Source organism: Tenrec ecaudatus, chromosome 1, assembly GCF_050624435.1.
Source record: "Tenrec ecaudatus isolate mTenEca1 chromosome 1, mTenEca1.hap1, whole genome shotgun sequence".
NCBI classification, from domain to species: domain Eukaryota; kingdom Metazoa; phylum Chordata; class Mammalia; order Afrosoricida; family Tenrecidae; genus Tenrec; species Tenrec ecaudatus.
The window spans coordinates 92,077,754-92,366,111 of record NC_134530.1 but is presented as its reverse complement, the minus strand read 5'-3'; the positions used below and the strand labels follow the sequence as shown (position 1 = coordinate 92,366,111).

Below are 288,358 nucleotides of genomic sequence, written 5' to 3'. Positions count from 1 at the left end.
GCAGAGGGAGGCCAGCGTGTAGGGCAGGATCTGCAGGGCTGAGAAGGTGAAGCCAGTGAGGGCAGCCAAGGCAGTCACCAGGACCACGCTTCGGGACAGGCATGTGGCACCGGCCGCCACCAGGAAAGCCACCACGCTGACCAGGTACACTGCCCGGGTGCCAAATCGCTGCACCAGCCGGTCCATGATGAGCGAGAAGACAAGGGAGATGGCACACTGCAGGAACAGCCCCAGGCTGCCCATCCGAATCCCTTCATCACAGTGACCTTCCGGCCTCGGTGCCTCGCTCTGCCCTGGGCACGCCCTGGTACAGCCCCTCGCCCCCAAAGTCTGTAGAACTGCGTGAAGGTCATGAAGGCCGTCCAACTACATAGCTCGATCACGAAGAGGTGGCGCAGGGTGCGAGGCACGCGCAGCCAGAGGAACAGGGCGCCCAGGTTGCGGACGGCCAGCCGGGTGCGGCACGGGCAGCAGTGGCAGGGGCCCTCGGCTGGCCCAGCGCAGTCTCCTCGGCCACAGACAGCGTGCCCACCGTGCAGGTGTGGAAGATACTGTGAGCGGTCAGAAGAGGCGCTCCTCCTGGGTGCCCAGGTAGGGGGCCAGCACACTGGCGTCCCAGTCAATGGCGGGCAGGAGGTAGCCCAGGCAGCCCCCGAGAATGACCACGAAGGCGTAGACTGAGCAAGCCTGGAGGCAGTGGTCTGGGTCCTGGAAGAGCAGGGCCTCCAGCAGGGCAAAGCAGATCTGGCCGCAGAAGTCCAGCACCCCCCACCCCACCCCCACTCCCACCCCTGAATCAGCAGTGCCAGGCATCCGGGGACAGCAGACCTGCCAGCTACCCCGCACTCGGGATGAGGAAGAGACTCGCAGGACACCCAACGACAGCGCCCAGATGAAGGGCTTCCGGCGGCCATAGCGCCCGCACCAGTGGTCACTGGCTGAACCCAGGAGCAGGACAGAGACCAGGCCCAGCACAGGACCAATGCCCAGCATCATGGTCATGAACTTCTCCTCTGCCCCCACTTCCAGCATGGGGGAGGGCGGGGGCACGTAGGTGATGCCTGTGACCAGGCACACCTCCAGGGCAAAGTCAGCAGGTTGACCAGCAGGAGCTGGGCTTGCCCATGCAGAAGCAGGTGCATCACCCACAGACTGCACCATGGTGGGCCTGGCAGGAGGGTCCGGCTCACACACTCTGGTCCTGCTTCCACCCAGCCCTCCTTCACAAGCTGCCAGGGACTCACCCGCTTGCTGCCACCAGATGCCTAGGGTCCTGCCAGGAGCCCATTGCAGCTGGCTCTAGGATCAGGTCCAGCTTCTCAGACTGTACAGAAGGGCAGGTGTTGTGGGGCGCCTCGATGGGGCCACAACTCATCCTCCGGCTCCTGGCCAGGGCGTGCGGCTGTCACCCGGGGCCAGTGCGTGCAGGCTCCCCACAGCTCCCCACCGCGGGGCCAGCTGCTTTTAAATCTCCAGGTTACTCCCTGGGGGCGGTATCCAATTTCTATAGCCCCACTTTCATCAACCCAGTGCTCTGAGGAGACAATCATATTCTTTGTTGTGAATAATCTTCATTTCAGTTGGAACCTTGTGAAGTCCGCATCCATAAGCAAAGTCAAATCAGGACAGGCCAGCCATAAAGTAGGCAGCAATATGCACCAGTTCACAGGCTCCAAAACCTCCTCTTCATCTGGTCGGGTTCTGGTCAACTCAATGTGGGCTGCCTCACTCAGCCTCACCAGGGTGTCCATAGGCTGCCTCACCTTTAGACCATAGTCCCTTCACAAATTCTCAACAACCCTAGTCCCCTTGGACTAGATCATGAACTTCAGACCAGTCAGCCTGCTCTCATCTTCTCCTATAGTTCTGTAAACCATGTCCGCAGGTGTCAGTGGGCAGACTCAACCTGCCTCTTTATTGCTGCATCTCTCCCACTTGCACTCAACAAGTGGATCCAGCAAGCATTTCAGGCTAAACACCCCTTCACTCTAAGTCTCAAATTGACAACAGATAATGTATCACTAACACAGTTAGCATCAGAACGGGGTAAAGAAGAGTGGAGGGTGAAGGCGTATCTGATCTCTGTCTCATGGGAACCATCCTTGAGTAGATGTGAAATAGGATTATCTTTCCCCTTTATGTAGCCAGAGGAGGGCAGACATGGCCTCGACACTACTACCCCCAGACATCATTTGGTAAAGTAAAGGGTCAGGAAAAAGGAGGCAAGAGCCCCAACAAGACAGACTGGGACGGTGGCTTCAACAATGAGCGGAAACCGGAATCCTTGTGAGGAAGCTGCAGGAGCAGCGGTGTCGTGGTCTGTTGTACCTGCGTCACTAGGAGTTGGAACTGACTTGACGGCGTCCAACAGCGACAACTCTTTGCTGTCTGATTGTGCTTCGATTCTTTTACAAGTGCTTTCTATCTCACTAGCCTTCTCAGGGGACTGTTTTCTATTCAGTTGGGTGACTCCTCATGCAGAGACCCCTAAATGAGTGACGGCTGAGGCTTCACAGGATCCTTTGCACTTTCCATGGGTGTCTGCAACTAGGACATTCACTGAACGGTCGGTCATCTTTGTCTGTTCAGCCAGGGACTGGTAATACTATGTGACTTTCTGGGGCCCATTGTGGTTCTTACTGGCACCAAAGACTTCCTTGAATCTCTGCCACATCCTCCACTGTACTCTTCTCCGTTTCTGCTGGGGAGTCACCTTATCTTCCCCCATGACAGTCTCACCGACTCTCAGATGAGCCACATTCTGTGTCCGCCACAGGCATCCAGGAACACTTGAGTCCTGTCCATACGACACAGCTGATGGAGGTCTTCTCTGTGTCTGATCTCTGTGCTTCCTGAGTCTGCCTATTGTGCTGCTAGCTCACTCTGAGCCGAGATGTCCTTCTGTCATCCTATGTGGAATTTGACATTTCACCTCAACCAATCCAAAACACCTCCTTTTTTTTAATTTGGTTTTTTTTTTGGGGGGGGGGCGGTGTCAAGAAATGTTTTCATTGCCTGGCTTTTCTAACTCCTGCTTTCTTCTCCCTACAGCCCACTAGAAAAGGGTCACACATTTCACTTCCTCAGCATCAGATCATGGTTACATCTTTGGACAACAGGATTGGAAGAAGGCACTAAATGTATAAAGTTATCTGCCTGTACTAGAAAAACACTCTATGACCAGTGGACCAGGTGTAGGCTTTGGGAGATCAATGGGAGTAAAAGGAATATGGAAAATCTTATCTCTTGCATGCTTTTTTCTAGTTTTCTAAATAATAGCTGAGGAAGTTGGTTTATTGTGCCAGCCTGGCCGATAAACACATGTGGGATTAAATGAAGGACAGAGAGATAAATGGCTCGGCGAGCCTCGCCTTTCTTGTCTCTTGCTCTTTGATCATCGGACCAGTGTGCAGCTGCCTTGCTTGTTCTGTGCCTCAATTTGCAAGCTCCACTACCTGTGGGACACCTAACCTGTGGACTGTGTCACTGTAATTTGAGGTTCCTTCAAGACCTGCTTCGCCACACAATTGGAATTTACATATCTTGAGCTGGGGACTGACTGCTGGTGACCAGCTTTGCTGTTTGCTGCCTGTGCTTAGATAGCCGGAAATCTCTCGACAGAGGACTACCTGGCAGCTCTCGAGACTTGAAAGACTGCCAGTGTCTCACAACTCTCGCACTGAGCCATTTGTACTGCTTTATAATTTAATTGTTCATTTCTTGTATTATATATATCTGTATATAATTTAAATGTTCTTTTCTTGTGTTATATATCTATCTGTATAAATACATATATAAAATTATTAGCAATCTGGTTTTGTCCCTCTAGAGAACCCTGTCTAACACAATAGCCTTGATCAAAAATCCTATTTTCAATGTCAGAAGCTTATTTTCAATTCTTTCTTTTCTAATTCCTGCTTTAATAGTCCTAATCCTGCCCTACGTATACCACCCTTGGGCAAATTAATATTTTAGGAATTAAGGGAAAAATTATAAATGTATATATATATATATATGAAAATACAAAAGAGTAAAGCACAGCTACATGTTCAGTTACATATAAAGCACATCTAAAATTCAAGTTACATATATACACATAAGTATACATTTTTTAATGAAAATAATTTATATTAGTTATCTATTAATATGTAATAAACTATGGCTTAAAACAAGGAATGTAACATTATTTTTGCAATTTCTATGGGTCATGAATTTGGAAGTGACTTATTTAACCAGGTGACTGTTTCAGTCTTTCATGAGATTACAGTCCAGAAGACCCCTGGGCTATGATCATTTATAAACTTGACCAAGGACAGCCTTCTTGGCTGTTGTCTAAAGAATTCAGTTTCTTACCATGAGCTTGTGCTCATGACACTTGCTTCCCTCAGAGAGAGTGAGAAGAGAGAGCTAGCAAAAAAGGAAGCCGTGGTGCCTTTGGTGTTCTAGTGTCACTCTGCTGTACTCCTCCAGTCTTATTCATTAGAATGACATCCCTAAGGTCAGCCCACACTCCGAGAGGAGTGTCAAAGCATGTGGGGACATGCACAGCCACCCCAGCATTCAAAATCATTCACTGGCCCTGTTCTGTGTGCCAGAAGGCTGAGCTGGGGTATAGCAATAACAGCAAAAGGCAGGGCTTGCTTGCATGATGGAGTTCCATGTCTGGCGGGCAATTACAAGTCACTAAAGTACAGGTCCTAATTTCCTCCATGTGGCTCGGAGGGCGATAAGTGCGTCGGGCTATACAAGCCAATGCGTGTCTCTGTTTAACCGATAGTTCAGCAAACACGTTAAGCATCTGAGAGCGGGGACTCAATATCCAGAATGGCTATATTCAAACCCAGGTCTTCTCCTTACTGACTGTGCGACCACAGAGCAGTAACTCAGCCTGTCTGTCCCGCAATTTCTTCATCTGTAAGATGGGGAGACAGCCGTATCTCCTTCCAGATCAGGCCCTGGAAGATGAAATGAACTAGCGTATGTGAAAGCCTTTCAAAGAGGCTGCAACCCAGCTCATGTGGGTTTTTATCAACTATAACTTGCAAACTGCTTCAAAACTGGAGGGTATTATTCTTATTTTTGAGATTTGATACAGATCTTTTTGAACATTAAATGAACTTCCTCTGTAATTTAATTGTAATGGCATAGTTGTACTTTCTTTTCTTTTAAGCATATAAGCGGTAGTAAAATGTGAACGTCACTTCTCACCTCCACCCCCACCAACTCATCAATCCCACTTCCTTCCCCAGTGAAAACCGCGTTAGCACTTTCATGGGTACTCTTTCAGAATGTTTAAAAAACCTATTTATAAGTTACACTGTTTAAAAATATTTATCAATGTAATCATACTATAATTATAGTTTTGCTATTTAACTTGCCTTTTTTACTCAATAATTGAACAGACCTTTCCATGCTAGTCAATCAGCTTGGCATCACTCCTTTTCATGAGGACCCACAAGGACGCCGAGCAGACACGCAGCACAGCTGCTCAGAGTAGATCGGCCATAGTTTTCAAGGGCGTTTTACATGTTGTCCACGTTTGTAGGATTCAGTCACTACTCTGCTATCTGTGTTTATTTCATGGAAAATATGGGTTTGAGCTCTCCTTTCCTGACAGCTTTCTACCTTACACAGGGATTAGCTTTCAGAGGTTCTTTTGTACTATAGATTCTATAACCATTCCTCTATTGATGGATATTTAGGTTGTTTTCAATGCTTATTATTATAAGCAATTGTGAAATAAACTTTCTTATAAATACAGAGTTTAAGCGCTTTCTAGCTTCCAAAGATTGCATGAATATATATATTCAACTTTGACCCATTTATTTATAATCAGCAATATAATCTCGTATCTCCTCAGGAAAAAAACAACATAGCACTATTGAGTGACTATGTCATCCGTGGAGAATCTCCATCTTTGATGACAGCATTAGGAACTCTTGGTCTCAGTTCCACTAAATATTTTTGATTCAAGTCTGTTGTCCTCTGCAGTCTGAATTTGCTAGGGTTGCTACCAAGTCCACAGCCGCCCATGTGACAGAGTAGAACGGAACCTTAGGCATTTCTTGATGGTGATGTTTATACAGCGTTTCCTCGGCTGTCATCTTTAGATAAGGTGTGGGTTTGTTTGTGTCGGTTTTCCTGTCGTCTCTATGGGTGCAGATGTTCTTTTGAGCCCCGGGGTGAATAAGAACCGCCCAACCTTGCAGTTCGCAGTTAGCAGTTGAAAATACAACTGCTGTGCCATCAGGACTCCTTAATTTAAATTAAAAAGACAAGAAAACTTATTTATTTATTTTATTTTGGACAAGAATATTCAGACCATTTAATTTGACGTCCAGGAATTTCTCCAAATGTGGCCTCCACCCATTTCTCCAACTCTATCTCTTAGTATTTTTATACAATTTTGCACAAGTTGTTCTACCCAGTGTCACAAGAGCACATCTTCGACATTCCTACTTTTAAGTATTTGCATAGGCCTTTTCCTTCCTGGGGAAGGCTTTCCTGCTCCTCTGTTTTCGCAGGCACGGTAGGAGAATTTCACGGTCTGTCCATCCAAGAGGTGGCGTCCTAGTTTCCTACCATGATCACAAGTATTTGGAATAGGAGTTGGCACCAGACCCAAGTTATTGCCAATCACAGTTTTCCCTGAGAATTCAGAATTGGGATTATGCGAAGGTCAGACTCCCTGAAGGTGGCTAAACGTGTCTGCATGGGAGCTATGAGGTGAATATTTGCTTCATAGGCCAGGGGTGCAGCAAAAGCTGGCTGACAGAGACAGCAATATGAAACAGACTAACACAGAGGAGACAAGTGTCCGGGTCTGGATATTTTCCTAGTGTAGAGCCACTGGGTCTTTTTCCTTCATGGGACCTTGTTAAACTTCTGCCTTGGATTTCATCAGATACTTGGTCTACTTAAATTGGCTTTACTATTTGCATTATAAAAATTGTGAAAAAAAATTTTTAAGGAAAAATAAATGTGTTCCCGTGTATCATCAAAGGCTGGGCCCCAGGAACACCCCGTCCAAAAGGTTTTCATGACCACCTCAGCATCGAGCCAGAACTTGCTTGATTTAACTGTGAAATCTACTCTCTTAGAAATGAAACCACTCACCTGGTTACATTGTTTCAAAAATCATGATGGTCTAGGATTATTGAGCAAAGAGAAGTTCTAGATGAAGAAATTAAAAATCAGCTTTAAAATGATTACTGGGGAGGAGGAGGGAGGGCAAAAAATGAGTAGCTGATACCAAAGGTTCAAGTAGAAAGAAAATGTATTGAAAATGATGATGGCAACATATGTACAAAGGTGCTTGACACAATGGGTGGATGTATGGATTGTGGATAAAAGTTGTACGAGTCCCCAATAAAATGATTTTTAAAATTGTTTACTGTTAATCATATTGGATTAAACTTTCTACAGCTGATGGTAAGAATCCCTACTTTATTCAACTAAGTGCATTGTTATTTGATCATTTCTTGATGATTCAAGGTAAACATTATTCATAACATCAGTATTTTCAATATTTTCCCATGTATCAAAAGTTTCCTTATCGGCTCAGTTGTGAGGACTTTTGTTCTCTTTATGTCGAGGTTTCAAACATACTGCAGCCTCTGCTCCTTCATGTCAGCAGTTCCCAGGTCCTCTTCTCTCCCCGTGGGCCAGGCGGACTCTCCAATAGGGCAGGTGTTGACCGGCCTTCCTCTATCAACCAGAGACACTGTCGAAATCGACTGGGATTGTGTGTTAGTCTGGGTTGACTAGAGAAACAAATCCAGAGACACTCGTGTGTAAGAGAGAGCTTAATATCAAAGAGTAATTGTATATTAAGAAAGCATCCCAACCCAGTCCAGATCAAGTCCATAAGTCTGATTTTAGCCCACAAGTCCAATGCTAGTCCATAAATCCTTCTTCAGACTCATGCAGTCATATGCAATGATGCCAAATGCAGGAAGATCACAGGCCGTTGGGTGAAAAGTCTTGTGGATCCAGTGGTGGTGGAAGCATCTCAGTGCTGGTGCGGGTCTCCAAGAGGCTCCTCCAGTTCTCTGAGTGTGGTTTCTCAACAGGAAGATGAAGCAGAGAGAGTGCGGCCCACCTCCAGGGAGCAAGAGAGGAAGTTCTCAGCATCTCATGGGAAGACCATGCCCATAAGCATCACCAGGCTGTGACCTGATTGACAGACCAGACTCCACCCCTACACTTATTTATCCAGTTGACATGAAATCATGTAATGACCACAGATTGCAATTGAATGTTTAACATTAGAAAGTCAACTCATGTAATCATACATCCAAAGTTCCTTTCAGCCATGTAAGGCCACGTATTCATATGCTCTAAGGATTAGGATTTGGACAGCTGCTGAGGGACCATCAGCCTACCTATCACAATAGTATTGTTTTATACCCTGCAATTTTACTAAACTCTATTTTGAATGTTCATTTATCTGTAAGCTCTCTTGGCTTTTCTACGTCGACAATGACATCATGTGCAGTTTGTTTTGTCCTTGCCCAGCGAGCACATGTGTGTGCTCTCACACATTACTGCGCTGGCCAAAGCCTTTAGCATCATATTGAGTAGAAACAGTCATATTAACAACCCTATCTTATTTTTATCTCAAGTAGAATAGTTCCAGGATCTCACTATTAAACATACAATTGCTTTAATTTTTCTCCAGAAATTACTTAGATCTTCCGATTCTTTTCTTTTCGTGTTTATATGGTTTAGGTAGTTAGTTTATTGTGGCAACCTGTCCGATAAACACATGTGGGGTTAATTGAAGGGCATAGGGATAAATGGCTCAGTGAGCCTTGCCTTTTTAGTTCTTGGGTCTCTTGATTTCTGATGGTCGGACCAGGGTGCAGCTGTCTGAGCCAGTTCCTTGCTTCAGCTGTCAAGGCTCACTTCCTGCAAGACATCCCTGAGGAGAAGACACATGGGAAGCCACATGGACCTACCCCAATGCAGCCCTGGGTGCTGGAGCAGCCATGTGGAGACCCCTGCCAGTGCTGAGATACTTACACATTCACTGACTCGGCTTCACTCCTGCAGTCGGCATCACTGTGTGTGTTTTGTGAGATGGAGGAGGACTTCGTGGATTGGTGTTGGAAATATGGGTTAATGTTGGACTTGTGGGTTTGGGCACCACTGGATCGGGATGTTTTCTTGATGCGCTCTTAACCTTTGTCTAAAACTCTCTCTTATACATGAGTTTCTGTGGATTTGTTTCTCTAAAGTACCCAGACTGACACAATGATTGATTGCAATAATTAACTTTCTAATATTACACAGTTTCATTCTTGAAACAAACCAAATTTGTGCTCAGGTGGAATGTTGTCCTGTTCTTTCCCTCCTCCTACTTACGATTCTTACCAGGTTATATCTAGATTAAGTGACCTCATAAAATAAGTTCCAGGAGATATCCACTTTTTCTATCTCCTCAAATAGTTTTTGTCATGTTGGAATTATTTTTCCCTACATTGCTTTCAATTAAATTGGTTCCGACTGTTTTCTAAACCTAATACATCATGAAGCTTTGTGCATTCTTCAACATTTATGTTTCAATGTTTTAATATATTTAATTTCATTTAATATATTTAATTATTTAAGACAGGGAAACTGGTGGCATAAACTACTTTTCTTCTGATAGAGAAACTGAAGCCAAAATAGGTTATGTAACTGCCTAAAGATTACGTAGCTACTAAGTGACATGCCAGAATTTGAATTAAGATTCCCTGACTTGGAATCTATTGCATAACAACACAGTTTCAAGCATTTTTATAAAAAAATATTGATATCTTGGCTGTAATGCTTTTAAATTCTCCCAACTTTTTTGGGGGGGGAGGGAGGCAGAACCATCCAGGTTTATTCTCCAGACAGGCAGCATCAGCAGGTACAACTATAGGCTTCGCTGCAGCACATACATTCTCCCAACTTTTTCTTATGGTGTCTATCTCCTCCTCTGATGTTACTTCTTGCTACTGTCACATTTCTCCCTTCATTCTGTTACCTTGCTTTTACTTCATTTCTAATAAATTATGTGACCAGTAACAATAATAGGTTAGTATTTTGCAACCTAATAGTAAATAGGACCTGAGTATTTGAAAGACATTCTTAGAAGTAAAGACCCTCCTAGCATCTATTTCAGATTCTTGGGAGTATCACTCTTTGTGTTTCTCTGTCCCAAAGATCTGGTGGTGTAGTGGGCTGTTAACCACAAAGGTGCCAGTCAGACCCACTAGTCTACTCCCATACAGAGTTATAGTCTCAGAAACGTGTAAGGAACAGTAGCATTCTGTACTACAGGTTCCCTATGAGGAGAAGTCCATTCAATGGCAAGGGGTAGGTGATGTTGGCAGTCTATTAATTGCCTCCTCGTACACGTGCTCTGCATTCTGCTACTCAAAGTCTACGCCATGGACTAGCACAATTCCCTTCTCACGGGAGCCTGTTAGCAGCAAAACAAAATTTCAGACCCTATCTTAGAAATCACAGTATGAACCTGCAGTTTAGATCCAAGATAAGTCATACGGACATTAAAGTTTAAGACTCACTAGCCCATATTAATTAGTTTAAAGTTAGTTTTTAAAATGTTTGAGGCCGCCTATGCCTTTCCATATCCCCTGTTGGAAGCATAATGTGCGCCGTAAAAAGAAAGCACTTGTGAACTGAAGGCCATTAGGATGGTTTGTAAACCTACGGCTCTCCAGGGCTGCCGGGCTGGTTTTGGTTCCGCCAGAAAATCCATCTAGTGGTTAATGTCTCATTTTAGGAAGGTCCTCACAAGGTGGACTGACCGTGGCTACACCAGCGAGCGCCAACATAGTGCGGGTGTGGGGGTGACCCAGGGCTGGTTCTGCTGCACCCAAGGGTACGATGAGTGGAACTGATGCAGTGATAATTGCCAAGAGCAATTCCTCATTTCCAAAATGAAAGACTGTACCTGAAAACTTTCCTCTAATCGCCCAACCAATTCCAAAGTACCCTGACATTGATGAAACTCAACGTATGGTTCAAATATTTGTGCTAAAAATGAATTATGGTAACAAGTTAGATTGTCTTGAGACATTTTCTTTGCAAAAAAGTTTCAATGTCGATTATACAAAGGTGTCAAATGAAATATGCACTATATTTTAAAGTATCATTTGCATTCAAATAGATTGTTATTCTTAAAATCTGGGAAAAAGTGTTTGTTTGGTTTTCAAAACTGATTTATATTTTCTCCAGGCAGTGATGCAGATCAATAACAACAGTAAACAATTTGTGTTTCTAGAGTTCAGAGTTCATGATTGTGTTAGTCTGGGTAGACTAAATAAATAAATCCATAGAAACTCAAATATGTACAAGAGAGAGTTTTATATAAAGAGTAATTGTACATTAAGAAAGCATCCCAACTCAGTCCAATCCAAGCCCATTAATCCAATATTAGCCCATATGTATGATACCAATCTATAAAGTCCTCTTCAGACTCATGAAACACATGTAATGACGTCAAATGCAGGACAATCACAGGCCAGTGAGTAAAAAGTCTTTGGATCCACTGGCGTAGTAAGTATCTCAGTGCTGCAGGGGTCCCCACGTGGCTCCTCCAGCTCCCAGAGCATGGGGTCTACCAGCATGATGCCATGTATCCCGTTCAGGAGAGCATCTCCAGGGAGTGAGCCCAGAGCGAGAAGTGTCTCCCACCACCAAGGATGAACTACAGGAGTTTCTAGAATTCTCAGGAGAAAGCCATGCCCACACAGAGGACTCATTAGTTACAGCTTGATTGACAGGCCAGACTCTGCCCCTTCACTCATAATCCTCTCAGATTGACACCAGATTATGTAACTACCACAATGGTTAATGGCCTAGAAATCACATCATGGGAAGATTTAGGAGATGATGTTTTGATTTCAGGATCATTAGATTGGATAATCAAATGAATATATTCTATCAAGTTGCCTAGTTTTCCAAATTATCTAGCCATTTATATTCATTCCCACCTTTAAAATTCCAAACAGAGTTAGAAAACTGCCCAAATTGCCCCATTTCTGAATATAGGCTATAGAGAAATAGCCCCGAGTCCATTTTGCCTCACACTGCCTGGTGCTGTGCCAGTCTCACCGTTGTTATGTTGGAGCTCGGGGTGCAGCAAGGTGCCACTCTAGCTCCTCAAAGTTCTTCCTGTTTGGCTCACATCCTTGACTTTACTGAGACTAAGGCCCTTTCCAGAGTCTGGACCTCCTGGTAACATGTCCAAAGGACATGAGAGGAAGTCTCCAGTCTGACGTTCTAGGGGCGCTCAGGCTTGACTTCTTCTAAGCCAGATCTGTTCGTTCTTCTGGCGATCAGTGGTATAATCGATACTCTTTGCCAATACCACCCTGCAAAGGCATCGGATCTTCTTCAGTTTTCCTTATTCATTGTCCAGCCTTCTCTGCATTTGAGACCACTGAAAATACCTTGGCTTGGATCAGGCACAGCTGAGTCCTTAAAGTGCATCTAACTGGCCTAAAATGAGACATTTCATAATTTTCTCTGTTCTTCACTGGAAAACCCAACATCTTCTTGGTTAAGAATTGAACATAGATAAGAACTTGAACTTAATGATTAATAAAATTATGGCTACAACATCATGGAAGCCTTTATTAAACAAAAAATATCAAAATGTGAAGCTACTGTTTCTTGACATATCTTCAGAAGGTAGTAGTCTCAGCTATTTAATCATTCCCCCAAAGAATTCTGCACTTTTTCAGTTAACATCATGGCAAACCAGTGGTTTTGGCATCTTTGAAGGGACTGAAATCACATGAGTTTGAAATGTTCTTTGAGTTTGGAGAACAAGAAGAAGTTGGGCTGGGGTCAAGTTCAGGACTGTAGGGAGGGTAGGGTAAGGATTCCCAACAAAAATCATGTAGGACAGCCCTTCCTGTCCTAGAAGAATAAGGAGGTGCATTGTCATAATGGGAAAATAAAAGCCTGTCCTCAGCTGTCCTGGCCTTTTTTCTTCACCACTGCAGTTTTCCATTTTCTTAAATTTTTTTCCAGAATGCATCCCCATAATTGTCCGGTGTCCTTCAAGAAAATATATCAAAATTATCCCTTTAGAATTGAATTTACAAAACTTCTTTTAATTAAAAAGTGTTGCTCAAAGAATTAAAAAAAATTGAACTTAGGGTATTAAAACTGCATCATAACACTGTTGACAACCCACAAACGAAACCACTGTTGACAACCCACAAACGAGTCAGGTTTTATTCTTGATGACCACGGTTTTCTTTTGATCTTCCCATCTGCATGTTTGGCAATCCTGGTCCCTCGATCACCTTGAAACTTCAAAAACAGCAAGTTGTCCAGCCATCTGAAACAGTGTCATCAATATCCCTTGTGTTCTGACAGACTGTAAGCTTGTCTATTCTGAAAGATGAGTGCCAAATCTATTACGAGTCCGAGTGAAACAACTGATCGTTGTTAGAAGACCCCCCCCCTCCACAGTCCATCATGAGCCTGGGAGGACTTTGGCAGAGCACCAAACTCCGGATGTGAAGTGCTCAGGTTAATGGCAACCTGGTACCTTCCACAGTGTCTTGAAAGGCACTATTTTACCTGTTTATTTTCATGTGTGCGCACACGTGTTGTGTGGTTAACAAGTGCTATTTATTTATGAGAATAATTCATAAAATGCCTTGCTAATATATCTTACATTAGCTTTCCCAAATTTCATCTTTGCATACTACCTAAGTGTTGATGTTGCCAGGTTTTGTTCTTGATGTTTGATTTGCTTTTTGTTTTGTGTAGACAGATAGGAAGCAAGACTGAAGTAAGATTTGGCAAGAATTATGCAAAAGACATTTTCTTTTCTTTTTTTAAAAAAGTTTTATTAGGGCCTCATACAACTCATCACAATCCATACGTACATCAATTGTGTAAAGCACATGTGTACATTCATTGCCCTCATCATTCTCAAAACATTTGCTCTCCACTTAAGCCCCAGGCATCAGCTCCTCATTTTACCCCTCCTTCCCCGCTTCCCGTTCCCTCATGAACCCTTGATAATTTATATATTATCATTATTATATTGTCATATCTTTCCCTGTCCGACATCTCCCTTCACCTCTTTTCTGTTGTCCATCCCCCAGGGAGGAGGTCACATGTAGATCCTTGTAATCGGTTCCCCCTTTCCAACCCACCCTCCCTCCACCCTCCCAGTATCACCACTCTCACCACTGGTCCTGAAGGAATCATCCGCCCTGGACTCCCTGTGCCTCCAGCTCCTATCTGTACCAGTGTTCATCCTCTGGTCTAGCCAGACTTGCAAGGGAGAATTCGGATCATGATAGTGTGTGTGTGTGTGTGTGTGTGTGTGTGTCTCGGGGGTGGGGGATGGGGGGGCGTGAGGGGGAAGCATTTAGGAACTAGAAGAAAGTTGTATTTTTCATCATTGCTACATCGCACCCGACTGGCTCGTCTCCTCCCCGAGGACATTTTATTTTCATAAACAGGAAGAATGCGCTCATCTCCAAATCACACAATGTGGGGAGTTGACAGGAGACACATTCTACTCCTGTCTTCTCCGTGAATTAGTTCAGTGACCTTGGGCAAGTTACAGTTTAATTTCTAGGTTTAACATCTGCAAAATGAGAACCCTGGTCAAGCGAAACAAAAACCAGATAGCGGGGCTCCGGCTGGCCGGGGGCGAGGGGTCTCTCTCTGGGCGGAGAAGAGCCGGCGTGTGTGCCCAGTGCAAGGGGCCCTCGGCTCTCCGCGCGGCCCGCGGTGGCGCAGCCGAAGGTGGCCCGCCACCTCCTCCGCGCCCCGAACCGGGCTCCCGGGGCTTGGGCACAGGCACAGGCTTCCAGCCCGGGTCGCCGCCGCGGGCCCCGCCGAGGTCTGCGCGACGGCCCGGAACCCCGGCTCCCCGGGCGGCCTCCCCGCGGGCGGTCTGGGGCCCGCGTGCGCCCAGGCCCGGCGAGCACCGCACTCCGCGCCCGGGAGGGGCGCGCTGGGCTCAACGCCCAGAATCCACGTGGCCGCGCCTGGGCCCCGTGGGGGTGGTCACCGTTTGGCCTTTCTGATGACTCACGGTGTCCTTTCCCTTGTGACGAACGCGCCGTTTTCAGTCCCGCGGGGAGGGGAAGCGCTGTGCGGGGAAAGGAGTCTAAGGGCATCTGCAAACCAAATCCAACTGTGTCTGCATCGCTCCATTACCTCTCCCTGGGGCAGCCCCCTCAGACTTGCAGTCCAGGCAGCAGGTAAAACAGGAGGGCCAGCTAAGCCATGCTCTGGGATCTTCCTCATTTGCCTAAGTGAGCTACTATACCCACGGACATCTGGACTGACACTCAACCGTCTGACCACTGGACAGGGAAGCTGCACAAGCGTTCTAGCCCAGCCCCCTCTCTGACAGATAGACATAGATTAGGGGATACCCCCCCAAAAGCCAGATTTTTTTCAAAGCTATTTATTAAAAAAAAACTTTAAGAACCAACCTTACCATTCTCCAATTACTATTACATGTAATACATTGGTCAAATCTGTGATTCCATTCTTGGAAAACATTTTGCAAACTCACCTGATTGGATGGCTGACAGCACCTCCCTCGTTTTTTTATTCACCTCTTCTATGTCATCAAATCACTGTCTTTTCAGGTCCCTCTTCATTCGAAAAAAAAAAAAAACCCAAAAAGAAGTCATATGGAGTGAGTCAGGTGTGTCAGGTAAGAGAGACATGCTGTATTTTGCCCAAAACTGGCTCACTGAGATGGCAGCCTGAGCAGGTGCATTGTCGTGGTGGCAAAACCAGTCCCTCTTCTGCCACAAATCAGGCCTTTTTTGTCACACACTGTTACACAACCTTTTCAGAACCTCTAAATAAAAAGCTTGATTAACAGTCTGACTTGGTGGAACTAACTCCAAATATACTTTCCTCTGCACATCTGCAGAGGGTTTTTTTTTTCCTGTTGCTTTTAATTTCTTTCTGTACCTCCTTGTAGGCTATTTAATAGATACATATGTAGCTCCCATCACCATCTAGTTAGCAACAGGCACGATATCTAGTGGGAACATACAACGGTTCTTGCCACCTCACCCTTACTTTCCAACAAACATATGAGAAAATGGTCCCGATCTTTAGCCATAAGAGAGATGCAAATTAAAACAACAATGAGGTACCACCTGACACCCTCAAAGATAGCCCAATTCAAAAAATCAGAAAGCAACAAGTGTTGGAGGGGCTGTGGTGAGATAGGAACTCTCATCCACTGCTGATGGACCTGTTGGTATTTACAGCCACTATGGAAATCTATTTGGCGATTTCTCAAACAGATGGAAATTGAGCTACCATACGACCCAGCAATCCCCCTACTGGGCATATACCCAGAAGAGCCAAGAAACAAACCATGGCCAGACATGAAGGCTGAGCATGATAGTGGGACAAGAGGAAAGTAAGAGGAAAGAACTATGAGGCAAAGGGCCTTCATAGAGGTCTAAATATAGGCATGTATATGTAAATATATTGATATAGGATGGTGGAGAAATAGATCTACATGCATATATTTATAGGATATATATATAACAAGAGAGAGGATTGTTTGTGTCTCCACAGGGAAAGAGGGACCAGACTTAAATCCAGTGTTCCGGGATGAGAATGCAGCCTGCTGGTATGGAGAGGGGAGCCAGTGGAAGGACCTGAGGGCTCAGCACCAATCCCAGCTATGTGGACAACTGCCCCTCCCTCCAGAAGAATTTACTTCAGAGGACAACACTGAAGCTGCAGCTCAGGAAGAGGGCCATGTCTGATCAGAGCACACAGGAGCAAATGAAGGGGGAGGAAGAGAGAGTGGAGCACAACCTGGCCCACCAGACCTGGAGGATGACATCTCTGCTCCCAACAGCCAATGCACAGAGCGGACCACGTGGCTCATCCCACTATGAGACACGACATCCCTCGCTGACCCATGACACTAGGGCACACAACACTGGAGACTCAGTGTCCCGATTGGCCCTGTCTGACCCTGCGACACCAAGGCAAAACACTAAAGGCGTGTGGCAGAGCAATGGGGGTAGCAAAGCAGGGAGCCCCCGAGAGAGTGCAAAGGATAGACTTTGGGGCCAGAGTGTGGCACCTCATCGGACTTGACTGGAGGACACACCAAGTGGTCAAAAATCAGACCTTGGTCTATTTACAGGTTTTTCCTTTGTTTTTAAAATTTAAATTAATTTATTCTTTTCTTAGTCATTAGTTTTCTTTCTGTTGTCATCTTTGTGTTCTCTTTTGTTGCTTTGTCTTGCTATGCCTTGTTTTTTGGTGCATATTATTATCTCTGCAGATCTATCTAGATAAGATAGGCTGGATGACCAGTCTGGAAGAGAAAACATTGGGACTGGTGGTTCTAGGGGGACATGGGAGGTGGGGGAAAGGAGGTGGTGTTGACCAACCCATGGACAAGGGAGCAACAAGTAATCTAAAATTAGTGGCAAGGAGGGTGTGAGAGACCTGGTAGGGCTTCAGCAAGGGCAATGTAACCGAGAGAAATTACTGAAACCCAAATGAAGGCTGAGCATGATAGTGGGACAAGAGGAAAGTAAAAGGAAATAGAGGAAAGAACTAGGAGGCAAAGGACATTCATAGAGGTCTAAATATAGGCATGTATATATGTAAATATATTGATATAGGATGGTGGGGAAATAGATCTACATGCATATATTTATAGGTTTAGTATTAAGGCAGCAGATAGACATTGGACCTCCACTCAAGTACTTACTCAATGCAAGAACACTCTGTTCTATTAAATTGGCATTCCATGATGCACACCTTCCCAACATGATCACTGAAGACAAATGTGTGTATAAGCAAATGTGGTGAAGAAAGCTGATGGTGCCCAGCTATCAAAAGATAGCTGGTGTCTTAAAGGCTTACAGGTAAACAAGCAGCCATCTAGCTCAGAAGCAACAAAGTCCACATGGAAGAAGCACACCAGCCTGTGTGACCATGAGGTGTAGAAGGGACCAGGTATCAGGCATCAAAGAGCAAAATAGCATATCAGTGGGTGCCCACCTGCCCGATATGATCACTGAAGACAAACATTTGCATAAACAAAAGTGGTGAAGAAAGCTGATTGTGCCTGGCTATCAAAAGATATAGCATCTGGGGTCTTAAAGGTTTGCAGGTAAACAAACAGCCATCTAACTCAGAAGCAACAAAAGTCCACATGGAAGAAGCATATCAGCCTGTGTGACCACGAGGTGTTGGAGAGATCAGGTATCAGGCCTCAAAGAACAAAAAAATCATATCATTGTAAATGATAGTGAGTGCAGAGTGGAGACCCAAAGCCTATCTTTAGGTGACTGGACACCCCCTTACATAAGGGTCACAGGGAGGAGACGAGCCAGTCAGGGTGCAGGGTAGCAACGATGAAACATACAACTTTCCTGTAGTTCTTGAATGCTTCCTCCCCACCCACTATCATGATCCCAATTCTATCTTACAAATCTGGCTAGACCAGAGGATGTACACTGGTACAGATAGGAACTGGAAACACAGGGACTCCAGGACAGGACCACAGGACAGGACAGGACCACCTTCAGGACCAGTGGTGAAAGTGGCGATACCAGGAGGGTGGTGAGATGGTGGGGGTAGAAAAGGGGAACCGATTACAAGGATCTACATATAACCTCCTCCCTGGGGGATGGACAACAGAAAAGTGGGTGAAGGGAGATGTCTGGCAGTGTAAGATATGACAAAACAATAATTTATAAATTATCAAGGGTTCATGAGGGAGGATGGAGTGGAGAGGAAGGAGGGAAAATGAGGAGCTGATATCAAGGGCTCAAGTAGAAAGAAAATGTTTTGAGAATGATGATGGCAACAAATGTACAAATGTGCTTGACACAATGGATGGATGTATGGATTGTGATAAGAGTTGTACGAGCCCCCAATAAAATGATTTAATTAAAACAAAAGTGAAATAGTCTGAGGGAAATTTTCTAGCATCATAAAATCTTGGGAATTATCCACTCCAAATGTAAAGGTTTTAACAGTCCCAGCTCACAGAAGGAGCCCTTTTTCTTTTCTAAGGCTCCGTGAAATGGGGCTAAAATGCTTTTATGATGCTTTCCCTCCAGCATCCTGGAATCTTCGTATGATAAATGGTTTTTTATTAAGGGTGGAGTTCCCAAAGGAAACAGGAGCATGAAATAACAAGGCTCTCTCCCTTGAAAACAAAAAACTTTAAAAAATATTCACTATTCATTATAAAAACAAGGTAGTTTTGTTTGTTTTTGAGGAAGGAAAAATATTATGAAATTCCTCTCTGTATATGTATCAATGTCTTGTAACCTTTTCTCTCATCTAAAACATCATGACATGTCACTAAATATTTACCATACAGGTTTTTTAATTGCTGTTTAGAATTCCAGTACATATTTATTTAACCGATGACCTATTGAAAGACTGAAATGTGTGTCTGGAATTTTGCTCTTTATATATTGTGTTAAGCGGAGTTGACTAGAGAAACAAATCCGTAAGAGAGAGCCTTATACCAGCGATTAATTATATATCAAGCAAGCACATCAAGTCCATAAGCCTGGTACTTGTTCAAACGTCCCTCGTCAGACTCACGCAACCACATGCAATGATGCAGAATGCAGAAAGATCACAGGCCGCTGGGTACAAAGTCACCTGGATCCAATGGCAGTGGCTGCATTACAGGGCTCCAAGCAACCAGGGTCAGCCAGCAGGACAGTAAAGGCACAGGGAGAGGGGGAGGCTCCCAGAAGCCCTCCTTATGAGAAGGCCACGCCCACAAGGAGTCACCATCAGGCTGTGACATGACTGACAGGCTAAACTCCACCGCTACACATTTGTGTATCTTGCTAAATCTTTGAACAACCTTCTAGATTATTTACATAGGAAAAGTGCACTTGAATTGACTGATATTGCTGGGTTTAAGGATGAGGATTCTTCTAGGTTGACCTTTTCAGCCTTCTCTCCCTGCCCCCACCCCCAGGATATCTTCCCCAGACTTTCTCTAACATGTATTCACCAAGAATTTAATGAAAACTCATGACATGTCAGACATCCTATTTTGGGGTCCAGGAATTAATGCATCATAACGCAAGGTACTATGTAGAATTGTCAGAGGAAACTTTGGAAAGCCAAGTGCAGTTTGAAGGGGGTCCTGAAAGGCCAGTACTCCTTACTGAGGGAAACATTTTCGGGGAGGGAACCTTAGCAGAGGAAGAGTTGGAGATGATTGACAGGGAAAGGGGAAAGTCGAAGAGAAAATCCCAATGCTGATGCCTGATGGCCTGTAAGTTTGTCGTGTGTTCATATATTTGCAGACCTGATGGGTAGTCTTATGTGCCCGCACTGAGAACTGGGGAGGAGAGCAGTGACAGAAGACAGAGAAATAACCTAATGTGCCATGTTCAGAACTTCTGGGCTTCATCCACATAGCAAACGTAGAAACTAAATTGTGGAACCACCGAGACTGTGATCAAATGAGATCACGAGACCTTGCTTTGGCTCAGTGAAATACTGCGTTTGCTAGATCTGAAAAGTCCTCCCGTAGGAGATCAGACACAAAGGAGAGGAAAACTAGCAAAGGAAATATCCTGAAGGTGTATTTGATGTGAAAACGGAAAAGGCTTAATCGAAATCACCAGTCACCATTACCATGTCCATCACATTTATGAGAGTGTGGTATGATCATTAGTGAGGTTGGTCATGAAAAACTTTTTTTATTTCTTGTGGTAGTTATATAATTTCATGTCGGTGTGATTAATAAGTATAGGGGTGGAGTCTAGCCTGTCAATCAGGCCACAGCCTGATGATGCCTTATTGTGGGTGTGGCCTTCTCATGAGGATTCTGGGAGCTTCCTCTCTTTCTCCCTGGAGGTAGACCACACTCTCTCTGATTCATCTTCCTGTTGACAAGCCACATGAAGCTACACTGGTACCCGAGAGATCCCTGAAGATGTTTCCATCACCACTGGATCCTCAAGATTTTTCACCCCGGGCCTGTGATCTTCCTGCATTGTGCATCATTGAATGTGATGCTTGATTCTGAAGAGAGATTTATGGACTGATATCAGACTTATGGACTTGATCTAGACTGGGCTGGGATGTTTTCTTAATATATAATTACTCTGATATAAAGCTCTTTCTTTTTTTTGTTGTTGTTTAACTTTTTTCATTATTGTGATAGGTAGGTTTATTGTGCCAACCTGACCAATAAGAGCATGTGGGATGAATAAGGTCGCAGTTTGATTGGAGGGCAAAGAGATAAATGGCTCCGTGAGTCCCACTTCTCTCTATCTTGCTCTCTGATGATTAGACCAATGTGCGGCTGCCTTAGCTAGTTCTCTGCCTCAACTTGTGAGCTACACTCCCTGTGGGACCCCCAACCCGTGGACCCTGTCGCTAGAGCTTGAGGTTCCTTCGAGACATGCTTCACCACACTGCTGGTATTTAAATCGCTTCCAATTAATAAACATTAATATATGTAAGCAGTTTGTAAACTGTCAAGTAATAGTCAATAAAAAATACTATGGACAGTGGTTTCATTAAAAAGCACACACACACACTTTTGCTTACAGACAAGTGGCCAGAAACTTAAATGCTTCCTGTAAACAGGTGGTTCATGACTTTGAACAACTCTACAAAGGTCTTAGCTAATATCTCTGTGAACATTTCCTCTCCTTTATTTTCTTTATCTCCTTTGGGAATGCTGAGCATGTACATATTCAGCCTTATCATTTTTTTAACAATTTATTGGGGCTCATACAATTCTTTTCACAGTTCATACATATACATACATCAATTGTATAAAGCACATCCGTACAGTCTTTGCCCTAATCATTTTTTTCTCTTTTCTTCTTTTACATTTTATTAGGGACTCATACAACTCTTACCACAATCCATACATATACATACATCAATTGTATAAAGCACATCCATACATTCCCTGCCCCAATAGCCTTATCATTTTATCACCTAAATCTCATAATCTCGATATCATATCTTATATGTCTTACTCAAACCCCCAACCAAAACAATCTGATTGATTCTGACTCACAGTGGCCCCATAGGACAAGGTAAAACTGCCCCATTGGTTTCCAAGACTGTGACTTCTTATGGAAGTAGAAAACCTGGTCTTTCTCCTCCAGAGTGGCCAGTGTTTGAAATGAAGTGGGCTGAAAAATAATGTGCATAGGGACATTGTTGTAGGTATAAATTATCAAAAGATTGATACATCTTCTTACTTCCAAGTGCCAGGGTCTTGTTGGCCATGTTTCTTTAAATCATTTTATTGGGGGATCTTCTAGAGGTCTTCACAATCCATGCATCCATCCACTGTGTCAAGCACAGTTGTCCATGTGTTGCCATCATCATTTTAAAACATTTTCTTTCTACTTGAGGGCTATGTTTCTTTATTCTCCTTCTTTGAACCAGGTCTCTTTCCCACTTTGGGCTTCCAGCCTTATTCTATTTCCTCACCTTGAGTGGACAGTAGGCTGGACAATGGATAAGGAAGACCAAAGAACTGATCCTTTGGATTGTGGTGATGGCAAGGAATACTCAAAGTGCCATCCAAAGAACACACCTCACTCTGTCTTTCAGGAAGTGCACCCAGACTGCTCCTTAGAAGCAAAGATACATACTTTCAACACATTACCAAGAGGAACATTTTCAGTGGCATTCTGTCAATCCTGAAGCCTTGGTTTTCCCTAATACCTTAAGGGCAGCTTAGGATTCTTCCTTTAACACCTTTATTTTGTGGTCTATGCTACTTCTATAAATGGTTGAATGTCAACCAATTCTTCTTACAGTGACTGTATTCTTCCCATATTTTTTATGCTTCCCACATCATGTACTATTTTGCCCATAGAAAGCTTCAATATTTCAATTAAAGGATTGGGTTTTTTCTTCAGTCTTTCAGCTTGAGGTTAGATGCGTTCTTCCTCTCTGGGTTTCTGCTTTCAGGGCTACATGTTTCATTATAATACTTGTCTTCTTGATCTGCCCTTTGAACTCTTTGGTTAGCCTCTCTTACTTCCTCATTTTCCCATGTGCCTTAGCTCGTCTGCGTTCAAGAACAAGTTTCAGTCTCTTCTGACAGCTACTTTGTTTTTGTTTTCCCCTTCCTTTCCTGCCTTTTCAATGACACTTTCAAAAGGTTTTTCATGTATGATAGTCTTAATATCCCAGAATTCTTCTGTCAGCTGACACAGTGTTCAGTGCATGAAATCTGCTCTTGGAAGGACTTCTAAATTCAGGCGGGTACACTGAAGGTCAGCTTTAGGCTCCCATAGGCTTAATTTTCTTCCGCTTCAACCTGAATATGCATGTGAGTAATGGATAGTCTGCTCCACAGTTGGCCCCGGCCTTGTTTTGGCTGATGACACTGAGAGCCTCATGTGTCTAGCCACAGATGTGCTCCCTTTGGTTCCTGTGTATCCATTTGGAGAGGTCGAGGCATGCAATCTCCATTACTCCTGATGATAACCAGGTTTTTGCACTGAAGCTGTTGGTCTTGAAAAATCCTATCACACGATCTTGAGCTTTGTTTCTGTCGCCATGGCCACACTCCCCAACTGTTGATCTTTCCCCCCAACTTTCATATTCTAGTCACTAGCAATTATCAACACATCTTGACTGTATGTTTGATCCATTTCAGACTATATAATTTGATAGAATTCTTCAATTTCTCCATCATGGTCATTAGTGATTGATATGTGCATTTGAATACTAGTTGGATTAACTAGTCTTTTTTGTAGGTGTGCAGGTATTATCTTAGCATAGATGGCATTCTACCTCAAGATAGATCTGGAGATGTCCTTTTTAATGATGAATGCAAATCTTGAATTTGTCATCGGAAGCATAGTCAACCATATGATTGATTCAAAATGGCCAGTACCAGGCCCTTTCAGCTTACTAATGCATAGGATAGTGATCTGAATGCATATTGGTTCATCTTTGCTGACTCCCTAGTTTCATATTGCATATATTACACATTCTGATTATTTGTGGATATTTGTAGCTGTTTCTTCTGATTTTGATTCATGCTCCATAAGCAAATGAAGGTCCCAAAAGCTTTACTCCATCTACATCATAAAGGTCAGTTCTACTTTGAGAAGGCAGCTCTTGACCAATGCTCATGTTAGAATTCCAGGTTTTAACAATCATCATTCACTATCACTCACAATTAAATAATATAATCCAATCAGCATCCTCTCGTGCCCTCTCTTAACGCAGACTCATCAGGAAAAAGTTATTTGGTGGAAGTTACAAAGACTATAGCATTGCAGTCCCATATAGCAGTGGTTCTTAACCAGTGGGTCGGGACCCCTTTGGGGGTCGAATGACCCATTCACAGGGGTCGCCCAATTCATAACAGTAGCAAAATTACAGTTGTGAAGTAGCAACGAAATTAATTTTATGGTTAAAGAACTGTATTCAAGGGTCATGGCATTAGGAAGGTTGAGAACCACTGGCATAGGGGGGACTGCATTGCAAGTACTCTATAAAGGATTTTCATTGGCTGTTTTTTTTGAAAAAGATCACATTTTTCTTCCTAGTTTGTGTTAATCTGGAAGGTCCACTGGAACTGGTTCCGTCATAGCAATACACAAGCCTCCACTGACAGGTAACAGTGTGTAGTGGTAGAAGTCTCGGTTTCCAGACACAGGTCTGCTTGAAGTGAGACTTAATTAGGATGGGCATGATAGACTGGGAGGAAAGAGACCGATATTAAATTAAAATGAAAAGTGATAGATTAGTAACAATGAATAGAAATTGGAGATCATTTCTATTGCATGCTTCTGTCCTTGAGAATATTCACACGTTATGTTTGCTGAATGCTCAGTGAGTGTGTTCGGTGCTATTTTGAAGGAAGGGGAAAAGCCCAGCGTCACTTTGCAGCTGCTTGTTTGTTTCTTGTAAACCAAAGGCAATGCGACAGGGCTGAGCAGTTGTCAAGGACTTAAGGGATGTAATCAATTTTTATTTCTATAACGGGAAGAAAAGGGCAACAGTCCAAGTATTTATTAGGGGGAATATGTTGGCTGACCTGTTCAGAAACATTTTCCTCTTCTCATACTTTCACATCGCTAGAAATGACTTTCCTCCTTTAATAATAAAAAATACAGTTTCAAAGTATTGCTCCTATGGTTCCCATTCATACACGTATGGACTTATGCCAAACACACCCCGGTTAAGCCTACCTCTGTGATCGTGGATGGCTGTTCTCTCCGTATTACAAGTTCGAATCTCAGGATGCCTTACATGGATAAGGTTGACTCTCGTCTAAGGGGATCTACTGGGCCAATTAAATTCTAGACAGAAAGATTAGCTCAAAAAGTTCTGACTGTTTTTCAGAATCCCTAAAGGTAAGATAGGTAGATTTTTTCTTGAAGGACAAAGAGCAATCACTGGAGCTCATTAGGGAAAAGGCTTTTTGTCTTTCCTCCCCAACAGTTTTATGGGCATCGACTTCACATTCCGTACAATTCAATAGTGCTGGTTCATGAAGAAGAATTGTATCATCATCACCACAAGCAGTTTTAGAACATTTTCTTCATTCTTGTACTCACAGTTATTAGCTCCCCCCCCCCCCCCAATCATGGGAATGGCATTGGCGAGAAATAGCCGAAGAAGGTTGAGCTCAGGAATTTTTCTCTATCATTTCAGTGCACCCGCTCATTATTTGACTGGAGCAAGAGATGCTCTATGAGAATTTCTTTGGGAAACTTTACACACACACGTGCACACACACACGTGCACACACACGTATACACACACACACACACTCAAACCAGCTCTGGCTTTTTGGTTTCCAACACTCAAGGAACAAGGAACATAGTTTGAAGCACTTGAGGTTGCCAAAACTATTATTTCGATGTGTCCTAAATCTAAGAGCACAGCATCCTTTGGGAGAAGGCTAGAGTGAGAAACATTGCCTTCAGAAGTGTATAAGGTCTCAAAAATATTCCAGGGGGATGAACAACAGAAACATGGGTGCAGGGAGACAGTGGTCAGTGTAGGATATGATAATAATAATAATTTATAATAGGTCAAGGGATTATGAGGGGGAGGGAGAGGGAGCGGTAAAAGGAGGGGCTGATATCAAGGGCTCAAATAGAAAGTGCATGCCTAGAAAATGATGATGGCAACATATGTACAAATATGCTTACTACAATTGATGTATGGGATGTTATTAGAGCTGTAAGAACCCACAATAAAATGTTTGTTTGTTTTTTAATCCCTAACTCATGCTTATTGAGTCAATTCTGATTCACAGAAACCCTATGTACTAGAACTACCCCTGTGTGTTTCTGCGGCTGTAGGTCTTTTTAGGAGCAGGAACCCTTATTTTTCTCCTGTGAAGTCACTGGTGGTTTTGAACTCCTACTCTTGCAATAGCAGCCCAAGTAGTAACCCACTACACCCCCAGGGCTACGTGGAGGAAATGTTGAAGCACAATAACTTCCCATTTTGATACGTAGTAAACTTTTCTCTGATTGTGTAGTGACAGCTACTTTCTTTACAACTCTTGCACGTGTGCATATCACCCTTGTACAGGCATATAAAGATTTTCAAGCATCTCCAGGTGGTTTTGCATGTTGGAAAGCACTGAAGGAGACTGTCAATATTCTCCAAACTCAATGCTATTAGCTCCACTTACGGCATTTCACTGGCGTCTGCTTGTTTGAAGGGGCCACAGGGAAGGGGATGACATTAAGTAAGATAGATTCAATGCGCATCTCTCTGGGGATCTCACAGACAGAGCTCCCATTATTGCTAATGGGATGTTTGAGCATAAGTCTTTGTGTGTTTAGACTTCACCACCAAGGATCATCAATCTCCCTACCCTTACTGTAGATTGTAAATAGGCTTTAACTTTCGGTGTAATTGGTTAATTAGTTGGGACAACAGTATGATGATGAATGTTTAGTGCCCAACAAAAGCAGCCTAGAATAAAAATTAACACTATAGGAGAAGTAGGTTGTTTTTGTAGACTCAGGACAGTACAATAATTCACATAGGACTGTTTGCTTGACACTTTAGGAATTACTGGGGAATGCTTGTTCGTGTTGTGGTTACACAGTGGGCTGCTATCCTCAAGGTCAGCAGTTCAAAGCTACCAGATACTTCTCTGTAAAAAGATGAGGCTTTGGATTCCTGAAAAGAGTTACAGTCTCAGAAACTCACAGGGGGCAGTTCTATCCTGTTCTATGGGGTCGCTATGAGTCAGCAAAACTCAATGGGAGTGAGTTTGATTTTAAAACTCTATGCCATCATGAGGTGTCGATAGGATCAAGTATCAGACATCAAAGAACAAAAAATCATATCACTGGGAATGAGAGGAAGAGCAGAGTGGAGACCCAAAGCCCATCTGTAGGCAACTTGACATCCCCTTACAGAAGGGTCACGGGGAGGAGATGAGCCAGTCAGGGTGCAGTATAGCAATGATGAAACATACAGCTTTCCTCTAGTTCTTTAATGCTTCTTCATCCCCCACTATCACGATCTCAATTCTATCTTACAAATCCAGCTAGACCAGAGCATGTACACTGGTACAGATAACAGCTGGAAACACAGGGAATCCAGGACAGATGAACCCCTCAGGACCAATAATGAGAGTAGCAAGGCCAGGAGGGGAATGGGAAGGTGGGGGAGAAAGGGAGAACCGATCACAATGATCTACCTATAACCCCCTCCCTGAGGAATGGACAACAGAAAAGTAGGTGAAGGGAGACATTGGACAGTATAAGACATGACAAAATAATAATAATAATCAAGGGTGTGGGAGAGAGGGGGGTTGGTGGGTGAGGGAAGGAGGGAGGGAGGGAGGGAGGGAGGGAGGGAGAGAGGGAGGGGAAAAATGAGGTGCTGATACCAAGGGCTCAAGTAGAAAGTAAATGTTTTGAAAAAGATGATGGCAACAAATGTACAAATGTGCTTGACATGATGGATGTATGGATTATGATAAGAGTTGTATGAATCCCCAATAAAATGGTTATAAAAATCCCCCCCAAAACTGTATGCCAGCAGATCATCTGATCTTTCTCCTGAGGAGGAGCTGGTGGGTTTCAGCTACTGACATTGCACTTAGCCAACAGACCCACCCCAGGTGGGGCCCAAATGACGATCAAACTCCAAGCCACACACTGCTGTGGAGCAGATAACCAACTCATAGTGACCCCACAGGACAGCGCGGAACTGCCCCTGGGGTGTTCAAGATGGTGCAAAGCAGTACAGGAGCAGAAAGTCGTGTCTTGCTCCCATGGACCAGCAGTGGTTTTGAACTGCTGACCTTGTGATTAGCAGTCCAATGCATAACCCATAACACCGTCAGGACGCCCCCAAATGACTGTGGCATGAGTTATGTTTGCATCAAGTATGTTAAGGATACAGAGAACAGAGCAATTAACAAGCACCTCATTGGGAAAAACCAGGGAAGGGGCCTGTGATAACTGTTGGATACTCTCTCTCTAATAAGTGTCTTTACTCACTTAAACCTCACTGGTTTCCTTCGACATTGGCATTTTCATCTACTTGACAGATGAAGTAGTTGAAGCTCAGGCGTGGGCAGCGCTTGTCCAGAACAGATGGCTAAGGTTTGAACTCAGCAAGAGCAGCGCTGTTAATCATTACTGTACATAATGTTGGCTTCACTAGAATTTTTAATTAAGATATTTGTGTTTGCTGTGGAATTCTACATAGCAAATTAAGTTACCATTTGACAATCTCAACAGCCTCTGTTCAGTGACATGGGTTACATTTTTCACAGTGTGTCAATGCTCTCATTCTTACTGGTCCACTTGTTTCATTTCCAGTAAACCGGCTTCCCTGCCCCCCCTTTCCTTCTCAGCTTTCCTTCTGAGTAAACGTTGACCGCTTGGTCTCATATAGATACTGTGATAAGGAACTGTGGCATGCACAGACCATTTGTTTATTTGGGAAGTTGGTCCGTTATTGAACTAAAAGATATCTCATGGAATTATGTTGATTCCAGGTATAAAGAGTATCTCAGGAAATTCTGCAGTCTCAAGGGGCCTGGGAAGGCTGGATTTTTTATTGCTTTCTCGTTCTATCAGGGCTTATCTATTATACTTCTGATCCGAATGGTCAGTAGTGGTGGCCAGTCACTGTCTAGTTCTGATTTCAGGGTAGATGAGGTCCTGGTTCATGTAGACCATTAGTCCTGCTGAGTAGCTTCTTCTGAGTCTTTGATTTCACCCCCTTCTCTTTTGCCCGGGGTGCATAGACATCAACAGTTGTACCTTAGATAGCCACTCGTAAACTTCTAGCTGTCCAGACACTCACGGCGTCACAAGGGTGTAGGACATCAACGCTATGTACTACGCTATGTCAATGGACTGAGTTGTCCCACAGGACTATGCTTTTCAGACTTCACATCTGTAAACTGACCCCATGCAGTGTTTGCTCGAATCTCATTCATTTCTATGTCCGTGTCCCCTATGTGTTTTATAGGGTTGCCTAGAGTCAGAATCGATGGAGAGGTGTTCCATTATATGAATGAATGGATGCAGCTCTATCTGCCCACACATATACACTAATAAATATAGAACTATGCATTGGTATGCACACCGGCACACATAGCCTCATTCCTACTTTTGGTTGTTCTTGTACCGTTGTCCATGTCATGGCATTGACAAAACTGTGCCTTCCCCTCGCACTCTTCTGAGTGACATACAGGTAAACCTTGACCCCTGACTTGAAACGACCAGCCCCTGACGGAACAGAACAGTCGGAGGGAGCTCTCGTGCCCGTGACACGAGGGCAGGCCTGTGGGCCCGCGGGAGAGGAAACCTAGTGGGCCCCACCCTCTCATTCTGCAGAAGGTCTTAACCCCACTTCCCCAAATGCCTTGGAGCTTTAAGGTAATTATAAAAAGACTAAAAAGTTCATCAAATACGTCACCAAACTTGTGAAAATGAAATTTGAAGATATAAATACCGAGAATTAAGGAATAAGCAGGCAAGGGTCCCTATAAATGTTTAAAGAAACTAGTCTTTGTGGTCGAATACTCCGCAGGGGGACAGTTTGTTTCAGAAGGTTGAGATGTCATAGCTTTGTTTTCCAAAACATTGAAAATGCCGATATAAGAGGCAGGTCTGCCCCCCCCCCACCAGCTTTCTAAACCATCAGATCTGAATGGTTCTGCTTTCTGGAATTTTATTCAGTGTAATTTTTTTGCACCTAGTTTTGTGCACATTTTGCATTTTTAATGTCTTTTCCCTGATGTCCCATTTCTATGCCAACAGGGTTTTTGTCATCACCACGTCTTTGGTAGGCCAGTACACGGGCTGGTGAGTGCCCCTTCGCCACGGAGGCTGTGGAGCAGGCAGTGTTGCCCAGGAGACTGCAGCAGAAAGGAGCTACTAGGAGAGAGAGGAGAAACATGAAGCCACTGGACTCAAACTAGAAAGATGCTGGAAAATTAGGTGAAGGGTGGACAAGCATGAACAAGTAATTAGTAGTTGGACAACCATTAAAACTAGAAGACAGAGAGACCATTTTTCTGATAAGTACAATTAAAAAAATAAGTGTTAGAAAGCTTTACATGATTACGCACATAAACTTGGAGGCAGATGGTCTGCCTTTTATTTTATTTATTTCAAGACTCTTGAGGCCACTGCAATGAATTTTAACAGTTTTTTCAAAGGTCATTTTATCTATCTATCTATTTATTTATTTTACATTTTATTAGGGGCTCATACAACTCTTATCACAATCCATACATATACATACATCAATTGTATAAAGCACATCCGTACATTCTTTGCCTTAATCATTTTCAAAGCATTTGCTCTCCACTTAAGCCCTTTGCATCAGGTTCTCTTTTTTCCCTCCCTCCCCGCTTCCCCCTCCCTCATGAGCCCTTGATAATTTATAGATTGTTATTTTGTCATATCTTGCCCTATCCGGTATCTCCCTTCACCCCCTTCTCTGCCGTCCGTCTCCCAGGGAGGAGGTCACATTTTATTTATTTTTAATCATTTTATTAGGGGTTCATACAACTCTTATCACAATCCATACATACATCAATTGTGTAAAGCACATTTGTACATTCATTATTCTCAAAACATTTGTTCTCCACTTAAGCCCCTGACATCAGCTCTTCATTTCCCCCTTCCTTCCCTGCTCCTCCCTCCCTCATGAACCCTTGATAATTTATTTTATTATTTTGTCATATCTTGCACTGTCCGACGTCTCCCTTCATCCACTTTTCTGTTGTCTGTCCCCCAGGGAGGAGGTTATATGTAGATCCTTGTAATCAGTTCCCCCTTTCTAACCCCCCTTCTCAGTACTACCACTCTCACCACTGGTCCTGAAGGGATCATCCGCCCTGGATTCCCTGTGTTTCCAGTTCCTATCTGTACCAGTGTACATCCTCTGGTCTAGCCAGACTTGCAAGGTAGAATTGGGATTGTGATAGTGGGTGAGAAGGAAAAAAAATCATTTTATTGCGGACTCGTTTAACTCTTATCACAATCCATCCATTGTGTCAAGCACATTTGTAAATTTGTTGCCCTCATCATTCTCAAAACATTTTCTTTCTGCTTGAACCCTTGGTATCAGCTTTTCCTTTTCCCCCCTCTCTCCTCCATCCCCCCTAAAAGTTCTTTTTAAAATACATTTTCCCCCAAACCATTTTGTTAGGAGCTAATCCAGATACCATACCATTCTATAGTTCAGTTATATCAAGCAGTGTTTGTTGTAAATTGCTTACCACAATCAAAACATATTGTTCTTTTTTGATCTCCTTGATATCAGCTCCCCCTACCCTTCCTCCCCTCCACCCACATGGTGTCCCTAAGAACACGTATTTATTCTAGTTATTGGCTCTATCCTGGTTTCATATCCTGAAAAACAGAAAAACATAACAGGGAGTCAAAAGACGGCCAACAGAATACAACAGAAACAAACCCCAATATGGAAAAAAACAGAAAATATTAAAAATTGGATTAAGTATTAAAAATGAGACCCCGTGACGAGGTTTTAACCATTCACATAACTTTTTTCTACTGTAGTCATCTCAGCATTACTCTCTGACTGGTACCCAGGTGAGTCCCATCCCTCAGCTATGGTTGGAGGGAAATCACCAGAGGCTTACGGTTATTTCCTGCGTGGATCCTACACATGTATTTTGGGCTTCCCTGTTATCCACAGTCTCCCGCACACAGACTCTCACAATTGAAGATCTCATACCATTCCCTCCTTTACATTTGGATTATATAAATCACAATCCTTGGCTCTTGGATGCTGGTGTGCTTTCTTCCACGTGGGCTTAGTTGACATCTTACTTAAATGGCTGCTTGGTTGGAAACAAGCCTTTATGACTCAGATGCTATTCTTTTTACCAGTCCGGCACCATCCAATTTCTTTAACACTCTTTGCTATATCACCTATATCTTCTGGGCTTCCTCCATGAGGGGGAGTGTCGAGCAGGCCATGTCATAAGAACTAATTGTTCTTAGATTGGAGCTAGGATGAAGTGCAAGCTCAATAGCCATTCCTGAGTCTATGGAGTTTGTTTATCTGCCTCTGACTCACTTTAGAGACATCCTTGTGAATTTATGGTAGAGAATCTTATCAGTCATCTGACTGATCATCTTATCGAACATAAGGGCCTTCTGTTTATAGTGTCATTGATTAGCCAATGGTACTAATTTTTTTTCAACGCTATTGTGAAAGGGAGAATGAACAAGCGTAGGCTAACTACATATCTCAATACGGGGATCATTCACTTGTACAGAATAAATCCGTATGTGACCGGGTGCTGTTTGCACACACAATAGGAGCTGGCGGTCAGGTAAACCTTACAGTACGTTCACTGACAATGTCAGACACGGGTCTGCCAGGATAATGCACGTCTTAATACGGCAGGTATTGAAGTAGTAAGTAAATGTCAGTCCCCCTACCAACAGTTCAGTACTTTTAGTATAGCTGTCTTCTGCTTCTTCACACACCATGTCGTGTTAGTCTTAAGTCCACAGGTTACAGGTGTAAAACACTTTCTTTTTTAGAGCAATTTTAGTTTTACAAAAAAATACCGAGAGGTCTCCTATACATTACCCCTCTCCTCCACTGCACACTGGTTGTGTGTCGATCATTGTTTGGTTCCCCCTCCCACGCTTACCCCCTACTCCTTCTCTCTAACCTTCTGGTATTGCCATCCCCATTCCTGCTCATGGATTGCATGTGTCATGAGCTCTAATCTCTAATCTATACCTGTGTACATGCTCCAGCCTAGTCTGAAGTGAGAGGCAGCATTGGGTCATGATAGAGGTGGGTGAGGAAGCGTCAAGGAACCAGAGGAATATTGTGTAATTCATCGGTGCTTTACTGAGCCCTGGTTGACTCATCCCTTCCCTGTGACCCCTTTGTGGGTGGATATTTCATTGGATGCCCTGAATTTTAATCCCACCTTTCCCACCAAAAATTTGTAACAAATATCTCGTTACTTAAGCTATTTAAACTTCAGTGTCCCATCTGCAAAGTAGGGGTGATAAGGAGACTTATTAGGATCATTGATTGTAAAGACAGTATTGGGCAGAATGTTGAACAATCAGCTTGCAGGGAGGGTAGATGAGAGAAACCTGGTAATAAAGTGTCGGTTTGCATAGTGTGAGGATTTCCGCCACGGCTTCTGTTAAGACAGCAATGTGAGTTCACTTAGCTGTGCATTGAGAAGACATGCACACAATCTACTCCCGGGAGCTGGGTGGAGCCTATGGCTTTCCAAAAAAAAAAAAAAGCAATGTATATAAATGATCAATAAATACTGCATCTCCAGTTGACTTTCACCAATAAAATACATGACAATGGGATGATTCCTAAAAAGTCTAATGGGAAGGCTTCCCTTTATATTGTCCTACATTATAAGAAAATTATATTCTAGGTGTTTTGACACTCTTTGCTCAGAGAGCCTGCTCTCAGTGAGAATCCCATTTCATGTTTCCTTTCTGTTCCAGCTCTCTTCTCGGTTCATTGTGTACAGTGAGCACAATCATGGGGAGAATGGTCCTTGCCCATAAGTTTCTCTGCTCTGTTGGCAACTGACCATGCCTGGAAGGACCTGCTGTTCCTGATTGCTTAGCCGATTAGCCTTGCAGGCTGCAGATCCTTTAAGTTCCTAAGTTGCTCTGCCTACTATTGTCCTTGCTAGAAAGCACTAGCCAGCCATAGTTCCCCTGAAGGTATGACATAGATTACCCAGCTACCTTTGTCAGGCAAGTGATTCTTCAAATGTCATGTCATTTACATTTCTGTTTAGACTCAGCCTTAGGTAAATGTGTGAAGCAAACAAAAAAGAAAGATTGTTTTACCCAGTCCCCATTCAGTCCTATTCCTTTTACAAAGTCACAGTGCTGTCCCAGATTTTCCAACCAGGCAGCCATCTATCCAGGACTTACCAAGTGCTTTGGCAAGAATGTAAAGATTGTTCAAGGTCTCTAAGGAACCTTGGTGGTGGCATGGTTGAGAATGCAGCTGGAACCGAAAGCCTGTCATTGAAACCCACCCAGCATCTCTCTGGGAAAAACAACCTGACCACCTAGATCTGGACACCTCTGCTCTGTGACATTGGGTCACTCTCTGCAGAGCTGGTGGCCTGGTGAGTAAGGCCATGGGCTGATAAACTGTGAAGTCCTTCATCTTAAACCACCAAAGGCTCAGCGGGAGAAAGAGGAGAATCACAGATGGTATTTACAGCTTTGGGAAACGACAGGGGAAATGCTGTCTGTCCTATAGGTCACTACGAATGTTCATCTATCAGTGGTGCCAGCTAAGAACAATCAGGTCTCTGTTGTCCGTAACTCACAGCCTGGAATGGAGTAGAGCGGAGATGTTGTTGTGTTTAGATGCTATCAAGTCAGTTCCAATTCATAGTGGCCCAGTGCCCAGCAGAAGGAAAGCATGGTCCAGGCCAGCATCCTCCTTACTTGTTATGTGTGAGCCCATTGTTGCTGGGTCAGTCCATCTTGGCAAGGGCCTTCCTCTTTTCCACTACCCCCCAACTTTACCAAACATGATGTCCGCCTCCAGGGACTCACCCTTCCTGAAAACATGTCCAAAGTGCATGAGATGAAGTCTCACTAGCCTTATTTCAATATTCTTCACCAGCACCGTCATTCAAATGTATCAATTCTTCTTTGGTCTTCTTTAGTCAATGTCCAACTTCCATATGCATGAGACTATTGAAAATATCATGGATTGGGCCAGGCACATCTTATGGCTCAAAGTAACACCTTGCTTTTCAACACATTAAAGAGGTCTTGTGCGGTAGATTCATCCAATATAATGCATCATTTGCTCTCTTGACTGCTGCTGTTTCCATGAGTCTTGATTGTGGATCCAGGCAAGACAAAAATCCTGTACAAGTTCAATCTTCTATCCGTTTCTCTTGATGCTACGTATTGTTCCAGCCGTTAGGACTTTTCTTTACATTGAATTGTTATCTATCCTGCAATCCTTGATCTTCACGAGCAAGTGCTTCCAGTCCCTGACTTTCCAATCCTGATGTCATATTTTCCTTCATATAGTCCAGGTTCTCTTATTATTTGTTCAACTTCCAGTTGAATGAGAGGATGCAATCCTGAGGCACACCCTTCCAGATTTTGTTCTGGGATTCCCATTCTTCTCAAGACTGTCCATAGTTTGTTTTGATCCACACTGCCAAGTGCCTTTGTACAGACACCTTTCTGGTAGTCTCTGCTGTGAGCCAAGATTCATCTGGTGTCAGCATTTATATCCCTTATTCCACATCTTCTTCTGACCTGGGTGTCTGGCCACACCCTTTCAATGTACTGCTGCAATGGTTGTTGGATGATCTTCAGCAAAGTTTGCTTGCATGTTATATTTATAATATGGTTTGATACTTTGCGCACTCTGTTGGGTCACCTTTTATGGAATGGGCATAATATGGATCCCTTGCAGTCAGATGGACAAGTAGCTGTCTGCCAAATCTTCTGACACTGATAGTGAGTGCTTCTGTGCTTCACCAGCTTATTGAGACATTTCAACGAATATTCCCGAAGCCTTGCTTTGAGCTAATGCTTCCATGCTGCTTGACTTCTTTCAGGACCATTGGTTCTTAATCATATGCCACCTCTTGAAGTAGTTAAATGTCAACTAGTTACTTTTGGTCCAGTGACTCTGTGTATTCTTTCCATCTTCTTTTGTTGCTTCCTGCATCTTTTCATATTGTGCCCATAGAATTTTTCAATATTGAAACTCGAAAGTTTACTTTTCTTCCTTGAGTTCTTTCAGCTTAAGACATGCTGAGCTTGCGCTTCCTTTTTGGTTCCTTATAATAATTGCCTTTTGACACTTTCTGTTCAGCTTTTTGACTTCCGTCTTCTCTCCTTCCCATTAGCCTTACCTACTCTGATTAAGAGCAAGTTTCAGACTCTCTTCTGACATCCACTTTGATTGTTCTTTCTTTCCTGTCTCTTTAATGACCTTCTCCTCTCTTCATGTGCAAATAAATACAGTGTGATAAGGGAAAGGATAGCTGTGTATACAAAGTATACAAAGTAATCTGGATGAATTATGCTTGCCATGGGGAGTTCAGAGCTTGTGCTGGTAACCATAGGGAAAGGGAAAGGTTGGAGCCAGATTATGATAGATCAGGATAGTGCCAGGAGGAGTCCTGTTGGCATCGTGGTCCCTCATTGGTGCGCCAACTGCAAGACCAGCAGTTTGAAGCTACCCTTTCCACAGGAGAAAGACTGGGCTAGAGTGACAGTCTTTAAAATCCACCAGGGCTTTCTGCACTGTCCTTTAGGGTCACTATGAGTGGGCACTGACGCCATGGCAATGAGTTGTTTGGGTTTGGTGTGCTCATTGGATTTGATTCTCCAACTACAAAAAGTCTTCTCCATCCCTCTTCTACTGCCCTGCCTCTTTGACGTGGAAGGCCCCAGTCCCTGTTAATAGTAAATTAAGAACCACATTTTCAAGGCTCATAACGTGATAGGCTCTGTACTAAGTGTCTTATATTGGTTCCTTAACTTTCATCTCGACAATAACCTTGTTGGTGGTGTTATATGCCTTTGAGCCGGTTCCAACTCATAGCAATCCCATTTACATCACAGCAAAACACCGCCCTGGATAACCACAATTGTTTTCTGTTATCTTTGAGTCTGCTGTCCATCCATCTCGCTAAAGATTTTCCTCTTTTTCACTGAGAATCTACTGCATTTTGCATGATGCCCTTTTCCAGACTGGTTCTGAGGAGCATTTTGGCTGTACTTCTTTCACAACAGATTTATTTTCTCTGGCGGCCCATGGTAATTTCAGTATTCTTTACCAACACCATAATTTGAATGTCTCAGTTCTTCTTCTTCCTTATCCACTGTCCAGGTTTCTGTGCATATGTGGTGACTGTAAACGCCGTGACTAAAAAAAGTCCTTTTTTGGTGTTGTTATTTTTTAAGTTAAAAAAAAATCTTTTTTAAGAAAACACCATGACTTGGGTTAGGAGCACTTTAGTCCTTAAAGTGACGACTTTTCTCTTTAAAGCTTTAAAGAGGTCTTGTGAGTCAGATTTGACCAAAGCATGTAGTGTTTGATTTCTTGCGTGCTGCCTTCATGAACACTGATTGTGGATCCAAACAAGAAGACATCCTTCAACTTCAATCATTTCTCAGTTTATTAGGATGTTATCTGTTGACCCAGTTGTGAGAATTTTGGTTTTCTTCATGTTGAGGTATAATCCATCCTGAAGGCTCTGATCAATTATCGGTAATTGCTGTGATTCCTTGTCACTCTCAGCAAGTAAGGTTATGTAATCTGCATATTGCAGGATGTTAATAAATTTTGCTCTGATTCTTATACTGCATTCTTCCTATAGTCCAGCTTCTTGGATTATTTCCTCAGCATCCAGATTGAATATACATGGTAACAATGTAGGACTCTGATACATACCTTTCCTGATTTACAACTATGCAATACTCCCTCGGTTGGACTCATAGACTGCCTCTTGGTCTATGTACAAATTCTTCATAAACACAGAAATCTGGTCAACTGACTGGAAGGTCTACATTTGGGCCCATTACAAAGAAAGATGACCCAGCAGAATGCAGAAACGATCAAACAATATCATTAATATCACACACAAGTCAAATGCTGCTGAAGATAATTGCAGCAATACATTGACAAGGGGCCAAATATTCAAGCCAGTTTCAGAGCACGTGGAATAAGAAATATCATTGCTGATGTCAGATAGATCTTAGCTAAAAGTAGAGACTACCAGAAAGGTGTTTTCCTTGGGTTGTTTTTTTTCCCTTGGGTTTTAATGAGCAAGCAAAAGTATGCCACTGTGGATCAGAACAAACTATGGACAACACTTGTTCAGAATGGGATTTCAAGACCAGGTCATCGTATGTAGGCAGAACCTGTTCCTACACCAAAAGGCAGTCCTAAGAGCAAAACAAGGAAATACTAAATGGTTTAAAATTAGGAAAGATACAGCAGCTTCAGCTTAAGAAGTGCTGATTGTGTTCTTCCCTTTGGGGTTTCCAACTCCATCAAGTTCTTGGTATATTTCTTATAGTGGTTTGTTTTGCCTTCTGGAGCTGCCCTTTGAAATTTTCCATTCAGTTTGACTTCATCATTTCTTCCAATTGCATTGGCTTTTCTATGTTCATGAGCAAGTGTCAGAGTCTCACCTGACATCCATTTTAATCTTTTTTCCCTTGCCCATCTTTTTAATGACCTTTTTGCTTCATGTGTGATGTCTTTGATACCATCTTACAACTACTCTGGTCTTTGGTCATTTGTATTCAATGCATCAAGTCTGCTCTTGAGATAGTTTCTAGGTTCAGAGAGGAAACAGTCAACTTTGTGTTTTGGCTTTCATGTACTTGTTTTATTTTCTCTAACTTCAACCTGAACTTGCATCTGATTAAATGATGGTTTATTCACAGTCAGCCTCTGATCATGTTGATGATATTGAGCTATTCCCTAGTCTCTTCTGATGTTGTTAGGTACTGCTGTGTCGGTTCTAAGTTATAGCAAGCCTATGTACAACAGAAAGAAACACTGCCTATCCACTGCCATCCTCAAAATTGTTACTCTGCTTGAGCCTATTGTTGCAGCCGCTGGGTCAATCCATCTTATTCCCTGTCTCTCATCCTCTTTGTCACTGCCTCTCTACTTTACCTGCTCCAGGGACTCATCTCTCCTGAAAGCATGTCTAAAATACTTGAGATGAAGTCTTACCATCCTTGCCTCTAAGGAGCACCTGGCCATTCTTCTTCCAAGACAGATTTTTTTTTCTGTTCTATTGGCAGTCCATGGTACTTTCAGATTTCTTTGTCAGCACCATGACTTGATTGAATTAATTCTTCTTTGCTCTTCCTTACTCAGGGTCCAACTGTCACATGCATATGAGGCCATTGAAAATACCATGGCTTGGGTCAGGCACACCTGAGATCTCAAAGTGACATTCCTGCTTTTTCAAGACCTTAAAGAGGTCTCAAGCAGTACATTATCAAGTGCAATTCACCCTTTGATCTTTGGACTATGACTTGCACGAGTACTGATTGTGGATCTAGGCAAGGTGAAGTCCTTTCTCCATTCATCCTGATGTTGTCTATGGGTCCAGCTGTAGAGCTTGTGGTTTTCTTTAACTTGAGCTGCACTGAAGACTGCGATCCTTGATCCTCATCAGCAAGTGCTTCAAGTTCTCCTGAATCTCAGCAAGGACGGTGTGTCATATGCATATTACAGGTTATTCATATACACCTTCCTCCAGTCCTGATACTGCATTCTCTTTTACACAGTGCGGTTTCCCTGATTATTTTCTCAGTATATGGATGGAATATGTACGGTGAAAGGACACAGCCCTCAAGCACACCTTCATTTTAAACCACGCAGCATTCCCCTGTTCTGTTCACACACTGCTTCTTGATCCACCAAACAGGTGCTGTGTGAACACAATTAGATGTTCTGCAATTCCCATTCTTCTCAAGGCGGTCCATAGTTTGTCATGATCCACACAGTTGAATGCCTTCGCATAATCAAGACAATCAAGTAAACACTTTTCTGGTATTCTCTACTTTGAGCCTGGATCCACGTGATGTCAGCACCGAGGTCCCTGCTGCTCTTCTGATGGTGCGGCTGTCTTCTGGACACCGGAGGTCCACTGCACAGAGGTCTTGAGTCCAGAGGACACACTCCACTCCCAGCTCTTGCTGGTAGCAAGACCTCTTCTCCTGCTCCTCAGAGGGCTTATTTTATAAACAGCAGAATGGCACTGCAGGGAATTCTGGTCACAATTACTCACAGGTGAATCCTATCCATATCTCCCCCACCTTCTTACCAGATCCATGCAGGGGAAAGTGTGGGTGGCAGCTGGACCTTGTGGCTGGAAGAACCACATTAGATAACTCACTGGCCTTGCAGCCACAGCAGCAAATGAACGCCCCCCAAAGTTTTGCTTTAACCTCACTATTAAAGTTGACTCTACTTTGGAGGCCAGCTCTTTCACAGTCTTATTCAAAGTGCCTTCCACTGGAGGTACTCCTCTTCTGGCACTATAACAGACAGTGGCCTGCTACTTTTCCTAAGGCTTGCTGAAAATTTTCAGAAATAGTCTACCCTCTCCTTCCGAATCTACCTTAGTTTGGAAGCACCAGTGAAACCTGTCCACCACGGAAGGACGTTGGGCCTCTACTCAAGCACTCCCTCAATGCATGAATACTTTCTTTTATTAAATTGGAACTCTATGATGCTCACTCTCCCAACACAACTGCTGAAGCCAAAGAGGGTGAACAAGTAAATGTGGTGAAGAAAGCTGATGGTGCCCGGCTATCAAAAGAGATAGTGACTGGAGTCTTAAAGGCTTGAAGATAAACAAGTGGCCATCTAGCTCAGAAGCAACAAAGCCCACATGGAAGAACACACCAACCTGTGTGATCACGTGGTCCCAAAGGGATCAGCTATCAGGCATCAAATAACAAAAAATCATATCATTGGCTGCACACCTCCATGATAGGATTGTTGAAGACAAATGGGTGCATAAGCAAATGTGGTGAAGAAAGCTGATGGTGCCCGGCTATCAAAAGAGATAGTGTCTGGGGTCTTAAAGGCTTGAAGGTGAACAAGCGGCCATCTGGCTCAGAAGCAAAAAAGCCCACATGGAAGAAGCACTCCAGCCAGTGCGATCACGAGGTGCCAAAGGGACCAGGTATAAGGCATCATGCAAAAAAAAAAAAAAGATATATGTATATATATATATATATATGTGTGTGTATATATATATATATATCATATATATATATATCATATTGAATGAAGGTGGAAGAGCAGAGTGGAGACCCAAGGCTCAAGTGTCAGCCACTGGAGATCCCCGCATAAAGGGGTTTAGGAGAGGAGATGGGTCAGTCAGGGTGCGAGGTAGTACCGATGAAGAACACAGCTTTCCCCCAGATCCTGGATGCTTCCTCCGCCCAACTACCATGATCCAAATTCTACCTTGCAGGACTGGATAGGGCAGAGGTTGTACACTGGTGCATATGGGGGCTGGAGGCACAGGGAATCCAGGGTGGATGATATCTTCAGGACCAAGGGTGTGAGGGACGATGCTGGGAGAGTGGAGGGTGAGTGGGTTAGAAATGGGGAACTGATTACAAGGATCCACATGTGACCTCGTCCCTGGGAGATGGACGGCAGAGAAGGGGGGGGAAGGGAGACTCCGGATAGGGCAAGATATGACAAAATAACAATGTATAAATTACCAAGGGCACATTAGGGAGGGGGGAGCGGGGAGAGAAGGGAAGAAAAAGAGGACCTGATGCAAAGGGCTTAAGTGGAGAGCAAATGCTTTGAGAATGATTGGGGCAGGGAATGTATGGATGTGCTTTATACAATTGATGTATGTATATGTATGGATTGTGATAAGAGTTGTATGAGCCCCTAATAAAATGTAAAAAAAGAAAAGGAAAAAAAAGAAAATGATTAGGGCAAAGAATGTACAGATGTGCTTTATACAATTGATGTATGTATATGTATGGATTGTGATAAGAGTTGTATGAGCCCCTAATAAAATGTTTTAAAAAAAAAAGAAAAGAAAAAAAAGAGGATTTGTGCAGTAGACTTAGCTAATGCCATACATCTTTTGATCTCTTGACTGCTGCCTCTATGAGCATTGATTATGAATCCAAGTAAGACAAAATCCTTGACAACTTCAATCTTTTCTCCATTTATTATGATGTTACCTATCGGTCCAGTTGTGAGGATTTTGGTCTTCCTTACATTGAGTTGTAATCCATAATAAAGGCTGAAATCTTTGATTTTCATTAAAAAAAAAAAAAGAAGAAACCTGTCCACCATGGTGACCCCGCTGTTATTTGAAACACCAATGGCAAACCTTCCAACATCCCACCAACCCATGATCCAGTACAGGCTGATGAACTCAGACAGGTGTTGGGCAGCCACTTTAGAATCAAATGTTATCTCCCCCCTTTTACTGATAAGAAAACAGGTTTGAAGGGCTCATGAACTAGAAATGGCAGAGTTAAACCCCAGCTCGGATTTACTATGAAGCCTATGCCATTGGAAACACCTGCCAGCAGGACTTGGTGCCATTGAGGCACTGGGAGAAAGGTGCCCACCCTCATCTCACTCCCTCACCGTCATGGAGTGGTTTCTCATAGCGACTCTATAGGGCTGGGCGGGCCTGCTCCTGTGCGTTTCTGCTACTGGAAATCTTTATGGGAATAGAAAGCCTCATCTTTCTTCCATGGGGGAGCTGGTGGTTTTGAACTTCTGACCTTGCCAATAGCAGCCTAAGAATAACCCGTAAAACACCAGGGCTCCTTCCCTCATCTACCCACCAATAATTAAACCAAAACTTGCCCAGGTTTCCTAATAGTCACGTTGACTTCCTCGTATTCAGGACTGATAAAAACCATTGAAAAGCACTCTGTGCAGGGAGCAACAGTGATGATCCTGAAAGGGGGCTCTGAAGGATGTTGAGCACAGTGCCAGTTTCCCTCCCAGGACTGTGCCTGCTTGATGGTTAATCAGCTCATGTGTGAGTCAGCTAATGCGCCTCCCAAATATTTGTAAACCCAACTCAAAAACGTCTGCCAAATGATCTGAATGCCAGACCTGGGTGTCAACTCTCATTTTACTCTCCATAAAAAGGAAGAGGAGGAAGATTAGCATTTAGCATTCAAAATCCAACAGACCTTTGTAGGCAAAATGCACCCTCGTGGTGGAGTGGCTGGCTACTCACTGGTCCTAACAAAAGGTGTGCACGTCGACTTCTGCAGAGATGCACAGCCTTGAAAACCCTGAGGGCAGTTCTCCCTTCTAGAAGGCTGCTCTGCATAGAAATCTGAGCCAGCGGTGGAGAGTTTATTTATGTATTTATTTTAATGGCCAACACTACTCCACAGGTATTGTGTTTAAATATTTAATAGAAAATGGAATTAAAAGAGAATAGATCCCCCCCCAAGAACTATTTTAAGCCCTTACGTGTTATTTAATTTAGTGTTGATGTTGACCCTGTAAAGTTTCACAGATGCAAATGGTGTTCTTGTTGTTGTTGGTAGGTGCCATCGAGTCGGTGCTGGCACGTAGCAACCTCATGCACAACAGAAGGAAACACTGCCCAGTCCTGCACCAGCCTCACAGATGTTCCTTGGCACACCCACTGTGCCAGTCCATCCACTGAGGGTCTTCCTCTCTGTCACTGCCCCTCGACCGAGAATGAGGTATATCTCCAGAGACTGGTCTTTCCTGACAACATGTCCAACGTCTGAGAGACAAGGGCCCCTCTAAGGAGCACTGTAGCTGTACTTCTGCCAAGACGGATGTTTGTCCTTTTAGCAGTTCGTGGAGCTTGCAGTCTTCTCCATCAGCCACAGCTCCAATGCATCCTTTCTTCGTCTTCCTTATTCAGTGTCCAACTCCCCCATGCATCCGAAGCAATGGCTACTGCCACGGCTTGGGTGAGTACTTGAGTAGTGAGTACTCAAAGCCACATCCTTGCTTTGCTTTTCAGCATGCTAAAGGGGTCTTGTGCAGCACATTGACCCAGTGCAATGCAAGTAAGGAACCCAAATCTCAGAAGGTACTGGTTTGAATTCACATTCAGTTGTCTTTCTACCACACCAGGATGCTATGGGGGTGATCTTAGTGATCTGTATTATAGCAAAGCTTTTTTAAAAATTAATAATGAGAATCAAAGTGGACATTGTAATTTTAGGAGGTGTGATATGATGAAAAACAAACAAACAAAGCATAAACATTCAACTGAAGTTGATCCTTGGTTAAAATTTCAGATCCCGGAAAAAAAAAATTCCAGATCCTGTTTTGTAGTTTTGCCTGTCCTGCCAGTGGTCCAATGCTAACATGATTTCTTGGCCAATACTTTACACGTGGCTATTGTGAGGTTCAAAATTACAAGTGCACAGAAGCTTGATGCCGTGAGGCATTGGATGTTAAGGTAGCCCAATTCAAGGAGGAATCTGCGCTCCGACTGGGTCGAAGCTCTCTCCTGGTTATTCAGTCTGTTGTAGAGCTCAGCTGACTACCTGAGTCTCTTGCTTTCTGATCAGTGGTCTTTCTAAGGCAGCAAGCTTGGTTGTCAAAATAGCATTTCCTCACAAAGTGTTTTCATTATTAATGCAATATACTTAGTCCCAGGTGTAGAATAAGACTTGTTATAGCTAATAAGTCAGTCAAAAGCAATCCGCAATTCCTGTAAAACTGAATACATTTTGAAGCAAAGCATCTTTGGACTCAGGTCTATCGCAGGGGGTCATGTCTCATTGCCTTATAAAATTGTAAATGAGCCCTTTTATAAGGACACATTATATCTTAGCTATATTACTGTTAATTACGGGAACCACAAAAACCTTCAATTACAGTAAAGCCATAATAAATGAGATTAGTAATGCTCATTCTTCTCTGTATGTTAAGAGCCTGTAAAATAAATTGATGTTTGACTTTGCAGAAATGATTACATTGACTATCTTAAAAAATAATATCAATTTTTGATTTATTACTTTAGACAAAAATGTGTGCTTTCTAAGAGCAATGTTAATGATCTGATGAATTATTATAACTCTATAGAGTAGACATTATGACTATTCTCACTTGCAAGTGTGGAAATGAAGACTGATAGAAATTTGCTATCTTACTCGAGATTCCACAATGGGGGAAGCCAAGACTCAAGGAGATAATATGTATGTAAGTATTTAGCACAGTGCTGGGAAGATAGAGTATTGAACAAATACAAGCGAGCCATTGATTTCAAATCCAAATAAATGAAAGAAGATGGAGCTATTGTGAGTATCCCACATAAGTATCTACGTTCTTTTCTATTTAATGGATGTATTGCTAAAATCAAACTGAGGTTCCTAATAAATCAAACAGAAATATACAGTAAGAAGCAAATGTACGCATGAAAAAAATAGCTGCTTCTGGAGCTGAGAATTAAGGGTCCTTTTCAGGATACAGAAATGAACTCTCTAGCAAGAACCCTGCAGGAGGTAGCAAACATCTAATGGTTAAGTGGCTCTAGAAGGCATGGAAAAGTCATGGTCAAAACTAAAGTGGAGAAGACTGATTTGACCTGTAGGTGGTAGTGGTGGTGGTCCTTAGGTGCCTTCGTGTCCATTCTGACCCATAGCGACTGTATGCACAATAGAACGAAATCCTGCCCAGTCCTGTGCCATTTCTCACAATTGTTCCTGTGATTATGCCCATTTCTGCAGCCAGTGTCAATCCATCTCTTTGAGGGTTTTCTTCTCCTTTGCTGCCCCTTTACTTTGTAGTTGGTAGAATGACTAATAGGTTGAGGAATGAATGAGGCATGCCACAATGGAAATATCATGTAAGAGCAGGAGGTCCACCAGAAGGCTACTACCACTGAAGCCCAAGGACAAAGCATTCACCTAGGACATCATGAATGTGCCAGTGAGAGGCGGGCTGGCATTGTCAAGAAGTTAGCGGCATCCTTCTATGTAGACTCCTACTAGGTCACCGGTTCACAAACATATCTGGCCCAACCTCCTCTTTTCAGAAGGAAAATTACTCAGCAACCCACTTGTGGAAGTTACATAAGCTGTTGTCAATTTGAGACTTATGAATTGGTAGAGGTTAGCCTGTCAATCAGGTCGCAGCTTGATGACCTCATTTGGAGGCACTAAGGAGATAAATAGCTTGCTGGAGGAGTAAACATGCTCACTCCCTGCGAGACATTACTGACGATGAGCCTGATGGAGCTACACTGATTGGAGCCAGAGCCCTAAAGTTGGAGGAGCCATGTGGAGACCCACACCAGCACAGACATGACTCTACTACCACTGGATCCACAAGACTTTCTACCCACTGGTCTGTGATCTTCCTGCATTCGGCATCATTGCATGTGTGGCATGAGACTGAAGAGGAATTTATAGATTGGTATAAGACATATGGGCTAATATTAGGCTTATGGACTTGATCTAGACTAGGTTGGGATGTTTTCTTAATATACAATTACTCTTTAATATAAAACTCTCTCTTATACACATATGAGTGTCTTTGGATCTGTTTCTCTAGTCAACCCAGACTAACACACCACCCCTGGCAATTAAAGATTTTTGTACTGTAGCCCATAATGCAGGGTAAAGTGTAGGTATCTGTTTTTTCAGCACCCTTGGATTGCTCCAGCAACCACAGGGGTCAGTATTGCCCACTTTGGGGAATGCTGTACCAGGTGATGGTCCCAGAGTTCCTTAATATTCATAGGAATGATGTGGCTCCTTTTAATTAAAGAGGTCAAATGGGAGTGCTTCACTCCAGAAGCCAGGCAGCTATAATTATCATAATAATGAGCAAGATTAGCTAATGGAGCAACCATGGGAGTGTTGGTTCATAGGTTATAACGTCCTCATGGGCAGACGTGCATCCAAGATACTACATAAAGTCTACAAGGGAAAAAAAAGAAGAAGACAAGCAAGAAAGGAGGAGAATGAGACAGGGTGGTCACCTGAAAATGTCACCATTTTTGCCCAGATCCTAGATCTGAGCCACTTTGGGTCTGGAACCTTTTGAAGAGGTGGCTATGTTCCTGAGGATGGAGAGCCACATGGCACCATGGCAAAAATTACAGTTATTATTGCCTCAGTTATTACCGAAAATGACCAATGGACATTTATCTGGATAATTGTAGGACAGTGTTGAAAAAGGCATACCCTAAATGGCGAGGCCCAGTGGATACCCAGTCTGAGTCGATGTTGCCACAGGCTACTCAAAGCATCATGATGGTTTCCACGTTATAGTGACTTATGGCAATCTGGCCCAAGTCTGTTTCAGATGAGTTCACTGGGTCTATGGATAGTCCTTCCCCAACTCCCAGGTTCTCCAGGACAGTATTGGGTTGAATACAGCTGGAAATTGGGATAACCCTCATATTGGGGCCTTGGTTTTAGAGTAAGAACTATCATAGTAAAAGCTCTAACATTTCCTCACTCCTAATGCAGCCACAGAATAAATAAAAACAGAAAAATGACAGAGATGAGTGCCTTCATGCAGATCTGAAAAACAGAGGGATGGATGTAGTTGTTGGGTGTTTTAAAATCGATTCCAACTCACAGAGACCCGATGCACGAGAGATGCTTGATCCTCCAGCATCCTCACCGTTGTTATTTTTGAACCCTTTGGTGTAGCCACAGTGTAATCGATCTCCTTGATCTTTTTCTTCTTTTTCACTTACCCTCTATTTTAGCAAACATCATGTCCTTTTCCAAGGACAGGCCTCTTCCAAGAGCATGCTCAAAGTTTATGAGATGACGTCTCCCTATCCTGGCTTCTACGGAGCATCCTGGCTGTGCTTCCACCCAAATAGACTTGTTTGTTCTTCTGGTACATTCAACAGTCTTTGCCCACACCGTAATTCAAATGGTAGTAATTCTTCCGTGCTCTTCCTTACTCCTTGTCCAACTTTCCCATGCATAGCCAGTGACTGAATAGCCCGTGGTTTGGATCAGGTGCACTTTAGATCATCCTTACTCAACACTTCAAAGGAGTCTTATTACAGCAGACGGCGGTCCTCAGTATGTCATCATTTCATTTGTTAGTCTGGTCTCTGTAGAAACTGGATGGATGTTGGAAAAGCTCAACAAAATAATAGCACAATCTCCCGCAGCTGTTGTGCCAAATGTGATACGGTTTTGAAAGAAATGAAGACCTCAGATGCATAGCCTGCATTCATTGTCTTGACAAATTCATATTTTTCCATTCTGCTTAGAGCAGCACAGTTTTCATCCACATGAGACCACAATACATTTCATGGATAGTTTTTGTCCCAGGGTTATGTTAACTCTCCTACCCACCATCATCATATCATCGGAGCCTCCAGACGTGTCCGAGCACACCAGCGTTCCAAAGACATCATGCTGAGCAGTCGGGATGAGCTGTGCTGGAGGCTGTGCCTGAGGGTCAGGTAACTGCCACTTCAGTGAAGTTTTAGGGGTCTAGGGTTCAAGGACAGGCAGGAATATATCTTTTGAAGTAAAGGAGAAATTGATAAATCCCGAATCCTCCACTACCAAGAAGAAAGTGCAGCATCTTGAAGACCTCTGACATTACTAGAGGCAACACAGTCCACACTGCTCCAACCCATACACTACGTGACAGGGAAGGTTGACGGCGTTGAGCGCTGTCCAGCCTCAGGGGCTCATCTTTCAGACAACATTCTACTGTCTATATCAGACAATATTCTATTGGAATCCAAAAGAGTTTAATTAGATAATTTTGGGAAGTAAATTCCCAAGCCTTTCTTTGTAATAGGTCTTAGTCTCTGTGTTAGGCCATGTTGTCTATAGAAACAAAACCAGTAACACTCATCTATGTATAAGAAAGAGCTTTATATCCAGAAGTAATTATCAAGAAGTCATCCCAGCCCAGTCAAACTCAAGTCTACAAGTCCAATGCTAGTTCTTAAGTCCCTCTTCAGACTCACATAGCCACATGCCAATGATGCAGAATGATGAATCAGAAAGCAGGACGATCTCAAGCCAGGTATATATAGTGTCATGTGCATCTTAAGTCGGTGGCAACATGATATGATGCCAGCAACTCTCAGGGTCAGTGGGCAGAGTCCCAGCAGACAGGAAGGCAAAGGGGCAGAGAGAGAGAGAGAGAGAGAGAGAGAGAGAGAGAGAGATTATAAAAGACTTCCGACACTAAGGAGGTGTTGTTAGACTGCGACTTGATTGACAGATTTGACTCCACACCTTGTCAGGAGTGACACATTCTCTAACTACCATAGCCTTGTAAGCTCTGCCAAAACCTGGCCACCACAAATGACCCTGCAGGTCATTTTTGCTGGTGTTTTACGTATTGCTGGCCTAGTTTACAGCATCATACTAACACACACAAACTACCATAGTTTAACGCACCGACAGAAAAGTGGTTGCCTGTGTAGATAATCTGGTTTTATTTGCTTCCTGGTGGATTTGAACTAATGCATGCTCCCAGCTTATTGCTAGCTAGCTAAATACAAACTCGTGAAGGCTGGGCTTTCTAGAGAAACAAAACCAGTGACGCTTATATGTGTAAGAAAGAAACATATCAAAAAAGTGGGCCAAACCGCTACAGAGTGGGAAAACCTAGTCTGACAAGTCTGTGGGTCAGATGCTAAACTGAGGCCCTTGCTCCTGCAGCTGCTGGCTGAAGAGCCAGGAAGCGGGAGGATGAAGCAGGAGGCAGATAGCATGGCAGGCTGCAGACAGCTTCCAGGTTTAGCAGGCCATATGGTGGCGCATTGGTCCAAATCCCACAAAACCGGATGCAGGATCCAGACCAGCAAGAATAAGAAGAAAGAGGTGAGTTCCCCATGCCATCTATTTATAGATATGCAGTAGGTCACACTGCCAAGGAAATGTCATTGGCTTTTGACCTTGGTGAAGAGTTACCCGTGGGGAAGGCCTCACTGCCAGACTGGCCTCACTGCCAGTCAAGCTGACACAAAACTTACCTTTCATAACACCCATGTTCCACAATCCAGTAGTAATTGTGAGGTTTTTAAAAAATGCCTTTAAATCTGATTTTCACGGTTAATTATTGAGGAAAAGGGGGTGGGTAGTATGATTCCAACTTCCATTAAGGAAACAGGATAAACTAAGAACTGGTCAGGTGTGTGCAGCTTCTAACTGCCAGAACTGGAATTCCAACTGAGGAATTACTCCAAAGGCATCTTCACCACCTAGTGACACCGCCCGGGGACGGTCTGAAGGCATATTGATATCTTGTCAGGGTTGAAGTATCTAAGAAGGAAGCACCCTCATCTTTGTTAGAAGTGGGCTGAGGAAGTTCCCAAAGTTAGGATGTAGGTTTTTCTCAAACAATATTTTTAGAGCAATACCAATCAATAGTGTGGTACCAAATTTCTACTCTGGGAAGTATTCCCTCAATAATTGGAAAGAGTTTAAGTTCGCATATGATTTATTTGTTCTTGTATTTTTTCTTTCCCTGAATTATACCTTTAGCAAATATCTATTGAGATTTTACTATATTATAAATCTTGCACAATGCCTTCAAGATGAAGTTTTATATATATTCATTTTGCTTTCCAGAACTATGTAATCAGACTCTCCTTCCTTACTTTCAATTTGCCATTATTGATAAATATTTTGGATTATCCACTGTGTGCCAATGCACTGCATTCACAGTTGTCCTCTGTCCTTAGGTGGAGGCTTGCGCATTTTGCTGAACAGGTTAGAGCAGAGCTTTCAGACTAAAATCAACTAGGAAGAAAGGCATGGTAATCCATTACAAAAAAACTCAGCCAAAAAAACCTCTGAAAACCAACCCCAAGGGTCCCATTTGTAATGGATCATGGGGATGGTACAGGGCTGGGAAGCATTTGTTCCATTGTTTATGGGTCACCATGAGCCATAGCTGACTTGATGGCAGACAACAATTGATTGCATAATACTAAGCAAATGGAACGCCTCTTGTCTTTGTGTGCACAGTTATTACCCACCTAAAATGGAAGCTCAATTGATTGATTAGTGAACATCTAGCAAAGCCCTTGTACAGTCACTAAGCATACTTCAGAGGTAAACAAAATTAACATTGCACTTCACTTTTTAGAGAGTAGAATGAAGAAAAGGGATTGTTACATAAAAGGTAAGAATTTATTGAACACTATATTTTTAACATAAATGGCGACCTTACTTAAAAAATGACAAGTTAAAACCTAAGACATTTTATCAAAATGTTAAATATTGTAACCATTAAGTCGCAGAAAACCCAGAGTAATAGAGAATTAACATTGTGCCATTTGCCCTCACTCTTCCTCTCTTAAGTCCTTCCTCCTTTGCCATATTTTTTGTTGCTGTTAGGTGCTGTGTTTGTCTGGCTTGACAATAGAAACAAATTCATAGACACTCAAATGTGTATAAGAAAGAGCTTTATATAAACGTGTAATTGTATATTCAGAAAACATCCCAGCCCAGTCCAGATTCCTTATGTCCAATACCAGTCTGTAAATTCCTCTTCAGACTCACAACACATGCAATGACACCAAATGCAGGAAGATCATAGGCCAGTGGTGGAAAGTCTTGTGGATCCAGTAGCAGTGGGAGCATATGAATGCTGGCATCGGTCTCCACATGGTTCCTCCAGCTCGAAGATTCTGGCAGCCATCAGCATAGCTCCATAGGGCTTGCCAACAGGAATAAGCAGCAAAGAAATGAAGCACAGAGAGACTGTGTTTCTGGCCTCCAGTGAGCTATTTATCCCCATCGTGCCTCCAAAATGAGATTATCAAGCTGCAACCTGACTGACAAGCTAAACTCCACCCCTTCACTCTTAATAGACTCAACTTGACACCAGATTATGTACCTACCACAAATGCCATTGAGTTGGTTCCGACTCATAGCAACCCTATGCACAATAGAACAAAACCCTGCCTTGTCCTGCACCAGCCTCACAATTGTTACTTTGCCTGCGCCCATTGCTGCCGTCATGGTGTCAGTCCATCTCCAAATGGGCTCTCCTCTTTTCACTGCCTCTACTCTACCAAAGATGATGCTCTCCAAGGACGGGGCTCTCCGGGAAATAAGTCCAAAGCACAGCAGGTGAACTCTCACCATCCTTGTTTCTAAGGTACTTCTTTCAAGACCGATGGGTTTGTGCTATTTTCAGTCCATGGCATTTCCCACATTCTCCTCCAGCACCACAATTCAAATGCATCGATTCTTCTTCAGTCTTCTTTATTCAATGGCCCACTTTCACATGCATCTTGGACAACTGAAAATACCATGGCTTGGGCCAGGTGTGCTTCAGTCCTCAAAGTAACATCCTTGCTTTTCAGTATTTTAAAACACGTCTTGTGCAGCAAATTTACCTAATGCAACTTGTCTTCTGATCTCTTGACTCCTGCTTCCGTGAGCACTGATTGTGGATCCAAGTAAGATGAAATCCTTGACAACATCAACCTTTCCCCATTCATCACAATGTTACCTACTGGTCCAGTTGTGAGGGCTTTGGTCTTCTTTACGTTGAGTTGTAATCCCTACTGAAAGCTGTACTCCTTGACCTCCATCAGCAGGAGGTTCAAGTCCTCCTTACTTGCAGCAAGAAAGGTTGTGTCATTTGTGTATTGCAGATGGTTAATAAGCTTTCCTCCAAACCTGATGTCACATTCTTCTTCATATAATCAGCTTCTCTGGTGATTTTCTTAGCATACAGACAGAAGAAGCATGAATAATGTCTCATACCATTCATGATTTTAAACCATGCCGTATTCCCTTGTTGGGTTTACGTAACTGCCTCCTGATCCAGGCACAAGTTCCACATGAGGACAATGACGTGTTCTGGAATCCCTACCCTTCTGAAGGCTATCCATAGTTTTTTTTTTAATTTTAACAATTTATTGGGGCTCATACAATTCTTTTCACAGTTCATATATATACATACATCAATTGTATAAAGCACATCTGTACAGTCTTTGCCATAATCATTTTTTTCTCTTTTCTTCTTTTACATTTTATTAGGGACTCATACAACTCTTACCACAATCCATACATATACATACATCAATTGTATAAAGCACATCCATACATTCCCTGCCCCAATCATTCTCAAGGCATTTGCTCTCCACTTAAGCCCCTTGCATCAGGTCCTCTTTTTTTTCCCCTCCTCCCTCCCTATCCATAGTTTGTTATGATCCACACAGGTTGGTTATGGCCACACTGTCGAATGCTTTGGCATGGTCAATGAAACACAAATAAACATTTTTCTTTAGCATTTTTATCACTATCTTTCTAATTATTTCTCATTCCACTACTATAGTAACAATAAGGAATAGTGACTCGCATATTGTTGATAACAACAAATCTATGCCATTTATATTTCTCTAACGTATGGAGAGAGGTTGACTTTCTAGAAAAGCACTGACAAAATAACAATGCAACTAAATGCAACACTTTTCTTCTTTGGAAGAAAATGGAAAGCTTTGAAAATACGATGGTAAATAAAAATATTGACTCTAGAGTTCTACTTCATAAAACATAAAAATATGCTTTATTCCAAAGAAAGCATATTTAAACATGCCTCTGTTATCAGTAGATAACACAGAATTGTTAGGGAACTTTAAATGGATATCCAATCAAAATGGTGGCTTCTATATACATTGGAAAGAAGATTATTGCAGTTGCAGTCAGGTTAAAACTTAGAATCTTGCTATCTGATTTCCTTTTTAAAGATTTAAACTTTTTCTAGTTTTTAATATTTCTGCCTTATTTTCAATCAAATTTTTATCTGTTTTGCTTATTGTTGTTAATTTTTAAAAATATTTTTATATATGAAATCCATGAAAGGCAAATCTGTAGAGACAGTAACTGGATTCATTGTCCCCTGGGGGTTTGGCAGGAGATGTTAGGGGGAAATGGGAAGCTTCTGCACTGTTAACCTGAATCGGTTATGGCCACTATTCTTTGGGATTCATGAGAGAAATCTTGATAGATTTTTTTCTAAGGACACAGGATGATCATGAGATTTATTATGAAGAAATTTTTAGAAAACTGAAAACTGTATTCCTCATGTAAATGGCAGGAAAATTGTGCCAAGGATTCCGCCCCGTCTCCCCGCGCCCCCCCCCCCTATCATAACAATGCACCTGCTTATTCTTCAAGAGCAGCAAACACTGCCTGATCAGAATTTCCCTGGTAAGCATCACCCATCCACCCTCTAGGCCTTATCTTGCCCCTTCACACTTCATTTGTTCTCTAAACTCAGAGAATATTTAAAACAAACACAAGTGGAGTCCCTCAAGCATGTCAAAATTGCCTATCTGACAAGGTGTGAGTTGAAGAGCACAGCTGGTAGAAAGAGGGAAACACCACGCTCAGAAATCTATAGAGATCAATGGAGGATATGCCAAGAAATAGTAGCTTCACATTTTGATACTTTTGTTTAATAAAAGATTTTATGACTCTGTAGCAATACTTTCTGATGCATCCCACTGTAATGTTTAGGAGAAATAATGTGCAAGAAAAATGCATATCAAATGATGACATTTAAAACATTACTATTTTAATTCTTTTAAAAATCATTTTATTAGGGGCTAATACAACTCTTATCATAATCCATACATACATCAATTGTGTAAATCACATCTGTACATTCACTGCCCTCATCATTCTCAAAATGTTTGCTCTCCACCCAAGCCCCTGGCATCAGGTCCTCATTTTTTTCCCCTCTTTCCCCACTCCGCCCTCCCTCATGAGCACTTGATAATTTATAAATTATTATTTTGTCATATCTTGCCCTGTCCGGTGTCTCCATTCACCCACTTTTCTGTTGTCTGTCCCCCAGGGAGGAGGTCACACGTAGATCCTTGAAATCATTCCATCTTTCCAACCCACTCTCCCTCTACCCTCCTAGTATCGCCACTCACACCACTGGTCCTGAAGGGACCATCCACCCTGGATTCCCTGTGTTTCCAGTTCCTATCTGTACCAGTGTACATCCTCCAGTCTAGCCAAACTTACAAGGTAGAATTCAGATCATAATCGTGGGGCGGGGGGAAGCATTTAGGAACTAGAGGAAAATTGTATTTTTCATCATTGCTACATCACACCTTGACTGGTTCGTCTCCTCCCCTAGACCCCTCTGCAAGGGGATGTCCAGTGGCCTACAAATGGGCTTTGGGTCTTCACTCCGCACTCCCCCACTCATTCACTATGATGAGATTTTTTGTTCTGATAATGCCTGATACCTGATCCCTTCGACACCTCGTGATTGCACAGGCTGGTGTGTTTCTTCCATGTGGGCTTTGTTGCTTCTGAGCTAGATGGCTGCTTGTTTACCTTCAAGCCTTTAAGACTCCAGATGCTATATCTCTTGATAGCCGGGCACCACCAGCTTTCTTCGCCACATTTGCTTATGCACCAATTTGTCTGCAGAGATCGTATCAGGGAGGTGTGCACCCAATGATCTGATTTTTTTGTTCTTCGATGCCTGATATTTGAACCCTTTGGCATCTTGTGATCACACACGCTGGTGTGTTCTTCCATGTGGGCTTTGTTGCTTCTGAGCTAGATGGCCACTTGTTTACCCTCAAGCTTTTAAGACCCCCAGATGCTATATCTTTTGATAGCCGGGCACCATCAGCTTTCTTCACCACATTTGCTTTTTCACCTGCTTTGTCTTCATAGGTTGTGTCTGGAAGGTGAGTATCATAGAATGCCAATTTAATAAAAGAAAGTGTTCCTGCATTGAGGGAGTACCTGAGTGGAGGCCCAATGTCCTTCTGCTACCTTAATACTAAACCTATAAATATAGGCACATAGATCTATTTCCCCTCCTCATATATATATTTGCATGTACATGTCTTTATCTAGACCTCTATAAATGCTCTTTGCCTCCCGTTTCTTTCTTTTATTTCCTTTGACTTTCCTCCTGTCCCACTCTCATGCTCAGTCCCCACCTGGGTTTCAGCAATTCCTCTTGGTTACATTACCCTTGATAACATTACTATTTTTAAGGATTAAATTGTGTCTACCAAAATATATCAACTTGACTACCCCATGATTCCAGGTATTAGGTGATTCGATGTAATCATCCTCTATTATGTAATGTGTTGTCAATCTTAACCACCATATGTTAATGAGGCAAGATCAATGTAGGGTACATCTGTGTCACGGCCTTATGAGAAGGTCTGACTTAAGTCATACTCTTAATTAAGTCAGGCCCTTGCTTAACTCACACCTCTTATCTTCTGAAAATGGAATCCTAAATCTAAAAGGGTGAGGATACAATGTGAAGGGTTGGAGTTACCATTAGGAGAATGGAGCTGTCCAAAGTCAAGGGAGCAGAGTTGCCATCCTAGTGAGTGTGGAAGGTATCACGGGCTGAAAGTCAGGGCTAAGAGGCTCCCAACCCAGAATCCAGAGAGTATGTCCAACACCCAGAGTCTGGTAGACAAGTCCAATGCCTATATGTTCAGAGAACACACGATTATTTGACATCTTGAGAGCAAATGCAAATTATTCTGCTAGTTTTGAACTTTCTTGGTGCCATTTATTACTTCTTTCACTCCATTCTCTACCATTTGTAATAGAAGTGTAATCTCGATCAGGAGGAATTTTGTCCTAGGAAGCAATACAGAGAAGCTACAGAAGTTCATGGGAAAAGTTCATTATCTTCTAATTCCATTTGTCTATGAAAAATTTAAGGCCACCACACACCTCTAAATTCTCAGCCATATTTGACTTAGATGACCAGAAGATGAATTTTGGACTTCATGTCAGTTTAAGATTTTCAAGTTGAGGTGATGTGATGAGTATGTTTTACAAATGGCAAAAACATGAATTTGGGAAGCCAAAGAATGAAATGTCAGGAATTGAATTGTGTCCCCTAAAATGCACGTCAACTTGACTAGACCACAATTGTCAGTGTTCTCTGATTGTCTTTCATTTTTGTGATCTGATGTAGTTATCCTCCATTATATGATGTGCTGTGCCAATCCAACCTCTCTATGCTAATGAGGCAGGATTGTGTGGGGTATGTCTTGAGTAACAGTCTTATAAGGGGTGTGACTTAAGTACCACGCTTACTCAAGTCACCCCTCTACTCAAGTCACACCCTTGCTTGAGTCACATCTTTTACCTTGGAAGAGAGAAAAGGAGAGAGAGAAGGCCCTCATGGCTTCAGGAAAGGAAAGTCAGGGTGGAGTGTGACCTTCAGATCGTGGGACCCTTCGCTGATGACTCTTGAGGCCCAGGGGAAGCATGGTGCCAGGACAGAGAGCTCAACCTTCCCCTAGAGCTGGAGCCGTAGATTTGGGCTGTCAGCCACCTACAAAGTGAGAGAATACTTCCAGTTTGTTAAGCCATGCACTGATGGTATTTGTTTTAAAACACCACTGATAGTTAAGACAGCTATTTTTACTTAAAATATCATAATTTCAAATGAATGAAAGGTGTATGATCCCATTAATAGTGGACAAGGAACAAAATGAGAATTTTCTCTCCCTCTCCCGCTCTCACACACATTGATAAAGGAAAAGTAGAAACAGAAATTAGTGTGAAAGCATAGCCACTATGATTAGTATCTTTAATAATTATGGAAATTCAAAAGTAGAGCAAAAAGTGACACTTTAAATGCATTACAGATACAAATTATTAAAAAAATTAGTGTCCCCTACTATAACACTAATTGATATTCTATGCATCTTTCTCTCACAGAGTTGATGGTGGTTTGTTTGTTTTTTTAATGGTTTTATTAGGGGGTCATACAACTCTTATCACAATCCATACATACATCAATTGTGTAAAGCAAATCTGTACATTCACTGCCCTCATCATTCTCAAAACATTTGCTCTCCCCTGGCATCAGGTCCTCATTTTTTCCCATCCCTCCCCTCTCTCCAGTCCCTCATGAACCCTTGATAATTTATAAATTATTATTTTGTCATATCTTGCCCTGTCTGACGTCTCCCTTCACCCACTTTTCTGTTGTCCATACCCCAGGGCGGAGGTCACATGTAGATCCTTGTAATCGGGTCCCCCTTTCCAACCCACCCTCCCAGTATCGCTCCTCAGACCCCTGGTCCTGAAGGGATCATCCACCCTGGATTCCCTGTGTTCGTAGTTCCTATCTGCACCAGTGTACATCCTTTGGTCTAGCCAGTCTTGCAATACAAGGTAGAATTTGGATCATGATAGTGGGAGTTGGGAGGGGGAGAGGAAGCATTTAGGAACTGGAGGAAAGCTGTATTCTTCATAGGTGCTACATCGCACCCTGACTGACTCATCTCCTCCCCTAGACCCCTCTGCAAGGGGATGTCCAGTGGCCGACAAATGGGCTTTGCATCTCCACTCTGCACTCCCCCTCATTCACTATGGTGAGACTTTTGTGTTCTGATGATGGTTTTTAATCTATGCATTTCTCATGGCAATGCAAATTTGTAGAAACGTTTTGGAAAATAGCTAGGAAATATGAATATATACATTAAAATACAAAAATATTCTGCCCATTTGACAAAATAATCCCATTTTTGTGAATCTCTTCTAAGGTCAATTTTGAAATCTTAAATATTTAGTTATGATCTGAAAGTTATTTTCATGAGGAATTTCAAGACCTCGTTATTTATAAAAACAAAGAACACAAAGTAATCAAGTGTAAGGACCTGGAAAGCAAATTACGCTCCTCCATGGGACGTCATGTGGCCGCTAAGATGACGGCTATTAAGACCCATGCAGGAATACGGGGACATGTTTGCAAACTGATGAAGTGCGAAGACTAAATTGGAAAGTTACAGGTGCACTGTGATTACATATCTATTAAAAAGATGGCAAGGGCAGGAACAATCAGAAGAAAATATAAACTAGGTTAACTAGCTATCTATGTTAGGGTTGGAAGACTACTAAGACCATTTGTCACTCATTTCTACTTCTTAGCTTTTTATAGTTGAATTGTGTGATTTTTAGCTTAATTTTGTTTCATGTAATCTTTTGAAGGCAAACTTCATTCATTGTTTGAATCTAATGTTTTGCTATTGTAATCCAGGCATAAAGATCAATATACTAGAAATTCGTGAACTCAAATGGATTAGTATTAACTGTTTTGAATCAGACAATGGTATGGTCTATTATGCTGAGAATGATAAATTGAAGAAGAATAGCATTACATTCATAGCAAAAAAAAGAGTCAAGATCTGTCCTGAATATAATGCTGTCAAATACCCTGTATGCCTACAAGACTAATTAACCAAAACCCACCTAGACAGTTGCAATCCATTGTCTAGTAGTGGGTGGTTGGTTTTTGTTCGTCTGTTTGTTCTACTCTATTGTCTCAGTCTTTGCCCATCTCCCCTCTAGTCCTCCCCAGTGCGGCTTTAGCTACGGCTCTCATACCTTGTGTCTTGCAGTTCTCCCAGTTGCCGTGGAATCATTTCTGACTCATGCCCACGCCATTGACTGCCATTCACTCTACAGGGTTTTCAATGGTTTATTTTTTGGGAGGACATGGCTAGGGCTTTCCTCAATTGCCCATGGTAATTGCACAACCCAGGGATGCCCGATGACCTATAATGTTAAGCAATTGATCTCCTTGCCCTCCATATTATCCTTAGACACATGGTTCTTACGGAAACTTTGCCTCTTGGAGGCATTCAGTTGTCAGAATTGTGGGAGGGCAGAGAGGGCAAAAGGCATCTCTGGGGAGAGTCCCCAGATGCCATGTACACTTTAGAGATGCTGCTAAACATCGTAAATGGCACAGGACAACCCTGCACAACTCATTTTCCCACCAAAAAAGTTAATAATTATGTCCCCTCCTAAGATAACAATGTGCTTCAATCCCTCAAAAGCAACCTATTACTTTTAGGCAATTTTTTTAAACTTTGTTTTGCATGCGATGCATCTGTCATTTCCTGGCCACACAACCTATACTTACTACTGACTGGCATGCCACCTGCTCTCTGGTTTCTGGGACTTGCCTGTCAGTTGCTCTGACGTCTTCCGGCTGGGTTGGCTGATCCTCCTGTGATCAACTTTTGAAGGCATGGATCACTCTGTATTGCCATTTGTCCATCTCCTCGGATTCCATAGCAAATGTCTACAAAGTTAGAAACCGGGCATTTTTTTTTTTCTCTGAATCCTCAGGGCCTAGTGCAATTTTCTTTGAATTCAGGGAACCCGATCTAAACTCCACCATGACCTCTCTCCTGATTTGCTTTCTTTACTACCATTGCTTCGCTTGAAATTAGTTCCTTTCTCTCTCCATTCATGCCCTCCTATATGTTCTTTCAGGCCCAGCTCAGTAATAATCACTATGATTGATCCACCAAATCCAGGCCATGTGCCTGCCCATGCACTATACTCACATTAGTCCACCATCAGCAAAGCCCCTCTGAAGGCATCAGCCCCACCTCACAGGTGAGGAAAATGATGCAGACAGCCCTAAGTTGCTCATAGTACCTGGCAGGGGAGCCACGCCTTGCACACAAATACCTGTGACACAGACAACATCCTGCCTCAAGTGATTGTCCTATCTTCTCCATTCTTCTACTTCCTTTCAGAGTGCACTGGGAAGATCTAGTCTGTTCTTCAGTTTTAATAAGTAAACTGCACTTTGCTCAGGGTAATACAAGTGGTTAATGGTGGCAGCCAAGCCTACAATCTGGGAGTCTTGCCTTGTAAGCATGTGAAAGTTGGACATTGAATAAAGAAGACCGAAGAAAAATCGATGCATTTGAATTGTGGTGCTGGAGAAGAATGCTGAAAGGACCAAGGACTGCTAAAAGGACAAGCCAATGTCTTGAAAGAAGTCCGGTCAGAGTGCTCCTCAGAGGCCGGAATGGCAAGGTTTCATCTTACGTACTTTGGCTATCTCAGGAGAGACCAGCCCCTGGAGAAGGACATCATGTTTAGGACAGTGGAAGAGCAGTAAAAGGGGGCCCTCAAGGAGATGGACGGACACTATGGCTGCAACAACGGGCCAGAGTCGGACAAGTGAGGATGACGCAGGACAAGGTAGTGTTTGTTCTGTTGTGCATAAGTTGCTCTGGGTCCCAACCAACAAGAGGGTACCTAACGACAACTATGCACCACACCCTAAGGAACCCTGGTGGCATAGTGGTTACGCACACACTGGGCTGCTAACCGCAAGATCAGCAGTTTGAAATCACCAGCCTCTCTTCAGGAGGAAGGCTTTCTCCTCCCATAAAGAGCTACAGTCTTGGAATCCCACAGTAGTTCTGCCCTGTCCTGTATTGTCACTGTGAGTTAGAAGCAACCGGATGTCAGTGAGTTTGGCTTTTTCCTTTTTTTAACACACCACACCCAACACTGCTTGTGCTCCATGAGGCAAAACAGTCGTCCCTCAAAGTCAGCAAAGTCTGTCCAGCAGGGTTAGTGCAGTAAGGTGACAGCGGGCTAGCTGGAGAAAGCTGATCCTACATGTTCCAGGAGTACCTTTCTCAAGGATTTCAGGGGAAAGACGCTGAGCCTCTTTAAGCACAGGAGTAGAACAGATTTGAATGGTTCAAAGCACATCATGGAGAATGAGTAGGGTCTGCAAAGCAGCTGAGGCAATGAAAAAAGTTCAAAGGCCTCACCCCTTCAGGGGAGAGAGCGCTGCAGGCTGGACCTTGCAGTTACGCTTGAGCCCATTGTTGCAGCCACTGTGTCAATCCGTCCCCTCCACAGTCTGCCCGTTTTTTGCTCGCCCTCCATTTTACCAAGCATGATGTCCTTTTCTGGGGACTGGTCTCTCCTGACAACATGCCCAAAGAACTTGAGATGAAATCTCACCATCCTTGCCTCCAAGGACTCTTCTGGATGCACATCTTTCAAAACAGATTAGTTTGTTCTTCCAGCAGAACACGGTACTTGGGATTTTCTTTGCCAACCTCATAATTCAAATGCGCCAATACTTCCCCAGTTTTCCTGATTCATTGTCCCGCTGTCACATGCATCTGAGGTGACAGAAAATACCAGGGCTTGGCTACTGGCTAGAATCCAAGCTGCAGTATGGCCTTGGTTAAGATACTTAAGCCTCCATTAGTTTCTCCAGGGATAAAACCTGCTTGAAGGATTGTTAGCAGAGAATGAAAGTACACGCATTAGATATCAGTGAATGTTAGTTCTTCATAATCTCACAGCTTAAGGTTTGAAGCTACTTTTATTTTAACGCAATAGGCTGAATCTGAAATAACATCAAAATAGGGGGATCCGCTCCCCGAACTCCCCTTTCACTTGGCGGAGGGAAGGTGCAAGGTTGTCGGGTGCAGAGGTAGCTAAAGGCACCCCAGCGTGGAAAGGTGCACGGAAGGGGGCTGCCTACACACTCGGGAGACGTCACCCAGTAGCCAAATCCTGACACTTTGCGCCTGGACTGGCTGACCGCTCCTTCGAAGGTGACAACAGCTCGCGGTCCCGGGGGTCAGCGAAGTCGCACGGCGGGGAGCGGGAAGGGGGGCAACGGGGGCACCAGGTTCGAGCGTAGGCGGCCGCCCCCGCGGTCCCCGCCCCTCCTTTCCGGGGCTACCGCTCGTGACGTGGGGGGCGGGGCCTCCCGCGGGCGCTGGGCGGGGCCACCGGCGGGGCGGGAGGCGGGCTTGTGGCGAGCGCAGGCCGCGGCGGCCTCCGAGTAGCCGGGAGCCGAAGGCAGCGCTGGCCTGAGCCGGAGCCTCGGTCGCCCTCTGCGCCCCTTCCTCAGCCCCGGGCGCGCGCACGCCTGGGCCCCCCGGGGCTGGCCGCCCAGCGAGTCGCCCGACCGGCCCCTGCTAGCCGAGCGGCCGCCGCCGCCGCCCGGCCCGGGGACACACGGAAGTGGTGAGTGTCGCGGAGCGAGCTGGGGGGCGAAGCCCGGGGACGAGGGCGCGCGGGAGAGGGGCGCGCAGCCCGCGCCCGCGGGTGGCACGGCCGCCCCTGGCTCCCCGCGCCGCGCTCCACGGCCGCCCCGCGGGCGGCGCTCGGGACTCGGCGCGCCGGGGCCCGGTGGGGACGCGCGGGCGCGGGCGGCGGGGGATTTCCAAGCCAGCGGGCCCGCGAGCGCAGCCGGCCGCCGAGGTCGGAGGCGGGGGCTCCGGCCAGGAGGGAGGGGAGGGCTCGGCCCCGCGCCCCCTCCCCGAGAGCGCTCGCCGAATTCTCATAAACAAGCCGGGGCCGCGCTGCCCGACATCCTGTTTACACCACCCCGAGATGCAGCCGCGGGCTGAGGTTTGACGTCCCCCGCCTGCTGCGCCCAGCACTTGACCGCCCGCTCCGGGGGGCCGGGGGGAGAGGGTGGGGAGAGAACGAGGAGGTCGTTTTAGATTTCCCAAGCCTGCAGGTGGGTGCGGAGGGGCTTAGCGGGCTTTCTCCCTTGCCATGTCAGCAAGGGAAACTTTGTGGGACTTGGGAGTCTTGCTGACCCGAGACGTCCGTGGACTTCGGAAACGCCCCCTCCCCTATTAGGTCCCTTTTAGACCATGACCCCTGATTACCAGCGAGAAGAGCCAAAGACTCACCCAGAGCAGGAGGAGCCGGTAACAGTGAGGGAGAGTCACAATTCTACAGGTAAAGGGACAGAACGCCCCAAACTAGGGCCGCTCGCCGACTCCGGGTCCAACACTTTCGGATCCGGACTCCGACTTCGAGTTTCAGGGAAAGGTGTCCTTTAAGTAGGACGACTAAACACCCCTCCAAAGTCACTCCCAGGGATCCCGGGACGAGGGTCTCTTTGTATGTTGTGTTTACCCAGGATCTTCTCCAGGGAGACTAGATAAGAAGTTTGATTATTGCCAGGTGTTTGGGAACACATTATCTTTGAGGGTATATTCTGGTGGTTTCTGGTGCGTCCCTGGAGAAGGGGACTTCGTGCTCTCATGCATTGTTCCTCGGCTCTGAATACATGCCTGTGGCCCGTCTTCTGTCTCTGGTTAGATGCATCATTATGCATTCTGGCAACTCCACCCTGCGCCCCTCTCTCCCCAGTGTTTCTATCTCTTTGGCAGAAGTTGACTGTGATAAGAAGTGATCATCACTGCGCTGGGAATGGAAAGCATTTAAAGCCTTCTTTACCCCAAACCCACAGGCGACCAGTTAATACCGACTCCTATCGACCCTGTAGATGGGTATAATGCAGAAATAATGAGAATGGATCATAGGGTCTTGATGGCTATTTTTTGAGAAGGATTTAAGTCATGGGTGGGCAGAGACTACACAGAATTATTTCCTTTAAGGTGAGCATTTTGTGTTGCTTAAACCTTGGTTGCTTGCTTTCACAAGACTCATCCTTTACCCTCACCCCCCTTTCCCCCAGGCCTCATCTTGTGTTGTGTGTTCAAGCCTTTGCTTTTGGGGACCCCACTGTTTCCTAAGAGTGGGGAGTCACTTTTGTTGAAGGATCAATGTGTTCTTTTGTGGTGAAGGTTAATGGAAACCGTGAAGGCACCAGACACTTCTGGTAGAATATGCTTCGTAATACAGAGAAAATGTCTCCGTGTAGTGCATAGATTCGGATCACATTTAATGGCATAAACATGTCATACCTAAGTGCCTGTGGACATTATGATTAGAAACCATCACCGCCTCTGAATATATCACATTAATTACACACTGCCATTGTGGCTTATCTCAGTTTCTCTAAATGACTGCCCCCCTCCCATACTAGGAGTGCATTGTGATTTTCCACCTTGAATAAAATCTGTCTAAATTGTACTCCCATTTCTACAATCTACTGTTTACTTAACACCATAGGGAAACAGGGATAGAATGGGTACATCCTGCTTAGAAGAAATAGTTCAGACATGTCTCAAAATGCTATGTTCCAGTTTTACTGTCTTTTTGGCTATCTTAATGCCAGTGTTGCTGATACAATACTTGTAATCATCTCTCTGGCTATTTGGTATCCACTCTTGATAGATTTAAGGTAGGAAATGGATTAGGATACCTGTCTCATTAAGGTTGGTCTAAGCTGCTCAGGGGAATTAGGTTGCAACATGTTTTTTCAATTCAGGCATATGCTTTTAAAAAATTGGTGAAAATAAGAATTTTCAGGGTGGGGTTTTTGCAGGAAAGAGACTTAGATTAAATGGCAACAAGAAACCTGAACTGGGTGCTTCTAAATAGACTCCATGTTCCAACTGCAGACAGCCAGCTACTTACTGTTTTTATTGTTTCACAGTTATCACACCATTTCTTCTGCAACGCTTGAGGCAACACGTTTAATTGACCAGAAACCCAACTGAAGTGAGTAGTGAGAACCTCTGTTGGTTTATGTATACTTTTATAGAGGAAGTAAGGAAGTGTAGTCGGTAAGCACTTGCCTGCTAAGGGAATCAGCTGTGTGAACTCACCATTGGCGCCAAGGGGGCAAAGACCCAGTGATCTGCTCCCTTAAAGACTGCAGCCTAAAGGGGAATTGATCACAAGGATCAACCTAGAGTCCCCGCCTGGGGGGCGAGCAATGGAAAAGTGGGTGAGGGGCAACGGAGGATGATGTAAGATATGAAAATACAAATTGATAAGTTATCAAGGGTTCATGAGGGGAGGGAGGGGGAAGAAATGGGGAGCTGATATCAAGGGCTCAAGTAGTAAGAAAATGCTTTGAAAATGATGATGGCAGCATATGTGCAAATGTGCTTGTGAATGAATGAATGGATTTTGATAAGAGATGTAAGAGCCCCCAATAAAAGTATTTAATAGTAAAAAACCCTGCAGCCTAGGAAAGCCTCTGGGGCAATTCTGCTCTGTCCTTCTAAGTTAAAATTTATTCGATGGCACAGAGCAACGTAGAGGGGACCCTTAAAAATGTGTGGCTGCATCAATAAGGTTTATTAGCAAACACCAAGGCTTTATTTTCTGACCTCTCATTTTTCTGATGAGTGCCCCCCCACATATATATTTCGTAATATCTTCCTATGTTCTAATGAGATAATCTGATTTTTTGTCTGATATGTAATATGCATGCATTTTTACTTCCTGTTCATGTGCACATTTAAAATAACTCCTTTAAGTAGGGTACGGGAACTTGCGTAATGTCAACAGACTCTTGCTGCCCCAGCAGCACCTGATACTAGTACTGTGATGTCTGGTGGATCAGCAGGGTTTCTGGAGACGTATCAGAGGAAATGGGGCCTAGAAAGAACCACGTAGATTCTTTATGGCCAGTAGTTCTCAGGGCACCCCACCCCAAACATTAGCAGTGTCTGGAGCCTGTTTTGATTGTTGTGCTTTGTGAGTGAGGTGGCATTGCTGGCTTCTGATGCTGCTGACTGGCTGCAGTGCATGGGCCAGCCTTCCAGGACCCAGTTGGGGGGTGGGGTGGGGCTCACAGGGTCAGGAATGTTGAGGGCAGACCTGGTGGGTAACAAGACCCCGGCTCCTGTGGTGGCAGACTGAGTTCCTGCAGGCACTTACTGGTATTTACCTCATTGTACAGTGGAGAGAAAACTGCTCACCTGGGTCATCAGGTCAGTGACGCATGTGGAGTGCACAGGTACTGCGAATGACTGCCCAAGTTAGAACGGATATGAAGATAACTTTTTTTACAAATGAGTTGTTAGAAACAGTGGTAGTTAAGGAGATGGGACAAAGGCAATAGGTAGGTTGCATACAAGACAGGTCGGATGGATTGGTATAATTGAATTATTTGACTTTTTCCTTCTTGGTAGAGGCTTTCTTTGGTGTCACTTCCTTGCTGATGGAGCCTTAGTGCTTTAGCTCTGTCGTTTCTCTCAGCATCACGGACATGTTCTCGTGATGCCGGAGGGAACACTCACCCAGAATGTAGGCAGCCGAGGGAAAGGAGTCATCTGGGGCCTGTGCCCTTTCCTGTTTAAGGAAAATCACATTCTTAGCAATTTAATTTCTTTTTTAAAAATAAGAGCCTTAACATGAGAAATGGGGACGAGTTGATGACAACGGAAGGTGCTGCGTATGTCTTTGCTGTCCAATTTTCTTTTTGAAGCGTTATAGTGTCAAGGTAAATTACACCATAGGGGAAGGGAGAGAAATTGGGGCGCACTTGGCTGGTTGCTTTTACGATTTGCATACTCGTCTCCCAGCCTTGTTCTTAACCCACGGCCTGTTGTTTCTTCCTGGCTTTGAGCTCTCCCGTTCTGAGATGAGTGAGGTGTACCACTATTGCTTCCTGTCTTGAGAACCCTCCGGTCATATGAGGGCTCAGGGACAGGAAGCTCCTTGCTGTGAGTACGTTCCGACCTGAAGTGCACCGGCTACAAGAGCGCACAAAGCATTACACTCATCCCTCGGCCACACAGTTCGGCCTTCAAGATGTGATTATCTTGACTCTTCAGTTGGCAGCGTGCACACATTCCTGGTTCTCGGTGAATAAGCAAGACTTGTTTGAGAAGCAAAAGGCAAATTTCTTTTAAGTTCCCCTGAGGGGAAGACAGGTCAGCCTTCGTTGAATTTATTTTTGTTGTTGGAGTCAAGCGCTGTCAAGTGGGTTCCCGTTTGTAGCAATCGCAGATAACAACAGAGCAGGACCCTCCCCTTGCCATCCTCACAGTTGTTGCTGTGGGTAAGCATATTGCTGCAGGCGCCGCGTCAGTCCATTTCACTGAGCGCCTGCCTCTTGTGCTCATCTTTGCTCTACCCGCAGAAGGACAACATGCACGGCAAAGTGGAAGGCCAGCGCAGGAGAGGAAGGCCCTCGATGATTTGGAACCGCCTCGGTGGCAAACCTACAACAAAAATAACCACCACCACTTTATCAAGCATGATGCCCTTTCCTTGCTGGGAACCTGGCCAAAGGACATGAGACAGAGTTTTGCCATCTTGGCTTTTGCCTTCTAAGGAGCAGTCTGGTTGTACTTCTGTAAAGGTAGACTTGTTTGTTCTTCTGGCAGCCCTTGGTATAGGCTAGTCTTCACCAACATCTTTCAAATGCATCGATTCTTTGGTCTTAATTACTGGCCATCTTTTGCATGCGTATGAGACAGTTGGTAATACCATGACTTGAGTCAGGTGCACCTTAGTCCTCAAAATGTCACCTTTGCTTTTTAACACTTTAATGAGGTCTTTTTGCAGCAGATTTGCTCAAAGCACATGGTTTCTTGATTGCCGCTTCCAGGTTTGTAGATTGTAGATCCAAGTTAAAAATGAAGTCCTTGATAACTTCAGTATTTTTTTCCCTGTGTGTCATGATCATGTTCATTGGTTCAGTTGTCAGGATTTTGTTTTCTTTATATTGATGTGAAGAGCCCCGCTGGTGGAGTGGTTACTCATTGGGCTCAATCCTCATGGTTGGCAGTTTGAAATCACCTTGGGAGAAAGACTGGGCTTTCTACTCCCTTAAACAGTTACAGTCTTGGAAGCCCACAATAGGTTGCTATGAGTCAGCATTGACTCACTCGATGGCAGATAAAGAGTATATTGAAGTGTAATCCGTACTGAAGGCTCTAAGCTTGGTCTTCATTAATAAGTGCTTCAAGTTCTCTTTGCTTTCAACAAGCAAGATTGGGTCATCAGTATATAGCCAGTTGTTAATGAGTCATCTTCCATGCCTGATGGTTCATTCTTGTAGCCAAGCTTCTTGGCCTGTATTTGTTCAGCATACAGACTGATTAAGTATGGTGAAAGGATACAACCCTGATACACACCTTTCCTGATTTTAAGTGATGCAGTATTCCCTTGTTCTATGTGATTGTCTTCTATGTATAGGTTCACCACGAACACAGTTAATTATTATGGAATTCCCATTCTTCATAACTTTCATACTTTGTTAAGATCCACCCAATTGAATGCTTTTGCATAGTCAATAAAACACAGGAGACATCTTTCTGGTGTTCTCTGGCAACTGCAAAACCTACAGAGAAGCTCTCTGCAAAGGCCTGGACTGTAGGTACCAGCAAGGAAGACAGTGGCGGCTTGGGTCCAGCTGGAGGAGACTCTTCTCATCTGATGCAGTGGAGCGGATTCTGACTCATGGCCACCCTGTCACTGCTGAGCCTAATTGCTCCACAGGGTTTTCAAAGCTGTGCCATTTTGGAAGCTAATGACTAGCCTTGTCTGCTGAGGTGCCTCTCATAGGCAAAATCGCCAGTTTGGGGCTAGTGGTCCAGTGCTCAGCCACATCATCCCAGGAACCTGGGGAGAATGAATTAGGTCAACTTCCCGCCCATCTTGGTACAAAGCACTGATTGATTGCATTTCAAAATGCGTTGGTTTGCCTTGATTTTGAGAGTTTGTTTTTGGGAGGCTCTGGGGCCAGATCTGGTTTGATCGCAGCTGTGAGAACCTAGAGAAGAACCCGGGTCACGCACTCATCAGGTGCTGGTCTGCTAACGGAAAGCTCTGGGGGTTCCACCCTGCTTGCTTCGTGGGAGACAGCTGAGGCGCTGTGCTTCTGTAAAGACTTACACCTGGGGAAACCCCATGGGACACTTCTCTGTCCTGCAGACTTGCTGGGAGTGCAGATTGCCTTGACTGCTGTGGACTTGGGGGAAAACTTCCCTGAGCTCTGCTTCTGTGTTCTTAACTCTTCAAGTAGGCCTACCTCTGGTATTACTGAAGAATTGAATGCCTAGAGTTTGAAATGGTGCAAAGTGCACAGTATGAGCTTAACATTTATTAGCCATTATGATGATGATGATGATGATTGGTCAAGATGCTTTGTGCTAAAAGCACAATTTTTTTCAATTATTTCAATTATTTTCAGTATGTTTGAAGATGAGGAAAGTGGTGCTTAGTAGATGCTCAACAAAGGTAGCTGATAGTTTATTAGAAAGGCATCAAGTAGAAATGGGTAAGTCAAAAAGGTTTTAGCCCCCAATAAATAAGTTACCATCTATAAGCCATTTTTGTGCTGAAAAACTGGGATTCGGCTTATACACAGGTCAGTGGCATGAATGGATGTCATCTGGTCAAGCCCAACTAACAAAAGGAGGAAATCTCATGAAGCCTGACATAGAGTTAATAGCAAAGTGGGTTCGAGATGCATGGGAAGACATTGCAGAAGACATGGTGTGACGGGCCTTCCAGAAATGTAGTCTTAGTAATGCTGTGGATGGCAGTGAAGACTGCGCTTTGTATGAAATGACAGCAGTGATGGTGATGATGGCGATCTCAGTGAGGACAGCGTCTATGATGACCTCACACCAGCTGAAGCTCTGCATTGGGATACGGATGATGATGAGGAATCCAGTTTTGAAGGATTTTAACTCTTTCGATTTTAGCGTGGTTGCTGATTGAGCTCAGGGAATAGTACTCTTAAGGTATCATTGTTGATACCTTATTGTTTTTGTTGAACCTATTTTCCACTTACTGTGCTGGTTTACTAATGTTAAATGACTTGTTGCCCTCTTATTTATGTTTTTATTTAAAATAAATATTTAAATACATTACCCCACTGATGTCTCAATTTTTAGTAATTTTATTTTCATTTGTTTTGATTATTGAAACTCACCAATAGCTTCTGCATTTTTCCACCCTAGGCTTATACTCTAGCCAATCAGTTTTTCTGGTTTCCCAGGTAATAATTAGGTACCTCAGCTTATACTCGGGTCGGCTTATATTTGAGAATATATGGTAGGTTTTACTTGTTTTTTCAGGAAAAAATGAACTCTTATTTCAGCTTTGAATACCATTAACCATTTCAAACCAAACTCACTGCCATCAAGCCAGTTCTGACTGAGAGCCCTATGGCAAAGTTCTCTTGTAAGACTGCAGGCGGTGACTCTGGAAGCTGACTGCCACATCCTTCTTGGGTGGGGGCTAGTTAGCAGCCAAGCACTTAACTAGGGTGCCCCATGGCTCCGTTTAAGTGCCTTTAACCCCACTACTGCTGCTGAGTTCGTTCCTGCTGCCAGCAACCTGTTAGGACAGAGGAGGTTTCTCCACTGGGTTTCTAAGGCTGGAAATCTTCACAGAAGCCGATCGCTGCATTTCCCCCAATGGAGTAGCTGAAGAGTTGGAAATGCAGACCTGTGAGCTAGCAGCTAGGTACTTTAACCTACGTGCTACTAAAGTCCTTTAAAGGCCTTTCCAAACTCACTGCCATCCCGTAATTTAACCTTCCTTAGGTGGAATGTTTTAGACATGCTGGGAAGTCATATACTGTGTTGCTTTGGCTGACTCATTTAGTTGTCTGCTGTTGACAGCGACTTAGTGTTTGTAAAATGGTAGCTTCAAAGTTGTGTGGAAAGAAAAGAAGCTTATAAATCAGCTACCGTTCCAGGGGGTTTTGTTGTTTAAGGAATTATGAACACTTACGGAAATTAAAAAACATATTTAGTTCCCCCTGAATGCCATTTTATCTTTATCTATTTCCGTATATTGTGTCTCCCTAAAGCAGGATTTACCCAAATATAAATTTGTACAAAGAGTCAGCACTTCCTCCTAATCATGTTCTAAAATATCCTTATTTCCTTCTCAGTTATAGTTCTGTTGAACAGGTTTTTTTGTGGTCACATTCGTATTCTCACAGTCAGTTGCCACATGCTTGGAAAAGAGCTCTCGTCATCCGAATGCTTTGCTTGGGCAGCAAAAGAGCTAGCCTTGTGTTCCCTCGTGGTGCCATTTGGGAACGAAGAAGATGGCAAAACTCGTGTCTTGTGTGGCTGTGTGGAGGGGTGATCTATAGGGAAGTACACAACACACAGTGAAAAGATGGGCCTGTGGGGATTTGAAATGTAAATTCAGTTCTGTTATTTTGAAGTGCATCTGACCATTCATATCAGTCTAATTATATAAAGTAGGACAAGATAAGACCAATTTGTAATTGATGTAACACGCACTTGTTTTTATGATGGTTTAAAGGGCTTACGGCTATGTTAATAGTGGCAGCTTAATTCAATTAAACACAATTATATCTGCAGGGTAGTTTGCACAGTTCATTTGCTCAGATGGTAGCAAAGCTGTAATGTAGTTTTTTTTTCAATTAGTAGAGTTTGAAAGAATCTTCTATGTAGGGTAAAAGACAAAAGAAAATGAAATCAAGTAAAATGCAGTCTTCCAAATGTGTATGTTACCAGTGAAACATCTCGTTAAACTTGTTCCGTGTCTCACACACGGGGAGCTGCCAGTGTGATTCATTTTATAAAGGGCAGCACTGGCATTTGCCGAGTACACACCTGCCAAACCCCTTTTGGGTTTAATTCGCAGACTACAGACTTTAAAAAGTAAGATGCACAATGTCTAGATTTAATACTCTTATTGCTTTTGTTCAATTAAAGTAGTTCTGTAAGATTTTAGGTGCATCCACGCCGCATGTCTTTTAGCTTATTGAGAAGATCATATGATATAGTGGTAACCCCAAAACATAATTTTATAAAACTTATTTAGAATGACCAACCACTCCGTCAGGTAGCCGGAATGGTCGGACATTAAACGTAAGCTGTGATGTTTTGAACTGCATGTGCCCCTAAAGTATGTGTCCATCTGTCTGGCCCATGATGCCCAGGTATATGTGACCAGTGAAGCATATTGTGTGTGTGGTGTTTCTCCATTTTGTGTTCTAATGTAATAATCTTTCATTACACATTGGACTGCTCACCACAGTTTGAAACTACCAGCTGCTCCTTGGGAGAAAGAGGAGGCTTTCTTCTCTGGGAAAGAGTTACAGTCTTAGAAATCCCTGTCCTGTGGGGTTGCCTTGACCCAGTGGCAGTGAATTTGATGGTTCTTTTGGCAGCGCTGTTGGATAAGGTGTGAAGTCCGTGGTTAAAGCTCACCTGGTGCTCTGAGGGAGAAAGTTGAGGCTGTCCGCTTTGGTAAAGATCCACAGCCTCAAAAACTTTATAAAGTAGGTGGTGGAGGGGTTTGGGGGTTGGGCTGCTGACCACAAGATCAGCTATCCACCAGCTACCCCTCTGGAGAAGGAGAAGGCTTTTTGTTCCCATAAAAATGTATCGCCTCAAACCCAAAGGGGTGGGTCTACTGTGTCGGACAGGGTCCTTTATGAGTCAGATATGACTTCCTAGCATTGAGTTTTTTATGAGTCTCAATCTCATGTCCGGAGTTTTTTGATTGGTGGGTGAGCAGTGAAGGTGTAGATTATGTTAATGAAGCTTAGGTTATGTTTGTGATGGTAATGAGGGATGTAGTTCCCTTCCATTGGTCATAGTACCGATCCAATGGGTGTTAACTGATCACCTTTCATGTTACACGGGATAAAAGGAGAGGCCCAAGCAAAGGAGGAGCAACCTGACAGCTACCAAGGCAGAGAACCTGGGAGTGGAACATATTCTTGGGACCTGCGGCCATACCTAGACCCAGCTTGAGATGGATGACTCAACACTAGAGGGTCGCTCAGTCTCACAGCACTTGAAAGGAGACAAGGCCTAACAGACAGAACTTCCGCTAGATCTGACACCTGGAATTTGGATTTGTAGCTTGATGAATTGTGAAAGGATAAATTTGGTTTGTTAAGGAATCCACCTGTGGTATTTCTGTTGGCGATAGCTAAGCCATCAACCCGCTTCATGTAGGAAGCAGCCCGCTGTGCGGTGTGAGCTGGCTGAGATGGAGTGCTCTCAGGTTTTCATGTCTGTATCATTTTTACTCAGCAGGTAGGCAGAGAGCATGCCTTGTGTGACAGGATTGGCTCCTGCCTTTGGAAACCTTCCTGGCCAGTGGGAAAGCAATTCAAAAATTGTACAGCTGTTTGTTATAACTGCTAACCAAGAAAGGAGCCTGGTTCATTTGCCATATAGAGGGGAGGCAATACAAAATAAGAGGTCTGTCTTTCTGATAAATCTTTTTTTTAAGACATTAAACTCTGAAGGACGAAAGAGGTAGGCTAAGTGGATGAAGAGGTTTTTAGAAATAGAAAACCGTACACGAAGGCCCTGAGGTAGCTCTAATAACACCCTGTAGCAGGAGCAAAGAGGACAAAAATGTAAGCTGTGACGTAGGCAGGGGCCTGTGAAGCAGGGCCTATGGGTGCTACTGAAAACTGACCATTATCACAACTTAATTAAACAAGGCAGTGATAGGATGTGCTGTCACTGTATGGGGACAAAACAAGAATGAAGATACCCCCCCCCCAACCAAAAACACACCAAAAAAAACCCCAAACCCCCAAAGAGCTGGACATTCCTCTTACTCTCCTGACTTGGTTGCCAAAAGCCTGGAAAACCTTCACTTCCTCCCACCCACACATTCTTAACCCTTTTGGTTTGACTGCTGCCTCCACACCCAAGACTGCTTTCTTGAGATCACCAGGGACCTTCTTGCTGTGCTATTTTGACAACTCTTTTTAAAAAAAGCTTGGCTGTTGTTATCTAAATGATTTGATGTCTTCCTGGAATGTGACCCCTAAACCCAGCGCTTGTCTGGCCCCTCTGAGAGAGTCAGCCCTCGCTTGCTCCCTCCCTCTCTGTGTCTGGGCTCTCCTTGCAAGGGTTTCGCCCTTTCACTGCCTGAGAAGGTGCTGAGAACGGCGGATTGTACTTGTTCCCACAACTGTGCAGACTCCCCCCTTTGTCCTGAGCTTCAGTTGACCGTTTCACAATTCTTTCTTCTCAGCTCCCTCCCACCCAACTCTTGGTAGAGTTTCAGTACCCTTCAGGGCAGGGCAGCTGCTGCAGGAGAACTAAAGAGATCAGGCCCTGGCCTCAAGCACCACTGCAAAATGATAAACATGTCAATAGATAAGATAATTTCTGATGGAGACAAGGCAGTAAAGGATATTTGCATGGTGGTGGGAGAGGGACTGCCTCTTTGGGGAAATGACATTGAGTCCAGACCTGCAAGATGAGTAACGTGGTTGCCAAGGTCTGGAGGAAGAGTGGACTAGGCAGAAAGAGCATTGAGTGCACAGACCCTAATGTGAGAGGATCTTTCCGTCGAAGGCTGGCCGCCTTTCCCTGGATGTCTTGTTGACGCTTCCCATTTACGAATTCCAAAATTGACACTTTGCCTCTTTCCGACATCGATGGATGGTTTCTCTGTGTCTGTTAGTTCAGTACTTTCTATCTTCACACCCTTAAAACCCTGAATCAGGGGCCAGCAAGCTTTATCTCTAAAGATAATCTGTATTTCCATTTTTTGTGAGCCATGTCAAGGAGCACTGATGGCGCCATGGTTAGCTCTCAGCACTTGCTAGGTAGGGTGGGTGGTTTGAACCCATCCACCACTCTGGGAGAAGATGGGGCAGGCTGCTGTTTCCTGAACGACCCACTGCTTTCATAACCCCGTGCGGCAGTTCCCATATGTCTAGCAGGGTTTGTTCTGGGCTGGGTTCAACTCTACGACAGTGGATTTTGATGTACTGTCTCTGTCATATAATGTCACAGCAGATAGCTAATTAATAAATCAATAAATGTGACTGTGCTTCAATAAGACTTCATGTGTGGACACCGAAATGTGAATTTACGTTCCTCACGACTCTCACCTCACTCCCACCCCCGTTTAAAAATGTGACATTTGTACAGCTTGCAGTCCCTACAAAAAAGGCAGAGGGCCCCATTTGTTGATTCCAGCGTTAGACTCATCCTTGATTTCTCCCTTTCCTTTTCCCCTCCCCACATCCAACAATTTGCCAGGCTCACTAAGTGCTCCCTCCACAGTGTTTTGTTTTTGGATTTGCACCATTCCTGTTACAGCACTTGAGCTTGACCTTTTCCCGGGCAATTGCAGGACTTCAATTTAATCTCTCCCCTTCCAGCCTTTCCCTTCCAATCTGTTCTTCACACCAGATCAAAAACCAAACTCACCACCATTGAGTTTTTCCAACTCCTGGTGCCCCTACAGGGCAGGGTAGAATTGCCCCTGTTGGTTTCCTGGACTATAACTCTGTATCAGAGTAGAAAGCCTTGCCTTTCTTCCGAGGAGCTGCTGGTGGCTTTGAACTGCTGACCTTGCAGCTAGCAGCCCAACTCATAACCCACTAGGCCACCATAGCCCCATTTACCTGATGCTTGACTCACATTTTACCAGTTATTATATCCTGGGTTAGAGGCCTATGGAGGAATCCATGATTTGGGCAAACAGTTAAGCATTTGATGACTAGCAAAGAAGTTGACTGATCAAACCCACCCAGAAGTTCCTTGGAGGACAAGCTTGGTGAGGGTTCCTGAAAGGTTGTAGCCCCCTAACCCTAAAGGAGCAGATCTCTGCACATGTGGTCCCCAGGAGTTGGAATCCAGTTGATGACAACATACATACAACATGAACATTGCCTTTTGAGACCAGTCCAAACTCTTCATGTTATAACGAAGGCTCTTTGTGATGAGACGCCAGCTTACCCTTTCATCCGATTGTCCTCTTGTTTCTCGCCCAGTCTGTGCCAAATGGGTATTGTTGACCGTTTGCCGCAAAACCTCGGACATTTCCCACGCTCTTTGAGCTCATGTTGTAGTTTCCTTGCGTGCTCCTCATGACTCATGCTCTCCATTTCTCAAAATACTGTAACGCTCAAAGCCTGTTCAGATGCCCTTGACCTCTCCCCACTCCCAGTAGTAGATGTTCACACACAATCCGTTGGTGTGTGATCTTCCTTTCCAGCACATCCTGGCTCAGTTCTTTTTTTTTTATGTGTAAGAAAGAGCTTTATATCAAGAAGTAATTCTATATCAAGAAAACGTCCCAGCCCAGTCCAACTCGAGTGCACACGTCTGGTGCTAGTTCATAAGTCCCTCTGCAGCAGACTCATACCACCACCTGCAATGATGCAGAATGCAGGAAGATCAAAGACAGGTGGGTGTAGAGTCCTGCGGATCCAGTAATGGTGGTAGGGCTCTGACCCTAATCAGGGTCAGCCAGCAGGAAGGTGAAGACAGAGAGAGAAGGGGAGGTGACCAGGGCCCTCCTTGACAAGGTCACACCCACCAGGAGCTGCCATCAGTCTGTGACCTGATTGACAGGCTACTCTCCCCCTACACTTTTGTAGATCTTCAAGTTGACCTGAAATTAAGTAACTACCACATAGCTGTTAAATAGTGCTGTTGGTGTTAGTGGTGCCGAGAAGTCAGTTCTGATTCATAGTGACCCTGTGCACAACAGAACAAAACCACTGCTCAGCCCTGCGCCTTCCTCATGCTTGTTCTTATGCTTGATCCATTGTTGCAGCCACTGTGTTGAGTCACCTCTTTTTCACCGACTTTGTACTTTACTAGCATGATATTCTTTCCCAGGGACTGACCTCTCCTGATAACATGTTTAAAGTACATGAAACAAAGGCTTACAAATCCTTGCCTCTCCAGACATGATCACTAAGACAAAATGGTTGCATAAACAAATGTGAAAAAAGCTGATGGTGCCCAGCCATCAAAAGATATAGCATCCGGGGTGTCAAAGGCTTGAATACAAACAAGCGGCCCATCCAGCTGAGAAGCAACAAAGCCCACATGTAAGAAGCACATCAGTCTGTGCGATCACGAGGCGTCCATGGGATCAGGTACCAGGCATCTAAGACCCAGAATAAAACCATACCCAATGTGAAAGGGGGGGCAGACATGGCATGGCTCAGTTCTTTTGTTGACTTATCTGTACTATGCAAGTCATAAGGTCTTTGACAGGAACGATTTCATTCATTGCTATATCCCCTTTCACAAGAGGCATGCAGATGTTTCTTGAATACCTGTTAAATCCTGCGTAGGCTTGTATAATTTGTAGTCCTTCAACGTGGAAACATTTTACTGAAAAGAGTTCAGTCCAGTGGAATCCTTGATTACTACATAAAGTGGTATCCTAAAAATCCATTGCCATCAATTCGATTGTGACTCACTGTGACAGGGTAAACTGCCCCATAGGGCGTCCACACGGCTGTCATCTTCATGTAAGTAGACACTCATATCTTTCTTTCGAGGAGCAACTGCTGGGTGCAAACCATTGACCTTTTGCTGAGAAGCAGAGTGTTTAACTATTGCACCATTAGGGCTCCTTGTAAAGGAGTGTGGTTTTATAGGAAAGATGACCAAATATTGTGGAAGACTTGGGTTGAATTCTTGCCGATAATTCAGACACAACAAATGTGGGCAAGTTATAGATGATCCTCTTCAGGAATCAGCATGTATCTTTTTAATTTAAAAACACAAAGGAAGAAGAGACTGTTCTGTAACTCATCATAGTTTCTTGCCACAAAGCTCAGGCTTAAATTCTGTGCTTGTTTTAGATTGCTACTCATTTTGCTTACAGTAACCTCCCTGCCTCAGTCTTCCTACCAGATTACTAATCATGTGATATCAAACTCTTCTAATAATAGTCCTGACAGGGTATCTTTTCATTTTTATTTAGGCAACCTAAAATCATTATGTATGTATAGTGAGAATGCCTTGGTTTTGGTCTCTCCAACTAGAGGTGACACCAAATACTGAAAAAGATAAATATCCCAGAAGAAATGGGTAAGAAGGCATTGGGACCAAAAGGAAATCATGACTTGGGTGTGGTGGGAAATGAGGAAAAGGCCTTTTTGGTAAGTGTCGCATTAGCCTTCGGGTTAGTTGATTTGTGCTTGAGACTGATTGTGTCCCACAGGTGTGTGGGGTGTGTTGTGCCTTCCCAAAGGGGCAGGAGTAAGAACAAGGAGCATTAGACTCTTACTGTAGTCGAGCTCTGGGTTCTGTGCTTTGCATTCGATCTTTAATTTAATCTTTATAATAGCCGGAGAGTTAGATTTTAATAACATCGTATTTCAGATGAGCAAACAAAACTACTAGATGACAGAGCAGGAATTCAAGATGAGCTGTTCTGGCTTAAAAATCCCTTCCTGATTTTTCCTACCGTCCACCCATTGCCCCTTGTGGTCCCTTCCCCTTTATTTGTTGTGGCCGCATTTAAAAAGAGAACATATGTAATTGGTTCCTCTGGTTTTCTAACCTGATGTTTCTGGAGCAGTTTTAGGCCTTGTACCTTTATTTCATCTGGTGGTACAATGAATGGTCACCAGTTTCAACCCACTAGTTGCTCTCAGGGAGAAAAGACCTGACAATGTGCTTCTATCACAGCCTCGGAAGTCTTAGGGGCAGTTTCACTCTGCCCTGTACGGTCACTGTGAGTGAATCTGCCTTTTAAGTGACACATAACAGCGTTGTAAGATACTGCTGTCGTAAAGAGAAACTTTTTTTGTGGGTGGGTATAGATACTTGGAATTATTAAACTGTCCAGAAGAGGGTTTGGTATTTTCTTTAGAAATATTTTACTTAATAGTTATATAGTTGCTTTTAAAGACATTTTAAATCAAACTTGTTTTACTGTCACTTGATTATGGGTGTTGTGTGCTGTTGAATCTATTCTGGCTCAGTGACCGCATATGACAGAGTAGAACTCTCCCCTAGTATTTCCTGGGGTGTAATCTTTATAGGAGCAAATCACCACCTCTCTTTTGCCTTGGACTTGCTGGTAGGTTTGAACTCTCACCCTTCCAGTTAGCAGCTGAATTCCTAACCATTGTGTCCCCATGGCTTTTTCAGGACTATATTACCACAGGCAAGTGTTGGGCTGCTAACTGCAAGGCAGTTCAGACCTAGCAGTCACTTTGCAGGCGAGAGATGAGGCTCCTGGCTCTTGTAAAGATTGACAGTCTAGCAAGCCCTCCACAAGGTCACGATGAGTCAGAATTGGTTTAATGGCAGTGGTTATTCTCTAACATGTCTGTGTTCACGTGCTGGGGTCTGCATCTCCACTATTCCAGATGTGGTTTCAGGAAGCACACTGAATTTGGCAGAAGGGAAAGTTGGGTCTGAGGCTGGCCTCTGCCATTTTCTAGGGCTAAGATTGTTGGCTGATAATTGAGCCTCAATTTGTTTCCGTTGTAAAATGGACTTAATAACACCTACTATTACAAAGGGAGTCGGTAAAGGTTAAATACGGTACAGCTTGTGAAATTGTTTCAGACAGCGCCTAAGGTCCAGCAGCGTTCAATCCCCTAAGTTGCCTACCCCACCCCCAAATACTAAGCGGTGCCAGGGCCTGTCAATGATTTCACAACGTATCCAAAGCACTGCCATTCCAAGTTATGCCAGCTTAGAGTGACCCTATGGGACAGCATGGAACTGCCCCTGTGGGGTTCTGAGACTATAACCCTTTACAGGAAGAGAAAGCCCTGCCTTTCTCCAGAGAATCCGCTGGCAGTTGCAGACAGAGGCAGTTAGCAGTAGCAGCCCACGGCATAACCAGAGGTAGCTGCTAGTCAGCTTCCGCTTCTGAACGTCTGATCCAGGGAACATTGTCAGGTTCCCACTCTCAGGGAAGCATCAGTAAGTCAGGCGTGGCTCAGAGTCTGCAGGCTTGAATCCTGGCTTGGAAATTTAGTAGCTGAATGATCCCAGGCAAATTATTCTACTTTGCTGTACTTTGGTTTCCTCATCTGAATGAGAAGGATAATAGTGAATACTTTGGGAGGATTAAAGAAATGCCCGCGTGTGTGTGCGCTCACTAGCATTCTGTATGGGTTTGCCACTGTTACTAATTTGCTATCCCAGCTCTCCTCCCTTTTGAGACAGTCCATAAATCACCTGGAAATTCTTTGGCATTCCCTGTGTCCTTTCTTTAGGAAATTCCTCTGGATATATGTGCCTGCCTTCTTCTATTCCAGTCCCTTCCTAGTTGTTTCATTTTAACTCAGGCTATCCTTTCCTCATGGGTAATACGTTCTTGTCAGCCTCTTACTTTTTACATTTGTTGCCTAGACACTTTAAAACACTTACTTTTGATTGCCATAGAAAGTGAACATTCTCTAAAATGACTGATAAACCTGGCAGGGGTTAAGGACACCCGATGATACCAAGGAGACAGAAAGCCATCTACTCGCAAGTGAATAAAACAAATGCACAAAACAAAATCTTTATTGCTGCCTGAATGCTTATTCTGTGCAGGCATTCAGGTGGTGCTGTGCTGAAGCCTGCCCTTGTTGCTAGTGCCTTTGAGTCGGCCTTACGTCCCAGTGGACACTGCAGGGTCCTGCCCCACGCTCACAGGCATTGCTGTTTGAATCAAGTTTGCAGCCTCTGTGCCAGCCAAAGCTTAGAATAACGTGTTCAGAGGCCCCAGCTTTTAAGTGAAGAAACCTCGTTTGATCAAAGCCAGGCCTACCTGGCCCTTGGTTTCAAAGTCCCCGAGCCACCGTGTCGTTGTAAAGCTTCCAGGCACCTCCTCAAGACTCCCTCTACACCTTCATTAACCTCCACTCTGCTTCCCCTCAAGTTCCTGCATTCAGAATCGCAGTCATGTTCTCTTTGGCCTCGATAATGCGTTTCTCTTTTGGCAGGGCACATGGAGAACGCTGCAGATACTTCATGTGCTAAATTGGCATTTCGTGGGTTGGCTTAAAAACCTGACCACATTTATAGCAGTTTGTGTTGGAAAATGGACTCCAGGTTTCAAACAACCAACTTGGAATATATTTTTATTATTATTATTAATCATTTTATTGGGGGCTCATACAGCTCTTTTTAAAATCCATCCATCCATTGTGTCAAGCACATTTGTACATTTGTTGCCATCATGATTTTCAAATCTTTTCTTTCTACTTGAGCCCTTGGTATCAGCTCCTCTTTTTTCCCCTCTCGTCCTACCTCACGAACTCTTGATGATTTATAAATTATTATTAATTTTTCATGTCTTACAGTGATTGATGTCTCCCTTCACCCACTTTTCTATTGTCCATCCCTCAGGGAGCGGGACTATATGTAGATCATTGTGACCAGTTTCCCCTTTCTCCTCCCACCTTCCTGGTATCACTCTCTCATTATTCGTTCTGAGGGGTTTATCTGTCCTGGTTTCCCTGTGTTTCTAGCTCTTATCTGTGTCCATGTACATGCTTTGGTCTAGCCAGATTTGTAAGGTAGAATTGGGATCATGATAGTGGGGGTGGGGGGTAGGGGAAGAAGCATTAAAGAACTAGAGGAAAGTTGTATGTTTCTTCGGTGCTATACTGCGCCCTGACTGGCTCATCTCTTCCGGGAATGCATTTTTTAAAAGGCAGAACTGTTCTTATAAACTAGATAGAGACAACCTGTGTTTGGGTTTGAGTGTATTATCTTCAATGATAGGGTTTTTAAAATTGGCATGCGAGTCACATGTCTTACAGTTCAGTAGTTCAGTCACATTAAGAAGAGTTGTGCTATCACCACCACAATCAATTTTAGAACCTTGTCTTCTTTCTTGTAGCTATTATTGCTAGCTCTCCACTCACCCAACCTCCCCTGCCAGTTCCATAGGTAATTTTGAACTCAATTACCATTCTTTTAATTAAAAAATTTTTAGTTATTTTAAATCATTTTATTGGGGCTTATACAACTCTTATCACAATCCATACATACATCAATTGAGTAAAGCACCCTTATACATTCATTGCCCTCATTTTTCTCAAAATTTGCCTTCCACTTGGGTTCCTGGAATCAGCTCATTTTCCTTTTTATCCCCCCCGCCCCCCTTAATAAGTTATAAATTATTACTCTATCCTATCTTACACTGTCCGGCGTCTCCCCTCACCCACTTTCCTGTTGCCCATCCCCCAGAGAGGAGGTTACATGTAGATCCCTGAGATCAGTTCCCCCTTTCTACACCCCCTTCCCTCCTGGTGTTGCCACTCTCACCGCTGGTCCTGAGGGGTTCATCTGTCCTAAATTCCCTGTGTTTCCAGATCCCTACTGCACCGCTGTGCATCCTCTGGTCTAACAAGGTCCGCAAAGTAGAATTAGGATCATGATAATTGGGAGGAGGAAGTGTTCAAGAACTAGAGGAAGGTTTTGAGTTTCATTGTTGCTACACTGAACCCTGAGTGACTCATCTCCTCCCCACTACCCCTCTGCAAGGGATGTCCAGCTGTCTACAGATGGGCATTGGGTCCCCATCACGCACTCCCCTCATTCACAATGATATGATTTTTTTATTGCCCTACCTTTGTTGTTTGAAACCTGGTCCCCTTGGCCCTTCATGATCACACATGTTGGTGTGCTGCTTCCATGTGGGCTTTGTTGCTTCTGGGCTAGATGGCCGCTTATTTACTTTCAAGCCTTTAAGTCCCCAGATGCTATATCTCTCAATAGCCGGGGGCCATCAGCCTTCTTCACCATACTTACTTATGCACACATTCATCTTCAGCGTTTATGTGAGGAAGGTGATCATACAATGACGGTTTTTGTTCCTTGGTGTCTGCTACCTGATCCCTTCAATACCTCGTGTTCACTTAGGCTTGTGTGCTTCTTCTCTGTGGGCTTTGTTGCTTCAGAGGTAGATGGCTGCTTGTTTGCCTTCAAGCATTTAAGACCCCAGACGCTATATCTTTTTGATAGCTGGGCACCATCAGCTTTCTTCACGTTTGCTTATGCAGACGTCTGTCTTCAGCGATCATGTTGGGAGCGTGGGTATCATGGAATGACCGTTTAGCTGAGCAAGGTGCTATTGTATTGAGGGAGTGTGCGCGAGGAGGTCCAATGTCCACCTGCTACCCTACTACTAAACCAATAAATATATGCACATAGATCTATTTCCCCCATAATCATAAATATATTTACATATGTACATGCTGTATTTAGGCTTCTATGTATGCCCTTTGCCTCCTACTCTTTTCCTCTATTTCCTTACGCTTTCCTCCTGTCCCACTACCATGTTCAGCCTTCATACTGGTTTCAGTAATTCCTCTCAGTTACCTTGCCCTTGGTCACTAGATTTACCTGTCCTGGATTTCATATACAGAAAACAAAACCACTCACAAAACACAAACAAAAAAGCCCCCAACAGCATTGAAAAAATCATGTTTTAAAAATATGTCTTCCAGGCTTGTGTGTTACATCGGAAGCAGGTACATTCTGTCATGTGTACCCATTACTGTCCTCATTTGCCCCAGCCTGATCTCATCTGGGCTTGACCTTTGTCCCCCTACCTCTTTACATGGTGCTTGGCAAATAGTAGGGGCCCTATCAAGAAATTTGTTTAATCCTCTTTTACAATTCAATAGCATTTTAAACTTTTAGTGTGTTTGATATGTGTCTTAAGGAAAAACAAAACAAAGCAAAAAAAAAATCAATGGAGAATGGATCAGGCAACATTGAACAAAGAACTCAGCCACACTGTTGTCAGACAGCTGAAAATACTGCTAATGCTAGGTCAAACTGGGCCATTTAAAGGTACCTGGGAGCCAGCCACTTATAAGCATATTGCTCTGATTATTGAGAGACAAGGAAAGCAGTATAACAGGTTTCTTCTTGGCTTGGAGTCCTGTTTGTTCTTCTCAGGTTAGAACTGATAGCTCTAATGGTTTAAAGCGATCAGGAGACAGGTCTACCCTGAGCCTGGGCATATTTGATCCCAAGTGTGGAGACCTGGACTAATAAATGCTGTTGAGGATTTATGAGCACACAAGGGTCATAGTACATTTGAAGCCTAAAAGTTGGAAGAAATCAAATCCACCTGGGGACGCTCCCTTCACTTTACAGCCGGGGGTGGGGTGGGGGGTTGGGGGTTACAGACTCGGAGTGCTTATGTGTCTTCCTGAGGGTGGCAGCCATTGCAGTGTTTCTCATACCACATCATGTGAGGCTTATCATTGAGTGATAACACCATACGGAAGGCACTCACATGGAGATTTTAGGAAAGGCAAGGCCCACTGGCTCACAAAGGAAAAGTTATGTTAAGAGTGGCAACAAGCAAGGGTTGAGAACCCATTACACATTAAAAGGTACTCTTGTAGTGTTTGAGATTTCAGGAGGTAGAGGTTCAGAGAGGTGAGCCATTCCTGTCTTGTAGCACCTAGCACCACACATCCTCTTCCATGGTGCTGTGTGTCTGCCTTGCTCTGGTTCCAGGGGGAAGCACAGCCTGGAGGAATCGTTAGTTGGCATCTCTGACTCTCCCTCCCATTGCAGTTTTTCAAATCTAGATGCCCACTGCCCCTCTGTTGCCCCTGGTGATTCTGATCACTGTCAAGACTCCGACCAATTGCCTGAGTAAGAATTTACACAGCTTTGCCTTGTTTTTGCTGGACTCAGGCAGCATGAGGCAGAATCCAGTCAGGGATATGAATGGCTGACACAGGGCGCTTCCAAGCAGACCGTCTGCTAACCTTGACTCAAGTTCTAGAGGAGAAAGGTTTTGTTTCGCTCTCCTTTTGACCTTTTTCTTCATATTAAAAAAAAAAAAGAAGAAGCTATAGGCAGTAGAGTCAAAATATCAGCGAACTTGGCAGGGGAGGTTGGGGGAAACGAGAAACTAATAACGATAATACAATGGTGAAGAAACTGTTCTAAAACCAATCGAGGTGATGATTGTACAACTCTGCTGGATGCAGTTGAACTATTGAATTGTGTGATATGTGAATAATCTGCCAAACTGTTGCAAAGCAACAACAACCGCAACAATAACAAAATTCCAGGGACTTCTGAAACTGGTGGCACAACATAATTAAAATATAATGGAAAATTTCTACCAACTTTTGGAAGCCTTGTAATTGTTGTTATTTTGAATTTATATAAGAAGCATATGCACTTTATGGAATCTTCACTGAACTGTTCTCTACTGAATGAAGCATTTGCATGGACTGTTTTTCTAAAATGTTATTTTTGAATAAATTTTAGATAACTTATTCAGTACCTGCTCAACAAGCAGCTACAATTTTATATAGAACATTATGCTGTTAAAAACAAGCAAATAAATAAATAAGGGAGGGGCGGGGGAAACCATTATGTTAGCTATTCTTACAATTTCAGAGAAGTAAGAATGTAAGCTTAAAGTAGCCCTTCTGACTCAATCATTTGATATTTATTATAGCCAATATACCTTTCATTTAAATTTTTATTTAGCTTTTTAAGGAAATTGTACAAATAATATATTTGTGTCTTAGAAAAAAATTTAGAAATAAGTAATTCTAAGACCTGCCCCTCACAGATAAACATTTTTTGTGAATATTTTGGTATTTGTCCTTTCAGACTTTGTTTCTTTCTTACATTGTTGTTAGTTAGGTGCAGTGCCCTGATGTAGAAGAGAACAAAGCATTGCCTTGCACCGTCTTCAGAATCATTGCTAGGCTTCAGCCCACTGATGTAGCCGCTGTGCTAAACCTATCAATGAGCCTGATTTTCCCACCAAACCACTCCTGATATCCCTCCACCAACGGGAGCTCTGGTAGTATAGTGGTTGTGCATTGCATTGGCCCGTTAATCTGAAGGTCAGCTGTTCTAAACCACCAACCGCTTGGTGGGTGAAAAGGGAGGCTTTCTATTCCCATGAAGCGTTACAGTGTTGGAAACCCACAGGGGAAGTTCTACCCAGACCTATAGGGTTGTTACCAGTCAGAATCTACTCAATGGCAGTGAGTTTGTTTTTTTGAGTTTTCTCTGCCTCTGCTTCCTCCCATGACAATACTTTTGGTTGTTTGGTGTCATAACTTTCATTGGTACGTAAACCCATGAAAACCTGGAGCAGATTATCAAGTCCTTTGTCCACTGCCGCTGAGTGGATTCTCACGCACCACCAGGGCTCCTTTTTAATGCACATACTGTGTGTGTGTGTGTGTGTGTGTGTGTGTGTGTGTGTGTCTGAGAGAGAGAGAGAGAGAGAGAGAGAGAGTGTTCCCCCGCCAGTCCAGCTCACCGTAAGTTTGAATGGCCTCACTGGCAGTGGTTTTGGTTTGGGGTTAACTTTCTACTGTTGAATATACACATCCATTGGGTACATCTGTGTGTTCTCTACTGTAAATAATTCTGTTACAAACATCTTTGCGCATCTGTTTTTGTGCAGGTTTCCAATACTATAAATGACATATTTGTCTGAAGGATTTTATTATTGTAATATTTTGAATACTTACCTATGGCATAATTTAAAAAACGGCACAACACTGTGTATTAAGGGCAACATGAATCTACCCAGTTGGTTGTGTAAGATAGTGCATTGCGTAGGGGTTGTGGGCTGCTAGGGCAATGTCGTCTAGAGGTTAGATACCCCCTTGAGCACCATGATCACTTGGGGCTGCTAGGTTTCAAGATTTGTGCTGGCAGTGTGAGCTGAACGCCACCTCTAATGGCTGGAAGGCAAGCTGTGGAACAGAGACACGGTCATTTTGTGTTTCCCCAATCTGTTACAGTAAGGGTCTTCTTCTTTTGCTTGCTGGTTCTTATGATTACAATGCTGATTGTGAATTTTTCATGGTAGAGAGCCCAAGAGCAGTTTCAGAAGATGGATGTTGTACCGATGAGTGGTCAGAAAGATTTCATACAGAGAGTATCCCCAGTGTTCTGAAGTTATTTTGTTGGTCAGATCTGCCTCGGTGAAAGCACCGAGGACAGTTTGTCTCTGCAGAGACTTGTGACAACATGCTCCTCGTAGCTACACTCCCAGGAGCGCGGCCCGCTTTCAGACTTTCCTGCAGGCGGCTCTGCAGCTTTACGCTGTAAGCCTTTCCGATTCTAGATAAGAAACGGGTTTGAATTAATTCCTAGCACAGGGGATTTTTCGATCACTTTTGCATTAAGCCAGTTGAGGTCTGCAGAGCGTGACACTGGGTCAGCATGTAGTGAGCACGCACTCCCTTCTCTTCTGCTCCTCTTCTCTCTGTGCTGCCTGGCGCACGTGTCGGGAGACCCAGATGGTCAGAACACAAGTATGGATTAAATTGTCATTGAATATAACTTAACCCTTTTTAATAATTCCTGGAAAAACCAAACCCAAGGGAACCTAATAGTGAACACATTACATGGAAGAGCTGAGAAAGGGGGAGGTTCTTTAAGTACGGTAAAGGGCCGGAGCTGTGCATTGTCCTGCTGCTCTTTGACTTAGATGGACTATTTCACTGCAGGCCTCCATTTCAGGGTTATTGTTAGCCTCTGTTTTCTAGGCTTTACTTCAGGTAATGGTGTTGTTGTGTGCTTGGCATTGGACATGTATGTTATAACGAGGGACCAGCCCCTGGAGGAGGGCATCCTGCTTGGTAAGGTGGAGGGGTGAGAAAAAGAAGCCCCTTAAGATGGATGGACACAGTGGCAGTGGCAATGGGCTCACACCTAAGAAGCACTGTGGGGTTGGCGCAGGACCGAGGGGTGCTTTGTTCTGTTGTGTAGGGTCGCTGTCAGTTGGAATCAATTTGACGGCACCTGACATCCCCAGCAACACATGGGATTGGTTCTGGTGCGCAGCACCCCCTACAGGACATGAAGGGCTCCATGCCTTCCCAGGCTGGGATCTTTATGGGAGCAGATTGCTCCGGCTGTTCTCCCAGGGGAGACGCTGGGTGGGTTTGAGTCACCTGCTTTTCAACTTGCAGCTTAAAACTTAATTAATGATCCCTCAGTGCGCTTTTCAGCTAACTGGGAATCCTGTATTTCTGTCAGTGACTTATTTCAGTAGGAGCCTTTTACTCATTATGTGTCTCTCACACAATATATCAGGTGGCTTTAAGCTACTCGTAATTTTTTTCTTTAGAAATGTACTCATAGTATTTTGTCCTCACAGAGCAATGTATTTACCAACTAGAAAGGGTATGTATGTTATTTTTCAAATAGTACTTGTTGAATTATGGGATTAAGTATCATTGACCTAACAAAAATGGCCTGCTGGCTCATTGATTAAAGTGCTCAAATCCACCAGCCCTTCCCCTGGAGAAGAATAAGACCGCCTTCTTAGGAAACCCAATGTCCTGTCCTGTGGGGTCTCGGTGAGTCGGACTTGACATAGGTTTGAATTGGTTTGTCCTTGGAAAAGGATATGTATGATACTGTGGAAAGTTACCAAAGGGTCTACATAGAGAACATTCATGTTCAATGCCTTCTTGTGACATCGTGTTTCTAGTGAATGTCCACTTGGTTCAGTTTCTGTGGTTAAAGCAAAGAAGGAGGTGGGGGGAAGCGTTACAGGATTTATTGGCCCATGGGGTCTTCATGGGTAGAGGGAGGTAAAAGTTGCAGGTGCAACTTAGTTCATGATGTCAGACTTTCTTCCTCATTAGGACTGCTTGTTTCTTGTTCTCTTTCTTTGGTTTTATTTTCTGCCACAGTTAAAAGTTTTCCCAGATGCTTTCAAAAGAACAACTGGCTACTCCAAAGCTGATGTTCATTTGGCTTCCATTGATCAGAGTTCATGAAAGAATTCTTTCTTGGGTCACCCCTGGGAACGCATAGGTGGATGATGGTCTGACCTGTGGATGCGTAGTCCTAAGGAAATGACAGAGAATCAGAACTCTCTAGACAGACAAAAACAGCACAGTGAACTGACCAGTTTTTGGACAACTCCAACAGAGCCAACTCTAAGTTCTCCTTTTTTTCTTTAAAATAGCCTTTCCTTTTTTGTATCTGGCCACTAGCCAGTTTCTTGGGATTTGTTTGGACTCATTTCATGTTGTGTTACTGGTTTGTTAACTCCCAAATATCTGGGCAATCCAGTTTTTCCCTGAGTACATTTGTGCTCGATAGACTTTCATGGACAGATAAGTTTGGAAAATGCTGTGATACTGTTTTGCTTATCCCCATCTTAGAGAACCGAATTGTATGCTGACATGCTAACATCTGCCATGCGTCACTGAATGTTGCTCAGGCAACACTTTTCCAAATATCTGTGATCTTGGAACCATTCCTTCATGTCATACTTAATAATGAGTTTGGGCTTGAGAAGCACAGCTCTAGGCTGCCCTTGACTCCCCCCCCCCCCACACTCCTACTGCTTTCCCATAGATTCTATCTTTTGCCTGAGCAAAACTTCTGAAATCAGGTGTTTCCGGTCTTTTTTGTTTCATCACTGTCTTTGACACCGTGAGGAAGAAGACTCAATTAAGCGCATGGGATTCCACCGTATTCTTAGAGTGGCTAAAGAGCTGTCCTAGTTCATCCTTCATCTCTGCACTCTGGAAATGCTGTATGGGGAGGAAGAGTGGGCAGTGGAGTTAGAACCACTTGTGTGGCCAGTTGGTTAACTTCTCTGTGTCAGTTCACTCACCTGTGAAATGTGAATAGTGATAGTGCCTGCCTCAGATGGTTGGTTGTTAACAGAGCCATTAAGTGCGTCCTTAAAACTAAGTGACAGCACAGTGGCTGTGATATGCGAGTGCTGGGTAATAGAACTGGCCATGCCTTCTCTCCCAGGCTCTCCTTGGCAGCATCATTCTTATTGTCTTATTGCAAAGGGCCATTGGCAGTTCGTGTCAAGTTCATTATTTGGAATTTTGCATGCATCTTCATAGTTAATGCTCAAAGAAGGAGGGTGCTCTGCTTAATCCCTACTACTGACTTTTTTGGGCACCCATAAATGGAAAGCACCGCTCATCTTTTTGTTAGGGCAGAACTTAGAAACTTAGAAAATAGAGGGCATTAGAGGAAACAGAGTTGAAGGAAGTGTGGTTAGAGGTGAACAGCTGATTTAGAGGGTTTTTATTCATACTGAGATGAGAACATGTCCCTTTGTGATGAGAATTTCAGCAAAGGAGAGCATGGGTTCTAATCATAGCCCTGTTACCAGCTGCCATTTACTTCTGTGTAGAGACAGGGCTGGTCATGACCAACTCCCAAAGTAAATGTGTGTATCTTATGAGATAACACAGTTGGTCCCTGGCTTGTGGGAGGCACTCGTAATTGCGGTGTGATCTAATGCTCCTCCTGCCACTGGGGTCAATTCTTTCTCTTAGAGGTCTCTTGGCAAGCATTTTTAAACGTGACATACTATTACCATGCTTGGCATGGGTAATGTGTTCATAGGGTTCAGAGAACAAACCAACATACCCACCTTACCCTGCCCTCAACAGCAACCAAACCCAAACAGACCATTACCCGAGCGTTGATTTCAACTCATAGTGAGGCCATAGGACCGACTAGGTTTCCCCTGTATAACCTCTCCAGACACAGACGCTCGTCTTTCTTCCGTGTAGCGGCTGGTGGGTTCAAACCGGGCACCTCCCCGTTAGCAGCCAGGTGCATTAACCTCTGTGCCACCACGGTTCCTCATATACATGCATTTGTGGCAGAGGTGCAGTGGGTGCTGGCCCCACCTAGGTGTCGTCAGCAGCAGGTGGTTTCCTGGAAAACACAGGTACCATCAGGAGAGGAGTGGCCGTGGGAGTTGTTTGGTCACCGTGGCTTGGGCCACTTGAGCTTTTGAGCTTCCTGTAGGTACTTGGGGTTTTGCAAATTGTCCTGGTAGCCTGGGAGCTACAATTGTCAGAATAACAGGTGGTTACTGGGAGCCAGCATGGCAGCTGCTCAGCTCTCCAAATAGCCAAGATTGCTCAACCTTCATAGAGTTCTGCAGACCAAACTGGGGGTGGGGAAATCCGCCTAGCACCGATATTTGATCCTATTTCAAAAGACAGTAGTTTGGAGGATTATCTGTCAGATCTTTACAGGCATTTAAGGTGATTTAAAATGCACTTCTTTGCATTTTTTCATGCCCATTTGATTTAACCATATGAAGTTGCCATTTTTCGTTAGTTAAAAAAACAAGATCAAACAATGACAATTACATGTGGTTCAACTTAATGGTCTTCTGCCCCATTGGACATTCTTATGAACATGGAATAAATAGCATGTTTTCAAGGAAACACTGGCTTTCTACTTGACCTGTGGGGGGAAGTACAGAACTTACTGTGTGAGAAGTAAATGAACATAGTCCTCTTTAGCAGTCCTCTGGGGTAGGGCATAGAATTCTCTTTTTGAGGTCACATGAGTGAGTGGTGGAGCTGGTGCATACCTAGGGCATCTAGTCTCGCAGTTCTGCTTGTCTGCATTGCTGATGGCCCCACTTCAAGTCATCCTTGTGAAAGTTGGCGTGTCTAGTAGGTGTCAGGCAGATGATATACAGTACCTGTCTGAGGTCATGGGACAAATAATTTTCCTCTAAATTAAATGAATTCTTCCCCAATAAAACTGCCTGAGGCATTTAAAAGAGGTCTAAGGTTTCAGGTAATCTTCCACTTAGTACTTTACTACCATGCGATGTAAAATTTTATTCGCATCTTAAATATTAAACATTCTTGCTGCCTTTGGGCCTCTAGATTTGAGGGTAAAGCTAGAGACTTGGCCTAGTGATGAGAGTGAGTGTTACTGCTTTAGAAGAGGAGAGTGATTACTTGTTTATAGAACCCACTCCAACCTCAGAATCCTGTTGTATTTGAATAAACCCTGTCTCTCTTGGGAGTTGCTTAACCTCTTTGATTTATCATGGAAGTAAAGGAAGCCACTCAGCCCCTGAGGGAGTTTTATTATGAAATTGCTCATCGGCCTCTTGCTTGCTGACTCCCGTGTATACTGACATTAGTGACGTTGGGCTGGGAGCCCGGAGACCGGGTCCCGACAGGAGTGCTGTGAGGTGGGGAGGGCCAGAGGTGGTTCCTTGGCTCCTGTGTTTCCAGAGCAGCTGCCCTAGGAGTGGGGACATACACCAGTCGGCTCTAGGGTAATCCTGGATCATGTCAGCCTGTGCCCCAGCCTTTCCCAATCAATACGTTAATCAATGAACAACTCTGACACATACCAGACCGAGTTGTAAAGGCAAACACAGTGGTTTTCCAGGGACTTTCCCTCTCCTCCTTAGCATCAGAAATAAGCAGTTCTGCCGTCAGCATTGTGGGCATTCAGTCTCGCAGGCCAGGCCAGAGGAACAACCACTAGCCACCGGAGACCCCGATGCCTTCCCCAGCAGACTGAGTGGGAGGGAAGGACAGGTGGTTAGAGGATTGGCCTGAAGGGCGATACTCATCAGCCTTCTGGGCAGTGGGAGGAGAAAGCCTGAAACCAACACCTCAGAGCCTAGTGCGTGTATGTTTTGGTCACGATGGGTGTGGGATTGGAAGGAGTTCATCTGAGGATTCCGATCGCCCCAGTGCTAAATCATTTGTGTAATCTGTGGGTGCCCGGAACAAGAGCATCCACAGTGCTTTACCTGTAATGCCTGCTTTTTGCAAAAAAGGCAGGGGAAGGGTTAGAATGCTTTGTGAGCTTGAGGATGAGAGAGTTTTAAGCAGAGCGCTGCCACTGAGTACTTCAGAAAGGACTGCAACGTCCTGTGGAGTTGATTGAGTTGTGTTATGTTAGTGGGTTTCAGAAAGTTCGTGGAAAAATTGAACTAAATGATAACATAATTTTCCAATAACTTTTTGAAGCCCCCTTGTATATTTTGTACCTTATAGTTATGCAAATATTTGATTTATTGTGAGAATCCATTTTGATGTGTTTTTCATTTTCGGTAAGTAATCCATGAGACATGTAGTTGATTTAATTTGTATTCGTTGTAAGGCATCATATAAATAATTCAAGCATTCTTAAAATGTGTATATTTATTTCTCAATTGATGTTTCTTGACTTGGCGTTTGGATATACAGTTGATTAGGATGGGGTGAAACCCAGGTGGCCGTTGACTTTCAATGAATACAACTAATAGGTCACCTGTTTTTTTTTTTTGTTTGTTTCTTTTTTTTTTTTAATTTTAACAATTTATTGGGGCTCAAACAATTCTTTTCACAGTTCATATATATACATACATCAATTGTATAAAGCACATCTGTACAGTCTTTGCCCTAATCATTTTTTTCTCTTTTCTTCTTTTACATTTTATTAGGGACTCATACAACTCTTACCACAATCCATACATATACATACATCAATTGTATAAAGCACATCCATACATTCCTTGCCCCAATCATTCTCAAGGCATTTGCTCTCCACTTAAGCCCCTTGCATCAGGTCCTTTTTTTTTCTCCTCCTCCCTCCCCCTTCCCCCCTCCCTCATATGCCCTTGGTAATTTATACATCGTTGTTTTGTCATATCTTGCCCTATCCGGAGTCTCCCTTCCCCCCTTCTCTGCTGTCCCTCTCCCAGGGAAGAGGTCACATGTGGATCCTTGTAATCAGTTCCCCCTTTCCAACCCACTCACCCTCCACTCTCCCAGCATCGTCCCTCACACCCTTGGTCCTGAAGGTATCATCCACCCTGGATTCCCTGTACCTCCAACCCTCATATGCACCAGTGTACAGCCTCTGTCCTATCCAGCCCTGCAAGGTAGAATTCGGATCATGGTAGTTGGAGGGAGGAAGCATCCAGGATCCGGGGGAAAGCTGTGTTCTTCATCGATACTACCTCACACCCTAATTAACCCATCTCCTCTCCTAAACCCCTCTATGAGGGGATCTCCATTGGTCGACACTTGGGCCTTGGGTCTCCACTCTGCACTTCCCCCTTCATTTAATATGATATATATATACATATATATACATACATATATACATATACACATACATACACACACTTACATCTTTTTTTTTTTTTTGCATGATGCCTTATACCTGGTCCCTTGGGCACCTCGTGATCGCACTGGCCGGTGTGCTTCTTCCATGTGGGCTTATTTGCTTCTGAGCTAGATGGCCGCTTGTTCACCTTCAAGCCTTTAAGACCCCAGACACTATCTCTTTTGATAGCCGGGCACCATCAGCTTTCTTCACCACATTTGCTTATGCACCCATTTGTCTTCAGCGATCCTATCATGGAGGTGTGCAGTCAATGATATGATTTTTGTTCTTTGATGCCTGGTAACTGATCCCTTTGGGACCACTCGCTCACTCAGGCTGGTGTGTTCTTCCATGTGGACTTTGTTGCTTCTGAGCTAGATGGCCGCTTGTTTATCTTCAAGCCTTTAAGACCCCAGTCACTATCTCTTTTGATAGCCGGGCACCATCAGCTTTCTTCACCACATTTACTTGTTCACACACTTTGGCTCCAGCCGTTGTGTCGGGAGAGTGAGCATCATAGAGTTCCAATTTAATAAAAGAAGGTATTCGTGCATTGAGGGAGTGTTTGAGTAGAGGCCCAAGGTCCTTCCGCCACCTTAATACTTGACCTATAAATATCGACACAAAGATCTATTTCCCCAGCCTCCTATATATATTTGCATGTACATGTCTTTGTCTAGACCTCCATGAATGCCCTTTGACTCCTAGCTCTTTCCTCCATCTCCCTTGACTTTCCTCCTGCCCTACTACCATGCTTCATCGCCACCTGGGCTAGAGTATACCTCTTCTCTAAGCAACCTTACCCTTGATCATTTCCCACCAGGCCTGCCACTCCCACTTCTCTACCATTTGGGGTCCCATGTTTTTCCCTTGTCCCTGGGTTTGTTAACACCACTTCCTTACCCCCCCTACCCCCCCACCCCAAGTCCCCCCAAAACTGTCGGTCCCGTTGTTTTTCCTCCAGATAGTTCATCCAGCCTGTCCTATTCAGACAGACCTGTGAAGTCACTAACATGCACGAAAACTAGACAGAGGAAAACAAAGCAACAGTATACAACCAGACAACAAAACAACAAAAACAAACCACTGACAAAGAACAGAATAAAACAGTTCACAAGAGAAAAGCTTATAGTTAGTTCAGGGATCGTTTGGTGGCCCTTAGGAGCGTTTTCCAGTCCAGTCTGTTGGGGCATCACGCCCTGGCCCTGAAGTCCACTTTCAGCATTCCCTGGGGACCTTGCCACTCCATTCCCTTGCTGTTCCGCTGCACTCCCCCAGTGATTTGCCTCGGTGTGGTGGGATCAGGTCAGGTGCAATTCCCACACTGTGTCTCCGGTGCTGTCCCCTGTATCGCCCTTAGTCACTGAGGGGCATCATGTCTCATAGTGGGGCCAGCCATGTTGTTCTCTCTGTGGACTGGCTGCTCTACTCAGGAACATCATCATCACGGCCTGGTGGGCCAGGCTGTGCTCCACTCTCTCCTCCTGCCCCTTCATCTGCTCCCGTGTGCTCTGATCAAATATGTCCATCTCCCAGAGCTGCAGAGTCAATGTCGTCCTTTGGAAAAAATTCTTTTCGGGGGAGGGGCAGGAATCCACTTAATTTATGGTGCTGGGTAGGTCACCTGTTTTGAGGACTGATTGTATTAGGCATTTGGCTTCCTGCTTTTCCTTGTATCATTGCAAGACAACTTCACAAGGGCCCAGGTGAATTGAAGTTCTCCCGTGAGGAGGGACGAGGACCGCACAAGTGTTTTGTTCTGTTGTATGGGAGCTTTCAGTGGGTTGGAGCTGACTCAGTGCCCCTAACACAGCACAGTAGAGGGAAGGAACCGTGGCAGCACAGCGAGTAAGCACTAACGATGGAGAGGTCGGCAGTTGGAATGCCCCGGTTAGTCTGCAGGACATAGATGAAGCAGGCAGAGACTCATAGCTTTTCCCCAGCAGGGTTCCAGTGGATCAAGATTGACCCTATGCCAGTGGGTTTAGTCTAGAGGGGCAGCTGTGGGAGCTCATTGAGGTGAGGTGGCTTGGCTAAGGTCACACACCTGTGAGAGTACTGGGACCCCAGTCTGAGCATGGAAGCATTGTATCAGTCTGCCTCTCTGAGGTGAACTCATAAGGATCGCGCCAACGAGAGAGCCAGATGATTCTGACTGTTGAAGAAAGCCTGCTGATGCAATGGAAAGAGCCAGGGTATTGAGGCCGCAAGCCAGTCCTTGGTTTGGAGTGTGTGCTGTCTTGGGTGAGTCATGGGCCCTCTCTGAAGAATAGGTATTTCACCAACACAGAGCGGACGTCTCCGTTTCCAGTCTCAGCTCAGATGGCACCTCTTACAAGAGGCTTTCCTTAGCCATGCGTCTCTGAGAGGTATTGTCATCATCCTTTAACCCAGCTCACCGAGGCAAGTCCGAATCATAGGGGTTCTGTCGTCCCAGGGTAGACCTCGAGAGGGTTTCCGAGATGGTCAGTCTCTGTGGAGCAGAAAACGCCGGCTCTGTTCTGTGGAACAGCGGGTACGTTTGAGCCACAGACCTGTGGTTCACTGCCCAGTGCCCCACCAGAGCTCTCTCCTGGGTACCCTTCCAATGCCCTCCTTCTGCACGTTGCGTTTAAAGTCTCCTCAGTTCCACTCAGCAACCAGAATGCTAATGAAAGCATCTATCTTTTGTTTCTTGTTCTGCACTCTGTCCACATAGAGGCTCAGTAACTAATTGTCCAGTGTACACATGAATGGCAACCTATCCTATCATAGTCATGGAACTGACTCAACCTTGGCTTTTAACAAGTGTATGAAATTTTGTTTGAAAACAGCCATTTCGATGCTAACGAGGGGAGTCGGAATGGAGAGCAAAAGCCCATCTGTAGACAGTTAGATGTCCCCTCAGGGTAGGGACAGGCCAGCCAGGGTGCCGTATAGCACCGACAAAACACACAGCGTTCTTCTAGTTCTGTGATGCTCCCCTGCCCCTCCCCCCCCCACGCCATCACGACCCCAGTTTTACCTTCCAGATCTGGTTTGACCAGAGCATGCACACTGGTCCTGATAAGAGCTCTCAACTCACAGAATCCAGGACAGATGAACCCCTCAGGACCAATAACGAGAGTCGCAGTACCATGAAGGTAGGGGGAAGGTGGGGCGAGAAAGGGGGAGCCGAGCACAATGATGGACATACAACCCGTGCCCCCACTTCCCTCTCAGGGAGGAACAACAGAAATGTGGGTGAAAGGAGACAGCAGATGGTATAAAATAATGAAAATAAAAATAATTCATAGATTATCAAGTGTTCACGAGTAGGGAGGGCGTGGAGGGAGGAGAAAGAAGAGGAGCTGAAACCAAGGCCTCAAGCAGAAAGAAAATGTTTTGGAAATACTTAAAAATTTTAAATAGTTTTATTGACATTCAATTCACATACCATGCATTTCCATAGTTCAGTCATATTGAAAAGAGATGTATAATTATCACTATAAGCAGTTCTAGAATATTTTCTTCTTTCTTATACTTATTGTTATTAGGTCCCCATTTTCCCTCCAACTTCCACTCCCAGATTCCCAATAAGGCATTAATCCAGTTACTGTCTTTATAGCTTTACCTATCCTAGATTTCATATACTGGAAAATATCACCACCACCACTACTACCACCAACAACAAATGAAAACGACAATAAAATAAAATAAGATAGGACTAGCAGCAATAACAAAAAACCAAAGCAAAATCCTCAATCTAGAAAAAAAGAAGGAAATACTAAAAACTAGAACAAATTTGAAATGAGTCAAAAGGGAGATCAAATGATCAGCTATTACATTTAAACTTGTTTGAGATTTGGTCTTCTTCAACGATGGATGCAGATGGAATGCAACCCTGAATTCGTCACCAGGAATCAAGTGTAAGGGCTCATCAAGTGTTAATTCCCTCACTTCAAGGGGGAATTACAGGGAAAGCCCCTTCAGTCTTCAGTTTTAGAGGACGTGGGGAGGAGAGTGGGCTGGGGTTGGAGGAGTCCTCAAGTACTTGGTTTTCTTAGTTGGTCATGAGTCTCCCTGCATACTGCTGTAACCTTGGGAACTAGGTGTCCCGAGGTGGTTATCATTAGGCTCCCACCTCCAGTGTAGTCTGGTAGGCGATAGCAAACTAAAATTGTAATCCCAGTGTGTAACAAGAGATTGGAGCGCATGGAGCAGAGAGTGACTGGGTTTGCCTGGGAAGTCAGGAGGCCTTCAGAGGGGAGGGGAGGCATTCACGCTGGATGAGCCAGAATTCTTGAGGTCCGATAGACCCCAAAACCAAACTCACTGCCAATGAATTGATTCGAATTCAGCGGCCCTATAGATGGAAGCCCTATAGTTTTCAGGAAACTTCCCAAGGGCAGAGCTTTGGGAGCAGTCAGGATTGAGGGACACTCCTGGGGCCTTCCCTGTCCCATGTTGTAACTGAAATGCCCAACCCACCCCTTGCTCTTGCTGTACGACTATATCTTTGTTACTCTGGGTTCATGGCGCCGCACCCACGATGGTCAGTGATGGCTGGTGTCGCGAGTGCAAAAAGGACCAGGGCCTCACTGTCTTGTCACCTCAGGCTTTGGCTGCCTCCCACGCCATGCTTTCTCTTCTGGACATTCTTAGAACCTTCGGGGGCAATTTGATCTCCTTTGCCTTTGTGTGTCATGCGCTGTGCCGCTGTTGAGCCTGATCCTCAGGAGCAGAACTGACACACATGTGAGCAATGTCCTCTGGAGTCCCACTTAGCACTCTTGTGCCCTGGCCGCAGTTGGTCACCCAGGGCGGGGCTGCTTTGGGTCCTTTCCCATCCTTCCCTAAGAGCTTCCCTCTGGAGTTTGGTCAGCGTTGCCTTTCCTCTTGTTGAGGACGCTTCATGGTGTTTGAGGTGCTTTCTGCCCGCTCCCGGTTCCAGAGGGGACTTGAGTTAGTCTGTTGTCTACATTACTGGAGGCTATACAAGTTTACATAGTAATTGCAACAGTTTAATGATAATGTTTTAAACTGTCATCAAGTTGGTCCCTGATTCGTGCCCTCCTGTGCACAGTGGAATGAAACGGTGCTGGGCCCTGCGCTTTCCCTACGACTGGTTGCAAATCAGACCATTATAATCCATAGGTTGTCTGTTGGCCGATTTTCAGAAGATCACCAGGCATTTCTTCCTCGATTATCTTAGTCTAGAATCTCCTTTGAAACCTGCTCAGCATCAGACCAGTATGTGAGCCACCGCTCATGACAGGGGTCAGGTGGTGACTGTGCATGGGGTGCACTGACCAGAGATAGAGGCTGGGGATCGAATCTCTAGGCCCCTCTGGAAGGTGAGAATTCTTCTAGTGACCCACCAGTGCACCCTGCACACTCCGGAGTGCCTGGGAATCCTAAAGGAACCATTGAATGTTTCAAAGTTAGCCAGTTCAGTGTGAGTCAAAGTAATTCTAAAGGCAACACAACGCTTCTTTGAGAGTAGAACTTTCTCTGGAGCAGCATGCTTGACCCGGCAAGTAGATGGTGTTTTGTGGTGCCAGAAAGATCCTAGTGCCCTTCTCTGCCCTCCATCCTGTTGTGTTGTCAGACACATGACCCCCGCTGGAAGTGACATCCAGCAGCACAGTGCTGTGGAGATTGGCGGTGATAGAAGGCAAGTCGCTTTCTGCTGAAGAGGGAGCCTCAGCAGGTTGCACACATCACACAGCAGGAAGGATGCAGGGCAGAGGCGAGTGGTTGCCCCAGTCATTGTGCAAGATTTTCAGAATACTGCTTCTAGGCAGTCTTGTGCAAGTCCCTCAGAAATTTCTTCATTTCCCCAGAAAATGTGTGTTAGAGGCCCACGTCACGCATGCAAAGATTACTCAGCCTGAAAAAGGCTTCATTCACTTTTCCTCCTGCTGAGCAGGGAATTAGTCAGATCTGATGCTGGGCTGGAGGCCATTGGTATAAATAGTAACTTTCTGAATCTGGGAATCAAGGGATGTCACAGTTCAAAGCCGTGGTGGTGGTGGGAGTGGTATGTGCATGTGTGACTTTGCTGTAGGACTTGGGCAGGTGCCTTAGCTTTTTTGCCAGCTGGGTTTCTCATGGCTGTGGAGTTGATTCCCATATAAAAAGACCCTTTGGGCAAGTGCCCCCGTCCCAGCACACACCCCCATCCTGGGTTTCCAAGACTATATAAGGCTTTATGGGAGGAGAGAGCCTCATCGTCCTCCCCTGGGGCAGCTGTGGTTTCAAACTACTGACCTTGCAGTTAGCAGCCCATCTCCTAACTCACTGTGCTACCAGAGTAAGTTGAGTGTTACTGTGGTATACCTGTTTTATGGAATTATTGAGGGTGAAATGAGTTAATTTTGATAGAATGCTTGGCGTGATGCATGGTACATAAAACTAACACTGGCATTTAGTGTTTTGTCCTCACCATTAGGGTAATTTCCCATTTCAGATTTCTGCGAGGTTCTGCACTCATTGCAAAGCTGAACTCTTCCTCTGGCTTTAGGCTCCCTGGACAGTGGCTTCAGAATCCTGACTGATAAGGGGGATCTTGGGCTTTCAGTGATTTCCTTAATTCCTCTCTCTTGCCCTTTGGGCGGTCCACTGGGGAGGGCAGTTCAGAGTCAGAAATCAGTGGGCAACAGAAGTGCCATCCAGAGCTAGTTAGTTACTGCCTGGCACATAGTTGGGCCCTCAGTATTATTGGTAAAGGGATCAGTGATTATTTGATTTTGTCAATTTAGAAACGTGCTATAGTGTGAGTATAGCTGAGCAAACTTAGAGCGGATTGCTAGTAGGAGGGACTGTTCGAGTTACCATGTGCTGCTAGAACAAGCATCTTTGAGTGGATGGCTTTAAAACCAAATGTATTCTTTTTCAGTGTCAGGGAGGCTGGAAGTCAGAATTCAGGGCACCAACTTTGGGGGAAGATGTTTTCTCCTGGTTGGCTCTGGAGGAAGGTCTTTATCTTTTTTCTGGTTTCAATCTTCCTGTGAGTATAGGAGGTTCTTAGCACAGGACCCCTTCTTTGTTGTTGGGAGTCCTCCCGGGCCTTTTCCTTTGCTTGTTTCTCTCGCTTTGTTATCTCTTGCTCGGTGAAAGGTGGTGTAGGCCATCCCCCAGGGAAGCTCTCTTTACATGGGATCAGGGCTGTGACCTGAGAGAGAGGTGGTGATACGTGCTGTCATGTCACTTCCAACTCACAGGGACTGTGCGCACCACCGAATGAAACACTACCCGGTTCTATGCCTTACTCACAATTTTCCTATGCGTGAGCCTATCATTGCAGTCACTGTGTCAATCCATCTGGTTGAGGGCCTTCCTCTTTCTCAGGGTCCTATAGTAGATGCTTAATTACTGCTTGTTGGATACAAGACTGAGTAAGTTGTTTGCACCTAATGCAGGTCTGTCTACATTTCCCTGCCTGGGTCTGGTACAAAGGTGATGTGTGTGGGTGGGGGTGGGGGGAAGGATACACACTGAGAGGATTCACCTTTGAGTGAATTGTGAACATGATTCCCTGGAATGCCATCCTGCTGTGTTTAAAATGAGCCTTCTGAGAAGCAGGAGGAGAGAGCTCATTACCAGCAAGAGCCAGCAGTGAACCTCCTGGATCCAGAAGACAGCTGTGACACCAGTGGAGTAGCAGCTGCAGAATCAGTAGTCAGAACATGAAGCACGGTGGTGGATTTCTAGCTCACAGAGCAAGTAAAACCAATGCTTTGGTGCTTTGGGGTGGAGCCTGGTTCCTGGCGTGAGGCACAGTGGGGCATTTAATGGGGGAAGCTGGGCTTGCTGACCCACTGAAGTGAAACTGAATGCCTTTGGACTGATGCTTACTAGAGTGGCGTGTCTCTGGGCACTTACTTTAGGGAGCTGGGCTTGCTGACCCACAAAACTTGAGCTGAATGCCTTCGGGTTGAGGCTTAGAGCGGAGTGGTATGCTCCTTTGGTAACAGACCCGTTAGCAGACCTGAAACAACTTAGTCACCAGTCCTAATGAACAACTATATCCTGAGCATTTCTCACTGGTATTGCAACCTGTTAACTTCCTTAATAAACCCTTCAATCGTGAATATTGTCTGTGAGTTTTGTGTAGCTATTGCAATGGATATTAGAACTTAGGTGAAATAGGGAATACTAATTAAGATAACTCACTTGATTTTGACCAATTTTTTAAAAATTATGAGCCTTGGTTTTATTATTTAAAGGACAATATTATCTAACTCCTAGGGTTAGCCTGCATATTGTAAGTGCTCCAAAGTATAACTACTACTGTCATCACTAACAATAACTATGGTGTTTTGTTGCTTGGATGAAGGGAGCCTGGTGGTGGTGTGGATTTCATGTTGGGCTGCTAATCACAAGGTCAGCTGTTTGAACTCACCAGCCACTTCTAGGGAGAAAGTTGAAGCTTTCTGCTTTCATGAAGATTTTTTAGCCTTGAAAAGCCCCCACTGGGGCTTTTGTACTCTGTCCTAGGGTCGCCGTGAGTTAGAAGTAACTTGATGGCAGTGAGTTTTTGGTTGCTTCGATATCTGTGTAGTCAGCACCCATGTTTTGCTTTGCTCTGTTTTACATTTATGTTGATTTGAATTTGTTTGCTATTATGAACAACACTGCATTTAGCCTTGTTGCTATACCTTTGTGTATGTACTTTGTTATCTTAAAATAAGTTTCTGGGCATCAGAGGTGGTTCTGTGTTTTAGGCCATTTTGTTCTGCTGCCAGATTCCCACTAGAGAGTCTGGAACAATATCCCACTCCCCACCGTGTAGAGAACAAACTGACAGGCAGAGATGGTGGCGTAGTTGTAGCCCCACACATACGAGATGCTTTCTTCACTCTAAAGCTGAAAGTGACAGTTCTGCTCAATGCTGACCGGAGCAGTTCCTAGGCCGTGTCCTCCAGACCCTGTGACTGCCGAGCCAGTCTTCTGCCAATATGTGGGTGTGATGGAGTGTGGCAGGAGGGAAGGCGGAACAGTACAAGGCTGGAACTCAAGTTGCACACTTGTCTCAAGAGCACAGAATGTAACCACTGACAGGTAGTGTTAGTTGCTGTCAAGGAGAGTTCCACTCATGGCGACCCCATGCGTGCAGTGTTCTTCAGAAGCAGATCGTCGACCCTGTTGACCAAGGTGCCTCTGGGTGGATTCGGACTCAGTTCCTTGTTGACCACTAACTGTACGTCACGGAAAAAGGGTCTTTTAGCCTAGGCTCTCTCCCTGTGGACAGGTGGTCTGCTTGCATGAGTGGGGTAAGCAGGCAAAGTGTTAATTAGAAGTTGCTTTCTCTTATGTAAGCTAGAATTGGTCCTGGACTCCCCTAATCGTTTAAAAGCTGGCCATTTGAGCCCACCAAGCAGCACCACTGAAGAAAGAAGTGGCATTCTGCTACTCCAAAGAAAACCATTCGGAGCAACGCCACTCTAACCCACGGAGTCCACGTGAGATGGAATCCACGTGAGGGTAATAGGCTTAGCATGACTATTCGCGTTTGAAAAAGACTTCGTGGCAATCTAGTCTCGCACAGTGTGTTCAAATGCTTGGGAAGCCAAGGGACCCAGATTCAAAGAATATCCCACATGGAGCTTCAGGGCATTAAAGAGATTCTTTTACATTTCTTTCTTTTTTTAATCCTTTTTTGGGGGGCTCATTCAATTCTTATCACAATGTACACATGCATCAATTGTATAAAGCACATTTGTACATTCGTTACCCCCATTCTCACAACATTTGCTCTCCACGTCATTTATATTTCTTTGAAAAGTTTAAAAAGCTGCTTAATATCTTGTTAGGGTAGTTAAGAAAACAAGGAAGCTGTTTTCATGAGCAACACATTTTGAATTGAGTCCTGAGTGGCACACCTAGTTGCCTGCCAATTGGGTTACCTGACTTTTGAAATTTGGTTGCAGTGTGAGGGGGAAATATTGATATACATGCAGATAAGAATCATTCCTTAACCTTGCAGTTTCAGGACACACTTCAATTGATGTAGGATCTTGAAAGAAGACCATGGAGGGAGCTTTTGTCTCCTGGCCGAGCCCACCCTCTTCAACAGTTGCTTGCGGTCTCTATCACAAAGTGCATGGCAGATGAGAATGTATGCGCTATGATGAACCTGTTGTGCATTTATTTGTTATTGTTTAACAAACGATTCCCTTGTGGTAAGAACCCAGCAGATATGCCTCAGATCTGCCCGGGACTTAATTGCTTGCTTGGAGAATAAGCCTCTGATGAACTCCTTCTATCCACAGTTGAGGGGTGGGAGAAAAGTGGTTACTAAACAGAGTACATTGGAGAGATGAGTTAGAAGATCAAAGGCATACATCTGACTTGTACAGTTATCACTTTGTCACTTGATACCCCCTCTGATGGATGCTGGACCTGATCTGATTTTCAACATTTTCTGTATCTTTGTTTATATTAGGGTGTATCTTAGCGGTGTTAGGTCATTGGAGCTTAGCCCCATGAAGTTGTGTTCGATGTTTTCCTGTGTTTGGGTTTATGAAACCCAGTGTTGATGAACCTATAGGGACAGCAAGTAGAATAAGGACTTTCGGGGGTGGGGGAGGGTAAGGGGGTGGTGGGGGAGGTGGGGTAAAAGGGAGACGATGTCAAGGAGTCCAGGAAGCCAAAGTATGTATGCAAACTGATTGTGGTAGCAATTGTACAATACTACTCAACTTGATTGAACTGTGGAATAATATGTATGTGTTAACTCCCAATTAATAATACATTTTTAAATAGGATTTTAAAACTTTTTTTTAATTGCAGAATTTTATAGCATTCAGAACCTATTGCTTCCTTGGCACGCAGCTTGAAAATCCCCTGAGTGCTCTGCTCCATGTGATGACCTCACACATTTCACAGACGGTGCAATGCGGGTGTCGGGCAGTGTCTGGGGTAGCTGTAAAGGAAGGCTTGAGGCTCTTAGGACTGTTTCACTATTGGACAATTAGAATTTCCTCAGGGGACAGGAGCACGGGGGATTTAGTGGCAGCTCCTTCCTGTCCCCTGCTTTGTGTGTGCCATTAGGCAGCTTTTGTTCCTGAGTGCCCACTGGACCCTGTAACAGCTGCCTGCAAGTAAAGGGAAGCTTGAAACCCCTGCTTGAGCCCCCCTTTCCTGACGAAACCCCTGTTCTGAACTTCCCTTCCTTTTTCACAGCCTTTGATTGGCATGGAAACTTCACTTTTTAGGCCCCAACTTTCAGGCTTCTCTTCTTTCCATAAGTAGTAGCTAATCTGAATGGAAAGGGCGGAGTGAACTGGTGGGTGCCTCCCTGTCTTAGTATTTTAGTATTACTGGTACGGTAGAGTGCCTACACCCCAAGAGGCTGTGTAGGGACATTGAGAGGTTAGAAGGGTGTGTGTGTGTGTTCTTAATAACCAGAATATTTATGCCCTTAAGTATCCACGATACATGGAGCCAATGTTAGGAAATAAGACGGATTCTTCTCAGGATACTACTGACCTACTGGTTGCCTTTGTGAGAATTAGGAAACTGCCTGTTTAGGTGGGGTTGCCCTATGATAGGGAGCATGGAGATGTAGGCAGGCTAAATTACAGCCATCCTATCATATCGCTGGGCGCACTTGTACAGACCACAATCTGCCCCACCAGACATTGGCCCTTACTGACCCTGCCAGCGGACTCCAGCTGCATATGGTGACATGTTATTGCCTTGTGTTCTGTGGAGAACAGACTGATTTGCATGTTGTGGGTGCTAGGTAGATATTTAGATTGGCTGATAATTTCGCAATGACCAAATAGAAAAATGATACGTTGCAGGGTGAAAATTCTCCTCATAGCAGGAGTGGCATGTGTTACTTTAAGAATTGCATAATTCATTCGTTATATTAACTCAGGATATACTTCTTGAACGCCTGTTAGATACAAGGAGGCAGGGGACCAGACTAAAAAGAGCCTCATCTTTGGAGTCAAACCCAAGTTTATTATTATGACACTTTGCAATTCATTGATCTCCCTGTGAAGCAGAAACCTCTCAGATTGTCATTTTTCATTTATTTACCAATTTGTCCAACAAAGAATTATTCAGCCCTGAATATGCGAAGTCCATGGGTAGATGGAGACACAGTGAAGAAGACGAGAGACATGGTCCTCTTGGGCCTTATCTCTCCTGAAGGACACGGGCACAAACCACAAGCGCAGATCACTCAGTGAGTAGCAGGATTCTGCATCATGATAAGGGCTCTGAGTAAAATGCACAAGGACATGGTAAAGAGTAAAGGGAACAGAGCCAAGGGGGACCTGCAGGGGCCACTGGAGACTGGTCCTGGCTCCACAAGGACTGTACTTACTAGGCTTCTCAGAGGAGGTTTCTTTGAGCAAAGAACATAATTAGACCCAAAAGATGCCAAGGAGCTGAATGCAGAGAGAAGTCCAGGCAGAGGTGTCAGCTTTAGCAGATTGGCAAGTAATGTGGTTATTTGAAGACTGAAGCATATGGGTTTGAAATATCCTGGGGGACAAGGTTGGAGACAGTAATGATGATGACAGTAGCATCGGCATCAAGCAGCATTTAGCTAGCTTGTACAGTGGGCCAGGCATCCCTGGCCATCACAAATGGTGAACCTAGAGTCTGGTGGCTTTGAACTTACCCAGCAGAACTTAGGAAGAAGGGCCACAAAGAAAACTCTTTGGAACCGTTCTTTTTCTATAACACTTAGGCCACTGTGTTAGTCTGGGTAGACTAGAGAAACAAAATCATAGAGACACTCATATGTGTATAAGAAAGAGCTTTCTATCAAAGAGTAATAAGAAAACATCCCCACCCAGTCCAGATCAAGCCCATACGTTCCATAGTACCCCATGTGGTATTTACATAATCTGGTGTCATTTTGGGACTTGAGAGATTTAAGAGTGAAAGGGTCAAGTCTAGTCTGTCAATCGTGTCATAGGCAATGAGGCCTTTAGTGTGGCCATGGCCTTGTCCTGAGAATTCGGGAGCTCTGGTATTTCCTCCTAGGAGGCGGAAGAAATCTAGTCTCTCTGCTCACTCCCTTGGAGACGCTCTACTGAGAAAGACACATGGCACTACGCTGTTAGGCCCCTGTGCCCTGGGAATTGGGGAAGCCACGTGGGGACCCTTGCCAGCGCTGAGATTCTTTACAGTGCCACTGGCTCCAAAGACTTTCTACCCAGTGGCCTGTGATCGTCCTGCATTTGTAGTCATTGCTTGTGTTTGAAGAGGATTTTATAGACTCGTATCAGACATATGGACTAATACTGGACTTAAGGCTTTGGACTGGTCTGGGTTGGGATGCTTTTTTACTGTCTAATTACCCTTTATATAAAACTCTCATGCACATATAAATTTCTATGGATTTTATTTTTTCTAATCCACCCAGACATTGTATATGTCTATACTAGTCCATAAATTCCTCTTTAGACTCACACAGCCATGCAATGATGTTGAATGCAGGAAGATCACAGGCCAGTGGGTGGAAAGTCTTGTGGATCCAGTGGTGGTGGAAGCTTCTCTGTGCTGGCGTGGGTCTCCATGCGACTCCTTCAGTTCCAGGGCTCTGGCTGCATCAGCATAGCTCCATGTGGCTTGTCAACAGGAATGTCTTGCAGAGGGTGAGCCTGTATCTGGCCTCCAGTGAGCTATTTATCCCTGTTTGCACCTTCCAAATTAGGTCAGCAGGCTGCAACATGATTGACAGGCTGACCTCCACCCCTTCACAAGTTGACAGGAGATTATGTAACTGCCACAGCCACCATGATTTAGAATCGACTCAGTGACAGCTGGAAAAAATTGTGCCAAGAACTATGCTGGGTGCCTTCACACATATTAGCTCTTTTAATGCTGATAACAATCTCATGAGCTGTGTATTATTACAGTTTTGCAGATGATGAATATTGAGGCGCAGAAACACTAAGTCGCCTCACCCTAGATTGCATTGCGGGTAAATGGCAGAGCTCTGAGTCAAACAAGGCAATCTGGCTCCTGCTGTTGCCCATTGTGCCACAGCACCGGGAGGGTGAGATGGTGCTGGGCCTCAGTTTCTTTGTCAGTGGATTGCAGCTCATTGTGTGGGTTAAGCGAGAGAATGTGGAGTTGCTGACATGTTAGTCTAAGGTCCTCCTTTACCTACTAGCTAGCTGGAGGCAGGAATCCTGACTGTGACACCACTTTTGACCTTGTGCCTTGTGTTTGGCCTACTGGGTTCACCGAACTCAAAGCAGCCCCAAACATGCCGAGTTGAACTGCTCCATGGGTTTTCAAGGCTCCAACAGATGGACAGGTTTGTTCTCTGAGATGCCTCTGACCCGATTCAAACTGCCTCTGTGTACTAAATCCCCACATGATGGTAGATAGGACTTACTATTTGATTGCACAGCTCAGAAGGTTCTAAAGACCTGTCAGTGGTCCCTGAATACCCATCAGTAGTCTGAGCCTACTAATAGCCTTTCCCTATCTTTTTGAAGGTAGGAAGCCTAACAGCTGGCAGGACTCCTTGGAGCCACGTTGAGATGGATTTAAAGCCATTTCCCGGCTCAGTGGGACCTCATGCTATAATGTGTACTTACAGTCCTGGTCTTGGGTCGTCCTTATGGGATCAGAGTCAAGCATACTTATAAAGTGTGTCTGTTTGTGAGTGAAATGTCAGCAATTCTATATTTCATTCCAGTAGAAGCCTTCTTGTATTGACTGAAAATATTGACTCTGCTTTTTTGCTACCTCAGAGTGAACAGAGGAGAAATTTCAGAAGAACTGCCACCCAATTCCTCAGACACTTACCGAGCATCTGCCTTGGAGCCAAGCATAGTTCTAAGGTCAGTGCATTAAACACAAAGTAAGACTCCGTTCCAGCTCACAGCTGCACACAGCTGGTGCAGTACTGCTTTATGGTAGGGCTTTGTGGGTTGTCCCTTCAGGGGTGGGGTGGGTACTTTGGACATGTAGCAGGCTTGGTTAGACATACTGTCTTGTAATGTGTGGGCCAGTCCTGCTCAAGGAAGAGTTTTTCCAGTAGACTACATCTATTTCAAAGGTTCTTCTGTATATTCCTGTATATGATTTTGAGCCTCATTCTGTTTTCATTGTTTTGATGTACTCTGAATTTTCCAAGAATGCAATTGATATAAGTTGATATACTTGTGCCATTATACTTTATTTTGTCAGGAACCTTATTAAGAGCTGTTTACCATTTTTGGAAATGATGTTACTGAGTTTGAAGTGGCTTAAGTTTGTGTTGCCAAGAACCATGTGCCAGGGCCTGGCTCGTCCGCGTATCAGTACAAGTGCTGGGCATTCGGTGTGCTTGTGCCAGAGCCGCTAGATTGTTAAGCACAGATTCTTAGACGGTCTTTGTGGGACTAGAAAGCCTCACCTTTCTCCTGTGGAGCGGCTGGTGGCTTGGCACTGCTGATCCGGCCGTTGGCAGCCCAACACATGTGCTCTCCTGGACTACCAGGGCTCCTTAAAAATGTCTCTGCTCGCTCCGTCATTTTTAGTTGGGACACAATAGCGACTATTTTGAAACGGCAAAGATGCAGCCTATTATTGAAAATTTTTCATTTTAGGATCCTAAACAGAGGGAGCGTGTCAAAAATATATGCGTGAAAGGGATCTGACCTGGATAAGCGTCAGAGGAGGCAGTCGGGAGTGCATAAATGACATTTTGTTTGCAGATATGCTCTGTATGGCCCTGACTCTCGGCATTGTTGTATAGCTGACGGTTTTCAAGGACCTGACCGTGGGCGTGTTTGAGTGAATGTGAAGTGCTTATGGGGTTTGGTCCCCAGCATCCTGGGCCTGAGAGCCTTAGCTAGAGGGGCTCCGGGCTGCGTCACGTTCACCACAGCCAGCCTGTGGGAGTGCCTCTTTGTGATCTGAACCCAGGTGGTTTGAGAGTGTTTGTATGCCCATTTAATAAATTAAAATTATCTGTCACCAGTGAAGAGTGACTTGGGTACTTTCAATTCTAATTAAATGGCACTGCAGAATCACTTGTGTCGGTATAGTTCATGTACAACAGGACTAATTAAAGGAGCTGTGAAACCGGAAGTTATAGAAACAGAATTTGGGCAAAGCTATGCTGTGAAAGCCTTTGCTGGAGCTGGAAGCAGATCGGTGTTAGAATCAGCACACAGTGGTTAGACAAAATCAAAGAAATGTTTCACAAAAGTGCACTGGCCTCAAGTCAAATCATTGTAAGCTGGAGTTGGTAGAGATTAGTGTGGGGGTGGGAGGAAGGAGTTTGGGTCGAGCTGAACCTTTCGTAATGGTTAGTTTTCTTTTTTCTTTTCCTCCCCACCTTGAATTTGCCTGCTGTTGTTATTCCCCACACACTCAGACCAGCTTATCGTCCAAATCTCCATTTCCTTTCGTAGTAGCTGTCCTGGGGTGCCATGGAGTTGATTCCAATTCACGCTGCCCTTGTGTGTGCAGAGGAGGGGAGCTCCACAGTGTTCCCCAGGCTGTGAGCTTCAGAAGCGGATCCCAGGCTTGTCTTCTGAAGCACCCCTTGTGGCGAGCCATCAAGCTCTTAACCGTTTGTGCCACGTAACGATTCCATGGCAGTTCATGCTATCTCTTGTGTAGTCCCTCTGTGGGGTGTTTTGCTGTAGTTAAAACCGAATCTTGAGGCTCGCAGACCTCAACATGAAGGGCTGTACCACTTGCATGTGACAGGACTGAGATTTAAACTTGGCAGTGAAGATACCCAACCCCCTAAACCATCCTTCAAGCCTTCCCTCTGTAAGTGTGGATCCTGATTAGCCGTCTCCCCATCCCCTTTTATCTAGCTCAACGGTTCTTAACCTGTGGATCGGAACCCTTTTGGGTGTTGAGCAACCATTTTACGGGAGTCATCTGATTCATAACAGTAGCAAAATTACAGTTAAGAAGTAGCAACAAAAATGATTTTATGGTTGGGGGTGGTCACCACAACATGAGGAACTGTATTAAAGGGTTGCAGCATTAGGAAGGTTGAGAACCACTGATCTAGATTATAAAACAGATTTTGTTTGGCTCAGGAGTTGGAGCTTGGTTTTAAATTTTCGCCTGTGGCCTATAATTGTATTTAAATAAGGTATGCTTAGAATGCTTCAATCCTGTTAGTAATTTAGTAACTGAAACATTTCAGATGCTTGGTTAACCAAAAACCTAAATCATGCCAAATGTTTGAAGTGGTAAAGGGTAAGGGAGATTGTCCTATTGTTACTAACCCACTGGTGTTGAGTTGATTCCAACTCCTAGGACCCTGCAGGACAGCATAGAACTGCCCCAAAGGGTTCCTGTGGCAGAAAGTTTTTATCAAACTGCCCTGCCACATCGTTCTCCTTGGAGCAGCTAGTGGGTTTGAACCGCCAACTTCTCTCTTAGCAGCCTACACTTAACCACTGCATCCTGTGTGCCACTAGTCAGCTTTTAAAAAAAGTGTTTGGAAAGGGGGAACCGATCACAATGATTGACATATAACCATACACCCCTCTACAGGGGGAAGAACAACAGAAAACATGGGGGAAGGGAGATATGAAAATAATAACTATGTACAATCTGTTGGGGTTATGAGGGTGGAGGGGAGGGGGAAGAGCTGATACCAAGGGCTCAATACTGTGGGACAAGAGGGAAGTCAAAGGAAATCGAGAAAAGAGCTAGGAGGCAAAGGGACTTTATAGAGGTCTAAATAAAGGCCTGTACATATGCAAATATATTTATAAGGATGGGGAAATAGATCTATGTTTATGTATTTATAGGTTTAGTATTAAGGTAGCAGAAGGACATTGGGCCTCCACTCAAGTACTCTCTCAATGCAAGAATACTTTCTTCTATTAAATTGGGCATTCTATGATGCTCACCTTCCCGAAACAACCTCTGAAGACAAAGCGGGTGAATAAGCAAATGTGGTGAAGAAAGCTGATGGTGCCCAGCTATCAAAAGATATAGCGTCTGGGGTCTTAAAGACTTGAAGGTAAACAAGCGGCCATCTAGCTCAGAAGCAACAAAGCCCACATGGAAGAAGCACACCAGCCTGTGTGATCACAAAGTGTCGAAGGGATCAGGTATCAGGCATCATCAGAACAAAAAATTATAGTGAATGAGAGGGGGAGTGTGGAGTGGAGACCCAAAGCCCATTTGTAGGCCACTGGACATCCCCTGACAGAAGGGTCTCGGGGAGGAGACGAGCCAGTCAGGGTGCAGTGTAGCAACGATGAAACATACAACTTTCCTGTAGTTCCTAAATGCTTCCTCCTCTCCCACTATCATGATCCCAATTCGACCTTATAAATATGGCTAGGACCACAGGATGCACACTGGTGCAGATAGGAACTGGACATGCAGGGAATCCAGGGTGGATGATCCTTTCAGGACCCCTGGTGTGAGTGGCGATACTGTGAGGGTGGAGGGAGAGTGGGGTAGGAAGGGGGAACAGATTACAAGGATCTATATGTGACCTCTTCCCTGGGGGACTGACAACAGAGAAGTGGGTGAAGGGATACAGGGCAAGATGAAATAATAATTTATAAATTATCAAGGGTTCATGAGTGAGGGGGCAGCAGGGAGGGAGGGGAAAAATGAGGAGCTGATACCAGGGGCTTAGGTAGGGAGAGCAAATGTTTTGAGAATGATGAGGGTAGCAAATGTACAAATGTGCTTTACATAATAGATGGATGGATGGATTGTGGTAAGAGCTATATGAACCCCTAATAAAACGATTTTAAAAAATGTCTAGAAAAGAGTGAAGGCAACGTATGTACAAACATGCCTTATACAATTGATGTATGGTTTGTGATGAGTTGTAAAAAAAAAGTTGTATGAGCCCACAATAAAATCATTTAAATATGAAAAAAAAGTGTAAACTGAGATGTTTAAATGATTGACATTTATACTACTGGTGCTTGACTGCCTTTGGAAATCCCCCTCCATTGTAACTTCTTGTCAACTACTCTGAATCAACTGTCTGGGGGATTCCATCTCCTGTATGATTAAAGGTGAGGCCCTAGAGTGAGTTTCCACACCGGGCTGTTTGAAATTCATTGTAGCTGCCAATGAAATCCTCAAGTGACAAGCTTCTTGATTTTAATAGTGAGAGTCTGCCTACCTGGTCTCAAGTCACTAACTGGGGCGAACATTTAATTGACCCCCCGCCCCCCATCAGGTGAGGAACTTAATACCACCGTTGGCCATTTGGGGCACTTTAAGCACACATCCTCCTGGAGAGGGTTGAAGAGTCTGTGCTGCTCCGATTCTTTCTGGCCGTGCTTCGAGGCCTAGCAGCAACTAGCATGGAAGACTGGTCTGGGAATCACTTAGTTTCTTCATCCCCAGACCACAAAGCAATTTGGCGAGAAAGGGCCCAGACTTTGCTTTAGATGGTTTGGGTGTAGGGGGTAGGGTGGTAAGCAAGTCCCAGCTCTGCTACTTGCTCACTTCATAACCTTGGACAAATAATTTTTTCTCAGCTATCTATTGCTTCATCTGTAAAATGGGTACAGTAATGTCTGCCCTGTGCATTCTAGTAAATAGCGGGTCATTGGGGACCACTTAAATTAGTATAAGTTAATAGGATGTGAAAGTTCTTATAAACTTCAAATAGCCCTATAGGTCTCAGGGTAATGGTTGTTAACTTTCAGGCAGGTATTAAAGGGCAAGGTGGCTGGGCATGCAGGGTGAAGGGAGGATGGGTGAAGGAGGGGATCAGAATTTTGGCAACCGGCTGGGGACCTTGTCCTGTATTTTGAAGCCCCCAAGTCCTCGCTTAGGTTTTTTCCCCATGCAGCAATTGGATGATGTTGTTTGTACTGTGGCCAGAAACACATGCTCCTCCTATGAAAGGGCCTTGGCACCATAATGTGGGGTTACTGGCACTCAAAGATGAAATGATAAAGGGATGTCTCATTCTATGCAGATGTGTGAGTCATGCACATTTATGAGTTACTTTTAAAAAATGGAGTCATAATAGAAATGGGCACGAGTTCAACTTTTCTTGGCTTTAGCCATTTTTAGGTTAAAAGTCATTGGTTACATTTAACAGCCTTGAAGCATAACATTGATAAAAGGCTTTTAGGATTTCAGCTCTGCAGAAGCACGTGAATTTGAGACTGTGTCCCTTAATTTCCTTGCCAGTAAGATACTGGCAAGGGGACAGTGCATTGGGAACCAGGAACAGAGGGACTTCTTCAGTTTCATGGCTTCCAGGCTCCCTTGAGGCCTCCACCCCCCTCTTGCAGGTGGAGAACTGAGACCACCCAGAGGGAGTGACATTGTTCTCCTCCCTTACTCCCTGCACATATTCATGGATCTAATTTTAAAAACCAGAAACGCCTCCTGTATTCAGCGCAGTTTAGGGAGGAATGGAATCTGCCATGTGAACAAGGAATCCTGGTGAATCATTCACTTGTGATAATCCTACAGTGTGTGCTTGCTGGGTGCTGTCTAGACATTTCCAACTCCCCGCGACCGTATGCGCAGCAGAAGGCACAGCTGCCTGGCTCTCTGCACCAGCTACACAGTCATCTTGCCAACCTTAGTACTAGCAATAACCCCCTACGTACCACCACTGTAATTCAAGAGCATCAATTATACTTTTGTTTTTCTTACTTATTGATCAACTTTCGAATGCATGACAGGTTATTGGAAAACACCCTGACTTTTGTCAGTACACCTTCGTCTTCAAATGACATCTTTTGCTCCTGAACATTTTAAAGCGGTCTTGGGTAGCATCTTTGCCCTGAATTGGTCACTTGGTTTCTGGACTGTTGCTCCTCTGCACATTGGTTAGGGTTCCAAGTAGAATGAAATCATTGGCTATTGTGATATTTTCATGTCCTTAAATAATTCTCTTTCCTTCATAAGTTTCCAGCTCACTTAAATACTTCATCATGATATTGTTTATTGGGTCTCCGTTCAATAAGGATTGTTGAAAATGATCCTTGTTCAAAAACTTCAATATCTTCCTTGTTTATTATGATGTCTGTTGGTCCAGTTGTGAGGATTTTCATTTTCTTTGCATTAAGTTGCAATGCCTACTGCAGGCTACAGTCTTTGATTTTCCTCACATTCAGCAAGGAAGATCGTGTCAGTGAGACTTCCTCCAATTCTGATGCTGCGGTCTTCTTCGGATAGTCTGAGTTCATGGATTATTTGCCCTTCTTCTCAGCTAGATGGCTGCTTGTTTATCTTCAAACCTTTAAGACCCCAGACGCTATATCTTTTGATAGCTGGGCACCATCAGCTTTCTTCACCACATTGGCTTATGTGCCCATTTGTCTTCAGGGATAGTGTCAGGAAACTTAGCATCATGAAATGCCAGTTTAATAGAACAGAGTGTTCTTGCATTGAGGGAGTACTTGAGTGGAGGCCCAATGTCCTTTTGCTACCTTAATACTAAACCTATAAATATATGCACATAGATCTATTTCCCCATCATCATATATAAATATATTTACATATGTATGTTCAGATACTTTGAGAACAATTAAATGTTTTTGAAATACTATTCTTTGTACTGTTTAACATAATTGAGTATGCTCTACCCAGTTGAGTACTTTTGCATCATTAATAAAATACAGGTAAACACTTTTCTAGTATTTTCTACTTCCAGCCTAGATCCATCTAACACCATAAATGATATATCCCTTGTTCCCTAATTTTTAAATTAGTAAAACTTTACTTGTGTATCATTTTCATGATATTTAACAATTTCTGCATTGTTTGAATCACTGGAATAGGCCAGATGAACCTCTCGCAGTTGGTTGGTCAGGTAGCTGTCCTCCAAACTTCTTGCATTGATAAGTGAGTGTTTCCAGTGTTGCATCTGTTTGTTGAACCATCTCAACATAGTCTGCCAATTTCTGGAGCCTTGATTTTGTTCAGTGTGTTCAGTGCAGCTTGGGCATTTTTGCATAAACACCATCAGCTCTTGATCATGTTACCTCTTAAAATGGTTCTACGTTGACCCATTCTTTTTCCATTCCCTTTTGATGCTTTCTGCACCATTCAATGTCTTGCCCATAGAATCCTTCATTATCGCAACTCAGAGCTTGGACTTTTTCTTTAGCTCCTTTCAGCTTGAGAAATGCCAAGCATGTTCTTCACTTTGGGATTTTCTGACCCCATATTCCTGCCACCTTTCACTATAATATTTTGTCTTCTCGATCTGTGCCTCGAAATCTTCTGTTTAGATTTTGTACTTTACCGTTTCTTCCTTTCATTTTAGCGACTCTTGTGTTCAACAGCAAGTTTCAGTCTTTTCTGACATCCATTTTGGTGTTTTCTTTTTGTCCCGTCTTTTAAATGATCTTTTGCCTTCATCATGTATGATGTCCTTGATATATATATTATCTAACAGCTGGTCTGCTCTTTAGTATTCACTGTGTCAAATCTGTTTTTGAGATGATCCCTGAATTCAGGAAGTAGGTACTCAAGGGTGCACTTAAATGCTAGGGGCCTTGTTTTTAACTTCGTTTTTGCTCTTTTGAAAGGTTTTCACTAGCCAGTTTTTTAAGAAGTAGATGCCAGGTTCTTCTCATCTCATCTGGAAGCTCCACTGAAACCTTTTTGTTACGGGTGACCCTGCTGGTATTTGAAGTATCATTGACATGATTTTGAGTGTCAGAGCAACTTCCAAGCTACCACATTGCAACAAACTGACAAATGAGAGGTAGTGACAATATGTTAAGTGTACTTATTTTCATTCTAATTAAGAGAGGTATGAAAAGTAATTGGCTCAAGACCATGAAGCCAGTAAGTGGGATTTGAACTTGGGCCAGGCTTAAACATCTGACATTGCTTCTATTGATTTGTCCTGAGCAGTGATGTCAGTAGTGTTGGTGTTATCCTCCCTGGTGAACCTCCTCACATACCAGACCATACAGGTCCTTGGTAATGTGCTTTGTACTGATGCTACTTGCACATCACAATTCCTGTATATTACTGAATGCAGCAACAGCAGTGACATAAACAGCTGGCAAAATTAAAATCATACCTCTGAATTACAATTTCACACAAATAGCTATATAAATGTGTGAACTTAGATAATTTCATATAAAAATGGAAACTGTGGTGCTTGCATATGAAGGTATATGCTTTGAAGTGCCCTTGTGTCAGGGTAATAATGATTAGAGCACAGTAGAAAGCTCAAACAGTAAATTAGCACAGAGGCTTAGCCTTACAGGTATATAGATGATAGATGTAAGCAGGGACTGTGAAAAACGTTTTTGTTGTTCCAAGTAGTTATAGGGATTTTTCCATTAGAAAAACAGTAGATTCCTTCTCAGGCTGCACAAAAGACAGTACCAGGTTCTGTAACTGTCACCCAATGGGCCCCACTCCTACACTTCATTAGTGATGCCACTGGGTTGAGGTCTCATTTTACACTCAGAGAGGACCTCCCTGTACTTGACCCCCCTCCTGCCTGCCCTTCCCAGGTTCCAATATTTTAATTATAGGTGGGTTTTAAATATATTAACCTAGATATTTCTCAGATGTCTGTAAAACTAATTAATGGAAGAAGTCATTCTTGAATATTTTTCCCATAGGTTTTTATCCCCAGCTGGCTGTTACCACATTGTCCTGAGACTTCAAAATTTCTATTAAGTAGTTTTTAAAGTGTTTGGAGTACAAATATTTTGTTTTTTAATTTAATTCTTTTATTGAAACTCTTTATGTTCATCTTTTGTACTAAAATTGTCCCCATATCTGTCTCTTCAGTTAGCTTTCACTTACCATAAGACAGTGAGTGGGTAATTTTTGTCCTTGAATTCCCGTGCTTCGTTTCTTCTTGGAGGGAGACCGTTCATAAATGGTTGCCACTCCCTGATTCAACATCATTTATTATTTGGACCAGCGCATATGCTTACTAACTGCTAATGTCTCTGCCCACGATCACTTGCTCAAACCAAAATGGCCTTCATGAGTTAGTCTTTCTCAAATGCGATACTTCATTGTCATCCACTCACCTTCACAGTAAGTCCTAATTCCATAGCATGGTGTAAGAGCCATGACCTGTGCTTCCTCATCACGTTGGCCTTATTCATGGTCACCCATGTTCACGTGTACTTTACCCGTGCATATGTACTTTTAATTGAACCTGATGTGTGCTCTCTGTCTCTACACCCTAGTTAAAAAATGACATCTGTTCTGCAGATCTCAGCCCCAGGATATTCTGCTGTGTGAAACTGTGTTCTGATAGCGAGTTTGCAGCTGGGTTTGAGAATTCCTAGACGAGGTGATTATTTATTTCCCAATAATGCTATAAAACAATTCTGAATCATTTGCTCTACCACCTATCTGCCAGTTGGTTCTGCTGTGGTGGCTGGTGTGTTGCTGTGATGCTGGAAGCTCTACCATTGATATTTCACAGGTTTCCATGGAACGTCCAGACTAACATACGTTAGGGAGAAAATCCTGGTGGCCTACTTCTGAATATTAACTTACTGAACTTTAGGGATCACAACCAAATATTGTATGACTCACTTACATTGGACCCTTCATCAGAAGAGGTGAATGACTAAAAGACATGTGTTTAAAGAGGTAGAGGGCCCATGCGAGGGAAGGAGATCTGATGTGGATTAGCACAGTGCCTGCCTGCAATGATGGATGTGACCATGCCTGCAACATGAGGATGAACACAGGACCAGGCAAGGACCAGGAAGGACCATGCTATGTCTTAATGTACTGTGAGTCAGAGTCTACACAATAGCAGTTTTCTATTCATCTCTGTCCATTTCTTGTTTAATATAAGGCATAGGGAAGCTCAGTACTCCTCCTTTTAGGGGTCAGAAAACAAGATTGCTATGTTGATGTGTTAAGGAGAACCTAAAGTAAAATTCATGAGGGTTTTGAACTTTAGGTCTGTCACGCATCTACACTGTTGCAATCAAAGACTTTTGCTTATATTACTTGCAATGACGTAACAAAGAAAAACTAGAAATTCCATTAGGATGTGAAAGAATAAGCCCAGGTATATTTACACTTAAAACATAAAGGAAAATATCTCCCCCTGTATTAGAACGTGTCTTCATCCTTTATCACTGTTGCGTAGGCGTTGACCTCATTGGTAGTTGGTTGATCCAGGCCATGATTTGCTGCTACTGTTGCTAGGTGTCCCCGAGTTGGTTCTGACCATAGGAACCCCACGTACAACAGAACAAGACACTGCCTGAGCCGACGCCGTCCTCACAAGTGTTATGTTTGAGTCCTTTATTGCAGCCCACCTTTTCGAAGGCCTTCCTCTTTGTTGCTGCCCCCTAGTTTACCAGGGATGATGTCCTTCTCCAGGGACTGGTTTCTCCTGACAGCATGAGATGAAGCCTTGCCATCCTTTCCTCTAAGGAGCGTTCTGGCTGCTGTTCTTCTAAGATTCGTTTATTCCTTTGGCAGTCTATGGTGCCGTCAATATTACTTAGGTTATTTAATGGGAGGACACCAGATTAGGAGGTCAGGAGACCTGGGGAGTTAATTAACATAGGTATTTCTCTTTGTGATCTTAAGCTAAATACCCAACCAATCTCTTTGGCATGCATTTTCTTACATTATCCATGTAGCATATTATTAGCCTACTCTATTCCATTTGATGTTGTTGGGGTTCTGAACAAGTACCGCATGTACTTGAGTGTAAGTCGACCCAAATATGTGACAAGGTACCTAATTTTACCACAAAAACCGCATTAAAATTATGCTGAAAAACTCGGCTTATACTCGAGTATATGCAATAGAAGTAACACCCTGATGAACACACAGTTACCATATGTCCTTGTTTGCCTGGGACAGCCCAAGTTTACACCTGTTATCAGCAGTAGTTATTAATAGAGCCCTCTTGAACTCTCAGGTGTCCCCGTTTGGATGATAAATTGCATGGTCAAGCTAAACACATAATACCCTCCATTGTTTACTCTGAATCTTTCCCAGTAGGAACCGTTCTCTGACCACCACCTTGTAGCCTGACAGCCTTCACAACTTATCTAGCCTTTCCTTAGATATGTGCTCTGATCATGCTTCCCAGCTTTATATAACGCCCATCTCATCAACGAGGTTGGCCAGTGGGTCAGATGGTTTCCTTGTTTCACTCTTCCTCTATAATTTGCTAGATTGATTTTCTACATTTTGGGCTCTTTAATTACCCAGTTTGGCTGATGTGTTCAAAGGAAATAAACTGTAAGTTCAGAGAAAGGATAGGGCCCGTAGCTTGGGGATGGCTTTGTGAAAGGAGAGCGGAATGAAGCGTGGTCCTTTGCTTGGTGTTCTGAGCTGATATTTTTGGAATATAAATGCCCTATGTTGATATTTCTAAGTGCGGTGTAAGTTGCCAAGTAATTAGAAGTAAGTGCTATCCTCCTGCAAGTTGGGAGGACTACAGAGGCCTATAGGGACAAACCTCAAACGGTCCCTCCCCTTCCACAGAAATTTCTTTAGAACTAACGCCAGAAAACCGTTCCAGTCTCCGAATCACTGGTGCACACCTCACCGTCCCTGCTGCTGCCCGACAGCAGTGAGAACAGTGCATCTGCTCGCCTTCCCTCTGACCCAGAGGAAATCAGAGCCAGCTTGGGGGTTCATCTGTGATGTCTGGCTTTCCCCAGTCTTGACGCTTTGCGCTGTGTTATAATGTCCCTGGTCCTGGATTTTTGCTTTTTACTTTTTTATGTATTTCTCATTCACTTCAAGTACATTTCTGTGCTGCCTTGGAACCTGTATGTTAAGCCAGAGAATAATTACTAGTGATTTGACTATCTGATTAAAACGATTCAAGTAACATGCTTTGCTAGGAAAAAGTACCATCGCAACAATAAGACAGGATTCTGACCTACCTGCTTGTGCCCCTGGCTCTTTGGGAACCTTCTCCCACATGCACTAATTCATGCCAAACATAAGGAATGGCTTCCTCCCTCTGTCGGCGGAGTAAATTCCTTACTGATGGGATAAATGAGAAGGAAAGCTCGCCTGAATTGGTGAAGCTCTGACAGTGGAATACATGGAAATGAATGGAGGGGGCCTGGCAATAGCAGCTCGGTAGAGACCCCGGTCACATGGAAATGAGTGAGGCTACAGCCCAACACGCACGTCTTGTTGTGCAGTTGCCTCTCAGGACAGTAGAGGCTGAACATACTGCCTTCTCTATGCCTCTCTTAATAAGGTTTCATGTTTAAGAGCTGGGCCAGGATGATCTGTGGGTAGTGGGTAGCGCATCACAAGACTGAGATTGAGCAGTGCTGATCGACCTCTTTTTGAATGGTCACTGCTATTCAGTGTTAGGAGCTCTGGTGGCAGAGTAGGTTACATACCGGGATGCTAACCACAAGATCAGCAGTTCAAAACCACCCGCTGCTCTGTGGGAGAAAGACAAGACTGTTCTCCTGGGCAGGTCTACCCTGTCCTATATATAGGATCACTGAGTTGGAACCTGTGATTCAGTGTTAAATGGACTCTAAAATGCCAGAAATAGTCTGTCCAAGAGGCCAAAAAACGCATTGCTGTTGAGTCAATTCTGACTCATAGTGACCCTCAAGGCAGCGTAGAACTGCCCCACAGGTGGCTGACTGCTGTATCTTCCTCCCAGGGAGGGATAGTGGGTTTGAGCTGCTGACATTTTGGTTCACAGCCAGGTTCTTAAGCACAAGGCCACTAGGCTTCCTTGGGGTTAGAACTTCCTATTCTTTTTCTTTACCAGTTAGTTTGGCCACTTGGTGCTCTGTTTGATAACACTTTTGAGCTGGTCTCAAGTTCCAAACTTGAAAAATATCATTTAGAAGGACTTAGGCAAATGAGGATAGCAGAGGAAAAGAAAACAAACCATCTTTGTGGGACCGAGAGGAACTGCTCCGTTGGTTTCCAAGGCTATATAGGGATACAGAAGCAGACTGCCACATCTCTTCTGGGTTCAAACCTCCGGCCTTTTGGTTGGCAGCAGAGTGCTTTAACTACAGTGCCACCAGAGCACCTGAGCAGAGTAAGGGCCAAAGTAGTATATTTCAGTCAGCTATATAATTTTATACTCATTATTGACATATTTTACACATTCCAATCTATCCATTCACATACCATTCTGCTGCTCAATTTCATTGAGGGAGGTTGTGCAGTCATCAGTGGCATCAGCTCCCCTTTCCCGAGTCCCCGCCTGTCTTCCTGTACCCCCAGGGAACCATTACTGCTGTCATTGTCTCTGATGGTCATCTGTCTTGACTCCGTGTACGGAGTGATCTTAGATATACAAATGAACAGATGAAAATCTAACATGATTAATGAGGTAAAACACATAAAGCCCTTAATAGGGGAGGAGATCTTAAAGAACTACAGGATGATAGTTAGGTGGTTCCTCTGTGGCATACCGCACCCTGGATTTGTCATTCATTCCATGAGGACCATCTGAGAGGGACTGTCCAAGTATCTTGCAGGTGGACTTTGAGTCCCTCTTGCATCCACGCCCCTTCCCGTCGATTTGGTTGCTAGATTTTGAACTTCGGATGCCTCTTCCCATCGGCACCTCATGATCACACAGGCTGGTGTGCTCCTTAGATGGTCCTCACTGTTTTGGGTGCTCACCATCTAGTAGTAAATGAATATTTACATTTTGTAGTCTGTTTTATTACAGGTTTAGATCAACCTTGTATCTTCTCAGAGACCCAATTTTATAACATTAGCATGTCAGAGTTGGGAGTGAACCATATATATCTTACTTGTTTATGTGTGTACGGAGGAGGAACCCGAGTTCATAGTGGCGAAGAGGTTTATTGTGGCAGAGCTCTTTCTAAACACTGCTGTGTAAAAGGTCTGAGAAGGACACAGACGCAGCACACCAGGAAAGTGGTTATTCTTTCTTTTTCTCAGATCCCAAGTCAAAAAGCCTAGCTGTTTCATTTTCTAATAGCTGCTCTGTTTTTAAGGATGCCAGTAGGAATATGTAACACCATTTACTTCTTTATTTCTTAGAAATACTACCTCAATCCCGGCTCCAAACCCTGTTTCCTGACATTTTTATTTCACAATTAAGGTTAGGCTAAGGAAGCACCTGAATTGGTCCCCTCCCAGCTCATAAAACTTTTTTCCTTTGTATTGCTTTAGCAAAACATGGCCGAGTTATAGAGCAGTTACTATAAAATCTACTGTACTTTGGATCCACCTATATATTTCTCCGTCATATGTGTTCCGTCACCACTTAGAGTAGAAGTCTGGTGTACAAGACATGCAGCGTGCGTACGAGTGAGAGAGCGGTCGAAGGAAGAAAGGAAAACAAACAAGAATCAAAGGCGGTAGTGTTTCCCTCCCCTCCCACCTTTTTCCTTGATGCCTCCCAGTAATGGTGTGGGAGAGGGAGAGTGCTATCAACCATTCCATAGCTATCTGGAGATCGGTCTGGGCTCAAGCCCTGTCTTTAACCTACTTCAGGAGCTATTTCACCACTCGCAGCCATTCACGTATGGAGCATTTATTGTGTGCCGGACCCAACAGAGAATTAAACTGACAAAGCCCTGGCCTTCTTGGTGCTTGTGATAAGTTGACCGTGGTGGCTGAGACTTGTGGAAGTGGTGAGGGAATGTTGTGTGTGGCCCATATTTTGAAGTGAAAGCGGATAGAATTTGTGATGATTTGGATGTGGGATGTGAGAACGAGAGATGTGTCAAGATTGGTGTCTGGGCTTTCCTGTCTGAGCAGCCCGGTCAATAGTGGTGTCATCTGCTGGAAGCGTGAGCACTGGGGAGGCGGGGAGGAGTAGGCTTGGTAACATTTGGAAAATCAGCTGCTGATTTTCATATGGATGATGTTTGAGATACTGAATAGACTCCCACATAGAGAGGAGGTATTTGAATGTAAGTTGGGTAATTGTCAGCATATAGTTTCCTATAATGATCTTTAATCCATTCAATTGGGTGCGGTCACGTGGGTAGTGAGTGAATGTAGCTAGAGAAATGGTACAATTGAAGCCTGAAGCTTAGGACTCACCAACATTTAGCCATTGGGAAGTAGAGTACACTTCAGCTGTTGAAATTCAGCACAAAACCAAAGGCAGATACCCAGAACTCCACCAGCCTCCTCCTCCGCTTCGTCCCTATGTTCACCATTCAGTAAAGGCCCCCACTATTCACCAGGCCTCTCTCCTTGCCAAGGTTGTTGGAAGAATTGTGTGAAATATTCTATATGCACCAGGCCTTCATACTGATTCTTCCCAGTTTAACCTTGCCCAGAGAAGTGAAACTGTAAAGGACTTGAATTTGTAAAACGTGGGTATACAGGAATAATAAGCAAAATTTGTGAGTCAGCACCCTGCTAGAAATAAGAGTAGCATGCATGTTGCATTACAACTAACTCTCTTGCCTGGCAGAATTGGGTACAATAGTGCCTGGCTCAAAGATGGCAGCTGACTGTACTGCTTTGAATGTGTGTGTCGCTGGTAGTAATCCAGTCTCCCATGTCAGGTTTCTGAAACGGTTTACTACCTATACCTCCGAGTCTCTCATTCCAGGGTTTTGGCTTGTGATTTTTCTTATTCTGGTTATTGTTCCACTCACATTTTACAAATTTGCTCTCTTGATTTTGCTGGGTTGGCCCTGATTGAACCAGTTCAAACCAGTTTGAAGCCCTGACATGAACATGCACTGAAAGTTATAAAGTACTGAACTGCAAGAATAAATATAGTAATGGAAGAAATTATATAAGAAAATCATTTTCCCACAATGTAATACATAGCAAAGGTTCCCAGTATGTAGGTTAACTCTGGAGGAAGAATGGTGAGGAAGATATTTAGGAAATTTCACAAGACACCTGCACATGATATATGCCTTCAATGATCATTTTGCCTTTATTAGCCCAAGAAAATACACAGCAGGGAAATCAGTGAATTTTGACCATTAAAAAGGCTCTAATAACCCCTACATCTCTCTCTCTCTCTCTCTCTCTCTCTCTCTCTCTCTCTCTCTCTCTCTCTCTCTCTCTCTCTCTCTCACACACACACACACACACACACACACACACAGTGTATTCCACATATAGAGGCGACTTGGTGGCACAGAGGGTCTTAAATTAAGCTCCATCTATAAAGATACACATTCACACATTAAAAACAAAACCTGGTCATATATATGTATGCTAAATATGAACTGGATACAATTAGCATTGTCCGTTTTTGTGAACAGATGCTTGCTTGGTTTCCCAAATCTTACTGTTCAAAGTTGTCATCATCTCACGCTCTGCCCCCTTCCTTTTCTGTCCCCCCCACTGCCCCTCCTATCCCCCACCGGGAATGAGGCAGGGTTTCCTGAAAAGTGGGCTCTGTTCTGGGAAGACTCTGTGGCCAGTTGCCAGTGTGTCATATAACTCCTCCAATCACAAGGTAAAAAAAGACTTGAGAAAAGATCATATTTTGTATGCCAATAAAACTATTAAGAAAAAAATGTAACACATTCCACATAGAATAAAAGAAAAGAAAGTTACAGTCGTGGGTAGCAGCATCCACAAAGGACCAGTTGATTCTCCCCAACCCTTCCCCGGTTTCTTCTAGACCAGGCATCCTCAAACTATGGCCCGCGGACCACATGCGGCCCGCCACTCGCTGGGTGTCTTTGCCCCGTTTGTTTTTTTACTTCAAAATAAGATATGTGCAGTGTGCATAGGAATTTGTTTATAGTTTTTTTTTAAACTGTAGTCCGGCCCTCCAACGGGCCTAAGGGACAGTGAACTGGCCCCTGTTTAAAAAGTGTGAGGACCCCTGTTCTAGACATTCCTGTAGTGTGCGTCCTTAACTCTGTCAAGGACTTGACCACCCCACCAGCTCAAGGAGACACGAGCTCGCATTAGTGATGTTCTGTGGATAAATGAACTTCTGGTGCTCCGGCGTTCTGGGGAGGTCTAAGTTGACAGAAGGAGCACGTGAGGAGCAGCGGCTAAAGCAGTCTGGATCCACCAGCGGTGGCTTTATTCTCACAAGTACATGCCTTGGGGTTGTTATTGTTCACTTTACAGGCCTGTTTATTGTGTTTTTTTCATTGGCTAAAAGGTAATCTCCAGGAATGAGTGCAGTTCCAGGTGCTTTTGTTCACTTTATAGGTCTGTCTGTAGTTTGACTGAAAGACGTCTAAGGGCATGGCTCTCAGTTTTAACCACTCTATCAGAGAAGTAAGCCTGATCTTTTTGTGAATTTGTGTTTTCTTCTGCGTCTTTCTCCCACTCTGCACAGGCCCGTCTGTTACCCTAATCAGAGCGTCTGTAGCAGCAGCTGGGCACCAGCTACTACTGCTGGGCCTGGGTTAATGGAGGTGGTCCTTGGACCTGGTGTTTCTTTTAGTCCGTGATTTTCTCCATTCTCTTTGCTCAGGGCATTAGGAGGAAGCAGCTGTATCGTAGATGGCCTGTCACATGGTTTTAAGACCCCAGTAACTACTTGTCAAAAAACGGGAACCAGAACTTAAGTGACTATCTTCTACCACTTGACCTAGATGTCCCGTAGGACTAGGATGCTAAGGGTAAGCCCTTGAGTCCAGTGACTCAGTGTTCCACAGTCTGTTTGTGGTTAAGAAGTGTTCATAACGTTGTCCCCTATACCTGGATATATTTACATCACATATAACACATATGTAGCGATAACCTTAGTCAAACGTACATATGCTCGGGGAGAACAGTGAATATTGCTGCTATAAACATGGGTGTGGATATTCATGTCACGGCTCTTATTTCTCCAGAATATACACATACTAATAGGATTGGCTGGATCAGATGGTATCACTATTTCTAAAATTTTAAGGGAGCCAGAGAAACAAATTCATAGAAATTCATGTGTATAAAAAAGAGCTTTATATAAAAAATAATTGTACATTAAGAAAACATCCCAGCTCAGTCCAGATCAAGTCTGTAAGTCCGATATTAGCCCATATGTCCGATACCAATTTATAAAGTCCTCTTCAGACTCACGAAACACATGCAATGACACCGAATGCAGGAAGATCACAGGCCAGTGGGTGGGAAATTTTGTGGATCCAGTGGCAGTGGAAGCATCTCAGGGCTGACAGGGGTCTCCACATGGCTCATTCAGCTCAGGGTACTAGCGTAGCTCCATGTGTCTTGTCAGCTGCAATGTCTCCCTGGGAGTGAACCAAGAGAGACCGTGTCTCTTGCCTCCAAAGAGGAATACAAGAGTTCCTAGAATCCTCAGGAGAAGGCCATGCCCACACAGAGGCCTCACTGGCTAAGACCTGATTGACAGGCTAGACTCTGATTGACAGGCTAGACTCCACCTCTTCACTCTTAATCGTCTCAAATTGAAAAACAATTATATAACTACCACAGCGCCCTAACTATTTTCCACAGTAATCGTACCATTTGAGGATCCCACCTGCGGTGTACACCATTGCTAACATTTGTTGTTTTCTGCTTTCTTTGTCTTCTTTGTAAATCATTGCTATTGGCAGGGTGAAGTAATGTCTCCTTGCCGTTTTGATTTGCATTCGTCTAATAGTTAATGATAATGAGCATTTTTGCATCTCTTTGTAGACCACCTGAATGTCTTATTCAGTACAGTGCCTGTTCATGTTGAAGTTTTCTATAACTATTTGTGATTCGTCCCTTGTCAGATGTGTTGCTGCTAATTTTTCCCTTGTGTTCTGTAGGCCCCCTTTTCATTTTCTTTGATGTGCGATGTGCACACTTGTGAGTTTCTAGGAGGTCCCAGTCATCTAGGTTACCTGCTCCGGATTGTGAATTTTTAGTTAGGCATTAGATTACTCGTGACATGAAGTAGACGCTACGCTTACCTCTATTTTGCTATGGTTTTGTTTGAACATTTCTGTAGTTTTTTTATTTTACATATAGGTCTCTGATCCATCTTGATTTAATTTTTGTAAATGGTTTGAGGTATGCATCCTGTTTCATTTTCTACAAATGGATTCATCCTGTACCATTTGTTAAAGTTTAGTTGCCCAGAGCTGAATGGATTTACCTCCACTGGTCTATATGTTTATTGCTCTTCCAGTACCAGGCTGTTTTGACAACTGTGACTATGTAGGAGGTTTTGAGATTGTGAAATGTGAGTCCTATGACTTTATTCTTTTTTAAATATGTTATAATACTTTTTATTGTGATTTAGGTGAAAGTTTACAGAGAAATCGATTTTTCCATACTTTATTCTTTTTCAGTTGTGCTTTACATTCCATAAAATGTGTGATTAGTTTTTCCATCTCTTTAAAAAAATGTTGATGGAACCTGGCTCTGGATTATATTACTGTATATACTCAAGTATAAGCCAACCCGAATATTAGCCACAGCACCTAATTTTACCACAAAAACTACACTAAAAATGTGCTGGAAAATATGGTATATATATCTACAAATATGGATAATTCTACTTCTTCCTTACTAATTTGGATTGCTTTGGGTGTGGTATTGATGTGGTCACTTTTGGTTTCTTGCAATGATGTTTTTCAGTTTTCTTTATATAAGTCTTTTATATTTGGACTAGATTTATTTGTGTGTATTTCATCTTTTTGGTGACTCTTGTAAATGGTATTTTCTTTTCAGAGCTCTCTGAATGTGTCTGTTGATTGTGTCTGTTGATTGTTGTCTGATGTCGTTCTCTGTCTGAAGGATTCCCTTAAGTATTTCTTGTAAGCTTGGACTGGGTTGTATCAATTTATTTACCTGGAAATGTCCTAATTTTGCCATCATATTTGAGGGACCAATAAAAAATGGTGTTATTTAAAATAGTGTGGTGGTTGACATTTCAGATCATCAACTTCACATTCAATTGCTGAGACCACTAATCATACCTTCCAATAGTCCATCCTCCCCATTTCCAACCCCCCCCCTCCATGGACCACCTTGCTTCATTTCACCCAAGCCAACACTCAGTCAATAGCCCTGACTATTACTCCATTGCCCTTTGGAAGGACAGTTTTGTTTAAAATACAATTATTGCTCCCTCCTCCCCTTTTTTTCAATATCATCCTATTGCCTTCTTGATTTTCCTGGTCCCTGCCAGGAAAGCAGAGGTTAGTCATGTTGGTTCCCCAGTGGAGGGGATATTTCATTTTCCAAAAGCTACTTTCAAGATTCTATCTTTGTTTATGATTTTGGAAAGTGTGATTATTATATATATATTTTTAATTAATTAGTTTTAAATAATATATCTTAATGATTTTTTTGGAAGGAGGTTCTATCCTATTTAGGATTTGTTGAGCTGCTTGGATGAGTATCTTGTTATTTTTCACTATATTAGTGACGTTTTCTGCCAGCAAATATTTGGAAATTCTCATTTCTGTGTGTGTGTTTTCTTGGTCTGGAATTCCAATCACAGCAGAGTGTGTCAGATTAAGCTGCCAATTAAAAAAATAACTTTTATGATTTGAGGATGATAGTAATTTATACTTTTACCCAATCCACGTGTGTATTTATATTTAAAATACTTATAGCACCTGGGTGAATAAAAACTGACATCCAGTAGTTTGACTGGTAAGTAAGATCAGACCTTTTCCACTGTGATCGTTTGTTCTCTCTCTTTGCCACCTAAGGCCTTGTATTTAAGGCCCACTTAATAAACACATTTGATGTTTCCCAAGTTTTTTTCAAAGTATTTAACTTCCTTAGGCTTTAATTTTCTTATTAATAAAATAAGAGAAATTATAAACTTTCAATGCATTGAAAGTACTTTATAAGCATTAAAAAGTACCAAATTCATTGATTTTTTTTTAATTAGCTAGCAGTCATGAGCAGCTAAGCTTTGCATTTTTGCAGTTCTCTGAAGAAGGGCTAACAAGACAGCGTTCCGTCGTCGATAGCTACTTTCACACACTGGGAGCCCCTGTACCCGAGGAACGGGATTTGCGCCTTATTTCTGCTGCTTGTTTGCTGTGTCCGCAGCTGTGACTCACTGAGCACAGTTCTTTTGGCCATATCAGACCTGTGCAGGGAACACCTCCCGGGACACTTATCAGAGCCCAGGGAGCTGATTAAAATTTCACCAAATCTCCTGGAGACTGTTTTTTTTTTTTTATCAGTATACAAGAACATTTGCTCATGTAAATTCCAGTAACTGGAAAATACCCCCTCCCTCCTCTGCCCCGCATAGGCTTGTGAAATTAAAATTGGTCAGAATCCTGATCCAAAGACCTAGGATTCAGATATGGTCTTTTGAGTCATCAAAGTTAGATAAAATTTTAGTCAGCATCATGTTTGTGCTTTCTGCCATTTTTAGATTCCTGGAAGCCTAAATGACTTATATTGTATCTACCTAGAGAACACTGTATTCTGGATAATAGGGAAGCAGAGCTGTGTAAACAACTCTCCTGAGTAATAGAGGCCCTGCTGGGCTCCCATTTCTGCCTCTGCCTTCCCTTTTAACCAAGGACAAGATGTTACCAAAATAATTCAGAGTGATTCCCAAGGGCAACCCCACGAACTCCTCCTTCAGGCTGTTCTGGTGAAGGAGGATGACTCACCAGCAGCAGAATGTTGATTTCCCCCATGTTAGTGTCTGGGCCAGACCCTTCAGCCATGAGGACAGAAGCTCTGGAAAGTTTTTCTGACTCACTGGTAGTGTGATTTGCAGATGAAAACCTCTAGTTTCTCATTTTATTCATCTTTGAAAAAAGAAGTTTCTTTGTGTGCTTGTATTGTAAGATAGGGTAAGAGTGCAGATCTACCAAATGAATATTCAAATAAACTTACAAATGGTGGTATTTGTTAACTTTTGTTATTCAGTTCTCAGTGGACAGTGCCTGTATATCCTTCAAGGACTAGTTGATTCATTTAAAATATTTTAAAACGAGGATGTTATTTTTGCAAAGGCCAATTTCAAATACCCTGTGCCTCTCTGTGCTTTCACCTCCCTCTTCCTGTGTGGAGCACCCCCACCCCCACCCCCACCCCCACATGGTCCACACCCGCCTGCTCCCTTGTTGCTGAGGAATTCATGTGTGCATGGGGTTTGCATGCCTCTTGGGTTTTCTTTCCTCGGCAAAGTCCACACTACTCAGTGAGGCATTTATGGTTCCCTCCTGACAGCCCCTAATGTTCTCACTCCCTCCTTCTCAGAGTGCCCAGTCAGTGTCCCCCAAGGAGTTTCTATTTCTTAGTCTTCTTGTGTTGTTTCCATTATTTGGAATGCTCACCTTTTCTCCCATCCCTTAACTGTATGTCCTTCTCATCCTGAGAGGCGGAGTACAAGTCCGGCTTTTCCTCCATGTGGGAATAGTAGTATGCTGCAAGGTGCTTTTGACTCCATTTCAACCCAGAGCGGCCACCACAAGCCAGAGTTGAACTGCTCCCATGGGATTTTCTTGCCTTGCATCTCAGGGGAAGCAGATCATGAGATCAATTTTCCGCCCCGCTTCTGGGTAGATTTGGACTGCAGAACTTTCTGTAGTAGCATCTTAGTGCTTAACTATTTGCACTACCAGAGATGCTGCTGCTGCTGCTGCTGCTGCTGCTGCTGCTGCTGCTGCTGCTGCTGCTGCTGCTGCTGCTAACAGGTGTCATTGAATTTGCCATACCCTGGTGGCTTGTGTGTTGCTGTGAAACTAGAAGTGATGTCACTGGTATTTCAAATGCCAACAGGGTCAGTCAGTGAACCGGTCTCAGCAGAGCTTCCAGACCAGGAACAGAAACGAAGAAGGACTCGGCTCCCCACTTCGGAGGAAGGTGCCACTGAAAGGAGCACCTTAGGTATAGCTTCAAAACTACCGGGCTACAGTGGTAATAAGAGGAACACTTCATAGTTCCTGTTGTGGCTAGGCGTTCTAATAGACCTGCACAACAAAACAGTCTTATAAAATAAGTGCTTTTATCCATATTTGCAAGTGAGAAAACAATTTCAGAAAATTAAAAGTTGTTTGAACCCTAAGTATTAGGGAAGAGGTTCTGGCTCAGATCTTTTTAACCTGAGTATTTACATCTACCAAGCTGGTTTCCCCTATAATCTTCTGAGTTACACCACACGCTTGCTCTCAGACATGCATTCTCCAGACATGCCCTTTTGCCTTGGTTGGGTGTGTCATGTTATTCACGTAATGCCTTGCCATGTTCTTGGGCTTCTGCATCTTCTCTAGTGCTATCTCTGTTCTTGCATTCATTTTTCTCACTGAATTATGTATGCATCACAGCCTTCACGTGCTGAGTGTTTTATTTAAGTTAATGACACCCCAGAAAGAGTGAGGTATGTAACACAGTTCTCACAGTGGTTCTCGCTGTTTATATTTTAAAATTCTTAGCATTTATTAATTGTTTTTGATAATATAATTAGCAGAACATAAACCAATTCAACACCTCCCAAAAGTGTCCTTTTCTGTTCAAATGACTGCCTCATGGTATATGTACAGATTTCACAGCACAATGAATGGTGCTGAAATTCCCATGCTTTGCGGTGTTACCCATAATTTGTTATGACCCACATAATCGATTTCTGTTGCGTAGTCAGTAAAACACAGGCTGGTGCTCTTAGATTGTAACTGTGCTTTTCTCTGTATCCCCCTGCCCGCCAAGCTCTGTGCCTTACGGGCAGTGTGGTAAACGGAGAGTCAGTGTAGCTGTTTGAGCCCTCTTCTCTCTCATCACTGGTGTTGCCTCTGCCTTTAGGATGGAAAAGGGGCTGAGGCACTCTGGTGGGTATAAATGTGAGTCTCTTTTCAAGAAATAGAGTACTGTATGAAGACAAAGCTTCATTGTGGTGGCATAAGTGCTTAACAGGCATTTTAGGAATGAGTGTCTTAAAAGCACAGACAATCCCTGCCCCTAACCTCAGTGCTTGGCGTGTCCACTTCTGCCATCAGGTTTTCCACTCCTGGGTAAGGATGGAGCGCTCTCCTGACTCGTACATTCCCTGCTCTTTAATAGCAGTATTGATGCACTAGTGGTAATTAGGTTTAAAAGAAGAAAAAGTAACAAAGCATCTTGATACAGTGTGGCTTTTAGGAAAATGCTATTGACTTTAATTACACAAAGTACTGTATTTACTTTTCCCTGAGACATGTTCCGGTGAAGGCAGGCTTGGTGTGAGCGGAGCCCAGAGCCCCAGCCATCGAATTGCCATTGATTATTTGATCATCCCTGGAAGTTTATTGTAAACGAAGCAGCACTTACAGTTCTGAGTGTTCCTGGAACTGCAGCTATAGTTAGGAATGAGTTATTGGAGTGGCAGTGAGGCGTATAGAAAAGCCGTAATTCTGACTTGCGGTATTTATATCATGTTGCTCTTTGGCTGGCATCCATCAGCCTCGCAGCATCATGCGCTGCGGCCGTCGGGAGCGTCGTTTTGGATTTCAGCAAAGCGGCGCGGTCCTGGGAGCACATGGGAACCATCTCTGTGGCTCTTTGTGAGTATGTAACTCCTGGCGACGTGGCACAAAAGGAAGCAAAGGCGTGTTGCCTGCCTAGCTCTGTGTGGGAGTCCTGAGGACACCATTTTCTTCTCCACACCTGGGCTGATGATGTGTGTTGTCTGCCTAGCTCTGTGGTGGGGGTGGGGGCTGGCGACACCCTCATTTTCCTCTCCACACCTGGGCTGGTGACGCCAGAAAAGCATGCTGTGGGCAAACCCGCTGTAGTGATTTTCAGTGACCATCTTTCTGTTTAGAGGGTAGAGCACTAGAGGGTGTGAGACTCTGGAAAGCACCTGGGAGCCGCAGCAGGTGTGCGGGGTAGCAGTGGTGGTGTGGGGGGTGGGGTGGCAGGCGAGAGCTGATATTCTCCCCACCCTGGGAACTGCAGAGAATAGGGTCCCAGGACTCAGAAGTCACATGTCTGATTCCTGGCATTCTCCCTGATTAGCCTAAAACTTCTGGTACACCTTAGGAGAGCAAAGTGCGTGTGCCCAGCTCCACGCGTGAGCTGTGGAAGATGACCCGTGTGAGGGTGTTCTTTCTCCCTGGCTACATTTGTGTCCCATCAGGCTGTAATTGGTAAACTTGAAATTCCGACCCAAATATGAGCACTTCCTGCACAGTAAACTCTTTTAGGCCCTTTGCATGCATTCCTCGTTTAACGCTTCTCCCACGCGTCTATCCGCTGTGCCGTTGATGAGCTCTGGTAGCTCAGTGGCTAAGTGCTGGGCTGCCAATGAGAAGGTTGGTGGTTCAGACCCACCAGCGGTTCTGTGGGAGAAAGTTGTGGCAGCCAGCCTCTGGAAAGAGTGACCGCCTGGGAAAGCCCTAGGGGCAGTTCCGCTCTGTCCTAAGAGCCGGAACTGACTCAACTGCAACAGGACTATTTACAGCTGTAAACATGATGATTCTGCCTCAATAAATGTAGTTGGGGAAGCCTGAGGTGTGATTCCAGCCCGTGCTTTTGGCAGCTCTGCGTGCCCTCTCAGCTTCAGGACTGCTTGTGACCAGGCATTGGCTCAGAGTCGGTTTATTCTTTAATAAGCAACCTCACAGCATTGCTTCCGCAGCCAACACTTTTGGAAATCATTTTATTAGGAGCTCATACAACTCTTATCACAATCCATACATAACATCAATTGTGTAAAGCACATCTGTACATTCATTGATTGCCCTCATCATTCTCAAAACATTTTCTCTCCACTTAAGCCCCTGGCATCAGGTCCTCATTTCCCCCCTCCCTTCCTCTCCCCTTCCTCATGAGCCCTTGATAATTCATAGATTATTATTTAGTCATTCATAGATTATTATTTAGTCATATCTTGCCCTGTCCGACATCTCCTTTCACCTACTTTTCTGTTGTCCATTCCCCAGGGCGGAGGTCACATGTAGATCCTTGTAATCAGTTCCCTCTTTCCAACCCACTCACCCTCCACCCTCCCAGTATCGCCACTCACACCCCTGGTCTTGTAGTGATCATCTGCCCTGGATTCCCTGGGTTTCCAGCTCCTATCTGTACCAGTATACATCCTCAGGTTAGCCAGACTTGCAAGGTAGAATTCGGATCATGATAGTGGGGGTTTGGTGGGGGGGGGGGGAGGAAGCATTTAGGAACTAGAGGAAACTTGTATTTTTCATCGTTGTTACATCGCACCTTGACTGACTCTGCAAGCGGATCGATCTCCAGTCAGCAGCCAACACTTTTTTTTTTGAAGCATTTTCAAATGTACCACAGTGATTTTTCCCATCGGGTAAGTTATTTACCTCGTTAAATCACTCTTCTTTGATTTAACACTTAATGGTGTAGTGAACACCTGTGATATATAAATATGTTACACTAGACACTAGAGCGCCCCCCCCCCCGAAAAGAAAAGCTTGCCCTGTTAGAACTATATATTTATAAATTTATATCAGGTTTTTTGTTTTTGTTTTTTAACCACTCTCAGACTTGTGCCTTCTTCAGGTTTAAGATAGTTGATCTTAAAAATTTTAGCAAAGTATTAACTACTTCCAAAGCATTTTCTAAAGTGCATAGTTTTTCTTTTAAAAAATTTGGAGTTCACCCTTTAATTCCCCCTCATTTTGTGTGCATATTTTTTTACTTCGGAAAACAAGCTTTGCTGCCTCTGTAACCCAACCGTGGGCTGGAGGAAAGCTGCCCCACGGGGTTTCTGGGAGCAGACCACCAGAACTTTCCTCCCTAGGAGCCACGTCACTTTGTGCTCCCAAGGCTGCTGCTGAAGGGCAGTGTGTGAAGTCAATCAGCACAATCCTGTCTTTAGTAAAAAGGCCAGCTACCCACTCTATGTCACTGTGATTCCTTCAGTTGATTTCAACTCGCACCCTGCTTGCTTCTAACCACGTACATCAGACAGCGTCATAATGGATGACTCTGGAACAGGCACTTTACTCACTGTAATAGTGCAGCCTGGAAAGCCCTGTGGGGCAGTTTAACTTCTACACCCTTGTCACCTTGAGTCAGAGTCAACTCCATGGCAAAGTTATGCCAACAATTTTTATTTCTCATTTTCCCACTCGCCCAAATTTAATTTCATGTTCTTCCGTAGCACCAGTTCTAGTATTTCAAATGATGTTCTTAAAAAAGTTTTGAGCATATGTTCAGAAAGAGAATTTTAAATTTCTACAGCCTTATGCAGTCTATGATGTCTCATCGATTGCAATTAGTCTCTGTCCAGATGCACAGAATTGTATTTTCTGTGCCCTTCAGAATGTATCAGAGATATACAGTACTTGTCTCTTGCATGAGATCTTGAAAAATTAAAGAAACTTGAGAATCTACCAATGTCCTTAATTAAAAGGAAACAAATTCTAAAGTAGCCTTTATACGCGTGAGTGTACCAAATATGTAAGAGCTTTTAATTTTCTCCATCATCACTAGTATTTTCTCTTAAAATGCTTTTGATTGTTCCTTTGTCCTCTACTTTCTAAGCTCCTTCACAATCATTAGAGTTGGGAACTTGAATCCCAGTGAATTAAAGTGTATTTATTATCCCCCCTTTATCGGTTTTTCTAGCAGTTGATCTGATTTCTTGTCCAAGTCACGAAACTGGATAAATACTTTCTCAGGGTTATGGCAGGGGAGCTTGGGGGAAGTCGGGTGCTAACAATGAGTACAAAGAAAGGGGAACATGTTCTAAAATTGATTGTAGTGATAATTGTGTAATCCTTTTTAATATAGCTAAATCTTTGAATTGTGTATTTGAATTATATGTCCTTACCCCTTTTATAAAAGAAATCAACTAGAATTTGTTCCTTGGATTGATCTGAAGTGTTTATAAACTGATTTTGCTCCATTTCCACTTGCTCTAAAAATTTTATAGCTAGTTCACATTATCTGGCTTATTTGAAAGGTGTATTATTTGGGTGGAGTTAGTGTATAATTATTTTTAACAGTTAAAAAGCACTTGTCATCCTGAAACGAGCACAGCTGTCATTTCGTGTAAAATGGGCCAACAGCTGAGATTTAAAGTGCTTAGAGCAACACTGAGTGCTTTTGATTCCCAGCCTTAGACTGTCAGTTACATGAAAGCAGCGACATTGTTAGTTTGTTGCATATACCATCACCCAGTGAATGCTGCCATTGTTGTTGAAGCAGTATTGTACGTATGCTGTTTGTTAGATGTCCGGTCCCTTCCAATTCACGATGACTCCTGTATGTAACAGAGCTAAATGCGGCTGGTTTCTGCACCATCCTCACACTGTCACTCCCATTCTTTGCAGCCACTCTGTTACTCCGGCTCCGTGAAGGGCTCTCTCTTTGTCATCAGCTCTCTACTTTTCAAAGCCTGCTGCGCTGCACTAGAACTGGTGTGTCTGACAACATGCCCACAGCAGGAGATGAAAGCTCCCCATGGTCATCATCTACCTGCTCTGAAAATACTATCGCCAGATCACACATGTCCCCTTTTAAGGCTGTGCTTCTTTCAAGACCGATTTGTTCATGCTTCTGGCAGTCCACAGTAGGTTCAGATTTCTTGGCCAGTGCCATCATTAAAAGACATTGGTTCCTTTGTGACGTTCCCTATTTGTTGTATGCCTTTCACATGCATAAGCGGCGATTAAAAATAGCGTGCCTCGGGTCAGGTGTGCCTCAGGCCACAGAGGGACCGTGTAGTGTTTGGGAGCCCTAGGTTAAACACTCAGCCATGAGCCAGAAGTCAGTGGCTCAAACCTACCAACAGCTTCACAGGAAGAAAGACCTGGCAAACTGCTTCCCTAAAGATTACCGTCTAAGAAACCCCAGGACGGTTCAAGTCTGTCAGGTGGCTGTGAGTTAGAATGGAAGCCATGGCAAACAAGGACATTTTCAAATGGATGTTTTAATGCAGAGCATATGATCGAGTCACATAATTCAACAACTATATTCGCTTTTAAGAAGCTGAATGTAATTGTTACTATTATCCATGTCAGACTAGTCCCTAAAAGTGGTCACATCTAAGTCCATCCTTGCATCTCCTTCTGATCCTGCCATCTTTACTTCTGCTTAAGTCTCACCTGTTACAGATTGCCTTTCCAAATCAGCTCTGATCAGCATTAATCACCAGAATTAGGAAGGCAGTATGAAAGATGACATTGTGGATATGAGGTTGCTCTCTGCTGTGGCCCACCTCCCATCTTAGAATCAAGGCCCTGTGGGGTATGCTGGCTTCCCAGTCTTAGTGGTGGTCTATCCCCAGCTCTACTCCACTGCTCCATGGAATGCCTTGGAATATCTAGGTGCCGATAAATGTGTTCACCAACTCTCAGAGAATAATAATCAGTATTGACTTGGAAGCCACTTTCAAATCAAAGGTGGTTGTGTCTTATTTGCCAAAGTAATTAGATTCAGCTGTAGAGAAGCAACCAGGAACGTAGTTAAAGTAATCCTGGACTTTTTTTTATTGTGGAGTGGTGCTTGATGGTAAGTAAGGCTGGGACCAGGCTAATTTTATTACTGCAGAACCAAACTGGTATTTTCACTTGATATAAACCAGTGCTTCTCAACCGTCCTAATGCTGCGACCCTTTAATATAGTTCCTCATGTTGTGGTGGGCCCCCCTCCCCAACCATAAAATTTTTTTCGTTGCGACTTCATAACTGTAATTTTGTTATTATTATGAGTCAGGCAACCCCTGTGAAAAGGTCGTTTGAACCCCCAAAGGGGTCGTGACCCACAGGTTGAGAACCGCTGCAAGGGAGGGATTTTTATTTGCTGCCTAAATTTCCCATATGAGGACGGGTCAAGCAATGTTTGATGAACTAAAAGCTGGAGTCAGATGTATTGCTTTTTATCTTCCCATGTTTTCTTTTGCCATGCAAATGAGGCAGAGATAGACTGGGTTGAGAGGAGGGGAATTCACAGGGGAAGGGGACTGAGAAGGGAAAGTGCCCAGCGCTGAGTGTCCTAAGCTCTTCGCACACAGCCTCAGGAGAGAGGCAGTTGGCAGGAAAGGCACTTGGACCTCCCTAATGCTAGACAGGGTGCTGTACACCAACCAGGAAGCAAAAGTCCCTAAATGCCTTTCTGAGAGTAGTGAAAATAATTTCATTTGGATGTTTCTACCATAAGATGCCTGCCTGTCCTCCTGTGCCCTCATCAGCGTTTCCTCCTCCCAAATGCCCGTTCCTGCCTGCCTGCCTGCCTGCCTACGCAGGGTTTGTGCTACTTCCTTTGTGAAAATGCCCTCTTCCTTCCTGATGTGACCTCGGCAGCTGACTTGTTGATTTGTCTTTGTCTTTAGCTCAGCTCTGAACAGACTTTGGAAAGTGGAGAAGAAGAAAACCAAGTCAGCTTTTGTGGGGTGTTCGACAACCGAATAAATGCAGGTATGTAGGTTTGCATATTTTTCTAAAGAGATTGCTGTCGAACTGTTAAAAAATCATGAACTTGTGATCTTGCCTAGATAGGGCGAGCTGTATTATTGCCTTTAGTTTATTAAATGGACTTTATTTTTCTTCATTTTACATGTTGAATGTGCATGCTTAAAATTTTTGTAGGAGTTAAAAAAACAACAAAACAACAACCCAGGAAGTTAAAAATGCCCTTGTGATCGCTCCTGGATAGTCATCATTGCTAGCAATTTGTGGTTTGTCCTCTGGGTCTCTACACACACCCACTCACCCACTGCCATCAAGTCACTTCTGACTCACATCAGCCTTATGGCACAAGGTAGAAATACCTCCAGTGGATTTCTGAGACTGTAACTCTTTTTGGGAGTATAAAGCCTCATATTTCTCCCCAGGAGCCGCTGGTAGTTTTGAACTGCTGACCTTTTGGTTAGCAGTGCAAGGCTTAACATCCTAGGCCACCAGGGCTCCCACGTGCAGACACATAACCAAAAGGATCATACTAGGTATGTTATGCCTTTTACCTTGAAATACATCTACATCCTGTGCGTCTTTCAGTACTGATTGGCCTTGCTTTATCTAAATCCTTTTACCTGCCTCCTAGCTATTCCCTTGTGGCAGTATAAACATTAGACTCTTTCCCTGTTGGACATTGTGAGGTTCTTTCCCCCCTCCCTGCTTCAATGGTGCCATACCATTCAAATGGTGCCATAACGATGTACACTTGCCTGGTGATGTATGTCTGTGTCCTTGAGTGGTGTGACACAGTCATTGGATTCCTTCATGCCATGTCTGTGAGGGACGCTCAGGAATAGCGTTTTACCTTGCATTGTGAAGCCGGGTTTTAGTGACTTATTCTGTCTTAGTTTCCAAGGTGAGGGAAGGTAGGGGAGAGGAATGGGATGTAGTGGAGTCAGGTTGAGTACAGGCCTGTGCTGGGTTATAAAATGAGATTGCCTCTTGATCTGGATCTCAAGGTAAGTGAGAAGAATCTCTCAGCATAACTTCTGAATGGCTACCCTCGGCCATTTTCCTGCCCTGTCCATGCGGCTTGGAAGCATGGGACTTGAGGCACATTTCTGAGCCAGCCCCGGGCTGAGCACTGGAGACCTGAAGAGAAATGAGCCTTCATGCAAAGCGCTTGCTATTCAGTAAAGGAAACAAGAAGAAAACCAAAAAGCAGATGGTATTCTTGACGTTGGCATAGTCAGCAATTTTGCTATTTTCTAGGAGTAGTAGCAAGTAAAAATCACCAGTCCAGGACACCAGTGCTTCCAGAGCAAGCCACATTCGCCAATCCCAATCTGTGCAAGCAAAGAAAATTAAATTGGGCCACATCTAAGTGGACTCCATGGCGGTGGGTTTGGTAATTGATCAGTTGGTATGCACAAGGAGTTCCTGTGTGTGCGCTCCTCTGATGGGTTTGCCTGGGGAGGGGCAGGAGCAGTAGGTTTTGTTCTGCTGGTTTTGCCTGCCCCTTGCACGTTGAGCATACAGATGACAGTGGAATCTCCTTCCCTTCTTCCGCAGTTTCTCAACATCAAAGAGGACTGCAATGCCATGGCTTTCTGTGCTAAAATGAGGAGCTCCAAGAAGACAGAGGTGAACCTGGAGGCCCCGGAGCCCGGGATGGAGGTGATCTTCTACCTGCCCGACAGGGAGCCGCTCCGGCTGGGCAGCGGAGAGTACACGGCGGAGGAGCTCTGCATCCAGGCTGCACAGGAGTGCCGTGAGTGTGGGCACTGCCCGGGGTCTGGGAGGGGTGGGCTTAACACTGGCCACTCCATGTCAGCCGAGCCATTTCCTTTAGGGCAGTCTCATTTTTTTCACCTGCAACCCGGTACTTGCTATCAAGCCAGTTCTGACCCCTGTGACCCCTGTGTGTCAAAGTGAAACTGAGGAGAGCTCCTTACTGTTTCCAAAATAGATCACCTGAGTTCCTTCCGTCTGAGTTGCCTCTGGGTGGACTTAAACTTTCAACCTTTCAGAGAACAGTCAAGCAGCTAGTCCCAGCCAAGGTGGCACTCCCCAGGGACCCCTCTGCAGCTGTAAAGGAGCCTTAGCCCCTGCTCAGTCGTTGAAGGGCGTTGGAATCCTAGGGAAAGATGTTTGCCTTCTGTGGCTTCCTGCCTGTCTCCAAAATCAAAACAATAGCAGTACTGCATTGCTGTTGTCAAGTGCCATGGAGGCACCCACAGGGACCCTGTGCACAACAGAACCAAACCCTGCGCCATCCTGCACGTCCTCAGAATTGTTGCAGCCACTGTGTCAACCATCTTGTGGGAGGCCTTCCTCTCCTTCGCCGCCCTTTCACTCGACCGAGCATGATGCCCTGCAGGGACTAGTCTCTAGCCTGACAACATGTCCAAAGTATTTAAGATGAAGTTTTGCCATCCTTGCCTTTAACAAGCACTCTGGTCTTACTTCTTCCAAGACAGATCAGTCTGTTCCTTTAGCAGTCCATGGTACTTTCAATATTCTTCTCCAGCACCACACTTCAAATCTATCGCTTCTTCTTTGGTCTTCCTTATGGAATGTCCAACTTTCACATGCTCGTGAGGCAATGGCGAATACCGTGGATTGGGTCAGTTGCATTAAGCAATAGCTAAAGTTACCTGGCACAGAATCACGAGCTCATCAAGTAGCATTTATCACCACTTAAAAAAATATATATATGCAACCCCCGTCTGGAAGGTTTGGATTCATCTTTCTGCTGATGTGCTTCCCTGAGAAGCTGGGCTTCATGCTGTGATTGCCTCGAGTTGTTTTGAAGAGGGCAGCGAGGCTGTGTTGTTTTAGTGACGTTCATCTTTCTACAGTGAGCCCTCGACATGTAGAAGGTGGGAAACCAAAATAACAAGATAGAGGCCCCTTCACTGCCCTGTTAAATGTGGAGTCATTGGCAGTGATTGCCTGCCCGTTTTTAAAATACATGGGAGATTTATTCACCACCTGTCATAAGACCTCATGCATGTAGATTGTCGTAATGGTTGCACATCCCTGTGGATGTGCTAACATTGAACTGTGCATTTGAAGTAGGTGGGTTTTATGTTTTTTAAATTATACCTCAGTGATGGTGTTTTTAAACATATCTAAGGATTCATTTTAACTGTGATGCCGGAAAGTCTGATCCATGCTTGCCTCTCCATCTGTCACCCTCAGGATAACTGTGGGTTTGTCATTTCAGTCACTGCAAGAGTCACCTAGCTTGTTAGGAGCAGAGCGTGTCTACAGAATCCGCTTTCCCCTGATGGATGTTTTCTGTTGGAGTTGTATCGAGCTCTAATAAGATAGCTCCCGTAAAAGGGAGCAGTCGCTGCTGGAAAGAGCATCCGGTAGACCCTTAGTGACTCCACGTGGCATGGCCTAATGGACTGAGTTACAGATTGTTCAGAGAGATGATTAGTAATATTGGAAAGTTATTTTGAGTAGGTGGCAACATGCACAAGAAACCAGGTGTACACAGTAGCTGTAGAAATATTTCCAGTTTGCAAAACCACAAGGAAATGTGTGTACTTCTGAAGTAGTTTTTAAAGGCTCCCTCTCCTTGAGATTTGGTTTATGTGTTTGTCATCTTAGCCAGGCGTCTTGACATCCGTTTTATCAGGTATAAACTTCCATTGGTTTGCTAGTGACCATCATTTGCCCAGAATCATTAGGCTGCAGTTAAAGAGGGACCAGCTAATCACTGTGAAGGAGGATGCGCAGGGAGCACCTGTGAGCCTGACAATGAACTTGGCAACTGCTACTCAGGCCTCAAGGTCATCCAGTGTGGGGACGCCACTTTCCAAGTCCACAGTGTAGCAAAGGAGTGGTATCCCTCCCGTAACTGAAGCGGAATGTCATACAAGTTTATTGCGTGTGAGGTGCCAGGGCAGGTGTAGCTTCCATTCTTGTCATATGTAAGTGATGTGCCATGGGGCAGTGCTGTTTTCTCACCAGTGCCTGGTAACATTTTGTTCTTCACGTCCTAACTGTCTCATCCCTCAGCTCTTTGTTGGTTTGAGTCCTAACTCTCATTTAAGCAGCTTTAGATAAATTTCTAAATCTCAGAGGCTGCAGTCTATTAATCTGTGAAATGGCATAAATACTGACTTCATTGGATGCAGGAAGATTCAAAGATAGTGGATGTAAAGTGCTTTCGTCTGATGCTTAGTCCTCAGTAAAAAAGTAGTGGTGGTGGTTTTAATTGGTATCCAGCACTTTTATGTGAAAAGGTGTCGTTGATCTTTCTTTTTATGGTTAGTAATCTTGTTAGAATCATATTTGTGCTAGAATTATAGGCAGTTGTATTATTATAAAGTAAAGTCCAAGTATACGTATGTAAGTGTACAAGAATGGATATGTAAAGATATATATTATTAAGGAAGTTCTGTGTATTCAAGCCAGTCTACCAAAGTCAAATAATGAACGGAAAACTATAGTACAGGCTAAATAACGATACAGAGGCCAACCACGCTTGTTCTTAAAGGGCAATGTGCTTTACAGTTTAGTTCCATCTTTTCAGACCGCAAGGCGGAGTCTAACATCCGAGGAGTCGTGATGGCGCTGGTGGGGGAGCATGACCAGTGGGCCACTCACCATATGAGCATTTCAAACCCGCCCTGCTCCACCGGAGGAAGGCAAGGCTGTCTGCGTCTGTAAAGACAGACAGCCTCAGAAACCCCGACAAGGGTCACTGTGAGCCAGGCGATTGGATGGCAGCAGCAGGGGGTGAAGATAACATCTGAAGGGGTGCTGCTCATATCCTGGGAAGGGGCACATTGATATGCCAGCTTCTTACCTCTGTCTGCATGGAGAGAGACCCCTTGTTAGAGAGTGAGGGTAGGGCTGGTCCCTGTCAGCACCAGCTTCTCAGTAGAATGCCAATTATCTCAAGTTCTTCCCTGTTTTCTGGTTGTATGTCCACTGTGCCTTATGCTGGAGGCCGACTGCACATGAACACATCGCTGCCTGCCACCCCCACGCCCACCCTCACTAGACTGTGAGCCTACACAATTTTCTTGATGGTTCAGAGTGTGCAGAAAGGTGCTTTCTTGGCTTCATAAGCTTCCCTATCTTTTCTAACATTCTTGAATTGAAGGAGGCAAATGGGGCAGAGAGGCAAGAAACCAACTATGTTAAGCATTTATCTGTGTGTCAGTTTGTTATTAATAAAAGTATTTATGATAACTATACAGAGTACTTAAAAGTATATTTATTATTAATGGTAATAGATTTTAATCACTGACAAAACCTCTTTGGTTGTTATTTACTCTAATACCCACTTGTTAGGCAACTGCCAGGAACTTTTTTGCACGTCTAATGCATAATCACAGCATGGTAGAGCTGTTTTAAACCTTTTGGTTAGGAAAGAGAATGGGAGTTTCCAAAGCTCCAGCATGTTTCTGACTACGATCAGCTAGGCAACGCATTGTGTGGGTTCTGCAAACTTTCCAGGTGGCCCTCTTCGTTCAAAAGCCGAGCCTGGTCACGCTGCACCATGATACGGGATGAGCAACAGCGCTGCAGCTTTGCTTCTCGGTGGCCATCGTCTGTTTCATCAGGAGCACAGTGTGTATTCCCGGAGCCATGGTTCTTGCTTTTAGAATTTGCCTGATGGGACATGGTTGGACAGCGTCTTTCCTCTAAGCAGATAGGAGTGCAGTTCTGTTTGGATGAGAGAATTCTTCAATTTTTTCCCCGCCCTTAATCATTGCACATGATACGTTTTAGCGGCAGGTGTCGAAATGTGTCTGCGTTTAGTGTGCTGATATGCCCTTTACTCTTCCGCAGGTGTCTCTCCTCTGTGCTACAACCTCTTTGCCTTGTACGATGAGAACTCCAAGCTGTGGTACGCTCCGAACCGCACCATCACTGTGGATGACAAGACGTCCCTGCGGCTCCACTACCGGATGAGGTATGGAAAGCACAGGGCCGAGCCCCCCGACTGCCTCGTGCAGAGAGGGATGGCCGTTAGCGTGGCACCCTGGGTCATTTCTCAAGGACTGACGTCATTTTGGTCATTCTTTGGCCACCTTCTTCTTTTTATGGTGAGAGAAGGATTTCTCTGATCTTTGGAATACAATTCAAAGATGAGTTTGATCACCCTCATCCACATTTTGGAAGCGAGATCGTTGATGTAAACAAGCATCTGAGTAGGATTCACATCCTGCAGGAGAGGTTTTCAGATGGGGAATGAATCCCTGTCATGAATTGAAGTTAGTGAGTTCTGCCCAGAACTCTTTTTAAAGAAAGATGCAAGAGAAAGTGGATTATTATGAGTAGAGTAAATTACCTATCCTAAGGGTATGGTTTCCTACAACTTTGCTTTCAGCTATATCGTCTCGTGTGTCTGTACCAGGCCGGAATACAAACGATGTTTCTTACGAAGTGTGCCAGTTAAGAAGCTGGAGAGACACTGCGATGGTAGTGTAACGGTCGAGGTTACATCTGTCTCAGGAGCTAGGTGATTCTGGACTCCCCGAGGGTCTCTGGCTGCAGGGCTACCAGTAATGTTTGTGCCTGCCCTCTCTTGAGTTTGCAGCTGTACTTTTTCAGGAACTAGAATGGAAATTATGTTGGTTAGGCCTACGGACACGTTGATGTGTGGTCAGCAAACACACTTCTAAATAGCGAGGTCACTTTTCTGAAAAGGATCTTCGTGTGTTGGAGGCAGCAGATTCGCTCATACTCTAATGGAGTGCAGGGGCAGGCTGCAGAAGGCCTTGGAAATCTGCTGCCCCTGTAGTCTCCTACCGTTCCTCGGGGAAGTGGGTGGAGTGTTGCGCTGATTGACTGGGAGGTTTTCCTCAGTGGCAGCCACACCAGATTTACTGTCTTTGCTGATCAATCTAGGGCTGAGCCGTTCTCTCTTTCTTGACCTACTCAGTGCCTCACCTTATTAAGAGGCTAGGTATGTGCCCTGTGAGATTTCATACCCTAGACTTTCTGAGACTTCCACCGCAGCCAGCTGTGCCCAGCGTCTTCTTGCTTTCCATGGCCTGGCAGTTAAGCTGTGTGATCCAGCATGGAGACGCATGTTTGCAGCTGCAGTAATTAAGGCCTAGCTTTCCCCCCTCAGGCTTCCTAAACTTGGCTCTGAATTTAGAGTCGGAGAATCTGGGGCTTGCAGGAGTGACCCACGTTTATGTAATTTGTCTCCTCCATCTTCCGTGGTCTGAAAACGTGCTCAGAAAAGGGAAGTGAGTTTGCCAAAGTGAATTGTCTTGTTAGTGCTAGAATCTTCTTTGGGACACAAGTCTGGGGTGGGGGGTTGGGGTTGTATGAGCACCTCACTCTTAAAAGCTGCCTTTAATGGGTCCCCAGAAGTGCATGGCTGCTTTGTTTTTGTCACCTTGACTTTGTGCCCGCCAGCGTGCTTCAACAGGATACTGCTCTGTTACCACAGGTTCTTTGAAGTGGGGAGTAAAAATGATACCACCCAAAGCTGAAACATTTGCATTACAATAACACATTATACAAATACTGCACCCTCCTGATGGCACCGCTAAGGGATGAGAGGAAATGTTGGCGACTATTCCAGGGGGGAATTGTAACGGTATTTATCGTAATGGTTTTATGCCTTTAGATTATGATTTTTATAATATATTTTATAGGACAAACATTTCCTTATGCTTATTTTTAAAATCCTTTATTTATTTATTTTTTTTGCTTTTTCATCCAAAGAATTCCACTATCCATTACCAGAGTGTTATAGAAACCAAAAAGGAAATCTTTGTGTGCAAGATTTTCACAGACACTTTCACAGACACTTAAACCATGTAATACACTTGCAAAGTCTCTCTCCAGTTGATGGGTCTGTTGGTGCATTTCTCTGTCGCTGTCTTCTGCCTATCAGCCTGTCTGAATTATTTTTTCACATTACTCTGAATAGAATAGCTATCTCATTACACGTATGCATTTTGTCCTTTTAATTTTATTGTTCTCCATTAACACATTATAATGTCAGAAATACGTGTAATAAGTTTGAACACCTTCATAGTTAGAGTTTAGAATATGCTGGGGTTGTACCTTCTTGTTTTGTGTTACTAGCAAATAGCAAGGTGTTGATTTGGGTAGTTACCAAAACACATTTTGTTTCGACATCTTATTAAATAGAAAGCTGTCAACCTTGGATGATGACAATTAATGGAAGTCCACCCTTGTGTTAGACTTTCTTTTCTTCTCACCTTTATCCCTTACTAGGGTGCAGAAAAAGCGAGAGCTCTGGGGGTGTAGTAGTTATGCTTGGGCAGCTAACTGCAAGGCCAACGGGTCAAAACCACCATTCGTTCTGTGGGAGAAAGAGGCGGCTTTCTACTCCTGCGAAGAATTACAGTCTTAGAAACTCTCGGGAATTTCTGCGCTGTCTTATAGGGTTGCTATGAGTTGGCATTGACCCTGTGGCAGTGAAGTGGATTGGGGTTTTATAGTGCAGGAAAAAGGAGTCCTTGTGACTCAGTGGGTTTAGTATTGGGTGACTAATTCTAGGGTTGGAGGTTCAGCCTCACTAGCTGCTCTTCAGTTGCGGGGGGGGTGGGTGGGGGGGGGGAGATGAAGCTGTTTGCGCCTATCAGGATCTGTAGTCTTGGCAGCCTTAAGGGTCAGGTCCCCTTCGTCCTATAGCATCAGCAGGAGTTGGACGCAGTCGGTTTTTCATGGTGTAGAAGGGATACATTCTTTTATTTTATCTCTCATATCTTTTCTGAACATTTTCCCAGAAGACTTTTGAGTCTAAGTTTGCCCTGCACAGGGCTCAAATAACAGTCCAGAAAGTTCTCCTTGTTCAGACCTGGTCAAAGGTGGTATTTTACTTAAAGAAGGAAAGGTGAGCCCTTGGTTTTAACAGGTTTGAGGACTCTTTCTTGTAGAAGACTCAGAGAGATGAAGGGGGAAAAGGGCCTTAATTTTGGTTGATTAGGGAAAACCGGCCTTTAGTGCTTCTTTTGCAAGCGGCTCCTCGTTTTCTTTCTCTTGACCCCAGGAACCTTTCCCCACTGTATGGAGCGAGCGTGTTTTCTTTCTTTCACCACCTTCCTCCCTATCCTGCGTGCTGTTCGCAGGGCCCTGCCGCGTGCCTCTGTGAACACAGCGCACAAACACTATTAGCTACTCTACTATCAGTCTGCTGAGACCTTTGTCTCATCCTTTCTCCTCTCAGGCAGGTCCCCAGAACTGCCAAGTAGATCTGAATTCTCGTACCTCACAATGAGAACATCTCCTTTGGGATTTCCCTCATCAGTCAGGTCCGGCCCCACCGTCTGGCTTTTCTGTAACTGCTCCCTCGGTGGAGTGACTGTGTTCACCTCTCCCTTTCTGCTTGCCCCAGAGGAGTAGATCCAGGCTGCGTCAGCCAGGCCCACGCTCTCTCCGGTCCTGCTAGAGCAGTGGCCCTTAGGCTGGTGCCTCATGCAGCCCCTTCCTCAGCTGAGGCCTCTGTTGTCCGTGCCTGGTGCCCCGTCCACACACACACAGGGAGAAGGGACAGTCCAGCAGCTTCTGAGACCTGACGTCTTGTCTGCTGCATGGAGGCCCTGAAGGTCTGCAGTCCTCTCTGTGGGTGAGAGAGACCCTAAATCCCACATCAGAGTCTCAGTTATTTTCAGGAGATACAGGGGAGATGACTTGTATAGAAGCAATGGAGTTTTTAAATGTTGATCTTACCTTCAAAACAGCTTCCCTATCCTTTTCATAGGAATCACTACTCTCCCCATTGGTCCATCTCCTTGTGTATTTATCCAGTGGGCAGACAGTAAGCACTTGTTGTGCGCCGGGCATTGGGAATTCAGTGGTGAGCAACGTGGCGAAGTCCTCGGTGCTATAAAGCTCGTGGCATTGCCTAGGCCCTTGCCATGTGCCCCTGTCTCTTAGCCTCCCAGTGTAGCCCGCCTGCTCATGGTCTTCCTGCCAGGGCCGTCCTGCCTCATCTTAGCTTGTCTCCGCCTTCGTCCTCAGCCTTCTGGATATCACCCATGGGGTGTAGTTCATCTATTGGTTTACACGTCCTTTCCCCGACCTTTCTGCCCTCTCTGTCACCTCCCCTCATAGTGGAGAACAGACCCTCTCTCCTTGACTCCCCTTTGGTGCCTCACCAGAGGCCCTCATGCCCCGGGCCAGCTTGTCCGTTAGGCACAGGGCCCAGGGCCTGCAGTAGTATGAGGAGCTCATTAGAAGGTCTCCATTTTATTTGAAGTCCAGAAGGAAAAAAAAGCAAAGGCTCTAGCCTGAATGATAGCTCCTTCTATATCAACCTAGCGGTCAATATAACCTTTAAATATATATTTTCTTAGGCCGCAAAGGAAAAATGCATGGGCAGCCCTGCTCATGGTGGCTTATAGCCCTGTAACAATGTGCATGCTGTATCATTGGGATGGCTGAGCCCACTGGGACGCGGGGACTGGCAATCACAGAAGGCAGGCAGGGACCGCGTCTGCGAACTCGTTGCACCCCAGGCCCTACACAGACTCTGGCACAGCCTAGGTGCCACAAAGACAGCTTGGCGAAGGGTGGTGGACTGAATGGAAGCTTCTTTGAAATGGGGAAATTTTAGTTGCTGCTTCTCCACAGCATGGTGGTTTGTCATCTGCACACGGCACGTCAGGGGAAAGCTTGAGCCTTGGAACCAAGATGGTCCAGGCCAACGTGGTCCAGTGACTCACACCTTGTAGAAGTCACTATGTGTCCGACTTTGTTTTACAAGTGTCCAGGGTCTTGATACTTAAGAGAGTAGTCTTAGGTCACCTAGCTGGGAAGGGGGGGGGGGGAGCAGCAGAGGGAAGGAGGGCACAGGGGGGCGGAATTCTGTTCCCTTTATCCATAAAGTGGGGCTGTGGCACGTAGCTGGTCGAGTCCCGTGAAGATTGAATTCCTGTGCTATGGGAGGAGCCCGGTGCTGTTATGGGCCATGAGCCAAACACCAGCCCCTCCTTGGGAGAAAGATGAAGCGCTCTACTCCCGCAAAGACTCACAGCCTCAGAAGCCCCAGGGCAGTTCTACTCGGTCCTGTAAGGTGGCTGTGAATATGAGTAAGAGTACGAGCATTGCAAAATGCCTGTCAACTTAAATTATGATGCTGCTGCAGGTGTTTCTTCTAAGTCACCCCATTAATTCAGTAGCAGCAATCTAGGGAGTGGGAAATGTTGCCCTACTGCTGGCTACTGCTTTGGTCACACGAGGAAGTGAGATTTCATTGGGGCTAAAACGTGAACAAAGCACATCTTGGATGGGAGGCAGAATGGCAGCAGCCGAACACCCCAGAGTGCAGGGGAAGGAGGTACAGTGAGCGGTGGCTTCTGCTCAGCACGGCGTCTCTTTTTTCGGAAGATGTAGTGGAAAGCCAAGAGAAGCTAGGACTTGCGCACTGCCCTTCCTTGGTGAGCTTCAGGAAATCGCTTTCTCTCCCCCAGGCTTAGAGAAGGTGCTGACAGGAGGCCTTCCCCCCGCCTAGTGCTAGTAAACATGACGAGAGGCCTTTATGAACAGTGAGCGCTTCGCAGATGTTTCCGTCTCGGACAGACTGCCTGGCCTTTCTCAGGGAAGCTTAGCCTCTGGCACTGATCGGTCAGGACTGCTCACCCAGCCATGCTGGGGTCCTCTTCCTCCCAATTGAAGTTTCCCCCCCTACCTTCCAGGTTCTATTTCACCAACTGGCATGGGACCAACGACAATGAGCAGTCAGTGTGGCGACATTCTCCAAAGAAGCAGAAAAATGGCTATGAGAGAAAAAAAGTCCCGGATGCCACCCCTCTCCTTGATGCCAGTTCACTGGAGTATCTATTTGCTCAGGTAAGAAGTTTGGGCGCAGAACACCCTAGAGTTCGTAGTTCAGATTCCCTAGGCGGGAGCCAGGGTACTCATCCTGGAGGAAACCTTTGCTACCCCAGCACCTGCCCCACGGGAAGAGAAAGAAGGCAGGAGCAATTCACGGTCCAGGCAGCTGGTTGCTCCCCAGGGGTTTCTCACTTCATTGTTTTCCAACCCCCGGCACCCCACTCCCTGTTCGGCAATAAAATTTTTCTTCTCATCTGTTCAGAGAGCCGAAGGCTACTGCTTAGCAGGTAGGAAAACGTTTGGGAGGAAGGAGGTGTGGCCCCTCCTGAGTCACAGTGGTGAGTGGTACAGATTAGATCAGTGTTTCTCAACCTGTGGGTCTTTCACAGGGGTCACCTAAGGCCATTGGGAAACACATATTTCTGATGGTCTTAGGAACCAAGACACTGCTCCTCTATCTGTCTCCAGGCAGGTTTGCCCACATACGAGTACCCCGTGTGAAGACTGTTAACCATGCTACACCATGCTTCAAGACAAAATTTCATTTATTTGTAATTAGAAATAAATATTTCACAATCTATAATTACATATTGTTTTGTGATTAGTCACTATGCTTTAATTATGTTCAGTTTATAACAATGAGAATACATCCTGCATATTAGATATTTACATTACGATTCATAACAGTAGCAAAATTACAGTTATGAAGTAGCAACGAAAATAATTTTATGGTTGGGGTTACCACAACATGAGGGAACTGTATTAAAGGGTCACAGCATTAGGAAGGTTGAGAACCACTGGATTAGATACTAGAAAACAGCCAAGAGAGAAATTCAAATCACCTGAAATTTCATTATCCTGCAGAACGTGTGTGCTTCCTGATGTTACCCTGGTTATGTAGGAACGCCGACTCCAGGCTTCATGTCTGCCCATTGTACAAATCAGAGCAGTTCACCATGCTTCCACTTCCAGCTACCTGAAGCTAGTCAGCGCAGGTGAAGTGGGACTGCAGCGCTCAAACAGGATGTCAGTCTGGGTAGACTAGAGAAGCAAATTCATGGACACTCGTGTGAAGAGGAAGGAGGTTTTGTTGTTTTTGAGACTGTAAATATATATTTTTAATTAAGTCATTTTATTGGGAGCTTGTACACTTACCACAATCCACACATACATCCATTGTATCAAGCCCTTTTGTTTCCCTCATTATTTTCAAAACATTTGCTTTCTACTTGAGCCCCTGGTATTCGCTCATTTCCCCCCTCCCTCCCCCTCCCCCTATGAACCCTTGATAATTTATAAATTATTATTATTTTGTCATATCTTACACCGTCCAACGTCTCCCTTCACCAACTTCTTCGCTGTCTGTTCCCCAGAGAGGAGGTTATGTAGATCCTTGTAATCTGTTCTTCATTTCTACCCCACCCTCCCGCCACCACTCCTGGAATCACCACTCTCACCATTGGTCATGGATTCCCTGTATTTCCAGTGCCTATCTGTACCAGTGTACATCCTCCAGTCCAGCTGGATTTGTAAGATAGACTTGGGCTCAAGATAGTGGGGGGGGGGGATGCATTCAAGGACTAACTAGAGAGAGGAAAGTTGTAGGTTTATATACAAGAGCGGCTGAATATTGAGAAAACATCCCAGCCCAGTCCAGATCAAGTCTAGAAGCCTGATATTAGCCCGTATGTCTGATACCAATCTATAGAGTCCTCTTCAGACTCAAGAACCACATGCAATGATGCTGAATGCAGGAAGATCACAGGCCAGTGGGTGGGAAGTCTTGTGGATCCAGTGGTGGTGTAGGCATTTCAGTGCTGGCAGAGGTCTCCATGTGGCTCTTCCAGTTCCCCGTGCCATGTGTCTTGTCAGTAGAGCATCTCTCAGGGAGTGAGCTGAGAGAGAGACAAGACAGACAGACTGACTCCCACCTACACGGAGGAAATACCCGAGTTCCCAGAATTCTCTGGAGAAGTCCATGCCCACAGAAAGGCCTCATTGATTATGATCCGATTGACAGTCTAGACTCCACCCCTTCACTCTGAAGTTCCAAACTGCCACCAGATTATGTAACTTCCACAAACAGCAACATTGGAGTCTGGCAAATCGAGATTTGACTCACTCCCACCACTCCAAGGTCATCTCACTCTCCATTCTCTGACTTGGCCTCGTTTTTATGTATTTATTATTTCCTTCCCCCTTGAAATGGGATCTCTGTGAGGGCAGGGACTTGGTTTGACTTATTAACTGCTAATCCTTAGCAGCTAGAATAACGTCTGGCTGACAATTGCAAATCAGTAATTACTAGGAGAATGAATAAAGTACTTTCTTCTCCTTTAAGCGCCTCACATGCCTCTCTCTTACCTGAAGCTGATGTCAGTGACCAGCCCTTTGGTGAGGAGGGAATGAGATGGTAAATGCAGGAGCCCAGAGCACCTGTCTTGCACCGGGGTTATTGTTAGTTGATTGCTCTGCATCGAGTCCAGCGTATGTCGGGAGAGCGGAATTTGACTTCTGGTGGTTTTCAAGGCTGTGGCCTTGCGAATGCAGATTGCCAGCCATGACTTCCAACGTGGCTCTGAGTGGATCTGAACTGCCAACCTTTTGATTGGCAGTTGGGGCTTAATAAAGGGGAGTCTGTGTCGGTGTTAACACTGTTACTCTGTTCCATGTGGGTGGTGGACTCGGCTGTTTTGCTTTCTAGCTAGTCGCTTGTTTTCGAGTCCCCATTGGCTCTTGGAATGCTGTGACCCTCCATCAGGGAGGGGGGTCTGTTTTGGCGACACATTTCAGTATTGGACACTTGAACAGCAGATGCTGGAAAACCAGATGTGTAAACATAGGATATGCATTATCTCCCTTCTCTCTCAGTCTGCATCGCAGTAGGAGGTCGTGCTCTATCAATATTATGTACTGAGTTCCCAGATCAGAACGTTGTAGGAAGTGTTGGCGGAATGAAAGAATGACGATCCCCCAGCCAAACATCACCTTCCCTTGTGCCTCAGTGCAGACCCCGGCCTAAGACACACTGTTGCTTCTTTGGCATCACCTGTACTGAGAGTTCTTGTTCTTGTACTGCTCACCAGCACCTACTGCCAAACCCAAACCTACTGCCAGGAAGTCGGTCTGGACTCACCGTGACTGTAGAGCACAGAAGTATTGCTCCCTTGGGTTTCTGAGACTGTGAGGTAGCTTCAACGTCCTCCCATGCAGAGCGGCTAGTGGTTTTGAACTGCTAACCTTTCGGTTAACAGCCCAGTGTATAACCCACTAGGCCACCAGGGCTTCTAGCAGTGCCAGAGTAGTCAGTAGTAAGATGAGTGAATTGGCCTGAGGAGAGCATTTCCTGAGTTCCGTAGTGCCTACTTTGTTGAAAGGGGTCAGATGCCCGAAGAATTGCCAGACTGACTCCCGCACTGCTGTTGTGCGTTTCTGCCTTCCTCTCCGGACCGGAAACGTGAGTGGTGTCCGAAACCTACATGCTGACTAATTTGACCTTGCTTCTGCTCCACAGGGACAGTACGATTTGGTCAAATGCCTGGCGCCCATCCGGGACCCCCAGACGGAGCAGGACGGGCATGACATCGAGAACGAGTGTCTGGGGATGGCGGTCCTGGCCATCTCACACTATGCCATGATGAAGAAGATGCAGTTGCCAGAGCTTCCCAGGGACATCAGGTAAACCGGATTTGATTTTGCTTGTGGGATTGATTCTAGGCGAAGCTATTTTTGTTTTTACCCTCTGGCAACTTTTGGCTGACCCCTGGTTGCTGCAGTCCTACAGAAATCCTACTTATATATTTGTAAAAGGTAACACAAACGTAATTGCATCCCGATTGCCTCCAGCATGGGCATTCTCTGCTGGGGATCGTGGATTAGTGGCCCATGCCCGTCCTATCCCATCCCCAAGGTGGACATTGCTATCCGTCCCCGGCCTTGTTCTCTGCCACTGCCCTTTTTCCTTTTGGCAGGTGTAAAATCACTCATTGCAGGTCTGTGGTCTGGCCATGACCATTCCCAGTCTGAACTGTGGTTTACTGTCAATTTCGATGTGAGGGGTGATCATCGGTTACTTTAAGAAAATTATATTTGAAAAAGCCACTGGAGCGCAAGTCTTTGAGAAGGGATCTCAGTCTGTGTGATTTCTGCCCCTTGTTCACCTTACCAGTGGGCTCATGGAGACAGGAGGGATCCTGTCTGCTGTGTCGTTCGTGAGAGCTGCTGTCCTCCCTCTCACTCCACTGCTGCTTGTGTCTCCCTGCCCTGGACCAGAATCTGGAGTGCAGATGCACTTCCTGCTCAGTCTTATGGGCGCAGATCAGATACCTGGTCTCTCGCCTCTGTCTCCCTTTCTCTCATTGGCCTGTACTTGAAGCTCTCCTCTTTATTTTTAATGATACTGAGGTGAAGAAATGGTCAGCTCTCTGGTCTCCCTCTCGACCATGTGGCACTGATCTAAAGGAAAAGGTGGGCCCTTTGTTGGGGAATAAATCTCAAACATCACAATTTCCTACAATGTGAAGACCATTTGTGCAGCAGCACATGGTCCGTTGTGCCTGTTCAGGTTGGTGTCAGGCCTGGGACTGTCTACGAGACAGCCCTTCCCACTACTTTACTCCCCAAGCCCAACCAGCGCCCAGTGCACTCTGGTCTTCTTTCATGGGTCTTTGTGCCTCCTTAAAACGGCTCTTGCTCCGGCACTGTAGTACAGTTTGTTGAGAATCCGTGTGTCCTAGGTTAGCATCCTTTACACTACCTCCTGGTCCATATACTAAATACACTCTCACTCATGGGACACGGTGCCCTTTGTCAGTTCCTGTGTCGTTACCCCCCCCCCCTCAGGTGAAAACTGTGTGTCTATCACAGATGAGTTATGAAACAGTTAACACAGATAGAACAAATGACCTGTGAGCCTGCCCAAAGATGACCACTCTTGGCAGCTCTCAGCTGGGTTTCTTTTCCCTGCTGCTGCCCTGTCTAATTGTGAGCGCATGTAAGGCCTGGTGGCCCAGGCACGGTGGCAGTAGCGAGCACAACTATCAGTAAGGTAAGCGCTTGTGTCCCAGAAAATGCCATGTCCTGTAGGAGTTCCCGTTTGGTGAGGTACGTGGGAGATGTATTCTTGTCTTCTCTCTCGGCCCCTACTGCGCTGTGATTGCCCGCCTCAGGGCCCATTCCACCTCAGATCCTCTGGGAAGAGACTTTCCCTTTTCAGCTGATACCACATGTGAGCAAGATAGCTACCGGCTTCTTTTGAAATGAGTCTCTGCTCACCTGTACTTCAACAACAGATGCGTTTTCCACTTTCTTTTAGCTACAAGCGATATATTCCAGAAACACTGAATAAGTCCATCCGACAGAGGAATGTCCTTACCAGGTTGCGAATCAACAACGTTTTCAAGGATTTCCTAAAGGAATTTAACAACAAGACCATCTGCGACAGCAGCGTGTCCACGCACGACCTGAAGGTGAAATACTTGGCGACGTTGGAGACGCTGACGAAACATTATGGTGCTGAGATATTTGAGACCTCCATGCTACTGATTTCATCAGAAAATGAGAGGATGAACCGCTTTCATTCCAACGACAGTGGAAACCTTCTCTACTATGAAGTGATGGTGACTGGAAATCTTGGAATCCAGTGGAGGCAGAAGCCAAGTGTAAGTCTGTTTCACAGGGTGTGTGGTTTATCCTATTGGGGTTGCCTGTTGATAATGCCACCCCCCGGTTCCCCCTGAAAAGACTCGATAGGCTAGAGACTGTGCATCATCCACCTGTGCGTGCTGAGTTCTGTGGGACATAGAGAGCTAGAAGGATAACAGCAGGGACGAGGGGCTTCAACAAGTTTGTGGGAAGGTTCATGAGCTATTTGAAGCCCTCTTGTGTAATACGTAGTAATAACAGTAGGCATTTTATGAGCGTTCACCTTGTGCCGAGCACTTTGCTAAGCCATGCCTTGAACCGACTTCTCGGGGAGAACAGAAGTAAAGGAAAGAGTAACACTGTCCCCCTTTTACAGACGAGCACAAGAAGGCACAGAAGAGTAACGTACTGAAGGGTAGAACCAGCAAATGATGTGTCCGGGAGTGAACTTAGGCCCCATGAAATCTGGTCATTGATTTGGCATTATGAAGTCTCTTGATTGAGTTTTGTATGAATGTAGTCATTTAAGAGCAAGCGTTTTAAAACACTAGAGTTTCAGTTCTGCTTCTCCTACTTATATGGCCTTGAGAAGGTTACCTTACCTACATCGGCTGTGTGTTATGCATCGGAAACGTGGAGATGCAGTGTCTACCTCATAAGATTGTTGAGAGAATTAAATGGCACTTCGCACAGAGTTTGGCATATAATAAATATTCAGTACACTATTATACCAACGACGGCTATGATTTTAAGTAAAATTAAGTGTGAGATTCATTTTCCCCCCCTCCTGTTTTCTTCTCATGTTAAAATAACAATGTCTGTCACTCGTCATGTGCTTTCAGTGCCTTAGGCTCCATGTTAGAAGTAGTTACCACAATCCTCCAAGAGCCTTGTGAGGAGACAAAACCTCAGTGCTCTCCAGGCTGGGAAGCCGGAAGCCCAAGAGAACAGAATCTGATGCGTAACTTGCAGAGGCGGGATCGCCACCCAGGGCTCAGGTTTCCAAGACATGTGCTTTGCCAAGCGCTTCAACTTACGCAGACAAGGATGGCTCCTTAGAGTGTCCAAGCACCAGCCTCCTATCTTCTCTCGAAAATTCCACCCTGGGTGTTGTACAGTCCAGATGATTGGCGATAGCTTCTGAATGGAGAAAGCCCGTGTTGTGTCCCTCCGAGCCCTCTGCGTGCTTGTTTGGGAAGAACATGTCCTTCATCTGTGTCGACACACCTCTGTCAGTGTGGAAGTGACAGCACCTGATTGTCAATTCACGTTGAGTGGCCAGTTAGTTTTCCTCTCTGAGTTAGTATTTAAATGCATGCTAACTGTCGCATAAAAGGAAGACTAATCAGTGTACTCACTAGGGCCTCCCCCAATTCTTCCAGAAGTTCAGGTCCCCTGGCTTTCCCTGCTTCCGCCTGAGACCCTGCATTGGTCTGTCACAATCACTCGGGCCCCTTGACGTGGAGGATAGACCATGGGACGGCAGCTCATCCCTGTCGCCTTTGTATCCATGCTATCAGGTTCTTCCTGTTGAGAAGGAAAAAAACAAACTGAAGCGTAAAAAACTGGATCACAAATACAAGAAGGACGAGGAGAAAAGTAAAATCCGGGACGAGTGGAACAATTTTTCTTACTTTCCTGAAATCACTCACATTGTAATAAAAGAGTCTGCGGTCAGCATTAACAAGCAGGACAACAAAAAGATGGTGAGTCGGCCGTTCACCCACCCAGTGCTGAGAGGGCGGCATTGACCGAGGGCAGTGCACACAGCACAGGCTTCTCTGAGTGCCTGTCCTTCCCCAAAATCTGATGACTGCTGGACTTAAGCCCCAAAGCCCCCTACTTGGTGGAAGCATCAACATCAATTTTGGGGTTGCACATCTTTTGAGTTGTTAGCTTCTCTACTGAAGCAAAACCGGTGAATCTTTGGTCTGATTTGTACGGCCCAGCCAAGGTGACATGCTCTGGTCCATTTTCGGAGCCCTGGTGGGGTTGTGGCTTATTGTTGGCCTACTAACTGGGTCAGCAGTTCAAAACCACCTGCCGCCGCTTGGGCAAAAGATGAGACTTGCTACTCCCATAATGAATGACAGTCTTGGAAGCCCACAGGGGCAGTTCTACCCTGTCCTGCAGGATTACTGTGAGTCAGAATCAACTTGATGGTGGTGGGTTTGGTTGGGCTTGGTACATTCTGACACCTTTTTTAGATCTTACAGCTGTGGATCCCTCTCAGGTGTGCTGCCCTCCAGAAGGTATTTCAGCACTGATATTTGATTCAGAAAAGTTGATGGATATGAAGGGGGTGGAAGCCAACAGATGCTACTGGGTTCCTCCGAGGCGCCTCTGCTGAGTAGGCTGGGTCCTGTGGGGTCAAGCCAGTGGGAAGCTCCACTTTGCACTTATGCAGAGACTGTCAGGGTGCCAGGCACACCCAGCTACTCTCGGACAGTGGAAGGGGTGTTCAGTCCCACTTCCTTTTTTGGTATCACTTGAGGACATAATCTAGACAGGCAGGCCAGTTTGTCAGGGGAAGTGGGAACCCTGCCAAAAGAAACATGTTTGTGTCAGGGGAAGTTGTGGCCGACAAGTGCAGACTGCAGGATGGTGAGCAGAGACACGCTCTCCAAGGGGTGGAGCCAGTTGACACCAGGGAAGTACCAGTTTGTGCCTAAGACTTGCCGAGTAACTATATCCGAATGGCATGTATCACTCAGTGCTGGCACAGAGCCTGGTGACGCGCTTTGACTCTCTGCCACCCAGGGAGGGCCTTTTCGCCAGGACCTCTGAGGAACCTGCTGGTGGGGTGTATGAAGAATCTTGAAAATATATACAGCCCCCATTCAGAACTCTAGGAATTGCTCTTCCAGAAGCAGAGACGGATGCAGGCAGTGGCTGATGAATGGTACTCCTCGGCTGAGCGGCAGAGTGCTGGAAGCAACCCCAGTGTGCAGCAGTGGGTGTTGGGAAAACAAACCACACTTCATCTGAGCAGCACACCCAGTAGCTGAACTTGCCCTCGTCCGGGGGAAACAGTCTATACAACTTTCTGTATGGTCGACGGCAATTTTCTTTTCAAAATCTTGGAAGTACTCATGCACATGTGTGTAGATAATCAGATAACAGCACCTACTTATGCTCTTCTTTGACGACATTTATTATGGCGAGATTGAGTGCTTTTATTTTTTCTCTTTTCTTAGCAATATGCTTGCATTAATTTTATCATTAAAACTAGTGATAACACAGTGAAGGGAGAAAGAGAAAACCTCAGATCAATGGTAATCAGAGGGAGGAGGGAAATAATACGAATCTCTTTCCCTGCCCAGAGAGTCAGGTGCTTGAGATGCTAGTCCGTAACCATGACTGTTTCTTTCTCTCGCCAGGAATTGAAACTCGCTTCCCACGAGGAGGCCTTGTCCTTTGTGTCTCTGGTCGACGGCTACTTCCGGCTCACAGCAGATGCCCACCATTACCTCTGCACCGACGTGGCTCCCCCGTTGATCGTGCACAACATACAGAACGGGTGTCACGGTCCAATCAGGTTGGTTCTAGGTCCTTTCCTGTTGCCTCTGGTGGGGAAGGAGCCCTGCTTTAGTGATGGGGCACGGGGCCTCCTTTGTCACAGGTGTCCTCGGTTGCTCGCTTGGGGCCAGTCAGCCAGGTTTGTCAGTACTGAGGTGCTACCTTCCCTGCCCTCCCCACCTTGGCCAGGCCTGGCTGCCGTCTCACTTGGAGTCATGTAGCAGCCGCTCAACTCCTCTCACGTGCTCCTCATAGCACACCCCTCCTCTCCACACGCGATGGAAGTGCCACACTGCCTGGCCTCTCGCTCCACCAAGCACCGGGGGTGATTAAAGGAGGATAGGACACAGCTTGTCAACATCGGGCAGTGTCGCAAGCACAATCCTGTGGTCGCTGGTCCTAAAATGGCAGGTGGATGTGTGGACTTTGAGGTTAAAGAAGTCTCCAGACTGCCCCTTGTTCCATCCGTCTGCGTCCAGAACTGGTAGCCTGAGCTTGACCAACCCTGGGTTGGCAGTCACTAGATGACCGCCCTAGCCATTCCACGTAGCTGCACTTGTTTTATGTGCAGCTGAGGTTTACTTCCTTGTCGTTTCTCTCCGTTGGCCTGCGGTCTGATGTTGGCGGTACCATGAATTCAGCTAATTCCCTCTTAGGCCACACGAGTGCCCTTCACGCGCAGGAAGACAGCTGCTGTGCTTCTAAACCTCGTGTCTCGGACCAAAGTGTGTCTGTGGAAGCACTGACTCAGCCGCCTTCCACTTTCTTCCACTGTGAGCGTCCTAGAGGAGGGAGACCATCAATTGTGCTTGATGTTCTTCCTTGGCCTGCTGCGTGATAGGGGCTTGGTGTGTGTTAATGGGTGCCTGCTTCCTCGACCTGGGAGAGAGAGATGCGTTGCCTACGGAATCTTCTTAGAGTAAACAGCATTCCGGTGAGATTAACCAGAGGAGTCGGCGAGGGTTGACCAGGCCATAGAGAGGGAGCGAGGAGGATGACAGGCCAGCAATGACTGCGTGCAAAGTCATGGAGGTGTTGGAGAGCTTATTGTCTGCCTTTCTAAAGCACCTTGACCATGTCTCCAACATTCAGCGAGCACTCAGTAGGGGCAAGCAATCTCATACCTGGGTTTATTTACTGATTTATTTAACCGATGCACCTCGGGGACAATATTGTGGGGTAAACCAGAAAAGTTCCCTCTCCTAGCATCTCTCTAATCCTCATTTGATTTATTCATTCAACATGTTTATATCCAGCACCGACCGAGCCAGGCACGCTATGATTACTGGGGATATAACAATGGACAAAGCAGCCCCAGAGCACATGTTCTAGTGGTTGGGGTCCCGGCCACTGTGTTCTGGCAGCTCCTGATCACCAGCTGTGGGGAGAGCCGGGCCAGCATGTCTGGGCACCGGAGGACATGCAGGGCTCAGTGGCCTGGGCAGCAGGCTGAGTCCTCATCTAGATCCTGGAGGTCTGATGGGTCTCGAGCCCCCCAGGATCTCAGCATGCCACACATGCAAGGTGCCAGGGGACTGCAGTGCTGAAGGCAGGGTCGTTCAGGGATGTGGTTCACAGGCCCCTCCTTGGTGTCAGCTCTTCCTCTCTTGCCCCATCTCCCCCTCCAGCACAGAATACGCCATCAACAAATTGCGGCAAGAAGGAAGCGAGGAGGGCATGTACGTGCTGAGGTGGAGCTGCACCGACTTCGACAATATCCTCATGACCGTCACCTGCTTTGAAAAGTCTGAGGTCAGTCAGGACACTGGCTCGGGCCAAGCCATATATGGCCACAGGGTGGTCCTGGAGCTGCTACAGAGAGGACCACCCTGGGGATGGGCATACAGAAAAACCAAGCCTCCGTGTGGTCCCTGACACGAGTTGGCAAGAGAAGCCTGCTCTCTAAAAGGACCCTGCTTCTTTTCCTTCACGGCTTCCTCGCCCACTGGGGTCTAGGGCAGAGTTGAGGGCCCCCACGGCCCTGGAGGGAGCAGCCGGGACACCAGTCCCTGGCAGACACGTGAGGAGTGTGTGATGACGTAGAGTGGGTTCTTTTCGGCTCTGTGCCGGGCTGATCACAGCCCCCACTCTGTTTGCAGCCTTCTCAGTTACAGACGGGGCCAAGAAGGCTGCACTCCTGGGGCCCCGCAGCTGTCCCCACGTGCTGCCTTCAGACACTTCACGCAGAAAAACCACTGCCCCGCATTGTGACAGAGGTCTAGCAGGGATGCTGGTGAAGCGGAAAAGCCAGACCTAGTGTGAGGGGAATCGTGAAGGCCGCCGAGGCATGAGGCAGCATCCTTGACCTCGCCTCTCCAGACCACCGGTGCCCTGCTACTCAAGCCAATTGTAGTGCAGTGGTTCTCAACCTGTGGGTTGTGACCCCTTTGGGGGGTCAAATGACCCTTTCACAGGGGTCACCCCATTCATAACAGTAGCAAAATTACAGTTATGATGTAGCAACAAACATTATTTTATGGTTGGAGTCACCACCACATGAGGAACTGTGTGAAAGGGTGACCGCAGGAGGAAGGGTGAGAAGCACTGTGTTAGTGGGATTGGGCTGCCCACATCAGCGGGGGCGCTGGGCAGGGTCTGTGAGGAAGCGTGCTGGCCGGCTGGAGGGGCCTCCTGCGAGAGAGTGAAGAGGGAGCAACAGCAAGAAGCCGGCACTGGCGCGTGGCCTGGGCAATGTGTCCAGGGGCCGCACCGCCTGGCAAGGCTTCTGTACAGCTGGGCCCTGGGGCTCAGAAGCCATCGGGCCTGTTGCCTTGACAGGGTGCCTGATCCCTTATCCATCCATCCCCAGAGGAAGTTTCATCTTGCTCTCAGTGACACGGGGCCTGGAGTCCCGTGCTGTACCAGAATGCAGGGACTCAGCACGGCCTGCCTGTTATCAGTCACTGGAGATCACGGACATGCTGTGGGTTGTTGTGTGCCAAGCAGTTGATCCCAACTCAGCAACTTTGCGGGACAGAGTCGAGCTCCCCACGAAATGTCCTAAGCCGAGTTTATCACGAGAGCAGACCACCAGGCCTAGGAGGCGCTGGGTGAGTTTGACCCCTGACTTCGCCAGCATCTGAGAGTTTGACCATTGCATAGACGTGACAACTCCTGTTCATTTTATCTCACTTGGCACCAGCATGTTCTCAGTGTAAGTAGTTCAGGCCCCTGGAGATGGGCAGTAACATCCGCAGCGCAGCCAATAGGAAACTGAGGCACTGTTATTCTTCAGTAACTTGTCTGAGTTTACACGCACTTGTATCCACTAAAACAGTTTTCTTTGCACACCAAGTGCTCGAAATAAAAACTTGGGCTTGGACCTGCCATTTGTGACCTCAGAGAGCCCTGGCAGGTGAAAACCAGTTTCCACCGTGTCCCTCCTGCGAAACCTCTGCAGCTCCCAGAGGCCTTGTATGAGGAGGCAGCCTGGGCATATTCACTCTGTTCCTCCATCTAGCAGGGCCTTCTCCTGGCGCTCTTTTATTCTTGCTGTCTGTTGACTGACCGTTGGCGACAAACCTCTTGGTCTTGTGAATCATTTCATGTTTCCAGGTCCCTTGTGACCGTGGGGTGTTTTCTCGGCCCCTCTAAGGGACCCGTTAGTGGACCCCCTTTTAATCAGGTTGATTCTGGTTGTTTCTGCACAGCAGGTGCTGGGCGGCCAGAAGCAGTTCAAGAACTTCCAGATCGAGGTGCAGAAGGGGCAGTACAGCCTGCACGGCTCGGCTCACAGCTTCCCCAGCCTGGGGGAGCTCATGGGCCACCTCAAGAAGCAGATCCTGCGCACAGACAACATCAGCTTCGTGCTGAAGCGCTGCTGCCAGCCCAAGCCCAGAGGTGTGTGTCCCCTTGCTGGCCCGGGCCACATCACGGGCCCGGCCCCAGGGCAGACTCTCTGCCCCCGCTGTGACTCGCCTCCAGTTTGAAGGACTGGGCCCTCCCATAGTCTCCAGGGCTTTTTTATCGAGTTTGTTACTGGTCTGCTTGCCCTCAATCCACATTCCACTGCTCACTCACCTTGTAGCGTTTCTACAGAAAAGATGGACAAGAGGGGGCTGCACAAAGTTGGTGGGAAATCCCAGTATATCCCGCTGCATTTCCTGTTCAGCTTTTCTCAGTCTCTCAGACTGCAGAAAGTGGGGCGCTTCCTTGAAATGCCTTGAGAGTCCCCTTGTTACTAGATTACTGGTGTGAGAAAGGGATGCACGTGAGTTGCTTCTGGGAGGACCAGGTGCTACGAGTCAGACCTAAGCCCTCTTCTCAGAGGCCCTTCAGCAGAATGCAGCAAACGTCACAGACAGGTGTGGTCACTGCAATCTGCAGTACGCTTTCTGTAAGCAGCACAGATACCAGACCATGTCAACACGAGGACGGGGTGAGGGCCAGCCGCTGAGTCACCTGGCTCAGGGAGGGACACTTTAGTAATGCAGAGCCAAGTGGGCAGTGAAAAGCAGAGGCTACAGAAAGGTGCTGGGTGGCCTGTGTGTTAGGTGAAGTGGGGAAAAGGGGGGCTGAGTTTGAGGAGGGATAGATTGCAGATAATGAGGGGCCTTGGTTGCCACCCAAGGAGCTTAGACTTGACCCTACAGGCAGGGGTAACCTTGTAGGATCAAGGAGTAAAATGGGTAAGAGGGGGAACTCAAGGGCTTTCTTAGGCTGGGTTGACTAGAGAAACAAATCCAGGGACACTCATATATGTATAAGAAAGAGCGTTATATAAAAGAGCAATTATATTTGCTCTTGAGAAAACGTCCCAGACCAGTCCACATTAAGTCCCTAAGTCTGATATTAGCCCATAAGTCCAATATTAGTCCATAAATGTCTCTTTAGACTCACAGCCATGCAATGTTGCTGGATGCAGGAAGGTCACAGGCCATTGGGATCCAGTGGCAGTGGAAGCATCTCTTAACACTGGTACAGGTCTCCATATGTCTCCTCTAGCTCACTGAGTGTCTCCACAAGAGTGGGTCTGGCCTCCAGTGAGCTATTTCTCTCCATTGTGCCTCCAAATGAGGTCATCACGCGGCCACCTGATCGACAGTTTACTCTACTCCTTCACTCTTAAAATCCTCAAGTTGGCACCAGATTATGTAACTCCAGTCAGTCACCTCTTGCAGATTGAGTCCTCAGAAGGGCTTGGCCTATACCTCAGATAGGGTTTTCTGCCAGTCTGTGCTGGAAGATGTTCTGCAAAGGTGAGATCTCTAAAACCTGTTGGCTCACATCTTCTCATATTCTGGTTATTAGAACATTTTTCTTTTACTTGGCTAGGGATTAGTGCTCTCGTGGTGAGGGCAAGGAGTTTGAGGATATGAGCCATTGGGAGAGAGAAGGTGAAGGCAGGCAGGGAAGTGAGACCTGATGTCTTTGTGGGGCTCCAGTGGGGAGATCTCTGCCTTAGACAGCAGAGCCTGGAGCAGTAATGTGGATGGGAAGCACCAAAAAAGGTGACCCCCTTTCTCCTGACTTGTGTTGAGGCCCCCCAGAACTGAGCCCTAAAAGTACTTACTGTCTGTCTTTCCTCTTGATTATAAACTCAGAGACCTAACCTGGGCATCACTCTTCACTGGGTGAGGTTCCTTGTATAGGCCCTCCAGATGCCCTCTGCCACTAGAGAAGTGGGGAAATCATGAGAAGCAGAGAGCTGGTCACTGTGGGTTTTCCACCTCCTTTGGCCGCCTAACCTCAGAGGCTGACAGTTTGGCTCTGACCTGGTTTTCTCACTTGCAATTGCAACCAGGAAATTACTCGTGGACCAAATGCCAAGCTGAGTGCAAAGGTAGGAAGCCACTTGGAATGGGCGTGACCATAGAGCAAGCCTACTGCGTCTTCCATTTATCACCCCTGAGAGTGGTGGTGGGGAGATTGGGTTCAGGAAGTAGGTAAAGGCCCAAGGGAGCGACTGAGTACCCCTCCCACTGCTGACCTCACGCCCTCCACTGTGCAGTCAGCCTTTGTGTTTGGCTTCCACAGCCAGCAGCTCTGAGGCTGGGCATGTCTGCAGATCGTTGCCCAAGGTTTAGAGAACCAGGTAGTGCAACCATGGTGAATATGCCTAAGATGTAATACTGCTGTAGTGCTTACCAGTTACTGAGCCTCTGCCACACACCCCCCAGGCACCGACAGGAGCCCCCATGGGTGTGCTTCCTTATCTCTCATAGCTGCTTGATGGGTGGCCCAGCTGTTAACCCCATTTACAATGAAAATCATGTGCATAGGGCTTACTCGACTCCCCAGCGTACACAGGTGACCCTAGTACCCAGTTCCCTAAGCGTCTATGTAAATAATTCGTTCACAGATGGCCCCTTCTCCCATTCTCTTGACGTTTCCACATGGCTGTGCTGCTGTGGGGACCGTTCAAAGTCTCCCTGTCTCAGTGGGGTTTCTCCTTCAGGGCAACCCTGAGTTGCCTGTTTTCCTCTGGTTTTACTCCAGGGAAGGAACCTGAAGGGGGGACTTGACTGGAAAAAGGAATGCCCTGTTTATGATCACAAGGAGACAGCTGTATCTGACTCCAAATTTGTACCCTCCACTAGGGCCAGCTAGTGTTGTGGGAAGGGGAGAGGCTCAAGTCTGGGGCCTACTGGCTGCCTGGCAGGGGCAATTTGTTGTCTCTTTCAGAATCAGTTTTCTGAGATCTATAACAGCAAGAACAACATGTTCCTCCCAGGATTGCCAAGGGATAAATGTGTTAATTGTGTGTAAAGCTATTGGAACACAGAGAAAGCGGTCATAAAAATGTAAGCTAGAAGGCAGCGGGAGAGGACAGGAAAGCAGCTCTACCCACAGGGCACGAGGCTGTGAGAGACCACATCCGAGTCCCTTGGCCCCCTGCTGGGGACGCTGGGCTGTGGAGCTCTTGCCACCTGGTGGCCCCTGGAGCCCTTGGTTCTCCTTTGAGGCCGTCTTCTGGGAACGTCCTGTCTTTCCAGCCGGAGCAGCAGGACTAAACTTGCAGTACAGGACAGAGGGAGGGGAGACTGGTCAGCTGTCATCTCACTGCTGTTTCTGTACCAGTTGAAAGCAGAGCAGGACATACATCAGAACCCTCCGGGGCTCCCAGCACGCCTCTGCCTGCTCAGAGTCTGCAAGGCCAACTCTTCCTGTGTGGTAACCTTGCAGCTCGCAGTGGCTCCCCGGCAGCATGGCCACTTCTGGGGATTGTCAGTGCCCGCCACCTGCCGGCGGGTTTAGTTTGCAGGTAGAATCAGCAGTGTGTGGGTGCTGGTCCCCTTTGAATCTAGACATTCACATTTGTTACGTGCCTCCCCTTGCACTGCTGAGACCTGGGAGTTCAGGGAGGTTCAGACAGGACCCTCTTTCTGAGGCACAAAACCAGAGATTCCTAATCCTTCCACTTTGGTTCCCATTGCCTCCCGGACGCCACATGCTGCTATGGCCTCTGGTTTCAGCTCCCAGCCCTCAGATCCTACCTTGAGTATTCATGCGTGCATTTAGCAAACACTTCTGAACGGCCTACTGTGCACAAAGCTCCGAGGATAAAGCAGAGCACAAGATAGACTGTCACTGCTTTTCTTGGGCATTTAGATGTCCGTAGAGATACGTTTCGGTCCTCTGTCCCTGACGCAGACCCTGCTGGGGCCGTGTCGGCGCACCACGGCTTGCCCACTATGGCAGCTTTCCATTTGATCGGGGATAGATTTTCACCCTTATTGATCTCACCTCTTGGTGGGCAGGAACCCAGTCTGGCTCAGCACACCATTGCTGGTTGGCCATTCACAGACCTTTCCAATCTCTTCACAGAAATCTCCAATCTGCTGGTGGCGACCAAGAAGGCGCAGGAGTGGCAGCCCGTCTACCCCGTGAGCCAGTTGAGCTTCGACCGGATCCTCAAGAAAGATATTATACAAGTAAGTCCTTGCTGCAGGTCTGTGCCTGGCACCGATCCCAGCTCCCCATAAGGAAGTGCCCGAGGGGCTTGGGCAGGATGAACTCTGGGTTGGCAGATCCTGGTAGAAAAAAGAACATGGAGATTTTCTGATCATGATCACATCCATTCAGTGAGTGGCTTACCATCTAGTTGACCTCTCTGATGCACCTTAAAGAAATGTCTTCCTTGGAAAAGTGTATCAATGTGTCAGTCAGTCGGGGGGCTGGCTAGCAAGGCACAGACCATTCTTACAGTGTCCAGGGCGAGTGCCTTCTCCTCCTTCCCCTCACATCTTGGGTCCAGCCCTGTAGCATTTACTTAGCAAACAGAGACTGCACTACCCTCAAGAGGTGCAGTCCAGGGCGGAGGGAGACTCCTTTCTGTGTCAAGAGGATAATTACATGATCAAGAGCACATGCCTAAGGAGGGGAAGCACAGCAAACCTTGAACACACTGGACACCTTTCCCAGCCATGGGAGGACCGGGATGGTTTCCCAGAGGGGGAGTGGCTTGGATGAGCATCAAGTCTCTAGGCAAAGACAGGGGCAGCATGGAGGGAGGCCGAAGGAAGACCATGACAAGAGTCGTGTGGGGACACACGTGGGTTGCTGTGGAATCCTGTCAGCCAGGTGTCTGACTTGGCTACTGACATAAGTAACCTTTCTGGGGAAGAATGAGTGTTCAGAAAGCACCTGGCTTTCACGGGATGTTTGGGGAACACAGCTTCCCACAAGCTCCGGAGGATTGCTTCGTGGCAAGTGCTGCTTCATGAGTGAGGCCGCTGGGCAGATGTACACGTGGTGGTATCTGTGTAGATGACTATTCCTGGTCCATGCTTGTCCAGGGCTCTGGGGGCCGGCGGGTAGGGCCACGTCTCTAGGGATTAGCCATTGTTTGTTCTCTGCATTCACCGAGGGTCCTAGGGTAATAGAACTGAATTGGAAGTTTTTGTGGACTCATGTCAATAGTGGGGCAACACCTAAGTTTTACGAGACACATGTTTTGGCTTCCAAATTTATACATCAGAATTATTGCCACTAAACTCAGGAGAAGCTTTAGAGGCGGGTGTTCAAAGGGCCCTACACGGATTGTCTCATCTATCCCCTAGAGCCCTCGTTTTGATGGGACCAGTTTTCCATTTCAGTATCCTTATGGACTTGTGGATTTGAACATTATTATGTTTTTATCCTTGGCAGTTTGCCTTACCGATGCTCAAATAGTCCCCGTTTTGGCCAGATGTCGCGAGGTCAGGTTGACGTGCCCTTTGACCAGATCCTGATCTGTTTGGCCATAGTCTGTGGCTGTCGGATGTGTTCATTCATGCCCAGGCTGGTCTTACACATTCTTCCCACCCAAGAGCGGAAGACAGGCACGCACAGAGGGACGATTGTACACACAGCACCGGCCACAGGGTTGATTTAGCGGTTCTTTCTGTCGTTAAGACATGTCCTTGGGACACACAGACAGATGGCTGTGACGACTGAGCACTTTGGCCATTGTTCGCGCTCCCCCATGTCGGTGTCAGACTTGCTGTTTGCCTCAGTTCCAGAGTGGGGCCCTCGCCGCTGCCCCGTGTAAAGACCGCCCTGCCCTCTGCTTCCTCCCTCAGGGTGAGCACCTCGGGAGAGGCACACGGACACACATTTACTCGGGGACGCTGCTGGATTACAAGGATGAGGAGGGGATTTCGGAAGAAAAGAGAATCAAAGTGATCCTCAAAGTTTTGGACCCCAGCCACAGGGACATTTCTCTGGCAAGTGTCTTCTCATAATCTGCCCTCCCATTTCCAGAAGCCCACAGCCACAGTGGGCGTGGAAGACCCTTCTTCTCTACCCGCTCCCAGGGCTCTCTCTCCGCGAGTGCTCCTTAGATTGCTCTCGCAGTCGGAATGGCTTCCGCGCCAACCTTGGACAGCCCCGGGGGGCCACATTATTGAGGGTGTGTTGGGGCCGAGGTGGGTGCAGCCTCCTCTCACACTTGCCCTGCCCACACCATGTGCTTCCCATTTCCCGAAGCTAGGCCTCCCGAGGCTGTGCCCCAGAGGCAGGACTCCATTCCCTGAGCTCGACTGGGCTCTCACTTCAATCAGGACAGGGCACACCCCAAGGAGGAACAGGACCTGGCCAGGATCCCACATATTAGTAAGAGGGTACGGGTACATCCTTGCTCTGTCTCTTAGTCAAATTCAGTGCTAGGTCCTGTTATCTCCGAGGGTGCGCAGAGTGCACGCAGTGAGCACAAGCGTCCTCCCACCAATGTTAGGTGTTCTAGACAAACCCTACATCTTGGCCAGACACGCCCACAGGTAGAAGCGTCAGTGAGGCAGCCACCTTCTGGAGTGCCGGGGCCTTAGGAGTAGGTTGGAGGACTTGGGAGATGACAGTAGTGAGTTTTCCGGGTCTGCTGTTTCTCCGCTCGGCCCAGCTCCTTTGGGATCATCATGGTGGAGGCTGATCCTTGTCCCCTCTGTCCTGCTCTCCCACAGGCCTTCTTCGAGGCAGCCAGCATGATGAGACAGGTCTCCCACAAGCACATCGTGTACCTGTATGGCGTCTGTGTCCGAGACGTGGAGAGTAAGTGCTGTTTGCAGGGGTGCTGGGCCCTGGCCGGGAGCGTGCATGCTGCGGTTGGTCTGCAAAGACGGCTGCAGATCCTTAGCTCCTTGAGGTTGCCTGGGCTTCTTGTCTGTCCTTGTGTATTTGAGGAAGTGGAAGTGCTTAGTGAATCACTTCCTTGAGTTCACAGCAGACGTGGGACTAACGCCCACGTGGTTTCCACCCTGTCCTCCACGCGCTTGCCTCTCGCCAGCTCCAGCCTCACGCTGCTCGACCGTGTAAACGCCTCTTAGGGCGGGGGAGTGTGGGCCTGAGCATGGTGGGGCTGGCCCGTAGGTAGCTTGGGGGAACTGTCTGCAGAGAGCTCTGCCCGCCCCTGTGGCTGGCTGCTCAGAGGATGGGCCTTGGGCCCACTGCTCTACAGCTGCAGTTGCCTAAAGCCGCAGCCTCTGCCATCGGTGTGTTCACACATGAGGGAACTCAGACTTAGAGAACTGAGACTCAGAGAAGCTGAGATTATTCAGGGTCATTCACAGTGAATGCACAAAAGAGCTTGGGCTTGAACTCCAAGCCTTCTGTACCTCCCACGGATATTGGCGGACTCTCGGGCCGAGTGCCTTATACTAACCGGGGCTTGGGAGCAGGTGAAGCACTGTTCCAGAGAGACTCGAGCTTCCAGAGACGACCCTTTTTGTGCCTGTAGATATCATGGTGGAAGAGTTTGTGGAGGGGGGTCCCCTGGATCTCTTCATGCACCGGAAAAGTGATGCCCTCACCACACCATGGAAGTTCAAAGTCGCCAAACAGCTAGCCAGTGCCCTGAGTTACTTGGTAAGAAACATACCCCTGTCCCTGGTGGTCCCTGCAAGAAGCAGAGTGTGCCGAGAGAGGGCAGCAGGAAGAGCATACTTAGGCTGAAGGGACCCTGTCCTTGTGTTCGGTGGGACCCAGGGCTCGTTGGGGAAACACAGGTGTGCCTGGGACTGGGGTACTTACTTATTCCCTGTGGAATTTGGTAACGTGGGGGCTGCTCTCTGTGCCCACACCTGAATCCTGGGCAGGGGGAAGTTGGCTGGGTCAGAGAACTGGCAGCTGACTGCAGTGTGTGGTGTAAGCAGGAAGAGTAGAACGCTTACGGGGTGCAGGAATAAAACTGCTGTGTCAGCAGTAGCTCATGTTTGTTGGGTACTTTCCAGAGGCCAGCTTGTCAAGTATTTCACAGACTTTCTGGTTACTTGGATCCTCACAAAAACCCTCTGAGGTGGGCTCCACCGTTACCTTACTCTACTGCTGAGGAAGCAGAAGCTGCAGGCCGTAATGTGACGTGGTGGGGTCATGCAGACAGCTAGCTAGTCGGGGAGAGAGCTGGGCTGGCCAGATGGGGTGGGGCGGTGCTGGGGACCCAGGGTGGGAGGAGAGATGAGCATCGTTGTTGGCAGGTTGGGTGAGTAATACCACCCTTGCTTCTCTGCAGGAGGATAAAGACCTGGTCCATGGAAACGTGTGCACGAAAAACCTGCTCCTGGCCCGTGAAGGCATCGACAGCGAGTATGGTCCATTCATCAAGCTCAGTGACCCCGGCATCCCCATCACTGTCCTGACCCGGCAAGGTGTGTGCCCTGTCCGCCACGGGTCAGCCAGAGAGGGCTCCGAGAGAGGGTGGCCTCCCTGCGGGGAGGGAAGGGTGGTCTGGTGCTTAGAAGGGTTGCTCTCCCCGGCCCTTACGGAGCTCACTAGGCAGCAGGAGAAGCACCGAGTGGGCTGAAAGCACGACTGGTCCTCGTCCCGAAAGAGCTGTGAACAAGCCTGTCGGGCAGTGCAGAGGGACACCACCTGTGTCCCCAGGAGTCATCAGGGGCCTCCCCTTTGTTTCTTTTAAAGTCCACTCATTGGTGGGGGGTTTTTAAGAGTCGCCTATCTCCCCACCCCTGAGCTGTGCCGTGGTCTGTTTGAGTGGTGAGTTGTAGAGCCAGGAAAGCGGCCTTGCAGTGTCAAAGGAGGGGTTAAACTTGGAGAAGCACCATGTTGGGAAGCACGCTCTAACATTTGACTCCAGGACAGGTGGAGAGTGACTTCAGTGAGTGAAAGACGGGGCCCAGCTCTGGGCAGGGAGGACCAGTGTCATCTGGACCTTCCCTGTCAGTGTATGTGTGCGAGGGGGAGGGGGGGCGACACTGAGGCAAGGTGACGGCAGGGTCATTGTCCAGGTCACTGCCTGCATCGGAGCCAGCAGCAGGCCATCGGGTACTGGGAAGGAGGAAGGCGAAAGCTGGAAGGCCAAGTGGGTCTTGAATGTCCAGCCCAAGCACGGTCTGCTCCCTAGTCTTCCCAAGAGTACTGGGAAACACTTGTGCTCGTTGAAGGTGTGTTTCCCTTCGATGCGGCCAGATTGCTGCTCAGACCCTTGGTCGGGAGCAGACACAGGTGGGTGCTGCTTCTTGACGTTAGTCTCTGCCCCCTGTTCTCTGGGCACGAAGGAAAGAAAGCTGGGCTCACCTTGCAGGCAGATTGTGTGGGGCTCCTGAGGTCCGCACGCATGTGAGTCTGCATAGGTTGGGCTCTTCTCCCATCCTCTGTTTCCCTTGCTCTCCTTCTGCGGGGTGATGACCTCCACCCTGGGGTGCTTTGCTGTTTCTCAGACCAGGGCTTTGGAAGACTGCTGGGTGCTTGTGATACACAGACACATGTGCTGGCCCAGGGCAGCCCTGCTGGAATAGCCCCAGGGCTGAGGAGCTAGGAAGGGTGCCTGCTGAGCCCCCGAGACCTGTGTTGCCATGGTCCAAGCTGAGTGTTGCTGAATGCAAGTCTTCCCTTGCGCTGCAGGGCGCCCCCCAGTGCACCCGGTGGTTCCAGCAGCAGCCCGGTTGACGTTCTGTTGTCTTCCAGAGTGCATAGAACGAATCCCATGGATCGCGCCCGAGTGTGTTGAAGACTCCAAGAACTTGAGCGTGGCCGCTGACAAGTGGAGCTTTGGAACCACCCTGTGGGAAATCTGCTACAACGGCGAGATCCCCCTGAAGGACAAGACGCTGATTGAGGTGAGCCTCTGCTCTCTGGGATTAGGGCTTGTGAGGAAGCCGGGCTCTGGGAAGAGGGGAGCACAGGCTTGAGTTGCCTCTGCAGTTTGGTGACTGTGTGCCCCTGGCAGCGTTGCTTCATGTCCCCGAGCCTCAGGTTCATCACCCTCCAAATGGAGACGGAGAGTAGCTGTCTTGTAGAGTCGCTGTGCCGAGTGCCGTCGGGTGGAGGGGCGCAGCATGCATCCTCAGTGAGTCATTGGGGTAGTAGTCCTTAATTCGTTCTCCTGAGGCTGCACCATGTAGTGCCTCCTCCTCAGCGAATGGACACAGTATTGATGACGTGCCCACTGTGTGTCATTCACAGATCAAGGAGACCCGCGCCTTGCCTTCTGGTCGTGGAATTAGGTTAAAATAGCAAGTAATAATGGATACAGTTCTCTGAGCGCTAGTTGTAGCAGGGTATTTATCTCTCCAACCAGGGAACTGAGGTGCAGGTAACCCCAGATACTCACCCAGGTCTGCTAGCCAGGAGCCAAGCAGGTGAGGAATGGGACCGCTCTCATACTCACCTGTGGAGAAGCAGGGACGTAAGCTCCTGAGTGCTCCGCAGAGCTGTCCGGCGCTGTTGACTCACGTTTCAAATGACTGTGTGAACGTTGCATGCTTGAGCGGAAGGCATTGCTGTTAGTCGGGGCAGGGACTACTCTGTGCGAAGGTACATTTCTGTTGTGGGAAGCAGGCCGTAGTATTGCTTGCCTGGCGAGAGCAGGAGGGTTTGGAGAGCAGCAGTGGGACTTGAATGGTGAGGGTCAGAAAGTCGACTGGGGCTACATGGTTGGTTAAAGGCTTCTGAGTCCCTGTCTGCATGGGGAGGGTCGGAGGGCCAAGTGGGGCTAGATGGTCCTGGCTGCAGGGCAGGTCATCTGGGTACACTGTGAGAGGAACGGGTGGGAGAGCGCAGAAGAGAGGGAGGCGGGTGCTCTGGTAGGAGGCATTGAAGAGGTAGCAGCGGTCCAACTTGCCAGTTACAGGTGGCGCCGGGCATGGCAGAGAGGAGTGAAGCTACAACCAACCAGGAGACCATCAGGTCTATAAATCTGCCACTTTGAAGTTTTCAGCTTAGCCTTTTTGGAAGCTCATCTTATTTTTTAACTTCCCGAGGGAAACAAAGGGGAAAGATGGGTCTTCTACTCCCGCACAGACTTGGGATTTCAGGGACTCACAGGCACAGTTCTACCCTGCCCTATGCGTCGTCTGATGTGAGGTGCAATGGACCAGCTGGCCCTGGGTTTAGTTGGGAGTTTTGAGAGCAACAAAAAACCCAGCGTGTCTTCATAGTGTTGGTCAGGCGGTATTTATTGAGCACCTGCTGTGTGCCGTGGGCAAGTATACAGGGATGGGGTAAGGAAGGGTCTCTATGGGTCACAATCCACTTGGTGTTTGGTGACAATACCTGCCTCTCTGCCTTGGAGCAGGGAAGGGCAGACACTGCACACATAGGCAGGCTGGCCCACAGGGACCAGGGAGTTGGTAGGGGGAGGGGACCAGGCCTTGGCAGCCAGCAGCTAGACCACAGTGATTCCACTGAACTCTATATTTTCCTTTAAACTTTCATTTAATTTTAAAAGTGGCATCTAATTAGTCAGTGGAGGAAAATGTGGACAATAAACTATAAAAAGGAAGTGTCAGTCACCATCTTCTTACCAACCTTGGTCACCGGTTATATTTGTGGTTGTTTGTGTTGTTTTTTTTTAAACCTTATTGTTGGTAGGCTGTACAAGGGGGCTTCAAAAAGTTTATGGAAAGATTGAATTAAGAGATAATACAAAATTTCCACCAAATTTTTGAATCCCATTGTATTTTTCAAACAATAGTGGGACTGTGCTAGGTAGAACTTTATATATATCCCGAATGTCTTCATTTAATACTGTAGTTACTCCCAAGATAGAATAAATTCAACAAAGAAAAAACAAACTCGCTGCCATTGAGTGATACCCACTTATGACTGAAAGTATTTTATACCTTTTAAAACAAATTTAATGTGTTCATTGTTTCATTATACTTATTTTATATTTGGCACTGAGATTGTTTTTAAATTTCCAGCGTTACATCTCATTCCTCAGGAAATCAATCTGTGTTTATATTTAGTGTGTTACTGAAGGGTTTACTAATGAGAATTAGGGAGCTAGAAGTTTGGAAAATCCAATGATTTTTTTTTTTTACATCAGTTGCCAAATTATATTCCAGCTCAATTCCGCCCATCCTCCTGGAGGGAGAATCATTGGGCATCAGTGTTGCCCCATGCTGGGGTCAGGCTGGGTAACGTGACACAGAGATGCTGGCAACTCAATGAACGGTCGGTAGCCCCTTCTGACCTGGGGCTAAAAGGCGCATGGGTAGCACCTCTGGTTTCTTCCCTTCCAGAAAGAGCGCTTCTACGAAAGCCGGTGCAGGCCAGTGACCCCGTCCTGCAAGGAGCTGGCCGACCTGATGACGCGCTGCATGAACTACGACCCCAGCCAGAGACCCTTCTTCCGAGCCATCATGAGAGACATTAACAAACTCGAGGAGCAGAGTAAGAGGCTGCGTGCGCCTTCCCCTGAAGATCAGGGCGGGGGTGAGGCGGAGCGGGAGTGGCAACCACTCACTTGAACTTGTCTTCTTCCCTCCTCGTAGATCCAGACATTGTTTCAGAAAGAAAACCAGCAACTGAAGTGGATCCCACACACTTTGAAAAGCGATTCTTAAAGCGGATCCGTGACTTGGGAGAGGCAAGTGTCTACCCAGGCAGACTGCTGACAGAGTAGGTCCCGCTCACCATGCTCCCCGTCTCCCTCCCCAGCAGGCGTCTGGCTGCATCTTCTTTGGATCACGTTGCCAACCAGGGAGTTTGTCTTTTCCACTGACCGTGCACAGTAATGGCATGAGTATACCTGCTTGTACACACGACTGGATATTTGTACACACTCGGGCCTTGGTCCCCTTCCCCCAAGACTTGATTTTTCTTTGAGGTGTGGAGGATAATGGAAAGATAAGATTAGATTAGATACATGAAGATAGAAAAGACTGGCTCCGACCTTCTTGGATGCACCTATCCTGAGGGCGGGTGGGTAATTGGGGGATAGATGTACTCCCAGCGTGCCCAAAGAGCAGACCAACTGTTTCATTGGAACGGAGTTTCCTGACAGTTGCTGTGACTAGAGAAGCTCCTGGGATGTGCATCTGCAGGGGGCCAGGCCTCTGCATTTCCACAAGCACGAATGCCCTTGGTGTCTCGTGTGTCACCACCACCCACCTGCCCCCTACAGGCTCTGTCCCTCCTGTGCATTTTGAGCGGGGTCAGGAGCCAGGATCTGGAGTTTGGTGACCCAACCCCGTGCCCAGTACTCTCCATCGGCCAAGATCCAGGCCTGTCAGGGCAGGCGACAGTTGTTCTCAAGGTCCAGCTAAAAAGGTCCTCCTTTTCCTTTAAGGTTTCATTTCCAGCCCCATGGAAGCCGGGATGGATCTGGTACTTGAGCAGTCCCTTGGTGTTTCCTTGTGGTCGCTCCGTGGTAGAGGGGATGGTGTGTGAGGACAGGACTGGGATGCGTGAGCAGAACCTGGGAAGAGCCCTCGGCTTACAGGCAGACTACTGGATAAGCCCCGGCCTGCTCTGGTGAACGCATGCTGCTTTCCTTTCAGGGCCACTTCGGGAAGGTTGAGCTCTGCAGGTATGACCCTGAGGGGGACAACACTGGAGAGCAGGTGGCTGTCAAATCCCTGAAGCCCGAGAGTGGGGGAAACCACATTGCTGACCTGAAGAAGGAGATTGAAATCTTAAGGAACCTCTATCACGAGAACATTGTGAAGTACAAAGGCATCTGCACGGAAGACGGTAGGTTTTGCAGAGCGCCTTTTCATGTGAAGAGTGACCGACCCTTGGGTCTTCTCTGAGCTGCGTGGTAGCCTATGTGGTGCCTCACCTAGGGTTTCCGAAGTGGTTGAGCTCTATGGGAGCAGGCAGTCTCAACTTTCTCCCCTGGAGGGTGTGAGCCACTGATCTTGTGGTGGGCAGCCCAGAGTGTACCCAACAGTGCCACAAAGTGGTTCACCCTTCCAGCCCTGGGCTCTAGCGTCATCTGCCCATGTGTCTGTCCACCCACACGGGGCTCCGTCCTCATTCTTCTAGATATTCATGCTCTGCCACATGAAACAGGTTACCACCCCTGACACACACGTATACCTGCCTGCCTTCCCCGGCTCACCCCAGCCAGCACTGGCTTTTTATATTCTACCCTGTAGGCCATTTCCATTACTAGTTGTCTAAGTCAAGGTGGCAAGTAGTGTTTACTAATAGGTGTATCAACTTGCAAGCCAGCACCCCACTCATGAGCTTGAAATCAGTAGAGAAATGATGTGGCTTATAATTAAAAATATATATCATTTGTTTACTGGTTCACAGAACACTCTGTTTCTCGGTGAGTGCTTATGACTCTGAGTGAGCTCACAGATAAAAACCAACAATAATCCATTCCCCCAAATGTGGGAATTAATCAAAATAGCCCCTTCCCCACGTGTCAGCTCCCTCTGACAAGAGCTGCTCACAGAGCACTTTGCTCTTGCTAACACCTGCCACTTAGAGCCGGGTCCGAACTCACAGGAGAAAGGACCCTCTCCTCGACCCACTGCCAATCCAGAGTCTTGCCACCACTTGTCAGCAGACCAGCAGTGTGAGCTCAAGGCCCCCCAGGCTCCCTCACTTTCATCTACTGACTCTCACTGCTGCTTTGGGTTTGATAATTCACTGGAATAACTCACGAAAGTTGTAGAATATAATTATGATTACATATTTACAAAAGGAATAAATCAGGATGAGCACAAAGAAACAGCTCACAAAACTCAGAGTACACTTCTGATTTCAGATGTACCATAGCAAAGACTGCAAATAAGGATGAGCATAAAGACGAGCGGAAAGGGGGTTCTGGAAGGGTTCCCCGCACAGAGCTCCCGTGTGCCAAGAAAAAACGCTTACCCTCTCACATGTATCAGTGTCTTTCACCAACCAGGAAGCTCGGTGGGACTTGCGGCTTGAAAGCCTGTATTGGCGTGATTGCACCGTCATGATAGGGGCCTCAGTGCATGTGCGTGAGCGAGGCGTGCACCCCTCTATCCTTGATTATCAGCTGACACCAAGCCACAAGGTGATCCTTCTGGGTTGGCCTGCCTCCCGCTCTTCACTCACACCGCCAGTGTAGTCTTTAGGCCCAGACAACAAGGGATACCTTAGTTACTCAGTGACCTCCAGAGACAAAGGGCAGGCTGTCCTCTGACTGGTGACTCACCGCCTCTCAGGTAGGTGTGCAGATGTTCGCTTCAGAGGCTCCTGCACTCGGGGCACAAGAGGTCAAGTTGCTACCTGTGGTCGGGGGTGCAGCTGAAAGCCTTCTGGTCCTTGGTCTCTAGACCCTGTGCCCTCGACTTTCCCACAGGCCCTTCATCATTTGACTGTTCATATTTATGGGTGTTTCCAAACAGGAGGAAACGGTATTAAGCTCATCATGGAATTTCTGCCATCTGGAAGCCTTAAGGAGTATCTTCCCAAGAATAAGAACAAAATCAACCTTAAACAGCAGCTAAAATATGCTGTTCAGATTTGCAAGGTAACAGCATGTTCGAAAATTAAAAATCAGCACTCTGCCCATGGCAATTGTTTAGTAATGTGACTGTAAATAGGAAATTATCTAGTAATGGCCTGAGTTTATTTTACTCTGTATCATCTGGGTGTCAAATTAGTCTCTGTTTTGGAAATGAACCTCCTCCAGTGATCAGCAGTACCTAAATGAAATGGTTCTTTAACTTTTAAAATGTGAAGTGGAAGACACAAACTCCAGTCTCCAGTAACTCCCAGCCACGTGCGCTCTGTTTCTCTTCCTTAGGGGATGGACTATCTGGGTTCTCGGCAGTATGTGCACCGGGATTTAGCGGCAAGAAATGTCCTTGTTGAGAGTGAGCACCAAGTGAAGATCGGAGACTTCGGTTTAACCAAAGCAATAGAAACTGACAAGGAGTACTACACGGTCAAGGATGATCGGGACAGCCCCGTGTTTTGGTAACTGAATCCGTCAGCGTTTGGTTTCATTCAGTCCTTATAGGCTTTGCACTGCTTCTGTAAGCCTTTCCTCCATACATTCATGGGCTCACGCATACCAGTGGTGAGGGCAGCACAGGCCCGGGCAGTTTCCTTCTGTGGGACACAGGGTCTCGGGGAGTTGGAACCAACTCAGCAGCACCTAACCAACAACAACCTGTGTTCATGTCTGTCTTCCTTTTGGCTTAAATCAAGGCTAGAGAGGATTTAGAACATTCAGAATCTGTCAATATTTGCTGTCTCTGAAAGAAGCCACACAGAAATAAATGCCTGAGTTTCACATGACACCATTTTACAAAGAATCCAATCGCCAGCAGAGCTCCCTGCGTCTGTCTGACACAGCCTCTAAACTTGCTGGTGGTGGAGCAGACTTCCCAAAAGCACATCTTGGCAGGGGGAGGCCTGGCTGTCAGAGAGGGTGAGAACAGGCAACGAAGTGGGCACTAAGCAGGTACTGGGAGAGCCTGGGCAAAGCAGAGCAAGATGCACGGGAACCTGGCAGCCTTCTAACACCCCAGAGCCATCCTGGTGAGGCCACCAGCTCTCAGTCTGGAACACTGAATGGGCGGGTATTCGGCTACCCATGTTTCCATTCCACATCCTGTAAAACAGACTAGTAGCCCCAGGATATAGCCTGTGTAGGCTCACCCCTGAAGCGGATGCCTTCATTGGTCAGACAAAACCAAGAAGACTGCAAAAAACTCAGGGCAAAATTCCATTACCTGTCAATTCCATTTTTGCACAAATTTTCAAAAATTACCTCATGTATCTCAAAGCCCTGCTTTCTGCCGTGAGTGGGACTAAAAGGGTGAGCAAGACTGAATTGAGAGTTCAGTGAACAAGGTGGCCAATACCACGGGCTAGTCTTAGTTTTCTGGGTGAAGTCTGAGCGATTCCTAGGCATCTGCTAAGATGGTCGGAGAAGGTATCGTCGATTAATGTGAATGGGCAGGAGTGGGCAAAGGGCAGGCACGGATCCTGCGGCAGGGAGTCCTTGGGGAGGCAGCTCACGGAGAGCACTCAACTGTACTGAGGAGCATGGGGCTGGACGATTGCCCAAGAGCACTGGCACGCCATTGGATGTTTAAGTTTGGGGATTTGGGAACGGGGGGAACACGATTGGAGCTCAAGTCCAGCGAGGCTGCTCCATCAATCCATGGTGGAGCCAGCATGGTGACAATACTTACTATAGGATAGTGGCGGTAGGGTGCACGAGAAGCAAGCAGTGTGGGTACGGGTGGGCCTGGGTCTCTGGCTTGGGCATCTGAGCATCAGCTGCTGAACTAGGCGGCACACTGAGAAGACTGCGCAGTGCAGCTGCTCCACTGTCTGGTGAGCCTGCAGACAGCTCCAGTCTGGGGGTTATCTTCCTAGCACCCACTCTGCGGCCCCTTGCCCCACAGTGAGAGAGAGAAATGATTGATAGCTCGTACACTTAGACGCCTTGACTATTAAACTCTGAGAACAAAGAGATGAGTTTTCTAAGTGACTCTGTTGGAACCGCCTTCCCAGGAATTGAAACCCCCTGTTGTGCTTTCTTCCAGGTATGCTCCAGAATGTTTAATTCAGTGTAAATTTTACATCGCCTCTGACGTCTGGTCCTTCGGCGTGACACTGCATGAGCTGCTGATGTACTGTGACTCCGACTCCAGCCCCATGGCGGTGAGCGCGGCTCTGTCTCCCAGCGGGAGCATAGCCCCCTTCCTTTCCTTCGAAGCTCTCTTTGCAAATGAGACCTCCCTGTATATTTGTCTAGATGGGTAAAGGATCGCTTTCCCCCCTCCTTTGGTTTGTTGCTGACACTTTGGGGTGACTCTCGTGTCTTAGTTGCACCAGTTTTGACTTTCAAGGATTTTGCCTGCTTGAAGAGACCGGTTAGAGTTCACGTGAGCTTTAACGAGTGACGTGAGGTCCTCTTGGGTCTGGGATAGCCTGTGCTTTCATTCCCAGCCACGGTCATTTTCACAGGAATAGGCTCTTTGACAAGGCGTGGGAGGCAGTCTGAGACGTTCATTAATCCTTGAGAGCTAAGGACTTCGCTCTTCCAGTGACTGAAGAGGAAAATGTTTTTATTATTTGAATTTCCTGTTAACGCTAATCATTTCCCCTACATCCTAACATTTTACATGAGTATGCTCAAAATAAAACATTTTGTTTGGCTTCATTTTTAGTTGTTCCTGAAAATGATAGGCCCAACTCATGGCCAGATGACAGTAACGAGACTTGTGAATACGTTAAAAGAAGGAAAACGTCTGCCATGCCCACCTAACTGCCCGGATCAGGTATTTATGGCTCACTTGGCAGTCACCACGCTGCTTATGTTATGGTTTCACAGCTTGAGTTGGCCAGTTAGGGGCTAGTGGGCGGAAAATGGGAAGAGGGGCAGGGCATTCCTTTAACATAGAATTCTGAAGTGGAATTTCAGATATGTTTTGAGAAATCAACTCGGGCAGACAGTAGTCACACATTATGTTCATAGCAAGGATTCCCCTCCAAAAAATAGGCTGACTTTAGTATTTATCAGCTCCTTTACCCTACAGGAGCATATTTTGGGAGTCCTCTCATTGTGACTAATGTGAATGCATTTTGTGGTGTGTGGAAGTTGTCTATCTGTAACATCCAGTTTGGTTTTTTGGTACTTATGTGAATTGAGGGCTCACTTCAACAACCCATATTCCAAAGTGAATTGAGCCTTTGATAAGATTGAATCCGAGACTCTGTTAAGCATACAGCGCTGAGTAAGTCAAAGCAGGCAATGAGTCTGGAAATTTGAGAGCCTGACCTGTGATTTCCCTTCCCCCTTACACTAGTTTCCAGTAATATCTTGGATCTTCCCAAAGGTTAATTAGCCTTCAGGTTTGTGGACAGGAGGTCCCAGTCCCTGGAGGACACCGTGCTTGGCAGAGGGTGCGGGGAGACAGAAAGCCCCGCATCAAGGGGGGGATGGCACAGCAGCTGCAGCAGTGCACTCGAGGACATCACGGTCCAGACGGTGGTCCCGCCGTTGTACCCGGCCCGCCACGAGGTGGCGCGAGTCAGCAGCATCTACCAATGGCAACAGCTGTGGAGCCCCTTTTGTATTTGAAAGCACTCAAGTAATTCATACTCTGTAGTCAGGTTACTCGTCAAGGGAGTTTCATGATCACGACTGTTTTCCTAACCTTGCTCTTGTATAAAACCCACCATTTGTACTGTTGTTAGCATTGTTCTTTCATCCCTTTTCCAGGTTTATCAGCTGATGAGGAAATGCTGGGAATTCCAGCCATCCAGTCGGACAACCTTTCAGAACCTTATCGAAGGATTTGAAGCACTTTTAAAACAGGAAGCATGAATAGCATTCACATTTCATTGTTGATTGAGGTCCGCCCCTTCCCCCCCAAACACACACACACACACAACCATTTAAAGAAAAAGGGGGGAGGGCATGTTCGGTTTACAAACTCACTCAACAAAGACATGAGTGTGTCGCAGTGTGGTGCTTACTGTGCGAAAAGCCTGCCCCTCGACATTTGGCACCAAGTCCTTCGTGGCAAAGAGTGACAGCTGGAGTACCGGCAAACGCCTCAGCCCTCCTCCTTCAGAAGGAATGTGTGACCGTTTCATGGGACGCCTTCACCATCGCCCACAGCCACCTAACCAAATGGGAGTTGTGGCTCCCTCCCCAAAAGAGGGCTCTGACCAAAACAGTGTCTCAGAATGCTTGTTTTCCCCTAGCTGCCAGGTCATGGGAACTGTTTTTTGGCACCTTACATTCAAGCCAGAGCTTGGTAGGCTTAGCTGATACTCTCACTGCGTCATCCAATTTCAGCATCTGCACGGTGATAGACAAAGCATTCTTGACATACTAGACACCAGTGAGCATATTACTGTTTCTAGACCTAAACGAGTGTATCCCTGCCACCAGTAGGATTTAAACTTTGAATTGTTTCTCCAGTGGCTTAGCTCCTGTCCCCTTGGGTGACTCACGGTACCCATTTCTGAGAAAACTGTTTCTGCACCACCAGGGGACAGCCGTGGAACAGACACTGTGCTGCATGACATGAATTTCTGAAGACTAGACCTATGCTCGTGCTTTCCTAAGCTGGGTCCCTTTCATCTGGACTGACCCCAGAACTGATGCTCTTGTGTACAGGCTTTGGAGAAACCCAGTGTGTGTGCTTTCACAGCTCTGCTGGATGCTGTCTGCAACCCGTCGGAACGGAGACCTTGTCTGCTGACTGTGCTTAGAGCGTTTCAAAAACATACCTTCCACCAACCAAGACTGGAGCGCTGTCTTGACCGTCACCCAACGACACAAAGCTTGACAGTAAAGGCCCTGCTGGAGGCACCGTGGGGTTCAGGAGCCAGAAAACAACTTTAGCGGTTAGCTAGGAAAATTGTGTAGGCGGTTAGTTTTTGATTCAGAGTGAACCATAGAGATCTTGATGACCAAGAGCTGTACAAACCTGCTGTTACTGCTGTCTAGGTGTGCTCAGTGTGACCACTTCTCCCCTTCAGCCTGGAAGAGTTGTCCGATTGGATTCAGTGACAGCCGCAAACTCACCAAGAAAGCTTGTTTGATAACCCCACCCCACCAACGTCTCTGTTTATGTCAATCCTGTGGCCACTCTAGATGCACTTTGTTTACTCTTTATACAAATAAATATACTAAAGACTTTACATGTGTATGCCTTTTAATTTCAAAGTTCCACTTTCAGAGCATTTCAGACAGTCCCTGACAGAAAACTAACAGTTTCCACTTTGGGAGGGTTGGTGAGGGTCCTTATTACTGATACCCCTTGGATTCCCCTTTTGTCATACCCACTGGTAAGGGGGCACAGGCTGGTAGGGATGGCAAGTTGTAACCCCATGTTTCTCCACACCAGTTCTTTCAGCCTCTTCCTGCTTGCATTTTACAGCTCCGATTTAAGACATCATCTTTGCTCTGTCCCCGTTTTCCTTACAGTGGAGGTGGGACTGAGCACTGACAGGGTCTAAAGGCATCGGGGACACGGGAGGGAGAAGTGCAGGGCTGGAGTCCAGTAGCCCTCTTGCAGGAGAATCAGGTAGTGCTTGGTCCTGATCAGTTACCTATAAGGAGTATACGTCTTAGGAACTGTTTGAGTTTCGTCTTCTACGTGTCACTTTCCAACAGTAGTTGGCATGTACAATCGACTTAGAGCAGGCGCGATTCCTGACAAAGCATACCGCGTATGCATCCATTCGAGACCCCGTCACTCATACAGGACGGACACTCAATCATGGTCCCAATAAGCCTCCCAATGCTCTGATTGCAGAAAGGCCAGGCTCCTTGAGACGCCACGCCCATGCCCTCGATTACAGTCTCGTAACAAATGGAGACGTTTCTAGGTGGCGAAGGGTTTCTCATGCATTTTAATACCAAGGGCTTTACAAGAGTGACGGCGAAAGTCATACGCAATAAGGATAGGGAGTTCCTCCGATACAAGTTGGGTTAAATAGCTGGTAGTTTTCTCAGCCTAACACTACAACGGGCGACCACACACAGTGAGGCACAGCGCCGCCGTCATGGTTATTACGACTCCTCTGGGAAGGGCAGTAGTGACCGCGTCACTCGATTGTGGGAATAGGGCCTGTGTTGGTCACCCGGGCTCTGCACTAGGGATTAGCTCGTTCGTCTGCTGTGCACTGAGGCACAGAAGCCTGCCATCCTCACCACTTCGAAGTCTGACACGGGCTGGCAGGGGCTAGGGTCACACTGCTCTTCCCTAAAGGACCACAGGGTGACTATTTCAGGCTTTGCAGGTCACGTGGCCTGTCGCAACTCAACTCTGCCTTTCAGCTAGCACAGGTGTGGCCACAGGTAATCAGTACACGAAAGGATGGCTGTGTTCCCAAGTAACTCATTTAGGGACATGAAAATTTGAATTTCATATTTTCATGCCATAAATATCCACCTAAAGCCCCCAATCATTTATAACTGTAAACATCATCTTCCCTCACCAGCAGCACGGACATCGCAACTGGAGGTATGTGACCCTGCACTTTTCTTACGTCACTGGTGTGCGTCACAAGGGGAAATGGGACATAACCGGGAGCAAGCTCACTGCCATGGAGTCCGTTCCAACTCAGAGTGACCCGACAGTGCCCAGCGAGTGTCAGTCTGTACAGCTGTACAGACGGCCTCATCTTGCTCCCAGGGGGCCTCCAGCCGCTGGCCTTTGGTTTAGCAGCGGTGCACACTAACCACCGGGCCACCGGGGCTCCCGCGGAGTACGAGGCCAGCGTTCGAGGTCTGCCGAGTGGCGTGTACCTTAGACATCACGCTCCGCGGGGGTCCGGGTTTTGTACTGCGTGGCTGGTGTGTGCACGATCATTCGGCTGCCGGTAGGGCTTCTCTGACATCGCCGGCCCTGCATTTGGTACTTGCACTGTGTCGCTCCAGGACAGGTTCTAAAAATCGACACTAGGTTATTTTTAGGGAGAGCAACTTGAAATGCACATTGGCTCATAGGAAACTCATTCTTCTAAGGCTTGGAAACGTGCCCGTTTCCCGTTTATTGCTTCAAGCGTTTCATGTATGTCAGAATGATTCCCAGTCCTCAAGCAGGGATGCTGAACCATGGTTAATTTAATCCATGGACTATAAGTTAACATCACCTTCGGGTGCATCTAACTCTAGTGGAAAAGGCTCTCAATGGCTGTCTCTTATTGCTGAGTTGTTTTTCATTTGGCAATTCTGCCTGCTGCACAACACAGCCCCTGTGGGCCATGACAAGCCCACAGGTCAAGGATATGGCTAGTCTGAATGGTGTTAAGGCAGCGATGAGCGGAGGTCCTGCCGGGGGCCTGGGAGTTCCAGGGAGGGCCGCCTCAATACACACGCTTCTTCTTCAGGTAGGTCTCCACGTAGCCAGAGCCCGGCGAAGGCTGATCGGCCAGTTCCCCGGGACCGCCCTCCGGGGCAGAGAGAAGATAGGACGAGCTTCGCTTCTCCTTTCTCAAAGATGAGCCCTATGAGCAAGCACAAGGGTATTGAAATCAGTTGGAATCGGTTTATTTGCTTAGGACGTGTACTGAAAAAGCAAATGCACTTCTGATCTGGGGCAAATAAACAGGGTACCTATGAGAACCTTAGCAAAAACCAAAATCCCCAGGCATGTCTTTGTTCAAACAGAGAACTAAAGGGGGCCCCCTCTCACCGTGGAACACAGACTGGCTCCGGGGGGCCCACGGCACACGTGATGGAGGGCGCCAAGCGAGATGTGCCCCCCCCCACCCGAGCAAAACCTAGCCGCGGTGCCGACACAGCTGATCACCGGCTAGCAAGTGGGGCTGCGCAGCAAACGGGAATAAACCAGGTGAGAACCAACAGGATGTCCATGATGGTGTGTTCGGCAGAGCCACGAGGATTCTGGTGCTGGTCTGCAGGATAGCCACTGCGGGCTCCCGGGCCCCAGGTCCAGACATTCTGATCCCCAAAGGATTATGAGCAGGAGGGACAAATGTCCTTAACAACTGGTCACAGTGCCCAGCCGGGTAAGTTAGGTGGTACAGCCTAGCCCATCGTCAATTTCATCTTTCTCCAACCCTAGGACCAGCTCCAGATAATTAAGTAACTTAACAGACAATTGATAAAACAGATCGATACTTTCATACACAAGATTAAAGACGACGTCCAGGGACGTAGAAGAATCTTCTCACATGACAGCTCCACAACAGTTTGTTTTGAACTAGCAGGTGTCACAATCTGAACCTTAAGCAGGGCAGGGGATGCGTTTGTCACTTACCTGTGTGTAGATTAAATACTCTTCAGTCTTCCACGTGAAGAGGAGGAAGGGCAGAAACCCCAAGCAGGGCCCATCTGCTTCATGGTTGTGTGTGTGTATGTGTGTGTGTGTGTGTCCCCCAAACTCAAAACTCACTGTCAACTCATGGCCACCTCAGGACGGAGCGGAGGTGTCCCGGTGGTTTCCGGGGCTCAATCTTTACTACCCATGGAGCGGCTGGTAGCTTTGGCAACCATTGTTTTTAAGCGGATCTAAGTTTTTCTTGTCTCCCTTTACTGGTTTGGTTGGGGAACAAGTCTTCAAGGATTTTTGGTTTTGCCTTTGAGAATATACACAGCATCCTGACAACCCATTCAAGTTTCTTCATGCATAATTACACTCTCCCAAGTTGTGCACCTGTTCTCACCATCCTTTTCCAGAACATTTTAACAGAAGCTCGCTGACGTGGTTCACTATCTCACCTTTCCAGTTGCTGCTGTCAATATGATCCCCTAGAGATACGCCTCAGCAGAGCACAGTGCTCTCTCTGAGAAGGCATGTTGACTAGTTCAGCTAATCTAGGGTTTCATTTTAGAGATGATTGCAGGACGCTTGCTTGCCTTAAGGCTTACCTCAGGGCAATAGTTTCTGGGGCTCACCCATCCTCCACGATTCCAGAAAGTGGATTCTCAGAGAATTTGAAATTCTGTTCTGCATTTTCTCCCATTTGATCAGCACCCTATCGTCTTGGAGAGCCCATCTGTTGGTACTTCAGTTTGGTGTGGCCGACTATTAGGGCTAAGGTAACACTCTTCACCTCACCTGTAAAGGACGAGGTCATGAACTGTAATGCTGATGAGCAAGACTCCCACGGGGACACTTCCTAGTAATAAGACAGAGCTGGGGTTGGTTCTGTTATAACAGATGGGGCGCTGGGAGGAGTGTAGAAGAAATAGGACAAGCCATGTGTTAGTAATTGAAGTTGGGTTGATAGACACAAGGGATTGATATACCATTATCTTTTAAAATTTTAAATGTCGCCGTAGTGGTATATGCTTCACATGTGATTTAGTTGTTCAGTGATATTAAGAGTTGTGCAATCATCACCCCAACTCCAGAACATTTTCTTCTCATGCTCACTGTCAGCTCCTCCTGTCCCCCCAGTGCCCCCTTCCATGCCCATTGTTGTGAAGTGACACTGAGTCCGTTCCAGCCCATAGCAGCCTTCTGCACCACAGAACAAAGCAATGTCTGTGGGAAACTTGGAAGAGTGTCTATGGCCTTTTTGTTACGCTCACAACCACAGGCCTGGAAAACTGGCTCCACTTAGAGAAAAATCTCCATTGTTCCGAGACGGAAGTGTTGTCAAATACACATTCTCCAGGCCAAACGAGCCCCCGCAATAACCATCCGTAAAGATGCTGCCATAGATGTTTCATACCTGCATCTGGCCGCTCACTGTCTGCCTGAAGGTTACCTGTCATTAGGAGCAATCAGGTTCAACTGCCCGTCCCACCCTAGCGAGTGAGTAACTCCCTTCCACGTCTCCTTCTGAAACAAATCATAGATTGTTCCCTTGGGAAGGGCTCGGGGACACATCCGGTTTGGCCACTGACTCATTCTACTGCCCGCTAATTGTATTACCTACTCACTCTGTTACATGTTCACTGTATTACGTGTATGGCTTTTGAAAGATCTGCAATCCCTACAGTTAGATATACCCATTGGGAAATACATTCGCTCCCTTGGTCCTGACATAGGAACACAGAGCCCCTGGTGCCCTGATCATTCTGACTGAATTGTATTCCACTCACGCGAAGCCACTCCTAAGGACCCTTTTGACTGGAGGGGAGTCTGTACCCTGAGGGTTGTCTGGTCCTGCGCCATCCTCACACTTGTTCCTACGCCTGAGCTCTTAGGTAATGTTTAATCCAACTACTGTCTCTGTAGGTTTACCTGTCCTGGGTTTCATATGCAGAAAATCATACAAAGTACAAGCAGGAAACAAAACAAAAACCTCAACCGAACAGAAAATATTAAAAACGTAAACTACTTTAAAATAGGTCAAAAGGCAGATCCAATGACAGAGTGTTACATTTAAACCTAGTTACATCAGTCATAATTGACTACAATGTTCTCTGTCTGGTAGCAAGGCCAGCCACCTCCCTGGACTGTGTCCAGAGAGGATTAAGGTTAGTCCATGTGGGAAGCCTGTCAATGGATTTGGGGCTTCCACTGTCCAAAGCCTTCTGCAAACTGGGTGTTCATAGTTTAAGCTCAGATACCATTCCCTCCTTCAGATTTGGATTTTATTATGAAAATCCTTGAATCATACAGATTGTGTGCTGCTTCCATGTGGATTTAGTTGATGCCTCACTTATACGACTGTTTGAAGGCAAACCTTTAAAACCCAAGATGCTATCCTTTCTCTTAGCTGAGCACCATCTGGTTTCTTCACCACACTGGTACAACACCCCTATCTTCAGGGATCTCTTCATGAGGGCGAGTACCGAGCAGGGCCATGTCATAAGAATTCATTGTTCTTAGATTGGGGCTAGAATGACAAGTGCACCCCAAGTCCCTTCATATATCTATGCTATGTTTATACATGGACCAGAGGGCTCACTTTAGTGACACCATTATCATTTTATGATAGCGAACATTATAAATCATCCCCCCTGGGGCCTAAGGTAATTCAATTAATAGTGTCATTAATTTAGCCAATGATAGAAAATTGAAAACGCTGTTGAGAAAAAGAAATTATACAAATATAGGCTGGCTTCAGACAGCAATACATGAATTGTTCACTTGTACAGATGAAACTCTCCAGTGGATGCGATTTGCACAATTGATGTGGGCTGATGACAGGGCAAACCTTTCAGTAACACTAAGAAAGAGCCATGCCTATCAGACCAACATATGCCAAAAGGAAACAAGGAAGGCTCTCAAACCACATTCACATCTTAAAAATCACTTTGCCAGAGGAGATCTCACCGCGGCTGGGGTCCGTTTCTCAAGAGGAGGAGGGAGGGAAGACCATCCGGTTGCTGCCACGCAACCTTGTGCTAAGGTTGCCCCAGATTGACAGACTGCAAGAGTGCTGAGCCAACCTGGGAACTGAAGGCAAGCTGTGAGGAGCGGGGCAGGCATGTCTTGGGAGAAGGTTGTTGCAATGCCATTGGTGGGTAAACGAGCTGGTGCAACCGACCTCCCATCTCGGGACCAAAACCAAAAAACCCCACAAACCACTCAATGCTTCTACAGAGCCTCGGGGGAGAATATACCTAGTGCAGTGTTCCTAACTGGGCACTTTTGGCCAAGTGTCTGTCTAGCCCTTGGGGACCCAGGCTGTGTGCTCTGACTTTAGATCGCATCTGTTCAAGTGCACAACGCCCTTCACAGGCCACGTCAGAAGGATTCTATGTGGAAACCCCACGAAGTGAACACGATTTACCTCACACTCGCCGGTAGTAGCTTTCGGGGACAGACACACTCCGTTGTACATAAGCCGTGAATGCCCGCGTGTAACAAGAAGCAGGTGACTGCTATCTCAAGGTCATGGGATTGGTGGTCGTTGGACTTTGTTTCCAATCTCTTGCTTTGAGGGTGGCCTGGGACTACCATTCTCTCTCCTTTTTCTGAAGCATTCCATCAGAAAACCTTGGTTTCCATTTCCCACCAGAGCCAGGATTCTAGAGGACTACCTGCAGCACCACCGACTCCCCGACCCTAGCTGGAGCCTGCTGGTCCCACGTCCACTTCTCCCACCATCAGGCCCCTCGTTCTCCCATTGAGTCTCGGCTGGTCTGCTGATCAGAATTACTGTGGGCTCGCCCCAAAGCACTAACACTGCCGGCCGCTTACTGTGAGAAAGAACATCATTCTTACTGGCTTCAATCCGCGAACGGTATTTTTGTCAGAGATAAAGAGACATACACAGTGACCTCTAGGCTCTGCAGCAGGAGAGAGCCGCCTCGCACGTGCTCAGTTCCCGTCCCTGGTTCTTCCTGCTCTGGAGGATCCCTGGTGTCAGATCTGAGAGTCAACCGGCAACGCTACCTGCGTTTCTCCTTCCCGACCCCTCAGCAGCCAGGTGCGACATTCACGTGGCTTCCCAGTGGCACGACACTACTGACAGTCAGAAGCCCCTGAGAGAGAATGACACCACTGAGCAGCGCCCGAAAAAACATGAGCGTGATCAGGAAATGAAAATGTACAGCAGCGCAGCCGTTTGATCATGGCAAGAGGGAATTCTGATGCTCTCTGAGCAAAGATCCATTGTTGTGCGGGACTGGGGGGTAAATGGGAAGTGCCAACCGGTGAATAAGATGTTTTCAACCCAGTGCAATGCATCTGAGAGAAGTAAAGAGAAGAAATGATTTTTTTTTTTTTTTTTTGGTGAGTAAACCCACATCAGAGGGAAATAGTATGTCACAGGCTAGTGTTCCTCTTTCCTGTTTATACTCTGGTCCCCCTGGTGACTGGCGTAGTGGGTTACCGTTGGGCTGCTAACTGCAAGGTCGGCTGTTTGAAACCACCAGCGGCTCCTCGGGAGCAAGATGAGGCTCTCCACTTCCAGTGCTAGCTGTGGCCTCTGCATGTCTCGCTCTACTCACTTGGTTATGATTTAGACTTTCTGAATGTTTCTTTTTTATGATTTTAAAATTTTAACAGTCCCACTCACCTCTATTCATTTTGGGAAAAACCCGAACCCCGGCCCCTCTGGGGACCACCTGCCCGCAGCCCCAGGGTGTCCAGGTCCAGCCTTCTCCTCCCACCAGCTCAAGGCTCAAAACCTGCTCCCCTCCTCAGCTTCCAGCACTTTCTCAGACCCCCCACCCCCACCCAAAGACGCCGCCTGAGGATGAACGACTCCTGTCTGGTAAGGGAAGAAGTGGGGATTGAAATGGCATTTTGTAAATAAAATTAAAAATATAGAGTGTTACAGACAGAACTATGGGGAAGAAAGGAACCGTGTCCTCCCAGTCTTGGCCAGTTTTAAACACGGACTTGTGTCAATTAGCCCATGATGGGGCTGTGGAGGGTGGGGTGGAGGGGTGTTTACCTTTACACTGCACTGTCTCTGCAGTGGGCAGAGGGCGGCTTCCCTCCCTACCCCTATTTTCAGGTGAGAGCAGTAATATTAAAAATAAAAGCAGAACAAGCAAAGAAAGCAGAGCCCCCCTACTTCTGTGAAGATTTACAGTGTTGGGAATGCACAAAGGCAGTGCTGCCGGTCCTATGGGCTGGACACGGCGGGTGGCAGGGAGTCTGGGTTTGGTTTGGTTCATGCGCATCTGTGCAGCCTGCAGCTATCCAGCCCTGGGCCGGGGCTCTGGGAGCACTCAGAGGAGTGAAACTGGAACCGTGCTCTCCAAGAGTTGATACCCTCGGAGGGGAAGTAAGAAAGGCATGGCACACAGTGCTCCGGGAAAATGCAGGTGACGAGGAAGACCACGGCTAGGGGCTTCAGCTTATTCAGAAAAAGTTAAGTGGGAGGGAGCATAAAGCACCCCAAACGTTACGAGTTTCATGGGTGAGATGGCCCCTGGGTAAAGGTTTGAAGGCCAGGTGAGACTCGGGCAAGGGAAGAAGACAAGGGGTTCACTCACCTTTCTAGAAAGGACCATCCTGAGCTACGGCAGACGACAGCCAAGGACGGTTCTGCGAGGGAATGGCGAGGCTGGCGCAGGGGAGCCTCGGGATTGGGCAGGCCGGGTCTGCTGTCACACAACAGGGCAGTGCAGTGCGGAGGCTGAGCGCTAGGAAACCTGAGCACGCCGGGCTAGTACACTTACACGTGTGGGCAAACACAGGAAGATATGTACGGAATACAATTGAGGAAGAGCAAAGCGGTCTCCTTTGAAGAGCTGGAAAAATGAGCTCAGTGGGTATCGCTGCCTTGGAAACAGTGAAGAAGGAAGGGCCTAGGAAGCTGTATTGTGCTGACGCTGCACGTCTAAGACTGTTGGCAATCAGGTCACAGAGAGAGAGTCGTGTGCACCTAGAAACGTCTCAGGACCACACTCGTGCTGTCCCGCGCTGTCTTGCATGTCCACTGCCCCCCAGAGTGGAGAGAGGGGATGTCTCGGTTGCCGAGAAAGCAGGTTCAAATCCCACAGCGGATCCTAGCAGAGGGGAGGCTCCAACCCAAGTGTTCTTTTCACACTAGTCTGCTTCTCAAAGGTGCTCGCAGAAGGCTCACGCGGACCGCTGTCGCGCTGTCATGCCGTCGGGCTGCTAACGTCAAGGTGGGCAGTCGGAGCCCTTGGAGACCTCACCCAATTGCACGGAATTTCCAGCGCCACTTTGCGCCGATGGTCCCCAAAGTGTGCCTGCCTCTCCCCTCCCCTCGTCGCGAAGCAGACACTCGTCTAAGGTCCAGTAAGAAGGCCTCTCGGGCCACTGTGTCCCAAACAGGGCCCCGACTTTAGCTCCCTAAAGCGGGCCCCATCGCGGTGCCCCCAGCTCATCACAGTTCCGCTTTCCTCGGCCAACACCCTGTCACGTCCGCCTTTTCAGTATGTCCTGCCGGTGGCCCTCTCTCCACCTCCCCAGGCCCCATCCAGGCCCTCTTTCCTGGGACAGGACTAGCACCTTCCTTCGGAGCCTGCCCGCTCCTGCCCTGCCGCTCCACGCGCACTGGCAGACGGCCTGAGAAGCCAGAGGCCCCGTTACCCCTTTCCCGCCACCTTCACCTTCCAGGGCTGTGTTTCACAGAGGCCTTGCCGGGCCTGCAGCAAAAGGGCTCCCTGCTCTGCCTCTCCTGTCTCTTCTTCCCTCTCAGCTGCACTTCCACCTCTTCTGCTTTACAGGCCTCCCTGCTGTCGCTTTCAAGTGACAAATGTGTTTCTGCTCCCCTCCCCACCCCCTTTGTCTCCACCCCCAACCTCTCAGCCTCTGCACTCACCATCCTGCGCCAGAAATGAATTTACATATCCATGTGACACACTCCCCAAGTACCAGGTTCGCAAGGCGACCACCGATTTAAACAGCAGACCCTAACCAGCTAGCCCTCCCTTCCAGACACGGGAAACGTCAAGGCCAGGGGTGAATCCCACCAGGCCCATCTGCTGCCAGCCCAAACACAAGGCTTTCTTTTTGCTCTTCGGAAAAGAACATACTCCTGGAAATGTAACATCACACTGATTTTCAGGAAATTCTGCCTGTCTTTCCCAGTCCCCTCTGAGCTCTGTACCTACTGACCTCCTGAAACAACGTGTCCCTTTAGGAGAGGCAGGTGAGATGGAGGATCTTTTTGGAAACTGGAATCACGTCATTAAGAACATTTCTTTCTTATAGTATAAAGTTCAGCTTTTAAAAGACTTCATACCCATGACGCATGATTTAGCTATAAATAGAAATCTTATATAAATATTTAGTTTCTTTTTTAAATATGGGAGAAAATGAGACAAGAGTTACAGTCTTGGGAACACAGAGGGGCAGTTCTACTCCACCCAGTAGGGTTCTTATGAGTCAGGATTGACTCGAGGGCAGGGAGTTTTCCTGAGTAATAAATGTAGCTAATTTCTAAGATTTGTCTTTAAAAAATATTTTCCCCAATTCTGAAAAGAATTACACTAACATGCTCCATATTGTGACATTGTAATTCAAAATAAAATGTCTCTTCTTCATCTAAATGCATAGATGTTTTCAATTTCCTCCACTGTTTACCTGTCTTCACATGAGCAACGTGCACCCCAACTTTGGATTTAATGAATATTCCTCAAAAGTATTATAGTATCACACTGAGCAAAACAAACACACACCAAGTGAAACTGGACTTTAACCTCACTAGTTCTCAGTGGCTGAACCAAGTTGTACAAATTGTACACAACTAAGTATATTCATCAAAATATTTATTAAATTTAAAACCTTTGAAAAATTAAGAGTAACATCAAAAAGCAACTCAAAGCTGTCTTCATGAAGAGCTCACTGAAGATATGGGTGCTATACATGGCAAAGAAACGAGATGGTGCCCGGCTATCAGAAATAGTGACTGGGCTCTTCCAGTCTTGTTTCCAAGCAAGCAGCCATCTAAGTAAGACATCAACTAAGTCCACAGGGAAGAAACACACTAGCCCGTGCTAACCAAAGACTGCAAATAATGACATGCAAATGCAAAGTGGAATCGCAGCTTACTTCGTGTCCATGAGTCTGCAGAGGGCTATGCATGGCAGTGGAAGCCTAAAGTTCATTTGCAGTTTCCCCGCATGGATTAAGCTTTGAGGGTCCCCTGGGGCCCTCGTGCAGGGATGTGAATAGTCATATTGCCGCCAGAAGTCAAGTATGGCGGATGCAGTTAGGGTAAAGTCCAACACCTTTTCATTTCATCTCCCTTTGGACCCCTTTAAAATTTGTCCTAGTTTTAAAATACTTCCTTTCTTTTCTATTGAGGTTTTTCTGTGTAACTTTAGTATTGTAATTCTTGTATAGTTTTCTGTATATGAAATCCAAGAATGGTAAGTCTATGTAGACAGTAAATGGATTAATGGTTTTTGGGGGTCTGGCAGGGGACATTGGGGGAAATTGGGGAGCTGATAACAATGAGGATAAGAAAGAAGAAAGCGTTCTATGAATGATTGTGGTGATGAGTGTACAACTGTTATTAATATGACTGAACCACTCAAATGTATGATATGTGGATTATATTCCAATAAAACTTTAAAAAAATCTATCATCAGATTTATTTGTATACTATGTACTACTCTTTTTCTAGACGTTAGTGAATTCGCTGTTTTATGTAAAGCTTGAAGACTTAAACTTACGGTGGCACTTTAAGATATATTTTCACAACTAATTTCCTGAATTCTACTTTTGAGCCAAAATAAATTTTCTTAAAAGTGTTTCCTAGGTTATTGTCTAGAGTAAATATAAATATAACCTGTGATCCCACAATTAGAATTTAAAACAGCTTTAGGTTTTAAGAATTACATAGGGCTTGTCACAAGATTCTGCTCTATCATTGGTCACACAAAAATCCAGTCTACATTCATCACACACGGCAATTTGCACTGTCTGCCACAGGGGGGCATCATGATGCTCTCGTGTCCACTCTCCATCGCCTCATCTCAGTGCACCTTCAGTGCTTGGTTATGAAACAGGCAATCAGCTTCCTGGTAGGAAAGAGCCCGACAGCAGGATAACATGACGTGCAGCATGCAAGCAGACAGCACTGTCTGGAGGTAAGACATGTCAGAGACTCGAGTATGGGAAATGTCAAATTAAAAACCAAAAGCACAACTTTCACACTCATATCAAATAGAGGACCCAATTCTGACATCAGTAAAACAAGCTTGGAGGATGCCCCTGTGAATTACATTGGAAGGTTGTAGAGTGAGAGGAAAATATGAAACAAAACTCTTAATCCTGAAGGAGATTGGGCTTACCCGTCAAGGTGAGGCCGGGGGAGCCCCGGAAACTATGGTTCTTAGTTCACACTGTAGGTCTGGGAAAGAACTCACCCTCATGACCATTTTCAGCCAAACAGGCAGATCTAGGAGCCCTGGTGGTACAGTGGTTATGCACAAGGTCAGCAGTTCGAAACCCCCGGCCACTCCACAAAGGGCAAGACGAAGTTTTCATTCCCATAGAGAATTAGTCTCGGAAGCTCACAGGACTCCTGCGTCACCCAGAGTCTATGAGTTGGGGTTGATGCCACAGTAGTGAGAGATTTGCTTTATGTTTTAACAAAGGGAACAATTACACCAGTGAGGTGTGTGCACACCGTAGATTAACCAACATTTTAAATACTACTTTATTGTTGATTGGGAATTCATGCATGCATCTTTCCATAGTTCGATCATGTGCAGCAGAGTTGTGCATTTGCTACCCTCCACATCCGTTTCCAAACATTCCTTTGCTTCTTTTTCCATAGAGTCCTTGACCTCGGCTCCCTATGCCCCACCCCCACCACTGTAGAGCCCCTTACTCTACTCGCTATGGCTATAGGTTCATCAATGCTGGGTTTCATATAATGAAAACAAACAATAACAAAACTTCAAGAGGGTGACCCTCAATGACCTAACACCTCTGGGATAGGCCCTGATTATACCAACAAGAACCAACAAAACAATACAAACCAAAAGGGCTCAAAATTTTGGACACCAGAACAGGTCCAGCCTGCATCAAGAATAAACCTTTGAGACCAAAGGTTCAGGACAGAGGTTGGGATGGAGACAGGAAACCCTGGAGGCAGCCTGGATGGGTGGGGACTGCGGTGTATGTGGTGTGAATTGCTGACTGTGAAGGCCATTTAAGGCTCCCCAATTAACAATGGGGGTGGGGAGCCTAAGTAAAGGTGAAAGGTTGCCTAAACTGCATTCGACCTTGTTTGCATACTTTAATCAAAAGAGAAGAGAAAAATGTCTTGTTTTGATGGGTTACAACTCTATGTTAAATGTGTTTACTAATTGCCTCAGAGGCTGTCTTTCCCCAAGGTGGGCTTCGCTGGGTCATGTGACCCACGTGAGGTGCTCTGCTCCATGACAGGAGCACGCTCCCTGCCTCCGAATGTGAAGCTTCAAAGCCCATTTGAAGCGCCACCCTAGCAGGATTTTATAGCTGACGGTACATGACACTATTATCACCCACAGAGGGCACATTACCAATTTGAAATCCACTGTCTTTCCAGTTGGAATTTTCTCAATCACACTTAAACTACGTCAGAGTGGCCGTTTTAAAGAAAGGAAGGGCAATTCTAGCTAATTACCAACAGCAGCCATGGAGCCCAGGAGTCGGGCACGGCTCCCTCCCATCAGAGGGCTGTCCTCACGGCTCTCGGTCATGTCCATCGGTTTTCATGGTCGAGCTCACACACATCTTCGGTTAAATTTTCTATAGTGTTTTATGTTGGATGCTATTTCCAATTGTGTTACAGATCCTTAAGGATTTTTTAAAAATGTAAACAATCACGTCATCTGTAAACAGGGTCATTTACACACACCACACACACACACCACTTTTTTTTTTTTTTTAGCTGATTGCACTTGCTAAAGTTCCCATAAACTGAATAGAAATGGTGAAAGTCTACTATCTGGCCTTTTTTGTTGCTGTTGTTTTAATTGGAGCAAGTATGCATTTATGTTCAGCGAATGGTGATGACGAACGGTTTGGCTTTGCTACTTCCTGCCTGTGTTTGAGGAAACCTAACCTTTCTGTTTGTTTCCTTCCCTGACATGTTTTGGTCGGATCACGGATTTCTTAGAATCCCTCTTAATTAAACTATGGCAATCTAGCGATCCGTTTCTGTGTGATTTGTAACCATTGTCTCTGGGCACGGGAATGTGCGGTCCACCACTAATCACAAGCTACTGGGCGAGTTTACTGTCGATGCCGCCATGTGACCGCTGGCCCCTCTCCTCTGTAGTACTGCTCTCCCATGGAGGGCACGCACACGAGGCCCCCCAGCAACAAACACTGCCACCATCACGTCGACGCCGACCCGTCACATCTGCCAAACCAACACATGACACTCACGGCAACCCAGTTGACTTCCACGCAGAGTAACTCCACAGGCAAGGTAAAACTGCCCCTGTGGGTCTCCGAGACTTAACTTTAAAAAATCATTTTATTGGGAGCTCTTACAGTTCTTATAACGTTCCATACATCACCTGGATCAAGCATTTTGTACATATGTTGCCATCATTATTTTCTAAACATTTGCTTCTTATTGAGCCCTTGGTGTCAGCACCTCTCTTTTCCCTTCCTCCTCCCCCTCCCACCCTGGTAACCCCTTGATAAGTTATAAATTATTGTTTTCATATCTAACATTAACTGCTGTCTCCCTTCACCCACGATTTCTATTGCTTGTCCCCCTGGCAGAGGGGTGTGTGTGTGTGTGTGTGTGTGTGTGTGTGTGTGTGTGAATCATTGCAATCGGTTCCCCCTTCTCCTGCCTCCCCCCTCACCTCTTGCTATCGCTACCGTGGGAGTAAAAACCTCATCTTTCTCCCATAGAGTGGGCAGTGCTTTTGAACTGCCGGTCTTGCAGTTAGCAGCCCAATGTGTAACTGACCATGCCACCAGGCTCCATTACATGCACACGCATCATCAAATCCCTAATGACATGGTTTCGTTTTTGCTATTAAAGAAATGTCACAATTGCCAGTTCCTTCCCCCCTGTAGATCCACGTTTCTATCGGATCTACTTTCCTTCCATCTGCAGAGAAGCCTTTAGCACAGTGGTCCTCCACCTTCCTCACACTGCGACCCTTTCACACAGGGCCTCATGGGGCGGTGAACCCCGCCATAACATCATTTTCGTTGCTACTGTTATGAATTGGACGATCCTGTCAAAGGATCATTTGACTCCTCAAGGGGTCGTGACCTACAGGTTGAGAAGCACTGCAGCATTTCTTGCAGTGGAAGTCTCTGTTTCCATCTATCTGAAAACACCGTATTTTGGCCTAGGAGTTTCCGGAGCGCTGTAGAACTTGAAGGCTGTCATTCATCTTTGAGCCTTCCAGGTTCCGGATAAGCTAGTCACTGTCTATTGCTTCCCTCACAGGGGTTCTCAGGGAGCGGGGAGAGGGGAGGCTTACCGACTAGGGGACAAGGAGGCTGCCAAATACCATACAGGTAACAGGATAGCCTCACAACAGAATTACCGACCCACAATGTCACTAGCCCCAGGGCGGGTGATTCTGTCTTGCTGTACGTGAGTCGTTTTCATCTACAAGGCGTATCCAGGTCAACAAGGTCTCTCTGCGTACTTGGGAACAGGCGACCACACTCAAAGGGGACATGCTCCTCTGCTGTGTAGGGTCACCGTGAGTCAGAAATGACTGCTGGCTCTCGGTCTTTGGTTTTACATACCTGCAAAGGGGCGCTGGCCAGATAATGGTTATCAGTCGGGCTACTAACTGCAAGGCCAGCAGTTCAAAACCACCAGCCATGCATCGGGAGAAAGATGACTTTCTACTCCTGTAAAGATTCACTGGCTCGGAAACCTGCAGGGGCAGTTTTACTCTGTACTGTAGGGACATGATGAGGCTGAATCAAATCAATGGAAGTGAGTGTGTTTGTTTCTGTTGTTGATTTATATACATACAAACACGCACACATACACACAGCGCATGCACGCACGCAGAGACAAATTCTCCAGAACTATACCATCTGTGGTTACTGTTTTTAGATATTTTTATTACTGTATTGTCATTATGTACCAGATTATTAAATTTCAAGTGTTTAGTGTATTTGAAATGTTTATAGTCCTAGAAAGGAAAATATGTGCTACATACTAAGACATTCGACTAATTGAAGCTAAATAAGAACTTGTCTATACCTATTCGGAGTCAGGCTACGCCCTTGGACTCTCCTCGGACTCCGGGTCATGGTGAGTGCACCTCTGTGCAGAGAGCAGGGCGGGCTTTCCTGCAGAAAGCCACCAAAACGCACAGCTCCCCGTGCCGCGTTCCTGTCTTAAGGGCTGGCTCCTCCTCGGCCTGCGTCTGCTCACTCTGCCGGGCTCTCACACTGTCATTTCCTTTCCGATTTAGTCCAGCATCAATCACCACTACCTGTAGATAGCTTGTCCAATTAAACAACTTCCTCAGTACTCTGCCAACCACAATTTTAAAATAGGATCCTTTTACTGGAAATGAGATCATCATGTTCGCCTATTCCGTGACTGACACATCTCTCCTAATCCTCACGCACTCGGGTCCAGGCCTGAAGGAATATCTCTGTGGAATAATGAAAAGAGAAAACAACACCATAGGCTTTGGAATCAGAAGAACCATCCATGAAGCTGTACATCTATTTACCTCTCCGCCTGTATTGCAGATTGTCATTTAAATCTCACAGGCTTGATGGAAAAATGGAATGGTTCTACTGTACAACACATCCATCTTTTTCCTTAGACTTTTCCCACCTTTCCCTGGCTCTGTCTTGCGTTGTTCTGTTGCTGACTGTCATCATGTTGGCCCGTGGCTCGTGCGGCCCCATGCTGGGAACTATCGGCTGGCTTTCAAGAGCAGATTGCCAGACAGACCACGCTCCTCCTGGGTTTCAGCCTGCACGGCCGCTGAACTTGCTCCGCATCCCAGCAACACACCAGCCCGCTCGGACAGATGGGTGTTGTTTGCAAGGTGCCCTGGCCATGAACTGCCCTTGTGCCTCGCACCTGGCAGGGGAGACGTCTACCTCTCAATGGAGCATGACATTCAGTTTACCTGATAAGGACAGGGACAAAGGACAAGAGAAAGCACAACGAAGAAGCAGGGATGCCCAGTGGGGTGTTGGCTGTCCGGAGAATGCCCTTCTTCGCAGTGTCTCTGGGGAAACACGTGCAGTCAGGAGGCAGCGGGGCAATGGGCAGGCAACTGTGTCAGTGACTGCCTGTGTGTGAGGGCGAGTCTCTGTTGGAGACCCCACGAGTGCCCAGCAAACACACGCCACGACTGAGACCAATTCCAAAGCAAAATAAAAAGAATGAGACAGTAAATACATTTTTACCATCTAATTATATTTTTTAAAACTTGCATTTTTCCCTTAAAGCATGCCTTTACTTAGATTTAAAAATACCTACTGTTTAAAACAAACAAAAAACATTATTGTCAAGAACAAGGGCGTCAGAGCAGAGATCCAAAACCTGTCTGTAGACAGTTGGACACCCCCCACAGAGAGGTCACAGGGAAGGGATGAGTCAAGCAGGGCGCAGTAAAGCACTGGTGAAACACAATATTCCTCTGGTTCCTTGAGGCTTCCTCACCCCCATCTATCATGACCCCAGGCCTGCCTCTCACCTTGGACTAGACCGGAGCATGTGCACAGGTGCGAGCTCGGAATCCAGGAACGGGAACGGGAAGAGTGATACCAGAAGGGCAGGGCGAAGGTGGGGAAAGCAGTGGAGGAAGGGGAACCGATCTGGCTGATCGATATAATCACACACACCCCATCCAGGGGGACGAACCATAGGAACCATGGGGGAAGAGAGACAGCAATCGGTGCAAGATATGAAAACAATAATAATTTATCATTTGTGAAGGGGTCATGAGGGTGGGAGGGAGGGAGAAAACAGGAGCTGATACCAAGAGCTCAATAGAATATAAATGTCTAGAAAATAATGATGGCAATTTATGTATAAGTATTCTTGATATAATTTAAGTATGAACTGTTATGTATCTATTATTTTTGTATCTACTATTTATAAAAGCAAATTTTGTTCTTTACAAAGAATATAATTAGAATTATAAAAGATGCCATGCTATCAATTTTTTTTTTAAATGAACAACAGGTTATGAAACTTTTACCATGTGTTTGCATGTTACGGGAATTTTAATGCTTGTATTGTATTTGGTGGCTTAAATACAATACAATTTATTTACTCAAGTCTTATAAATTCCTGGAGATTTAGGCTGCTTCCAATTTCCAGAACCAAGGGTAATTTAAATCTAATTTGTAAATGTTTTGTAAGCTTTGTAAATTTAAATTTAATTTGTAAATGTCTTCACACATCTCTGATAATTTCATGGGCTTTTGTTAGCTGCAAATACAACCAGCAACTCACAGTCCATCATCAATAAACATTAAACAATCTCTAACAAAGTTATTATTACAATGTTAAATAATAAAAGATCAAAGATAGAGGCTTCTGAATCTTTATAAGAGAATGCCATCTAGATTGTATTAGCTTAGTCTTCTTTAAAAAAATAGGTAGGTAGTCACTTACGTACAGCATCTTTCTCCATCTTGTGACAAGTATGTGATAAGAGACTTTATCAAACATTCTGCTAATATCAAAACCAAAAAATCAAGTTCACTTCCATCGAATCAAGTCCACTCCCAGGAACCCTATCAACCCAAACCACGCTCACCGTCATCCAGCCGAGGCGGACTCACAGAAGCCCTGCCGGGCAGGCAGAACTGCTCCTGTGACTGTCCCGGGAGCAGAATGCCCCCTCTTCCTCCCATGGACTGGCTGGTGGTTTTGAACTGCTGACCTTGGGGTAGCAGCCCAACAGGTAACCACTACAGCACCGGGGCAGCTGTGTGTCTACGGCATCTCCTTGACCGGTGTTTCTAGTATCCCACCATGAGCGTGTACTCGGGCATGAACTGTTCGGAGACAATTCACCTTGGTGCGGCAGACAGAGTTGCTTCGAGGACAGCAAAGAGGAGGCGCTGCTCCACCCGGCAGGACAGAGCTGGGAAAGATGATGCTCCGAGAGACCAGAAAGCAACGGAGCAGGTCATCCCGAGCCGCTCCTGCTTACCGAGCCACTCCGTCGTACTCACGTCGCAATACGCTCAAGAGCAAAGAGGCAAAGGAGAATTGGCATGTAAGTAATGAGACAGTAGGTGTCTTTAATACCATGCGACTGGAGTTATTGACCAATTGGTCTGCAAGCAAACGAGGGACTGTCTATAATCACGCTTCTCCTTCGACATCTGGGAGCAACATTGGCCTTTCCTGGTGGCTGTTCTCATAGCCAGTCTACACCGCTGTCAGCCAGAGGTCAGCTGACATGAACACTGTAGTTTCCCGGGCCATTTGTTAGGCAAACCGGCAAATAACGTGCGTGTGGTGGTGCAGTGGTTGTAAGTTGGGCTGCAATCTGCAAGGTTGGCAGTGTGAAACCAGCAGTGGCTTCCTGGGAGAGAGACAGGACTTTCTACTCCGGTAACCACTGACCAACTCAGAGACGCACAGGGCAGGTCTGCCCTGTCCTACAGTCAGTATTGACTCAACGGCAGTGCGTTTGCATGTTTTCTGCACATCACACAACCCCCTCACACATTCGTTCCCTAATGTGTGTGCTATGTGTGCATGTCTATTATTAATATGAGCCTGTTATTGGTGCAACTGTGGTATTCAGCTCTGCTAACATGGCATGAAGCCACCATAGACAACAAGGGAATGAGAGGATGTGCAGATGCTTCAATACAGCTTCATTTACAAAAACGGGCCGGCAAGATTGGATCTATTGACTGTGATTTGCCGACTGTGGGTATAAGAAACAAGTGGTGATTGTCTACAGGGCAATAAAACATCAAACAATCTCCGGAACAGCCCCCAGATTTCCCACGGTGAGCAAGAACTATTGTGCACACAAATGGCATTTTGCTCTCTTATAATAAATATTCATATTCAACATCATATTCACTAAACTTGCGATGCAGTTGAATCGACTTTTCGGTACATCATATTTACCTGTGCATAGTCACCCGAAGGCTGAGAATAAGCAATGCACTTTTCCAGCACATGCTGTGGCTCATGTCCCTGGGAGATGGCTTCCAGAATGTTGCTCGTGAGTCCGGTCTTTTGCAGAGTTGTTTTGCTTGCAGGGGCTAGATCGAAACCAATGTTTATTATTTTTGAGTTGCTTTCTTATACATTGCAAACAGTGTAAAACTTACTAATTCAGCATGTTCTCAAAGAGAACACAAATTCCAGTTGGCCAATATTTGCTATCTTTGTTATTATCTATATTTATTATCCTCGGAGGGAAACCTAGACTCTGGGCGCCTGGTTCATTTGAGTCACCTTAAAAGGAAATCTGAGCCATAGGTAAATCATTTTTATGAAAATAGAATCTCTAAAACAAAGCATATAAAACATACACGGCCTCTTCTGGTTAGTACAATCGTTGCTACCTTTTTCGCTTAGATCAGACGACTATGAAGTATGCCTGCCTCTGGAAACACATCTAAAAGGTGTGCTTGCCTTTTACAAAAGCACCAGTTGCTATTTGGCTGTAAGAGGATACTTTTTTTTTAGGGCGCCAGCACCAACGATCACTAGCAGCCCAGGTAACAAAAATTACGCTTCCGAAATCTCTTGATGTCGATTCCGCACATAGAGCAATAGAGATGCCCTACGTGTGCCACTTAATGACAGAAGTACTGTTTTTTGGTAAGAGGATACTTAAAGGCGGAGAATGTATATTACAATGGAATTTAGACTTCATCTCTTTGCAGTCCCTCTTATCCTCCCTCTTACAATTTAAATTTTGTTTTTCTGCCAATGTATTGCATGCATCTGTGCACGCGTGGGTGCATGCAATAGTGGCTAGCGTGAAATAAATGTGAATGAAGTAGTGGCATGCACACGCGTGTTGTTTCCACTCTGCAGGAGGGGTTGGGGGCCATTTTCTACCAGGCATGTCGATATCCATCTAATTCTTCCCAATTTTTGGTGTTCCGTTTCACGAAGGACAATTTGTATAGTCAACCATCCAGCAACAGTTGAACGTGAAGACATTTTTCAGTCCCTTTCCAACACCACATTTGGGATCATCTCTTCAGACCGCCTTTCAGTTAAAGTTAGTACATACGGACTGAAGGCCTCTCAACAAGTCACCCAAGAATTCCACTTTGCTGAAGCTCAGACCTTCTGGGAATGTCCCTGCTTCTTTTCTGAGGTGTGTCGATGGCTCAGGAAATAAATTATAAATAAATAAATATAAATAAATAAATTATAAATAAATAAATATTCTGTCTGCATTAGATTACCTGGAGGTTTAGCCTCTGATGTAGCAACGCCCCTACGTGAAAAACAGCATCGCCTAATCCTTCCTTTGCCCTGACGATTTGAAATCCAAATGCTATCATAATTCACTAATTTGATTATATCCTTAATGAATTAAGAAAAAAACAAGCAGACCCACTGCCATTGAGTTGACGCCGACTCACAGCAACCATGTAGGACAGGGTAGAACTGCCCCTCTGAGTCTCCCACACTCTTCTTCTTCTTCTTTTTTTAAATGTCATTTCATTGGAGGCTCTTACAGCTCTTATAACAATTCATAATCAATTGTTTTGAGCACATTTGTACATATGTTGCCATCATTATTTTCTTTTGCGTGTGTTATTGTTTGAAGTGAACTGTGTGTCGCAAGGACACCAAGTCCACTCAGTTTCAGTGTCCTCCTTTTTCTGTAAGGCTCTCAGACCGCTGTGTAGGGTCGAGGGCTGAGGAGTCTGGAACCGTCATCATTTTATAGACATCTACTTTCTATTTGAGCCCATGGCATCAGCTCCTCTTTCCCAGACTGATTCTTAGTGAAAGCACTGTTTTCCTCAAATAAAATAATATGCGTTTGCTTTCATTTTGGCTTTTGCATGAATTTAAGAGGCCGTGGAATCATAATTTCAAGTCTAGTTTCCTCAACCAGTGTTCGTCGTGTCCATTCACTTCAAGACGGAAGTCAGACCCGCGGTGGGAACTTCCCGGTCCGACTCTGAAGCGGAGCCACTTACGGGACAAGCACACGCTGGGCAGCACACTCGCCAGGTTCAAGTAGGGGTTCTTACTGAGCCGGATCTCTCTGGGCGGCTCTCCTAAGAGTGAAGTCTGACTTTTAGCAGCAGCCTGTTTATCAAAAACAAAAAGAGGGGATGCAAATAAGAGGTGTGGGAAAATAACAATGCAGAAAGACTAGAGAAGTTGTTATTCTGCACTAAATTCAGTCTTGTGCGATGAAAATTTGTGGAATCTAAACTTTGGAGCACATACATCTACGAAGTCTTTCTGGACGTTTGTATAACCCGACGTCTATTATTTCAAGCCCAGTAAGTTGTCGGCTTGCCATTCCGTGGTGGCATGTATGTGGCTGTGACCCTGCAGGCTATAGCCCTGGGATTGCCGATAGCAACAGGGTCACACAGGGTGAGCAGGCTTCAGCAGCGCTTCCAGTCTCAGACCAGACCTGTCGCCCGCAACAGAATTAGCCACCGAAACCTTATGGCCAACAGCTGAACAGTGTCCGAGGCGGTGCCAGAAGACGAGCCCCTCGGGTCAGAAGGCACGCAAACTGCGACTACAAAAGAGCTGCCTTCTCAACGTAGGGGGACCACAGAGACCCGAGGGGGCAAAGCGTGCGGGCTTCCCTGCAGGACCTTCATTTCCTTGGGGGGGCGGTGGCAGTTAAGAGGGGACAAGGCTCAAAGGGAAAAGAATCAGCTGCACAAATTCATCATTGAAACTTGGAATGTCAAAAGTATGACTCTAAGAAAAGTGGAAGTTGACAAAAATGAAATGGAACGCGTAAAGGTTAGTCTTCTAGATGTTAGGGAGCTGAAATGGTCCAGCCTTGGCGAGTTTGAATCAGGCAGTCATATGGTTTATAATGTCAGAAATACCAGAAGCAGGGAATGGCATCACATTCGCCACCAAAAGGGATATTTCAAGATCTATCTGGAAGTAGAATGCTGTCTGTGATGGCATAATGTCTGTCCTCATACAAGGAAGTCCCATCAACACAATTATTCAAATTTGCGTACCAACCACTAAAGCTACAATGAAGAAATTGAAGAATTTTACTAACGCCTTCCGTGTGAAATTGATCCAAATGCAAGCATACAACCCCATTAGCATTTCAGTGGCCAATAATTAACAATGCATCTTTATAACTATTGGCCACTGAATGCAAACGTTGGAAACCAAAAGGAAAGTACAGTAGTTGGAACATATGGCCAAGGTGATCGAAATGCAGCTGGCGATCATCGCGCGGTGAATTTGCAAGACCAATGACGTCTTCATCACAAAGACCTTTTCTCAACAGCACAAAAGGTGCTGACACACATGGACTTCTCCAGGTGGAACACACAGAAAGCAAAAAGATGGAGAAGCTCAGTATCAGCAGCCAGAGAGAGCAACAGGGGCAACTGTGAACAGATCGTCGACTGCTCAGACGTGAGTTCTGTTTGAAGCCAAAGGAGCTCTGGTGGCTTTGTGGTTATACATTGGGCTGCTAACCACGAGGTTAGCAGTTCAAAACCACTCTGTTGGAGAAAGATGGGGCTTTCTAATCTTGTAAAGAGCTGCAGTCTCAAACACTCACAGGGCAGTTCTGCCCTGCACTATTAGTTCACTGTGAGTCAGCATCAACCTGGTGGAAGTAAGTTTGGTTTTTAATAGAGTCAAAATATGACCTTGAGTCTATCACACTGGAATTTGGGATCATCAGCTCAAGAATAGATCTGACCCACTGAACACTAGTGACGGAAGACCTGGTGAGCCGTGGGAGGACAGCAACACTGTCAGAGAGAGCAAACTCAAAAAATTAAAAGACTGGAAAGAAAGAAAAGGTCGAAGTGGTTGTCAGAAGAGACTCGGAAACTTGCTCTTAGTCGTGGAGTAACTGCGACAAATGGAAGAAATGATGAAGGCAAAGAGCTGGACAGAAAATATCAAAGGGCAGCTCAAGAAGACAACGTAAAAGAGTAAAGTAAAAATTTCAAAGACCTAGAGTTCAAAAACCACAAAGGAAGATACATACGCAACACATCTTAAACGGAACGAACTAACGAAAAACTTCAAGTCTCGAATTACAATCTCGAAAGACTCTGTGGCAGCATCTTGAATTACGCAGACAGCATCAAAAGAAGATGGGGAAACACACCGCGTCCCTGCGCCCAAAAGAACTTGGCGACGTCCAACCAACCAACGGTGCTCGAGAAAGACGTTCAAAGTGGACTGCCAGCGTTAGCCAAGATCGAGGCTCCAGGAACTGATGGGATACTTTTCAAAAGTTTCAACAAGCTAACGAAGCCCTGGAAGCACTCCCTTGTCAAGGCTAAGAAATTTGGAAGAGAACTATTTGGCCAATTTCCTGGAAAAGATCCATATTTGTACCTATGCCAAAGAAAAGCAATCCAGATCTAAATTACAGAACAATATTTTTGATATCACATGCAAGTAGACTTTTGCTGAACATCATCAATAAGGGCTGCAGCAGTACACTGACAGGGAGCTGCCAGAGGTTCAGGTCAGATCCAGAAGAGGACGTGGAGCAAGGGATAACATTACTGGTATGAGATGGCTCTCTGTTGGAATCAGAGAACACTACAATGATGTTTACTTGTGTCTTATTGATTATGCAAAGGCCTTCAGCTACATGGCCCATAACCAGATATGGATTGCCTTGAGAAGAATGAGAGTTCCAGAACTTTATCCTCCTGTGGAAGCAGTTGTGCAAACAGAACAAGAAGCAGTTGTGCGAATAGAACAAGAAAATGTTGCCTGGGTTAAAATCAGGAGAGGCGTGCATCAGGGTGTATCCTTTCACCGTACTCATTCAATCCGTGTGCTGAGAAAATCATCAGGGAAACTGGATTCTATGAAGAAGCACGTGGCATCAGGATTAGGGGAAGACTTCTTAACAACCTGTGATCTGCAGAGGACACAACCTTGCTTGCTAAAGTGAGGAGGACTTGAAGCACTTGCTGATGCAGACGGAGGATTGCAGCCTTCAGTAGGGATGACAGGTCAAGGTAAGGAAGACCCAAAGCCTCACAACTGGACCAATAGGTGGCATTACGATAAATGGAGAAAAGATTGAAGTTGTCAAGGATTGCTTGCATCCACAGTCGATGCTCATGGAAGCAGCAGTCAAGAGACAACAGGATGCACTGCATCGGGTAACTCTGCCACAGAAGGCCTCTCTAGAGTGTCGAAAAGGATGGATGTCACTCTGAGGGCTAAGGTGTGCCTGACCAAAGCCAAAGCGTCTTCATTCAGTTCACAGGCATGTGAAGTTGGACATTCAACAAGGAAGACCAAAGAAGGGCCGATGCATTTGCACTGTGGGCTGGAGAAGCATACTGAAAGTGCCACGGACTGCCACAAGGACAAGCCCATCTGTCTCGGAAGAATTAGACACAGTGCTCCTTAGAGGCCAGGTGGGCGAGATCTCGTCGCATGGACCTCGGGCCGGCTGTCAGGGGCGAGCAGTCCCTGGAAAAGCCCGTCATGCTTGGTGAAGCAAGGAGCAGCAAAGAAGAGGAACGCGCTCAGTAGGTCGGCCCGCACGGTGGCTGCAGCCACGGGCTCCCACGAAGAAGACCCGTGAGGGCGGCGTGTGGCTCGACGGCTGTGAGTGGAGTCCCTGGATGGCAGCTAACGATACCAGCCCAGTAATTACAGTCCCTCAGAAATGCCGGGGCACAGGAACCAGCTCAAGGCTCCCTCAAAACCCCCACAAAGAAAAGAAATCCGGTTATTTTGAAAAGCTTCGTGTGACAATTGGCTTTGATATTTAACTGCTAAAATAAAATCATTTCTATCCCCCAATAATAAAGTATTACTTTAGTCAAAGGATATACATTTAAAATAGAGAAACTACGTGTAAAGAGTTGTTTTATTTATTTGTAAGCAAGTCTTATAAATAATGTCACTAGAAAATTGGGCATGAATGGTCCTCAGAAACTTCGTGAGCTACAAAATTCTGAAATTAAATTAGCTTATAAATCAAAGCCAGCTTTAAGCTATCAAATATTTTTGAAAAGCATGCACACCTTAAATTTCTCAGATTAACAAATGTTGCTAACAAAAATAAAGAATTCATGTTCAAATTAGTTTACACGTATGACAACCACTACACAAAATTAAAATGATTTTATTTCACACAAACTGGCAGGTAATCAAGCAGTCCTAAAAGTCACCTGGCATAAGTTAACAAAAGATTAATTTTCTTTTGTGTTTGGTTGTTTATAATACTAGGGTGGTTTTGTTTTTTTTTTTAAAAAGAATGCATTCTTCTACTTTGAGAAGCAAATATAAACTCTAAAAATTCATCACTTCATTGACTTAGCAATTTCCTAATTTGCAATCCACATTTATGTAATTTAAGTACATTACTAACTTTTTTGATATTTAAAAATAGCTTGGATTGCTTTCTGATACTTCATAAATAATGCCACTTATTAAACAAGCTACAAGAACAGTATCCTCGTGATTCAAATCATTTCAATTTACAATTCATTAAACACGTAGTGTCTCTTACCCCTAAGCTTATTTCGGTGCCCTTTGGCTGACTTTGCTGTTGCTTAGGGTGTCCCGTCAGCAAACCTCCAGCTGTGAGATTTGGAAAGCTCTGAAGATAAGCCTGCGACCCTGAGAACGTGCCTTCTGTCATTCCCACCGGGGCTGGCTTTTTCTCCGGAGCGCTACTGTGCCCTGGTCCGGCGTGTCCCGCGCCGAGCTGACTGGGAATGAAGGGTAACACGCCCATTCCAGCGGCTACTGATGCTTGAGCTGGAAGCACATTAGCTGCTGTAGTGAACCACAAATGGAAAAGGCTTTTAGTCGAGAATAGTCACACTAGTTCTTTTGATTTTGTTGTGATGATTAAATAGCTAGCTATTTGGCACGGCGCTGTTGGGTGAGCATTGGATGGCAAACCGCCAGCGGCTTCATGGGAGAGAGATGGCTTTGGGCTCCAGGAACCACTGATGGCTGTGCAAGCCTGTCTCGGGTCCTGGAGAGTGAGAACGGGCTCTGATGGTGGGTTTTGCTCTGCTTTAGGGAACAGTTATATTCGAAAGATAAGCTTAGCAACTGGAAACTAAAGCCCCAACGCATCCGCTGCCATCAAGTTAACTCTGCCTCAGAGCAACCTTAGGACAGAGTTCGAAGCATTAGAACTGCTTCTTATGTTTCTGAGACTGTAACTTCCCAAACCAAACTTACTGTCATTGAGTTAATTGACTCATACAGACTCTGCATTCAAACCTTCTCTGCCCACAGGCTGGGATTTGAATTGATGACCTTGTGGTTGGGTCACCAGAGTGCCATTCTAGATCTAGGTGGTATTTTTGCCTCTCCCAAGATAAAAACACGGACAACAAAACTACTAGATTCATTTGAATACTAAGTTTGGAAAGCACTTGGTCTGAAAGTAGAAATCATATCTATACAATTACATTCAAAAGGTAACACTCCTGAAAAGATGCAAGTTAATCTTGGGTATCTAAAGACTTCCTGGTGGCATAGTGGCTACAAGTTGGGCTGCTAACCACAAGGTCGGTAGTTTGAAACTGCCAGCAGCCCCGTGGGAGAAAGATAAGGCTTTCTATCTCCATAAAGAGTTACAGTCTCAGAAACTAAAGGGGCAGTTCTACCCTACAAGGTCACGACGAGTCCGCATCGACCTGCTGACAGTTGGGTTTGAAGGCTACAGTCGAGGTAAAGAGTCCCTTCAGTAAATTCCTCTGGGATATAAATTACTTATTAATTAATTTGGACATTTCGAATTATCACAGTACTCTTATAAGCAGCAAATGCTAAAGCAAATGGCTTATTATTTACTCTGCCACCAAAAACAAATATTTACATAAACATCTACTGGCTAAAAACTGGGTTTTTAAGAAGACCTACCTCATTGAACCATAAAGCTCAGATTGCACATAGGCTTGTCTGTACACTGATTTAACTTTTGTCCAGTTCATTCCAACAGTTGGCATTGACTGAGCTGTTCGATCATTTGGCCTGTCGATTTCATGCATTAGGAGCTGCATAAGCTATCCACATTTAACTGAGTTCTTAAATTAGAGGTAGCTCTTTTGCTTCCCTGCCACATGTTCACTTCTGCTCCTATTCCAACTCTGCTTTGAACTGCAAGCCCCTTTCAAGCCCACATCCAAATAAGTACCTGTGGGAAAGCACCGTATGCCTACGGAGCCCTAGTGATACTGTCAGCTAAGCGTTGGACGGCTAACCACAAGGCTTGCAGTTCAAACCTACCAGCCACTCCTGAATAAAAAGATGAGGTTGTCTGCTCCCGTAAAGATGCAGAGCCTTGGAAGTCCTGTGTAGGATCACCATACGTTAGAATTAACTCGATGGCAGTGGGTTGGGTACCAGATTCTTATTTTTCTAAAAAGAGATCGGCTGTTTGGTTTTAATGTTGTCACCTTTTTCAGAGGCACATAGTACGTATGCTGCTTTCTTGCACGAATTTGGCAATGACATTTTAAAATTATACAATTCAATAACCAAGCCCTAAATTTACAAAGGTCAGTAGTTTCTTTTATAAAAGCGGAGGCTTCCTTATCTGGCCAAGAATGAGAGGATTATCTATGATCTGTCTTGTCAGTCTGGTGGGCGGTGGAGGGCATGTCCGTTCACCTTGATGAACTATTTGCACATGTGCAACAGGGACATGCTTATCCTGCCATGAAGGCAGGCTTACTGATAACTTATCAATGATTTTCTAATATTCAAACAGAAAAGCCTATACTGGATTGCAATAACGTTTTTGTTTTTTTCCAAGGAAAAGTCAAGAAACTTTCTAAAGTTTCTAATGGCTGATTAAACTCAAAAGTAACCTCTCTTTGGCTAAAAATTCAAACGTGACATCTGACTGTGTAGTGCCGGCTGGCAAATACGCATTGTGTACTTTTTTGTGCTTCTCCATGGTTTCCCAACTCTGCTTTCCACGGACGCGGTGACCCCAGCCCGAGGGCAGTTTGCAGTGCGATTGCTGGGGGCTCCCCAAGTAAGCCAGGCTTCTGTAAAAGAAGGGAACAATCAGACGTTTTCCCTCCACGGCAGCTAAGATATAATAAGTTCATAACGTGAGAACACATGGATAGCCAGCAGTTCACCAGCCTGACGGCAGGAAAGGAATGCATTCCTTTTCAAGAGACCATAACTCTACTCACATTATTGGTTTGGATATTCTCAAACTTCAGTAACTGTTGCTGTGCCAATGGTACAGGAGAAAGATTTTGAAGGAACAAACTAGAAGCACTGCCCAGGACGGAGCTCTGAGAAGAGGATAGCACATTAGGTTAGCTGGACAAAGCTATTTGCTGTACAACCTGATTCATTTTCTTTTTTTTTTTTTTTTGCAGTATACTTTCCAAGCATTTATTTAAACCTTTCCATTTAAAATCCAACAATGAATCAAACAGTCCCCAAATATTAGAGTAAAATAAAAGTTAAGCACTCGTGGATGCTTTGGAGGGATTGACTTACTTTTAAAATTTTTCTGTAAACCCATCTTCTTCTATCAAGTATCAAACAACCTCCAATGGAGGAGGGGGATGCTTATAGAAGGAAATATTGAATATTAACCATCCTCTTTCTCCTTTATGTCCCCTCAGGAAATAATAGTATAGAGCTTCATTCTCTCCATGGGTCACAGGTGCTGATTCATTTTCTACATCATTTCCACAGTGACCTGAGCAAAGGCGACCCTCTTTCCCCAGGACCCCACGTTCCCACTTTGGGCCACACTACTGTCTTCAGCCCGCGAGGTGGTCGTGAGCCTACTTCACACGCAGTCTTCCTTTCCTGTCTCTGTTCCACCCCTCCCCTCTGCTTTCTGGAGAGAGGATCGCGATCTCCAGTCGCCCAGCCCTTCACCACTTATTTACTGTGCACTGTTTTCTGTGCTAGGCACTGCGCTGTGCATTTAGAAACAGTCGTAGGTTCTGCTCTCACGGCTCTTCTAGTCTCCTGGGGGTGGGAGGCATTAATTCTTTTAAAAACATATCATTACAAATGGTGATAAAGATATGAAGGAAACATACAAGGAACTATGGAAACAAATAGTGAAGGGGCTTGATTCAGACTGTGAAGTTCAAGGAAGGTTTCCTGCAACTAACTCTTAAACTGAAAGGGGAAAGCTGAACAAAGAAGAAGGGAGGAAACTGGGGGGTGGGGGGAAGGTGCCATTAGGGTGGGGAACCAGGCAGAAGACACAGCTGGAGCAAAGACCCCGCGGACGGAAACAGGGTCCCAGTTCAAGGGGCATAAGCTAGAAACTCAGAAACAAACTCACTGCCATGGCCTCTGGAACTCATGGTGACACTGCAGGGCTGGGGGCGCCCCCGGGGGGCCAGAGACTGTCACTTCCCCGGAGCAGAAAACTCTTCTACTAGGAGCAGCTGGTGCTTTTGAGCCGCGGCCATTCTGGCTAGCAGCGTAACCAACGTATAAGCACTCTGTCACCAGCGCTAAGAACTCACACTCACTCACTGCCGCAAGGTCAGTGTTGACTCAGTGAGACCCCCTGTGGGTTTCTGAGACTACACAGGAGTAGACAGTCCAGTCTTTCTCCTGTGGAGCTGCTACTGGTTTTGAACTGCCAATCGCAACCCAAGGGGTAGCCACTATACCACCCAGACTCCCATGTGTTAAGAACAGTAATGGGCAATTCACTTAAAAAGTAGCACCAGACGGTGGAAGGCCTTGCAGGCAAAAATTGAGCATTTCTGTTTATAATCCTAAATCAATGGGAATGTCCTTAGTAATCTGAACTCCCCTCTCACGGTATTCTGCATAGCCTACTGTGACTGTTTAACGTTGACTTTCTTCATTGGTTGAATTTCTATAGAATAGGACTATGAATGTTTTCTTAATTGCCAGCCTAAATGCCTAGAAGAGTGTCTAGTACAAGTTTTAAGTTCAAAATAATATATGTTGACTGAATGAATAATAACGTACCAGGTCCTAAATAAGATGTTGAGGCTTTTTTTTTAATGAATAAAAGATAGGTCTTTACCTTACAAATCTAGGTTTAGGATCAGCCATTCATTAATTCTACTTAAATTATGCACCTGGGAGATATTAGTTTTGACTGGTTCTTAATAGTCTATATAGATACAGCCTTAAACAGATCAATGTGTAAATTCCTGAGTAAAGTGTATCACCGACATAAGAGATATTCACATATAAAACATTTAATAAATTACATAATCAATGTAAGAAAAACATTGAGTGTTCTCCTAACTAGATGAATTATTTTTGTGACATCAAATTTGTAGAACTGAGTTATTGTTCTTTTTTATAACTGTACATTTTTAAAGTTAAGACTAAAAAACAAGTCTTGGTTTAATATAGTGGTTAATTTATAGGAAAGAATATATTGCAAAACAAACCATAAAATATACCTCTTCTAGGAGGGCTCAATAAATAATAATCAAAATACATCCACAACTCTGCTGCCTTCATTAGCTTCATTTGATCGGATGTGCTTGTTACCCTTTAGGTAGCTATACTTTTTACTAATTCCTTTTTTCTTGAAAAGCACAATCACTCATGTGATTTCTTGAGAATTTCAAAAGTTAAGAACAAACCAAATGTCATTCCAAATTGTTGATGCTTCAGTACTGGACATTATTGATATACCTGATGTGCTTTATTCAAATGTAAAAACGCGGGGGAGACGGATGGGTTCATCGCATGTGGCAAGCTGTGAGGTATTCCAAGAACTGCTTTAAGAAAACAGAGTAAACATTTAACTTTATGATGCATATGGAAATTTCAAAAAACAAAACAAGCTTCAAAAAGGGCAAGTGACTATTTCTCTAAATTTTACCCACATCCATGTTCGATGACACACTGACCTTGTCATTGGTCAGAAAATGGTAGGTTTCTCTCCTGGTGGGGCAGCCCTGGAATTGGTTATAAAAATTCTAACACCTTCAACTGTCATGGCAAGACACCAGCCCAGGCTTACTCATCCGCTTGTTTGATAAGGCTCGTACTGCTGGAGCTCGTATTAATTTGGGGTGACTTGGGTGGGCAACAAAGAAGCGAGTGGGAAGGGAGGAGACAAAATGTGGCCTCAATTGAGAAGAAACGCCATATTAAGAAAATAAGAAAAACAAAAACTGTATACAGCTGACAAAAGGAATAAATGCACATTCTTTAAAACCCAAAGAGCCCATATGTAGGAGTCCATTTCAAAAGAGAGGTTTCAGAGCGGATAATACATGTAAACAAAGTAAACACCATGCAACAGAAGCGATATGAAGCCAATTCATGTCATTACTGTGAAGTACCTAGGAAGGGCCAGAAGACACAAAATTCTCCAGCAATATAGAACAATCAGAGGTAGAATGCAGAAAGTTCTTCAAAACTATCTAAAGATCCAAAACATTTTAAAGTTACCTATAACAGCCCTACAAGTTCAACACTGCTTAAGCATGGAACTTACTACTTGCCAACAGCCTATTATGTCTTTGGACAACTGACTCTTAACGGGGGTTTTGTCTTTTGAAAAAATAAACAAATTTCCATTTTAGATAATGGGGTATATTTCATCATGAGGAAGAGTCACTTGATAAATAGAAATCAGTACTCAAAACCAAGTACCACTAAGGTGACTCCAACCCATATTGAACCTACACAGGATTTCAGAGGCTATAAATCTTTACAGGAGCAGACAGCTTCCGCTTTCTCCAGAGGAGCACTGGTGAATTTGAACCGTTGACCTGAGCGGCTAGCAGCTCAATGCTTATTGGAGAGCGCTTATTAGGGTACCCTACATCACACAAGTTGCCAGTGAGTGGATTCTGACTCATGAAGACTCCGGTGTGTCAGAGTACAACAATGTTCGTCGGGTTTCGATGCTGTGAGCGTTCGGAAGTGAACCAGAAGGCACATCTTCCAAGGTCCTCCGGGTGGGTGACAACCACAACCTCTGGGTGAGGAGCGGCGCTCTTGACCATTTCCACCACCCAGGGAAAGACATTGCTTTGTTTGTTTGTTTAAGTTTGGATTTGGAGCCCATTCTAGATAGGTTTCTTTAAGATATATCTACCCATTCGTCCTAATTATATTAAAGACCATCTAGGGCCAAAAATCTAAATGGAAAAGGCCTAGATTGATCATCTATGCAAGATGAATAAGACTCTTGTTCTCCAAAATGTGGGAACCATAACTAAGCGATGCCGAAATATTTTTTAAATAATGTTATAACTAAGTTCTAGATTATCGCTGGAGCACTCAGTACCGCCACTGTAAACATGAGAAACATTTTTCAAAGATAACCTAAGAGATCAGCCCACTGGCTATGTAAAGATATTTTAATTAGTTATATAAAGATATGCTAACATAAATTTTAAAAACTGGAGTGGCTGAATTGATGTAAGCTTCAGCACAAAGCATGTTACCAGGAATAAATATAAATGATCATAATTATTCCTGATGATATTCTTTGATCCGAAATTTCATAATTTCATAACAATAAAGGATGCAACCATCTTAAATGTGAAGAGTAACCAAGTACATAAAGCAAAAAACGGACAGAACTGAAAAGAAAGGTAGAGAAACCCACAAACATGACTAGACACCCCATCTCTTTTTTAGGAAGCCACAGTGTCTTGTTGTGAGGCACTAAAATGTATGTATTTCACAGCTTTAACTAAACACAATGCTGCTTTATTCAAAACATCAAAACCAAGAAGCAAAACACTCTATAAAAGCCAACAGCTTAATGACCCTTAACTTCTTGGCTCAGTCTCCTATTGTGCTTCAAAGGCTAAATGGGCAGAAAATCCATAAGGACAGAGAAGACATGAACAGCACTAACCACAAAGTCATTTAATTGACATTTATACAACATCCCATTCAACAGCAAGAGTATATGCCTTCTTCTTAAATATACTTGGAGGAGTTACCAATTTAGTCTATATTCTGGACCAACAAAAAAGTGTCAATACATATAAATGAGTTTGACTTGTACAAAATATGTTCTCTGATCACAACTGACTTAAATTAGAAGCTAATAACCAAATAGTGGGGAGGGGGCACAAATATTGTAGAACCACATAAACTGCTCATGGATTAAAGAAAAAAATTAATGGAAAATACCAAGTAGTTTAAACAGAAGGAATATCAAAGCATTCTTAGAGGATATAGATTACTTGATTTTAGGGCTTGTTATAAAGCTATCTTTATCAAGACAGACCTTTAGATCAATGAAAAAGAAGAGAATCCAGAAATACATGAGGTTATCAAATAATTGGTGAAAAAGTGAGTTAAAAGATAACAGTTATCTTTTCCAACAATTTTTGGAAAAGACCCAACTAAGTAATGGAGCTTCAGAAAATTCAAAGAAAAATGGAATTAAAAGATACTGGAATCTCCTTGAACTTTTTGCAACCCCTGTTATATGGTCAACTGACTGTTTCATAAAAGTGTCAAGAAATTTAGTGGAAAAGTAGAATCGCTTGCATAAAAGATGGCGGAATAACTGTAGCACGTACCATATGTAAAAACAAAAACAAACCAAGACTCCTACCTCACATAAACAAAAATTAACTCAAAATGGCAGAACGGAGCTCAAACTGAGAGGCAAGAGTTAAAATGATGAAACTTCTGGAAGAGAAAAGAAACAAAATAACATTGGGGTGGGACCACTAAAGCCAGTCCATGGCCGAAAGGTTCCATCAATCCCTTCTCAGACACCAATACAATCTTGGGCTGTGTGTCAGACCGGGTTGACTACAGAAACAAAATCATTGACACTCATACACGTGCAAAAGAGAGCTTTATATCAAAGAGCATTTATATATTGAGAAAACATCCCATCCAGTCCAGACCAACCATTCGTTTGAGATTAGCCCATATATCTGATACTAGTCCATAAATTCTTCTTCAGACTCACGCAGCACCTGCAATGATGCCGAATGCAGGAAGATCCCAGGCCAGTGGGTGAGAAGTCTTATGGATGCACTGTGGGTGGAAGCATCTCAGCGCTGGGGAGGGTCTCCATGTGGCTCTTCATTAGGAACGTGAAGGAGAGAGAGGAAGTTCCCTGAATCCTCCTGAGAAGGCCACACCCACAAGGAGGCGTCATCAGGCTGTGACCTGATTGACAGGCTAGACTCCACCCCTTCACTCTTAATATCCTCAAGTTGACATGAGATTACGTCACTGCCTGAGGCTACATAATGTTGTTTTGCTGTTGTCAGGCATCAGCAAGTCAGCTCCAATTCACAGCGGCCCTATCTATGCGCAACGGAAAGAAACAACTGACGGATCCTCACAATTATTGTCTGGAACTCGTTGTTGCAGCCACTGTGTCAATCCATGTCATCACAGGCCTTCCTCCTTTTTGCTGGCCCTCTTCTTCACCAAGCATGATATCTACTTCCAGGGACGGGTCTCCACTAATTACACATCTAAAGACACCAGATGCAGTCTCGTCACTCGTGCTTCCTAGAAGCATGTTTGGTGTGCTTCTTCCCATAAAGACCTGCTTGTTCTTCGGACATTCCATGGGACTTTCAATATTCTTCACCAATACAATAATGAAACTGCATCAATACCCTGCCAGGCTTCCTTATTATTTGTTGTCCATCTCTAACATGCCATGAGGCCAATGAAAATATCATTGCTTGGATCAGGGGCACCTTCGTTCTCAAAGCGACATCTTTGCTCCTTAACACTTGGAAGAGGTTCTGTGCTGCAGACTGGTGTGATGCAGTACATCCTTTGATTTCCTGATTGCTGCTTCCATGAGTGTTGATGGTGGATGCCAACAAGATGAAATCCTTGACACTTCCGTCTCCTCTGTGTTTAGCATGATGGTGTCTCCTGGTGCAGCCGTGAGGCTGTTCATTTCTTCACAGGGAGTTGCAATCTCTACTGAAGGCTGCAGTCTTATCCTGGTCTTCATCAGCAGGTGCTGCAAATCCTCCTCACTTTCAGCAAGCAAGACAGTCATCTGCATATCTCAGGTTGTTAATAAGCCTTCCTCAAATCCTGATGCCCGGTTCTTTTTCATACAGTTCAGCTTCTAGCATTATTTGCTTAACACCCAGGCTGAATAATTATGGTGACAGGATATTGTTCTGATGGAGCTCTTTCCTGATTTGAAGGCACCAAGTACTTCCTTGTTCTGTTCACGTGATTGCCTCTTGATTCAAGCCTGGGTTCCACAGGAATGCACCTGAGCATTCTGGAACCCCAGCCTTCTCAATATTCATCATTGTTTGCTATGGTCTACCTAGTCCAATGCCTTTGCATAGTCAATAAAACACAAGTAAACATTTTCTGTTTTCAAACAAGACCTATCTGAAGTCAAGACATAGCTGCTCAATCGAAAAGAAAGCAGAAAATATTAAATACTAGAGCAACTTTCAAGTGGGTAAAATAGGAGATCAAATGAGAAGGTGTTACATTTTAACCTCATGACATCTGCCATTATCCACTTTCAAATGCACTCTGCATGATAGCAAGTCCACTCATATCCCTGCTCTGTGTGCAGAAGGGACTCACCAGGAGCCTCACCCACATGTATTCACCCTTCACTTAAAACAAAAAAACAAAAACCTGATTCATTTAAATAGGTTAAAAGGAGGATTGAGATAGTTAACGTTTTTTATGCCAACCTGGCCGATAAACACATGTGGGATTAATTGCAGGTCAGAGAGATAAATGGCTCCACGAGCCTCGCCTTTCTTGTCTCTTGCTCTTTGATCATCGGGCCAGTGTGCAGCTGCCTTGCTTGTTCTGTGCCTCCATTTGCAAGCTACACTACTTGTGGGACACCTAACCTGTGGACTGTGTCACTGTAATTTGAGGTTCCTTCCAGACCTGCTTTACCACACTATTGAAATATACATCTCTTAAGCTGGAGACTGTCCGATCCTGTCATCTGGCTGACTACTGGTGACCTGCCTTGCTGTTTGCTGCCTGTGACGGGATAGCCTGAATTGCTCTACCCGGCAGCTCTCAAGACTTGAAGGACTGCCAGTGTCTCACAGCTATCTCACAGGAGTGAGTTGCACTGAGCCATTTGTACTGCTTTATAGATAAATTAACTGTTATTTCTTATGTTATATATCTATCTTTATAAATATATATATAAAATTATTAGCGTTCTGATTTTGTTTCTCTATAGAGAACCTTGTCTAACATAATGATCAAATATAATGTTACATTTTTACCTAACTATATCTACTTTAGTTATACTACAGGCTCCCTAGTGGTATAGTAGTTATGCATTGGGCTACAATCCACATGGTCAGCAGTTCAAAACAATCAGAAGCTCCGAGGGAGTAAGACTGGACTCTCAACTCCTGTAGACAGTCAGTCTTGGAAATCCATGGAGTCACTATGAGTTAGCACTGACTCGATGGCAGAGAGTTTGGAATTGGTTTACATCTACTTAGAGATCATCATCTCTTCAATGTTCTCTGCCTGATTACAAAGGGCATTCACATCTCTGACTAACTTCCATGATCTTTCCATTCCTCTTTTCCAAGAAGCTCAGCGCTGACTTGCCTGGTTGATTCTAATCCATCGGACTCTCCACAGGACGTAGGGCATGGTACATCTTCACGGGAGTACTTTCGCCTTTCTCTTCCCATGCAGCTGGAGGGTCCCGGACTGACCTCGTGACTGGCAGCCCAGTGCCTAACACACAACACTAGCATGCAGTTCCAGAAGATGTTAACGTTACCCTTTTATGGATGCGGGGAAGGCACAGAGTGTGGTCACTCGGGCTCTAGCTTACACAGGCCCAGGTTTATGCCAGCAAACGGCTCAAGCACGTCTGCGATCAGTGGATGGCTGCGGACAATGCTCTGTCAGCCACTGGCTTAGCCTTGCAGAGTGACCTTCAAAAGAGAAGCGCAATCAGCACAGTGGCTGGGCCAGTTCGGTTCAAGGCCGAGAGGTCAGCTCAGATGATTGTGGTGACCGTTTGGGGGGACTCCAAAGGGAGTCCCACAATAAACTTCTTGTCAGACATAGGATGACCGTGGAGGTTCAACAGAAATACAACGAAAAGAAAGGGGGTAAAGAGAGGAAACCGGCATTGGGGTAAAGACCAGGCAAGCTGAAACAAGGATTCTTTTTACCCCAGCACAATAAGGCACCTGCTCATTATTTGAAAGTAGTTAAGTCCTGTTCTAGAATTCCATCTACCTGACAGGCCAGGCCTTGCCCCTTCACACTTCTTTTTGTTATTCAAACTCAAAAATACATTCCAATGAAAATATTCATGGATGCCAAAATGGGTGAAAATCAGAGTGTAGAATTCTTTGTTGAAGGATTAGAGAGCTGGAAACAGTACCTTTAGAAGACTTAGATGGAGGATTTATTGAAAAATAACAGCTTTACATATTGATATTTTGTTCAAGAAAATTTTATTATTCATATTTTTATTCAAATTATTAAAATTTACTCATATTTTTGTTAAATAGCAGTATCTTTTTACTTATCCTTATATGACTTATCTTTATATATGAAGTTCAAAAGGTAAGCTCTTAGAGGAGAAAATTTAAATAGAAGCACACTATACTTAAAATTCACAAAATAATAATGTCTGCCATATTTTATGCAATGAAACAATTTTACGACAAAAGGGAGTGTGGTAGTTATATAATTGTCCATTTAAGAATTAAGCGGGTAAGGATGGAGTCTAGCCTGTCAGTCAGTTCATAGTCATCCTGGCCTCTGTGTGGGCATGGCTTTCTCCTGAGAATCCTGGTACTTCCTCCTTGGAGGCAAGAGACACCTCCCTCTCTCTACTGACTTCCCTGGGAGACACTGCATCTGACAAGACACAAGGAACTACCCTAGTTCCTTGAGCTGGAAAAGTCACATGGATGAAACCAGACCTCTGAAGCCAGAGAAGCCACAGGGAGACCCCTGCCAGCGCTAAGATACTTACAACACCACCGGATCCAAAGACTTTCTACCCACTGCCTTGTGATCATACTGCATTTAGCATCATTGCGTGTATTTTGTGAGTCTGAAAAGGACTTTATAGATTGATATTCACATATGGGCCAATATCAGACTTATGGCCTTGGACTGGAATGGTTTGGGATGTTTTCTTAATATACAATTACCCTTTATATAAAACTCTCTCTTATATACATATGTATGTTTATGAATTTGTTTCTCTAATCTACCCAGATTAACACAAGGGGGATTAAAACAACAATGAGCTACTACTATACACCCATCAGAATTGCTATACTCCAAAGCACTGACAACATCAAATGCTGGTGAGCATGAGGAGCAACAGGAACTCTTATTCACTGCCGATGGAAATGCAGAAAGTGGAATGGCCACCTCAGAAGACAGTTTGGAAGTTTCTCACAAAGCTAAATATAGCCTTACCTTATGATCCAACCATCCTAGTCCTGTGTACTTAATCAAAATGAGTTGAAAACTTAGGTCCTCACAAAAACCCATGCATGAAGAATTAGCACAGCTTTCTTTGTAAGCACCCCAAACCAAAAACAACCAAATGTCCTGCAAAGGTTAATGGATAAACAAACCCCCGATTCAGCCACAAAATGGGGTGTTACTCAGCAATGAAAAGAAACGGGCTGTCAGCCACAAGGAACATGGAGGAACCTTACATACACATTGATAAGAAAAAGAAAGCCAGTCTAAAAAGATGACATATGGTTCCAACGATATGATACTCTGGAAGGCAAACCTATACTGAACAGTAAAGCCAGGAGGAGGGAGGAAGGATAAATTGGTAGAGGACAGAAAATTTTTTTAGGGTGGTAATACCTGTAGTATCATAATGATGGCTATATGACATTATGTACTTGTCAATTCCCACAGAAATATGTAACACAGAAAATGAACCCTACCATAAACTATGGACTTTAGTTACTACCAGTGCATTATGACTCATCAACGACAGCCTGTGCTCCGCACTAATAGGAGATGTTAACATAGGGGAGTCTGTGAGTATAGGAAGGAGAAAGATGAGGGGAGTCTGTAAAGATGTACAGTCGGGGAAACTATGAAACAGCCCTGCTCTGGGTCCCTATGAGTCAGAATTCAACTCAACTGCAATGAGTTTGGGCTTGGGTTAACATCTATAGGAGCAGAAGGAAGAGGGGCTATTTTTTTAAGTTCATGGAAAAGAGAAATGAAAAGAAAATGTCCACCAACTTTATGAAGTCCCCTCCCTTATATATGTGAACTCTCCATACTAGCTGATGAAGTTTTCTCTAAAACTACGACTACTTTAAAAATAAGTAAATAAACGAAGCTGGCAATGTCTTTAAAGGGAAGAGGAAACACATTCTAACAGTTTTTAACAAAGCAATTTAGCTGAAAGTATAACATAGAATAGTACCATAGTCTTTATTAATATAGATCATTACACAATGGTGAGTCAATTATTATCTAGTTTATAAATTCAAGTCAACTAGAAGCTAAACCAAAGGTTTAATATTGAACATTTATAATTAAAAGGAAACATAAAACAAGTTGTGTCTACTAAAAATAGTCATAACATATCACTTCACATTATTGATCAAAATTCACTGACAAACCAGAATCATGCAGTATGTTTAGGAACAACTGCTCAAATACGGCAGCATGACTAAGTCCTCGTTAGCATGTGACACTTAGATTGACACCCACCCTTACCTGGTTTAACAGTGCGTCCACACAGCTGGGGCTGGAGAAGAACTTGTAACATGGCAGGGTTGTTTAAACTTTTCATGATCTGTGCTGGATTTGGCTCTGGAAGTAAGCCCTTTTGACTACTGTGCATCTTCAATGAACATGGAAGTAGGAAACATTAGAACACCCATGAGCACAGAAGTAATTTTTTCATGCTTTCCTCTAGTAAGTATCATTGATCTAATAGAATCTATTTTATGATAAATGCAGTTTGCTTAGCAAGGGGTGGAACTGACTGGGGCACCTCACAGAAACAGCAGCAGTACATTGTAGATACCCAATGCATAGCTGTGAGGTGACTGAAAAGAGAAAAACTGTCAACTGAGGGGGAGTCAATTCCAACTCAAGGTGACCCCGCGTGTGTCAGAGTAGAACTGCTTTTCATGGGGTTTCAATGGCTTCACGTTGGGAAGTAGGTTGCCGCCTTTCTTCAGAATGTCTCAGGGTGGACTCAAACTCCCAACCATCTGGTTGACAGCGTGTGTGTTAACAGTGTGTGTTACCCAAGGGACGAGGAGGAAGTCAAAGATGGGAGCACATGGGGTGCACTTGCTGGCAGGTGTGAGGCAAGTGGGATGAATGAGTCCAGCTTTTATAAAGCAGGAGTCATAACGTCTCCCAAAGTGGGAATAGATGGAACCGATCACAAGGATCTACATATAGCCCCTCCCTGGGGGATGGACAACAGAAAAGTGGGGGAAGGAGACATCTGTCAGTGTAAGACATGAAAAAATAATAATGATTTATAAATTATCAAGGGTTCATGAGGGAGGGAAGGAGAGAGGGAGAGGGAGAAAAGAGGAGCTGATACCAAGGGCTGAAGTAGAAAGAAAATGTTTTGAGAATGATGATGGCAACAGATGTACAAATGTGCTTGACACGATGGATGGATGTATGGATTGTGATGAGTTGTACGAGCCCCCAATAAAATGATTGTTTTTAAAAAGAAGAAGAAAGGAAGGAATAGGGAAATGGGAATACAATGAAGGTTTGAGATAACTGGTGTTGAAATGGCAAAGAGCTGATTAGCAATAAGCTAACCATTTGTTGAGAACACTGGGGGGGGGGGGGCGGGGGCAGCTATAAACACAGCCATGCATTTCCAGTGGCATCAACCCGTTTTTCTCCACCTAACTGTTTTTCTCCAAGAAGGCACAGAAGCCTGGCAGCAGAAGTAGGTGACTAGACCAGTCCGGAATGGCGGAAAACTGGAGGGAATGGCGGTGGGCATGAAGAGAATGGCTGAAAGCTAGGCCAGCACGGTCTCTCCAGCCTAAGGAGGGGCGAGCTTACCACTCCTTGAGCTGCTATCAACGCGGCCAAGGTGCTCCGCCCAGGGGCTCCTGGCGCACAGAAGGAAACCTGGACCTTGCTTCCCTGGATGCTCATGCCGGCAGCTGCTTGCTGAACCTCTTCGGCGTGCTCTGCCGTGTGATACTCAACCACTGCAAAGCCGCCCACATAGCTGCCTTCATCCTGTGCAAGCTGACGCAGTGCATTTTGTTAAAGGGACGTTCTGGTACTAAATACTTTTACTTACAATCATGTAACTTCCAAATTCAAGCATGAATGCGTTATAGAGCATGATGCTGGTTTAACCAAATGTACTTCTCCCTCTGAACAGAAAAGCTTAATATATGCTTAGCTGAAGTTCTCCCAGGAGACAGGAGAAGAAACAAGATTCCATCATTTCTTCTCAGTGCTTTGGTTTTCGATTCATTTTAAAAGTCAAAACCCAAATGACTGGAGTCCTTAGAGATTATATATGATAAATATTATGTGCATATTTCTCCAATATCTATCTATATATAAATAGGGAGATCAGATAAAGAGCTTTCTACACCTATTAACAATTATAGTCTCAGAAACTCACAGAGGCAACTTTAACCTGTCCTATAGGGTTGTTATGGCATTGACTCAATGGCAGTGAGTATACAGTTATAGACATATGGGTGTATACACACATAAATATACACTCACTATAAAGATATATAGGCTCACTCTATGCACACCATCTATATGTATATACACATGTATATGCATACACAGAGATTCACTAGGGTCGCTATGAGTCAGAATCAACTTAATGGCAGCGAGTCCTTATATAGTATATATAATGTATATACATGTGTATTTGTATAATGTATAGAGACTACAGTCATTTGATTTAGACTTTTAAAATAACATATGAAATGAAAGAAATGTGATACATATTATATAGAAATATATAAATTGGCAAACTGGGGCAAAATATTAGGACAGAGTAATTAAAAGACTTTTAAACAGAAATTCACCAGATACCTGGGCAGTGAAACATACCGAGCAATTACCTAAGCCCATATTTATGTAATCTAAAGTTCCTATTACCAAGGGAAGAGGACAGGGGAACTATTGGCCAAGTTTATGAAAAAGAAAAAACAAAAGCGAAAACCAAACTCACTACCACGGAGTCCATTCCAACTCACAGCGACCCTGTAGGACACAGGAGAACTGCTCCTGGGCCTTCCAAGATTGTAAGTCTTTACAGGGACAGAAAGCCTCAGCGTTCTCCTGCAGAGCAGATGGCAGATTCGAACAGCTGACCTTTCAGTTAACACTAGGCCACTGGCGCTCCATAAGTATATGAACATTCAAACAAAACTTACAGCCATTGAGCTGACTGCAACTCGTAGAGAATAGGGTAGAAGTGCCCCCATGGAGTTTCTGAGACTGTCGCTCTTTGCGAGAGCCCTATCTTTCTTCAGAGGAGCTGGCTGGTGGTGATCAACTGCTGATACTGCAATTGGCAGTCTAACCATAACCACACACCGCCAGGGCTCCAAGTATCTGAAAGCAAACCTTATTTAAGAAAACAGTGCCAGGTTTGTGAAGGCACCATTTGTGAAGGCACCTTACATAAACTCCTGCCACGAAAGAACTCAAATCCGCCCCCATCCCCCATGCATAAAAATACACTGAAGTCCTGGATCTGGACAGACTGGCACAAAGAGCGAACAGAAGAACAAATAAGACTCCTCAAGCTTCTCGGTCCAGCACAGTCTGAAATACCCTACCTACATTTACACTCTAAAGTGATAAATGTGATAACCTGACATCTCTGTGAAGACATGTGCACATTTACAATGCATCTCTCTGGGGTTGGCATCTCATAAGTTAGTGTTCCAATTAAATACGTTCTGGGTTCTGTTTCATTTCCTTTCTCCTATTTTTGGTGCTAGACTTCCTTCTACTTTCTTATATAAGTGGATCAGATTGATTTTTTTCCTTCACACTCTTCATGCCTTTAAAATTGTCCTCAAATGCCTTTTTCTCACATTCTTTTACCCAGCAATCTGGGGGATGGGAAAAATACTGACCTTTAGCCACTCTATTGTTCCTAGAACCCTAACTGGACCTGGGGGAGGCGTGGGGGAGTCCTGGTGGCACGGAGATTGAAGTGCTCTGCAGGAGAAAGATGGGGCAGTCTGCTTCCATGACAACTGACAGCCTTGGCCACCCTATGGGGGACAAGCTACTCTGGCCTACAAGGTTGCTCTGAGTCAGAATCATCTCACCAGCAGTGGGCTTGGGGTGTTAGGCATTTAGAATCAAATTTGTGGAATATATTGTCATTTTGTTCTCTTTTAAGTACAAGATAAGAGGCTGTCTTCAGGATAGTCTTTACCAATTCACCAAAACAAAAAAGTCTGAAGTCTAATAGATTCGCTGCTTAAGAATCACCATACAGTTGATTTATCAGTATTTTGAAAAATTTTTCAGTATGTGCTACTAATCCTGGTTCATGACGACATTCATACTCACATCAATTGCAATATCACATTCAGTTTTCCAAAAGGCAAAATCATTTTCTATCTACAGCACCGGTAGCTTTGGAGAGGGCAAGTTCAGTTCAATGAGAGCCGCTCGAGGACGTAATGGTTTAATGTGATATAATTAATCTCCCTGCACTTAGAAGTGTCTAAACAGTCAACCCAAAACATTGTAGCAAGCATTTCTGTGCCAGGTGAGAGGCTCCACCAGATGGCTTCTGAGGTCTCCTCCACGTCTGGAATGCATAATGAAATGCAATTTGTCGTAGATGGCTTTTCCTTCTCATTGTGGTTTCAAAGACCCCAACTAAAGCTCAAAAAAAAAAAAATCATGTCCTCTCAAAGAGTATCACTGTCCACGTCTTTGAGTCTAAGAACAGCAGACCGATAAAGCAACTTCAAAGCCTGGGCAAAGATCTGATAAGAAATCGGCCACCAAACAGACCAGCATCATAAAGATTTGGATGCTATCTGTGGGATGCTCTCTTTGACACCTAGCTTGGGATTGGAAAGGTGAAAAAGTAAGATAATAGCATTTATCACATGTACACACACACACACACACATTCCAACTATCAAAATTAACTATGTACGATTAAGACTAAAACAACAGCAGCAAAAACCTCACAGCCATGAAGTCGATTCTGACTCGCGGTGAACCAACAGAACCGGACAGAACTGCCGCTGCGGGCTTCTGAGTCAGTACCGCTTTATGCGGGTGGAGTGGCAGCTTTCTCCCACAGAGTGGCTGCTGGTTCTGAATCGCCCACCAAGACGCCCAAGAAGAAAGGGGATTAAAGGGAGGGTGAATAAGAAGGCAAAGAACATGGGAAGGAAAGGGGGTGGAAAGTGAGAAGGCAAAGGAGAAAGAAGTGAGCGCAAGCCCGAGAGAAAGAGCTTCTCTGAGCTCTTACCGATCTGTACGGGGAGCAGTTACATGCAGAATATGAGGGGAGCAAAAAAGCACTGCTACTGAGGGTGTGGTACATATACGCATGCGTTTATTGCACGCACAGCATCTTTAGATACGACTCCAGGGTCAGTGCGTGGCTGCAGACAAGTTCTCTCAGGAACGCATGCAAGTTAGTGTACGTTAGTGAAACAACAAAAACGGCACTGCCATCGAAGCTGACTCACAGTGACCCTATAGGACAAGGCAGAAGTGTCCCTGTGAATTTCTGGGACTACAACTCTTTAGGGGTGTAGAAAGCCCCATCTTTCTCCCGAGGACTGGAGAGCGGCTTTGCGCTGCTGCCTTTCGGGATCTCAGCCCAGCTCATAAGCAGTACACTCCAGGACTCCTCCAGTGTCCCTCGGTGCCTTCAAAGAGACCCAATCAAGACAGCGGCTTCCAGGAGGATCTGCGGGCTAGTTCCCTTCAAGGCAGAGAGGTGGGCTCAGAAGGTTATGCAGACAGCTTGGGGGACTTTTTGGGAGGGGGTTCTAAAAAAGTAATCTTGATAAGATTTTTTCCCCCAAAGGACATAGGACCGAGGGCTTCTGAAAAAATTTTAAGAAAGGTAAAAACTGCCTTAGTGAGGGGGAAAAAAGCCAGTAAAGTTGCCCTGAGGAATTTTCTTCCATCACAACAAGGCATTCTTCAAGAGTAGCCAGGGCTGCCCTACGAGATTTCTGGGGGGAAACCTTACTCCATCCTCTCTCCAGCCCTGATCTTGCCCCTACAGGTCTCTTTCTGTTCCTGAAGCTCAAAGAGCATGTCGAAGGGACAGCAGATGGCCGGTGCAGACCAGAGAGAGCAGCGTTCGTTGGGAAGAGATCAGAGGGATGAAAATAGGGCCTTCAGACGCACACAGACCTGGATGGGAGATCAGCTGAGAAACGACAGCTTTACATTTTGCTATTTTAGTTTGATAAAGGTTTCTATGCTTCTGTAGCAATACTTTTTTACCGATTCTCATAAATACATCACAAAATGGTGTGGCCCTTCAACAAAAGGAATCAATTTTCAAACTCTCAGAGGATTAAAGTCTTCATTACTGACTTCATTGCTGTGGGATTAGCTTACTCTGATGTTTACAGCTGTATCAAAGAGATTTGCATGCACGCGCAGACACCCCCACATAGTTGTAAACATTTCTACTGACAGAGCGGGCCAGCACAAAGCAGGCCCTCAAGGTGAAGGACTGACCGGGGGCTGCAACACAGGGACCACTGTGAGGATGGCGAGGGCCCGGCAGGGTTTCCTTCTGCTGTCACAGGGTCGCCATGGCTGGAATGGACTCAATGGCACCCAAACAAGGACATGGACATTTTAAAAATACATACCTGGCAAAACACAGGCTTGTGGACACTGGAGAAGAAGTGCAAGAGCTCCTCCGAGTCCCTGTAGTCGCTCGGGAGTTTATCTACACAAAGGCACTTGGAATGAATGAGCTCGGAGGCCAGGAGATTAACATCCATCCACTGGGCAAAGAGCGAGGACGCTCCCAACTGTTTGCCCAGGAGCTCCAGTCTAGCCTTGGCAGCGAAGTCCTTCTTCATGTACTCCACAAAGCCGTAGCCCTTGGACTGGCCAGTCACTTCGCTGTAGACCAGAAAACATCTCTCAATATTCCCATAAGCTCGAACGAGTTCTTCAAACTCTTCTAGTGTAAAGGAGATGGGCAGGTTGGTAATGCACAGCAAAGCATCTGTGGGTTGGAGCTGAACTACTAACTCTTTTCCTCGAAAGCAGTATTGATGGAATGTCCGGATTGCATTCTGGGCTTGTTCTCCATTCAATAACGTCACGAACGCTAAAAGGAAACAGGGTGTATTAGAAAACAAAATGTATTACAGCGTTTTCTAGGCCGATGCTTTCCATTGCTAACCAGGTCCCTCAGAAAGAAATCCATTTTACAACGGTGACTTCATAGCCAATACATACATAGAGATTAACAGGACTATTGATCCCTACCATATGTAATACATATTCTCCCTGATGTTTCCTTTTTAATTCCACTGTTTGTTTTCAATGCCGGCACCACTACCACCACCCTGCTCCCCCACTGAACAAATTTCATGATCACTAGCCCAACTTTTAAAAGTGGGAATTACTTTAAGAGTTTCACTATAAGATACTAAGATATTCTCCTGTTTTTATTTTAGTAATCACATACATATGCAAAAGTATATATATATATTACTAAATGTAGGTATATGTCTTTATTCTAGTAAACATACATAAATACACTAAAATACAAATAACAAGATTTGAGGATCGCAGAGTGAAACTCTTAAGCACACACACACACATTCCAAATAGCCTGTGGTATAACAACAAGGGTCTGAAACAATGTAATTACAGCAAATAACAACAACAACCTAAAACTAAAATTCCCCAAAAGAGGGCAGTTCATCCTCTAATTCATTTAATGGTTTTCTTAAATAAGATTAATTAAATGGAAGCAATACACATACATACATTGTGGTATACTTTTGATGGACAATATGGTATTAAAAAACACAGGATTATGATCTTGGGAATGCTGTTTACTTTTGAAACTATACAACAATTTAAAAATCTGTCCTGTTTAACTAATGAAGTTAGCTCATCAAGAAATAAATACATGAAAAAATTAAATAAATATATAATACGCAAACTTGTAAAAGTTAAAGCATGATACAAATATAAGATTTAAAGTCAATGAACTAGCACACAAAATATATTTATGAACCTTATAAAACTAAAAATTATAACAACTTATTATCTAATGTTGTAAAATGTAAATATTACAAAGATGTTAAGCAATCTTATTTAAAATGTTTAGAGCCCTCCTCCATTAAAAAGACCTATCAGGGCAATCCACAGATTCTACACGAATGGCTCTCTAAAAGAAAAGTTTCTTCCCCTTCCTCTGTCCCTCAGCCTCTCCTCCCTTCTCCCTCCCTCGCCATCTCTACATCTGAACTTAGGGTGGACTTGCTCCACATGAGCATTTAGCTTACCCGAATCCAACTATAGTCACATGACAAATAGGTGCAGAGCAAGAGCGAGAGAAGGAATTTAAATAGCCCAGGAAACCCTGCCTGTTATTTCACCCAATCAGCTGTTTCTCTCAAGTGGTCATCGTGCACCTGTGGCTCTCGGAGTGTGGGCATCTCCCCACACCGAGTGGGATGCTAATGTTCAAAGAAACGTGTTCTTTTCATCTAGCACAGCCACCGCATGCAAGCCACCAGAGGAACGGCAACTTCTTCCAACCCTACAAGAAAGCGTGCTTTGAGGAGCATCGAGTCCATGGAAAACACTCATCTATTAAAGAATCTCTCCAGCCCCTCATAACAATGCATCCATCCAAATGATCCAAATTTAAGATACTTAACTGTTAGTTTTGGGAAATCCTTGACATGATTGAATATTTTCTCAGGGACCAGTTTGAGCATGAACAGGTCATCTTTATTGAACTGGAATGACTATATGCAAAATCAAAATGAAATCAGATGCTTAGAACTGAAATCCTACCTGTTCGTTTATTTTTGTCCACATAACAATACTTTAACTCATAGTCTTGTAACAGATCATGAACTTCCTGAAAGAAACAAAACCGAGGATTCAATAAACATACAAATGAAGTTAGTGGATAATCCAGTATATCAGGCTACCATCACTAACTAACATCTTTCATATAAAAAATCATCCAGAAATCGTTATTATTAGAGACATTCAGAGATTGGGCAGCAACTTAGCTATCACAATATATCCCCCAATTACAACCTCTACAGATAGCCTATATTCTTACTGAGCTGGCCTTCTAACTGTCATGAGTGGCTTGTGCCCAGTCCTCGCGCTATGGCTGCCCGTGCTGATACCACGGCCTAGCATGGGGCATTTACAGCCCTACCGTCCTAAACTTCTCCTGAGATCATAAGCATCCTTTGGAAGCTCAATTGAATTGTTCTTCCGTGAAGCTTTTCAAAAAATTCCCCCACAGGATAAAACCTTTCTCTTCTTAATGCTCTCAATGGCCATCCTTTGTTCACGCCTCTCTCTTTTAGAAAATAGTTTTATTGGCATATAATTCACTTAGCAGGCAACTCAATAGTTCAGCAGATTAAGAAGTACTGAGAAATCATTACAACTAATTTTAGACCATTTCCTTCTTTCTTGTAGTCATTGTTGTTAGTTCCCCACTTCCCCAACCTTCCCTACCATGCTCCTAGGTAATTAGGAGTCTGGTTACTGCTATCGCTATAGATTTACCTGCCCTGGGTTTCATATATAGAAAAACATACCCAATGAAAACAAGAAACAAACAAAAATCCCCAAATCAAAGAAACAGAGAAGACCCTCAATAAAATACAAAGCAGAACATATTAAAAACTGAAACAGCTAAAATGCATCCGAAGGGTGATCAAATGATAAGGTGCTACATTTTAACCTAATTGCATCTGCCGTGATCAGCTCTCTGTCTGGCTGCAAGGCAAGGCAACTCACCTCCCCAGACTGTGGTCCGAGGGATTCACAGAGGCTTCATCCACCTGGGGAACCCTGAACATGGATTTGGGGCTTCCACTGGCATTCCTTTTGCAGACCAGGTGTTACAAATGTAAGCTACTATACTTAACTATTCTACTACTCCCTCCTTGGGATTTGGATTTTATTCCTTGCAATCCGTGGATCACCCAAGTGAATGTGCTTCTTCTAGATGAACTTAAAGTTGATGCCTCATTTAGATGACTGCTTGTTTGGAGAAACTCCTTTAAGACCCCAGACACTACGCTTTCTGAAAGCCGGGCACCATCTGTTTTCTTAACGACACTTTGTTATACTACCTATATCTTCAGTGATCTCGTGAGGAGGTGTTCATGCCTCTCTTGTTGAAATAAGAATTACACATACTTCTCTTTCTGTGTGCGCGGTCCTGAGCTTTTAGTGAGTATTATGAGTTTAGTCATATAGAACAAATAAATGTAGGCTGCAAACTACTTCTCGTCAGATGCCACGAAGTCCACTCCAACTCACGGTGGATAACAGAAATAAACAAGCCAACAAAAACACCACTGCCCAGTCCTGCACCATGCTCACAACTGGTGCTGTGTTTGAGCCCATAATTGCAGCCACCGTATCAATCTACCTCATTGCGGGTCCTCCTCTTCTTTTTTTTAACAAGTCAATCTTTTCCAACCCTCTAGGGAAATTAGCTTTGTGGGGTACCAACCATGATGCCCTCTTCTTGGGACCAGTCCTGGTGATAACAGGTCCAAAGCACACGAGATGACATGTCGCCCTCCGCACTTCTAAGGAGCATTCTGGCTGTGGTTCTTCCAAAACCCATTTGTTCACCCTCAGTCTTCTGATGGTCCCCAGAACAGTCGATACGCCGACAACTGGGGGACCGCTGAATAGGAAACAACCTAACAGCCACGAAGGAATAGTCCAGTTTACTTAAGTGTCTCAGCTGATCTCTGGCTCATTCGGATTCTATTACTAATCCGACTCCAACTGTTTTCTTCTGAAATCCTGCCCTCCGTCCACCTGGTTGATGAAACTACCAGATTTACTCTTTGCTTCCCTTATGCTTCTTGTTAAATGAATAGTACTTGAGGATAGGAAATGTACTTTATATGTTTGCATATTACAGCTCTTGCTTTAGAGATGGAAAGCACTAGATATACAACATTGAAGTGAATTTAATTTCCATGTTTTGTGATTGCATGGATACTTGGCTTTGACATTTTTGCTCAGAACAACAGTTGCTGTTTTTTCATGGAAGTAAACAATCACATAGGTGAGAAGTCTGACCCAGGTCACAGCACGGCCCACATGCTCTACATGGCAAACAGATAAAGGAGGCAGACGCAAGCACTGGTATGTCAGGCTCACAACTTAAAATACTTACGCCACATGAACAATGATAATAACACTCTAATGAATAGTAACATATTATTCTTGTGTAGTTAACATTTATTGCACCTTACCCACCAAGTATCAGTAACATTTAAAATTTGCCACAGTAGAGAAGTTAAGTAATTTGCCCTGGTCCACCCAGCTGGTAACTTGCCGAGTGAGGATGTCCCCACTCACTCTCACTCTAGGGCCCATTTCCTTGTCTCTTTGCCAACTTGCCTTATTCCCTCCAGGACACTCTTTTTAAAAAAAATCATTTTATTGGGGGCTCATAAAACTCTTATCACAATCCATACATCCATCCATTGTGTCAAGCACATTTGTACATTTGTTGCCCTCATCATTCTCAAAACATTTGCTTTCTACTTGAGCCCTTGATATCAGCTCCTCATTTTCCCCTCCCTCCTCCTCCCCCTCCCTCATGAACCCTTGATAATTTATAAATTATTATTATTTTGTCATATCTTACACTGTTTGACATCTTCCTTCACCCACTTGTCTGTTGTCTGTCCCCCAGGGAGGGGATTGTATATAGATCCTTGTAATCGGTTCCCCCTTTCCAACCTACGAACCCTCCACCCTCCCAGTATTGCGACTCTCACCACTAGTCCTGACGGGATCATCTGTCCTGGATTCCCTGTGTATCCAGTTCCTATCTGTACTAGTGTGTATCCTCCGATCCAGCCAGATTTGTAAGGTAGAACTGGGATCATGATAGTGGGGAAAGCAGAGGAGGAGTAAGCATTTAGGAACTAGAGGAAAGTTGTATGTTTCATCATTGCTACCCTGACTAGCTCATCTCCTCCCTGTGACCCTTCTGTAATGGGATGTCCAATTGACTACAGATGGGCTTTGGGTCCCCAATCTGCACTCCCCCCTCATTCACAATGATATGATTTTTTGTTCTTTGATGCCTGATACTTGATCCCTTTGACACCTTGTGATCACACAGGCTGCTGTGCTTCTTCCATGTGGGCTTTGTTGCTTCTCAGCTAGATGGCCGCTTGCTTACCTTCAAGCCTTTAAGACCCCAGATGTTATTTCTTTTGATAGCTGGCTACCATCAGCTTTCTTCACCACATTTGTTTATGCACCCGCTTTCTCTTCAGCGGTAGTGTTGGGAAGGTGAGCACCATGGAATGCCAGTTTAATAGAACAAAATGTTTTTGCATTGAGGGAGTATGTAAGTGGAGGTCCAATGTCCATCTGCTACCTTCATACTAAACCGATAAATATAGGCACATAGCTCTATTTCCACATCATCATATGTAAATATATTTACAAATGTACATGCCTTTATTTAGACCTCTATAAATGCCCTTTGCCTCCTAGTTCTTTTTTCTATTTCTTTTCACTTTCCTCTTGTCCCACTATCATGCTCAACCTTCATTTGGGTTTCAGTAATTCCCCTCAGTTACACTGCCCTTGATCAAGCCCTATCAGGCCTCTTACACCTCCTCACCACCGATTTTGGATCACTTGTTGTTCCCTTATTTTGGATCACCTGTTGTTCCCTTGTCCCTGGATTTGCTAACACTACTTTCTTCCCCCCTCCCCTCCCCCTCCCATGTCCGCCTGAAATCATTGGTCCCATTGTTTTCTCTTCCGGATGGTTTATCCAGCCTATCTCATAGATAGACCTGCAGAGATAATAATATGCACAAAAACAAGACAGAACAAAAGAAAACAATAAAAACAATGACAAAAAAAGAGAAAAGTCTGTAAATAGTTCAAGGTCTGTTTGTTGACCTTTCGGAGTGCTTTCTGGTCTAGTCTGATGGGGTGCCATGCCCTGGCCCCCAACTCTATTTTTCAGTACTCCCTTGGAACTTCCTTGCTCTGCTCCCCTTGCTGTTCTATTGCATGCCCTTAGTGTTTTGCCTCACCAGGACTCCTTTTTTAACACCAAAACATCACCACTAACAGTTACCCTCCAATTCCACCCCCAAAAACTCAAATAAATTTTCACGAGTACAACATAAAAGTAAAAAACAAAAAGGGCAGTTGCAACATGAGAAATATTTCCCCTGCTAACCTAATGCAAGAAGGGAAAAAGAGTCGTATCTTAGGCAAGACCCTCAACAAGATGGACTGACAGTGGCTGCGACAATGGACTCAACATCCCATCCTCTGTGAGGATGTGCAGACCAGGTAGGGTTCTGCTCATGTTGGACATAGGGTCGCTATGAGTGAGAATCAACTCAAAAGCACCTAACACAAAAATAATAGGTGACGTATAAACACATAATGCCGGTTAAGAAAAGAGCATTGCTACCATAGCAATATAAAGCTGATCATGCAATAGTGCTGATTCACAAGTCAATATTTGAAATATTTTAAGTACTTTTGACATTTTTATAAAATATTAGATGGATTCTATAGTATTAAGATCAATAGACAGATTTCTTGATAGATCACGGTGGTGATTTTTTTATCTTGTAAGCATCAATGTTTTCTTGTACTTAAAAGCACATATATGGTGTACTTCATTAAGAAACACAATTCTCAATGATACAGCACACATCGTGCCAGTCATTTCATTTAATACTATATAAAAGGCAGCCTGGCTTTGACGGGATCCAGGTGTATAGAATCCAATCCCGCTTTTCACTGGTTAACAGCTGTCAAATGCCAGATAAAGAAAACATGACACCACTTTGCCCATTCGTTATCCAGCAACCGAAAACAAATGGCACATTACTCATTCCGCTAAGAGAATTACCTTCGAGAGGTCTTTCTGTAGTTGAAGATGCATTTTGCATCTTAGAAATGGTATTCTGAAAAGATTCCTCATTCTAATATAGCTTTTTTGTGTATCAGATCTGGGTACTCAGATTTCCAATTGGGAAAACTTACCAGGAAAATAAAAAATTTTTTTTCTCTATGCCCTGGTTCTGGTCACCCAGGCAAAAGTGGGTCACCCTTCAACCTGAGCCTCAGGAAGTTGGTCAAATTAAAAACTTAAAACCCAAAAGAGATCCTTGACAACGATTTGCCAAAAAACTATTATGTTCTGTTGAACAAAGCTTTAAAAAAGATTAAGATTCTAAACATCCAACTTCATGAGAATCTACAAGATAATTTTTTTAAAGAAAAATACCACCTTTGATAAAAAATGCTTGGAACTCTTATGCTCAACAATAGTTACAAATTTGCTAAATAATTAAGGTTTACCACAATGGATAAAATGAATAGATTAAAAAATATAGCCCAGGCCTGGTATACTATTACCCGCTGGAATCAACGAGCAATTTTGCACATAAGAAATGTTTTCTGGACTGAAAATCAATAGCTTTCAACTCAAAAGCCACCAGTCAAAGACCACCTCCTTCCCCCCAAATGCTAACTAGCCATTGTTCCAGCTGCTCTGGGCTCCTTCCGGAGTGAAACTCAGACCAGCTTGATAACCTGAATCACATTGTCTCCTGGGCCCTTTTGAGACTTCCTTTTTAAAAACTATTCTTCTAAGCAAAGGACATGGTCTTTAAAAGCCACTTTATTGTGTTGAAAAAGGAAATCAATGTTTTTGTAAATTTTAAGTGTTAAGGAGTCAGTTAATACAAAAAAATATCTGTGACACAGTCAACCGCACAAAGACCCTGTGCTGACCACCAGTGGGCACTCCGTGCCTTCAGCTCATCGGTGTGCCAAGTAGACCAGCCTGAGACTAGGACAGGGCCTTGGGGTTTCAGTTTCAGCCCCTTCCCTCCTCGATCCTACAACATAGAGTCCATCCTCAAAACGTAAATGCAAGAGGTGGGACCCGGAGACGATGGGCCAGTCTGGAACTGAACTCACCCCCCTGGTAAAACAATCAACCACTTGGGTTCAAGACAAAGTCCAGAGGGAAGGGAAAGGAGGGAAGAAACACAAGAGGAAAGCGGTAGCAGCGGAACCCTGAGGGAGCTGCAAATGAATGCGCTGAAACAAGCGTGCAGGGATTGGTTGCTGACTGCAAACCTGATGGTCTGCTCCGTGCACCGTCACCAAATTCACAATCAGAAGTTTTAAAAATATGTCAAAGAGTATCTGTAGCACATAGTAAGCTACGAGGCATATTGCAAAGTGTATCCTGACAACTCACCCCCAACCTCGAAGACAAAGGCACTTGCAATTGGGCTGCTTCCCCCTGTGAGGTGCCTGCGTTCCCCTGAAGCTTAAGGTCCTCCCCTCCCGGAGCTAGCTATTTCCAAACATGCTGGCTCATGGTACTTAGGAGTACACTGGCACTATACTACTTCCAGTATTTTGCAGCTTGCTTTTTGCACTCAATAGTCTGCTTTTGAAATTGCATCATGTTCCTGCATGCATTTATTCACTCGTTGCTGCCAGTCTGTTCCAGAGCAGTAGTGCAAAGTCTGCATCGCTCTGAGCCAGTGAGTCTCTGCAGCGTCTCCAGGGTGTGGTCCTGCTGCTATTTGTGAACAGCTGCAATCACACGCTTAGACTTTGACCTTTCTCTGTCTTTGGGCAAGAATTTCTCAAGGAGTGCAATTCCTGGGCTATGCATGTACCAAAGACGAGCTAGGTAAGAAAGGCCCAGAGGAGAGGGGCAGCTTACACCTTCACCCCAGCAGCTGAGTACCACCGGGCCTGCCCCTCCAACCACTGGTGCTACCAGAGCTGTGGGTTTTGTCAATCAAGTGAGTTAAAATCATATCTTATTTCGGCCTAACTTGAATTCCCCCAATTAATAAGGTAGGGCATCTTTTCATGTTAACTGGCTATTTCCTCTACTGAAAAAATGACTACTAATCTCTTTTTCCCCACTTTTCTACCATGCTTGTTGATTTTTGGTTGACTGGTGGGAGGTTTTTCTTCTCTCCTTTTCTTTTCTTTTTTGGTAACATTCTGGATCCTAACGCTTTGTCAGTTATCTGTATTATAAATGTATTCAGGTGATCTGTCATTTTGTTTATTTGAGCGTTTTTAAAATTTTACTTTGTGAAGAGACATGATTTATTTTAATAAGTCAATTTTTTTCTTTTTTTAAATCATTTTATTGGGGGCTCTTACAACTCTTTTCACAATCCATATATGCATCCATTGTGTTAAATTTGTTATATATCATTTTAAAAATCATTGTATTGGGGGGTTCTTACAGCTCATAACAGTCCATACATCCACTGTGTCAAGCACACTTGTACATATGTTGCCATCATCCTTTTCAAAACATTTTCTTTCTACTTGAACCTTTGGTATCAGCTCCTCATTTTTTCTTCCCTCCCCACCCTCACACCCTCATGAACCCTTGATAAACTATAACTTATTATTCTTTTCTTATACCATCTGCTGTCTCCCTTCACCCATGTTTCTGAGGTTCATCATCCTGGGTGGGGCTAGGGGGGATTATACACCAGTCATTGCAATCCGTTCCCCTTTCTTCCCTAACCTTCCCTCTACCCTCATTGTATCGCTACTTCCATTATTCTTTCTGAAGCTGTGGGAGTCACCTAATCTGGTGTCAATTTGAGGATTAAAAGTGTAAGGGTGGAGTCTAGCCTGTCAATCTGGACACAGCCAATGAGACCTCTGTGTGGGCGTGGCCTTCTGAGAATTCTGGGAAATCCAGGATTCCTTCTTGGAGGCAGGAGACACTATCTCAGTTGGACATGTCTACTTGGACACTGTCTACTGACAAGGCTGGCTTTCCTGGGAGACACTGCAGCTGACAAGACACATGGAACTACCCTAGTGCCCTGAGCCGGACAAGCCACATGGATGCAACCAGACCTCTGAAGCCAGAGAAGCCAGAGACAGACCCCTACCAGTTCTGAGATGCTTACAGCACCACTGGATCCAAAGACTTTCCACCCACTGGCTTGTGATCATCCTGCATTTGGCTTCATTGCATGTGTTTTGTGAGTCTGAAGAGGACTTTATAGATTGGTATCAGACATATGGGCTTATTTCAGAGTTATGGCCTTGGACTGGACTGGGTTAGGATGTTTTCTTAATGTTCAATTCCTCTTGTATATAAACCTCTCCCTCATATACATATGTGTGTTAATTAACTTGTTTCTCTAGTCTACCCTAACACAGAGGGGTTTATTTGTCCTGGATTCTGTGTGTTGAGAGCTCGTTTCTTTTCCAGTGTATGTGCTCTGGTCCAGCCGGAATTGTAAGGTAGAACTGGGGTCATGAAAGTGGGTGGGGAGGAAGTACTAAAGAACTAGAGGAGTTTTGTGTGTTTTGTCAGTGCTATATTGCACCTGACTGGCTTGCGTCTTCCTTTTGACCTTTCTGTTAGGGGATGTCCAATTGTCTACAGATGGGCTTTGGGTCTCCACTCCAGCCCCCTTGTTCACATTGATATGATTGTTTTGGGTCTTCTGATGCTGGACACCTGACTCTATCAACACGTCATGATCATGCAGGCGGGTGTGCTTCCTCCCTATGGAACTTTGTTGCTTCCCAGCTAGATGGCCGCTTGTTTAACTTCAAGCCTTTAAGACCCCAGATGCTATATTTTTTGATAGCTGGGCACCATTAGCTTTCTTTACCACATTTGCTTATGTACCCATTTTGTCTTCAGCAATTGTGGCAATTGTGGCGGGAAGGTGAACATCACAGAGTGCCAGGTTATTACAACAGTGTTCTTGCATTGAGGGAGTACTTGAGCAAAGGCCCAATGTCCATTTGCTACCTTAATACTTAACATATATGTACATAGATCTATGTCCCTATTGTTATATATATTTATATATGTACATGTCTGTATTTAGACCTCTATAAATGTCCTTTGCCTCCTAGTTCTTTCCTCTCTTTCTTTTACTTTCCATTTATCCCACTATCATGTTTGACCTTCATTTGGGTTTCAGTAATTCCTCTCAGCTACATTGTACTTGATCAAGCCCCACCAAGCATTTACACCCTCCTCCCCATTTTTTAGATCACTTGTTGTTCCCTTGTCCCTGACTTTGTTGGCACCACCCTTCCTTTCGCCTACCTCCCCGTCTCTCCAACGTCTCCCCAGAAGCATCTGGCCCGTTGTTTTCTCCTCAGGATTGTTTATCCTGCCTATCTTATATAGATAGATATGAAAAAAGAACAAAAACAAAAGCCTACAAATAGTTCCAGGTTTGTCTGTTGACCTTTATGAATGTTTTCTGATTGACTCTGATGGGTGTCAAGCCCTGCCCCTGAAGTCTACTTTTGGGATTCCTTGGGGACCTCATTGCTGTGCACCCCTTGCTGCTGTTACACTCCCTTCGTGTTTCGTGGGGGGTTGAGGGGTCAGGCCAGGCACAATTCCCACACTGTATCTCCAGGGTTGTTCCCCCATAGCCCTATAGGTCAGTGAGGGGATGCCGTGTCTTGTGGTGGGGCCGGCCCTATGGTCCTCTGGGCATTGGCTGCTCAGAGTTTGGTGACTCAGGCTGTGGCTCTCTCTCTCACTCGCGCTCTTTCTCTCTTTCTCTCCTTCCCTCTTAGTTTGCTCCCATGTGTTCTGAGAAGACCCGCCCCTTGCCCTGAGTAAAGTCAAATGTATTAATATGTCCTCTTACAAGTTGTGCTTTAGTGTCTTTAGAAATTCTCTCCCACCCAAAATGAAATATCTATTTTCTTCCTATAGTTTTGCATTTCTTTTTCCTTTCTCATTCGGTCTTTTGGGAGTAGGTTTTGAGTAGTGGGAAAGAGATTTCTTTTCCCCCCTGCCTCCATATGGAAAGCCAACGTTGCTATTTTCACGCAGATAGCCACTGCCTCGTCATTGTCTCCTGTGGAGTTCACCCTCTCCTCGACACTCGGCGTGCCGGCCGTGTCTCGGTGCCCATCCCCAGGTCTGCGTGCATTGGTCTTTGGAAGTTTTGGCTAAGCTGGGCTAGTACGGCCTTGTCTTTAGCAGCAGACTTTTATGAGTTTTGGAATCTCGTTAGACAAGTCCCTCATCTTATACACTGTCCTGATACATTTGAAGGTTTTACATAAAGAATTTAATTAATGCACAAAATGTGTCTAATAAGGTACACAGACCTTAAGACCACAGCTCAGTCTGTTTGTACATATGTACACACTGGTGTAACTAGCCCCTAAAACAAGACACAGACTATTTCCATCACCCAAAAACGTTCCCTGTTAACCCATCTTACTCAGCTTCACTCCCTCCGACCCACCGGACAGCCAATTTTGAGTGCCCATAAATTTTAAGTAAATTGAAACATAAATTATGTATTCCTTATGTCTGGTCTCTTTGCCAACAGAATGTAAGATTACCCACATTGTTGCCTGTCTCGTGCACCTGTTAATTTATATGGCTGTATAGTATTTCTTTGTAGGGATACACTACAATTTATTTAATCACTTGTCGGTGGACATTTGTGTTACTTCCTGTTGGGGTCATAAAGAATCAAGCTGATAATAGATTTGCAGAGTCAAGTACACCCAGAAACACAACTGCCGGCATGTATGTTCAACCTTGACAGAACTGACAGTATTCCAATGTGACTGACACATGTCTACCAGCTGAGTATATACTCCAATTGCCCTGCATCATAGCCAACACCTGGTATTATCTGTCTTTTTAATCTTTGTCATTCTAGCGAGAGTATACATGTGTTCAACTAAGATCTTAATTTGCATTTTTCTGATGAATATTAAGTATATTTTCACTTCTTAATTAACCATTTGAATGTCATTCTTGTGAAATAACTCGTGTAAACTCTTGCCAAATTTAAAATGGGTTGTTTCTCATTTTTTATTAGCTCATAAACGTTCCCCACGAATCATGAATGCTAGTCTTTTTGTCAGTATATGGATGAGGGTAAGTCAAAAAGTATTGCTAGGAGGTCAGAAACATTTACTAAAGTATTAAAATGTGAAACTGTCATTTCTCAACCTACCCTCTACCAGGATCCGTATATTTCAATGGGGGCATTTCCCTCTCCCTTCCCCGCCCCAGGTCTTGGCACCTTTGCATTCACACCGCATCAAAACAGCAGCATTGGCGTCCTCACAGGACTCAGTCATGACCCTTTTCGAGGAACAAAAGGAAATCTGAAGGAGCAAGGACATGGCTCTAAGTTGTATGGGGTAAGGTATCCCAATGAAATCCTCACACGGCAGTTCCTGCTACCGTCGAGGAATGAGCAGGTGTATTATCTTTTATTAGTTTATTGTGCTGAATTTGGTATTCTTGATTATACCAAATAAGTGAAATTACTTTTAAATTTTATTTTCCATTGCCAGCATATAGAAATATAATCACTATGTGATATTGAGTTTATAAATTTTGCTAAATTCACTTAATTATAATAGCTTATTTGTACAGTCTCTCTATATGCGTATAGAGCTAGCACCTGCAAAGGCAGTTCTACATCTTTCTTTCCATTACATATTCTTGTTCTTCCATCTTTAGCTTTATCGTGAGACTTTCCACAATAGATGTTAATGGGCCTGCCTCATAATCCTAATCTCAAGGTGAACATGTTAGAATATTTTGCCACTGAGGATGATTCATCTTTGTCTAGATAAACTTCATGCCTCGGGAAGTTATCTTCTATTCCAGATCGCAATGATTTAAAAAAACAACAACAAAACTATGAATGAGTGTTAACTTATGTCCAATGTTTTCCTGCATCTGTTGATATGGTTTATGTCCTAGCCTGATGTCAATGGCTCCCAAATTCTTATTGACACCTCAAAATCTGTCCCCACAGCCCCAAGCCTATAAATGCATAGTACTTTATTGCTCAAGGAGCTGAATGAACGGGCTCGAGTGCAGGGACAATTGTGAGACCGACACACAACTGAGCAGTGTTTGCTTCTGTTGCGCACAGGGTGGCCGTGGGTCAGACCGGCTGGACGGCACCTACCAACAGCAATGGCGGAAGCAATGCGATGTCAGTTAACCCAGCTCCTTTTAATCGTCTTATTGGGGGCTCTTATAACATCCCACACATCAATTATATCGAACATATTTGTACATATGTTGCCATCATCATTTCCAAAACATTTTCTACTTGACCCCTTGGTATAAGCTCCTCTTTTTTCCCCTCCCTCCCCCACCCTGGTGTAACCTTAATTATATATCGTTATTATTATTTCATATCTTACACTGTCCACTGTCTCCCTTCACCCACATTTTTGTTATTCATCCCTTCATTGGGGGGAGGGGGGCTATGTATCCAAGCTTGTGATGGATTCCCCCTTTCTCACCCTTCCTTCTCCCTGACCATCCCTCACCCTCATGATATCACTACTTCCACTACTGGCCGGAGGGGTTTATCTTTCCCGAATTCCATGTGTCGAGAGTTCTTATCTGTACCAACGTGTGTCCTCCGGTCTAGCCAGATGTTTGGTAAGTTAGAACTGGGCTGGGAGTATTCAGGAACTAGAGGAATGTGATTCATCGGTGCTATACTACGCCTAGGTCAAATCATCCCTTCCTTATACCACTTCTGTCAGGGGGTATCCAATTATCTACAGATGGGCTTTGGGTCCCCACTCCAACCCCCTTCCTTCACCTCGCTATAGTTGTTTGTTAACCTATTTCAATGGAGCTGTTTTGCTAAAAAGTTCATCAGAATGCTGTTGGCCCAGGCAGTATATTGCCTAGGTAACACACACACACACACACACACACACACACACTAAATTTCACTTTTTTATTAGTAGTATACTTCATTTGGTGATTGCTTATTTTATTTCAGTTTTTTTTAAATCACAGCCATTCTACCATTTAATCCTGTCCTATCCTATGAGCCAAGTTTAAAGGTGGATCTTACCATCCAGGCTTTAAAGATGACGGGGGCACTGAGACTAGAGGAGACTTTCATAGTCAGTAAAAGATGGGGCTGAGATTCAAACCCAGAGCACTGTATTCCAGAGGGGGGAAACCAGAGGCACATAGGCTACACTGTATCCCAGTCAATACAAATGAATTCAGATGTAAGTACCCAAATAAATACATAAAATCTTCAAAATCACAGAATGGCCCTGAAGTTCAACACATCACTTCTTCACGTGGAACGGAGACGTGAGTAAGAATAATGTTGGCCATTCGCTGTCCCTCTCACTTAAACAGTCAGCCGGAGAACGGATTTGAGGTGTGTTGCTTCCCTTCACCTCCACGAGCACCCCATGAAAGTGTTGTAGGAAAGGGAACCACTTTTGTCTTTCAAAAACGACTTGCTCAGGGGGAAGTGCAGAGTGGAGACCCAAGGCCCAAGTGTCGGCCAATGGAGATCCCCTCATAGAGGCGTTTAGGAGAGGAGATGGGTTAATTAGGGTGCGAGGTAGTACCGATGAAGAACACAGCTTTCCTCCAGATCCTGGATGCTTCCTCCCCCCAACTACCATGATCCGAATTCTACCTTGCAGGGCTGGATAGGACAGAGGCTGTACACTGGTACATATGAGGGCTGGAGGTACAGGGAATCCAGAGTGGATGATACCTTCAGGACCAAGGGTGTGAGGGACGATGCTGGGAGAGTGTAGGGTGAGTGGGTTGGAAAGGGGGAACTGATTACAAGGATCACATGTGACCTCTTCCCTGGGAGAGGGACAGCAGAGAAGGGGGGAAGGGAGACTCCGGATAGGGCAAGATATGACAAAATAATGAGGTATAAATTACCAAGGGCACATGAGGGAGGGGGGAAAGGGGAGGGAGGGGAAAAAAAAAGAGGACCTGATGCAAGGGGCTTAAGTGGAGAGCAAATGCCTTGAGAATGATTGGGGCGGGGAATGTATGGATGTGCTTTATACAATTGATGTATGTATATGTATGGATTGTGATAAGAGTTGTATGAGTCCCTAATAAAATGTAAAAAAAGAAAAGAGGAGAAAAAAATGATTAGGGCAAAGACTGTACAGATGTGCTTTATACAATTGATGTATGTATATGTATGAACTGTGATAAGAATTGTATGAGCCCCTAATAAATTGTTAAAATTAAAAAAAAAAACAAAAAACGACTTGCTCATCTTTCTCAAACTAGCCATGGCTGCGGTTGTGTCACCGAGCGATCATGCCGCCGACCACGTGCCAGCGGTTATCTCTCTCGCGGCAACTGTCCTGGGCGCGGCGTGCTGATTGTTCTTGCTCGTTCTTGGGCTTTGTCCCTGGCCTTCCTCCCGTGGACAGGGCTGGCCTCCTGCACTTCCAGTGCAGCTCTCAACCAGCAGCTGCAGGAACGCCTGGCCCAGTGCAAGGGTGAGGCTGGCACAAACGGCAGCTCTTGAGATAAGCGTTTATGGTAACGCCATGATGTGCATGCCCACACCTCTGCTTCACCGGGGACCTTCTACCCCTTGGTGATCTCCTGCCTGGAGAATCCAGCTCCATGCCATGAGCCAACTTGCCCCCACTGCCATCTGTTCTGGGGCTGACTGGCCCCACCACTCCTGGTCCCACCACTTGCACCGTGGCTGCTGCTTCCGTGGCCCTCGGCTCTGCCAGGCTGCCGGCATTTCTCTGCCTGCTGCTCAGCGTCAGTGTGCTGGCTTCACGGTGTTCACCCGCTTCTTCTGGGAGGTTCTCAGTGCAGGGCCCCAGGTCCCAGAAAGAGCACCCACATCTCCAGGAGACAGTCATCCACCCCAGAGAAGAATTGTACACAAACCACACATTCCTCTAGCCCACGGGGGTTCCAGAGAGTGCCCTCTCATACTGTGACAGTCTTTCCTATCGCTGCGTCACCACGCTCTGAAAACAACACCCATTCATTAGCACACAGCTCCTGGAGGCCGGCTCAGCTGAATTTCCTGCTTCGGATCCCAGGGATGAATCCAAGGGGTTAGACTTGTTCTAAGCCTCTACGAAGCCTCATGAATGTTGTCTGCAGAATCAGGTCCTTGTGACCCAGCACAGGCATGCCTGTTTCCTTCCTGGCTGCTTTTCCTCATGCTGAAAGGCCACGTTCCAGGAACTCTGGGGATACTGGGGACTTTGGAGATGAGCTGCTAACTGGGAGCCCCATGGTTCAAATGCACCCGCCAATCTGAGGAAGGAAGAGGCGGCTGTCTGCTCCTGAGATGGGCCCTTTAGGGTTGCCACCAGTCAGAGTGGCCTTGATGGCAGAGGGTTTGATTTCTTGGTGGGGAGACGCGTGAAGACTATGCTCGGAGCTTTGTCCATGGCCCCCTCCATCATCACAGACAGCAACTGTGTGTGACAGCCTTGGCGAGCTGCAGCCTGGAGTCCGCATCCCCTCCTACTAGGCAGGCAGAGAAAAATGTGCCGCTTTTCACGGGCCCATCCGATTAGACTGGACCCACCGTTTGATGTACTCTACAATCAACTGATCAGTACCTTGAATTACATTTTCAAACTCCCCTTTTTCCATGTAACCGAAACTAGCCACTAATAAGGTGACCAGACAGTCCCGATTTTGAACAATTTTTCCTGTGTCCTGCGGCATTTTTTAAAAGTCCCTATTTTTGGAAAGAATGCACGACAAGCTAGGGTGTACGGTTTCCGGCTGCCATGTGGCTATTTTACCAGGATATGAGTTTATCAATGGTGTCCCGCTTTACCAATGTTAAAATCTGGTCACCTTACGTAACATAAATACCTCATCAAACTCACAGGGGATTAGGATCGGAAATATTAGAAGGCCACTTTTAGACTTCTCCCGACCAGCACTAGGATCAATTAGAGGTGTCACTGACCATACACCTATATGTACAGTCAGCAGTGATCTCATGTACTAGCTCTGGCCGCAGAGATCAAGCCAGGTGGGAACGTCTGTGTAGGTGCAGGCAGAGAACAGACAGCGTCAGAGTTCAGCCATGGGGTGGGGTGGGGGTTGACCATGAGCAACCCAGCACAGAAAGAAGTAAGGCTGGGGAGTGGGGGGGGGTGCGAGGGGAGAGGAGGTTATCTGCAGCAGTGGTGGGAGGCTGATTACCTTAAAGGGGAATTAACCCAGGAAGTCCCTATAGTGAGGGTACTGAGCATCAGGTTCCTTGTCAGAACAAAGCACAAGAAGGAACTTTGTGGCATTCACTGTCATTTGATGCATACCTGTGAACTACTTTCTTTCAATATCACAAAACAAAACTCACTGCTAAGGAGTCAGTGCTGACTCACAGCAGCCCTCTCTGGGTTCCGGAGACTGTAACTGTTTACAGGAGTAGAAATCCCAGTCTTTCTCCTTCAGAGCTGCTGGTGGTTTCGAACTGCCGGCCATGCGAACTGCACAGGCCAATACATAACCACTATTCCACCAGGGATCCCAATATAAGTAAATACATATACAAAAAGGTATAGATGTTGATGTATGAGGGATACTTGTGCTGTTACCATTGCGAGGGGCTGTCAATTTGGTTCGACTCATGCGGGCATCATGTTTCGCAGAAGGAAATGCCGCCAGGTCATGTGCCCTGGCATACACAGGCAGACATTCACAATAGTCTCGAGCTTTCTCTACTGAGAGGGCCGGACAGACTCACATCCCCGTAGCAACAAGTACATTCACTTTCCCGAGTTTGGCTTCTAACAAGCATTTTCCCTTCAACTAAATGAGGACTATTAATGACATGGCTAATTAGGGGGCTAGGTCACAGAGGGTACAGGAAAAATGAGCTCGCCACATCTTGTTCAGCCAAGAATTTAAAAAATGCTCAGTGAATAATAAGGAGATGTCAGAAGGACACAGAGCCCTTTCCTTGAATGTGGGCTGAACTTTATGACACGCTTCTGCAGCCAAGAGAAAGGGGGGAACTAACTTTACAGAGGAGTCTGGTAGTGTCTCCTTCACCAAGGGATTCTGGTAACATTGCCAGTGATAGTCAGGTACATTCCGATATGTGGTGCAAGGGACACCTACATCCATCCACAACAAACTCCAATCAGGAGGGAGACATCAGACAGACTCAGATGGAAGGGCATCCTGAAAAATAGATCAGCACAGGCAGGGTCTCAGAAAGCAGGGGAAGACTGAGACATGGTCACAGAATGGGGTCTAAGGAGATGATTCAACTCCCTGTCGTCGCCTAGATTGGATTCTAAGGCTGAAAAAGGATTTAAGCAAGGGGAGTGGGGAAGGGCCAATGACCGAAATCCAAATAATGACAAGAGTTTAGTTAATAACAACGTGGCCATGTTCATTCCTTAGTTTTGACAAATATACCTTACCTCTGAAACGGTTTAGACGTCCTGGGGACACTTTAGGTTAGGTACCAGGCTGTGTGCTAACCACAGGTCAGCAGTTCAAACCCACCAGTTATCCCTTAGGAGAAAGATGAGGCTGTCTGCTCTCGCAAAGTTTAAGCCTCAGAAACCCTATGTAGGGCTGATGTGAATCAGAACTCAATAGCAATGTGTTTTTAAAAGTTTTAAAAATTTTATGAATGACATTAAAATTAGGGGAAAATAAGGGAGATATGAGAATGTTCTAGGCTATTGGTGCACTCTTTTCGGAACACCTGAAATTTTTTCAAAATAAAAAGTTTGGTGATAAAAATAAGCCAATTTGAACAAGCTCCCACTGCTCCACTCTGAAATAATTAAAGCATCGAAGTCAACAGTGGCAGGAATGGATTATAACTCACCAAATACAATAGGAAACACAAGCCGGCGTTGATATAAATGAACAAAGTGAACATTTGAAAGGGCATGGGATATTTACATAGTCTCAAAATACCTCTCCACAGAATCCTATTAACCACAGAGGGGAAGAGAGTAAGTTTATAGAGGAGCCTGGCAGGCACTGCCTGAACCCACGGGAAGCAAAGGGATCAAAGTGGATGGGACCAACAATGGGGCAAATCCCAACAGTGTGCCTCCGTGGGACTGTCTTGCCAGAGACCCATAGCTCGAATCCAATCACGAGGAAACATCAGATAAACCCAAATTGAAGGACAGCCTACAAAACAACAGGCCTGCAATCTTCAAAAGGGTGATGAAAGTCAAGGGAAGAGGAGGATTTATCCCAGACTGAAAGAAACTACTGAGACCTGACAGCTAAGTGCAGAACACTGTAAAGGACATTATTGGGGCCACGGGCAAAATGTAAATACAACCCTCGAACCCGATGGTAGTATTTTGACTTAGATAGGCTTACTGGGGTATGTCAGAGAATGTCCTTGTTTGCAGGCAACACACAATAAAGTATTCAGGGCGAATGTGGGCCAATCGGTTTGCACTCACTTGGTTAAACGGGGCTGGGGGTGGGAAGAATATGTGTACTGTACTTGCAACTTTTTGTAAACTTGAAATTATTTCAAAACTCGCAGATTCACATGTTCTTGCTTCTTGCCATCCCCTCTGTTCGAGGTCTACATCAGCTCTGGTCCACATCATGCTCGGTAAAATCGGGTGTCAGAGGAAAAGAGGAGGGTCCTCAGCATGATGGATGGACACATGGCTGCAACCATGGGACAACTGGGAGGATGGGGCCGGGCCGGGCAGGGTTTCATTCTGTTGTGCACAGGGTCGCTGTGGGTCAGAACGCACTCCATGATATCGAGCAAGACCTGCTCTAGTTCAGGCCGTTCCCACTTTAAGCTGCAAGAAAGCTTGTGGGAGGAAAAGCCAGAGTAATGGAGACTAATCCAGAATCAAAAGCAAGCAGCTAAACTGGTAGGGTAATAGAAGATCCAAAGTCCAGATCTGGGAAGCTGGGAACGAAGAGCAGGTAATCACAGCAGTAGGGTGAGGAAGGATATAAAGATTAATTGGCCAGGGTGGGGGCTGGGAGAGGGGCTGGGATGGATGGGGATAGCACAGAAAGAGACCAGGACAATGCATAGAAACGAGGCAATTCATAGAAATTCTAATGAATACTACTTCTACATTGACCACACACACACACAGAAAATGCTGAGCCTAGGGAAAGAGCTACATTCACAAATCTGAAAATTATCATAATACATAAGCACAAATTAAGCACCAAATGCCTAATACACAATTTTATTGTTGTTGCTGTTAATTCTGATCCAGAGCAGCCCTGTGTGTAACAGAACGGAACTCCATCTGGTCTGTGCCACCCCCACCGCTGTGGTCATGTTTGAGGCCCTTGTTGCGGCCACTGTGTTGGTCCATTTCCACGAGGGTCTCTCCTTTTGCACTGCCCCTGTTTCACCAAGCATGATGTCCTTGCCAGGGGCTGCTCTCCTGATAACGTGTCCAAAGTATGTGCGGCAAAGTCTCACCATCCTCGATCCTAAGGAGCCCCTGGCTGAACTTGTTCCAGGACAGATTGGTTGACTCAAAACACATACAAGTACGGAAGCCACAAGGAATTGCATAGCTAACATACTAGAGAAGCTTATTATTAGCGATGAATACTTATGATAACGGATGCTGGCTCACACCATGGATGATACCATGTTTTGCTTTTAAAATGAGAACTATCCCCCATGAATCTTTAACTTATAGCAAACATTAGAAACATTACAGTATCTCAGTGAAATCCTCTTCAGAATAAAATCCCTCCATACATCCACTCTGTGCCTAAAGCACTCGTCAAGCTCCAGAGATCAGTGACCAAAGAAAAAAACGTTTCATACCTAACATGAAAATGCAAGGGTTTTGTTTCTACCTATGAAAATGAAAGAGACACGTTTATGATCCTTCCCAAAAGGAGGAGGCACCCCGCCTTCACATGCGTCTAGGCCCCAAAGAAGTGTCTGGTGAAACACTCTTCCCCCAAGGCTGTTTGGGACCCACCCAAGTGGTCTAGTCTCAGGTACAGAACCAAAGGCACGAGCTCAGTCACATTGGCCTGGAGCAGCTCCTGTCCACGTGGCGCCCAACAATCCCCTAGGGAGGTCAGGGCTAAGTTACAAGAGACCAGTCATCTCTTGAAATCACAATAGTAGCATTTTTCTGGGAGAACGTGTGTAGTGCTCATCCTTCTTAGAAGTCAGTAAGAGTGAACTGCAAATTGAATGGCGCTCACTGCCCCAAAAGCTAACATCATCGTTCACCGCACTCTTCGCTCCTCTTCAGCAACAAGTTTGCAGTACAGCTGTTTACAGCAAAGGTGGTGGTGGCCCCATTCTGTCCGGCATTTGCCCTGGAACAGTGTGCCGGGTTCTAGTGGAACCACGGGTGAGTTACACAGGTAAGCACGTAGATTCCATAGCCCTACCCTTTGACCACAGAGCGGGCGGGATGGTGATCCCAGTGCAATGTCCAAGAAGGTTATTCACGATGGAATCGAAGAGCCATTTTCTCCCCTTTCCCACTAAGTAGTTGAACCATCCTGGGCGAATGGCTTCACAAGTTTGCACCCCTGATTCCTTATCCATAAAATGGGAATGAGGATATTTTTATTTTACACCCTTGAGTAAACCACAGGGGAGAGATGAAACCGGACGCCAAAGCATGAGAAAGTCTTGTGGGGGCAGCTCACTACATCGGGTAGACTCCCTGAAGAGAGCAAGAGAAAAGGGGACAGATGGAACTGGAGGACAAAGAGAAGCAACGAGCTCGGCAGCCCTGGCTCATCCTCCACAGAGGAGCTGGGGTCAAAATAGGAGGCGCAAACCAACGGTCCAGGGCGCTGACTCTCCCGCTTTCACCTAGGCCCCTCCCGCTGCACAATCTCCCCGCGAGACACAAGGGCAACTGAGCTTCTTCAGGCAAACAATACAAATGGGATCATGGCTCCTGATAAGTAACTCCAAGATGTTTGAATATATCATTTTCTTCTTTATCCTCTTTTCAGTATACCTGGCTTGCCATCATCGACTGAGCTAAAGAGGGCTGAGCATAACTGGTAGTTTATCTGCTTTGTCCACATATAGAAAACGAGCTTGGGCAGCCCCCGCCCCCCAGACCTGTAAGGAAGTCCAATCAGAAAAGTGACGATACGGAACTCAGGGAAGGATGGCAGGGACTCCTTTAGGAGCTGGGAGCCCACATCAGAGTTGAATTCGCGTTAAGGCTTCTCTGGGGTTTTTGGGGGTTTTTTTTGGCATCTTCTTTATTTAATGGGTGCAAAGTGGTAAATTACTATATGGCTCTTGTAGCCAAAGTCTCTGTAACTCCCACCAAACCACGTTCTCCTGGTGGCTCTGCATAGCAGAAGGTGGGTCGCACTGTTAACAGGCCCCGCTGGGTGATCAGCCAGCTCAGAAGTAGGAGAGCGACTCTCACTACCGCAAGGACCAAGAATGGAGCATGGCCTCTGGACCACAAGATCCCTGGGCAGTGAGCCTTCTGGATCCAGGAGACAGTGTGGCACCAGCAGAGTGACGGAGACGTGGCAGAACCAGGCACCAGAAGATGAGACAGAGCAGTGGACTTCTCCTCCCCCAGAGCAAGTAGAGCTGAGTGCCTGGGGCAGTAGAATGGCTTGTAGAATGGGGTGCCTCTGGCCACTTAATTTGGGGAGTAGGTCTGGCTGACCAAGAGAACTGGGGCGGCATGCCTTCAGGTTAGGTCTCAGAGCAGAACAGCCTACCTTTGGCCATTTGTCAACAGCCCTAAAAGAACGTTGTAAGGTGTTTTGAAAAAACAACTCAATGTGAGCATTTCCACCTCAATTTATAACCTGTTAACTTCTGTAATAAATCCCATAATCATAAGCATTGTTCTGTGAGTTCTTTGTAGCCACTGTAGTGAATCACAGAATCCAGAGTGCAGGAAAAATAGAATGCTGTGGGAGCCGGAGCCTTCAGTGTCAGGAAAGTGGGAAGCATGGGGTCTTGTAAGAGGGAGAACAGAGGCATGGGATGGAAAACTTTTCCTTCTTCAGTGGTTAGTTTGATTACTGTTGTCTGTCATAGCTGAAAAGAATATAAGAAACGATATGCTGAAAAACAAACAAACCCAGCTGATGAAGCAATGCTTGATTAGTAGGGGCCAGTGCCTACTGGGGCTACTCTGCCAGAGGCCCATATATATATATATATATATATATATATATATATATATATATAGAGAGAGAGAGAGAGAGAGAGAGAGAGAGAGAGAGAGAGAGAGAGAAATCGACACAGTAAGGAATAGAGAGAAGATACAATTTGGGTAATATTAAAAGGGTTAAGGGTTATAGGTTTATTTGCCAACCCTGTGGATATTGAATGTTTACGCTACCTGGTATTATAAACAGGCCTACATATGAGAGAAAAATTATGATTATCATGATTACAAAGAGCTTATAAGCCTGCCTGCAGCCTATCGGTGATTGGACACAGAAGAGGGGAGTTAGGAATCACTTGGGAGGAACAAGCTCTATTTAAGCCAAACCTGAGTCCAGCTCAGAAGGACTGAGAGAACAGGACATTTACATTTGAAGGAAAGGAAATAAAGGGGGTGGGGTAAGGGGGTGGGTGACTTTTAAAATTTTGAGCAAGCAGTTAGCCACTGGACGCACTGATGCAGGAAGCCTGAGCAACTCGAGAAAGCACCCTTCTAGCATTGAGTCTAAAGGAAGCCAGTAAGCAGACAGCCTAGTGTGCTCACCACGCCAAGCACCTGGACCTACATGTTGCGTGGACGCAGGGGGAAATACAACAGTGAACAAATGGATGGCATTTGGACATGCTTCCTGGGCACACACTGACCAAGCCCATCGAGATGAGAGATGAGAGGGAAGGGTAGAGGCTGGCTGGAGTGGACTTTAAAGAGAGCCCAGGAGGCTGGAGCTGAGCAGAGGGAGGAGGGACCAGCTGCTCGGAAGTATAGATAGGGAGGTGTGTGTGGACTCCTAAGCTTAGAGCTGGTTGTCATTTGATTTAGGATGGATGGCAAAGGCGGAGATGACCAGCATGCGACCCAAGGAAGGGATGGCTGACATTGGCGACTGGTGTCAATTACTAAAATCTCTGGCCTGGCCTTTGTTTATAGACACAGAAGGCCGAAGTTCCAACCAGAAATGAAGTGTTCAAATCAAGAAACATTAGTACCCCCCACCCCCACCCCCAAAAAAGAAGAAACATTAGTACCTACCCCCCAAAAAGAAGAAACATTAGTGTCTCCTCAAAGTACTGGTTTTTGGGTATGGGCAATTTTGAAATTAGATCTCTAAAATGGGGGAGATAGCGGTGTTAAGGGGCTGTCTTACCCACGCTCGTAGGTGTACTTAGAGCAAAATCACCAACAAGGGGCAGACTTACTCCTTGGTGTCCACAAGGGGGAATGGCTAGAAGCACCATACAGGATTTCATTACATGGCAGGCCACTGCTTCCTGATGGGTCAGGCTGGCAGCAGTCGAGAAAGACCCTGATAATGTGCACACGTGAGTGCTTGCTCACAGGTTCACTCTGCGGCCATCCTGCTGCACATAAAATGAGCCCGCTCAGAAGCAGAAGGGGGAGCTCCCTTACAGCAAGAGCCAAGAATGGAGCATGTCCTCTGGACAACGAGATCCCTGTGATGCATGCGACAGCTTTGACACGGTGAGTGACAGAGCAGCAGCAGCAGCAGGAACCAGAACATGAAACAGAATGGTGGACTTCCCAGTCCATGGAGCAAGTATAGTTGGGTGCTGTCGGACAGTGTCGGCTTGTGGAATGGGGTGCCTCTGGCCAGTTAGTTTAGGAAGCTGGTTTGTCTGATCAAGGGAGCTGGATCTGAGTGGCTTGAGGCTGAGGCTTTCAACAGAGTGGCATGCCCTTTGACCCTTTGTTCTCAGCCTAAAAGAACCTTGTAATGTGTATCTTTGACTGATCAACTGGATCCTGTGCATTGCCCCCTGAATTTATTAACTGTTAACTTCCATAATAAAGCCCAGTCCTGAGCATTGTCTGTGAGTTCTTTTGTAGCCGAATTTATTACCTGTTAACTTCCATAATAAAGCCCAGTCCTGAGCATTGTCTGTGAGTTCTTTTGTGGCCGCTGTCATGACTCACAGAAGCCAGAGTCCAGGAAAGGTAGAGCGCTGCAGGAGGCAGACTGATCGAGTAGGGATGCTGCGGGGAGCAGAGCAATGAGCTGAACTCTAGTGCCTAAGTGAGCCTTAGACACGGGCACGGCCAGCAATGGTGTGAAGCTGGAGAGTGGCTGCTCCTGGAGGACCAAGCTCCTGCACAAATTAGACGGTATTACACTATTGACATTAACGAGCCCTCCCCCAGTCGTGATGCTGCGTTGTTCTTAATATAGTCCAGCTTCTCAGATGATTTGTTTGGCACACAGGTTGGATATGAGACCCTACAATACGCAGATGACATAACCTTGCAATCAAAACAAAGAAGTCTAGCAGTACGTACCGATGAGGCCAGCTTTTAGTATATATACACAGCTTTTAGTACAGACTATACCTCAACATTGGGGAGGGGGAATCCTCACAACTGGGCTAGTCAACATGATCCCAATGCACTGAGACAAGGCTGAAGTTACCATGGATGGCGTTTTAGTTGGATCCACAATCAATGGTCACAGAAGCTGTGGGCAGGAAATCAAATGATGGATTGCTTGGGTACATCTGCCGCAAAAGATCGCTTTTATTTTTTGAAGCCATTTTATTGGGGGCTCGTACAATTCTTATCACAATCCACACATACATCCATTGTGTCAAGCACATTTGTACATCTGCTCAAAACATTTGCTTTCTACTTAAGCCCTTGGCATCAGCTCATCATTTTTCCCCTCCCTCCCCACTCCCCCTCCCTCATGAACCCTTGATAATTTATAAATTATTATTTTGTCATATCTTGCCCTGTCTGAATCTCCCTTCACCCACTTTTAAAAATTTTTTTTATTTTTATTTTTTTATTTATTTTTTATTTTTTTACTTTTGTCACATCACCGATTGAAGCTGAACAACACGACATGTTGCCGCTTCACCCATAAGTGGTGTTTTTTAATCTGCCCTTTTTGACGGCTCAGTGGGTCACTGGCAAAAGGCCCACTGAGTGCTTTTAAAAGGGGGTCACCCACTTTCTTATTGTCCGTCCCCCAGGAGGAGGTTATATGTAGATTCCTGTAATCGGTTCCCCCTTTCCAACCCACCCTCCCTCCTCTCTCCCAGTATCGCCACTCTCACTACTGGTCCTGAAGGGATCATCCGCCCCGGATTCCCTGTGTTTCCAGTTCCTATCTGTACCAGTGTACATCCTCTGGTCTAGCCAGATTTGTAAGGTAGAATTGGGATCATGATAGTAGGGGGGTAGGGGTGGAGGAAGCTTTTAGGAACTAGAAGAGAGTTGTATGTTTCATCATTGCTACATCACACCCTGACTGGCTCATCTTCTCCCTGCAACCCTTCTGTAAGGGGATGATGTCCAGTTGCCTATAGATGGGCTTTGGGTCCCCATGCCGCACTCCCTCTCAACCACATGATATGATTTTTTGGTTTTTGATGCCTGATACCGAATCCCTTCGACACCTTGTGATCACACAGGCTGACGTGTTTCTTCCATGTGGGCTTTGTTGTTTCTCAGCTAGATGGCCACTTGTTTACCTTCAAGCCTTTAAGATCCCGGCAACCATCAGCTTTCTTCACCACATTTGTTTATGTACACATTTGTCTTCAAAAGATCTTTTTAAAGGTATGAAAAGCAGAGATGCCGCTTTGAGGACTAAGGTGTCTGACCCCAGCCATGGCATTTTCAGTGGCCTCACACTTGAATTCACAAGCTGGACAATGAATAAACAAGACAGAAGAATTGACGCCTTTAAGTTACCGTTGAGACGCTTGAATATAAGCCGAAGAACAAACATCTGTCTTGGAAGAAGTTCCTGTCGTCGTGTTCTTTAGGTCAACAAGGGTGAGACTTCATCTCACAAGCTTAGGTCATGCTATCAGAAGAGACCAGTCCCTGCAGATGGACATCATGCTTGGTAAAGCCATTGAAGATGAAGGGTCTCAACAAGATGGATTGAAACAGTAGCTGCTAATAATAGGCTCAAACATAGGCATGAGTGTGAGGATTGAGGATGGCGGTGTTTCCTTCCGTTGAACATAAGGTCATTCTGAGTTGGAACCAACTAGGTGGCACTTAACAAAAAATATTAATGCAACCTTACATTTCAGAAGCACCAGTTCACACCCAAATCCTATCGATTCAGTTCCAACCCACAGCAACCTTACATAGGGTTTCCGAGGCTGCACAGCAGGGAGACCCCTCTCTCTCTTGCAGAGTGGATGATGCACTTGAACCTCCCACCTGGTGGTTAGCAGTCTGGACACTTTTTGGATGAGGCCACCAGGTCCCTTACCATAGCTTATATAGATGTTAAAATGCCAACCTGCAAAACTAACTATCATTTACCAATTTGTTCTCTGGGAAAGCATGTTGCGGGTCTTAAAAAATAATATAAGCAGAACAAAGGGAGTAATTGACTTATTGATCACTGGCTATACACTGTTAAAGAAAACAAATAGCATATATATTAAAAATCCCAACACAAGTTGGATTTCCTTGCAGACTTCTTATCTACTGATGTAATGTAGAAGAGGAAAGGGGAAAGTGGGTTTTAACAATAATATCAACCACCGAGTTTCCCACTCCTTGTGGTTGTTGATTCTAAAAAGTGCTTAGTTGAAAATAGAGGCTTCCAAATGCATCCCTGCGAATTAACCATCGAGCTTCTCAATTAACAGCCATCAGAGTGCTTTGAGATGGAAGTCCACAATCGCCAAAGTGAAACAAAAGAATGTTTCTTCTATTACTGCTCCTGGCTGTTTGCCAGGAAGCCCTGGACATATTCTTCTAATTACACAATGTTAATCTCTCTCAAATTTTAAGCCGTTCAACAAAAACAAGGGATATATCTACACAAAACATGGAAGAAAGCAGTTAAAATACATAGGAAGTAAAATGACACTGTTGTTTCTATTATAAACTCCAGTAACAATGAAACAGAACCGGCTAACTATAAAACATAAACAATTTACAGAAATGCAATAAACACAAGCCAAGGGGCCGCAAAAAGTTCACATAAAAATGGCAGTCAAAAACAAATGAGTTTTTAAAGTCTCCTTCTATATTGCCATGATTTTAATAAAAACTTGTCAATTCTGAGTCACAAGACTACGCTCACAACAGGCACACACACGAAAGCTGTGCTGAGCAAGGACCAGTGTTCACAACAGTTATGTTGCTTATAAACAATCACATTCCACAACGTTAACATCCAGAGACACCGCTAGGAATATTCAAATCACAGTGGAAAGAGGTGGAGAAATCTACCTAGTTTCTGAGGAGCTCATTGCGCCAACTCATCTCTCAAAGCAGTCCCTGCCGTCAAGCTGACACCGACTTGCAGTCTTCTCTATGTAGGTCAAGGCAGACCGGCTCCCGCGAGCTGCCGCAACTGTAACTATAGGAGTAGAAAGCCCGTGTTTCTTCCTTGGAGTGCTGGTGGTGTTGAACTGCTGAGCTTGCGGAGAGCGGCCCAATGTATAACCACCACGCCACCAGGGCTCCTTTATGCCAATCGATGGAGACCCTCTTTGTGTCAGTGTGGCACTGCTGTTCCACGGGGCTGGCAAGGGCTGGTACTTTTTTTATTTTATAAAATTGCCAAGCTGTTCTGCTGTGATGCCTCTGGGAGGACTGGCAACTCTAACCTTTCAGTTAGCAGCTGAGCATATAAACTATTAGTACCCTCCAGGGATCACCACAGAACTCGGTGGCGTAGTGGTTACACACTGAGCTGCTAACGGCAAGGTCAGCAGTTCAAACCTATCAACTGCTCCAAAGGAGGAAAGATGAGGCTTTTCCATTAGACGCAGTGGTTTTCAACCTTCCTAATGCCACGACCCTTTAATGCAGTTCCTCACATCGTGTGACCCGCAACCATAAAATTCTTTTCGTTGCTACTTCATAACTGTAATTTTGTTAGTTATGAATCATAATGTAAACATCTGATATGCAGGATGTATTGGGCCACCCCTGTTAAAGGGTCCTCGAGCCCCAAAGGAGTCTCGACCCACAGATTGAGAACCGCTGTACTCAAGTAGAGTTAGTCTCAGAAACCCACAGGGGGCAGTTCTACCCTGTCCTATAGTTGGGGTCACTATGAGTCAGCATTGACTGGATGGCGGTGAGTTTGTTTGGGGGATCACTGATCCAGATAGCTTGACATGCACGGCCAATACGAAATGAGACTGAAAAGACAGGTAGGTGCCTGATCTCTCTCTCTCTCGCGCTCTCTCTCTCTCTCTCTCTCTCTCTCACACACACACACACACACACACACACACACACAGCCAATAAGAAATGAGACTGAAAAGACAGGTAGGTGCCTGCTCTCGCTCTCTCTCTCTCTCTCTCTCTCTCTCTCTCTCTCTCTCTCTCTCTCTCTCTCTCTCACACACACACACACACACACACACACACACAGCCAATAAGAAATGAGACTGAAAAGATAGGTAAGTGCCTGATCACTGACACACACACAGGCAGTATAAGCTAAACTAAGGGTCTTAGGTTTCTATTCTGTCTGATTTTCAAACTGAGGTCTGAATGCCCCATGGGAATATAAATGTATCGTAGGCAACAGGATAAATGTGCCTTCTCTCCAAAGTGACAAGTTTAGCAACAACAACAATGAAAAGAAAAATGAAGGGAGTTATTTTTTAATGCAGTTTGACTAGTAGAATAGGAAATTAATAAAAACTTCCAGACAGAACACAAGCCAGAGGAATTTCCTTCTTGCAGCGGGTTAATTCAGATCCAATCTTCCCTGCTGCGGAGGACAATTTGAAGGAAATTCAAGAAGCCTGGGTGGGCATGTGGAGCCAAAGTTTCGTTTTGCTTTCAGCAGGATCAGACTGGGGTTTGGGGAAGACCTCTCTCTCTCTCTCTCTCTCTCTCTCTCTCTCTCTCTCTCTCTCTCTCTCTCTCTCTCTCTCTCTCTCTCTCTCTCTCTCAGCAGTCTGCAGCAGGATGGCTGGAACATAAGACACCACAATGAAGGCAGGTGACTAACTTAAAAGTCACAGGAATCTGTGCAAGAGATGAAAAGGACGGAACCAGAGCTGAGACTGCAAAACAAACAAGGCCCAGAGGATTGGAGGAAGCCCGAGGCTGAGCAGGCAGGGCCTGACAGACGGCACAGTCGTTTTTTAATGAAACAACTTCTGAGAACTTATGAACGGAAAGGTGTCAGGTTTAATTTAGCATTGCTATTTCTACACAGTATTTGATACATGTACCTCTATAGCTCCCACTTAACATTGTATGTCTTTTAATTACAGCACCACTGTTAGGTTACAGGACGCTGTTGTACGAACCAAGAGGCCCTGGGGCTCCTCTGTCCTGTAGGATTGAGTGAGAATCAACACAATGGCAGTGTGCTCCATTTGACCAGTTACATTTTTAAAAATTCATGTTTTTAAATGTCAAAAAATTGGGGGGCTCCACATAATCACAGTTTGAGATCTAGAGTTAGGAATGTCTAGGGTCCTTCATGTAATATTTTAAAGGAAATGAGCACAGAACATGTCTCTTTGGGAAAAGGACAAGAGTTTTATTATTTCAAATTCCTGGTTACTTAATAATTAGACATTAACAGTAATTTTTAAAAATCACAGCAGTCACCTCCTGAAGAATAGTTTAAATACAATAGGCTGCTTTAGTGGAGTCCTTGGGGGGCACAAATGACTGAGCCCAACGTTGAAATTGTAAGCCCACGCAGTGACACCTCTGAAGCCAGCTCCTGCAGGCTGTTTCTGAAAGGTCACAACCTGAGAGCCCTGAGAAGCAGCTCTACCTGGACACCTGGGGCACAGGGACCAGGAACAATGCAACATTACCGCAGGGGACATAAAGGGCACAGAATAAAATCCAAGTTAAACCTTCATTAGTGAAAAGCAATCATAAAGAGAAATAGAAAATAAAAATAGTCATTAGGATTGTTCAAGAGAAGTACACAAAAGACTTGAAGCACAAAAGTATCTGTGGAATATATCCATAAAATTAAAACATTTGTTTTGCTCGGTCTTGTTTTTGTGCATATTATCTCTGCAGGTCTATCTAGATAAGATAGGCTGGGTAAACAACATGGAGGAGAAAACAACAGGACCTATGGTTTCAGGGGGACATGGGAAAGGGGGAGGTCAGGGAAAGGAAGTGGTGTTAACAAACCCAGGGACAAGGGAACAACAAGTGATCCAAAATCAGTGGCGAGGAAGGTGTAAGAGGCCTGGTAGGGTGTGATCAAGGGCAATGTAACCTAGAGGAATTACTGAAACCCAAATGAAGGCTGAGCATGATAGTGGGACAAGGAGTACAGTAAAAGGAAATAGAGGAAAGAACTAGGAGGCAAAGGGCATTTATAGAGGTATAAATACAGGCATGTACAAATGTAAATATTTTTCTATATGAGGATGTGGAAATAGATCTATATGTATATATTTATAGGTTTAGTATTAAGGTAGCAGATGAACATTGGGTCTCCACTCCCTCAATGCAAGAATACTTTGTTCTATTAAACTGGCATTCCATGATGCTCACCTTCCCGACAAGATCGCTGAAGACAAAGTGGATACATAAGCAAATGTGATGAAGAAAGCTGAGGGTACCCGGCTATCAAAAGATATAACATCTGGGGTCTTAAAGGCTTGAAGGTAAACAAGTGACCATCTAGCTGAGAAGCAACAAAGCCCACATGGAAGGAGCACACCAGCCTGTGTGATCATGAGATGTTGCTGAGAAGCTGCATGGACCTACCCCAATGCAGTCCTGGGTGCTGGAACAGCTGTGTGGAGACCCTTGCCAGCACTAAGATGCTTACATGTTTAAGATGCTTACATGTTCACTGATTTGGCTTTCCTCCTGCAGTCAGTGTCATTGCATGTGTTTTGTGAGATGGAGGAAGACTTTGTGGATTGGTGTCAGGCATATGGGTTAATGTTGGACTTGTGGGCTTGGGCAGCACTGGGTTGGGATGTTTTCTTGATGTGCACTTACCCTTTATATAAAACTCTCTCTTGTACATGAGTTTCTGTGGATTTGTTTCTCTAAACAAATTTGTTTCTATAACACAGGACCCAAAGCCCATCTGTAGACAACTGAACATCCCCTTACAGAAGGGTCCCAGGGAGGAGACGAGCTAGTCAGCCTGCAGGGTAGCAATGATGAAACACACAACTTACCTCTATTTTAAATGCTTCCTCCCCTCTGCTCCCTACCCCCGCCACTATCATGATTCCAATTCTACCTTAAAAATTCAGCTAAATCAGAGGATGTACACTGGTACAGATAAGAACTGGAAATACAGGGAATGCAGGACAGATGATCCCTTCAGGACCAGTGGTGAGAGTGGCGATACCTGGAGGGTAGAGGGAAGGGGGGGTAGAAAGGGGGAACCAATTACAGGGATCTACATATAACCTCCTTCCTGGGGGACAGACAACAGAAAAGTGGGTGAAGGGAGATGTCAGACATTATAAGACATGACAAAATAATAATAATTTACAAATTGTCAAGGGTTCATGAGGGGAGCAGAGAGGGAGAGGGAAAAAACTAGGAGCTGATGCCAAGGGCTCAAGTAGAAAGAAAATGTTTTGAGAATGATGATGGCAACAAATGTACAAATGTGCTTGACACAATGGATGGATGTATAGATCGTGGATAAAAGTTGTATGAGCCCCCAATAAAATGATTTTTAAAAGTAAAATGTTAGATGTTACTTTATTGGGCCAATGAATACAGAAATTCGTATTGCTACCTATAGCAACTACTCTGTTCTCGTAGGCACTGGCTGCTGCTGCTGCTGTCCGGCGCCTTCGAGCTGGCTCCAATCACAGTAAGCCTGTGTCTGACCAAAGGGACACCATGCATTCCTGTGACAGTTGCACCCATCTTCGCTATGTCTGAGCCTATCGCTACAGCCATCTTGTTGAAGATCTTTTTCGCTGACTCTACCATACCAAACATGATATCCCTCTCCAGGGACTGGTCCCTTCTGATAACATGTCCCAAGTACATGAGCTGAAGTCTCACCAGCCAAGCTTCTAAGGAGCATTCTACTTATAATTTCTTCCAAGATAGCTGGTGGTTTTTCCCCCATCTGGCAAACGCATGATATGTATGTTGAATATATTTTTACCAACGTCATAAGTCAAAGGCAACAATTCTCTGGTCTTTCTTATTCATTATCTATATGACCCAAACTCACTGCGATTGAGTTGATTCTGACTCATAGTGACCCTGTAGAACAGAGCAGACGGCTCCTGTGAGTTTCTCAGGCTGTCACTCAATGGAAGTACAAAGTCTCATCTCTCTCCTGTGGCTTCACACTGCTGACTCAGCCCACCAGACGGCTGGGCTCCAAGGAGACGACTGAAATGCTATGGCTGGGGTGAGGCATGCCTTGGTCCCCAAGGTGACATCTTTGTTTTAAAGCGCTCTTTTGAAGCAGTTTTGCCCAAATGCAATCCATCGTTGGATTTTTTTTGTCGGCTGCTTCCATGAGCACTGATTGTAGAACCAAGTCAAATGAAACACTTGACAACCTCGATCTTCTCACCATTTATCACTATGTTGCCACTGGTCCATTTTGAGAATTTCTCTTGTTGATGTTATCCACACTGAAGACGGGGGTCTCTGATATTCATCAGTGAGCTCTGCAAGTCTTCTCCTCTTTCAAGGAAGCAAGGTTCTATAGTCGGCCTATTACAAGTTGTTGCAGGAGCCCTGGTGGCACAGTGGATCACGAGTTGGGCTTCGAACCACAAGGTTTGTTAGAAGTTTAAAATCACTGGCTGCTCAGAAACCACAGGGCATTTCTACCCTGTCTCGTAATGTCTCTATGAATTGGAATTAACCCCATGACAGTGAGTTTGAGTTTTTAGTGAGTTTCATTGTTGTCACAGGTTGTTAGTCTCTCTGATCCTGATGCTACATTCTTCATACTGTGCAGCTTCTCAGATTACTTGCTCAGAATACAAACTGAGCAAGGATAGTGAAATGACACAACTCTGCCCCACACCTTTCCTGATTATAAACCACACAGGGTCCCCTTGTTCTGCTGGACTGGCTGCCTCTTGGTCTATGTAGGGCTTCGTTATGAGCATAAGTAAATGTTCTAGAGTTGTCATTCTCTGCGATATTAGCCCAAATTTGTTGTGATCCATAAATGTCTTCTGATAATTTCCATTTGTTTTTGTAACGCTGACCACCTGTTCTGTGGTTTTGATTAGAAAAGTAGCAAAGGCCGTACAAGGAAAAGCATAGGAAGAATATATCATTCTTGTGTAAGTTACTATATAGAGTTAAGCACTGATCTGTTTATGTTTTAAATTGTTTGGCATATTCAAAACAATATCTTTACTATGGAAATTATCATAGAAAAATAAATGCTAAGGCAGATATGGAATTCAGTTTCCACTTGCTCTTTTTTTTTTTTTTTAGATGTAACTGTTTAGCTATCAAAAAGTATGTAAATTGACCAGCGCTCAGTAAAGCACTGATGAAACACACGGTATCCCTCTGGTTCCTGAAGCTTCCTCACCCCCCACTATCTTGACCCCAGTGCTGCCTCTCACTGTGGACTAGCTCAGAGCATGTACACAGGTACAGATAAAAGATAAGAAAGAGCTCATGACACATGGAATCCAGGAGTAGGAATGGGAATAGTGATACCAGAAGAGTAGGGAGAAAGGGGGGGAGTGATCGTATTGGTCGATATGATTGATACACAACCACACACACCCCTCCAGGCGGAAGAACAACAGAAACCCTGGGGGAAGACAGCAGTCGGTGTGAGATATGAAAATAATAATAATTTATAATCTATCAGAGGTCACAAGTGGGGGTAAGAGGAGATGATACCAAGGGCCCAATAGAAAGTAATTATCTAGAAAAGAATGGTGGCAACATGTACAAATATGTCTGATACAACTGATGTATGAATTGTAATAAGAGTTGTAAGAGCCCCCAATAAAAGATATTTTTTAAGAGTATGTAAATTGGCATAAAATATAAGATATTTCATTTGGCAGTAAAGACTTATATAAAAATGTAGATTTTATACTAATCACTAATTTTATTTGATATTTGTTTGCTACTTTACCAAAAATTCCACAATTTAGAGGAAACATAAATCCATAGAACGCATAGCCCAAAATGCAAATTATTTTGCAGTTCTCTTACAGCCTCTTTGCGTGACCTTTCCATCCCCTCCATAAAACCAGGTACTGAAAAGGTTCTTTTGTCGTGCATATGTATATATATATATATATATATATATATTTTTTTTTTTTTTTTTGCACACAAACACACAGGGGCAAGTTTATGGAAACTTACGAGCTTTGTGAGGCCTATTTATGCATAGGTTCCCCAACTTATTTGACTTTACTGCCTCTTTCAGAAAAAATAAATGACTCAGTGTCTCCCTGGCAATGATAAATTTTTGTACTATATATAGCCCATAATGTAGGATAAAGTATAGGTATTTGCTTTTGAAGCCCCTCAAGATTGTTCATGCGACCAACAGGGGGCGGTATTCCACACTCCGGCAAACTGATTTATCATCTCTTGAGAAGGGATATGAGAAATATACCAACTGCAAAGTAAGGACACTGTGTAGACCTTTAGATCTGGCTTTTTTTTAAATTAATGCAACTAAAAAAACATTAAAATAGCTGGCATTCTATGGACGAAATAAAGATATTTTTCTACTTCTATTCTTCTAGATTATCTCTACAGAGTTGCTGCTGCTGTCTCCCCCTCCCCCCCCTTTTAATGTCATATGCTTCTTCCAAGCCTCCCCTTTCCCAAGCTCTCTTACTGTCTTCATCTGCTTGGGTACAAAAAGTTACTTCCATGAAATTCGTCCATCAGAGATGTTCTTATAAATAGCATCAAAAAGCATTACCTTAAATAAAGCACTGTCCGCAATTCGTGGACAATTGTGCAGTGAGTTGGAAGAATAAGCTATACAAGCGAGACAGAAAAAAATGTTTACACTGCATTTTGAAATAAAATGCATGCTCCTGCATGTAGTTTCCAGGGTGATAGTTATATTTCTCATTAGTGACCATGTACAGTCTAAGAGACCTGGTGGCACTGTGGATTAAGTGATGGGCTGCTAAGTACAAATTCAGTGGTTCAAACCCATTAGCCACTCCTCGGCAGAAAGATGAGGCTAATCAACTAGTCAGCCGCCCGTTTTGTTCTGTTTCATGTAAAATGACAAAGCAATAAGGCATGGATCTCACTGTTTTATGGTCACATCACTGTAGGAACCTTGGGGGTCCAATCAATAAGCCCTGAGCTTCTACCAAACAGGCGGATGTTTGTCACCTACCCGGAGGCTCTGGGGGAGAAAGAGCTGCAATCTGTTTCCCCCAGTACGATCGCCTGCAAAACCCCGCGGGCAGTTCCACTGTGTCCCACGGGGCAACGAAGTTGAAAATCAACTGGACACCACTCAATGATGAGATGGCAGCACTGCCATGAACTGTTAATAGTCAGTTCTCATGAAGCTGACTACAGGAGGAGATGAATTGACCCAAATCTCTCCAGCTACACACACACACACACACACTCACACACACACACTCACACACTCACACACACACACTCACTCACACACACACTCACTCACACACACATACCCACACACACACTCACACACTCACTCACACTCACACACCCACTCCCACACACACACACATACACACACTCACACACACTCACTCACACACTCATACACACACACTCACTCACACACACTCACTCACACACACTCACACACTCACACACAAACACACTCACTCACACACTCACACACACACAAACACACTCACTCACACACTCACACACTCACACTCACTCACACACTCAACTCACACACTCAAACACTCATACTCACACACACACACACACTCACATACACACACTCACACACATACACACACACTCACACACACTCACACACCCACTCACACACACAATCATACTCACACACACACTCACACACGCACGCACACACTCACACACACTCACACACACAATCACTCTCACACACACACTCACACACTCACACACTCTCACACACACTCACACACTCACTCACACACACTCACACACACACAATCATACTCACACACTCACACACACACACTCACACACTCACACACTCACACACACACTCACTCTCACACACACACTCACTCACTCACACACACACTCACACACTCACACACTGTTCTATTTTCTCATCCTCTGAGGACAGCCCACCATCTCCATCTGCACATAATGTATAAACTTCGTGTTACATATGGAATGCATGTAAACATCCTGACCATGCAGGAAATCTGAAAAAGAAAGGATCTCCCGGCTTTTCTTTTGTGAAATGAAAACGCACACAGCATTATCTGACAGGGAAAGTTGGGTCCCCTCCCGAAGAGAACAATGGTGATCTCTGGGTCTTAGGCATACGGGGGATTGCTATTGTCCCTTTGGCCTTGCCAGGATTTCCTAGCGGTTCTACAACGGGCACGTCCTTCTGAGAACAGAAGGGGGGAAATTACATGTGGGATGCCGAACTTCTAACCCTAAAGCACCAGACGCAGGGTAGCCTGTCGTTAAGCCTCGTCGGTCAGAGGAACAAATCCTAGGTCTTCGGCTTGGCTCCCTCTAGTCCAGGGTCTCAGCAAACGGAGCAGAAACTGTTTCGTACAAACTTGATCAAGTACTTCGCGACGGAAAGCGAACTCCTTCCCAACTCCAGGGACCTCCCCCGCCGGGCGTCCCAAAGTCCCGGGGATGCCACGCGGGACCTTCCCCCCCACCCCGATGCTCCGCAGCTCCCCCCACTCTGCTTGACTTCCCTTGCTACCCTCACCCCTGCCACCCATGCACCCACCCCCTCCCAGGCGGTGGGGAGGGAGAGGGCGCGTCCGGTGCCCACCGCCCTGGGTGAGGCGCTTCGCCGCCCCGAGCCTCAGGGTCCCCCTCTGTGGCTACGCTCGCTCGGAGGGCGCCCGCCAGCGGAGCCACCCAGACGCCCCTGCCAACCCCGGGGGCCGGGAGGCACCGCAGCGACCACCCCGCTGCCCGGCCGCCCAAGGCGCCCGCCCGGGCCGCGCCCGCACCTGGCAGCTGCTGTCCTGGGGCAGGTTCCGGACCAAGATTTTCCGGCGGTTGCTCAGCTCCCGCCGCATGCGCTGCAGCCGCGCCGCCACCTCCGGCGGCTCCAGCGGCGCGGGGCCCCGGGCGCGCCCGTGCGCCTCGGCGCTGCAGCCCGGCCGCCGCGGCCCGGATCCCGCGCCCCCCTGGCCGCCCGCCGCCGCCGCCGCCATCTTCTCGGGAGGCTCCGGCGAGGGGAAGCGGAGCGCGCGCGGGCGCAGGCCGGAGCGGAGCGGGGCCCAGCCGGGGAGGGACGGACGCGGGGAGGGGGAGGGAGGGCGCGCGGGAGGGGAGGGCGGGCCGCAGCCAGCAGCCGGCCGGCGGGCGGGCGGGAGGGAGGGGGAGGAAACCTGAGGCGCCGAGGAGGAGCCCGAGAGCCACCTCGGGAGCTCCCCCCGGGCCCCCGGGCCCCCGGGCCCGCGCACCGGGGACAGCCGCCCCCGCGGGGGCCCCGGCGCGCCTCCGGACACCTGTGCCGGCGGCCGGGCTCCCAGGGATGCCGCGCCTGCTCTGCGCGGTCCCCTGGGGCCGCATGCCCTGCCCCCGGCGCCCACCTCAGGTCTCCTGGCCCCCCCGGAACGCCCTGCTGTGACTACTCGGGGCGCTGCAGACCCGCAACGGGCTCCCCAAGCCCCGGGAAGCGAAACCGCACCGACTGTGGACGAGATGTGCATAGTTGGCAGGGAAGAAAAAAAAAGAGGTTTCCGATTACATTGGAAAGTAAAATTCGAGATTTTCTAGAAAGTTAAAAGACATATTCTGGGCGGATGGGGGCGCCGGGAGGGGGGGCGGTGCTTGGTTTAACCTGATAGCAAAGCATTTTCCTCTGTGCATGAACACGCCTTCGCCCTCCGCCCATCCTCCCATCTCTCTGCGCTGTTCCTAAAATGCAAAACTTGGCGGGTTGTGCAGGCGACACACAAAGCAACGCCGAAACAAAGACTAATGGAAGGGGACATGTGCAAAGGCTGCAGAACGTTCTCCTTAGACTGTTATTCGAATTGAAACTTACCGAGGGGGCTGAGGGTGGGGGTGTGGATTTACACTGTAGAACTATAGACTTAATCCGAAGTGATGTATCAGGTCAAGCAATCTGCCAGCTTGTGCCCAAATCCGGCTCAGGAGACCGTCAGCAAAAGTGAACTTCGATCTGATGTGGGTCAAGCAAACACAACACCCCAAACTCACGGCCTTCCAGTTTCCTCATAGGGACCCTAAAAGTCAGGGTAGGACTGCCCAGCTAGGAGTAAAAAGCCTTGTCTCTTTCCCACGGGGTGGCTGGCGGTGCCCAAGCACAACCACTCTGCCACCAGCTAGCCTGCAGAATCGCCTCCTAGGAAAGTCTGTTTAACTCAACAATGTGCGTTCCCTTGAGGGAAACAAATAAATGTAACCCCCCCCCAAAAAATCTTTTTTTTAATGTGCAATTAATTCTGAACAGCAAGTTAGCACTTCGAAACCAGCAGCTGCTCCGCAGGAGAGAGACTAGGCTTTCTAAAGAGTCTTGGAAATCCACAGGGGCAGTTCCACTCTGTCCTAGAAGGTCCGAGTTGGACTTGGCTGAGTGGCAGTGAGGCTGGTTTTTTCTGTGGTTACAGTGAGTCTCTGCTCATCTTTAAGTACTGTGGTTAGATGCCCTGGGTTCCCCTTCAGAGACCCCATGACAAAGCCAGATACTGTTGCTTCACATAGATTTTGCTCACTCTTAATAATCCAAATAGGTAAATTATGGGATCTGGTCTGCTTAATTTTAACACTTAATCCTCTTAATAATTGAAAAATTGTATGTCTACTCCCTTCACCACAAGATAAAGGCTCTTGAAATGTTGCTCTGTTAATAGACACTTTTATTGTTAAAATCCAAAATGGCCCAAGGGTGGAAAGAGCCACAAGACTCATCAATTAAAGAACGAATAAAGAACTTGTGATGTATGTTTCTGTGTCCATGCATGTATTTCAGCCACGCAGAGGAATGAAGTACTGATAAAGCTCCATGATTTGTTAGGTGCTGTCAAATCAGTTCCGACTCATAGCCCCCTATGCTCAACAGATGGAGTCTCTGTGTCACCTTCATAATTATTGTTGTTTGAGCCCATTGTTGCAGCCACTGTGCCAACCCGTCCCATTGAGACTCTCCCTCTTTATCGCGGTTTCTCTGCTTTACCAAGCATGACATCCCTTTCCAGGGACTAGTCATTCCTGATGACACGTCCAGGTACATGAGACAATGTCTGGTCATAGTCACTTTAAGGAGCATTTTGACAGTACTTCTCTTAAGACAGCTGTGTTTGTTTTTCTGGTAGTCCAAAGTTTGTTCTTGCGATAGTCCAACACTATAATTCAAATGCATCCACTCTTCAGTCTTGCTTACTTACTGTACAATGTCCCCAGGCATACGAAGCCCTTGAAAATACCAGGTCAGGCCCACTTAGTCCTCAAAGTGACAACCTTGGTCTTTAACACTTCAGACAGGTCCGATGAAGCAGATTTGTCCCACGCAACATGTTGTCTCATTTCTTGACTTGCTGCTTCCATGAGCACTGATTTGGGATCCAGATATAATGAAATCCTTCATAATGTCATTCTCTCTTTATCATGATGTTATCAGTCCAGTTATGAGGATTCTGGTTTTCTTTACATTGAGTTATAATCTCTACTGGAGGCTGCAATTCTACATCTTCATCAGCAATTGCTTCAAGTCCTTCTGACTAACAGCAAGCGAAGTTTTGTCATCTGCATATTGTAAGTTGTTAATAAGCTTTTCTCCAATCCTGATTTTTAAAAAAGGTTTTCAGCAGCTACTTCCAAGACAGTAGACAGCTGTTGTTAGTCTGGAATCTCCGGTGAAACCTGCTCACTCTGGGTGGCCCTGCTGCCATTTGAAATACCAGTGACACAGCTTCCAGCATCACAGCCACACACAAGATGCCAGAGTAGGACAAACTGACAGACAAGGTGTGCATAGGATCACTATGGGAGGACGGCCTCCATGGCGCCTACCAACAACAATCCTAATACCGTGTTCTCAATGTAGTCCAGCTTCTCAGAGAAGTTTTGTAGCTTACATATTGAATAAATCCAATCTACAATCTAGATGTCCATAATGTAAAAAGATTACACTAAGCGAAAGAAGCCTGATACCAAAGGTCACATATGATCTGATTCCATTTATGTAACGTATCCAGAATAAGTCATCAAAGACAGCACTGTGGGGGTTTTGAGGGGTTAGAAAGTGAGGGCCGGGGAGAGTCACTGCATAAGGGTTATGGGAACAGATGTCCAAACCCAACTCACCGCCATCGAGTTGATTCAGGCTCATGGAGACTCTGCAGGACAAGATAGAACTGCCCCTGTGAGTTTCTGAAACTTTAACTCTATACAAGATTAGAAAGCTTCATCTTTCTCCCACAGAGGCTGGTGGGTTTGAACTGCTGACCTTATGGTGAGGAGCCCACTGTGAATGTTTGTGGTGCTTGTTGTTGTTTTATCTAAAGAGAGGTGTAGTTAGACTTCATTTTGAATGCACTAAATGTTTGAAATTATTCTCCTGAAAATGATTAATTTTATGTTATGTGGTTTTCACCTAAAATAATTAAAAACAGTATTTTGCAGTTCACAGGGGTTTTTTTGTCTTTTAAATTTAAATCATTTTATTGGGGGCTCGTACAACTCTTATCACAATCCACAATCCAATGTGTCAGGCACATTTGTTGCCATCATCGTTCTCAAAACATTTTCTTTCTACTTGAGCCCTTGGTATCAGCTCTTCATTCCCCCCGCCCCCGCTCCCTCACGAACCCTTGAGCAGTTCACAGTTTTATAAGCTGTTTTTCATAGTATAATTTGGGATATTTTTCTGTGCCAATACATTTGAACACCATTTTTTTAAGGCTGCATATTATTTGCTCACTAAACTGCAACAAAAAATAAGAAAGAAAGGAAAAGTAGCACTTACTCCCTGTAGAATTGATTCCAATTTATGGTGGCTGCTTGTGTGTTACAGTGGCAGGGTGGGCTAAGTGTTGGACTACTAACCACAAGGTCAGCAGTTCAAAACTACTCCTGGAGAGACTTGCAGTCTCTGAAGCCACAGGCATAGTCCTACCTGGTCTGACAGGGCTGCTCGGAGTTGGAATCAACTCTATGGCAGTGAGTTTTCGATTGTTCTCTTGCTTGCCTGTCCGTCAGAGTGGTAATGTGCTCCGTACATGTGTCAGTGGCTGGTTTTTCAGAAAAAGATGGTCCAAGCCTTTCTTCTAAGGTGCCTCTGGGTGGACCAGAATATCCAACCTTTCCGTAGAAACTGAAGGTTAACCATTTACACTACCTAGCAACCCCAAACGACTTTCTCCTCCTGGTGAGCATCTTTATCCATGGTAGACAGCACTGGGGATGAAGGAGCGGGAGTCTGCAGTTACACGTCCACCATTTCCCATAGCATAAATAAAAAGAAACAGCACTTCTGCATCAACGGGCCAGTATATTTAAACTGTTTCCTTCAATTATTCAGTATCACAAGGATTGACATGAGCGTTCATGTCCCTGCTGGCATATTAGAATAATCTCTGCTTCGTTTTACATTTGATTCCTTTGATTTTAAAAGCTGTTAATTTGAAGCTTCAAAAAAGCCCTGTTGTGAAGAACTGTGAGGTTTGAAAAGTATATTCCTTACAGCGCAGGGTGCATGGGAAGCATAAAGAGCCTTCGCCTCTACTGTGACCTTGATCATTCACTATCGTTTCAGAACACATATTTATCTAAATGAGCCGTGCCGTCTTCTCAAACGTTTGTTAAACGTCTGTTATGTGCTAGACAAGACGCATTCACGAAGTATACAGAGATAATAAAAATAACAGATTCCGTCTCCTTGAGAGAAAATTATGAGTAATTGCCATTAAGTGTGATAGTGATACAAAAAGAAACTTGAAAAACCACTTGGATGTTCCAATATGTTGGCATAGAAAAATGCCCAGAAAAGCAGGTTATGAAACTGTGAGCTGCAAAATACTATGTTTTATTATTTTGAGGTGAAATCCATACAGCACCAAGTGATTTTCTTATGTAATTTTTAAACTGATCTTTTTGGAATCAATTTTAGATTCTATAGCAAATGATTTGTTATAATTCTATGATGGGGCGGGGAGGAGGGAGGGGAAAAAAGAGGAGCTGAGCCCAAGGCTCAATGGAAAGTAATTGTCTAGAAAAGAACGATGGACTAGATGTATTAATATGTCGGATACAATTGATGTATGGATTGTAATGAGAATTGTAAGAGCCCCAATAAAATGATTTTTTTTAAATCTATGGTCGAAGGCATTCCTCTCAGAGATGAGGTTGATTTCTAGAAATAGCTAAATGTTATCTCAAGCCCGGTCTAGTGAGTGAATAAGGTGTTAATTATGTTTTGGGGGGTATAATTATATAATTGAGGTGTGGGGTTCCAATTTGGACATGTTTACAATATTATGAAGTTATTAAATCAGTCTTATTAAGTGGCTTTTTGGAATTAATTCCATGCCTTGTATAATATTGCTATCTTCATTAGTCCAATGAATTCAAACTCTGTTTTTGTTTAAGCCATTTCAATGGAGATTATTTTTTCTACCACAACTGAACATATATACACATAGATACAATTGAAACAAAGATCTCACAGTCGACTCTTTTACTTCCTGCAGTACATTCTAGTACTTTTTCCATCCTCTTCAATTTTTTTAATTGCCGACACAAAAGACTTACAGCTCTGTTTTGTACGCCGCTATTGAATCAAGACTTAACATTCTGATAAAATACTACTGTAGGTTTCAAATAAACTGTCTTTCCTGGTTATTTGTGCTTGATTGTTTTCAAGGAATTCAGAGAAATAATAAAACCAAACCCGTCGTCAACAAGTCCATTTTGATCATCACAACCCTATGGAATAAGGTAGACCTGCCTCAGTGGGTTTCCAAGGCCGACAGACCTTTCTCCTGCGAAGCTGCTGGTGGATTCAAACCACCGACCTTTCGGGCATCAGGTAAGACTTTGACCACCGTACTACCCCAGCTCTTTGGGGGAATGATACAATCGATTCCTTAACAAAGTTTTTTACCTGGATTGGTTGTTATTGACACATAAAAGAAATAGATGGAAACTGTAACAAGTTGGAAAGGCTGCTGCCCTCCACCCAAGGGTTCCCATCAGCCCGGGTTTTAACGTGACTCTAAATAACAGCGCCCATGGCAAAATAAGAGAACGCTCTAATTTGAACTTGAAGTGGCGTACAATTATCAAGCCGCAATGCTCAGAGGTAATTATCATGAGCTATATAATTACTTCACAACAGGAGCCATATGCTCACTGTTGCCTTTGTTATTTTTTAAAATATTGATGTTTTTTGTTTTTCTTCTTCTTCTTCCTTTTTTTAAACTCGCCAGTTGGAGAAAATGTCGAAGAAGCTTAATTGGTCTGAATTTGTTAGAATTTTTTGAAATCCAGCCTTGTGTAGCCAAGCAATCGTATGCTTACACATTATGACAAGGCGGTGAAAAGAAGGAGGTAAAAATCCCTTGCAAATCGTAAGAACGAGACATTGTTGAGTTGTCATAATTGGTTCAACAATATACCATTGTACAACTCTCCAGATTTGATTGCAGTTTCATTCGGATGCAGTCCTTTCCCTGGGGGGAAACTGATGGGGCGCGGGGTGGGGGAGGGGGGACAGCAGTCGCAATTCCGAATGATGTGAATCCATGCTCTTGGCAGTGAAGAAGAAAGCTTACATTTTACTAGGGAAAGGCACCATCCGGACTGGTTCTTGAAGGCCAAGTAGGAGTTTCCCAGGAGGAAAGGGGGCAATTCCCAAAACAGGGAGCAGAAAGAGGCCCAAAGGCATCAAAGGTACCAGTATTTTCATGAGACAAGGAAAGTTTGGTGTTAACGAGTGGTATGCTTCTCTGGGGAAAGTAGCAGGAAATAAATAAGAAAGGTAACAAATGTCATTCCATTTTAAGAAGTTTGATTCATTTGAAATCAACGCTTTCATGTAGCATAAAAGGCAACCCCAAAGGGACTATCAAAGACTTGTAGGCAGAAGTGACACCATCAGATCTTTCTTCGTAGAAAACTCTGCAAACCAAGCTTGGAATGAATGTAGCCGTCCTGTGTCAGGGCGAACAGTGAGGAAGTGTATGGGAATAAAGGGGAAACATTTGCGGGCTTGTTTATAGAGGAGTAAAACAATCATAGCAGTTAATTTTGTATTACCCTACATGGGTTACCAACATAATTATTCATTACTATTGTTTCTTTGTAGCATTGAACATTTTAAAACATTATAATCCATTTGTGGGGTAACTAGTTTGGCACCTATTTACCTATGATGGATCAAAGGTAGCAGAGGGCAGTTAACTTGCATGAAGTCACACAGCCGGCAGGGGCCCCAGAATTCCAACGCCAACCCAGCTGCTTCCAGAGCCCAGGTGTTACACCTTTGTAGCTGTAGCCAGACGAGAGAGCACAGTCAAGAAGCAGCAAACAAACACACTGATGGAAGAGCGGGCTCTAGAGTCAAACTCCGGTGACTTGTGTCAACTCCAGCCAGACCTGGTAGCTTTGTAGGTTAGGTGTTGGGCTACTAACCGCAAAGCCAACAATTCAAACCCACAAGGTCTTTGGAGGGAGAAAAGTGGGGCTTTCTGCCACCATTAAAGTCTTACAGCCCCAGCACAGGGCAGGTCTACCTTGTTTTAGGGTTGCTGGGTGAGTGGCATAACAATGCCGTGTGTACCAGAGTATAGCTGTGCCCCACAGTGTTTGCACTGATGAATTTCTCATAAGTAGATAGCCAGGTATTTCTTCCTATGTACTTCTGATAGACCTGCACAAGCCAGCCTTTCAGTTAGCCGTCAAGCACATTAATAATTCAGGGACCCTGGGGTCAAACTGGATTCAATTCTGTGGATGAGGAAGCAAGCAATGTAAAGTATGGACAAATTATTTAAGTATAAGGACAGTCAAAAAGTTTGTTAGTGGGGTTCTAGTTCATATATATGTGGGTTATTTTGCCTAGCAAAACATGTCAGCATATCTGATGGATCAGTGGGTGGCTGCAGACAAGTGGTTTCAGTAAGACACTTGTCTTTTTTTAATAAATCATTTTATAGGGGGCTTTTGGAGCCCTTATGACAATCCATATATCAATAGTGTCAAGCACATGTGTACATATATTGCCATCATCATTTTCAACATGTTCTTTCTGTGTGAGCTCTTGGTATCAGCTCCCACCATCCCTGCCCCTATGAACCATTGATAAATTATAAATTATTATTGCTTTCACATCGTACCACACCCACTTCATCCATATTTCTGTTTTTGTCCCCCTATGGAGGATTACACATTGAGCCTTGCAATCAGTTCCCCTTTCTCCCCCCACCTTCCCACTGCTCTGATGGTATCACTACTCACATTGTTGTTCCTGGGGGTGGGTTTATCTGTCCTGATTCTAGGTGTTGAGAGCACTTATCTGTACCAGTGTACGTGCTCCAGTCTAGCTGGGTTTGTAAGGTAGAACTGGGGTCATGATAGTGGAGGGGAGGAAGTTTTAAAGAACTAGAGGAATGTGGTTCTATCAGTTTTATGCTGCACACTGGCTGACTCATCCCTTCCTTGTGGTCCTTCCATGAGGGGATGTGCAATTGTCTACAGATGGGCTTTGGGTATCCACTCCGGCTCCCCTTGTTTGAATTGATATAATTGTTTGTTTGGCGTCTTCTAATGCCTGATACCCAAATCCTATTGACACCTCATGATGACACAGGCTGGTGTACTTCTGTTCCTTTATATTCAGGAATGGTGTACTTCTTCCATGTGGGCTTTGTTTCTTCCCTGCTAGATGGCTGCTTGTTTAAGTTCAAGCCTTTAAGACCCCAGATGCTATATCTTTTGATAGCTGGACACCATCAGCTTTCTTCACATTTGTTTATGCACCACTTGTATCTTCAGTGATCATGTCAGGAAGGTGAGCATCACAGAATGCTAGGTTATTGGAATACATTGTTCTGTCTGCTACCTTAATATTTAATATATGTGCATAGATCTATATCCCTATTGCTATATATATTAGTATATTTACATATGTAATATATGTATAATATTTATACCTCTATAAATGGTCTTTGCATCCTAGCTTTTTCCTCTATTTCCTTTTATTTTCCTCCTGTCCCTCTATCATGTTCATTTGGCTCTCAATAATTCCTCTCAGATACATTTCCCTTGATCAATTCCCACCAGGCATTCTACACCCTTCTCGCCATTGATTTAGATCTCTTGTTGTTCCCTTGACCCTGGGTTTGTTGGCTACCTACTCCCTTTCCCATACAACCCTCTCCCCTGCCCTCTGGAACTCTCAGTCCCATTGTTTTCTCCTTGGGATTGTTATCTTGCCTATCTTATGTAGATAGTCATGAAAAAAAGAAGAAGAAGAAGAAGAAGAAGAGGGGCCTATAAGTAGTTCCAGGTTTGTCTGCTGCCTCTTATGCATGTTTTCCAGTTAAGTCTGGTGAGGTGCCAAGCCTTGCCTTCCAAGTCTGAAGTCTATTTTGGGGATTCCTCGGGGACTTTGTTGCTTTGCTCCCCTCGGTGCTTTGAAGTGCTCCCTTCGTGTTTCCCCCAGTGTGGGAGTGTCAGACAAGGCACAGTTCCCATACTGTGTCTCCAGTGCTGTCCCCTGCAGGGCTGTGGGTCAGTGAAGGGATGTTTTGTCTTGTGATGGGATCGGCCCTGCCTGTGGTCCTCTCTGTGCCTTGCTGCTCTGAGCCAGAGTGTCTTCCTTGGGGCTTGGTGGGCCAGGATGCTGTTCTCTCTTTCTCTCTCCCTCTCCGTCTTAGTTGCTCCCACATGGTCTGGGCAGACCCATCACTCTCCTCGGGCTGTATCTTCAGTGCTGGCCTCTGTATTGCAATCTGGGGAGGGAGTCAGAGTATCTGGTCTTGGGGCCGGCCCCACAGACCTCTCTGTTCATTGGCTGCTTCGTGCCAGTATATTACCCTCAAAGGTTGGCATACCAGGTTATGGTCTATCCCTCTCTCCCTTTCCTGTGGAGACATAAACAATACCCTCCCTGTGGGTAGGGTAGCGCCCTGTTTCCCCACTATCCACGTCTTACTTTTTCCTTTTTTTCCTCTCCTTTTTAGTTGGCTGCTATATGCATCCCTGGGTTGGGTCTGACCCCTGCCAGAGTGCCTGGGCTTCACCCCAGGAATGTATTCTGTTAGTGGCTTTTCTCTGTGTCCCTCGCACTTTTTAAGCGGACCCCAGTGGATTCATGTTGTACTTTCCTTTAGTGCTCAGCTTACTGCACTTAGCATACTTTCCTCCAACTTTTCCCACGCGATGATGTGCTTCACGCATTCATCACTGTTTTTTAGGGATGCACAGTACTCCATTGTAGGTATCTACCAGAATTTTTCATCCATTCATCCGTTGATGGAAATTTAGGTTGTTTCCAACTCTGCGATTGTGAACTGTGCCGTGATGAACATTGGAGTGCAGATGTCTGGCGTGGTCTGTTTCTTACCTCTTCTGGGTGTTTGCCCAGTAGGGGGATTCCTGGGTCATATGGTAGCTCGATTTCCATTTGTTTTAGGTATTGCCAAATTGATTTCCATAGTGGCTGTACATACCGGCAGTTCCACCAGCAGTGGATGAGAGTCCTGATCTACTCACAGCCCCTCCAACACTTGTTGCTTTCTGATTTTTTTATTTGTCTTTGAGGCTGTTAGGTGGTATCTCCTAGCTGTTTTAATTTGCATTTGCCTTATGACTAATGATCAGGAACATTTTCTCATATGTTTATTGGTCATTTGGATTTCTGCCCTTGTGAAACTTCTGTTCAGGTCCTTTGCCCTTTGAGTGTTTCATAAATTTCCAGAAGAATGAGCAAATATATCTTGGAAGAAGTACAGCCGAAATGTTCCTTAAAAACAAAGATGGCATATCTCATTACTTTGCCTCATGCACCTTGGTTATGTTATCAGGGGGATCTATCCTTGGGAAGACATCATGGGTGATAAAGTAGAGGGTCAGTTTAAAAAAGACCGCCAGTGAGACGGATGGACAGAGGGGCTGCAGCAATGGGTTCAGATGTGACAACCATTATCAGGGCGGTGCAGCACTGCACAGTGTTCATTCTGCTGTACTCGGCATCGTTGTGAGTCAGCACTGACTCAACAACACATGCTCATCCTAATGGCGTATTGGATGTTAGAAAGGAGACGTTAAAAGTGGTATTGTCGTCCATGGGCTCAAGTAGAAAGAAAATGTTTTTTAAATGATGATGGCAACATATGTGCAAATGTGCTTGATGCAATTGGCATATGGGTTTTTATAAGAGCTGTCAGAACCCCAATAAAAAGATTTATTTTTTTAAGCGGTATCATGGTTTGTAAGATGATAGATTGAATGTGATTCTGAACCGAAAGAGGGAACATGTTGGAAGGCAAGATACAAAGTTCAATTTAGACTTGTGGAGCTTAAAATAATTCAGGTTGGCCCGGTGGGGGGTGGGGGGGATACTGGTAGTCTGGAAGCTTCAAGAGCACTTGACAATTAAAAACTGAGACTGGTGAGATCATCGAGGCTAAGTGTAGAACAAGAAGCCAGAGAGGCCTGGAGGAGGGAAAGAGAGTGAAAGGAGGTATTTGGCAGTTCCTTCACAACTGTGTTTATGCTATCATGTGCTCAGCCTCTAAAAAGAGAGCCAGGTGAAAATGAAAAAGGTGAGAGGCAAAAAATAGTTGGCCAGCATTCGGTCTTCCTCCTGATATTCCTGTCTCCTGTTACCTCAGCAGCGACTTCCCCATTCCCGATCCTTGGCTTCAGAGCTCAATTATAGCTTCTGGCACTTCCCTTTCTTGGCTTCTGTTTTTACAGGATTGACCTAGGTTGCCTTTTTTACTTTGTTCTTGGATCACGGACAGAACCAACTCACCACTCACTGCTTTCTGCTACTGGCCTTGCTTTCCTTGCCCAGCCTGCCACATCAGCCGTCAACGGAACCACGGGGCCAGAAAGATGGAAAAGGCTGGCAATGGACTCGGAACAATCATTTCAGAGCAGTCAAGGAAGCAGAAGCTTTCAAGAAGGAGATGATGAGCTACGTTCCAGTGCACCAGAGAGAATGAAGGTGGAAAAGGAGATCATCCGATTCTGGAGTTAGGGAGCTCTGTTGTCCAGAACTGAGAACAACTTCAATGAAATGGCTGAGGCGAGAGACCAATTTAGTCACCAACGTTGATAGACTGAGGATTATGCCCTCTCATTTTCTCCAGGAGCCAGAAATTTGATCATCTTTTAATAGTGAAGAGATGAAGGACAGAAAGCTAAAATGTATATTCCACGTAGGGAATTTAGACATAATTTAATTCTTATAATAACTCTTGGGAGTGGGCATTCCTGGGTTATAGACAAAGGCAACTGGCTTAATGAAGTTAAATAACTTGTCTAAGTTCATGCAGCTTTAGAATCTGCATATGAGGCAGATTTAGAATGTAAAGCCAGGAATGTCTCCAAATTCTGTTTTTATCACTACGTCTAGCTTTAGAACAACCATCAAGGGTGTGTAGAAGTACTGACATCCATGGTCACAATGAGCAAAATGGATGAGAGAAGTAGCGGTCCTGATGATATGCTAGCGCATCCAACACACATCTATCCGTTTGTCATATTGCGGTGGCTTCCATGCTGCAGTGATGCTGGAAGTTATGTCACTAGTATTTCAAATACGAGCAGGATCACTTGTAGTTGGCAGGTTTCAGTGGAGCTTCCAGATCAAGGACGACTAAGGAAGGAAAGCCTGGCACTCAACTTCTGAAAATCAGTAAAGGAAAACCTGACCAATCACAACAGAATGTTGTCCAATAGGATGTTAAAATGAGCTCTCCAGTTTGGAATGAACCACAGGACAGCCCCATCAACGAAGTCTAACGTGCCAATCAGCCTGAAGATGGACCAGAGCAGAGCATGTTTCATTCTACTAGATATATTGTGATAGGTAAGGTCATTGTGCCAACCTGGCCAATGAACACATGTGGGATTAATTGAAGGGCAGAGAGATAAATGGCTCAGTGAGTCTTGCCTTTCTTGTCTCTTGCTCTTTGATGATCGGACCAGTGTGCGGCTGCCTTACCTTGTTCTCTGCTTCAAGTTGCAAGCTACACTACCTGTTGTACACCTAACCCGTGGACTGTGTCACTGTAGTTTGAGGTTTCTTCAACACCTCTTTCACCACTCTGCTGGAGTATATATCACTTGAGCTGGGGACTGTTGGATCCTGTCCTCTGGCTGACTGTTGGTGACCTGCCTTGCTGTTTGCTGCCTGTCGCCGGATTGCCTGAATTGCTTACAGAGGACTCAGCTCTCTGCTTTCTTGACTTGCACTTGGTGGCCCTCAAGATTTGAAGGGCTGTCAGTGTATTAGCTGTCTCATGGAAGTGAGTTGCACTGAGCCATTTCTACTGCTCTATAGATTAATTAGCTGTCTGTTTCTTAGGTTTTATATCTATCTGCCTAAATATATCTAAAATCGTAAGTGTCTGGTTTTGTTTCTCTAGAAAATCCTGTCTAACAAACATATCTAGAGCCATCACATTCTCTTATTCACTGATGGAGCTCAAGCTGGTTTGGTGACAATTAACAATGGCCCCGTGTCTAACTGTAGGTCATAAAACACTGTGCCTGTTAGTACCTACAGGGGTAGTTTGATTTCTGCTAACTTCTACTTGGATGACAGTATAAGAGCAGAGTCCAATCTATCAGTAAGAGCGTAGCCTGACAATGCCTCCTTGGGAGGATTGCCCTTTTATAAGACAGACCCTGGCACTCTCTCTACAGCTCTTGCCCCTCCCCTTCCTCCTTGGTTGGATTCTATGTTGGCCTCCAGAGGCGGCCCTTAGTGCGTTTCTGATCCTTGGAGTTGTAGGTGTCCTGCCATGTTCCCACCTACCTTGGATTCACATGACTATACCCACCAGCCTGGGATCGCTCTACTTCCAGTTTCACCTCTCTGTTTCATCGACCTGTGGCAACAGACATCTGAAAAAGGCTCTGGCTAGCCTCAGACCCATGGACTTGAGTTGGACTCACCTGGTGCTATAGTGGGCTAAGCATTGGGGTGCTAACCAGAAGGCTGGCAATTTGAAGCCACCAGCTGCTCCATGGGAGAAAGATGAGGCTTTCTACTCCCTTAAAGATTTACAATCTCAAGGGGAGTGAAGTAACAAAGTCCACAAGGAATACCAAAAGTAGACTTAGGCGGGAGGGCATGACACCCCATCAGACTCCACTGGAAAACACTCATATAGGTTAACAGACAGACCTGGAACCATTTATAGACTTTTCTTTTGCTGCTGTTATTGTTGCTATTTTGTTTTTGTTTGTTGTTATGTTTTGCTTTTTCTTGTTTTTGTGCTCATTATTGTCTTTGCATGTCTATCTAGATAAGATAGGTGGGATAAACCACCAGGAGGAGAAAATGACAGAACCGATGGTTGGGGCGGGGGAGGGGAGGAACACAGGAGAGGGGGAGGCAGGGGAAAGGAAGCAGGCTGCCAACAACAAGGGAACAAGTGGTCTAAAATTGATGGCGAGGAATGCAGAGGGTGCCTGGTGGGGGCTTGACCAAGGGCAATGTATCCGAGAGGAATTACCGAAACCCGACAGCCAAATATGGTAGTGGGACAAGAGGAAAGTAAAAGGAAACAGAGGGAAGAACTAGGAGGTAAAGGACATTTATAGAGGTCTAAATACAGGCATGTACATATATAAATATATTGATCTATAATGATAGGGAAATAGATCTGTATACATTTGTTAAGTAGTAAGGCAGCAGATGGACATTGGGCCTTCATTCAACTACTCCCTCAATGTCTCTCGATGCAAGAATACTTTGTTCTGATAACCCAGCTTTCTGTGATGCTCACCTTCCCTGACATGATCGCTGAAGACAAAGACAAAATGGGTGCATAAGCAAGTGTGGTGAAGAAAGCTGATGGTGCCCGGTTATTAAAAGATATAGTGTTTGGGATCTTAAAAACTTCAAGATAAGCAAGCAGCCATCTACCTCAGAAGCAACAAAGCCCATATGGAAGAAGCACAACAGCCTGTGTGATCACAAGATGCCGAAGAGATCAGGTATCACTCAGGCATCTAAGACCCAAAACAAAAAAATCATATCAATGTGAATGGGGGAGAGGGCAGAGTGCAGACCCAAAGCCCATCTGTAAACAATTGGACATCTCCTTAGAGGAGGGCCACAAGGAAGAGATGAACCAGCCAGGGTGCAATATAGCACTGACAAAACATACAACTTTCTTCTAGTTCTTTAATGTGTCCCCCTACTGTCATGACCCCAATATTACCTTATAAATCTGGCTAGATCAGAACATGCATACTGGTACAGACAAGAGCTGGAAACACAGGGAATCCAGGACAGATAAACCCCTCAGGACCAATAATGACAGTAGAGATACCAGCAGGGTAAGGAGAAGGGTGGGGGAGAAAGGGAGAACCAATCACAATGATTGATATATAATCCCTTCCCAGGAGGATGGACAATAGAAAAGTGGGTGAAGGGAGACAGTGGTCAGTGTAAGGCATGAAAAAAATAAGAATTTATACATGATCAAGGGATCATGAAGGAGGAAAGGTGGGGAGGGAGGAAATGAGCTGCTATCAAAGGCTCAAGTAGAAAAAATGTTTTGAAAATGATGGTGGCAACAAATGTACAAATATGCTTGACACAATGTATGTATGGATTGTGATAAGAGCTGTAAAAGCCCCCAATAAAATGATTTTTTAAATTTTACAGGCTCAGAAACCCACAGGAGTAGCTCCATTGTGTCCTATAGAGTCTCCATGCATCAGAATTGACTTGATAGCAGTGAGGGATTTTTTGGTTGCTTTTTTGTGGGGGGTGGGGGAGGATGTCTTCTTGATATTAAGTGCTGTCTTATAAATATGAGTGTCACTGGTTTTGTTTTATTAGATAACCCAGCCTAGCACACCACAACGAAATGGTGACTGTTCTTAATTTAAATGCAACTGTAAAATATGAAGAGGTTTTGAAAATTTCATGAAAAAATCATTATCTTTTAATTCCATTTTTCTATGAGCTTTTTGAACCCACCCTCAATGTTATTCTTCCTGGACTTTCCTTTTGTTTTCATCAAAATGGTTTTTACAATATTTTTAGGTCTCCACTAGAATTCAGGATCTTTTATTTATTTATTTATATTTTAGGATCTTTAATTTATAACATCATCACCTTCATTGTGAAAATTATAAATATGCAAACTACAAATAATTGCCCTGAATCTTATAAACAATACAAGAAAGAATAATACTCTTTAAGACTGAAATTTAGATTCTGCTTCCTGAATTATGGAAATCTGAAATAGTACACTTGCTATTAAAAATATAATTTAAAAATGATATCTAAAAATTATAGATGAACCATGGGCTGGTAACATGAATGACTGAAAGGCAATAAACTTGTAACCCACTGGGCCCATTTGAGTTGGTCTTCACTGAGTGGCACTGAGTACATGGGAAGAAACTAAGTCTTTTTTTGATGATAACGTTTCCATGCAGTATGAACCATTTAAGCACACACAAATAACGTTGAAAATATTCTAGAACTACATCCTAAGGAATGCCCATCTCTCCTGTAGCAGACATTGTCGTCCTCACTGCTGTGGAATGATCCCTCTTCAAGGAGACTGCTTGTGCGGAGCTGCGCCTTGGGGTGTTCCTGGCTGTATTCTTGACAGGAACACATCACCCCGCCTTTTCTTTGAGGTTCTGAGGTGGGTCCTCCAGTTGAGCACAAACTATCTGTACAACCTAGGAACATTTAACAGATGATATCAAACCTAAAGTATCCTTTTAATGATGATTCCAGTGATTGAATAATTGCCTTTAACATCTACTGCAGCTTATAGGCTACGTTTGCCCCTTCCGTTAGTATGAGCTGTAATTATTTTCCCAGTTCTACCCAAAAGGGAACTACAGTCATTTACTCAGGTGACTGGAGAAAGGGGAATTTGCACAATATGTAGGGACAATGGGACACCTGGCCTAACTTGATACCTGAGGACCTAGAGCAGTGGTTCTCAACCTGTGGGTCGCGACCCCTCTGGAGGCTGAACGACCCTTTCACAGGGGTTGTTGCCGAATCATAACAGTAGCAAAATTACAGTTATGAAGTAGCAACAAAAATAATGTTATGGTTGGGGGGGGGTGGTTCACCAGAGCATGAGGAACTGTATTAAAAGGTCGCGGCATTACAAAGGTTGAGAACCTCTGCCTAGAGTGGGGACACTGGGGCCCAGTGATATGTGAAGTCTGGTTCAACTCCGGTTTACAGTGACACATGGAGTCCATGGATCCAGTCGGCGGTCATTTCACTGACCACAAGTATAAAACT

The 288,358-nt window shown here is 45.1% G+C and overlaps 2 protein-coding genes, 2 non-coding genes and 1 pseudogene across 7 annotated transcripts; 1 reads left to right on the top strand and 4 right to left on the bottom strand.

Moving 5' to 3' along the window:
• The window catches only part of LOC142430280 (solute carrier family 45 member 3 pseudogene), a 1,811-nt pseudogene extending 436 nt beyond the window's left edge, over window positions 1–1,375 (bottom strand).
• A 61,219-nt stretch (window positions 1,376–62,594) lies between these two features.
• Window positions 62,595–184,335, top strand: JAK1 (Janus kinase 1). 4 transcript variants are annotated; one of them, XM_075557174.1, is made up of 27 exons: window positions 62,595–62,810; window positions 65,146–65,210; window positions 108,760–108,849; window positions 139,059–139,143; window positions 140,695–140,893; window positions 144,940–145,063; window positions 150,777–150,930; window positions 154,430–154,593; window positions 156,230–156,575; window positions 158,079–158,264; window positions 159,939–160,096; window positions 161,706–161,829; window positions 163,728–163,917; window positions 167,845–167,951; window positions 169,581–169,724; window positions 170,457–170,544; window positions 171,230–171,357; window positions 172,001–172,136; window positions 173,413–173,564; window positions 175,971–176,121; window positions 176,223–176,317; window positions 177,231–177,423; window positions 179,064–179,188; window positions 179,465–179,637; window positions 181,221–181,338; window positions 181,848–181,958; window positions 182,903–184,335. In XM_075557174.1, exons 4-27 carry the CDS (start codon window positions 139,138–139,140, stop codon window positions 183,005–183,007), a joined length of 3,477 nt encoding a protein of 1,158 aa, XP_075413289.1. In that variant the 5' UTR covers window positions 62,595–62,810; window positions 65,146–65,210; window positions 108,760–108,849; window positions 139,059–139,137; the 3' UTR covers window positions 183,008–184,335. The 4 variants fall into 4 exon arrangements, with proteins under 4 accessions (XP_075413289.1, XP_075413293.1, XP_075413284.1 ...); XM_075557178.1 differs by lacking the exon at window positions 65,146–65,210 and having other exon boundaries at window positions 163,731–163,917; XM_075557169.1 differs by lacking the exon at window positions 65,146–65,210.
• Window positions 184,336–185,030: 695 nt separating this feature from the next.
• RAVER2 (ribonucleoprotein, PTB binding 2) lies at window positions 185,031–271,571 on the bottom strand. The gene is made up of 12 exons (XM_075535261.1): window positions 270,864–271,571; window positions 233,590–233,656; window positions 231,411–231,880; window positions 226,609–226,800; window positions 225,280–225,406; window positions 216,265–216,347; window positions 213,792–213,896; window positions 213,527–213,638; window positions 211,133–211,401; window positions 206,607–206,718; window positions 204,559–204,695; window positions 185,031–186,648 (listed from the first exon to the last, which is right to left on the bottom strand). Exons 1-12 carry the CDS (start codon window positions 271,569–271,571, stop codon window positions 186,508–186,510), a joined length of 2,523 nt encoding a protein of 840 aa, XP_075391376.1. The 3' UTR covers window positions 185,031–186,507.
• LOC142437845 (U11 spliceosomal RNA) lies at window positions 205,123–205,256 on the bottom strand. Its single transcript, XR_012782354.1, has one exon. It is a non-coding gene; the product is annotated as a U11 spliceosomal RNA (small nuclear RNA).
• On the bottom strand, window positions 258,604–258,739 carry LOC142437775 (small nucleolar RNA SNORA21). Its single transcript, XR_012782296.1, has one exon. It is a non-coding gene; the product is annotated as a small nucleolar RNA SNORA21 (small nucleolar RNA).
• Window positions 271,572–288,358: the final 16,787 nt, after the last annotated feature.

What these genes read in the sequence shown, in the direction of transcription:
- JAK1 (XM_075557176.1), top strand. An exon ending in TCAAGAAAGATATTATACAA is followed by an intron (nt 167,952 to 169,580) that starts GTAAGTCCTTGC and finishes TTCCTCCCTCAG; the next exon opens with GGTGAGCACCTCGGGAGAGG. An exon ending in CCAGTGCCCTGAGTTACTTG is followed by an intron (nt 171,358 to 172,000) that starts GTAAGAAACATA and finishes GCTTCTCTGCAG; the next exon opens with GAGGATAAAGACCTGGTCCA.
- RAVER2 (XM_075535261.1), bottom strand. Translation starts at nt 271,571, where the DNA reads ATGCACATCTCGTCCACAGTCGGTGCGGTTTCGCTTCCCGGGGCTTGG. An exon ending in GGACAAAAATAAACGAACAG is followed by an intron (nt 231,881 to 233,589) that starts GTAGGATTTCAG and finishes GTTTCCTTTTAG; the next exon opens with CGTTCGTGACGTTATTGAAT. An exon ending in ATTTGAATAAAGCACATCAG is followed by an intron (nt 213,897 to 216,264) that starts GTATATCAATAA and finishes TCCTCTTCTCAG; the next exon opens with AGCTCCGTCCTGGGCAGTGC.